General features: G+C 39.8%; 2 protein-coding genes, 1 long non-coding RNA gene and 1 other non-coding gene across 7 annotated transcripts; all 4 read left to right on the plus strand.

Moving 5' to 3' along the window:
* Positions 1-648: 648 nt before the first annotated feature.
* On the plus strand, positions 649-12,068 carry CER1 (cerberus 1, DAN family BMP antagonist). The gene is made up of 2 exons (XM_010946056.3): positions 649-7,173; positions 8,879-12,068. The coding sequence occupies exons 1-2, from the start codon at positions 6,667-6,669 to the stop codon at positions 9,191-9,193; spliced, it is 822 nt and encodes a 273-aa protein (XP_010944358.1). The 5' UTR covers positions 649-6,666; the 3' UTR covers positions 9,194-12,068.
* A 10,886-nt stretch (positions 12,069-22,954) lies between these two features.
* On the plus strand, positions 22,955-92,240 carry ZDHHC21 (zDHHC palmitoyltransferase 21). Of its 4 annotated transcripts, XM_074361553.1 has the most exons (9): positions 23,354-23,495; positions 30,508-30,641; positions 36,436-36,634; positions 38,120-38,218; positions 42,884-42,995; positions 45,970-46,108; positions 71,844-71,960; positions 83,713-83,756; positions 84,303-92,240. In XM_074361553.1, exons 2-9 carry the CDS (start codon positions 30,594-30,596, stop codon positions 84,433-84,435), a joined length of 891 nt encoding a protein of 296 aa, XP_074217654.1. In that variant the 5' UTR covers positions 23,354-23,495; positions 30,508-30,593; the 3' UTR covers positions 84,436-92,240. The 4 variants fall into 4 exon arrangements, with proteins under 4 accessions (XP_074217656.1, XP_074217655.1, XP_074217654.1 ...); XM_074361555.1 differs by lacking the exons at positions 23,354-23,495; positions 30,508-30,641 and adding an exon at positions 22,955-22,972; XM_074361554.1 differs by lacking the exon at positions 30,508-30,641 and having other exon boundaries at positions 23,346-23,495.
* Positions 92,241-96,075: 3,835 nt separating this feature from the next.
* Positions 96,076-127,133, plus strand: LOC123614338 (uncharacterized). Its single transcript, XR_006721687.2, has 2 exons — positions 96,076-103,111; positions 122,387-127,133. It is a non-coding gene; the product is annotated as an uncharacterized LOC123614338 (long non-coding RNA).
* A 110,069-nt stretch (positions 127,134-237,202) lies between these two features.
* TRNAH-GUG (transfer RNA histidin (anticodon GUG)) lies at positions 237,203-237,274 on the plus strand. Its single transcript has one exon. It is a non-coding gene; the product is annotated as a tRNA-His (tRNA).
* The last annotated feature ends 51,084 nt before the right edge of the window (positions 237,275-288,358 follow it).

The raw sequence follows: 288,358 nt of genomic DNA on the forward strand, positions 1-288,358 counted from the left end.
GGTTAGGGACTGCTAAAAAGTTGAAAGAGGAGAGCAATTAAAAGTTTAAGATAATTAGAGAAGATTTTTAAATAATCTAAATGGAACATGAAGAGAGAGTTGACTGGAGTAATATGAAAGAATGCTGGGCAGAATTGAGGGGTCAGTTAAGATGGGAGATAGTTAATTTATATAGAATCGATTTCTGCCATTTTGTCATTGTCTCTGCCAACATTCCATAGCCCGGGAGTGGCCCAGGGGAAATGGACAGCTGGGTGTTTACAGGGTTGGAATTTTACTAGACCAGTGTAAGAGAGAGGAAAAGGGGCTAGGAAGTTGGGAATACTGCAAAAATCTGAAGTGATGAGCAATGAATCCAAGCTGGGAAGGAAGTGAAGACCAGAGAATTTATAGATATTCAGTCATTCATTCATTTTATTTATTTTCCTTTCTTTAAAACAATTTTTTGTTGTTGTTGTTGAAGTGCAGTTGATTTACAATGTTAGTTTCAGGTGTATAGCAAAGTGATTCAGTTATATATACATATATACATATATATATATATATATATGCATATATTTTCAGATTCTTTTCCAGTATAACTTATTACAAGAAGTTGAATATAGTTCCCTGTGCTATACAGTAGGTCTTTGTTGTTTATCTATTTTATGTATAGTGATGTGTATCCATTAATCCCAGACTCCTAATTTATCCCTCCCGCTTTCACTTTGGTAACCATAGTTTTTTCCTATGTCTGAGAGTCTATTTCTGGTTTGTAAGTAAAATTTGTATCTTTTTTTAGATTCCATATGTAAGTGATATCATATGATATTTGTCTTTCTCTGACTTACTTCACTTAATATGATATTGCTAGGTCCATCCCTGTTGCTGCAAAATGGCATTATTTCATTCTTTTTTATGGCTTAGTAATATTCCATTGTGTATATACAACATCTTCTTTATACAATCCTCTGTTGATGGACATTTAGGTTGTTTCCATGTCTTGGCTGTTGTTAATAGTGCTGCTGTGAACATTGGGATGCCTGTATCTTTTCAAGTTAGAGTGAGTTTTCTCCAGGCATATACTTAGGAGTGGGATTGCTGGATCATATGGTAAGTCTATTTTTAGTTCTTTAAGGAACCTCCATACTGTTCTCCATAGTGGCTACAGCAACTTACATTCTCACCAGAAGTGTAGAGGGTTCCTTTTTCTCCACACTCTCTCCATTCATTCATTTTAAACCAATATTTTGAGCATCTACTGCATGGCAGGAGCTGTTCTAGGGCCTGAGATGGTGACTAAGAAAGGCAGAGCCCCTACTTTCATGGACTTTAAAATCTCAAGGAGAGACAAATGTTAAACAAATGTTCACACAAATGATTGTTTAACTGCAATTGCCATAGTACTATCATAAGGATAAAGCAGAAAGCAGATGCTACGGAAACAACTGAGAGAACGGAAACAACAGAATGTTGTCATGAGAGAGCGGAACGTGAAATTCACAGTTTAGAGGTGAAGCCATTCCTGGTAATCACAGGGCTCAGAATGTAAAGGGGGTGGCGAGCTCAGTTGGCATGGAAGTGATCAGATTTCAGCCAGGGTATTGAATAGGACATCACGGAATACTGATGTCATGTTATAGGTCAGACCTATCCATGTGGACAGTGAACTTACTCAGGGTAACAGTAGGATTGGGGGTGAAAAAAAAAGCAATGAGCCAGATGAGGAAGGCAGGGCAGGTGGTACTGTTTCTGGCAAGGCTTAGGGACATGAAGTTAAGTACCTGAGATCATGTAGCTTACAAAGTGAAAGGCAGAGCCAGGAATCCGATAAAGTTTTTCTGGCTTCAAGTCAAGAATTAGTTCCACTTACTCTCTCTGAGAGCAGCTTTCTGAAGAATGAAAATGATCAAGGTAAATTTTAAGGGTAAGAAGGAAGGGGCATGACAGAGGTGAAGGCATCCTAGACTGTGGGTGGTGGGGGATGGATGGGTGCTGGATGGTGGAGCAGATGGTGAAGCTGCCTCAGGGACCCCTCTCTGCAATCTTGGTAAATAGCTGATTAGTCACATTTAGGTATTGTTCATGATTTGTGCATGGTAATAGGTGCATCCCCAGTTGCTAAAATTGAAAATGATTATTTATAGAGTGGGAGTGTTTTGGGCAGAGAGGAATAAGATCATTGAAACTGGAAAACGAATTACTGGATCTTAAAAGGTAATGCAGGGATCAGTGCCTAAAAGTGGAAATGGGGAATTTTTATGATATGGTGCACCGTTTGATATTTGTCCTTTTCTTTTGGCTACATATTTTGTTCTCTTTGAGGGACATATTACCATAACAAAGTACCACAGACTGGGTGGCTTAAACAATAGAACATTTGTTTTCGCAGTTTTAGAAGCTGCAAGTCCAAGGTCAAAGGGTTGGCAAGGTTGTTTCCCTCTGAGGGCTCTCTCCTCGGCTTGTAGACTGCCGCCTTCCCCTACGTCTTCACGGCTGTCTCCTCTGTGTGTGTCTTTGTCTTCATCTCTTTTTCTTACGAGGACACCAGTCTTACGGGAGTAGTGCCCACCATAACAGCCTCATTTTAATTTGGTTACCTCTTTAAAGGCTCTATAAATATGGTCATATTCTGAGGCCCTGGGGGGTTATGACTTCAACATATGAATTTGGTGGAGGAGAGATGGGTGCACAATTCAGCCCATAGCAGGTAACAAGGTTAAAAGATTGAATCTAAGTAAGTTGATAACAGTGATTACCCCCATGGTGGGACAGGAAGCCTGGGGTGGGGGTGAGGGGCGGTCAGAGGAGGATTTACCTTTTATCATACTGTTTTTTATTTTTTTGTATAATCTCAATTTTGTTACTACATCTATTTATTACCTAATCAAAAAGAAAAAAAGTTATTACAAGAAATTAAGAATTTGAATATAGTTCCCTGTGCTATACAGTAGGTCCTTGTTTATGAAAGGAAAAATAATGTGTAAGTATATGTGTAACTGAATCACTTTGCTATACACCTGAAAGTAACATTGTAAATCAACTACATTCCAAAAAAATTTTTTTAATTTGTATGACATCTATTGAACTTCCTTGTGCTCAACAAATATGTGTTGAGTAAAGTTAGCAGAAACACAGCGTGACAGTCCACTGTGCCTTGGGGGTCTCAGTCTACCTGAAAGCCCCCGGTTAGCGCAGGAATGGGGTCTGCCTAGGCTTTCCTTGCCTAACTCACTTTGAATAAACTAGCCTCTCCCTCTAGACTGCAAATTCCACCAGGCGTGGACAAGGACACCCTCAGCATTGTATCCCCAGGACCTAGTGCTGAGCCGGCACTCAGATATACGCCGTAGGAGTGAATGCATCCATGAGTCGGGCTTTGTGGAAGCAGACCCGCCCTAAAGTGTTATTTCCGTAGAAAGTGTTAGACAGGGGAGTGCAGAGGGGGAGAGTTCTGTGCTTTAAAAAAATTAATAAGCTAAATCATGGTAAAGAGTTTAAGGGGAAATCACTTACCCTAATTTGCTGTCTTCCTTGTCCTTTGGAAAAGAAGAGAAAGATTCTGCCTTCTTTTGAATTCCTTTTAAATAATCTAAACTCTGTGACCCTGTTGCTTTTCTGTATTTTGAAGAGAGGTAGTTATGAGGCAGTGGCGTGTACCCTAAACAGATTTCTTCCACAAATCCATCAACCCCAATTTCCCCTCTTGTCTCTCAGTTTAACTCTAATGCCTACTTCCTCCCCCATCGCTGCTTCTCACCTTTTGTTGATTTAGGTCTGGGGTTTTCAGGGAAGCACTGAGTCTCTTGGTTTCTCCCCAGCGAGCCCTAGACTACTTCTCAGCTCCGCTCGGAGAGTCTGTAAGAGGGACAGAAACCACAGCTGCTACTGTCCTCTCACAGGCACACCGGGAGCTCAGCTCAGTCCCGGAGACATCCTAGTGTCTGGGAAACCAGGTCAAGTTGAACGCAGAGCGTTCAGATCACGCTGAACAAGCGCTGTAAATTAGAAAGGATGAATAATTCTCTGGCTCCAAGACAGGCCTGAGGTGGTCCCAGGAAGTGGACTTAGACAGGCTTGGGCTCATGAAAACTCAGGCCTGCCTTTCGCTGTGACATTTGGTACTAAGCACACCAACAGTGTATGGGGCTCTCTCCGCACGACAGCTCCCTGCTGTGTCTGGAGGCCCCCTCCATACCTACCTCCATTTGGCTTCATCCAACTTGGAAGGTAACTGTATGCTTGCATCACTGAAAACACACAGAGGCAGCGTATTTTTGCTGAAAGCTACAGAATGTTTATATTTTTAAGAGTAAACTATAACGTACCACATACACAGCTTTAGAACTGATGGAAGGACACGGTGGTGAAAGGTACATGCCGCCTTAGCCAGGAAAGACGGGGGCTGAAGACAGACTTACATACCTCAGTGCTCATCCCAGAAGGCTTTGCTTTGCTAGACTGACCCTTCAAAATATCTGCACATTTTCTCAACAGAAATGACAGAACAGCAAAGAGAAATTCTCCATGAGTGAATTTCAAATGACATTTATAAACACCAAAATCAGCATCAGCAGAAGAGGAGTTTAGGACTAAAGAAAGGGTCAGTGTGGACTACTGACATCCCTACAGCTCATAAAATGAAGTTAGAAGTGTGTGATAGCACTAGTCTGCTGGAGGGCAGGAACCAAGCTGTCAGCACACTCTACCATCTTCTAATATCTAATATAATTCTTGGCCCACAAAGTAAGTCTGCTGCAAATTTTAATTCAAAAGATATTATTTAAATTGTTTTCCATGTTCGGAGCCAAGCAACCTGAGAGCCGAGGGGAGTCTCTGGAATAGTCTTCAGTCTGGGGAAATGTCAGATACTGGGACTGATGGCAATGGAACTTCAGGCACAGAAAAATAAAGCTTAAAAGGATTCAGGAAACATACTTGTCTTTATATTAATAATTAAGTGGCCAACTAATATAAATTATATAATTTATAGTTAGAGTGGCCAGTTCTCGAGGCCTATTGCATTGGGTGGCTGAGGGAAATTAAGAAATATGAACAGCAAGCAATTTTTAAAAATTACTTTAAAAGAAATGGCAAATACTAATGCTCATTTAGTGCGGATCAACTGTGCCTTAATTAATCCTAGCACAGATTCTGTGAGTATTTGGTACAAGTGAAATACAACTCTTCTGATAGATCTCTGGAAAAATGATGGTTCATTTTAAAATAGTTCATTATTGTAGGTAAAGGGACTAACTTGAGGTAAAGGGACTTACAAGGGACTTAACTCGTCTCACAGAAATCAGGCAGGACTATTAAGAAGAACACAAGTGTCTGGAAAAAAGATTCCAAGGGGTCACTTCTTGGAAAGAAAGATTAATCAGCACTGAAAAAAGGGAAGGGGGGGACATGTTCCAGGATTATGTGTGTCACTGGAAGTGAGGAATATGGTGATTAAATGAAAAAGGGAGAGATACAAGCCAGCATTGGATCAATTCCCGGTGGAAATGCTGTTCAAATGGTATAGAGGGTTGATTGGACTCAATTCTGGGTTTCAGTTTTGGGATATGTTTCTTTCTCATATCCTTGCCTGATTTATAACATTGTTGTACGATAGTCCTCCAACAAATTTCCCATTGATCCTTGGAAACTCATGTTTGCCTCCATCTGTATTTAACCTGGCCGTTAATTACTGTGGAAGAAGGAAGATGATGTGGATTCCGTAAGGGAAGGAACTGATCAACCAGCTCCATGCCCAGAGCTATCAAGCCTGGTGCTTAGAATCCACGTTCTCAAGTCTGGCTCTTTGTTTAGAGAAAGAAGAGGAAGAAAAGTCAAGTAGAGTGGCTTATGGCAAAGCCATTTCCCCATCCTCACTGAGGGCTAATGAGCTGTCAGTCTATTACTTAGGATCCTGTTGAGAAATTTGTGAACAATTGGAAAAGTTTATCTGAAGATTGAGCAGCTGTGAAATTTAGCACCAAATATTTGATCCTGAAGGTGAGGGGATTGCTTGGGAATTGTGAGTTTCCGTGGGTGGAAAAGGAGAAAGTACCCCCTCAGCCGTTACCGTGCAAAAGTCAGGAGCCCCAACCAGGTCTAAGAAACTGGAGAGTCTGCTGCTCAACCAAGTTAAGATCCTTCTATTCTTTCCTTTCCCTTCCTTGCAACTTTCGTATACTTGTTTGGCTGCTCGTGTGTGTGTGTGTGTGTGTGTGTGTGTGTGTGTGTGTGTGAAGAACCTAACAGCCTGAGCTTTTGCTAAACGTCTGCCTTTAATTTTTATCTGATATGCTTCTGTCTTAAAAACTCGTCTTGTCTCTTCTATCCCAGCACAAAGCAGATGCACCACAAATGTTAGCTGACTCTGGCCCTTCTAATAACAGTGATGGGAAATCCCAGGGAAGAATGTGTTGTTTTCATTAGTACTGCTCTTTAAATCTCAGACGATAAAGTGTCAGCTAATGACCCCCTGGGTCCCCGGCTTTCACTGGGCCCCTCTAAAATACACAAAACCGAAGTGAAGGCAGGACACCATTAGCACTATGTAATTCAAGCAAACAATAAAAGTGTTTACTCTGCCTGGCTACTGACCACCGCCTCCCCATCCCACAGCAAGTATCTATATATAGCATCTCCTTGTTCACAGTCCTGCAGAGCCTGACCCTCTCTTTAGGCCCCGACAGCATGCATCTCCTCTTCCTTCAGCTGCTGGTGCTCCTGCCTCTGGGGAGGGCTGCTGGGCCCTGGGTCGGCCGCCAGAGCCAGAGTTCTGTTTCCCTTGTGCTCCTGGAAAGGCACCGCAGAGATCTCTCCATGGGCAACCACGAGGAAGGTGAGGAGAAACCAGATCTTTTCGTGGCGGTGCCGCACCTGATAGGGGCCAGCGCGGCGGGGGAAGGCCAGAGGCAGAGAGAGAAGATGCTGTCCAGGTTTGGCAGATTCTGGAAGAAGCCCGAGAGAGAGCGACGCCCAACCCAGGACCTGGTCAGTGAGCAGTTCCCGCCTGGGTCCCAGGGCCTCGCTCAGCCAAAGGATGGGATGCCAGTGGAGAAATCTCCTCTGCGGGAAGAAGCCAAGAAATTCTGGCACCACTTCATGTTCAGAATGAGTCCAGCTTCTCAGGGGATCATCTTGCCCATCAAAAGCCATGAAGTGCATCGGGAGACCTGTAGGACAGTGCCCTTCAGCCAGGTATTGGTCCTGGGTCGGGGAGGGGCTCAGGCTTCTCAGGAGGGGTGGGTGGAGAGTAGGGGAAGAATGTGCCAGGAGCCTGATATGGTCCTTGGACCTTCATCGTAGGGTTTGGCAAAGCACCTCCATACTCTCTAAATTTCCTTCTAAATTTTCCATTGTTTCTTGGTATTCTGGAAATGCAGCAAGAATGGTATGATGGTATTATGATGGTATGATTAGTAATTATGCATCTTGTTGGCACAAAGCTTTATTTTATGGAATTGTATTTATTTATTTTTCCATTGGTGAACTGATCTCTCTGGAGGGGTAATTAAGACTGTACCCTCAGTTAGGAAACGGGGAATTTAGATCAATCACCAGAACTTCTCTCTAGCTACATCTTTACACTCTATTGGGATATGGATGAGAAGCAGGTCAAGTCCATCGGTAGATAAGATGAGATACATTGGACTCCTCCCCAAATCCATGTGTATGATGGTCTTGATCCCTGTAGGTCTGTGAAATATGTTAAGGATGTCAGGCAGAAGTTGCCATATTGTTTCTAGCATTGCTACAGCAAAAAAAAAAAAACTTTTTTTTTTTTAATATAACTTATTTTCTAGTATGCTTTCAAAAAACAATCTTGATGTGAAATCACATTTCCTCCCCTTAGAAATGCCTTTCTTCCAATTTGTGTTGCGTTGGCTGATTTGCGGTTATTAGGGTTGATTCCATGCTAGTAAGACAAAGGAACATTCTACTATCTACTTCCTGCAGTCAATCCTGGCAAAGCCTACACTCCAAATGTTACATTAAAACTGAGAAATTGCATCAGGTCCTTAAACATGAAGATACTGAACCAAAAGCGTTGCAGGATTGAGTAAAATTTTACAGTCCAGTAATGCTACCCAATTAAGCAGGCAGAATTATAAGGTAATTGACTATGCAAGGCAGTTAAGTGTTCTGCCTGAAAAGGCAAGGATATGTAGCAACAAGTCAATTATCAAATAATAATGACTGCTTTGTTGGTCTATGTATAATTAGAAAATTGCTCCTAAGAATTGGGCAATCAAATTTCTTTTGAACTCTGATTTTGAATTCTGTTGCTAATTAAACTAAAATTAAGGTGTTTGGCTCTTTTATATTTTGAAGGGCACAGAAAGCTAGACGTCTGGGGCTATGGGAGAGGCACAGGTGGTGTTGTGCCTGGTGATTTGGAGGCATCTGGGTTGCAGCTTTGTTCTACACGACTTAATAGTTTTGAATGCACCTGCAAACTAAGAATTAAATTCTTGATGTTCTGATCTATTCTATGAACAGTTGAACAAACATGTATTAAGAATTTACTATGCAAAATGCACTGTGAAAAGTAGAAGGGTGAGGCACATTACTTATAAGAAGCTAGCCATTAGAATTTTTCAGGCAGGTAACGTCCAGTTAGACAAGATTTCTTAAGGTCTGGCATTTAAAAGTAGAGTAAAATGTTTTTACATTAACTTAGGGATATCCTAATTTATTAATTAACCCAATAAAATAAATTTAGTTGAGATAGCTCCATGCCCTTAAGATATAAATACCTGGATATTGCAAAAATGTATCCAAAATTGGAAAGATTTTAAAAATTTTAGTCTAAGTTATCTTCAGACTTACATGTTAGCTTCTGCATCGCATGTGTTAAAGAAATGACTCAAGAAAATTTAATGGGGATATGTTTGCCTTTTAGACTATCACTCATGAAGACTGTGAGAAAGTGATTGTACAGAACAACCTTTGCTTCGGAAAATGCGGGTCTGCTCGTTTTCCTGGAGCTGCGCAGCACCCCCACACCTTCTGCTCCCACTGCTCGCCTGCCAAGTTCACCACGATGCACTTGCAGCTGAACTGCACTGGCCTTGACCCCGCGGTCAAGGTTGTGATGCTGGTGGAGGAGTGTCAGTGCAAGGTGCAGACAGAGCACCAGCATGGACACCCCGAACAGGCTGGCTTTCAGGCAGACTTCCATGTCCAGGATCCCTTTATCCCAGGACTTTCAACTTAAAAAAGCTATTCCACTACTGTCAGCAAAGTTGCTGATTATTCAGTCTGAAATGTTGAGTGGGTACATAATATTTTAAGGGAAAGCTTGTTTACGACATCGTTGTGAGAACGATTTAGAGGTCATAGTATTTATTCATCTAGCTGTCTGTACACACTTGGCATCTGGTCTTGGCTCTGCCACTAACTAGCTATAGGATGTTAACAAGTTATAGAAGCTTTTTCCACCTTAAGTTTTTCATCTGGAAGTGAGGGACTTGAATTAGATGATTGCTAAGGTCCTTTCCACTACTAATATTATATGGTCCATTGGCTCCAAGTTTTGGTAAAAGTCCTCCAACTGCGGAAGGAATAGAAACAAACTAAACCATAAAAATGGGTTTCTTTAATAGCTTGTCAAAGCATTCACAAAAAAGTGTGTGTGTGTATATATATACACATATTTACACATATATATACATACATATATATTTATGGTATTTGTAGAAAGGATTCCTCATACTTGTAGCTGCTTTTGCTTCTGAGGCCATGTTTTCTTTGACTCCTATCAGATGATTAGCTAGTGGCATAGATAGCAGGAGTAAGCTGTTTAGTTGCCTCCTTATTTGTGTTACTCCTCACATAAAATTCTGAATGTCAGGTCTCTAGCGTTGAAGAAGGGACACTGATGTTACTTTTAACACTTTACATAGGGGTCAGGAATAATCATTGGTAGCCAAACTACTACCTGTATCATGGGGAAGGAAAAATTCTATGACCAGTACCAGGTTCAAACGTTAATCCAGAGATGAATGAAATTGATGAAGGAATTCCAGTAGATCAAGTTAAATAAACTATGAATGATTTAAAAACTTAAAAACAATTTACAGATGAAATCCTTTATCCACATGCATTTTGGATTAGGTAGTTTAGTAAGGGTTCTGTGTTTGCATGACTGTGTTTTTTGCTACTGTATCAAAACTTCGTACTACAAATTTTATTCTGCAAATGCCACAGTTGCAAATTCAGAAATATTCCGAATATTTTAATGTATTAAATTTTAGTGTATGAAGCACTCTGGGAGGTGTTGTGGCATTCAATTGTCGTATATTTTGTCCTTATTTGTTTTGTCTGTTCCATAATTTAAAGGCACTGTCAGGAGATTACCTAGCTAAGAGCCTTTCTGCAATGGCTTCATAGGCTAATGACACTAGTCCCACTGCTCCTTCTAACATTGCAAGCAGCTTTCTGTCAAGGTCCTTCAATCATTGTCTTTTAGTCATTACATTTCTCCTGTCTGTATTTATTTGTATGAAAAATATGCAGTATTGGCTTTCTTTGGCCATATTTCTTTTTCTAAAATCATTCTTTAAAAATTTATCTTAAAAATGATTTTAATTATTTGGATCCCTTTACTTTCAGTACACACACACACAAAAAGGATTTCCCAGAATAATAATTTTAAAAACAAAGAAATTAATGCCTATTTTAATTCTGTTCTGCTTTAATCACATCATCTAACCTGCTGTCCTGAAGAAGTGAATGCGTTTATATTTAGTGTATATTCTGCAACACATCAACACAGTAGAGTATGTGCTACACAGATACACATGTGGCACTTACATCAGTATATATTATACCCTCTGGTGGCCAAAGACAACTTAATTGGCCAAGATATGGTCATAAGGATAAAACTGTAAAGCATTAATGCTATCCCAGCTGGTCAATATATTTTGGTGCCAAAAGCTATTGAGCAGCTGTCCAGTTTGCAGTCTCCTAACCCTGATTATATAAACCCATCTCCGCCAATTGGACTATCCTTCTCCTCACACACTTGCAAATCCCTTTTATCTATCCTTGCAAATAGATTCTCAAGCCCAAGCCCCAAACAATCATCAGTCTTATTTAAACCCTGCTCCGCCCTTCCCTCACAGGGAACTTCAAGATGAGATAGATGAGGGTGTGGTGTCAGAGGTTATAGTCCTAGAGGAACAGCATGAACCTCACCAAATTGCCCCTACTCAACGATTTTCCCTTACAAAAAAGGTGATTTCCAAAGATTCAATATAATACATGGCAGAATAAGAAATAGAGTAGAAACACACAAATATTGAACAATCTATTAAGGGCCAGATGCTGTGCTGGGACTTTAACATAAATTGTGCGATTTATGTCAGACATAAATAGATAATTGACACCATCCTCACGAGAATCAGATGAGGTGTGTAATACTCCTAGGTGAGGAATATAAGGCTTAACATTTTAAGCAACTTGCCTAAGATCATGTGAGGCATGTTTTCCATTTGTATTAAAATAATTGCCCTTTTGTTGTTGTTGTTGTCAATTTAGATTTAACTCTTCTAGGTCTCTTGCCAATAGGCTTCAAAGCTAATTTCTTTTTACCTCTGGTCTAGCCCTCACGTTTGAAGGACACTGATGTTATCTCTTGGAAAAGAAATCATTCCTAGGTCAGATTCTCAGCCAAGCATTGCCCAGACTTGTGAGGTGGTCATGGCAAGCCCCCTTATCCATCTTGGTCTCATTCTTCCTCCTATATAAAACAGGGCCGGTAATAATTACTTCACAATTACTGTGATGATCAAGCGTACGTAACAGCACATCAGAGAGCTTTAGATCCTGTAAAGGTACAGAAGATAAATTCACTCTTCTCCATTCAGCCTTTTTTTTTAAAATTGGTTTTGAGAAATTTAAAAGATAGGAAAGTGCATAAGGCAGTATAACAAGCACGCGGATTCTCAGCACCAGAATGTGTAATGCTGTGTCATCTTGTGCTTCTTGTCTGTTTTTTTTTTAAGAAATAAACCATTTCACACATAAGTAAGGTTGCCTCTAATTACCATGCTGAGTCCCATCCCCCAAGCCCCTGACCCCTCAATACTTACCCCATCCGTAAAGATTCTTGTCTATACTTCCAGTACCATTTTATGTTTTTGCAAAGGCACATACACATGCCTAAATTATACATAGTATTGTTTTCGTGTATGTGTTCCTCTACTCAGCAGGTACTTGTCCACCAGCTTTGTGCAAGATACAGCTCTGGGTATACAGCTGTGTCTCTAGTGAGGAAACCCGTCAGACAAGGTCCCTGGACCCATAAAGCTTACATCTTAGTTGGGGGGGTGGGGGAGATGAGCAGTTTGAAAACTAATCAATGCATCAATCAATCAACCGAAAAGGAAAAATATCAGATGGCTGTAAGTGACATGCAAAGAATTAAAATAGAGGAATGTGCTAGAGATTAGTTACTCAGATTGAGTAGCCTCTTGAAAGGGTGACAATAAAGCTTTGAGTTTTTTCATTACAAGTATGGTGTTGTATATGAATTGCCCTATGGTACTTTTTTTCTCCACACAGGATTCCTGCTTGTTTTTACAACAGTTTTCAGAGGATTTTTTTTTCTATATATTTTTTTCTCTACTCTAGGAACTTGGCATTAAGTATGCCCTACAGAGAATGATTAACTTCCCTCTGATAATTTATTTCTTCAGTATACATAGTCTCATTAACCTGTCAATTTAATTCCTAATTAAGAATGTCATGTATTCTTTGAATTTTTACTGATAATTTATTCTATGCAAGATACTATTCTGAGAACCCTTGGATAACTAAAGATAGATAAAACACATTTTCCCCCACCTTGGAGCTTATAATATAATAGCAGAGATAATATATGCAAATTATAAAACAATAATCATAGAAATGTAATAAGCTACCAATTATTGAACCTTTATTATGAGTTCAAGCATTTTTATATTCCTTATCTCCTAGAGTAGACATTTTACATCCATTTTTTTAAAACTTTTTTTATTGAGTAATAATCATTTTACAATGTTGTGTCAAATTCCAGTGTATAGCACAATTTTCAGTTATACATGAACATACATATATTCAGTCACATTTTTTTTTCGCTGTGAGCTACCACAAGATCTTGTATAAATTTCCCTGTGCTATACAGTATAATCTTGTTTATCTATTCTACATTTTAAAATCCCAGTCTGTCCCTTCCCACCCCCACCCCCCGCCCCCTTGGCAACCACAAGTTTGTATTCTATGTCTATGAGTCTGTTTCTTACATCCATTTTTGATAAGCAGAGTTAAGAGTCAGAGGGGTTCATTTATTTAGTCCACAGATATTTATGAGTATCTGTGATGGGTCTGGTCATTGTGCTAGATACAAAAAATTTAAATAAATGAATATATGATTATCTGGGAATATATAATTCCCAGTTTAAAGAAATTTATAGTACAAGAACAAGTAACTAAATATATTTGCTTCCAAAGCTAGAATGATGATTTCCTCCCCCCACATACCCCCCACCCCAAGTCAAACACCACTTTTTCAGTGAACCCTTCTTTAACTCCCAGGCAAGGTCAGGTTTACTTGTCACATGATTTCATGGCGCTGTGTGCCTTCACTTCATAGCACTCATCTCAGTGTATCATCGTACCTTTGTGTCATCATCAGTCAAATCAGAAGCTCCATGACAACAGGGGTCATACTGGGTTTCTTTCACCATTGTAACCAATACCTCAGAAAATGCCCAGAACATAGGTACTCAATGTACATCTTCTGTCATCATAAAAGAAATAGTATCACTAGAGATCATGTGTTGAAGGTGTATCATGAGTCAGGCACTGTGCCAAGCACTTTACATGCATCATTTCAGTTAACTCTCAAGAAGCCCTATGAGGTAGGAAGTGCTGTATTATTTTATAGTTGAGGATGCTTAGGGTCATATAACTTAAACAATCTTCCCAGAATATCACTGCTATAAAGTAGCATAAGCTAAATGAATCCAAAGTTCTAGATCTTTCCTACTATGTCACATTGTCCCAAGAGAGCAAAGTTAGAAATATATATAAATATGTATATTTATACACATAGAAATATGCATATATGTACATATACATGCATATAAATGCATATGTAGACACATATACATACATATACATATATAATATGAGTTGAACACATGATTCATTCACTAGTCTACTCCTTCTCTGATTCCCAGAACTCATTATCCACGCATGTCTTAAGACTATTATGTCAGTAAGGATGCTTTCAATTCAAACACCAGAAAGCACAACTCAGAATATATTAACTTATAAAGGGACTTAATAATTGTTATTTTACTAACAAGAAGTCTGGGAGGCAGCTAGTTCCCTGGTTGGTCAAGTCAGAAGTTCTACCATTTTTGATAAAATGGATTTGGGTTTCTTCCATCTTTCTTCTCTGTCACTCTTGGTGGGTCCTCCACAAAGGAAAAATCCTCTCAATCACAACATGGCTGCTGCAGTTCCAGACATTATGTTTCACCATTCACACATCAATGTCCATAGTAGAAAAAAGGGATTCCTTCCCACTTGTGTCCCTTTTAAAAAGCTGAATAAAATTAGTTAAGCTGAGGGTAATTAAACGATGGGACAAAATCTTTGCTCTGACAGCAAGAAATAAAGAGAAATGGCTGTTGAGCAGGACAGTGCCAGTGTCTGCCAGGGCCCTTGCCAGTGTTTAACTTACATTATCATTGTTTATTTACCTATCTTGTCTTTCTTTCTAGATTCGAATTTCCTTAACAGCAGGCCCTGTATATTACACATCTTTATTATTTGTCTGTTTCTAATATGTTTTATATATTATGCATTATTTATATAATACTATGTATTATTTATATATTATATAAATTATATATTTGTATTATTATATAATTTAATTATTATACAATTATAATATAAATAATACATAATTATATAATTTTATACATAATATATAATTGTATAAATAATATCTAATATAATATATACAATTTTTGTAGCATATATTTATATTTATTTACATTATGTTAATATATTATTACATACATAAAATATATTTCTTTATATTTTATAATGTATATTTATATACTTTCAGATATATATATTTGCATATGTACATGAACATACATATATGTCTAAAATGTATAATTTTAATGTTTTGTAAAGAACTAATGTTCAGGACCTGTAAGACTGAATGAATTTTAGGAGCTGCTCTTGAAAGGACGGGTAGCGTATGTAGTGTGGGGAGCTGTGAGTGACAGCCAACAGGTCTTAAGAATGTACTCAGTAGGCCACAGGGCGTTTTTGAAGTTTTTGAGTAGATTGGATGGTACAAGTTTACAACAGTAGCTTCAGAAGGGCTCACGACCCCTCAGGAATGTGCACAAGTGTTGTGGATATGGACGTACTTCAGGGGAGAGTGTCCAGAATTTTCGTGAGCTTCTCGAAGATTTCCACAAGCCAAAAATCTGAAGAGTGGGGCTGGTAAATTGGAATGGAGAGAAAGCATGGAGGCCAGAAGAGTTGGAAGAAAGCTTGGAAACCGTGTGCCCCAACCTCTTCTGACTGAAACGCAAGTCGGGTTTCCATTTCAGGAACAGAGGACGAATTTTAGATACACATCAGGGGGTCTACTTCACCTCGTTTCATGAAATGTGCACATTCAGGAGCTGGCGGTGGTGAAGTGGGTGAGTAATACACCCTTGAGCAAAGGAATGGACTTTCCTGCAAGACGAGTTTTCCAAAGCCAGGCCCCACGTACCCACCCACGTCTCCGGGAGGGAGCTCAGCTTTTCACTGTACTGCCTCCCTCCCTCCCTCTTCGTTTTGTTCTCCTCCTTCCTTCCAAAAGAAACAATCACCAGTGACCCATTTGTGGGTGGGGACTTGGCTTAAAGTTTCTCAAGGAAATGAGCACAACTTCCTCTTGTTTACCAGCGAAGGGAAACATACCTATTTGTGTTCAATATCCAAAGAACAAGAGTTTCCAGTACACACTTCTTTATAAGTCACAATTCCATTACTAAAGGAAACATGCCTCCTGCCCAAACCTCAGGCAAGAAATAGGTACAAATATAAATGGATACACAGATTACACACTAGCTCAAGCCAGACACTCAAAGGAGAACCCCACAAGGGTCCTGGGACCTGTGGGATTTAGTAGTCTTTGAATATTAAAAAATAATGTCCTGTAGCTTTGCAGGACCATCAGAAAACAGTATGAACCTACAGTTGAAGAGGTTCCCACATGTGCGGCTATTAAAAAAAGAGACTTTCTGCCCGCCATTCACCTGCTTGTCTGCAAAGGAGATTATGAGTCCTGGCATAGTTCTAAGGAAAATTGCAAAGCAAGCGAAATTTTCTTTGATGTCTAGTGTTCCCCCTTTCTGCCTGTGATCTCAGCTTTGAGCTCCCCTCCCTCTCTCCTTGATTTCAGGATATTCAAATTACCTACAGTTACCCAGAGCTCCTAAGTCATGTCTAGCTCATTGGTGCGTTCATCCATTAATATCTACTTAGAATGGATTAAGCGTGAGGCACTGAGAAGACCCACTGGGGTACCAATATGGCTTCCTGCCCTTGAGGAGACAGCATTTACCAGCTAGAGAGTTTGGGTTTTATTGCACAGACAACTATTCCTTAACCTTGGCTGTATATTGGAATTATCCACGAGCTTTTAAAATATAGAAATTCTGTTCCAATAGTTGGGAATAGGGGCTGGGGACAGCAGGCAATAGTCGGTATATTTTTAAATCTCCGCAGGTGATTTTGCCACCAGGCCAGATGATGAGGAGGTGAGAATCACTGCAGAATTCTGGCCTCGGGAATTCTGATCACTCGCTCAGTTTTCTTCTAGGACAAGAACATCATGCTGCTTTCAGCCATTCTTGAGCCTCCTGTTGTTCTCCACCACGACTCTCTTTCAAGTTCTTCACATTTCATTTTCATGCAATTTATGAGTAATATTACTCTTACCCAGTTAATGAAATTGTGCTTTTCTTTGCCAAGAGGAAATAGAGGTGCTTAACTGAGTTGATTTTTCTCTCCCAAATAATTTCCTCTTTTTATCATATACTGATTGCTTTGATTCCTCCATTACCACTATAATTCAGTGACTCTCATTTTAGTGTAGTTAAAACTTACTTTGGATGCTTATGAGTAAGGCTTTTTGGGTTCCACACCCAGGGAATCTGATTCACTGGGTTTGAGATATGTTCAGGAACTTGCATTTTCCCACGTTTTTCATTATGAAGATTTTTCAAACATACAACAAAGTTGAAAAATACGGATTCAAGAATCCCCCCATAGCAGCACCTTGACTCCACAGTTGTTAACATTTTGCCATGTTTTCTTTATCTCTCTGTTTGTATGAATGTGTGTATGTGTATTTACCACATGTTTTTATATTGTCGAACCATTTGAAGATAAGCTGCAGGTATCATCACATTTCATCCTTATTACTCCAGCATGCATCGTCTAAGTATGAGGATACTCTCCCACATAATAAGGATAATATTATCACCCCTAAGAAAATTATCAACATCTCCAAAATATCATCCAGTTATGTGCATTGTAATAGACACTTCCTAGATCTAGCTCGCTCGCTCTCAAGTACAGAGGCGGAGATCCCAGACATTATGGTGGGCTAATGGAGGCCAACTTATGGGAGCAAGCAGGATTTATGAGACAACACAAATAAGTCTTGAGTTAGCTCTGAGTGCATTTCACAAATCAGGAGAGACTAATGTCTCATTGGTCCCAGAAGGTCCATTCTACGTGACACAAAGCATAAGAGAAGCCAGACAGGTCATACAGCTCCTAGGATGCATTTCCACACACTGGCTTGAACTGTAAGAAAGGTGAAATGTTCTTTCCTGCCCCAGGAAACTTCAACAAGATCCTTCCGCCCTCATGTTTACAATAGAAAGTTGACTGGTGAGTGTACAGAAGGCATCTACAATCATTAACTACACACCTAGTTAAAGGGATAGGATTTGCTTCAGTGGAAAGGACCAGTTGAATGATTCTCTGCTGTGATTAAAGAGTTACTGTTGTGGCCCAGCATCTTGCTTCAGCAGAGCTGTGAGGAGCAGTGATGCTGGGAGCTGTAGTGTGATACTTCTGCACGCTCTCTAATCTCGTCTCCATAAAACAGCATCAGCTGCTGCTGCACACAGTGTAATTTTAACGTGGCCTTATAATATTGACAGCATGCCCATAAAAGACTTCAGTAATGACAGTTGGTGATTCCCGTAGCGATTAATGAATGAGCGTGCAACCGTCATCAGATGGCCTCAGGAAAGAGTCTCTCAGAATGCAGGTTTTCACAAACCTAGACCCGAGGATGATTCCTGGGTGCAGGATTTTCTAAACATAAGTTTGACCCTATTTCATTATTGTCTACATGGTTGCATAAGGTCATATCTCCAGGTTCTTCCCAAGCAGCAAAGCTGGAATAGGAAGAGGTGGGGTGAACCAGCGGGTTGCTTGCTAGAATATGTATGAACTTGAGATGGACTTTCTGCTTTTGTAATGCAGTTACAGTGAAAGTTACTCCTTGACTAAGAGAGCAAAGAACAAAAATACCACCCGAAATGATGTGTGTGGTGTGTGCACGTGTCTGTGATTTTGGCAGGTACTGCTATCCGAAGCAGCCCAGGTGTTTCATAAACTCACAGTGTGGTCAGTGCATGCTAAGCAGTTCACCAGTCTTTCACCATCGCTGGCACTGAATTCCTCAGTTATGCATTTGTTTGCCCCCTGCTCTTCTCCATTGTGACACTCTGAGCCTGCATTACCTATGGAAGGCTGTGGCTCCCTGCTGTGGCCCTGCAGGGTGACAAAAGGTGAAATGTCGGGGGGGGGGGGCCTACATTGTTCATCTGTTAGATGTGGAGTCCGTGAATCCAAGGGAGCTCTGTGGAGTTAGTATATTTGGAACCCCCCCCCCAAAAAAGAGTTAATTCTCCAAAGTGTTTTAGAGCCATAAAGTATAGTAGAATGTACTATTTGTATTACCTCTGGCACTTGGGTTTTCCTTGGAGGACTCACTGTTTTATTTCCCTAGTCAGCATTAGCTCCACCCGAGCCATGTGGGCTGTCTCTCCCGGCCTCGTCATCTCCTTTCCTGGTGCGGAACATTTCCTGATTGTCTTTCCCTTTTGGAGAACCCAGCCCCTCCTGTTCTTGTATCTATACAAAAATGGAAGTCACTGAGTTTTAACTCTTAGATTCCCTCTTATCAAATTGTTAAAACTTGATCAGCCAAAGGCTACCAGGAACAAGTCTGTAGCACGATAAAAGCGGGTTTAGGAAGGAGGGAAGGCACTTAAGGGGCGTGCCGCTAGACAAGGAGGCAGAATAAGGCATCTTTTGTGAATTGGCCTTTTATTGAAGGACTTTGAAGATGGTCTAAGAGAAGCAATGATCAGTTTGGATTGGTTGTTTTGAGTGGGATTAGAAAAAGAGGGAATGAACTAGGAATTGGGTGTTGCCAGGAAGTGAAGGTGCCAGGGTGGCTGAGCAATTGGGCATCCCTAGTGAGAAATGAAAATAGCAAGTGGTCTAGGGCATCACTGGTCAGTAATCACCCAAAGAGAGGGTCATTATGGTAATTTCTAACTGCTGCATGAACTTGGCAAAAACAGTGTTTTCTATTAACTTTGCAGCTGCCTTTATCTGTGTCTCTCCTCCCAGCCTGATTTGTGACAGGGCTCTTCTCTTTCTCTTTTCAGTCCAAGTTGATTTTCATTCTTTCAGTTCCAAATAGATTTTAATTCCTTGAGCATCCTGGACTCTACACTCACCCGATCATTCACTAGGATACATTTCCCCATGGGCACTTAACCAATTGTAGGAATTTGGGTTCATCTTGATTTAACTTGATAGAAACTTCTATAGCAAACATCAAGCAGCCCTAAAAAGTTGAGGCAAAGCCATATGCCTTCACTAAGAGGTTCCAGTTTAGGTTATTTAGAACTTTTCTAAATGCCCCACCACTCTGCTTTTTAATGATGCCAGTGCTGTCACAAAAAGTCTTTCCAGATTAGAGCAGGTCTGTTACCCTCCTCCAAAAGCTTGATGGCTTCTCATCAGAAATCTCATTGTATTTGAAACTCACTATGATTTGGCTCTGTTCTGCCTTTCCGTTCTCCTGTCTGTCTTCCATATATTTTACATTTGATCCACACATGAACCTTGTACTTTCATGTATCCATGCCTCTGCGTACACTTTCCTTCATCCTGGAGGGATCCTCTGTCCCAGTCAAATTCCTATTTTCTCTTGTCTGATGCAAGAACTTTTGTCCATGAAGCCAGTCCCAAATCATCCTGTTGATACTACCAGCTGCTTCTCTAGTACCCCCGTTTATACCTCTGTTTAGTATGGCTTTTGTCCTGTCTCTTAAGAATGCAGCATTTTTAAAGAATTATCCTTGATATTTGGGGGGAAAAAAGTTTATTTTACCTACTCTCTACGTCCTAGGGAAAGTTCTTAACCTGAAGTTCATGACTTCATTGTGGCTCTCTGGGGGGTGTGGGAAGGTGAAGCATTTTGTGAAACTTCATGGATAAGCATATATGTACATATTTATATAATTGTGTATGTGTGTATGTGTAATTTGCTGGAAGAGGGTCCACAACTTTCATCAGCTGCTCAAAGAGATGTCTAACCCAAAAGAGGTTAAGAACAACTATTAGACTATCAGACTGTGGTGGAATGGGCACCCTGCCACTCAAACAGATGGGGGAGATGACTATAAGCAACTAAGAAATCATGAATGTGCATCAAATGTGGGTGCTTAGGGCATGGTACCCAGCTGGGCAGGTGGAGAACGCTATCCACCCAAAGCTGCCAAGGGCTATTAGCCAGTACTGATTAAACTCTGGACTGCACTTGCACTGACTTTCGGAAATTGCAGTAAAATCCTGCCCTCCCCAGTCACGGCACAGAAGCACAGTAGTTGGCTGAGTTTACCCACATAAACGCCCTGACTGTGCCTTTGTTGAGAAGCCAAATTGGCAGTGGCAGCAATGCTACTTGTCCTTGTCTACTTTTTCTATTCCCAGATAAATATTAGTTTGATTAATAATCATGTTTCAGTCAGTCACAGGCCCCATGAAGACTAAAATTCTGGAGGGGAAAAAAAAAGTGTGTGACATATATCTTTTCTCCATCTTGAGAGTAAATAGAAAGTTTCCTCAAAAAGATTGCATGATGCCATAGCTTCCTATTCTCTCACTATAGCACAGATGTCTAAGTCTGTGGGTTGCAATACAATATAGTCAACATGGAGCATGAACAACAGAACTATGACTTGACCTTCAGGCTAAGGGATAGACAGACCCTTGACTCTACACCTTAACTGCTCATGCTAAAAAGGCTCATGATTTTGAGAATGTTTTTCCTGCCACTTCTCTCCTTCCATGCCTTAGAAAATTCTCTATGGAACTGATTTGGCTAATAAGAGACAGGTTAACTCATTTTGAAAAAGGCATGAAAAATATTTACACTTCCAATTGTTATGTGCCTTCACCTGCCCATCAACTAATTTTCATTTTAGCACCTATTGAGATCATTTGCCACGAATTAGTCTCACTCACAAGGGTATGCTAAGAGAGAGCAAAAGAACATGCCATTCAGGCATCTGGGTTTAGGGGTAAAACTCCACGTGTTTCCTCTTCCCCACAAAGTGACTAGTTATCAGTATTATTTCTTTCTTTTCAAGCAAACCCGGTTACAAAAATCCTATTACATCAAAGTCACTATGAAAATTAATTCTTCCAAAAGCAAGTGTGACAACCTTCAAACCTAGCTATTTGAGAATATATGAGCTTATTTCTTAATCTGACAAGCAATAAAAACTTGCATATAGTCAAATCAACCCCTACCCTTGAGTTCCTTTGGAATTAACAGACAATATTCTAGGTCAGTAATTTAAAAAATTGAGCATGCATTAGAATCACCTAAAAGGCTTCTTATAACACAGATTGCTAGCACCATCCCCAGAGTTTCTATATCAGTAGATCTGGAGTGGAGCTGGAGAATACGGACTTCTTATAAGTTCCTAAGTGATTCTGGTGCTGTTTATGTGGGAACCACACTTTAGTTACCACTGATACAGGACTTAAAGGCTGTAAGGTGTTTGCAATTCAGAAACCAGGACACAACACGCTTTAAAATATCTAGCAATACAGGGTAACATAAGGGTCCAAAATAAGCTCCAATGTGTGTGATCTTAGTGCAGTGGTGAGAGAGAACTCCGGGACAGCAGGATTTGAGCTGACTTCTGAGTCCAGATAGAATTAAGAGGAAGATGAAAGACATTCTAGGATGGGGAGAAGAACCAAGTTAGTCAGAGATAAGACTGGAGAGGAGGGAGAGACCAGTTTGTGAAGAGCTTTCAATGCCATTCTGTAAGGCGTTCAGATGTCATGCAGCAGGTAATATTCTTTCCATCCACATATCTGTCACTCTTCCTGTGGCATGCAGGCATGAAGCTCCACAGTACTGCAAACATTTTAACCTTCCCAAAGTTCTGTTCAGCTGAGGTGAGGGGGCACAGGGGAGGTTTTAATATGTCTCTGGTGTTTGATGACGATAGGAATTTAGATTGGGAGGTGAATTATTTCAGTGTTGAGTCAATTTATTTTTCCTAAGTTGCAAGGATGAGAAAGCCAGCAACTTTTGGATGTCATCTGAAACACTAAGTAAAGCTTGTTTCTGTGTGAACGTTGGTTGCCAGCAGGAACAGGAAAAACCTTGGATGTCTTGGGCAACTTTGTCTCTTGTCACATGGAGGGTCTGAAGAGGGCAAGATTATTCACTAGTTCCGAGTCTTTCAGGTGCACGATAGGGATCACCTGAGATCTTGTTAAAATGCAAATACTGATTCAGGAAGTCTGAGATGGTGCATTTCTAACAAGTTCCGGGAGGATGCTGATGCTGGGGACTGCGATTTGAAGCAAGGTACCAGGGGACATCCAGTTAGGGGTAGAGAGGCCCGTGAGGCCTCTCTCCGGAAAGGAGGAGGATAAAGGCAATCCTTAAAGGAAGGCCCCTCTCCAATCCCCTCGACAGGGAGGACAATGGTGTGGAGGAGGAGGGGGCCCCGGGCAGAGCTGGGAAGGAGGCAGCAGCTGGGGGCGGCGGCGCCGAGGTGCGTCAGGTACGAGTGTTCGGGCGATGGCGCTCCGGCAGGGCACGCGGTCTGGGGGCCGCGGCGCGACTTCTGGTCTTTCGGCCCTCGGCGGCTCCCATCGCCACCCCGGGGCGCCGAGCGGAGGCGGCGGCGGCGGCAGTTAGGCACCCACCGTGCGGGCGGACTGGCACCTACCCCGCCAGCTCCGGCGCTGCGGCTCCCGGAAGCGGAAGGGGAACGCGGCCCGGCCTGGGCGGCGGCGGCGGCGGCGGCGGCACTGGCGGAGGCGGAGGGGAAGAGCCGCTGGCGGCCGCGGGAGCAGCGGCGGCGAGAGGCGAGCTCCCGGCGCCGGTGAGTGTGTGCCGGCGGGGAACGTTCGCCACGGCCGGCCCGGCCCCCGCCCCTGCAGCCTGGGCCCGCGGCCCGCCCCAGGCTGCGCCCTGCCCCGCGCCCGGTCACCCGCGCGCCCCTGCCCGCGCCCCCGCTCAGAACCCCGCGTCTTCTCCGTGCCCTGCTCGCGCCGGGCCTGGCCTGTCTCCCAGCATCTTCAGCCAGAGCTGCAGCCGCCCGCCATCTGCCCCTCCCATAACTGGTGGTGAGCGGGTTGCTGCGCTAGTTGAGGCGTTTTGGAGTAGTGGGGTGGTTTTTTTGTTTGTTTGTTTTGTTTTTTTTTTTAAAAACATCTGTGTCCTGACTTTCCGCTTCTGAACTACAGTTTCCCTCTCCGTATCCCTGCCCGGAGACCTGCGTAGGGATCTGGGATTTATCCTTGCCATCCTAGCCTTTCATTCATTTCCAGATCGCTGGTGTGAGGCTGCAGAGGACCAGCAGGAGGAGAAATAGCTCCTTTACTGACCTTCTGCCTCCCTCCCCCAAACCTAAGAGTGGCTTTGAGAAAATGGCTGTGGATGGTAGCAGTTTGCACTTGTTACCATTCACTGTAATAGGCCGCTGGATTTTAACTGAAGAGTCCATTTAAAGTTGTGGTCTTTCTCAAGCTGTATTTGGGTCACATTTTAAGATCCCTTGTGGGTCAGTGGAGGGTGTCAGTATCTCTAGGGCTAAGAGAACCTGACCGGTTATTACTTGAAAATATGCAATATAGCAGTCTATAAAAGTACAAGAGGAAAAAAGTCAAGGTCGTTGTGGGCAAGTCATAAATCACAGTGTAAAGTTACAGCCTAAAATAAAGATGGACTAAGGATTATTAAGCTGGCAGGTTAAAAAGATGTCAAATGGATACGAGGCGTAGTATGCTAATAGGCGTACTTTAAAAATTCACTACCTTCCTTATGGTATGAAGTAAAAATTATTATCATCTGATGATTGCTTAGGATGTGCTGTTTCTGGACTAAAAGGCTTTTGGTGTAATATCTTGTTAAATCCTTCCAACTCTTTAGATTTTAAAGATAAAATCCAGAGAGGTGCTTTATTTTGCCTTCGGTGTGTTATGTCTTAATGGCAAAAAGATTTTTGAAGAAGCGATAAGGAAGGAAATCACTTGGAAAGAAAGAACCAAATGAGTCGGTGTTGTGGAAAGAAAAACTAGGTATTATTCCTTTGCTGCCACAATCTAGCTGTAGGGTCATGGGCGGATCAGAGGCAGTTTTCTCATCTATACAACCAGGAAGTGAGGCTGAATTCCTTAAGGCTTCTTTTAGCTTTCCCATGCTTACTTGGCATATGCTATGCTTGTAAATAATTTAAGATCCTTTAACATGTTAAAGGTATATTTAAAACATCCACCTGAAGAAGTGTTAGTAAAATTATATCAAAATATAACTTAAAAAGGTATGATTCCATACGTTTAGAATAGTTTTTGGTGTAGTACTCTTCTGAAATTCCTCATTTTGGAGGTAAAACAACAGAATTATATTAAGTCCCTTCAAGCTCTTGTGTTAACATACTTTAGAAGTAGTAGTTGGAATAAATGAACTAGAGTATATTTTAATTAAAATGATAACTGTGTCACATTGCCTATCTATGGGCTGTTTTACTTAGTAAGAGAAATTTAAACATTTTAAAATGCAAACATGTAACCATCAGTTTAATAGGTAGGTTCTAAAGAAGTAATCAGTGAATTACAAAAATTTTTACTTCTTATTTACCCACTGCCTGATTTCTCTAATACATAAGGACTAATTCAGAACCCCTGGAAAAGCACATGGATGAAATAAAGTCATGCATTAGTAAAGAAATGAATTGAGAAGCCTAGTAATGTCTCCATGGAGCTTTCATTTGCGGAATTGTAATTGAGTCCATAAACCCCAGTGTGGAGGGCTGCATAGTGGTGATGTCAGTACTACCAAGCACAACAGAGAAGGCAGAGGAAAAGCTATTTGTATTTACCAGAAGGTTGTTCCATAAGCTCAGTTTTACTTTTATATTAAGGAATGAAGGTATTTTATATGGCTTTAGTAACACATAGGACTCAGATTCAACTTGTCAAATACACTAAATATAAATGGCATTTTAGCAACTAGAAGAATCATCAGTGCATTGACACCTTTAATTAAAGCTGAAAATGTTTGAATATTTTTTATTTGAATCAGTAAAATATATAGGTGAAAGACAAGGAAAAAAAAAAAGGAAAAACACCAGTGTTTCATATTGGTTAAGAATCCTTGGTAAATTGAGTTAACTTAGTTTATAAAGCATATCTTTGTAGACGTGAAGCAGCACTGCTCTCATTAGCACCTTAGCAAAAATACCTCAGTGTGGGGGTAGTCTATGCACTTATTTCCCTCTTTTGAGGTACCCTGGGGCAAAATGTGACATTTTCTTTCTTTCATTCCATTCCTTTTCTTTTCTTTTCTTTCTTGTCAGTTTACAGTGTTGTGAAATGTGACATTTTCAAAGTTTGTCTTCTGCCTTTTAGGCCCCCTCTTTCTATGTGCTTTTCCTCTCTGGTAGATTGACTTTATCCATTTAAGAGGCTGAATGGGTATCTGCTCTCTTCATCTGTCTGTTGCTGCCACTTCCACAAAAAGGCAGGTTAGGTAAAAATTAGTGTTTTACCACTCACTGATTCATTTAATTTTAATTTTAACTTAACATGCTCCAGTGTGATCTCAGCCAGCCTTCTGATTTTAAGCCTTTTATCTGTAATTATGGAATCGAATAGCTTTTTTACCTGCTGCAGGATTTTCAGCTTCAGCAAGCAAGGAGAGATTTTTTCCTTTTAGTATTATTGTTTTAAAATCATGTCTGCTTTGGTAAATCCTGGTGTGAAGGAAATCTAATTTAGCCCCCTTCCTTTTTCTCCTTATGTCTGTTCTTGGTGCAGTGGGTACTGGAGGTAAGTGGCTGGCTTCCCTTCCCTGATGGAGTAACATGCCTGGTTCATGCCCAGGAAATGCCAGAGCCGCATTTCTGGCCCTTACTGTATCTGAAGCTTTCTCCTTGTGCTGTCTTTGGAGCAGAGGTTACCTGTGCCTTCTGTCCCTGCCCTCTGTTTAACTCCAGTTCTTCTCTTCCTTGTCCTGTCCCTTTTCCCATGTTCATACCTTCCTAAATGAAGAGTCCCACATAGACATTTTGCACTGACTGAAACAGAATTTGGTAGTCTTTAATTCGTATCATCCCACACCTTCCGGATTATTTCTGCTTTTTGTTAGGAGATTCTGTTGAAGTGGGTCACTGTAGTGCAGTACTTTTAATAAGGGTGTTAATTTACATTTATTTTTTTTTTACTCATGAGGCAGATGCACAGAAGAGCAACAGCTTATGTTCAGTTCGGCCCAGAATATAGTGATTTAAAGACTTATTTTAGGAAGCAGATTATTGAAACCATTGATGATGCAAGTTTGCTATGCTTTGACACCTGGCCCACCCACATTTTCACAAGGTCTCCCTGGAGAGCTCAGCATTTCAGTCAGAATTCCCCACTTTAATTCTGTATTCTTCCTTTGCTTCTGAAATCAGATCCTGATTTTCTCCCAATTTATTTCTTTTCTTTTCTTTCTTTCTTTTTTAACTCACCAGTCCTTCTGCTTTTACCTGAAAACAGATTTAGTTTACAGGCTTCAGCTCAATCATTCTATTTTAGATCTGATTTTTACTTTTGGTTTTCTGCTGAAGAGACCTCATGCCGACATGTGGAACTACGTGCTTATAGTAGGATGCTAGAGAAGAGGCTGAGTACTACCTAAGGTTTCTCATCTCTGACGAGCACTTCTTAGACTTCAGTGTTGGAGAAAGTAGACAACTGGGGGTAGTTAAATTGTATCCCTACTTTGATGATGGCAACCCAGAAACACGGTTTCATTCTGGAGTTTGTAAAACTAGATGTAAAACTCTTAATCTTAAATTCCTCTTCCTTCTCCCTCTCCCTTCTCACCCACCTACCACTTCCCTTTAAAGTTACCATTTTTAAAAGTGTTTATCATTTATCAGGCAGTTTCTCTTTTAAGTATGACAGCTACCTTCTGTGTTGATATTTTTATTACCATTTTATAGATGGTTAAACTGAAGCTTGGAGAGCTAATAAGAGGCTGCTTCATAATTTGAATGGGCTGTCCTTTAAGTGTCTGTACAGGATTAATTTCCTACTCTATTGAAATAAACCGAATACCTCTGTAATATTTTAAAAATTGAATTACCTCATTGGCTAATTATTAAAGATGGCTATAGCCTGATATTTTAGGTAGAATTATTTGACCAGTTTTCAGAGTTGATAAAATCAGAAGTAAGATAGCTGTATAAATCTTTAAAAACATATAGTTGTAAATTTATGTTTTAAAATGCATTTTGAGCTGCAATTATAAGGTTTAAATTTTATATATTCATATTATATATTAACCATTTTCTTTTGACCCTGTGGAGGGATTTGTTTTGTTTTGTTTGTCCTGTAGATTGTTGATTGCGTTTTTTTTTAAGACCTATCCATGTTAAAAATACTTAATGACATTTTAGAGTTATTAAAACTTTGAGATATCCTTTGTTATTGCAGATGTTTTTGGATTTTTAAGCCTAGAGTTGGTGTTTATACCACACATGTGAGATTTGATTCCACAGTGATGGTGAACTAGATGAAATGTTCATCTCATTTTGGATGCTATGGCTGTGATATAGCTCTAATAACTGTGAACGTTAAGTAGGATTTTTTCCCTTGATTTTAAGCCACTGAGTGATGAGGGTTTGACTCATGGATGACTGACTTGTGTTATTACCTAATAATGTTACTGACAGACACTGTTTTGCTGCGACATTAAGAAGCCACCCTAGAGTCATAGCCTTAGCAGCATTACTGACTTTGGCCATATTTCGGAGCACTTTGTTGTACCACACTTAATTCTGTATGAGATCATTTCTAGAAGAAGTTGAATTCATTCCTTTGCCTTTGGAGTAGCAGCTCCTTTACTGTGTCATTCTGTATTTTGTCTCCTAAGAAGCAAATGTGCAGCCAAGGAGACCACTTTAAATTAGCTTAGAAAGTTAGACTAGAAGCAAGTTACATTTCACAGTCTAATGATCCTGGACCATAGAAAAATTGACCCTGGGAGAAAATACAGTTTAAAAAAAATCTATAAGGGGAATGGAAATGTAATGATAATGGGTTTTTTTTTTTTGTTTGTTTGTTTGTTTACATCCTCAGTGTGTAATGGGTTCCTACTGCTATGGTAAGCAGTATGCTTAACAAACTCACAACTTGTCCTTTATTTCCTTTCTTGGAGAATGGTACCACCCTTCACTTAGACCCTAAGCCAAAAACTGGGTCATCCGAGAATCCGCCCTTTGCTTCTGATTGGTCACCACGTCCTATTGGTTTTACTCATTACGTTCTTTTCTGCCCTATTTTAGCATACCTCCTGACTTAAATGTTCCTTCCTCACTCCCTCCCCTCCCCACTTCCTTTAGAAGTTACTGCTTTTTGGGGTACTTACCATATGCTCTCATTTCTCACTTGGGTAACCAGTAAGCCTATCATATTTCATGTAGTCAGTCTTGAAGCCTTATCTATCCATCCAAGTCCATTCTTCAAAGTGTTGCTATTCTTTCCAAAATGCAAATTTCATCAAGGCATTTTTCTGCCTATAATCCTTCAGTGATTTCCAAACCACCATGTTCAGGGTGAAGTCCAAGCTCACTGGCATGGCTTAACAGTGCTTTCTGCTCTTAGATCACACTCTAATTGTAGGTCATGAAATCAGTTTAGTAGGCTGTGACCAGCATTATATATTTTTATTAAAGTGACATAGAATAAAATAGTACAGTATCAAAGGTTGTCACATATAGTCAGGGTAAATATCGTGTCACTAAAATTTTTCAGTTATATATTTTATGTGTATGAAGTATATTCACATAGCTCATATTTCTGTGTGTATGATACCAAATGTTATGAACTATATTTTTTAGCGATGATTGTGTTCGAAAGGTTAGTTATGTTTTACTGCATTCAGTTTGCATTGACTCTAGTCGTTTCAGTTTACTCAGATTTCCTCTGCCTGCTCTTATACATTTGCTTTGCTCTCTTGTTTAGAAGAGTCTCCATTCTTCATCTAACTCACAGGTTTCACTCTCTCCAGAAATCTTTTCCTGATGTCAACTTACCATAAGAAATACCTTTTATACTGCAGCCTAGCGCACACATAAATATTCATGTAACTGAAAAAAGTTCCATGATCCAATACCCTTCCTAAATGAGATACATTCTTGCCCCCTTGCCCTCTGTCATATCTTCTCATACATGTATTGACCTTGTCTATTAACTAGTTTGTCTCTATTGAGGATAGTCTCTGTCTTTTTTTTTTTTTTTCAGTCTATACCCAGTGCCAAGGCATAGTATATAGTCAATAGGTAATGATTAAATTAGTGAAGTATGAATTATGTTTTCTAGAACTTTTTACAGTATTCTTTGTCTGAACAGGAGAAACTAACTTTTAGGGTTGATTCTCTTAATGGTTTCGTTATAGGAGGATACCATTTTTCCTTAAAACATTTAAACTAAAATGTGCTTCTGTTTTAGACTCTTATTTTATGTTTATCAGTTGTGATTAGAGAGGCCTAGCCTAAGATCTTGAAAGATATCAGATTGCATTTTGTCACATCGGTAACCTCAGAATCTGTTGTTATTTTGTGACCGTGGTTAGGAAGTTTGATGAAGCCCAAATGCTGGACACATAATGCTAATTTGACTTTATGGGAACTGAGTGGTTTCAAAAGAGAGAACTTTCGTGTTTAATGGTAATCAAATAAAGATTTGAGGGGCTTGATTGGATAGGAAATCACAGAATTAAGTGGAGTTGAATCATCTTATTTCTAAATTTAAACTTTTGTAATTGACATTTTTACAGTTAGCATATTTAGCTGCTTTTAATTTTTATCTTTGTTGTGAGATCATTATTTGTTAAACCATTAATAGATTCTCATGGATAACTGTTATTGAGGAGAAATCCATTTGTTGGGATGTAATAAAAAAAAAAAAATGAATCAAGATAAAACCTCTAGATGCAAGTACCAGAAAAATTACCGCACACCTCAGTGAAATTTCAAGTGGTAAGTGCGTTTGATTTTAATAGGAATATATTTCTCAATCATGTTGCATAGTATCCTTGAAGTGTTATGTTTAGATGAATTTAAGAAGTTTTTATTTGCAGAAATTATGTCACTTTATGTAAAATGTTTCATATTAAATTTTATCTACACATTTTCTTAAATAAGGCTTTTTCCGTAGAGAAAAATAATCTGTAAGTAATACAAGCTTAAGAAGCATCTTTCTGAATTAGAAATCTTATTTGCTTCTGTGCTGCATTTTCAAAGATACTAATTTAAAAAGCATTTCATATAAGGATAATACATAGCGATAAAGAGAGTGATAAAGAGACTTTGTTAGCTTGTAATGTTGAATCATACCCCTTTGGCTATCTTTATTTTTCAGTTGGTTTAGAAGAGTTCAGAAGTATGTATGTTTACTAATAAACTTAGAAGAACACATAAGTGTGTGTGTGTGTGTGTATGTATGTACATATATAGTGACTGCATTCCTTCTCACTATTTCCTTCCTCAGCTCAGTGATAACCATTGTTAGCAGTTTGGTAGGTGTGTTTTCTTCCACACATACAGAAATTACTTATACATTATATGTTTTCTAACAAAAGAAGAATCATGTTATACAAACTTTTCTATAACTTACCTTCCCCTTCCAACATTTAATTATGAAAAATTTTAAACAGAGAGTTGAAAGAATTTTATAGTGTAACATCCGAGTACTGACCATCTAGATTCTACAACTGATAGTTTACTGAACTATATCATATAGTTGTCCATCTCTGTCTGCCCATCATTCCACTTTTTTTTCTTTTGGATCCATTTCCAAGTAAATTGCAGACATCAGTCTACTCTCCCCACCCCCAATATTTCGATAAACATATCATTAACTGGAGTTCAATTTTGGTTTACAGGGTTTTTTAAAGGTAAATTTATATACCATGAAATGTGCTGGTCTTAAGTGTACACTTGCTGAGTTTCAGCAAATTTGTAACCTGTGTATCTCAAACTCATATCAAGATAGAGATCTTTATCAGTATCCCAGAAAGTTCCCTTATGCCTTTTCCTAGTCTGTCTTTATCCTCCCCTTCAGGAAGCTACTAATTAAGATATTTCCCCCACCATAGATTTTGCCTATGTAACTTGCTTCTTTTCACTCAGCCATATGCAAATCTAGAGCTCCTCCTTTTTTTTCTCTCTCTTTTTTTCCTTTAAAAATTTCGGTAGCTTAGAAATGGTCTATACTATGGATGTATTATAATTTGCTGTATATGCCCATTCCCCTCCCTCTCGTGGGCATTTAGGTTGTGTTTATTTTTTGTGATCACAAAAAGCTCTGTATTGGACATCCTTGTATGTATGTATACCTATACACCCTAATGAATACTTTTGCAGATATTACTAGAAATAAAACTGCTGGGTCAAAGAATTTGACATTATAATAGATACTGCCAAATTATCCTCCAGAGATGATTATATCAGTTTACATGCGTATCAGTAATGGATGAGGGTGTCCTTCTTTTTAATGCCCTCTGAACACTGGGTATCATCTGTCTTTCTAAAATTTTGTCAATACAGAGGATGAAAAATATATCTAGTTATTTCACATTTTCCTAATCAGTAATGATTAACCATTGGATTTTTTTTCTTTTGTAAATTGCCTCTTTATGTGTTTACTTGGTGTGCCTCTTACTAGTCTTATTCTAGTCTGTTTTTTCCAGAGGTGCTTTGTCTTTTAATTAAAAAAAATTTTTTTTAATTTATTAATTTTGTTTTTGTTTTTCGGGGGGATGTAATTTTATTTGTTTATTAATTTTTAGTGAAGGTACTGGGGATTGAACCCAGGACCTCATGCATGCTAAGCATGTGCTCTACAACTTAAGCTATGCCCCTCTGTCTTTTAATTTTATTTCTAGTGTGTTTTAGCTTCAGGAGTTTTAATTTTTATATGGTCAGATATGGCTTATGGGTCTTGTTTGTGAAGGTCTTCCTCATTCCAAGATTATGAAATCACTTGCTGTTTTCTTCTACTAGTTTTGCTTTTTATTTGGAATTTAGAAGAGAAAGAGAAAGCACTGTGAACTAAGGTGCCAGGAAAAATTTCATACAGAGTGTGGATTCAGATTGACCTTGAAGTATGAGTTGAATTTAAACAGAGTAAGGCAAAATGGTAGAGACATTTCAGATAGAAGGAGTGGGAGAGGAAATATAATTTTCATATTCATGGAACAGTAGTTAAGACCACTGGCTGAGGTAGTGAGCATATAAAACTATAAGTTTAGAGATAATCATTTGGCTAGATATCTTGTAAATTATTTTGGCTAACTTTTATCATTTTCTAAAATCTGTATTCTGGTGTTAAAGTTTTCTGTCACTTTCTTTTCGTAGTGACTCCAGTATTCTTCCTGAGGAAAATATGTGGTGAAATTTAGTTACCTGAAAAGGCAAGAAAGGAAAGGCAGTTTCCTACCAGAGTAGTTTAAATGTTGCAGATATTTTTATAGTTCAGTTTATTAGAGTTGAGTTATAATTTCTTTAAAATAAAAGTTGTGCTGTAGTAATTTACACCATTAATGAAATTAGTCACAGCACTCAAGTGTAGTTAGCAGATAGCAACCTTAAAAAATGCTGAAGTACCAGTGTGTCCACTAGTTACATCAAAGGTTGAGTTATGAGCTCACCATTTAATATACAAATTAATATGTTGGATTCTCTAGCTGATGAAAGTATTTACGGATGCCACCCTTAAGACCGGGTAGCAGCATTGTGTTCAGTTTGCTTGTTGCTCAGGATGTGTAATAGTTTCTGTTCAGCCATGAGCCACGCCTGGTAGATATTAACTGAGTGGAACGATCCTGCAACTTACCAGTTACATGTTTCTGGTTGTCATCTGAGTTGGAGCTCTCAGAAGGCTACTGTTTTCTTCTCTACAGTCCAGTTTTAAGGATTATGTGGTACTAATTTTCAGTAATCAGGTATTTAAAAAAAGTATTCAGTGTCTTATTTGTTCATTGTTTTATTTTCCTATCTTTTGCTCACTTTTCCTTGTTCTTTTAAAGCTTGTTGTCTGTGTGTGTTTACATCCAGGAAAAACAGACACCATACTTTATATTAATAGTTTCTGTTACAAGGAGTCTCTAGTAGTGATAAGAAAAATTTGTTATTCTCTGGTAGAGGAGAATAAAAATAGAGTTCAAAAAGATGAATGAGTGATAATTTTGCTACTTGTTTTGCTGGCCTGTGTGCTTTTTTGTTTCTAATATTAATAAATTTAGGAATAAGTAGTGAAATTACTCTGTTCTCTACAATTATTAGAATTTATCATCTGCTTTTTTCAGTCCTGAGTGGAACTGAAACATTAAAATAAAGAAGGTGTATGAAGTTGTACTGAACATGCTGAGAGACAGAGCCTTCTGTCATTTCTTTTAGCACTTGATGGTTGGCAAGACTGTGAAAATAAAGTCTTTTCAGTGTTTCTCTTCTTAGCCATGTTGATAGCTTATCATTTGTGTTTGAGCTTCTGTAGTTTTTAAAGTAATGATACCTAGCAAATTTAATAGCATGCTTTTTTCTCTGTGACTTTTCTCACTTTAAAGATGCTGATGGATCTTTTAATTTTCTAGTTAAAAGATAATGAAGTTCAGCTTTCACTTTTTAAAGGCCTGGGCATTTTTTTCTGTTTTAAAATTCATACGTAAGTACTAATTTAGACCATATCTGATTTAAACAGTTCAGTGATGCTGCATTTGAGTTCTTGGCTTTTTTTCTGCTGTCTCAGTATTTCCAGGTTCCAAGGATAATAGAATAGGGATATTCTTTAAAGCTAAGCAATCCTTAATCTTTTTTTCTTTGTCCTGGTAGCTTTGTAATTTAAAGAGCATTAGCAAGGCCTCTAAGGAATACTACCCTGAGTCTCTTCAACTGATGGCAAATTACTCCTAGAATGAAGTAGTCTGACATATAAATTGGAAATCTGGGAATCTTTCTCTGTGACTCCTAATATCCAATCAGTTAGTGAAACTTACAGGTTTGATTCTATTTCTTCAGTTAATCTCTTCTCCAAAACTAAGTTTGGCTTTTGTCTTCTCTTAGCCTAAACAATCTTTACTTTTATCCTCCACACAAGAGCTTCAATATTTGTTTAAAAGTATAAGTCTCATTATGTTAACCCCTTGCCTTGGTAACTTTCTAATGCCTAAGAACGAAGTCTTCGCATTCTAACTAGCGTGGCATCTTTGTGTCCTTCATGTGCCCCTTATTTCTTACCACTCACTCTCCACTGAAAGCTTTACAACTTATGATGGCAGTTTATAATACCTCCTACAATTTTTCCTCTTGTATACCTCCTGCTCTTCTGTTTGCAGTGTCGTTGTCACTTTTCTTTGCTTGGATAACCTTTACTAGTCTTTTAAGACTGAACTCAGTTCTCTCCCCTACAGGAAGTCTTACCCTGATTTAATTAGCCCCATCTTTCTGTGCATATATAATAAGATCTTGTCCATATCTCTGGAATGTATTATATCATTTTGAACCCGTTTATGACTCTTTTCCCCCATTATTCCTTTAAGCAAAGACCAGGTCTTATTCATCATTGCATCTGTAGTGTCTAGCAAGTGACTGGTATGTAGTAGAGGCTCAATGAGTGTTTGTTGAACTGAGTTCAATTCATTGCTGTAACAGTGAAGTCTTAGTAAATCTCCTGGATCAGTGGTTCCTAGATGCCAGTCAGCAATATCAGAGACACCTGGGATGCATTTTAGACCATTTTTTTGATTTTTGAGCATTACTCCATAAAGAATTATGATTCAGTAGCTCTGGAGTGGGGCCTGGGAATAAGTATTTTTCAAAAGCTCCTCAGTTGATTCTAGATTGCTTATAGGTTTGAGAAACATTGTGGAGTTTAGAATTGTATTGTTCCATTGTATTTTACGTAAATGTTATCCTCTAGATCTTGTATAGTAAATTTATTATTTAAGCTTTATATTTGCAAAAGTAAGGATATATTTTATAAGTCACTTTTTTTGTACCATACGTAGAAGTATCTTAAGTGTCTCATTAGGAGACCTGTTAGTATTTTGTTAACACTCAACTGAAAAAAAGCCCCATTTAAACAGGAGTCTTCTCGAATTGATAGTAATATTAATTGGGCTTCATCCTGTGAATTTAAATATTTTTGACAATTTGTAATTTTCACTTTTTGTTATAATTTTTCACAATGATTTTTAAGCATTTTATTGTGGTTTAAAATTTAAATTGCACCAATCTTACTTGTATAGCTCAGTGAGTTTTTACATGTGTATATTTCTGTAAAGCACCACCCAGGTCAACATATAGAATCTTTCTAGCTCCTCAGAGTTTCTTCCTTGTTCCTTTCCAGTTAATCAACACACCTCCCACCACAAGAAGACCACTTTTTTGACTTGTATGACCATCAGTTAGTTTTATATACAAAATTTTGTAGTAGTTTTAATCATATCTTTGGGTGGATATGTGCACTCATTTCTCTTGGGTTTATGCGTGGAGTTGCTGAGTTAAGGACAGACTTGTGTTTAACTTCAGAAGATAATGCCAGTTTACACTGAATGATGGCAATTCCTATTAAAAATTTAAATTATTTGAAGCTTATGGTGAAATTTGAGTATCTGGAAACTTCTCTTTGTTTTCCATAGTGTTTTATTTTGTCAAAAATATATCTACAAAGAAAACTCATTAAGTGTTATTTTATAGTTTCCAGTGATGTAGTTTTGTTTTTGTCAAATAATTTTTTCTATGTAAATAATGTTTTCTTTTTCCCTCTTCTTAGGATCATCTTCCCTTGTGGGTTGGCAGGCAGTCAGAGGACTGCAAGATGGGTCTTCGGATTCACTTTGTTGTTGACCCACATGGTTGGTGCTGCATGGGTTTGATTGTTTTTGTCTGGTTATACAATTTTTTTTTAATTCCCAAAATTATCCTCTTTCCTCACTATGAAGAAGGACATATTCCGGGTGTATTAATAATAAGTAAGTTTCTAGATCTTTATTTCTTTATATAATCAAATATTTTTCTCATTGTGAATACTTTTGGAGTATAGTACCACTATGATAACCTTCCTTTTAATATTATTCAATGCTGTTAGTATGAAACTATTTACTACACTATGGATGATTTTTTAAAAGAATGGCCTTTATATCTTTTTCAGAGTTAGATAAATGTGATATCTCCACATCTAACTCTATGAAATACATAGACCATTTTGTTTAAAAAAGAGACTGACGCAGTGGAACTAATTTGTGTCTGTGTATTTTTGATATTTCTGATACACACTTACACACTTATTGCAAATGTGGAAGCGATTTTAAGAATGAAGATGATACGCATTATTGAGAGATGAAAATTTCATGATACAAAAATTAGTATGATGTTGCTTATGATAACACTTTGAATTTCTGGATAATTATTTTCTGCTATAGTTCATTGGTGACGGCTTGCTTATGATTAAAAGACTGGATGATATGTTTTGCATGTACATATGACATTTACAGTTTCCATGTGTATTATGTCATTTTCACCTCACAAGAGCTGTGGAAAGTATAATTTCTGTTTTATAAATGGTAAAACTGACCAGTACCAAGCAGTCAGTCCTAGAGTTAGCACTTGAATTGTTTCCTACTACAGGTGTAGTGCTTCTTTATCCTTCCAACAAAATGCTTATTACTTTCTCATTTAAAAGGTAGAGTTATGATGAATGAATTTATTTTCCCTTACTGTTATTTTTCTAGTTATTCATTTTAATACTCAAACATTTCTAGATTTTTTATTTTTATTTTTTTTAAATTTTATTTTTTATTACTATTTTTAATTGAAGTACAATCAGTTACAATGTGTCAGTTTTGGTGTACAACACAATGTCCCAGTCATGCACATACATACATACATATATTCATTTTCATATTCTTTTCCATTAAAGGTTATTATGAGATATTGAATATAGTTCCCTGTGCTATACAGAAGAAATTTGTTTTTTTTAATCTATTTTTACATATAGTAGCTAGATTTTTTATTTTCAAATTAAATATCTTAGGATCTGTTGAAAAGAGCAATTGAACCTCACTAACTCAAAATGATTTTGAAACTGGTGAGTTAGGCTTCATGGAAACGTTTAATTGTAGAATAGTTTTAAAAATGTTACTTTGATTCTTTCAGATATAGTACATGTAATAATTAAAAGGGAACCATTTAATTTATACCATATTGATAGGGAATTTCTGTTAATAAAAAATCTAATTTATTGCAAGTTTATCAGTTATTATCATACAAAATGATATTTAAAATTAGTACATTTAAGAAAGCCCTCTTAGCAGTATTAATCATTTAATTTTTCCATCTTATCTTTTGAAAATTATCCTAGTGATGTTAATTAAAATATACATTTAAGCTTTAAATATGCTTGTTGAAAAATGTTTTGAAGAGTAAATACTGATTTTATTAATTTATTTGTTTCAAAGTATTCTATGGCATTGCCATATTTTGTCTGGTTGCCCTAGTGAGGGCCTCAATAACTGATCCAGGAAGACTTCCTGAGAACCCAAAGATCCCACATGGAGGTATGGTACTCTTCAGATTTATCAGTTTTACTATGCCAGTGTTACCATCTTTGTTACTATATATTATTGCCTTTGGTATACTACCTACTTATGTCATCTAACACCACTTTAAAGTCTTTTATCAAATGTTTTCTTTCCAGATTTCTCTGTTGAAAATCACGAATCCCCTGCTTTCTGACTTTCCTTTTCAGTGTACTTATTAATTTATTTGTCTCTCCCAACTCCCACTCTAGATTTATATAACCTCTTAGAGGGTGTAGATTTTTTGTTTTGTTTTCTTCATTTGTTCAGTGCTGTAATCTTAGTGCCTACACATTTTTTACCACTTAGCAATTGTTGCTGGGTAAATATTTGTTGAATGATACATAATTTTCTGAGAAATTATACTTTTATTTAATAAAGGAATTTTTTGATTGTTCCACTTACCTCATGACATTACAAATATAATATTGCTTAGAGTAAATGTTTGTAGTATTATGATACTATTGCCTATATTTCTCAGAGTTCCAACAATTCAATGAAAAATTTGAAAGACTTTTGTTCTACTGTCAGTGGAAGGTAATTTTTGATCAATTTATTGCATAGTAACCATTCAGACCACAAAAATGAATTGTAAACATATTGCTTGTTTTATTAAATGCCAGGATATAGTAAACCTCCTTTATCCTTTTTCCTGATTTTCACTTTTTGATCATTTGCTATGTAAGCTTTGAGAACTTTCTGTACTTCCTTCTAGTAAGAAATTTATGTCTTTCTTGTATATTATAGAACCAGAATTATTTTTTATAATAATTCAGTGTTTTCCAAGCTTGCCATATGATAGAATCACCTAGGGAACTTTAAAAAATTTCAGTGTCTGGATCGTATCCCATATTATATCAGAATGTGTGGGGATGAGAGCCAGGTATCAGTATTTTTGAAAGATCGCAGTATTTTTGAAATACCTGTGTATAGCAGAGTTTTGGAACCCATGTAGTAATTCCTTCCAAAATTAGATTAAGTGGCAAGTCACTCAGAGAGTTTCCCTTGAGTTTCTGATTGTTTTTTGAGATTAATCATTTAGGGTTTATTTGGTCTTGCAAGTTTAATGATTAAATGGGAATAATATGACACTGATGTTTATGTAGCTGTAGAAGTTTCTGAAACTATCTTGAATATTTAATTTTTATTAATTTATAGAAACAGTAGCACTGTCACTTGGCAGTTGTTTGTGTGTGTGTGTACGCAAGTGCATATGTTTGGGGAGGATGGCGCTCTATAATTTGTATAGAATCCCTCTTCTCAACTAGCCCAAACCAAAGGGTCTCTAAAATATTATACATGTATATTCTACTTCAATTCTGCAACCCAGTATTCCACCTACATACTGTTGGATACTGCAAATCAGTGAAAGGGACAGGGAGGAACTATTTCATTTTGAAAATTTTCTATCTTATCTAAAGGGAGTGGCCACTATTCAGCTACAGTGAAATTGTTGTACAGCCTAGTAGTCTTGGATCTTACAATTTTTAGAAGCAAAACACAGAATCACAATTTTTTGAGATGTTGCATGATTTAAAAAAATATTAGCAACCAATTCAACCTTTAAAAAGCATTCTTTTAAAATAAATACCAGACCGGTTCTACCTGTGGGCCAGGTTGAATCCATCTGAAACTGCTGTGTTACTTTAGCTTGTAGCCTCCATCGATGGAGGAAACCAGGGCATCTTGCTGACTCTTTGAATGTCTGTACTTTATCTGGTTTCAGTTGACATTTGGCCTATTTTTCTTCACTGAAGAATTTTCCTTTTGCCCAATTAAAAAACTTGTATTCATTTATCACATTTTAATGTTGCCAAAGTCTTTTGGTATCTCCTATCATGTGATCCTCGTGGTACTTGTATGAGGTGGGTAGACTGGGTAATCAGGAGCATAGACTGCTCTTCATAGTTGCATAGCAGGTTGTTACAGAGCTACTGTGAGGCCCGCACCCTTGTCTCTACCATCTTTTTACCCCAGTCTATATACAGATTATTTTACCTCTTTATTCACCTTTGCTTTGATTTGAAGCAAAGTTAATTGAAGTCTTCATATGCTTTTTGGTGCTCATTACCTGATTATTTTATAAATATGGTTTTAACTTAGTAAAAAAATTTAAAAATCATACCAGTGAAAAATAATACAGCATGACCAAAGAATTGGGGCTTCAAAATAGTGACATTTATTTGGCTTTGTTTTAAGGTTGAGCGGTTTCATATAATTGAACTCTTTAGAAAAGAAAACTTACACCCTAATATTTTATTACTTTAACTATTTTTAAAAAATTGAATTACTCAGATATTTTACATGCTTTTTAAATATATAGACCAATATAGACCAATAGAACAGAATAGAGAGCCCAGAAATGAACCCACAAACTTTTGGTCAACTCATCTTCGACAAAGGAGGCAAGACTATACAATGGAATAAAGACAGTCTCTTCAGCAAATGGTGTTGGGAAAACTGGACAGCAGCATGTAAAGCAGTGAAGCTAGAACACTCCCTTACACCATACACAAAAGTCAACTCAAAATGGATCAAAGACTTAAACATAAGACAAGATACAGTAAACCTCCTAGAAGAAAATATAGGCAAAACAGTATCTGACATACATCTCAAAAATGTTCTCCTAGAACAGTCTACTCAAGCAATAGAAATAAAAGCAAGAATAAACCAATGGGGCCTAATGAAACTTACAAGCTTCTGCACAGCAAAGGAAACCATAAGTAAAACAAAAAGACAACCTACGGAATAAATTAAGTTTTTAAAATTGACGTACAGTCAGTTACAATGTGTCAGTTTCTGGTGTACAGCACAAGGTCCCAGTCATGCATATATATACATATATTCATTTTCATTAAAGGTTATTACAAGATATTGAACATAGTTCCCTGTGCTCTACAGACCTTGTTGTTTTTTTTGAACAGAATAACTTTAGTCTCCATGTGACCTGCCAGATAAGAGGCAATTTGAATATAAGTTCCATTTTCTGGTGTGAAGATCCCCAGAGTTCAGTTTTATAAACTTTTGGGCATGTAGATGAAATCATTAAGTGTTTATTAATATCATTTAAATTAGGCACTTGCATGTTTGAAATACAGAAATACTACTTTTTGTCATTTTTTGGGACAAATTTTATGAAATGGTATTGTTTAGGCTCTTACTTTTTAAAAACAGCTTTATTGAGTATAATTCACATATCTGTAATTCATCTATTTAAAGTGTACAATTTAGTGGCTTTTGTATATTTACAGAGTTGTACAACCATTAAATAAACCATTAAAATAAAAACTGTAAGGTAAGAAATGGAAGAGGATTTTATTTTAAAATGAGAATTTAAATGTAAAAGATAACTTAGCAACTTTCATATTATTGGAAAAATTAATTTAATGTAGTTTTATTCACATTTTATTGACTTCTCCAGAGACATTTATAGTAGAATGTTTTTCCAACACTTTACTATGAAATTCCAGTATATTGATTTTACTCCTGGCCATTAAACTAAAAATATGAAATTAAAATAAGGTATCTTTTTAGAAATTGAACACTACCCACTGTTATCTTCTATTACTTATATTTGGAGTCTTTTATTTTTTAAAATTTTAAACTTTTCATACTTCAACAAGGATTTAGTGACCACCTACTGTGTGCTAGGTCATACTTTGCATAAACTAATATTCACTCTAAATGTGGAAGGTTAATTTAACTATGTGCATACTTTTAATGTGGCTGGGATGTAGTTTAAACATAACTGATGGAAGATTTAAGAATTTTGTAAAAGTAAAATTCCATTTCAACAAGTATTTAAAGATAAGTTCTATATAATGAAGTAATTGTCTCGGTAGATGACTGTCCCATATAGTTTTAATTGATCTAATTAGAGCAATTTATAATGAAAACAAATGATTTTTCTCTTTACTTCTGTAAACTTCATATTTTTAGCACGAAGCTTAATTATGTGCTATTTCACAACAGACTAGAGGAAATTGCTATTTGGTGGTAGGATAGTTTTGTAAAGAATTTCTTTTTTCCGTTAAATAGTAATTTTCTTGTAATCTTCTTCACTTCTGAAACTATTGTATTACTTCTTAAAGCCATCTGAAATCTTTTCCAACCCTCTTTCATAAATATTCCCAAATGAATCCACTGATATAAAAAAAAAAAAATGGTTTCATGTGGGGGGCTTGGGAAGGATGCCATCTGTGTTTCTAATGATATTATAGGATTGGTTTTGACTTACTAATCCGTGAAACCAGTAATCAACACTATTTTTTCTTTAGAGCTTTTGGATAATAAATTTCTAGAAATGAATTTGTTTTAGTACAATTCTGTTTTAATATAATAATTTGGTTTACTTGGTTTTGTCATTAAATTTTACTTATAGTAATATGTCTAAAACCCAGATACATTGTTTTCTGTCCCTTAGTTTGACTACTCATAATGTCTTATTTTTATACTGTTTAAAATTAGTAACATTACAAAATAAAACATGCATTGAATAGAGCAGCAACATTTATGGCAGATGTTTATCCTGGAGACTTAGACATGTATATTGAAGAATTTCTTGAAAATTTTCTAAACACTTGTTGCTAAATTTCATCATTACTCATGTGCCATCATTAAATGGATTTTAATTTCCTTCTCTAGAAAGGGAGTTCTGGGAATTATGTAACAAGTGTAATTTGTTGAGACCAAAGCGTTCCCATCACTGCAGCCGCTGCGGCCACTGTGTCAGGAGAATGGATCATCACTGTCCATGGTAAGAAATGAATAATTCATTCCTAGAAAGAAAAGTAGTAAAAAATTAATCTTAGTACTTGGCAGATTTAAACAAAGGTTATATTAAAGTTACACAGTTAAAGATATCTTGAATAAGGAAGGATACCTTTATCTGATCACATGGTTATGTCAACTCCCAAAGTCATTCTTCCAGAGAGCCTTTGTTTTCTAACAAGAAGATATTTAAGTGGAAAATTGAAGTAACGTGCACTCAAATATACAAAAAAACTAAAGTAGTTTTATTAAATGAAGCAATCTATGTAAAGCGTTTAGTAGAGTATCTGATACTTAGGAAGTACTTAAGTATAAATATAGTAGCCATTATTGTTTCTAATTGTAATAAACCATATATATCTCATTGTATTTTCTTTCCCATTTGTTTAATTAAAGTGTAACACATTTCAGTTACCCTGATAACTCATTTCACCCCATTTCAGCTTTTTTAGTAATATGTATTGGATGTAGGTATTAACATTACTTGTTGCCTGGATGTGTAAGAGTGGTAGTCAGCTGGTTCTGCTGAAACTGCCAACATTTTTGGTCAACAGGGGGCTCTCTTGGAATATTTAAAGAAAGTGTTCACTTGCAAAGTAGAATTTTTGAAAACAAATGTTGTGAGAGTTCTGCATTGTATCTCATTTCAAAGCTGTCACAGAAATCTGTGAACAAGATATTGTATTTAATTCTGTTTTCCTAGCATGGGATCTCTGTATAAATATTTAAACTGGTATGGTGTAGCACTTTATAAATATATCTAAATACATATATATTTATATTTTTACACATGCATGCATATATACAAAATTAACTGCATAATGAGCTTCTTAAATTTATAATTGCTTTTAACTAGAGTTTACTTAAGGGTAGAGTTTAGCTTTGCCTAATAATACTAATCAGTTTAGAGTTTCTGTTATTTTTGATAGCACAAATTATTAGCAAGCTTTTAGTAGAAATTTAGTTTTTGCTATAACCTGGTTATTTAAATAGAAGTTAATTTCCTGAGATTAGGAAAAAATAAAAGCACTTCATTAATATATTAAAAAGTTTTAAATTGTATCAACAGAATAGTATAGTGTATAACATGCAGTTGGTATTTTAAAAATATACCTTGAATTTAAACAGATTAATTCTGAAATGATTTTATAAACCTCAGTGACTGTTTACAATTACAATAGTGATAGGTTTTTAATAACTAGATAAAACATGTATTCAGGTAGGTGGTAATCACACTGAAAACTCAATTTTGTGTACTTTTTAGAGTAATATTTCTGATTAAAAACATGATGAGTGTCCATGATATTTGGTTGGGTATTGATACTTCCTTTCAATAAATGTAATAGTTTAAGCTTAAAAAATAATCAACTAGGAAATGGTTTGACATTGTATAGATTAGTGTTATTACTTATTTTTAAGGAGTGAAGACTAACTTGGTGGCAAAATAAAGTGCTATTTAACCTAAACTCTAAGATCGGGGTGCGCTTTCAGTTTCTAGGTCTTGTGCTTCCACAGTTTGAGTCACCCTCTCAGAACATGGGTGGGAAGAAGCGGGGAAGTAGCAGAAACTGGAGGGTAGGAAAGGACGTAGACCAGGGGCCCGAACAGATGTAGGCCTTCGTGTGACTGACTTCCCTGACAGAGCATTGCGGAGATACTCAGAGAGTGTGGGACACGTACAGTGTAAATAAGAAGCGAGGAGAATTTTTGATATTTTCAGAAACTACATCATCTCAACTGCTTAATGCTTTGGATTTGGATGTCAGTTCTCTGGTCACCTCAAGATATTCTGTTTCTGGCTCTGTTGATACTTTCTAAGGAGTTGGTAACCAAGAGAACTCAAACACATAGATTATCTTAGGATTTCTTAAAGTTCTCTGGTTAAGAAGAACGCCATGATCATAGCAGTTATTTCTCAAATTTTGGGGGGACAGGTAGGATGGGACAAGGATAAGTCATTTTTCAAGAAACAGCTGTTGAAGAGTATTACTGAGTGCATACAGAGCACACCTCTCTCATAGCCCTGCTTGCAGATAGCAAAACACAGGACATTTTCTTGTTTATGAAATATGCCTCTGCAAAGTTTTCTGTTCAGTTATATATCAGATTTTTAAAAATAGTTTGACGACATACCTTTAAAACAACAGTTGAAGTTAGGAATTGACCCTATTATTTATTTATTTTTTCAACCAGTGGCAGTGTAATGCTATATTGAAATGAAAACATTTGTGAAAGATAATTTATAGTTTTGAAGTAGGGTTTTCGGCTGGAACTGAAATATTTTGAAAATTTAGGTATTTGGAGAAATAAAGTATTCAGCTTGCATTAATCTTGAAAATTTGGAGATTATAACATTAATCCTTTTCCCCAGTTATGGTTCACTATTGTATTGGTGGAAATGTAGCAATAAGAATTTATAAATACTTTTGAATAAGTGTTTATATTCAGCAACCAAGGTTAGATTTTAAAAATAAGAAATTGTGAATGCTTAGCAGTAGGTCAGAGTGGCAGGTTTAAGTGAGTTTATTTCAGATCATTCAGATTGGTCTCCATGTCTGGAATGGCAGAGGAATATATATATAGAAGAGGGTTCCTGTTCTCCTGACCACCGTCTCTTCTAACTGTACATCCTCTGGCAAGTCTCTTAACTCCTTTGTTCCTCTTTTGCCTCAGTGAAGCAAGGAGACTGCCATATGTTCTTCCTGCCTCACTGGGTGGTGGTTGAGTTGCAGGGAGATCGTACACATGGACTTCTTTGAAAAGTACAGTGTGCTTTACAAACATGAGGTACCATGTTTACATCATACTTTTTCTTACATAATGTTTGCTTGAGTGGCTTTGTCTTATCTCCATGATGTAAAGCACATATGAAGTTGTTTATGTTTAGTTTTAACATCCTGAAATTAACATCTCATTAAAGTTTAAAGTATTGTTTCTTTTTCATTTTTTTTTTTCTTCAGGATTAACAATTGTGTTGGTGAAGATAATCACTGGCTTTTTCTGCAGTTGTGTTTCTACACTGAACTTCTTGCTTGCTATGGACTGATGTTTTCTTTCTGCCACTATTATTATTTTCTTCCACTAAAAAAGCGTAACGTGGTAAGAAATGTTCATATCCACTAATGTTAGAGCGACTATAACATACAGTTATTAACATGTGGTTCTTTTAAGTGCAGAAAATTGAAAACAATAACAATAAAAATAAACCCCAAGTTGGTGCACTTTAAAATATACTGGGAATTGAGAAAGTGGACCATATTCTGATAGTCCCTTTTAAATGAATCTATTTATGATTATTTACTAGTGTTGTGTTCTTTAAAAAGCAGCATATTAGATCTTTATATATCTATATCTATATCTATATATAGGTTTAAAAGTATCTACAGTAATGAAAAACAAAGTGAAAAGTGTTAACTTCTTGTTTCTTTTCAGGAAAAGAAATAGACTTGTTTAATTTTTAGAGGTTCTCAAAGGAACATTCAGTTCTTGCGAGAAAGGACTATTTTCCTCTGACTTTTAACAGTAGGGATAAAGTGAATTTGTAGGGTGCCTTAAAAAGTTGTTATTACATATGTCATTTGAGGCAGTGCTTTTTCCATTTTGTAGAGAAGCTACAATAGCTGTTAATAAGACTTCCCCCAAATGGTGGTGGTAGTGGTCGTGGCGGTAACAGGAGCAGCTAGGAGTTGTAAGTGTGAACTGTTTACCAACACTATGTCATGACCATGAACTTTCAGTTCTCACTTAAATGATCACAGCCACCACATGAGGTGAGTGTGATTTTCTCCCGCATTTTTATGGATGAAGAAACAGACTAATAGAGGTTAAATAAACAGTTACTAAAGGCGCAAAGGTAGAAGTGATTATTCAGCTACTTTCAGTTGCAGAACTGGGATTTGAGCCTGGTTGTGTTTTCTGAATCTTGCGTGCTTTGTGTGTAGAACTGGTATTTGAGCCTGATCCTGTATGTCATTTGGGCTTAAATTGTGTTTTTAAAATGCCCTCTGTGTGTATGGGAGTGTGTGTGACAGAGAGTACATACAAGTACACATGTGAGGGAGCAAGATGGGAAAGGAGAGAGGGGAGAAGGAATAGAATCCCTGATGGACAAGGGTGTTTTTCTAACTTATTAATATCAATTTATACCGTTTAAATCTTTCGTATTAAAAATAACAAGTTCAGAGGTGGTGCATACAATTAAATTTTGTAACGAGAGCAGTTGAGAGAAGGTCTTTAAGTTCTGTGTATTTAGATCTTTTTTGTGCACATGATTTTTTTGTATAATTAAAAGAGGTTATTTGCTATTGTTGCTTGATTGCATATGTTAGTGGGGCCTTGTGGTGACTTGGCATATTAAATATAGAGTGAGCAATTAAAATTAAATACTAATAACTGAACAGAGTTCAAAAGGGAGAGCTTTACATATAGGTATTTGACATTATCACACTAAGAATGTAATGCATGCTAGTACCAAAGTTTTAGAAATGTTTCATTTATTTATAGATTAATTTCTGATACAGCTGGTATTGTAGTTAGAATATATAAAAAGTTGTAAATATTCTCTCAAGAGTAACCTGTTTCAAATAGATTGAATCTAATAAGAATAGCATTAAAATAGAGTTTTAACAGTAAGATTAAGGTCATAATGTTTAAAAGCAGGGAGAGGTAAAATTAGTGGTATTACTGAATGCTACTAGAGTTTCTCTAGGAGGGAACGCACTGTAGTGTAGAGGAGGTATTGGCAAACTGCGGGCGTTGGGTTAAATTTGACCTCCACTTGTTTTTATTAATAAAGTTTTACTTGAAGCACAGCTACTCTCATCTGCTTTCATATTGTTTACAATTGCTTTTGTGCTGCAACAACAGAGTTGAGTAATTGAAACAGAGGCAAGTCGCCTGAGACTTCTAAAATATTAAGTATCTGGCTCTTTATGTCGCTTACCAACTTCTGGTATTGGAAAGATCTTGATTTTGTATACAGACACACCTTTTCTTATTTTAGATATAACCTTTGACACATCCTTTAACCTCTGAATTTCAGTGTCCATTTCTGAAAAATGTGAATAGTAGTGAAATTAAATGAGATAAACATGTAAACGTATCTGATAGATAATAGAGTTATCAGTTTATGTTATACTTGATTTTAGTGAAAGCTCTCAGAAGGAGGGAACCATTTTTCTTTGGCCTACGAATTTTTATGAAATATTTACAGACTGTTCATCAGTACTACTAGGTGATCAGTGATAGACTAAAGAAATTCCAATACCCAGATAAGAATATAATGGTAATGTTTAACTGAAGTATTAAGATGTTACACATTACAAACTGATTCCTCTCTTCACATGAAAGGTAGAAACTGGAAAAATTACTATCAATTAGAGGAAAGATCACTACTTTTTAATAGAAAACTGATGATAGGTGATCCTATTTGAATACTTAGAAATGTATACATAGACATATTTACATGCATACTGAATGTTGACAAAAGGCTAATAGCATAGTGAAAGTTTATTAAGAGATTTAAAATCTAGGAGGAAAATACAAAAAGTGAGTACAAGTTGGGTTTTGAAAATTCAAACCCAATTTTTCTTAGAACACTTGTAGAAGCAATACAAATGATTTTTAATTTTTTAAAATCATAATTATTAGTCAAAAGAATATCAAATGAAAATCAAATAATTAGCTATATAATATTGGTTGTAATAAAGCTACTTTGGTAATAAGCAATAAGTTACAAATAGTTCTAGGGACCTAACAATTTTTTTTAACATTTTTTTATTGATTTATAATCATTTTACCATGTTGTGTCAAATTCCAGTGTAGAGCACAATTTTTCAGTTATACATGAACATATATATGTTCATTGTCACATTTTTTTCTCTGTGAGCTACCCTAAGATCTTGTATATATTTCCCTGTGCTATACTGTATAATCTTGTTTATCTATTCTACAATTTTGAAATCCCAGTCTATCTCTTCCCACCCTCCGCCCCCTTGGCAGCCACAAGTTTATATTCTATGTCTGTGAGTCTAGTTCTGTTTTGTATTTATGCTTTGTTTGTTTGTTTTTGTTCTTTAGATTCCACATATGAGCGATCTCATATGGTATTTTTCTTTCTCTTTCTGGCTTACTTCACTTAGAATGACATTCTCCAGGAGCATCCATGTTGCTGCAAATGGCATTATGTTGTCAATTTTTATGGCTGAGTAGTATTCCATTGTATAAATATATCACATCTTCTTTATCCAGTCATCTGTTGATGGACATTTAGGCTGTCTCCATGTCTTGGCTATTGTAAATAGTGCTGCTATGAACATTGGGGTGCAGGTGTCTTTCTGAAGTAGGGTTCCTTTTGGATATATGCCCAGGAGCAGGATTCCTGGGTCATACGGTAAGTCTATTCCTAGTCTTTTGAGGAATCTCCGTACTGTTTTCCACAGTGGCTGCACCAAACTGCATTCCCACCAACAGTGAAGGAGGGTTCCCTTTTCTCCACAGCCACTCCACTATTTGTCATTTGTGGATTTTTGAATGGTGGCCATTCTGACTGGTGTGAGGTGATACCTCATTGTAGTTTTGATTTGCATTTCTCTGATAATTAGTGATATTGAGCATTTTTTCATGTGTCTGTTGATCATTTGTATGTGTTCCTTGGAGAACTGCTTATTTAGGTCTTCTGCCCATTTTTGGATTGGGTTGTTTATTTTTTTCTTACCGAGTCGTATGAGCTGCTTATATATTCTGGAGATCAAGCCTTTGTCAGTTTCATTTGCAAAAATTTTCTCCCATTCCTTAGGTTGTCTTTTTGTTTCACTTATGGTTTCCTTTGCTGTGCAGAAGCTTGTGAGTTTCATTAGGGGACCTAACAATTCTTTTAGCTAGTAGTGCTGAGCAGGAATGCTCAAGTCTTACAGTATCCTTGTTTTGTTACGTAGGATGTTTTCATAATTACTTTCATGTTAGAGATAATGAAATTGAAACCCAAAGGGGTTATGTTATGACATTTTGAAAATCATTTAGCATTCTGTTAGGAATCCAATGCATTTTAACCTTGTTTATGATATATTTGCTGAATGAAGTGATTCATATATTTTCAGGTTAGATGTATAGAGAGAATTTTGTCACAATGTTACCCAATATAAGAAAAGACTATTTTAGTCTTTTTGCAGATACTGACTACTATATATAAATTAGATAAACAGCAAGGTCCTACTGTGCAGCACAGGGAACTATGTTCAATACCTTGTAGTAGCTTATAATGAAAAAGAATATGAAAAGGATGTAATCACTATGCTTTACACCAGAAATTAGCGCAGCATTGTGAACCAACTACACTTCAGTAAAAAAGAAACAAAAATTCTAAAAAGACTGTTTTGTTTGACTAAATCCATGAAAATAGTATGTTTTATTTTTGGTGTCTCTAACCTGCCTGCTTAAACTTACTGGAATAAAGCTAAATTTTAGGACCAGAATTTAATTAAACCTGGAGAAAATATTTTATAATTTATATAGAATTTTCAGTAGCACTTAGTATTCATTGAAATGAATTCTAATCATTCATTGATTTAGATGTTGATATTTTGAAGCTATGTTACTAGGTGCATACAGTCTTAGAATTCTAATATTGTTCTAATGGATTGACTTTTTTAAACTTTTTTTAAATTGAGTTATAGTCATTTTACAATGTTGTGTCAAATTCCAGTGTAGAGCACAATTTTTCAGTTATACATAAATATACATATATTCATTGTCACATTTGTTTTTCACTGTGAGCTACCACAAGATCTTGTATATATTTCCCTGTGCTATGCAGTATAGTCTTGTTTATCTATTCTGCATATGCCTGTCAGTATGTACAAATTTTGAACTCCCAGTCTGTCCCTTCCCACCTCCCCCTGCCCCCTTGGCAACTACAAGTTTGTATTCTATGTCTATGAGTCTGTTTCTGTTTTGTATTTATGTTTTTGTTTTTGTTTTTTTAATCTTTATCTTTCTGGCTTACTTCACTTAGAATGACATTCTCCAGGGGCATCCATGTTGCTGCAAATGGCATTATGTTGTCAGTTTTTATGGCTGAGTAGTATTCCATTGTATAAATATACCACAGCTTCTTTATCTAGTCATCTGTTGATGGACACTTAGGCTGTTTCCATGTCTTGGCTATTGTAAATAGTGCTGCTATGAACATTGGGGTGCAGGTGTCTTTCTGAAGTAGGGTTCCTTCTGGATATATGCCGAGGACTGGGATTACTGGGTCATTATGGTAAGTCTATCCCTAGTCTTTTGAGGAATCTCCATACTGTTTCCTGGATTGACTCTTGTATCATTATAAATTACACCTTTTCATCTGTAGTAATTATTCTTGCCTTAAAATGTTTTTCTTTTTGTTTAATTTAGTTTTATCAGGTTTCTTTTGGTTAGTATTTTTATGGTTTATCTTTTTCTATCTTTTTACCTTTAACCTTTCTCAGTTATGTCTTGTCTATGTGTCTTATAGGCATCAAATTTTTTTAAGTCTTATTTGATAATCTTTGTCTTCTAATTGGAACAGTCCATTTTTTAGTGTAACTGATATTAATCCTGTTGTGTTACTTTTTATTTTCTGCTTGACTCATCTGTCCTTTATTTTCATTTTTCTCCTTTTCTTGCCTACTTTGGAATTTTCAATTAAAAACATCCAATTTATCCATTCTAATGGCGTTTCTTCTTTCACTTTTTTTAAAATGATTTTACCAGAGATGAAAACATTCTTCCTTGATTTTTTTGAAGTTTAAGTTGGTAATTTAACCATTGCCAAGATAATGAATGTGGTGGCCTTAGAACCCCTCCTATCATCATCATTTTTGGTATTTTGGGGGTATAAATAGAACTAAAAAGCTTGACAACAAGATGTAAGTGTTGTCATTTGTATATTATGTGTTATAATGCATGTGTTATACAATGTCAGGATTCATTTAGAATTATCTGCATATTGATACTTTTCTTAGTCCATTATGTCTTCACAACTTTCTAAGCTTCTTTCTGGGAGTATTTCCCAGTTTTGGTTCACCTGAAAATGTCTTTATTTCTCTTCCATCTTTGAAGGATTTATTTGCTTGGCATAGAATTACAGGTTAGAGTTATTTTCAGGTTTTAAAAGATATTATTTCCTTGTCCCGTGGTTTCCATCATTTCTGTCATAAAGTCAGTTGTTTTATTGTTCCTCCATTGAAGTAATGTATCTTTTCTCTGACTGCTTTTATGGCTTAGTTATATAATTACATTATTTCAGCTTTGTTGAATTATAATTAATACATAAAATTTTAAAATATTTAAACTGTGTATTATGATAATTTAATATATGTATACCCTTTGAAAGGATTCCCCCATCTAGTTAATTAACACATTCTTCACCTCAGCTTTTTTTAATGAGAATATTAAAGTTCTAATCTCTTAGCAAATTTCAGTTATACAATATGTTGTTAAAACTGGTCAATTTGTTTTACATTAGGTCCTTACAACTTACTCATCTTATAGTTAAAATTTGTACCCTTTTACCAATCTCTCCCTACTTTCCCCAACTTCAACCCCTGGCAATTACTTTTCTACTCTGTTTCTGTGAGTTGAATTTTTAAAAATGCTACAGATAAGTGATGCCATTTGGTTTATTTGACTTAGTATAATGCCATCAAGGTGCATCCATGTTGTCACAAATAGCAGAATTTCCTCTTTTCTCATGGCTGAATTATATTCCATTGTATAAATATGCAACATCTTTTTTATCCATTTATCCATTGATGGACACTTAGGTTGCTTTCATATCTTGGCAATTGTGAATAACACTGCAGTGAACATGGGAGTGCAGATATCTCTTGGAGATTGTGTTTTCACTTCCTTTGGATATATACCCAGAAGTAAAATTGCTAGATCATATGGTAGTTAATTTTTAACCTTTTGAGGAACCTTCATACTGCTTTCTGTAGTGGCTGCACCAATTTACATTCCTGCCAACAGTGTACAAGGGTTCTCTTTACTTCACATCTTTGCCAACCCTTATCTTTTCTTTCTGGTAATAGCCATTCTAATCTAACAGGTGTAAGGTGATATCTCATTGTGGTTTTGATTTACATTTCCCTGATGATTAGTGATATTGAGTACATTTTCATATACTGGTTGGCCATCTCTATGTCTACTCACATCCTCTGCCCATTTTTTAATAAAAATGTTTGAGTTTTTTTGCTGTTGAGTTGTATGAGTTCTTTGTCTATTTGGATATTAACTCCTTATCAGACATGTGATTTGCAAATATTTTTTCATATAACATGGGTTGCTTTTTCATTTTGTTGGACTGTTTCCTAATCTGTGCAGAAGCTTTTTAGTTTGAGGTAGTCCCACTAATTTATTTTGCTTTGGTGATTTTGCTCTTGGTGTCAGATCCAAAAAATCATTGCCAAGACCAGCATCAAAGAGCTTACCCAATATATATTCTTCCATGAGTTTTACAGTTTCAGGTTTTATCTTCTAGTCTTTGATTCATTTTGAGTTGATTTTTGTATATGCTATAAAACAGGGGTCCAGTTTCATTCTTTTGCATGTGACTGCCCAGCTTTCCTTATTTATTGAAGAGACTGTCCTTTCTCTATTGATTATTCTTGGCTCCTTTGTCATAAATTAATTGACCATATAGGCTGAGTTTATTTCTGGGCTGTGTATTCTGTTCCATTGATCTAAGTGTCTTTTTATGGCAGTATCATACTATTGTGCTTACTGTAGCTTTGTAATTTGTTTTGAAATCAGGACGTGAGAAGCTTCCAGCTTTGCTTCTTTCTTAAGATTGCTTTGGTTATTTGGGATCTTTTATGGTTCCATACAAATTTTAGGATTGTTTGTTCTATTTCTGTGAAAAATGCAGTTGGAATTTTGATAGGGATTGCATTGACTTTGTAGATTGCTTGGGTAGTATGGACCTTTTAAGAATATTTATTTTTCCATCTATGAAGATGTAATAACTTTCCACTTATTGGTGTCCTCTTCAGTTTCTTTCATCATCTCATAGTTTTCACTGTACAAATCTTTTACCTTGTTGGTTAAATTTATTCCTAGATATTTTATTCTCTTTAATAAAATTGTAAATGGGATTGTTCCCTTAATCTCTCTTTATGATATATTGTTATTAGTGCATGGAAATGTAACTGATATTTGTATATTAATTTTGTATCCTACAGCTTTAGTGAATTCATTTATCAGTTCTAATTGTCTTTAGTGGAGTCTTTTAAGTTTTCTGGATGCGATATCATGTCATCTGCAAATAGTGTTAGTTTTACTTCTTCCTTTCTAATTGGATGCTTTTAACTTCTTTTTCTTGCCTAATTGCTGTGATTTCCATTGTTGAACATTGGTGGTGAGAGTTGGCATCCTTTTCTTTTTCTTGATCTTAGAGTAAAAGCTTTCAGCTTTTCACCGAGTATGATGTTTTTGTGGGCTTGTCATATATGGTCTTTATTATGTTGAAGTACGTTCCCTCTTACATCCAGTTTGTTGAGAGTTTTTATCATGAATAGTTGTTGAATTTTGTCAAGTGCTTTTCTATATTTATTGAGATGATTATATGATGTTTATCCTTTGGTTAATGTAGTATATTTGATTTGATTGATTTGCAGATGTTGAAGGATCTTTGTATCCCTGGAATTAAATCCCACTTGATCATGATGTAGGATCCTTTTAATGTATTGTTGAATTTGGTTTGCTAATATTTTATAGATTTTTGTATCTGTGTTCATCAGGGATATTGGCCTGTAATTTTCTTTTTTTTATGTTTTTTTTCACTATCACATTAATACTGACCTTATAAAATATTTTTGTAAGTGTTCCCTCCTCTTCAGTTTTTTTTTTTTTTTTTTTAAATTTAGGAACAATTAGTGTTATTTCTTCCTTAAATGTTTGGTAGAATTCATCCATGAAGCTTTTTGGCCCTGGAATTTTCTCTTTTGGGAGTTTTGACTACTGATTTAGTCTCCTTACTAGTGATTGATCTGTTCAGATTTTCAGATGTTCTGTTTCTTAATGATTCATTGTTGGTAGGTTCTTTGTTTCTAAGACTGTATCAGTTTCTTCTAGGTTGTCCAATTTGTTGGTATATAATTTTTCATAGTAATCTCTTATGATCCTTTGTATTTTTGTTGTACCAGTTGCAATGTCTTCTCTTTTATTTCTGATTTTACTTATTTGAGTTTTTGCTCTCTCTTTTCTTATTGTGTATAGCTAAAGGTTTGTGTATTTTGTTTATCTTTTCAAAAAACCATGCTTTAGCTTCCTTGATCTTTTCTGTTGGTCTTTTTAGTTTCACTTATTTCTACTCAGATCTTTGTATTTTCCTTCTTTCTACTAACTTTTGCCTTGCTTTGGCCTCCTTTTTCTAGTTCCTTGAGATAAAGTTGGGCTGTTTGAGATCTTTCTTTTCTCCTAATGTAGGCATTTATAGCTATGAACTTCCCTCAGAACTGCTTTTGCTGCATCCAATGAGTTGTAATACGATGTATTTCCATTTTCATTTGCCCCTAGATATTTTTTGACATCTGTTTTGATTTCTTCTTTGACCCATAGGTTGTCTGTCTAGTAGTATGTTGTTTAATCTCCACATATTTGTGAATTTTCTAGTTTTCTTATAATTGATTTCCAGTTTTATACCATTGTGGTTGGAAAAGATGCTTGGTATGATTTCAGTCTTTTTAAAATTACTAAGATTTATTTTGTGGCCAAACATATGATTTACCTTGGATAATGTTTCATGTGCACTTGAGAAGCTATGTATTCTGCTAATGTTGGATGGAATGTTCTTTAAATGTCTGTTAAGTCCATCAGGTCTAATGTGTAGTTTAAGTCCAGTGTTTTCCTTACTGATTTTCTGTCTGGATGATCTATCCTTGTTGAAACTGAGATATTAAAGACCCCTATTATTACTATATTGCTATTTATTTATCCCTCAAGTCTCTTAACATTTACTTTATGTATTTAGGCACTCCTATGTTATATGCATCATATTTATAAATATACCCTCTTGTTGGCTTGACCTCTTTATCGTTATGTATTGACTTTCTTTGTCTCTTATTACAGTCATTGGCTTAAAGTCTGTTTTGTCTAAGTATAACTACATATGCTTTCTTTTGATTTTCATTTGCATGGAATATCTTTTCCCATCCCTTCAGTTTCAATTTTTGTGTCCTAAAAGCTGAAGTGAATCTCTTGTAGGCACGGTATGATTTGGTCTTTTTTTTTTTTTTTTTTTTTTTAAATCCATTCAGCCATTCTCTGCTTTTAATTGGAGAATTTAGTCCATTTACATTTAAAGTAATTATTGATTGGTATGGACTTATTATTGCCATTTTTAAAGTTGTTTTCTGGCTCTTTTGTAATTCCTTTGTTCTCTTCTTCTTCCCTTGCTTTCTTTCTTTGTGATTTGGTGATTTTCTTTTAGTGGTGTGCCTTAAGTGTAAGATTCACTCAGCTAGTTTCTGGATTTCTTTCAAAGGGAATTACTCCATGCTTAACAGTAGATTCTTTGTGTCTGTGGGAAGAATTGAGTTCAGGAGCCTGCCCTGTTGCCATCTTGGACCAGAACTCCTATGATTTCTTTTGGTCTTTGTATTTAACAGGTGTTCTGTCATGTGCTTCATTGTTGTTTTCTCTGTATTTTTCCTGTTTGAGAGTTTATATAACTTCTTGAATCTGTGGCTTGATGACATTCTTAAGTTATGATCATTTCTTGGCTTGTGTCACTTCAAATATTACTTTTGCCCAACTTTTTCTTTTGCATTTCTGGGATTCTAATTACGTTCACATGACATCCCACTGCGCTACATAACTTTTTGCAGTCTTTTCTGAATTTTCCTTTTTTTCCTTCCTCTGTATTTCAGGCTGGATATTTTCTACTGACTCCTTTTCTGGTTTACCAATCAACTCTTCTACTCTGTTTAATCTACTGTCCCACACTTCTGTTGAGTTTATTAATTCAGTTATTATATTTTTTTATTGTCAGAATTTCCCTTTGATTTTTTTTTCATAGATCACTTCTCTGGTGAAATTCTTAATTTGTCATCTAAATTTTGGACATTTTGATCAAAGTTATTTTAATGTTTATGCCTGATAACTCCAGTAGTGAGATCTACTTGTGGGTCTGTTTCTGTTGACTTTTTTTTTTCTTCTTTTTCTTAGTTTCCATATATTTGGTCCTTTCTTCTGATATATCTGATAAATTTTGTTAGATACTGGGCATTTTATATGACAAATTGTGGAAGATCTGGTTGATGCTTTTTTTTTCAAGATACAATTTACTTCTTTTTTTTGGACAGTCAATAAGAGAAGGCTCATCTTGATCCAATCAAATATTTGTATGATAAAGATTTCTAAAGCAAAATAACAAAACATTGGTCTTAAAACAGCTGTTCTTTTGAAGATGACATTTACTGCATTGATTGAGATTTTGTAAAGATTTATGATTACTTGGTTTTGTCTTCATGAAAGACTAGTTTCAGTTTGCCTTTTCTCTTCTGATGTAGCCTTTCAGGAGTTTCTCAGCTGGAAAATTCAGTGTTTACTGTGAATTTTGCCTTCTCCTTATTGTTTCCCCAGCTCTGTGAGATTACAGAAAGCTCTGAGCCTCCAATTCTATTTGATCTTTCATACAGTACTGATTATGAATCAGCAAATGCCTTAAGACAAGAAGCAGTGCAAAATGTAAGACTCACCTTAATGCATTTCTGTCCTTTCTGGAATCTTGGCCCTTTAAGTCTTAGCTAGTTTGGCTTCATTCCAGAACTTGGCTTTAATAAATAGCTTATTAATTTATCAAGTAATTGGATTTTTATCTGGCTTTTAGTAGTGTTCTTATTGGGAGAGTTTGTCTCATACAATCTCTTCCCTCTTAGGTGTCATTGGTAGTAATACTTTGTTTAAAAATTTCTTCCGAAGTTATTTTAATCATTGCTGCCTACCTACAAAACTCCAGAAGAGAACACTCTTGTCGTAAACTATGTAAACAATATCCTGTGGATACTCTTGTAATCAAAAGGTTTGAGAACTCTTGTGCTGTAGAGAATGGGAGCCTTGTGCTGGACTTTATAGTATTGGTAGAGATTAACCAGATGCAGAGATGAAGAAGTCATTGATGGACAAGAAAATAACAGAAGACTTGAGGCAGCTAATTGGAAAAATTGGTTTTAAGGTCAAATTTGTTCTAAGTTACTAATGAACTGTATAGCAAATATTTTTAAGGCTAAGTAATAGAAAATTGCCCTTACTACAGCAGTATTTTTGGTGATGACGTTTATTGTATTGTTTTATAAAGGTAGAAAATTACCAGTAATTTCAGTACAGAAGTCACCACCATGACCATTGGTATTTAAAAAAAAAAAAAGCTTCATAGTGGAATAGTCTCCAAACAGTCCTGCTCCATCAGTTTTTTCCTAAGTTCTTACCTGTCTGTCATTTTCCTCTGAAACAAACAAGCAAAAAAACTATATCCAGCTTTTCATTTTGTGTGTAAAGTTGTCCAGAGAGTATCATAAACTTTGTTCATAAACCTTGCTACTCTTTCTGTTATTTGGGGTATGGTATAAAGATGCTCAAATATCCCTCATTGTCTTTCAATATTGTATTAATGATTACTGTGCATCTTCCTTGTGGAGAAAATAGTACAGGTAAAGTATGCCGTGGGCTTTGACCCTGTGTTCCTCGGTCAGCCAGAGGAAGTGAAATCTTTAGTCTGCATTTTTCTTTATACCCTTTCAGGTAGATAGATGGCAGCATAGTATCTTTTCTGGACCATCTTTGAATTCTAAAGCTGAGTGCTTATTCTCTGGGTGGGAAAAGAGTTAACAACTCTTTAGGTTTTTGTCCCCCCCCCCCTTTTTTTTTTAAGGTGAAATGTTTATTCATTAAATAAGAGAAAAAATGGATTGACTTTTTAACTTGGTGGTGATGTCACTTAACCTGTATTTAGTAGAAAAACTGGTACATGAATGGTTAAGCACATAGAAAGAGAGTTGAGGGAAAGCAGGCTGTTCACAAACTCCGGGAAATAAAGGATTTGGGGCCCTGATTTTCTTCCCATTTCTGTCTTCTCTTGGCTTTCTCTTTTCAGGGTGGTGCTTTCTGTGCTGGACTGTTTTAATTGCTTTGCAATAGCCCCATTGTTTTTGAGAGTAACTTAATGCTTTTTAGATTTCTTCTTAATCTTTACTTTAAAATACCACCTATCATGGACTTTTAAGGATTTATGGGTTCTTCCTATGTGAAGTTTTGAGGAAATACTTTAATATATCTTTCATTTAGGGAAGGAGGTAATAATGGGTATAGGAGATAAGGAATTTATTCATCATGAATCAATGCCCAAAATAAGGATTTATTTTTGTGCTGTAAATATTGAGTCATATTCTTAGTCTTACACTAAAGAAGTCCTACAAGCCTAAGAAGAATTAGTATTAACCATTTTCTTTATAAATAGTAACTAAAAAAACTTGTAATTCTCAGTTAATATTAAAACAAAAATAGCTAGAAAAATTACAAATTTAAGTAGTAGGCCTCTCTCTAAATAAATGGGGATAAATTAAACATTTTTAGTTAGAATCACAGAATCCAAAATTAATAAAGATTACAAACTTTGAGATATTTGAAAAAGTTTTTCAAAAGTCAGCTGTCAAATTAGTTTGACCATCATTTATATTTATCATGCCAACATAATGTTAAATTTTACTTAAAATCCTATTGAGACTAATGTCTTGCTTTAAGTAGTTATTGGGATGAAAATCATTTTAAAGATTTCAAAACCTGTAGATTAGGTAATGATTTAGCGTTTTAAATGAATGAAATAGATGAATGTTAAAGAAAGTGAATTTTCTTTGGCCAAGGTCTGTATTTGACTATTTTTCACATAGTTATTTTAAATGTTTATAACCAAATACCTGGTCATTTGGCATATTATTAAATTATGACAGTGTACTTTATTTTATTTTATGTTAGTTATTTACCAAAACCAATGTTAGAAAATTATAGCATTTTAATTAAATGTGAAGGAAGCTATAAATTATAATCATAGAGTATACTTTCTAAAGTTTATTATTTACTGATCCGTGCATATTTCATTAGTCATATGTTTTGTGATTTTTACTTACATTATTCTGGATTTGTAAACATTTGATTAGTGGAAAATGTCAACTCATTTAAAATATCCTTGAGAGGATAAGTAATATTGTTTCTGTTGTACAGAAAAGGTACTGAGATTCAGAGAGGTTCAATAACTTGTCTAACCCGAGAATTACCACTTGGCAGAGGTATGATTTGGGCCTGTTTCTGCCTGTCCCTAAGTCAACGTTCTTTCTGTAGTACCAAATCGGCTATTACACTTTCTGCATTTGTTTCCTGAGGACATTTTTAGCAGATTAAAATAAATGCTTAAGCATCACAAAATTTCTTCTTTAGAGAAAGTTCATTGAATCTCCTAATTGGTAAATTTATACTTTGCTGTTTTCATTTTTCATTGAGACAACTCATTTTTAGTAATTTATCTAATATAAAGATCATCAAAATGTCTTATAAAGGCATTATAGTAGGTTAAAATATTTTTTAAAATATGTGCCTACTGACAGTCTCATATTGTAAGCAATACTGTCTGTTGCCTTGCTACATGAGAAAATGAGGTTATTTAATAAAAAATCAGTTTTTAAAAATTTAAATAAAAAATTTGTAGCTATTAGTGTAGAGATTATGCAACTAATCGTTTGTGGCATACCATTTTAGTTCTAAAGTTGCATCTTTTAAATTTTTTTTAAATGGAGCAGATTCAGACAGTTTCCAATTGATTCTTTTATACCTATTTTTATATGAAAAGGAAAAAATTAATGTACTAACTGCATTTCAGGCAATGGGGAGAGTGACAGGAGAAGCTACAGGGATGGAAGGGAGAGAATTTCAATAAAAGACATGCTGCCAATATTCAGAAGAGGAAAATAAATAATGTTTAGAAGTCCAGCCAACTCTTCAGCTGGGAAGATACATTATTATTATTCCAATTAGCTCCTATCTAATAGTGTTGCTAGGGATTTGATGTCAGATAGAACCACGCCACAGAATTATTTGCATAGCTTTTTGGCTAACAAAGAATAGAAATAGCCAGGAGACTTGGTTGCAAGTAGCTTGGAATATTAGTAAATCTCTTTATAATTTATTTTAATCTTTTTACGTAATCAATCCTAAAGAATCCTGAGTACTTCTGTTATTTATTGCTATTTTAAAAAATAATTTAGACTTTACTCAGTATTTATATAAAGTCATTTATTGTGGTCACTTTAGAATGAGTAAAATTGATGAAATATATGTTCAGTTTGTTTTTGGCAAGGATAGTCATGAATAGCCAAGAATAGTGTGGAATTCAGATAAATGTGAATTGAAAATTATTTTAATGCTAGTATGCAGGTAATTTGGTGTTTCTGTCCCTGTATCCTGAAACGCTAGTGAAGGTGTCATCCCTGGTAAAATTTTTCTTTCCTTTTAATTAATTTTCTTCCTCCCCTCCCCTCCCCTCCCCTCCCCTCCCCTCCTCTTCCCTTCCCTTCCCTTCCCTTCCCTTCCCTTCCCTTCCCTTCCCTTCCCTTCCCTTCCCTTCCCTTCCCTTCCCTTCCCTTCCCTTCCCTTCCCTTCCTTCCTTCCTTCCTTCCTTCCTTCCTTCCTTCTTTCTTTCTTTCTTTCTTTCTTTCTTTCTTTCTTTCTTTCTTTCTTTCTTTCTTTCTTTCTTTCTTTCTTTCTTTCTTTCTTTCTTTCTTTCTTTCTTTCTTTCTTTCTTTCTTTTCTTTTCTTTTCTTTTCTTTTCTTTTCTTTCGACTTAGAAAGTATGATGTCAGATTATATCATTAGTTTATATTTGTAGAAAAAAATGAGAGTACCTTGTTATTCTAAAAATTGTCACTTCTGTATGTCAGTATATCCTTGTGCTTTTAGGAACAGATGGAACAAAGAAACCTTGTGCTATATCTTGACCTTGCCCTGCAGTGCCAAGTCTACAGAATATATATCCTCATTAAATTTTACATAGCTAATTATTTATGAATATTATTGCATTTAGCATAAAGATTTAGCAGTTTTATTTCTCTCTAAGAGTGTTTTGGTCACTTTGAGCTTAAATAGTTAAACCCTGGCAGCAATTTATTATCTCACTTGTCTTTTGCTTTTGTCAAACACTATAGCACTGTATTAAATGGTAAATGTAGCAAGAAAATATGTTATCTTGTTTTCTTATTGAATTGTTCCAACTTTTTCTAGAGTTTTTACTGCTGAAACAGGGAAAGATAGACAGAATGATTTAACTGGAATATTTTACCCTCAGCCATGAATCTGGTAGTCAAGTGCCTGTGAAATTTGCTCTCTAAGAAAGCTGTATTTATATATGTATCAAAATTTAGTGTGTAATTCTGAACACTCAATGATAGCCACGAGTTAGGTATGAATAGTAATTTTTTTCATTTACATATCAATTTCCATTAGGATGTAACAGGACTGAAAAAAGTACATTTTACCTGGGGTCTCGGGGTGAGAGAGAGATACACAGAATAGTCCTGTAACTTTTTTTCTGTATTGTTTAATATAATGATGAAACTTAAGATGAGGCCCATTCCAAGAAGTGCTGATAAGCATGGATGTGATAAAATTTTACTTTATGTAAGAGTTTGTCACATAAACCTAATTTCAGCATGTGAAATTGGTTTTTTAGCCATTTTGAAAATTCAAATCTGTATACTTTAGATATCTTAGTTGTGGTCTAAGCTACAGGCTACCTCCACTTTTGAAAAAACAGAGAGAACAAACCCTTCCAGTAGTACAGCGAGGGGAGGAGGGAGATTTTGCCTCTCCTCCTTGCCCACGTGACATTGGTAATGATATTTGGAGACATTTTGGTGGTGTAGAGGCCAGGGATGCTGCTAGACATTCTACAGTGCATTGGACCATCCCCCACGTCGAAGGATGATCCGGCTCAAAGTACAGTAGTGCTGAGGTTGAGAAACTCCTCAGTAGGAGGAAGATCACAAATACCTCACATGTTAATTTTCAGACTAGTCTCATAAAAACACTGAAAACTACTTATAAATAAAAATTGCTTCCTACTGATTAATATAAGACTATTATCATTTTATATATAAAATTTTATTCATAAAACAGTTACTTTAAAAATTATGAACTCTTATTAAATCATTTAACCATTATTTATTGAGTGCCTGCTATATGCACTGGTGCCTGTTCTAGGCTCTGAGGATGCAGCAGTGAATGTAACAAAGTTCCTGCATTAATTAAGGAGCTTACATTCTAGTTGGGGGAGAAAGGCAATAAACAAATACATGGTATACAAGATCAGTATTATGTAGTGTAATAAAACTGGATAAGGAATAGAAAGTAGTGACTGATGGATGATATAGTCAAGGAGGGCCTTTCTCATAGTGACACTTGAGCAGAGATCAAGCAAGTCACTGATACTGGAAGAAAAAGCATTCCCGTGAGAAGAAAGAATCAATGTCAAGACTCAGTTGGGAGTATGCTTGACATTTTCAAGGAACAGTAAGGAGGCCAGTGTATCCTGAGCTGAATGAGTTAGGGAGAGAGTAGAAGGAGATGAATTGGGAGGAGTGAGGGCTGGGTTGGAGGTGGAGACTTTGTTTTGTTACGGTGTTTAATGGTTGGGACTCTGGAAGCTACTGAAGTGTTCCGAGCAAAGTTACACAAACTCATTTACATTGTAGAAAGACAACTGATTGCTAGGAAGAATAAATTTAGGGACAAGGATGGCAGCAGGAAGACTAGTTACTCATGATTAAAATATAGTTCAAACAAGAGATGATTTTGGGCATGGTGCAAGTGTTGAGAAGTGGTACTTGATAGTTTAAGAGCTAATAGGATTTGGTGATGATTCGGTGGTGGGATGTAAGATAGAAAGTGACAAGCTGAGGATGATTGCAAGGTTTCGTGTCCTGAACAACTGGAAGAATAGACATAGCTTTTTCTGAGTTGGAGACACCTAGAGGAAGAGTAGGTTTTAGGAAAAAGTTAAAGATTTTCATTTTATTCATGTTTACTTTAAGGTGCCTATTCAACATCCATGAAAAGTTAAGTAGACAGATGTAGGAGTCTGGATTTCAGTAGGGTGGTCTGAGCTAGATATATGAATTGAGACCTTTAGGCATAAAAATGGTATTTAAAGCCATGAGACATTTATCTCCATCTGATATTTATTCATGCATGTACATAAATAAATGTACATGTACATGCATGAATAAATATCAGATGGAGATAAATACTCAAAAAAAAAAAAATAGGCCAGGGGGATAGGGGATGCTCGGATTTTCTGTAGTTTGGTGAAGGAAAAATGAGCAAGCGGGCCCTGGTAAAAATAAACAAATGGGTCTCTGATAACATGATATTTAAGCAGAGACCTGAAGAAAGTAAGGGAGTAAACATGTGGATGTCCGGGGAAAGATATCCCCATATCTTTGCTGGAAGAACTGATGTAGCAGCCCTGATGTGGGAGTTTGCATGGTATGGGAAATAGCAAAGAAATCAATGTAGTTGGGTCAGAGTGGTCCAGGAAGAAAGCGGTAGAAGGCATCAGAAAGCCGGTCTGACTCCGCCTCTTTTTTTTTTTTTTTTTTTTTTTTTTTGCCTCTTTCTCTTATATCCTTTTCTATAACTTATTTGACATTTTTTTGTCTCTCCTTTGCAGGCCATTTGTAACTAAATTTTATTTTTCATTTTGCTGTATATATTTTGAAAGAGCTCTGTTTCTATTCTAAAATTAAGAAAATATTTTTATATTTCATCATCACAACTCTGTTTTTACTGTAATTTTATTTTTTAATTGTTTTTAAACTTTTTTTATTGAGTTATAGTCATTTTACAATGTTGTGTCAAATTCCAGTGTAGAGCACAATTTTTCAGTTATACATGAACATACATACATTCATTGTCACATTCTCTTTTGCTGTGAGCCACCACAAGATCGTGTATATATTTCCCTGTGCTACACAGTACAATCTTGTTTATGTATAATTTTATTTTCATACCATTTATATTATAAAATATAATACACATACATAGAAGTGCACAAAAATAAAATACAGTTCAGTGAATTATGGCCAAGCCTCTTTGAGCAATATTTACAAGATTTATTCTTTTTGTTATGTTAGTTACAGTTTATTTTCATTGCTGTGCACATTGCTACAAATATTCATAGTATTTCATTTCATATAAAATAGTTTATACGTCCATTCTACTGCTGGACATTTACATTGTTTCTGGTTTGGGGCTGCTGCAAGTCATGCTGCCAGCAGCAGCCTTGTTCACATCTCTTGCTCTACTTGTGTGTGTGCTTCACTTGGATGTGCTGCTGGAAGTGGCAGTGTTCAAAGGTTATGTGTATGTTCCTTTAGATACTGTTAAAGTTTTCCAAAGCAGCGGTACCAATTCAGAATCCCCACTAGTAGAGTGTGTAAAAGTTCAGGTTACTTCAGAGCCTCACTGATACTTGTTTAAGTCTTAAAGTTTGCCATTTTGGTGGGGATGAGTAGTACTTCATTGTGTTTTAATTTGCATTTTTCCAGTAACTGAAGGTATCAAGCCCTTTTTGTATGTTTGCCAGTCATATGAATAGCCTATTTGGTGCAGTGGGTCTGTTAAAATTATTTTGCCCATTTGGTAGGGGGTTATTTGACTTTTTTCCCTCTGTTAATTTTAGAATGTTTTAAATTTGAGTCCTTTTTGATAATGTATGTTGTAAATATCTTCTCTTTGGCTAAACTTTTCACTCTTAATGCCGTGTTTGATGAACAGAAGTTTTCAGCTTTAATATATTCCAGCTTATCCAGTTTTTCCCTTTCTGGGTAGTGCTTTTGGGGTTCAGTTTAAGAAGTATTTTTCTATCCCCAGTCCTCATTGTAATTATCCTGCATTGTACTCAAATATATTTTTCAAATCTCTGCCTGGAATTGATTTTTGTGATTTTTATGAGGATGGGGATGAGGATTTCATGTTTTCACAGATGGATATCCAATTGATTCAGCACCACTGCTTGGACAGATAGTTCTTTCCACTCTGCTGTGCAGCACCATCTTTGTCATAAACCAAGAGCCGTGTATGTGTGTGTATCTATTTCTGGTTCTTTTCTAGTCCATTGGTCTATTTATCTGTCCTTGTGGTTGTACCATGTTGTTATAACTGTAGTTTTATAATAAATCTTATTATCCAGTAAAGGAGTGTTTCTCAGCCCCACTTTTTTCATTATTATTGCTTCCCTTAGGAGCATTTTTAGTCATTTTCTTCCCTTCTCTCTGTGAAGTTAAATACTAAGGGGTAAGATTTGTCAGGTAGGATTGATTTGTGTACAGCTACAAATCACTCTAATAACTAAGATTTTTTCCCCCAAGAACTGGTTTTCTCCCTCCTGGGGGCGATGCTATCCCTATTGAGAATGCATGCAGTGGAACAAATCTTCCACCTTGTTCTTTTTATATAGGAGTGGTGTGCTATCCTTTGTATTTGTTTTTCCATTGGAATTTAGAAACAGCTTACTTAGCAATTTACAAATCAAAACAAAGTAAAAAACTCCTACCAGTAGATTTTTATTGGGATTGTATTAATTCTGTGCATCACTTAACATCTTTACATCACTGAGTTTCCTGATCATAAGCATGGTATAGCTGGAAACATGGGTAGTACTATAATCATGAGTGAGTAGTTAAAATTTTTCTGAAAAGGATATTCACAGATTTACTGATGAGTTCTAACTCTATGTATATATGAAAGGAAACAATAATTCCAGTCTTATGAAAGCTCTTCAAAAAAATGGAAAAAGAGGAAATTCTCCCCAACTCATTTTATGTGTATTGCATATGTTGGATACATAACCTATCAAGGATAACAAGAGAAAGAAAGAAAATTAGACGAGTCTGATTATAAACATAAACAACCCCTAAACAAAATTTTCACAAAGTGAATCTGATTATATATAACCAGCCTGATTAAGTTGAGTTTATCTTTGGAATGAAAGGTTGTTTTTATGTTAGAAAATCAGTCAGTATCTGTTATCACATTAACAGATAAGGGAAAAAAATTTGTGTGAAGACTATGTATGTATCAGTGTATGGAAAACAAAGATAAAAATCAGCCTCGTTCATGTTATAAACTCTTAGCAGACTAGAGCTAGAGAACTTTTTTTAATGACATAGAAGCTTCCAAAAAAAAAAAAAAAAAAAAACCCAAAACCCAAACAACCAAAAACCATACACAAAACACAACACAACAACTATATAGCATGCTTAATTATGAAATATTCACCTAGTTCCCTCCAGGTCGAGAGACAAGGCATTGGTGCTTGCGAAGCCCCCAACACCATTGTTACTGAATGTAGTGCTAGGAGTTCTAGTCAATGCAGTGAGGGGGGCAAGAGAAAGAAAGAAACGGTGGAACTGCTGAAATAAATAAAACTGGCATTACACTTAGATGGTATGATTGTGTAAGTAATCTATCCATAGATTCTTTTGGATTTTTAAGAAAAGTTTGAGGTGTGACTATAAAACAGTATTTTCAAAAATCAATACTATATGCTAACCAACAACACTTACACAGTGTAATTAATAGCAAAACTGTATGTAATAGAATTAAGAAACTAAATTCCTAAATTAAATCTGACAAAAAACAAACCTCTTGGAGGAAAATTGCGATGCCTAATGAGAGAATATGTGTGTATGTCAGAGTATGTTGTAACTTGAAATCTAATTTTAAAATTTTAATGGAAATACAAATTGCAGTTGACCTTTAAACAGCACAGATTCAGACTGCATAGGTCCACTTCCGTGCGGATGTTTTTCCATGGTAAATGCAGTGCCACATGGTCCATGGTTTGTTGAATGCACTGATGCAGAGGAACCATGGATGTGGAAGGCCTACTGCAAGTTATATACAGATTATCCCCCGTTGCTCAAGGGACAAGTGTATCTAGAATAACCAAGACATTCTTCTTTTGTTGAAGTATAGTTAATTTACAGGATCGTATTATTTTCAGGTGTACAACGTAGCGATTGAATATTTTATAGATTGTACTCTATTTAAATGTATTACAAAATAACAGCTACATTTCCCTGTGCTGTACAGTGTATTCTTGCTGCTCATCTATTTTATACACAGTAGTTTGTATCTCTTAATCCCTTACCAAGACATTCCTGAAAAAGAACAAGATGGGATGACTTGGCCTCCTAGGTATGGAGAGTTACTACAAAGCCATAGTAACTAAGACGTGCTCACTGGTACAGGGATAGCCAAATCAGAGAACAGAATAGAGAGCCCACATCGGACTCACACACGTATGGACACTACTTCTGATCACTGAGGAAAGGACAACTTTTTAGATAAACTGTCCTGGAGCGATGGGGGACCTTTATGGTAAAAGTCAGTTTAGAACCCTGTGTTTCATTGTACACAAAAGAATAAACATTAATTCCAGGTGGATTAATAAGCTGAATGTGAAAGGTAAAACTATAAAGCTTTTAAAAGCTTTAGAAGATAATATAAGAGGTTGTTATTATCACCTCAGAGTTGGGAAAGATTTCTTAAAGAGGAAATAAAAAGCACAGTAAGAAAAGATGAATAAATTGGGCTACGTTAAAATTAAGAACTTGGGGTGATCAAAAGATGCCATGACGAGAATGAGAAAGTAGACTCCGAGCAGAAGATGGTTGTAACATGCAGCTGAAATATGGTAGTGTCCAAATGTCTGAAGAATACATCAACAACCTTTATCTTTAAGGTGTGGATAAGGGAGAAGATGTGATGGGGAAGAAATACACTGAGGCAAGCCTTTGTGTGGTTTCAAATGTTTGCATTCTCTTCTCTAAACTGAACTTGTGTTTTATGCATTTATCTATAAATAAGCACGTTTCTTAAAAAATGGGAAGAAATGAAAATGTTAAAGAAATATAGTTATTGTAATAGTTTTCTAGGGCTGACATAACAAAATTCTACAGAGTGGGGGCCTTAAACAACAGAAATTCATTTTCTTATGCTTCCGGAGGCCAGTAGTCCAAGGTCACGCTGTCAGCAGATTGGTTTCTCTGGAGGCCTCTCTCCTGGCTTGCAGAAGCCACCTTGTCATTGTGTCCTCACATAGCCTTTCCTCTGTGCTTGAGCATCCGAGGTGGTTCCTTGTGTTTCTAAATTTTCTCTTGTAAGGATACCAGTCAGACTGAATTAGTGCACACTCAAGGGCCGCATTTTAACTTAATCTTTTTAAAGGCCCTGTCTCCAAATGCAGTCACATTCTGAAGTACTGGAGGGTTAGGACTTCAACATATGAATTTTTGGAAAGACACAGTTTAGCCATAACACTGATTATGTGGTAAAGAACTTGAATAGCAAATGGGTAGTTGTGATTTAGATAAAATTTCCCAAGCCAATTTTTGGATTCAAAAAGTGCTATATCTAAAAAAAATTCTAAGATAAAAATAAAGATGTTGTGCTCTGGAGAACTGTGTTAAATCATTCAAAATACAGATTTAGTACTGATGTTAAGTATGTGTGTACAGTTGGAATACATTTGTTTTTGAAAATGTAAGAATGATAAAAAGTAATTTCTAAAGTATTTTACTCTTTTACACAAATATTCTTACACATAAATGTATATAGCCAAGCGAATAATGTAAACAGTTCTTTTAGTCTCATCTTCATCCCTAAAATTTATGAATTCTACTTGGCAGAAATTTAAAAAAATCTTTTCACCAGAGGAAAAGAAGATGCATTTATTTGGTCATATATGACATAGATCTTGACTGACAGTGGGGTTACACCCTGATAAACCCATCCTAAATTGCAGTTATCCTAAGTTGCACCATCTTAAAGTTGAAAAATCATAAGACGAACCATTGTAAATTGGGGACCATCTGTATTTTTATTATAGTAAGCTTTACTATATATAACACAGTATGTGCATTCCTAAAATTCTCCCCTCTATGCAAAGTCATGCAATGAAACACCACAGAGCTTGTGGGAAAATGAAGGCACAACAGGCAACAGCTTTATCAGTGACACTTAAAGGGTAGGAACCTAATGAAAATAGCACAGTTTGATACATGTTAACTAGTTAAGAAATACACTATAATGAACATTGCACTTCACCTTAAAAGAAACATGGAAGTTTTCTTGTGGAAGTGGGCATGGGAAGGGTTGCATTATGTGAGTTATTATGAAGTGATGGAGTGAGGGGCGTGTGGAATTGGAGGGGATATCGTACACCAGATGTGGATGAGTGTGGCTCACAACACATGTAACAGATTGAGGTCGCTGGTAGATGTTTGAGGGTATGTTTTGTGTATTCCTGTATGGCTTGGTTTAGCTGGGTGAAGTTTTTATTGTTCATCTAGATAAAATCAAGCATAAGCAAACACAAAATTCTTGTTATCCTGAAATTGTTGCTTAATGTATCAATCATGTTGAAACATATTTGTGTTTTCAAAAAGCATTATAGCATAACTTACTGTATTTAATTTTTTATGTATCCATAGCCTCATCTTTACATGTTTTGTAAGGATTCTCCATTAGGCTCTTTTTACTGAAATTTTGAAATGACAGCCTAATATGTGACTATTACATAACACCTTGAATGTCTTGGTGAATTTTAAGTTTTCCCTGGCTAATAAATTGAGTAGTTTGGATGTGGAATCAGAGTTTTGGCTTGAGTCTGGTGATCACTGTGCTACACAGAAAAGCATCAGTTTTTTCATTTTAAACAAGCTCATTGTGTTCAGTGACCTCCCTGTTTCTGGTATTGCTACCAGGATACTTTTAAGCCTTAACCTGAATCAGTATTTAAAAATGTGGGTGGTTATGGTTATGTTTTGGGATCCTTCCCATTCATTTATTGCTTTTTATCCACTGTGGCTATGTTATCCTGAAGCTTAGCAGCAAACAGATTTCCACAGGTCTTTGTTCTTTCACTGTCTCTCCCTTGGTCTGTCTGCTTGGGAACAGTGAGGGTAAGTGAAGTGGTTTCTCCGTGTTTTCCTGTCCTTCTCCCAGTTTCTTTGGATCACACTGAAGACCCTCGTTTTTATGCCCTGGGCCAGAAAATCAGTTTTCCCTCACAGCATTTCCATTTCTCCCTCCTGTCTAGGCCTGCCTTTATGTTTCTGTCCTCCTCTAGGCATGCATCCCTGTTAAAGCATGTATCACATTGTTTGGGAGTTTTGCAAAATTGGTCTCTCTCTAAATGAACTGTATACTTCTTGAGGACACAGACCATGTCTTGATAATTTTTACATTTGTACTACATAGCACAGTGTTTGGCAGTGGTAGTTAGGTGAGTGGATGGATGGATGAAATGGGCTTGAAAAGAGCTGTCCATCCTATTATTTTTGTTTTCCCCCTCATTTTGACTTAACAGCATAATCTCTAGGCATCTTGGCCTCTTGAACTTCAATACTATGAATCAGGCTTGTGCATTTAAGCTTTTTAGTGGTTATAATAAAATATCCTTTGTTTTTGTTTTTGCTCCAAAGAGCACATGAGCATGGCTAATTTGCAACCTTAGGACTGAGTTTTTCTGACAGTTGGATAGTAAAATCCTGTTTTTCAGCTTTCTGCTATGAATTAAGAAACACTTATTTTTGAAATTTTCAAATACTTATATATTGATTGAGTGGAGTAAACTCAAAGGGAAGAGACTAGTTCTTCTAAGATAATAAGGAAAAATGTTATGGCTCAATTCTTGGTTATTAATGCAACTGTAAGTAATTTTTGAAGTGTTTTTAAGACTTTCTTTTTCTTCTTCTTATAGGACCTCTTTGTTGTTAGACATGAGTTGGCCATAATGAGACTTGCTGCCTTCATGGGCATTACAATGTTAGTTGGAATAACTGGACTCTTTTATACTCAACTTATTGGCATCATCACAGTAAGTGTATTTTTAATGTAAAGTAATATATTTATGGACATGTTCCCTAATTATGAACTTAATTCTTAAAAGTTACAGAAAGTTTAGAAATTAAAGGAGAAAAGTTACCTGTAGTCATTTATGTATTCCTATTTCCATATGCCTGTGTAATTTTTAAGTAGTTATAATCATTGTGCAGAGTGTACATATGATTTTGTATCCTACTTCAAAAAATTAATATAAAGTGTGTTTATGTGTCTACAGACTTCATTTTTATAGTTTTTAATAGTTGAATGTATTTTTAATGAATGTACCGTATTTTAATTAATCATTTTTGTGTTGATCCGTATCTAGTACACAGTCATTTTTTTCTGTATTACAAATAGCACTACTTTGAACATCTCTCTTCCCTCTGTAAACTACTTATTTAAGGTAAATTCCAAAAAATGGAGTTGCCAGTAGAAACATTTTATTAGTAATTGAGTGGGATTTTGATATGTATTTATTAGCCAAATGGGATTTATCACAACAGAAAAGTTTCTTAAAATCAGAAAAATAGTATTGATTAAGTATTTAAAAGTTTGGAAATTCACTAATTGTGGGCAATGTAGAGTAAATAGGCCTTCTCATACATTATTGGTGGGGTGTAAATTGATATAAACTTTTTGAAGGGAAAATTATCAATGTCTATCAAAATTTAAAATCTGCAGCCCTTTGACCAACCTCTAGATACTGTGTTTTCACATGTGTAAAACATTTCACATGTGTGTAAATGTGTATGTTAAAAAGATCGTCATTATTATATATACTATATATTGTGTATGAAAACTTAGGTGTTTACCAGAATATGTTCAGTGGGAAAATGTAAGGGAAAAAAAATGCATAAAAACTTACTACAAAGCAGCAGTAATTAAGAAAGTGTGGTACTGACATAAGGATAGACATATACATAAATGAAACAGAATTGGGAGTCCAGAAATAGACACATTTAGTTATGGTCAATTGATTTTCAACAAATGCTGCTGGGACAACTAGGTATCTACACACCAAAGAATGCAGTTGGACCGTTACCTCACACCATATACGTAAATTAACTCAAAATGGATCATAGACCTAAATGTAAGATCTAAAGTTATAAAACTCTTAGTAGAAAACACATGATTAGGCAACAGCAGATCTTGGACTAGGCAGTAGTATCCTAGATATGACACCAAAAGTTCAAACAAAGAGAAAAAGATAAATTGGGCTTAATCAAAACTATAAGCTTTTGTGCCCCAAAGGACACTACTGAGAAAGTGAAAAGACCGCTCACAGAATGGGAGACAATATTTGCAAATTATGTATCTGACAAGGGACTTGTATCTAGAATTCTATAACTCAGTAATTAAAAGTCAACCTAATTAAAGCGTGGGAAAAGGATCTGAATGGACATTTCTTCAAAGAAGATGTACAAATGAACAATAAATACATGGAAAGATGCTCAATGTCATTATACATCAGGGAAATGAAAATCAAAATGGTACCATAATTAGGTACCACTTCTCACACACACTAGGAGGCTATAATAAACAAGATAATAACAAAGGTTGATGAGGATGTAGAGGAATTAGAACATTCATACACACTCGTGGAATGTAAAATAGTGAAGATGCTTTAGAAAACAGTCTAGCAGTTCTTGAAAAAGTTAAACATATAGTTTTTTGATTCAGCAATTCCAAGGTATATACCTAAGGGATATAAAGTGTATATCCACACAAAAATTTGCATATGAACATTTATAGCTCCATTATGCATAATAAACCAAAACTGAAGGCAATGTAACTGTCTGTCAGCTGATGAATGGATATACAAAATGTGATATGTCCATAAAATGGAATATTATTTGTCCATGAAAAGAAGTACCGATACATGCAGCAACATGGATGAACCTTGAAAACATGCTAAGTGAAAGAAACCAGTCACAAAAGGTCACATATTTGTATGATTCCATTTATAGGAAATGTCCATAATAGGCAAGTCGATAGAGACAGGAAGTAGATTAGTGGTTGCCTAGGGTTGGGGAGCTCAGGGGCTGGAGGTAATGGCCTCAGGGTACAGGGTTTCTTTTATGGGGTGATGAACATGTTCTAAAATTGATTTGTGGTAATGATTGTATAACTCTTTAAACATACTAAAAAATCACTGAGTTGTACACTTTAAATGGGTAAATTGTGTGGTGTATGAATTATATGTCAGTAAAGCTGCTGCCAAGAAAAAGAGTATTTCTAGCATAAATTAAATGTTAATTTTATTCATTTGTTCATTCATTTTGTATATGATTTGTTGATGTCCTTTGTTTTCTATTAAGATTTCCTTTTCTCTTATTAATAAGAAATATTAATTAAAAAATATTAACTATCAAAAAAAGGAATGATGCGGAGGTAACTGTCTCCATCCCTCTATCTGTATGCAAAGACCATCTCTGGAAAGGCACATGAGATACTAGTCATGGTGCTGGCCTCTGCAGAGAAGAACTGGAAGAATGCTGTCAGAAATGGAAGGAAAACATATTTATTGTGTAACCTTTGTTTGACTATTTTACAAGTCACTCATAATGACCTTTTCCTGTCTAGATTTTACAGGAAAAATTTTAAACAAATAGGAAATTGTAAGGAATTTTGCAGTGAATACTCAACCATAATTAACATGTTAGAATATTTGCTTTATCTCATTCCGAACTGTCCATTTATCAATCCCTCATATGTTTTAATACATATCAGTGTAAACTACAGGCATCAGGTAGTTCACTGTGCAAATCATTAGCTAGAGCTCAATGCTTGTTTACATTTTCTTCCTTTGAGGCAAAATTTACGTATAATGAAAGGCATAAATGCACACATGTGCAACCCAAGCCCATTTCATAATATGGAATATTACTGCTGCCCCAGAAATTTCCCTCATGCCTCATATCAGTAAATCCATATCCTCTGCAGAGGCAGTATTGATCTGTATTTTTTTTCCCATCATAGATTAGTATTAGTTACAGAATTTCATATTTACCCACTTATGGAAGTCTTCTTTCATTCAGTGTAGTGGTTTTGGACTTACCCATGTTGTTGCATGTATTGATAATTTCTTTTTGTTGCTGAGTAGTATTCCATGGTGACTATACTGCAATTTGTTTATCCATTCTGTTGTTAGACAACTGGTCTAGTTCTAGATTTTGGCAATTATGAATAAAGATGCTGTGAGCATTCTTGTTCAAGTTTTTGTGGAAGTGTTTTCCTCTTCTTGGGCAAATAGCTAGGAGAATTGCTGGCTACTTAAGGTAGGTTTATCTTTTATTTCATAAGAAACTGCCAGGCCTTTTCCCAAGTGACTGTACCATTTTATGCTCTCACTAACAATATATGAGAATTCTGGTTGTTCCACATCCTTGTCGACATTTGTTGTTGTCAGTCTTTCTAATTGCAGCTGTTCTGGTAGGTTTTAATAGTATCTTGTTTTAATTTGCATTTTCTTGATTACTAATGGTATTGAACACTTCTTCAAGTGATTATTGGCCATTCATAGATTGTATAATGTCTGTTTAAATGTATTTTTATTATTCAATAGCTTGAAATATTTTCCAGTATCTCTTGTGATTTATCTAATGATGATGGTAAATAACATGGTATTAATCACATTACTGTGGATGAGAATAGGTCTTCCTCTAAAATCTTTTTTCTCTGCTTTTATACTAATTCATAATTACTTTATAGTCCATTCATAAGTCAAGTCTGAATTGCCAGATTATGCTTGCATTTTTTGAATTTCCACTTTTGAATTTACCCAAATCATTGGTATATATTTTTATCCCCTGGAATGAAATTTCTCCGATTTCCCCTGTTTCTCATGACTAGTGAGTGAAAATGAACATTTGAGAGCATTGCTGTTGGGACTACAAGTTACTTATGAGAGTAATAAGAGGGTAACAATTTCCTTCTCATTTAAGCAGCTCTAATAGCTTCAGAAAGTGGAGTTTGGCAGCAAGTGCTTGAAGATTTTTTAAGAATTCCTTCTCTAAAATTTAATGTTCACTTCTGAGTTGGAGATAAAGATATTTATTGTGTTTGTTGGTTTTTAGAGGATATATAGTGTCAGGTTCCTTTCTGATTCTATTGCACACTACCAATATGCTAATTTTCAAATTGCATGATTTTCTCTGTTGCCATAATATTGAATATTTCATTGTCTTAAGATAGAGAGATTGGTTCTGAAGTTGTGATATTTCTAAAACTGAGTCGAAACCACATTGATTAAATAGTGCTCTCCTCCGGAGTCTCTTCTCTTTCTATGTACATGTAGTACCCTCTCAGAACACTGTACTAGACAGTTCTGATGTCTGCAGAAATTATACATTTGTGAAACATTTAAAAAAGAATCCAAGTATTAAGAGAGAATATATTCCATTTGTTGGTCCAGCCTTTAGTCACTGTACTTCCCTTGAATCCAAGTACTTAAAAAAATTACAGTAAATTTCAATTCCATATTCCTGTGTTTTCACAGTGAATTTGAAGTATTACTCTTTCTGAATAAAAAAAAAAGTTTTTAAGGTTTCCAGAAGCACTCTTTCCCACATTGATTTAAGATTCTTTAAGGCTTCATTATTTAAACTTGTTATTCATTTAGTATTTAATTTTAAATCTAATGATTTCTTAGCATTTTAAAAATAGCATTTAATATTTAAATTAAAGTTTAAAATATAAATTTTGCATATTTTCATTAATAATATGCTTTCTGTTTCATTTATGAAAAAAATTAGTCCTACCTAGAAGGATATTTCACATCTGGACGTTTTTGTCATGGTCTGAATCCATGGATCTCTCTTTACAGTGTGATGGAAATGACAAATTTATCAGGTAGCATAAGAAAGAAAGGGGGGAGAAGGAATCACAGTAAATTTAATCCTTGCACTGAAATCTTCCTCCTTCCTCTACTCCTGCACCCCAAAGACCAAGAGGCATTTTGGGAAAACACTGGTGGGAGTATCATTTCATTATAGAAACTATATAATTACATAGCTTGAATATAGGCCTATTAGACAGCAAATAAGCAAAACAAGTGCTATCTCTTTTTAGGTTTAAATTGAAGTTTTGAGGAAGCAGCATATTAATTTTCGGTAAAATTTTCCTGTTATTTGTTCTTCCTCAGAAAACTAAATCATTTCTCTCCTGTGTAAAAGGAAAAAAATCCCATCTTCTTATTGATAGTCGAGGGTAACAGGATAATCATAGTAATGATAATCTGATGTCATTTTAGACCTAGCAAGAGCAGATTATCTGTGACCCAGATAAAATAATTAGAAATTACTTAAATTTAAAAATAGTGGATTTCTAATCCCATTTCCAAGGTTAAAGGATATCAACACAACCAGATGTTTCTGTGGGATAGACTAATCTTAAACCCAATTTTAAAGGATTACCTTTGATTATTTTTAGGTTTAATTTTAAATAAGATTTAAGTATATATGTTTGTGCATTTTTACTAAAATTAACGTAGAAGTTAAAGTGTTTTCAAAGCAGTCTGTTTTAAAGTATTCTTTATTTAGGGAACAGATTATTCTAATTATTCCTTACTTCGACTGTTTAGCCCTTTTGTTTCCAAGTGAAATGGATAGTGATGTTGTTATTATTGTAATTGATGTTGTCAGAATTTCTTACTGAGCAGTAGTTCACACACAGCCAAGAATGATGTCCATTCTGATGAGCACCAGTACTCATAGTGTTGGGTGATTGTGTTAGCTGTGTTTTCAGTCACTGGGCTTGGAGAGAGTTAATCAAGAAGCCCGGTAACAGCTGGTACGGGGCCTTCTGGTGAGGCTCTGACAGTGAGCTATTGTGCGCCATGACACTGCTCTGACAGTTTATCTAAATTTTGTATACAAGCATTTTTGTTTTGGGGGCACCATGGAGTTTGTATAAAAGCTTTGGCTTTTGATGATGCCTCTGGAGCTTAGTGCTTTTCTCAGTTGTAGTGAGGTGAGGGTAAGGTGGGGGAGATGTATTTAGTTGTAGTTTTGTTTAAAAGGCTATAGGTTCTCCAAGAAAAAAATTGAGCTTTCTGTATTTGGTCTCACAGGTAATATTGTTGAATGCTACTTGAATGACTAAAGATAGTTTAAAACAAAGCTTTTCAAAATAAAAGAGGAAAGTGTTTTCCTTCCTAAATACTGGCTCATGGTAACCTAATACAGAAAGAATCACAAATACAAGAGTGACTTAATTTTAACTTGGTGATGTTATGCAATGAAAAGTATCTTATGTTCAAAATGTTAAGTTAGTTTAAATGAGATTATCTATTAAATAGCATTCTCATTAATCAGACAATTAGTAGTCTTACCTGCCTTTTAATATGTACCCAGAAATGTAGTCCTGAGATTACTAATCCTTATAATGAAATTTTGCCAAGTATCTCACTGAATCAATGTGGTGAATTAACAGCATTCAGTACAATCTCTGTACAAATTATGTTTGGTATACTTAAGTCCACATCAGCATTGCAAATGTGGAAATCATTACTAATTATGCTGAACCCAGCTCACTTACATTTCTGTAAAGGAAGCTCTGTATAGCATTTTGTTTTCCCTTCTGAATTATATTGTTGTTTAATAATAAAATGTATTTCTAATGTAGTATTTCCAATGATAATATTATAGGAAATATCTTCTCAGTAGTATTTAAAAACCTAGAAAAAAATTACAGTTCAAAATGTTACTTCTTGTATGCCTTTAATATCAAATTCTAATATTTCTATGTTTCTTTGAATTTTGAATACAGTAGAGAACTTACAGAAACTAAGTTCCTCCTTGCCAAGAATTTGTTTAAATATGTATTAAGTTACATTGCTTATTAATAGTAAAGCTTTCTTTCTAAAAATGCCTGCTAGCATCATGATTATTATGTGTGGAATTGGATTGCTCTTGAGCATAAACATGTTCCTTTGTGAAAATGTATTTATATTGCATCCTGTCTCTTTACTCAGTATAATAAACTCTTTGGAATTACTTTTGATAAGATTAAAAGTATTTTAAAGCAACTTAAATCTACTTCTGTAAATGTTTCAGTAGGAATAGTGGGTTTTAATTTTCTTAAAGCATTACTAATAGCTTGAGTGATTAAATAAATGCTTTGTTTTTTTAGTAAAGAAGCCAAACATTTATAAGTTTTCCTTTTACTCACAATTTTTCCCATTCATTTTATTGTCTCATGTTCTGAATCTACATGAATTTTTAATTGACTTCAAAACTTTGTAGATCGAAGAAAACAGTGAATCTTACAGTTAACTTGTAGCTTTTTACCCACGGTGATTCATATACTTCTCTCTGTCACATTCTATCAGTATATTAATTACTCCCCAAATCCCAGCCAAAGGGGCACATTAGGCCATCATACTTCTACTGATAACTAAAAATCTGAAAATGTAATTTTGTATTAAAACTGTAAGAGTAGTTGACCTTGACTGTTGATTGCAAACAGAAGTTTTCAGCTGTTTCTAAGTAGTGTATGACTTATTTATATAACATGTTATTGTGTATAATCATCCTCTCTGATATCCTCTCTATATTCCTGTGTAATTATTTCTCGTATATTTGACTACATTCACTAGACTGTAGATTCCTTAATACTAAGGACTATGTCATGATACGTACTTAGTACATTTTTACACAGGGATAAGTGAGTAAATGTGTCATGGTTTATATACTTAGTACTTGTTTTTTCAGCTAGATTATAAGCTCCTTGTAGGGACTGTAGTCTCCCATAGTCCATGTCATTTTATCTTTCAGTATAAACGTAATATCTTCTTTAAACATAGTATTTTATATTTTCATTTGGATGGCTCTGAGATACCTTCAAGCCCTCTCAGGAAGTGTTTAGTACACACTATCAGTAAAAACTTAAGGACTGCCATTTTTTGAGGTGTTATTAAGGGCTCTAACATTTTATTTCATTTAATTTCTACAAAAACCTACCAATAAGGTGAGTAGAATTATTTTAAAGTTGAGATACAGAGTTTTAGTACTTCCCTAAGAATTTATATAGTCAGAAGGTGGCTTAATGAAGAGGAATATGGGAATTATTTTGGAAAGAAATTTTCAGTAGCTATAAATGTAAGATATACTCCCTTCTCACTTTGGTTTCAGGACTGATTAAATGTAGATGTGAATTTAAGATCGCTAATGAAAGATATAGCTGGTCCTTGTTTGGAGATGGATGCTTAAAGAACCATTTATTTCAAATGAGGATGATAGTGAATTCTGGCTTCAAAGGAGGAGAGAGAGCTAAGATTAACAGGAAAATTTTCTCTCTTTGGATTAAAAAAATAAAATAAGGAATCAGGTTATTTCTGTCCATGTTCAGTTAGTTTAGTGCTGCAAATATATAGAGTACCCACTTTGAATAATCTATGCTGCTCGGTGCTATGAAAGATACAAAATTAGAAGAACTGTGTTTGTATGTTGCCTAGAAATGCTAGGAAGTCAAGCAGAAGTCTGTTTTAGTAGTGGACAGAACAGGTAAATAATCTCTAGTTGTGAGAATCTTTCCTTAGTGGTGTTTCTTTACTCCAGATTAAATCAGCAGTCGTTTAATCAGGTGTATGCAGCAATGTTAAGAGCATCAACCAGACCTATAATAAGACTAAAGAGTGCAGGCGATCCTTGAGGTTAAAACTGTCTTCAAAGAGTCTTTCTGATAGAATGTTCTCACCTTTCTCTGTCTTCGATTTGGTTTGGCAGGTCTAGAAGCTTCATTTTGAAAATGTTTGCAGAGTTTGTCAGGTCCAGAGACAATGACTCTTATTTCTAGACTCAGAAGTGATAGTCATATAAACCATATTGACTGTTATTCCCTTATGTACGATTGTCAGGCGCCAAAGGACTCTAGCACATTCTTTCCCACGTACAGCAACATACATGGCAAAGTTGCTTTGTGAGAATGAACTCAAAGCAGAATGAGTTAGTTGGATGGATTGTATCATCAAGCTGTCTATTCCAAGAGGACTAGATTCTCAGGTCTGTTAACCAGGAAACGTTCTGGTGATGAATTCTTGCTCTTTGCCTCTCACCCTCCCCAATTTAAGTATAGTCTATGAAATACATAATGCCTGTATTTCTGTAAGTCTTGCTTGTTTCTAGTTTATTCTTTTTTAGAAAGTAAACTTCCAGTTTTTAAAACAGGAGAGCATTCTCGTATATCTTAGTTACGCATAATGACGGAAGTCTTAGATATTTTGATCATTAGACCATAATCAAGACATAAGTATTTCTTTGAAAGTAAGGTATTTTGATTATAGACATCACACAGTAAAAACTTGTTTCTTATCATCCCTTGAAGGATGAATTTTTCTAGATAGCTGAATTTTACATATAACTAATAATTTATAAATTATTCTCCTTGAGGATAGCAACTATCTTATTGGTCATTTTGTGATGGTCTTTAAAGGCATTGAGTCTTATATATTGAATGGAATTATCTGCACCAAAGTCTATCTTAATTTAGTTTGTTTTTTATAAAATAGTCCGTATTTCTCTGCTTAATAAAACAAAACAAAAAGTATATTAAACCTAGTTTGGCACTTAGAAATAACTTGTGTGTGTCAGTGTTCCTGCCAGTAGTAAACCTCTCTTCTCTTCTGGTTTGCTATTTCTGTTGTGCATATGAATGTGATAGCGTGATAACTTGTGTTACCTTGAGTATGTTATATAAATGCCACTGCAAAAACTTTGTGACATGTTTGGCTGTTGAAATATAAATTGTTCTTTTTTCTTATGATAGTATTCTGGATAGCTGAGTTCTAGGGAGAGAAGCATTTTCATTTCCGGAGGAAAAAAATGATCTTTTTTGGCTAGTCTTACAAATCCTGTTCATAAAGTCATGATAAACATCACATCCTTTGATAGAATAACTATCTGTTTATGATGACTTGAAAGTAGTATTCTTATTTCTTGAATCAGATTCTAGAAAGACGTTGAAAGCATTTGAAAATAAAAGCTTTTCCCATATGAAGTCTAAATCCAGAGTCTTTAATGTTGATTATTTTATTGCCACAGATATGTTTCTCAAAGTTATAATCAAGTTGTAAGTTGCTGCACAGTAAAAATTTCCTTTAACATTAGTTAGTTATAGTAGTCCAACCTTTCAGCTGCCTGCCTTGTCCTGAAGTAGTTTCCAGTTTGTAAGTATTAGCCATACCTGTGATTTGGGGCCATTTATATACCTTTCCTAATAGTACTTTTTGATTTCTGTTCTGTCTTTGCTTTTGCGTTTTTGCACAAGCTAGCTTAATTGTTTTGGAACAACTTGTCAACATCAGTTCTAAGAAACCATTAAAATTGCTTCATTCACTTTTTTTTTTTTATAGATGTGGAACCAGAGGCCCAGCTTTCCTCTAAGTCTCTAATCAATGTTTTTGTGTATTTACAGGCTGTGTTTTCACAAAGCAAAACATTATTTTGAGGAAATTATGCAATAGAACTGAGAAATGTTAATTATAGATAGAATTGTGATTGGATACCATGAATTTCAAAACATGATAGGAAAACTAGTGAATACAGAATATGTAACTAATCTATAACCTTGTCACAGATTCTGGGGAAATCTGAACATGAAACTTTGTTACTAGTTACCAGTCATCTAAGAAACAGTGGATTTATTTTCCTGTATGTGGACCAACTGTAGTTACTCAACTGTTCATACATAAGAATTTAATATTATGAGCCTTTTGTGTAACTTTTTTAAAGAGTTTTTTTTAAAGTAAAGGTGTTTTTTATTAGTGTTATTGGAAGACAGTTCTACAACTAAAGGAGTTCGTGGGATTGGAGTTGCAGCCACAGATACTTGCATGTATAGTGCTGCTTCCTAGCCGTGCAGTCTACCTGCTATGTGGGGGAGCTGATAAAGAATACGAGGAGGAAAACTGACTTTTTTGTATGCTTAAAAGAATAGGTTTCCTTTTATACTGCTTAAAAGTATATTTTAAATGTAAATACGTATCTCAAATAAGATTATGTAATTGGTGCTTTTATTATCTGGATAGTCCTTATCATCACAGTTTCTCAATCTAGTGATAGGTCGTCTGTTAACATGAATTAAACCAGCAGGTCTAGAAGCTATCTTGTGTTTATTGAATTGTTGTTCTTATATATTTGTGTTTGAGCCTTATAGAAAACACTCAATAAAAAATTGCATTATTATGAAGAGACAGATTTTTCCCTTGGAAAAAGAAAACAAGTTTTACCGAAGAACTCTAGTCCGTTAGCTTTACTTTTCAGAATAATAGATGTTGGAGTATGGCAAATGCATCGATTGCCTCGTTGACTTTGTGTTTGTTTACAGAAATCCATGACCAGGAGCACTCTTCAGCTCTTGACAGTTTTCTGTTCAATAGTATCTTTCATTTATCATTTTGGTATTTATTTTTAATACATATTCCATGGCAGTTGAATTAAAAAGAGACTTTTAAAAGAATTATCAAGAAAGCAGTGCTGTATTTCAATGAAGTGAGACTCCTACAATTTTTGTGGGATTTTTGTAATTGAGTTTTTTTTTTTTTTAGCACAATGTAACACTGATAATATTTTTCCAAGGGAATTTCAGCAGTGTATGTAGATAATTTAAAATTCTTAGTACCCATATATTACCTGCTTATATCTTCAGAATATTCTCTGAATGAGTTAAAATATCATAAAATCAATGTAGAATAAAGCCTTGATAACTTTGTTACATCTGAGTATATTTTTTTTAACTTTTAATAGGATACAACATCTATTGAAAAGATGTCAAACTGTTGTGAAGAAATGTAAGTATAAACGTGAAGTTGGTAGTGTTCTTATTTTAAAATGCAAATAATGGGCCACATTTGAAAAATGTGTGCATGTAGTGGGAAGATAATATAATGATGGCTTTTTCTTGGTGCCTGTGTAAGGCCTGAGCTAGACAAGCATAACCCAGTCTTGCAGTAGGGGTCTTCTAGCCATGATAGTTTTTCAACAAAATAAGTTCTGATCGTTCTTGTTCCTTGTCTAACTAAAGTAAGTTAAATTATTTGTCCTGAAAGTACATCAAAAGAGATTTGCTGCTGTGTTGTTGACACACATTCTGTTAATCCTGAGATTCTCCTCTGCTTCAAAAGTTGCCCCAGGTTGATTGACGACACAGATACAATATCTGCTAGCCAGAATTAAAACTCAGCTGCACGCCGTAATGAAAGGAAAGCTGTATTTGTGATGCTGGGACACAATTCATCAGAGTCCAGTAATGGATCCCCAGCCAACCTGCATTGTTTTAGCTGACTGAAGTGCACCATGGGAGTGCTGTCTTTCACTAATAATGCTGTCTTCTGTAGATCGAAGCCCCGAAAGCCATGGCAGCAGACCTTCTCAGAAGTTTTTGGCACTCGTTGGAAGATCCTGTGGTTTATTCCTTTCAGGCAGAGGCAACCACTGCGAGTTCCCTACCACTTTGCCAATCACGTCTAAACAGATGGATGGTGGGCACAGATGGGTCCTCCATGCTGGAAATGCGTTACAGGTTTTCTGATAATAGAACTATGACAGTCTTCAAGTCAATTAAAATCCACCCACCAATCTTAGGAATCATAATGTGCCCCAGGCTTTATTTTAATAGTGATCTTGATCCTGTTGTGGGACTAATACAAGATCTATATTTAAGTTTTAAAGCATGTTTACTTTCAAATTAGCTTTCCACAGGGATTTCTTTAAATGCTTTTGTTGTTAAACTCAAAAGGCAGTGATTGGGATGAAATAATTGTACATAATTTCTTTTGGTACTAACAATGTTACAGATTTTAATTTATGGGAAATTTCAGATGTTTATTTAAATTTTTCACTCCTAAGCAGTACTAACCAAATCTGAATTTAATTCTTCAAGTTTTACAAAAGTTGATACACCTTATATTATATGTAAATTTTCTTTTCAAAATACAATTTAAAATATGTAATACTTCCTGTTATTTATGCTGTAGGGTTTTTTTTTCAATGCATCATATAGGAGTGAACAACAAAATAACAAAAACAGTAACAAAAAAGGACAGTGTTTTCTCAGAAGGAGCTTTCTGATTTTTTTTTTCTCTTCACCAGAAACAAAATAAATACACTACTAAAATAAAACATCAGCTACCTACCTTATTTTAAAGGGAAGATTAATTTTTTCCACATGAACTTTCCCATTTCTTCTCCTGTACTGTTGTAATTATTGATTGTTGTTAAAATATTTGCTCCAAGGAGAAATTTTTGACCAAGTGGGCGTGTATTCCTGTTTTACCCTAAGATTTTGATGAGTAAAAGGGGTAAAGAATTTGCAATAATTCCACAAATACCTTTTCTAGTGCAGCTATATTAGAATGCATATGTTTTTAAAATGCTAGTGTAGTTAGATAATATATAATGTATAGTATAAAGAGGAATATTGTGCTTTTGAAAAAATATGTATACTTTTTACTTTTGTTTACCTACTAGTAGATCTAAAACTGCACACTGACAATTTATATATAATAGATACTGGCCAAGTAATACTGAAATTTTATTTATAGGAAGTTACTAGTAAAAGTAGGTAACTTTTGCGTACCTATAATCACCCAAGTTGAAATTAAATTTTAATTGCCCAACTATAATTTGGATCGAGAGAGCTTTTGTTAGCAGCTAATGTGAAGAAATAACCTTAAAATAAGAAAATACAATGATCTATATTCATTATTAACCTTATACAAATTCAAATTACTGTGATGGTCTCTTGGAAAGCATAGAATATTTGTGTGAAAAGATACTTAGCATGCTTTGAAAAAATTCAGTTTTAAAGTTTTTTTCCATTAGAATACTGCAAAATCCATGTATCTTTTTAAAAAAGTAATGTACTCACGGTCTTCTCCTTGAAGAGAAAATTGAAGGGGTCTGCTATTCTTGGAGCATATCAATATTTTCTTTTTAGTTAGTTTTGATAGTAAGGAGTCATACCTGAGAAATGATGAAATAGTAGGTTACCACTGTCAGCCAATTAACTATACTGTGGTTAGTTTTCAGAAATTGTAAATATCCTCTAAGATAGTAGGGTAAGCTCTTCTCAGAGATATAAGTACCATGTCTTTCATGTCCTGATGACAGTACTTTATTATTTAAAAACTTTAAAGTGGCAGATGAAAATATTTATTGGTGCTGATAAGATGCATAGTGAATTTAATATAAGAAATATATTTATAGAGCTTGAAGAACCACAAAATTAGTATATCATGTCAGGCAAGTGGGTTGGGTTTTGTGCAAGCTTAATATATTGACCAGATTTGGCCTGGTGACAACTGTTATGAGGAAGTGATGTACAGATAATGTTGGTAGGTGTCAGTTGAATTCCTTATGCTGTGTACATTCCTTTTAAATGAGGACCTTGAGAAAACAGCAAAGGCAAGTGAAGATCCCCTAAAGAGCTTTATGGACATTTATACTTAATATAGTAGCAGTAGCTACCTTGAAAATTACCAGGGAGGTACTCAGTGCCAACCCCTGCCTCAGTCATGAGAACCAGATGTGATCTCTTTCCCACTCTGAGGGTTTCTGGTTTGAGTTTTCTTAGATTTCCCACTGCTGGAGCACATTCACTTCCCTCCCTTCTCTTTACACTCCCTGGTCCTTCTCCCTCTGTACGTGATTCTTCTAAATTTTTGGAAAACAAACTAATGCATTAGGCAAAGCATATTTATTTTTCTTTGAATGGCAGATATGGTACATATCAATATATTTATATAAAAATATATGTTAAAGTGTATCTAGATATACTTATGCTGTAACTCCCAGTATTTCCAAGTTAGCACACCCAACTGGGTTTTATGATTCTTGTTAGACAACTTGAGAGGAACCAACTGGCAGTTTCCTGGGGAGTGCGTCAACTCGAGTGTTTCTCTGCGCCCTCTTTTGGCTAACTGATGTAATAATACTGGCTCTAGAGGGTTGTTGCCCCACAAGTAAATTGCATAGCCAAATTCTGAACATGTCAGAGGTACAAACTTAAGGGAAGTGTATGTACAAAAATGTAAGGTTTTATGAAAATGAATGTGTTCCTGTTTATGATATCTGGCTCATACAAATATGATTGACTGTTTCATTTATGTATATTCATATTATATTTTTTACTATCAATACTCATTTATATCAGATCAGGATAAGTAAATATCAACCATTTCATGAATTTTTCTTACTTTGGCAAATTAAGTCCTTAGAATTAAAAAAGCCATTACCTTTAAATTACCAATTTATTACAAAACAAATTTATTGTAGTTACAATGGCAAGCATGTGTCTGAGGTGTTTTACTATCAAAAAAAATACATTTAGTTTTTTGGTCCTAGTTTTGAAATGATCTTTTTGACTGATTCAGTTGCATTAAAATGAGAGTAATAATTCTTTCTATACTTTTCTTTGTTCTTTTTAACTTTCCTGCTCCAACCTAGTGCTGTAGCTTTAGTAGTCAATTTATTATGTATTCTGGATAACCATGAAAATAACTAATGATGTTGAGCATTAGGAAATAATTAAGAACAGTGAGATTACTGATGTAGTCTATATGTTGGATGGAGTATTTCCTTATAAATATTGCATTTCATTTTAAGCAAATATATGTTAAAGGATGTTTTATATCAGCAAAGTCATTCATGGGGCTTCTGGTAATGAAAGATTTTTAAGTAGTTATTATGATACACTTCTTGAACAGTTATATTTGTTTTATGTTCTTTTCTGCAAAGATGTTTACTTGCTCAAGATTATAGGTAAAAATTGAAAAATTGGTTTCAGAATTTTTAAAATATTAAGTTAACTGACGTTCCATTGTAAGAAAAATACTATTTTGCTTAAGAGTTGTATTAAAAATGTTTGTGGTTAACATAAGAGATAGGTATATTTAAATAATGTATTCATCTCTTTTAACAGAAGAAAGCATAGCTTACTTTTAAATAATAGAAATAGAGAACATAAGCATGGATAAAGTTCAGTACAACAGCTAAGTTGAAACTTCTGTCAGAATGAGCATCAAGTGAATGTTTTCTGATGCTTAAAGGTACTCTTCTCCAAGGATGGTGGCTAATTACAGCTATACTTCATCAGGCTTTTTCAATTCACTTTTGTATATATAATTAGTTGGAGGTATGTTTCACCCAAAAGGGTGTGTTAATTCTGAATGCTAATCATGAAGACTTGAGTTAGGAAAACATCTCCAACCAGGAAGTGTGAAGTAATTTAGATTAGGGCCACACGGTTTTCTGTGTGTTAGATAATGGGGTAGTTTGAATGTTCTCACAGGTGTTGCTATTAAATCACAACGTGTTCAGCTCTGATTTACAATGGCATTAATATTAACAGCTGCTAGTCTCTCCCTGGACTTTTCTCTAGCCTCTACTTCCATTGTGCTTCATGTATGAATAGATTATTTAGCTCAAGTTTACTAGACTGTTGCTGCTTCATTAAATAAGGTTTTGACGTGACCTCTTATATATATATATATGTATATAGAGCTAGAATTTATTTGGTAAAGTTTACACTTACAAACAGTAAATAATTTACTAATAGATGTAAGTTATTAGATTTTTACCCAGTTATACTACTATTGCGTTAAAAAATGTTAAGTGTTGGCGAATGTAGTTAGTAAGTCAGGTACATTTAGTATGTTCTACTTGCTATTATTATTAACCATATAATTACCAAATGAATGAGTGTATTATTTAATGTCCATATTTGTTACTTTTGATTCTAAGAATCCTCTGAATTTCTCTATAAATCACAAATTTAATTATGCTCCGAATTTAGCCACTCTCAATTGAATTCTAGAATATTCTTCAATAAGATGTGAGAATGTAATAGAATCAACTTGCTTGAAGCATTTTGAATCAATGTTGTTATTCTATATATCAATCAGTATTTAGTATTTCTGCTGCCTTTGGGGTGATGATAGTTTAACTTCAGGAAAGTTTTTTCTGTTGCTTCCTTTCATTATCGTTGTGCATTTTTTAACAACAAAATTTACTACATTTTTGTCTGTTCTTCAGATGTTGTAATGCCTGCTAGTGCTAATTTGAAGCAGAAATAACAATGGTATTTAAAATTCTTATGTCATTGGTATTGCCAGTATTTTTATTATCATTATACTTTTTATTATTATTATTTCCTTTTTCCCCCTGTCTACTGTAGAGGGCAGATACAAATGGGTGGTGAGTATCCAAAATTGGGTAGAGTAGGGAAACTTACTAAGATGGAGAGAAGGCTAGATGGAGCATGTATAATCAGCCTCTTAGCAGCAGGGTGGACAAGATACAGTGTCTGTGACATCAGAGGATCCCGCTGCTACAGTCATTTTAGCCTCATCTCTTGTTGACATCATTTTACTATGAGTTGTTCGTGCAGGTAAGCATTTAGTTTGAGCTATTTTATCTAAAGAGTTTACATTGCAGATTCTCATCAGTTAGTCAGATGCCTTTGAAAATTTTTTTTCAGTTTTAAATGTCATAATTGTACGATGTATGCTAACGTGAAGTGCTGAGAATTACGTGAAAGTGCAGCTATTTAATGCCAAGGAGGAATGCATAGGTTGCCCAAAGTTTGATTGAAAAAACTGAGACGTTTTATATAAGTCTCCTTTTGCAAAGAAAGGATACTGAGGATTACAGTAAAATTTGTCAACAGGAAAAAATCAATAATTCATATATGAAACGTGACTTTCACTTTAAAATCTGGACTCTTCTGGAGTTTTAATATCTTGAAGGTCTCCATAGCTGTTGGTATTGTGAATCCTCGCAATCCTTGTGTAAGGTGGTGCTTACCACAGTTGTTCAACACTCTCATCTTTCTGGTGTTGATAGCTTTATATATAAACAGATGTGGACAAAACATCAACAACAAGAGATGTGTTTCTTTTTGTAGCTTCACTTGCCTGTTTGACTAAGTACAGGGTTTAAATGCGTAGGCTGTTAATAGAAGGGAAAGCTTGTCTTCATATTGGAAGCTCTGTGTTCTTGCCAGTGTGTGTTGGGTGATATTTTAACTACTGGTGCCTGAAGTTGGTGTTTTACAACCTCAATGACTAAAACATCCTGGTGCTGCTCACTTTAGCATTGAGTGACATTTTTAATTCCCGTACCAAAGAGTTCATTTTCTTTTTCGTTCACTGAGAGTTTTCTTTTCGCCTCCTTGTGTTTATAAAGTAGAATTTAATGTTACTAAAAACAATTTTGATTAATAGATCTTGGATTTTGCACACTGATGCCTCACTTTGGTTTTAAATGTCTCTCATTTACACTTTTTTTTTTGAGTTAGGAAGATCAGTATGGTCTTTGATTTTGTATTTTCATATAGATTGGCTACTTTGAAAAGTAGGTTAATAGGTTGAATTTACAAAAGATAATTGAAACACTTTACACAAGATTTTTCATTTTATTCTGCAAAAGTAAGTGAGAAATAGTAAGAACTCTACTTTTATTTCTGTAAATGAACTATGTATATAGCTTATTGGACCCTTTTAATAGATGCTGAAACAGAATGCTAAAAAGAAAAATTAAGGGCCTGTTCAGATTACAGATGAAGAATTCTGTGTGTGTGTGTGTGTGTGTGTGTGTGTGTATGTGTGTGTAATCCTTAGCGGTATTAAAGAATGATATTGCCATTTGGCTATTTTGCAAATAAAGATAAAATTAAAGAACACTTTAAAAACATATACATATGTGTGTGTGTCAGATACACAGACATGCTTGCTTAATGCAAAACTGTGATTTAAGCAAAACAGAAAATTGAATGGGTGTTGTTACTTAGCATAAAATTTAAAGAGTTAAGAAGAGTATTTTAAAAGCTAATTCTGCTTATTGATTCATTTTACAAAAAATGGGAGAAAATATCCTTAGAAGTAGTTACAATTGTCCAAATGTCATACTGCTGCATTTACATTTACTGTCCTGGTTCCCTATTTTTTCCCAGACTTTTCGAACACTCATATAGTTTTCTTAGAAAACTGTAGCTGAAATGATTTAAAATTCTGGCAAGAAAATAACTGTGTGTGTATTGGACAGGTAGACAATCACATTTGAGAATATTGTGCATTATTTTCAATCAACTAAAATCAACCTATCTTTGAATGTAGGTACAATATTTGGTTTTGCAGTGAATTCTGAATGGAAAAAAATCAAGTCTTAAATTAATGTGAAATATGACAGGGTCATCTGAATGAAATGTAGAAATACAGATGTACATGCTTTTAGGGGTGAAAACAAAATTCGAAAGCATAATGGGAAGAAACAACATTATGTCTCTCCCTCATTGTCAACAATATATTTCCTAGATTTTGTTGCCACAACATCAGTTCTGAGTTATTCAGCTTGTTTATGTATCATTTTCATTAACGTGGCCAAATGCAGTTATTTGTTCAAGTTATTGGGTGGTGGGAAATTCACCAGTTATCTGCTGTCCTCCAGAGATGAATATTAACAAGAAATTGCTACTTTAACATAGGTATAATAAAACAATTTAGTGATAGAATGGGAAGAATTTTCACCACAGCTGGAGATACTCCGACCAAAGAGTTGCAAGGGGGAACAGAATAGGCTGCTGGGGGAAGTGACCGTAGGTGATCCTGCTTGTGTGAGGTTTATGTCCTGGAATTAGCCTTTTTAAGTGTGACTGGCAAGTTTAATGAAAAGGCAAATCTGTGACATTTTGAGGCTCCTAAAGTTTTGTGTCAACCTCAAATGGTGTCTAATATTACGTCCCTGAAATAAAAGACTTTTATTTTAATAGTGGTATGTTCCAAGTGCCATATGAAGTCCTGTTTTTAAATTTGTCAGGCATTTTTTTCATTCAGTGAATATGTTTAAATCTGAGTGCTGTTTTGCTTCATGTCTGCTATTTTAACTTGTCAGTTCCCCTAAGAGCATTTAAAGAAAAATCTTCACTAATATTCCTAGTGCTTAAAGTCATAAGGAAAATAGTAGTTGAAGGATCTGAGAATTGATTGAGAAGAGGGAGGAAAATGACGAGTGGGAGCCGTGTATCCGAGCTGTACTTGTTTAAATGAAAAGTCTACACTGGTTCTTAAAATGAAAAACAAACCATGTATCTACCTTAAGAACGCCATTGTGTTTTGTTTTTAATTTATTTTAATGATTTAATTTTATCCATGTAATATTTCTATTTTCTTTGCAGATTGTTTTTAATTTAAATTGTGGAATTTTTACTTCTCTTGAAATGTATTATGTACTGTATTTTTAGAAATCTTATTTTTAAATAAATATTTTTTTAAAACTTAGGACTATTTTTTATCTCCCACCTCTTTATTTATAAAAATCAGCTCAAATTCTAGGTAGATTTCAGTACTCTGAGTGTGACAGGCCACTTTCTTTAGTTTTATGCAATTTGGATGATTATTCATGCTTAGTAGCCTTAGGATTTTGTTCGCCCTTGATCTCACAATCCTTTATGTATTCAAGAAAAACTAGATATATACAGTAGGCTTGAAATTGACAAACACAATATTTTTGGTTTTGCATTTTTGTCTAGAGGTGATCCAGATGGCTAGATTCAGTCACCCAATTTATTTGACATTTATTGTGCCAGACGGCTATTTTATGGAAATATTTTTTCTTTGTGGACTAATTTATGTAAAATAGAATGCAGAGAGTGTATGTCTAGGCATTGTTTTAGAAATAGGAATATTAAGTTACATACAGCCTTTGCTCTTAGGGAGTTATAGTCTAAGAGTCTTTGGGTAGCTTTTTATGGATGAATTTCCTAAATCTCAACTAATTGTTTGACTTGTACATGCAAGAAGTCAGAAAGGAGACATATATATTACTGAGTATAAACTGTCAAAAATATCATCTTAAAAGACAAGTCAGTATGTCTTATAAACAGTGAAGGAGTCCTGAGATTGAAAGATACGGGCTTAACTTTTATTTTTTAAATCCTTCTTAGATTTTTATTACCAGAAAAGTAATGCTGGTAAGTATTCTGAATTAACAGATGAATTAAATGACTTGGTGGAATTTCAGATAAAACTATAAACTTTGCTGCATTGGTAAATCAAAGCAAATTTTTGCATTCTAACAAACTTTGAAGGATTATAAAACTTTATTCTTGTTCTGTTTTCATTTTCTCTTGCCCTGATTCTGAGCTGCGTTTACAATAATTGTGCTTTCTCAGTGATGATACATTCCAACAGTTCTCAAGCTTTTGGTCTCAGAACTCCTTTACACTCATAAAAGTTATTGCAGCCCCGAAGAGTTTTTGCTTATGTAGATTTCTTTATCAATATTGACTATATTAGAGATTAAAACTGAGAAATATTTTAAATGCTTATTTATTAATTCATTTAAACAATGATAATAAACCCACTGCACATTAACATAAATAATGTGCTTTTGTTTAGAGACCAGTGATTTTACCTTTTTTTTCCAAAGTTTTTTCTGTTATCTGCCTTTATAAAAGGAAGTTGGATCCTTATACTCTTCTACACTCCATCTGTTGCATTGTTGCTTTGGCTGAGGTATATGGAAAAGTCTGGTTGCATGCAAATGAAGGATATTTTAATAGTCTTTACCAGTGACTGCGGATATTTTTCTTTGATACTAAAAAATCTCAGCAGGTTATGGTTTCTTACAGTTAGTTGCAGTGTAGAACTAGAAACAACACCAAGGAACTTCTCATACTCTGTTACATTAAAAGTCACTGGTCTCTTTTTCACTTTGGAAAGTTCTAATCCATGCATGATTTTGTGACATCATTCATTGGTCATTTGGAAACTATTGGAGTAATACAGATCTTCCAAGTGTTGACACAATTTTTTGTTCTATAAAAATAAAGTAAAATTATATTAAAACTTTTAAATTAATATTAGCACTGATCTTGTCAGAAAAGTTAAGTACTGGAAAACTGTTAAGCTCATAATGACACATTACATTTTGCAAAATGCTTATTTTCACTTAAAGGCTTGAATTTTCTTATTGGTAACAACATAATGTCAGTGATTTTTCCATAATGTGGCAGGTTCACTTCACTCCTTTTGAGAAAATGCTTGCCAAACACCCATTTCTGAAAAACCAAAGTTTGTCAGTTATTCTCCCAAGAAGAAAATGATGTTCCGTGAAAACTGGTTAGTTCAGCTTGCAACTCAAACAGTCACAGCAGTGCTTTCCCCTCAAGAATAAGCAGTCATACTTTGGAATGCAGGTAACGTGCTTTATGTTTACTTCCCATGTTGTCAAACAGAATATTGAAAATGCACTCAAAGGTCAAGATTTAATGAAAATAGTCATTTTTACTTATTCATCAAGGACATTATCAAGTGAAACTGTTCTGTTATTTTCTTTTTCAAGCTAAAGTTTGTTTGAGTCTACTTGGTCTGTGAAGGGAGGCAAGCAATTGGGGAAGGTAGGGCAGAACATTATGCATTTGAGACTCAAGTTCCTTTACTCTTTGTTTAATAAGTGAAAAGGAACATTAGCTACTTAAGAGGAGAATTTGTATTTCTGTATGCTTGCTTTGAAGCACTTAAAATATAGCATTCTTAAAGATTCACACATCTATTTAGCCTTATTATAAAGAGAGAAAAACTAAAAATACGTGATAGTATTATAATACTGCAAAATCATTTGAGAAGCTGCCAGATACCGTAAATGAACAAATGCATACAAATGCTGCTCTAGGCTGACCAATTACCCATATGAGCTGCAATTATATTAGCGTGCAAGGGCAATTGGAGGGAAAATTGGACCCTGTGGACATCCAGCTGAGCAAACAGGACTGAGGAAGGATAGAGGATGTGTGTTGCTTTGGGAAAAAAAATACATCTAAGCTTACTTAAAAAAATATTTGTATCAGTCACAGTACATTCTTTATATGTCCTCTGGTTACCTAGTATTTTTCAAATTAGCCGTTTTCTCCAGGAAAAAAAAAATGGCTCTGCTTAAATATCAGACACCTAAATAGCAATGTGTTTTGCATGTTAGAAAGTCAGAATAATTTGGGAAATAGAGAACTTGGGATATAGAAATCCAAACATTCAGATGCTACTGTACACATGCACTTAAGTGCGTCATTAGTAGTCTGGACACAGTCTGGATAATATTTATCCTCAATACCAAAATTTACTATTTTTTATGAGTAGAAGTGTTCCCTCATTTTAACTGGGGAAGATTTCTTGGCAAAAACCAAATGATTGAGGATCCAGTACGATGTGGAGTTTTTATAGTTCACATTGAAACTATGGATGAGTAATGACCATCAAGTTAATGAGATTTGTTCTATAAATTGTACAAGGTGTGTAGATATGGCCAAAATACCCTCATTCCATTTAACACGTTTATATTTTAATGGCAGCTTGAAGTAACCAGCATCAAATTTGGGGGTGGTCTATACCGGTTACAACTTGATGTCTTATTTAGAAAGTTCTTGAATGTTTCAAAGCACTCAACATGGACGACTACCCACAATATGGAAAATACCAATCCGTCCAAAGTGCTCTAATTTTTGCCATTCATTTTCCGTGTGCATTTTTTATATTTGAAAAAAAAATTTTTTCAAATTTTTAAAATTTCGGTGATCACTGAGGTAGGTGACCGCTAAGAGGGCCTCCAGGGATCCTGACCTGGTATCCAAACCCTTGTAGGATCTTCCCCTTTTCCCTCCCCAGAGGGGAAAGCTGTTCTAAATTTTTCATGGTTTTTTTTTTAACTTTTTTATTGATTTATAATCATTTTACCATGTTGTGTCAAATTCCAGTGTTCAGCACAATTTTTCAGTTATTCATGGACATATACACACTCATTGTCACATTTTTTTCTCTGTTAGTTATCATAACATTTTGTGTATATTTCCCTGTGCTATACAGTGTAGTCTATTCTACAATTTTGAAATCCTAGTCTATCCCTTCCCACCCTCCACCCCCCTGGTAACCACAAGTCTGTATTCTCTGTCTGTGAGTCTATTTCTGTCCTGTATTTACGCTTTGTTTTTGTTTTTGTTTTTTAGATTCCACATATGAGCGATCTCATATGGTATTTTTCTTTCTCTTTCTGGCTTACTTCACTTAGAATGACATTCTCCAGGAGCATCCATGTTGCTGCAAATGGCGGTATGTTGTCGGTTTTTATGGCTGAGTAGTATTCCATTGTATAAATATACCACTTCTTCTTTATCCAGTCACCTGTTGATGGACATTTAGGCTGTTTCCATGTTTTGGCTATTGTAAACAGTGCTGCTATGAACATTGGGGTGCAGGTGTCCTCCTGAAGTAGATTTCCTTCTGGATACAAGCCCAGGAGTGGGATTCCTGGGTCATATGGTAAGTCTATTCCTAGTCTTTTGAGGAATCTCCACACTGTTTTCCATATTGGCTGCACCAAACTGCATTCCCACCAGCAGTGTAGGAGGGTTCCCCTTTCTCCACAGCCTCTCCAGCATTTGTCATTTGTGGATTTTCGAATGACGGCCATTCTGACTGGTGTGAGGTGATACCTCATTGTAGTTTTGATTTGCCTTTCTCTGATAATTAGTGATATTGAGCATTTTTTCATGTGCTTTTTGATCTTTTGTATGTCTTCCTTGGAGAATTGCTTGTTTAGGTCTTCTGCCCATTTTTGGATTGGGTTGTTTATTTTTTTCTTATTGAGTCGTATGAGCTGCTTATATATTCTGGAGATCAAGCCTTTGTCGGTTTCACTTGCAAAAATTTTCTCCCATTCCGTAGGTTTTCTTCTTGTTTTATTTCTGGTTTCCTTTGCTGTGCAGAAGCTTGTAAGTTTCATTAGGTCCCATTTGTTTATTCTTGTTTTTGTTTCTTCTAGGAGAAAATTTTTTAAATGTATGTCAGATAAAGTTTTGCCTATGTTTTCCTCTAGGAGGTTTATTGTATCTTGTCTTATGTTTAAGTCTTTAATCCATTTTGAGTTGATTTTTGTATATGGTGTAAGGGAGTGTTCTAGCTTCATTGTTTTACATGCTGCTGTCCAGTTTTCCCAACACCATTTGCTGAAGAGACTGTCTTTATTCCATTGTATATTCTTGCCTCCTTTGTCGAAGATGAGTTGACCAAAAGTTTGTGGGTTCATTTCTGGGCTCTCTATTCTGTTCCATTGGTCTATATGTCTGTTTTGTTACCAATACCATGCTGTTTTGATGACTGTAGCTCTATAGTATTGTCTGAAGTCTGGGAGAGTTATTCCTCCAGCCTCTTTCTTTCTCTTCAGTAATGCTTTGGCAATTTAGGTCTTCGATGGTTCCATATGAATTTTATTATGATTTGTTCTAGTTCTGTGAAATATGTCCTGGGTAATTGGATAGGGATTGCATTAAATCTCTAGATTGTCTTGGGCAGTGTGACCATTTTAACAATATTGATTCTTCCAATCCAAGAGCATGGAATATCTTTCCATTTTTTAAAGTCATCTTTAATTTCCTTCATCAGTGGTTTATAGTTTTCTGTGTATAATTCTTTCACCTCCTTGGTTAGATTTATTCCCAGATATTTTATTACTTTGGGTGCTATTTTAAAGGGGATTGTTTCTTTACTTTCTTCTTCTGTTGATTTATCGTTAGTGTAAAGAAATGCAACTGATTTTTGAACGTTAATTTTGTAATCTGCTACCTTGCTGAATTCTTCAATCAGCTCTAGTAGCTTTTGTGTGGACCTTTTAGGGTTTTCTGTATATAGTAACATGTCATCAGCTTATAATGACACTTTTACCTCTTCTTTTCCAATTTGGATCCCTTTTATTTCTTTCTCTTGCCTGACTGCTGTGGCTAGCACTTCCAGGACTATGTTGAATAGGAGTGGTGATAGTGGGCATCCTTGTCCCAGATTTTAGTGGGAAGCTTTTGAGTTTTTCACCGTTGAGTACTATGCTGGCTGTAGGTTTGTCATATATAGCTTTTATTATGTTGAGATATGTTCCCTCTATACCCACTTTGGCGAGAGTTTTTATCATAAATGGGTGTTGAATTTTATCAAATGCTTTTTCTGCATTGATTGAGATGATCATGTGGTTTTTGTCCTTTCTCTTGTTGATGTGATATATTACACTGATTGATTTGCGTATGTTGAACCAGCCTTGTGTCCCTGGGATGAACCCTACTTGGTCATGATGTATAATCTTTTTTATGTGTTGTTGGATTCTATTTGCTAAAATTTTGGTGAGGATTTTGGCGTCTATGTTCATCAGTGATATTGGCCTATAATTCTCTTTTTTTGTAGTGTCTTTGCCTGGTTTTGGTATCAGGGTGATGGTGGCTTCATAGAATGAGTTTGGGAGTATTCCCTCCTTTTCAATCGTCTGGAAGAGTTTGAGAAGGACTGGTATGAGTTCTTCTTTGTATGTTTGGTAGAATTCCCCGGTGAAGCCGTCCGGTCCTGGACTTTTATTTGTAGGGAGGTTTTTAATTGCCATTTCTATTTCCTTTCTAGTGATCGTATTGTTCAAGTGTTCAGATTCTTCTTGATTCAGTTTTGGTGGACAGTATGTTTCCAGAAACTTGTCCATCTCCTCTAGGTTATCCAGTTTGGTTCCATATAGTTTTTCATAATATTCTCGTATGATATTCTGTATTTCTATTTTATTTGTTGTAATTTCTCCATTTTCCTTTCTTATTTTGCTAATTTGTGCTCTCTCTTTTTTCTTCTTTGTGAGTTTGGCCAGAGGTTTGTCGATTTTATTTACTTTTTCAAAAAACCAGCTTTTGGTTTGGTTGATTTTTTTCTATGGTCTCGTTAATCTCTATTGTATTTAATTCCTCTCTGATCTTTATTATTTCCTTCCTTCTGCTGCTTTTTGGGGCTTTTTGTTCTTCTTTTTCTAATTCATTCAGGTGGTGGGTTAAATTGTTTATTTGAGATTGTTCTTCTTTTTTGAGGAAGGCCTGTATCGCTATAAACTTCCCTCTTAGCACTGCCTTTGCTGTGTCCCATAGGTTTTGAGTGGTTGTGCTTTCATTATCATTTGTCTCAAGGTATTTTTTAATTTCAGCTTTGATTTCCTCATTGATCCATTTTTTTTTTCAATAACATATTGTTTAATCTCCATGCTTTCCTTTTTTTCTCCTTTGTTTCTCTGTTGTTGATTTCCAGTTTCATGGCATTGTGGTCAGTAAAGATGCTTGAGATAATTTCTATCTTCTTAAAATTGTTGAGGTTTCTTTTGTGCCCAAGTACATGATCGATCCTGGAAAATGTTCCATGTGCACTTGAAAAGAATGTATATCCTATTTTTTGGGGGTGTAATGCTCTGAAAATATCCACCAAATCTAGTTTTTCTATTATAGTATTTAATTTCTCTGTTGCCTTGTTTATTTTCTGTCTGGAAGATCTGTCTAGTGATGTTAATGCAGTGTTAAAATCTCCAACTATGATTGTATTCCCATCAATATCCCCCTTTATCTCTGTTAGTAATTCTTGTACGTACTTAGGTGCTCCTATATTGGGTGCATATATATTAACGAGTGTAATATCCTCATCTTGTATCACTCCTTTAATCATTATAAAATGTCCTTCTTTATCTTTCTTTATGGCCTTTGTTTTAAAGTCTATTTTGTCTGAAATCAGTACTGCAACACCTGCTTTTTTGGCTTTTCCATTTGCATGGAATATCCTTTTCCATCCTTTCACTCTCAATCTATATGTGTCCTTCTCCCTAAAGTGGGTCTCTTGTATGCAGCATATTGAAGGTTCTTGCTTTATTATCCAGTCTGCCACTCTGTGTCTTTTGACTGGAGCATTTAGTCCATTAACATTTACAGTAATTAATGATAGATGTGTGTTTATTGCCATTTTGAACTTATCTTTGCAGTTGAATTGGTATATCCTCTTTGTTCCTTTCTTCTTCCTTTTGTGGTTTGGTAATTTTCCTTTGTATTATCATGGATTTTATTTACTTTTTGTGACTCCTTTGTAAATTTTTGGCTTGTGGTTACCCTTTTTTGTAAATCTATCAACCCATTACTATAACTGTTTTTATTAAACTGATAGTAACATGATCTCAAACCCATCCTACTGTTAAAAAAGTTTAAAAAAGAAAGAAAAAAATATTCTATATTTCCCTGCCTCCCTCTCCCACTCTCAGTGATTTGTATGTCTTCTTTTATAATTTCGTGTTTACTTTATTTGTAATTCATGAGTTATCACCTTTCCAGTTGTGTGTTTCTCATTTCTGTAGCATCCTGCTGCTTTTCTATTTAGAATAGCCCTTTCAATATTTCTTTTAGCATGGGTTTAGTGTTGCTAAACTCCTGCAGCTTTTTTTTGTCTGTGAAACTCTTTATTTCTCCTTCTATCCTCAAGGATAGCCTTGCTGGATAAAGGATCCTAGGCTGCATCTTTTTTTCATTCAGGGCTTTGAATGTATCTTGCCACTCCCTTCTGCCCTGTAGTGTTTGTGTAGAGAAATCAGCTGAGAGCCTTATGGGGGTTCCCTTGTAACTTACTCTTTGCTTTTCTCTTGCTGCCTTTAGAATCATTTCTTTATCCTTGACACTGGCCATCTTGATTATGATATGTCTTGGTGTGGGTCTATTTGGGTTCTTCCTGTTTGGGACCCTCTGAGCTTCCTGTACTTGGATATCTGATTCCTTCTTTAAGTTTGGGAAGTTTTCAGTCATGATTTCTTCAAAAACCTTTTCAATCCCCTTTGATCTTTCTTCTCCTTCTGGGACCCCTATTATGCCAAGATTGGGACGCTTTATATTATCCCATAGGTCCCTTATGCTATTTGCATTATTTTTTATTTGCTTCTCTTGTAGTTCTTCTGAATGGGTGCTTTCTATTGCCCTGTCTTCTAGATCACTAATTCGTTCCTCTGCATTATCTAGTCGGCTTTGCACAGCTATTAGGTCATTCCTCATCTCTGTCAATGAGTTTACCCATTCTACTTGGCTCTTCTTTATAGCTTCAATTTCATTTTTGACATATTTTATATCTCTAAACACTATCTCTTTTAATTCCTTCAGCAATTCGATCACTCCTTTTTTGAAATCTTGATCTAGTAGGCTATCGATGTCTATTTTGTTGATCTTTCTTTCAGGGGATTTCTCTTGTTCTTTTAATTGGGAAAGGTTTTTCTGCTTCTTCATCTTGCTCATACCTCTTTGTCACTGTGGTTTATGGAGTATCAGTTGTTTGTTTTGGTCCTTAAGGATTTTATCTATCTGATGCCTATTTAGGAATAGAACTTAGGAAAAAAAGAAAAAAAAATAAGAGAGAGAGAGAGAAAGAATTTTAAAAGAAGGGAGAAAGAGGGGTTGAAAACAGTGTATAATGAATAATATAAGAGTGAGTTGAAGCAGAGTATTAATCGGGTTGAGACATCCTTTTGAAACCTTTACAAAAAAAGGGGGGGGAGATGAATAGATGTATTTGAAACCTGTGTCTAATCAATAGCAGGACATCAAAACCCAAGAGAAATAGAAATGAATTAAGAAGTAAAGATTAAGAGAGTAATAGAAAATAGAACAGGTAAAAACAGATTTAAAAAAAAGGGGGGGGGGGGTTGTCGGTGTTCTCCTGGAGTCTGTGCTTTTAATGTGAAGTCTTTCTGTCTTCGTCCTGTTTTGGAAGCTCAGCTTGCTGTTTTCAGAGGCCCTCCGTTGGCGCCCTCTTCTGTGCTGCTCCCAGCACCTGTCGGCAATCAGATCGCGCCTCCTCCTAACACTGGGTCAGGTGCAGCTCTCTGCTGTGGGCGGGCGGGTCGCTGCCCCTCCGGATGCCGCAGTCAGATGTTGCAGACTGGCCGGGTAGGAGGGCGGGTCGTGCCCCCTCCCAGCACCTCGGTCAGGGGCTGTGTTCCTGCCCGAAAGGCGTGGGGGGGGGGGGCGCTCTCCCTCTACCTGCACCGCAGGTAGTTCTGCTCTCTGTGTGGCTGCGCGCTCTGCCCTGGTCGGCGCTCCGCGGGTGGGCTCGGGGAAGACCGAGGGACAGCCCTGTCCCTGCTCCGAGCCAAAACCCAGCTCCTTGTTTGTCTTTGTGGAGCAAGTTCTCTGAGGGACCAGGATCTGCCCCGGGCTGCAGGCCAGTCTCAGTCTGGCCTTTGAGGCTGCTAAGCCCTTCGGTGTGGATGCAGGTTTCGCCCCCGCCCCCGCCTGGGTGCTCAGCGAGGAGGATATGGCGGCTGTGCCTGAGCCCCGCCTCTCTTCCCCCGAAAACTTTCCGCGGGTTTTCAGAGATGGGGGTGTGCACCCTTCCCCCGAGAGCACATCAACCTTGCTGTTTTATGGAGGGCCCAGGTTGTTCTGCCCTGTGCACCCACAGCCACGGCGCGCAGCCCCTTGCGTTCCCCCGGGGCTGCCTCCGTGCAGCCGCTTCCGTCCTCCACCCGGCTTGTGCAGCCTGGCCCTGCCCGCCGCTGCCGGCCAGCGTCTCAGGCTGGGTGTCGAGGGGACGCTCTGTGCCCGTTTAACTTAGTTCTGTTAGTCAAGGGCTGCTCTGTACAGATCCGAGCCTCGGAGGCTCCCCCTCCGTCCCGCTGGCCTCTCAGTTGGAGAGGGGAGACCCAGCGAGCGAGCGCCAGTCCTCCTTTGCTGCTCCCTCCCGGCGGGACCCGTCCCGCGCTGCTTTGCCTTTTGTTCTTTCTTTTTTCCTTTTCTCCTACCAGATTTTTGGCGTCTTTATCTTTTGAAGAGGGCGATGTTCTGTCAGAGTTCCACAGGTGCTCTGGTTGGCTGAGTGGATGTGGGTCTTGGTGTATTTGTGGGAGAGGGTGACCTGCGAGCGTCCTTCTACTCCGCCATCTTCTCCATCTCCAATTTTTCATGTTTTTATTCCCCACTTCCACTTATTTTTTATGAATGTAATATGGAATTTTATTGTCAGATTATTATTTTATATCTTCCATTTTAAAATAAATTTTATTGAGGTACAGTTTACATATAACAAAATATTCCCATTTTAAGGGTATCTCAGTTAATTCTTACAAACATATACACCCATGTAACTATCAGCACAATCAAGATATAGAATATTCAGCCATTCCAAAAAGTTCCCTGGAGCAGCTTACTCCTAACCCTAGGAAACACTGATCAGCTTTCTTTCACTGTGTTAGCTCTGCCTTTTCCAGAATTTCACATGGATGGAATTACATGGTATGTCCTTTTTCTTTTACAGGCTTCTGCTCAGCATTGTTTTTGAGATTCATTCATGTTGTAAGTATGAAATTTTTTTTTTTATTGTTGCTGTTGTTACTGAGTGCTATTCTGGTGTATAAATAATCCTCAGTTTTTAATTTATTCTACTTCCTAAAACAGTTACAAAGGATTGGTAAATATTTGATATGTTTCACCAGTGTAGCTAACTGGACCTAGGCTTTTTTATGCTGAAAGATTTAAAATTACTTACTCCATTTGTTAATCTCGTATGGGTATATTCAGGTTTTCTGTTTCTTCTTAAGTCTGTTTTGGGAATTTGTGTCTTCCTAGGAATTTGTCTATTTCATTCAAATTGTCTAGTATGTTGGCACAAAGTTGTTATAGTGCTCCCTTAGAAGCCTTTTAATTTCCTTAATGACAGTAGTGATGTCCCCTCTTTCATTCTTAATTTTGGTAACCTGTCTTCCTTTTTTGTTTTGATTTTTTGGTCTACTGAAAGATTTGTCAGTTTTGTGATCTTTTAAAAAGTCATGCTTTTGTTTTCATTGATTTTCTCTATTTTTGTTTTCTATTTCATCGATTTGTATTATCATTTCTTATTACCACTCTGTTCCTTTTCTTCTGCTTGCTTTTTATTTAGAGTTCAGTGTGCTTTTCTTTTTCTAGTTGCCTTAAGCTGAAAGCATAAATTATTGATTTAAAACTTTTACTCTTTTTTAACATAAATGTTCAAAGCTATAAACTGCCGTCTTAGTATTGTTTTAGCTATATCCCATAATTTTGATGTGTTGGATTTTTGTTTTCATTCAATTTAAAATATTTTAATTTCCCTCATGATTTATTTTTTTGACCATAGATTATTTAGGAATATGTTGTTTTATTTGCAAGCATTTAGAAATTTCCCAAATTTATTTCTATGGCTGATTTCTAATTTAATTCATTGTGATTGGAAGGTTCACTTTGTATAATTTCAATTCTATTAATTTATTGATATTTGTTTTATGGCCTAGCATATGATGTTTCTTGAAGAATATTCCAAGTATGTTTGAAAACAGTGTGCATTCTGCCGGTTTTAGGTACAGTGTTCTACAAGTGTCAGTTACGGCAAGTTGGCTGATATGTTTGTTCAAGTCTATATCCTTCGTGGTTTTATGTCTAGTTATTCTATCAAGTATTGGGATTAGGCTATTGAAATCTCCAAATGCTATTTTTGAATTACATATTTCCTCTTTTAATTCTTTCAGGCTTTGCTTCATTTATTTTAGAGTTCGCTTGTTTGAGTATGGATTTATAATGGCTATATCTTCCTGGTTGTGTACCATACTGCTTGGTTTATAATACAGATATTTTATAAAATATGTAAAACAAAATAATACAAAGGAAGAGAGGAAATGGACCTATAATAGAACCAAGTTTCTGTGTTTTACTGGAATTAAATAAGTATTAATCCATAGTAACTGAGATAAGTTACAACAGACATTCTAATTGCTGAACTAACCATTAAAATAATCTGATAAAATATAGTTTAAAGTCAGTAGAGGAATTAAAACTAAAAATATATATTTAAGACAAAAGGAGGCAGTATGGGAGGAACAGGAAAAAAAAATAGAAAACATAGTAAAATGGTACATATAAATCCAACCATATCAATAATACTTTAAAACAAATGGAATAATAATTCCAGTCAAAAGGCACAGATGGTCAGACTGGAGAAAAAAGCAGGATTCAAGTATATGCTGTCGGTAAGAGACAAAATTTATGTTCAGAGACATAAATAGATTAACATAAAAGGATTATAAAAGATAAACATGCAAGCAGTAATCATAAAGCTGGAATAGCTCTAATGATATCAGGCAAAATAGATTGTATGCTGTATTTCTAGAGAAAAAGAGGACTAGTTTACAGGAGAGGTACTGAAGGGTCATGATTTGATAGCACCAATAGTTTTTACTGCTTCATGAATGATTTTCTTAACTGAGACTGAATTTTTCCCTGTAAATCTTACATCTTTAATGATGATGAAGAATACAATGACTACCAGTACAGTCTGATGTTTTCTATTGATTTGTGCTAAGGGACCATAGACCACAGTTTTAGAACTGCTGATTTACGCCATGTACACTTAATGTAATTATTTTTATTGTTGTATTTGAATTTATCATTTTGCTACTTGTTTGTCATTTGCCCTATCTTTTCTTTGTTCCATTTTCCTGCTTTTGGGGGGATTAATTTAGTATTTTCTTAATACCTTTTTTTATCCCTACTATTGGTTTATTAACTGTCCCTCTTAATTTTTAATGGTTTTTCCAGGATTACAATATGCCTCTTTAATTTATCAATCTACTTTTAAATATTGTTATTCCACTTCATGTGCATTACAGAAACCATACAATATTTTGTTTCCATTTCCTTTTGTTTTCCTTTTGGATATTGTTGTCATATATTGTGCTGATATGTGTGTTATAAACCTCACAGTACATTGCTATTACTTTCCTTTTACTAATCAATTATATTTTAAAGAAATCTTAAAATTTAAAAAATGCTTTTGTTTACAGTTTCTGGAGTTCTTGGTTCCTTTTGGTTTCCATGTATATCTTTTCCTTCTACCTGAGAATATCTTTTCACATCTCTTGTGATTCAAGCCCACTAGTAATGAATTACTGAACTTTTGTTTGTCTGGGAAAGCTTTATTTCACTTTCATTTTTGAAGGATATTTTTTATTAAATGTAGAATTCTAGTTTGGTAGGGTTTCCACACCATCCCTCCCAACTCACACACCCACACTCAGCCCCTTCCATTATGTTGTTATCTGGCAGGCATATTTTCTGGTGAGAAGTGTGTTAACAAGTCTTCTATTTTTTTCCCTTTATCTATAGTTTTCAGCGGTTTAATTATAATGTGTTTTGGTGTGATTTTCTTTATGTTTATTCAGCTTGAGTTTACTGAACACCTTAAATGTATGGGTTCATATTTTCATCAAATTTTGAAAACTCTGGCTATTGTCTCTTCAAATATTTTGTCCGCACTATCACTTTTAAGCCCGTGCTTTACCACTTGGTGTTGTTCCATAGGTTACTGAGGCTCCGTTTATTTTTTTCAGTCTTTTTTTCTCTGCCTCTGTTTTCTTCTTTGAGTAGTTTCTATTCTAATTTTTCAAGTTCACTATCTTTTTTTATGCATTATCTAATCTACTGTTAATCCCATATAGTGAATTTTTCATTTTAGATATTATATTCTTCATTCCTAGAAGTTATACTTAGTTCCTTAGACCATTCATTTCTCTTTTTATTGTGTACTTGTTTTCCTTTAAATAGTTAAACGTGACTATAATGGCTATGTTTTAAGCCCTTTGTTAAGTCCGTCATTTCTGTCACTTTTTCATCTGTTTTTATTGACTAACTCTTCTTGTTATGAGTCACATGTCCTTACTTCTGTCTGTGTCTAGTAATGTTTGGTTGGAAGCTGGACTGTTTGAATTTGACATTGTTGAGCAAGAGATACCATTGCCTTTCTTTAAGAGTGTTGGACTTTGTTATGAGAAGCTGTTAAGTTACTTGCTGATCAGCTTGATCCTTTGGAGTCTGGTTTTTAATCTTTGATTAAAAAGGCTAATTTAATCCTAGTGCTAAGGCATGAGTGTTCAACTTGAACATCTCCAATTTGAAAATTGTTCTGCTCACAATTTCCCAGTCGTTTGTGGCTCAGCCTTGCAGAGTCTTACCCCCACACAAGTGTGGCTCAGTATTCAGCGGCAGTCTCAGAGATCCTCATGAAGACTTCTGGAGTTGTTGTTCTGTGTGATACCTTTCCTTGTGGTACTCTGCCCTGCAGATTCCAGTCTCCTCTAACTCCCTGAATCCCAGCCCCTGTCTCCTCAGCCCAGTAAGAGTACCATGCTCTGCATGGGGTTTCCCCTCCTTATGTAGCAGACTACAAAGTGACTTGACTGCAAGCAGAAATCCAAAGGGATTTTAGGATTTACGTCACCCTCCCCCCTTTTTTTGTGTTCATCGTTCTGTCTGAGAGTGATGGTTTCATATATTTTTGTCTACCTTTTTAGTTGCCATGAGGACTACATTAACATGAAAAGTATTTAAAATCTTCACCATGAACACCGTAAACATATCCATCACTTCCCAAAGTTTCCTCCCACTGACTTTATTATTTTGTGTGTGATAAGAACACTTCACATGAGATTTTGCCTCTTCACACATTTTAAGTATGTAACGCAGTACTGTTAGCTGTAGGCACTGTGCTCTATAGAGCATCTCCAGAACTCATTTATCTTGCATGTCTGAACCTTTGTACTACTTGAGCATCACCTCCCCATTTTCCCCTGCCCCCAACCCCTGACAACCACCATTCTACTCTGCTTTTATGAGTTCTACTATCTTAGATTCCATATATAAGTAGGATTATATGCTATTTGTCTTTCTGTATCTGGCTTATTTCACTCAGCATAATAGCCTCCAGGTCTACGTTGTCACAAGATTTCTTTCTTGGTTATGGCCTTGATGGTGGTGATAGTTTCAAAGGTGTAGACTTATCCTCAAATTCACTGAGTTATGTACATTAAATATGTACCACTTTTTACCTGTCAATCATACCTCAATAAAGTAGTTATGAAAAACATTAGAAATCTTCTATTTTAAGAATACTTTGGACTCTGGAATTCATTCCCTAGATACATCTCTGTTTCAGCTGGTCACAGGCCTGACTTGGCTCACTGACTTAATCTTTCTTCAGCTAAAAGACAAATTAGTGAGTATTGTTTTCCTCCCAATTCTTTGGTTTCCAGGGGACTCTGACCCAGTGAACTTCTGTTCTCAACAGTTTCTGCTTCTTTTCTCTTGTGATTCTCTGGTGTTCTGACCCCAGAAAAGGCATGGAGAAGTACAGTGACTGGGGCGCACTGCTGTGAAGGCCCTCTCCAGTTCTCCTTCCCCAGTGCTTTGTGCGTGTGTGAGTGTGTGTGTGTGTGTGTTACCTGCTTGGCTGCAAGAAGATACTAATGAGGACTATTGCAGGAAAAATTGTTTTCACGGCGCATTCTTGATGAGTAGAGAGGGATAGTAGCCCAGCTTCCTGGTTTGTACAGGTTTGATCGTCTGCGTTAGTGGATTCTTGATGGAAAGATGTGAAATCTTTTGTGTCTTTTCTCAGGCTATTTCTGTTTCATGAGATAAAGCCAGAGTGGGTTGTGAATTGAAGCTTCTATATATAGTTCTCTTTTTAAATTTTGCTCCACCAGCCTTAAAACTAGTAATAATAACATATACTTTATTGGAATCTCAACGTACTGAGGAAAAAACCTTAAGTTATTTTTCTAAATAAGTATGCTCTGTTAGCTGCCATTTCCACCCCTGGGCGGTGGGTCCCTTGATGGTATTTTGCCCAGATTCTGCAATGTTTTCAGCCACTTTTGGTTATCAAAACAGATTTATTGTAATATTTAAGCCTTGTTCATGCTCAGTTTAAAATTTCAATCCTACATTCAATTCAGAGCTCTGTCCATCCCCACCCCCATCTCAAATCCCACCAGAGATGGGACTTCAGAGCTGCTTCTGAACATTGGTTGTCCCTGCTTCCCTGGCTGCCACTAGCTGGCTGTCAGTGCTTCTGGGTGGCCAGTCCCCTCTTGCTGGCTCTCTGATGGACTCTTTGGAGGACCCTGGGAGAGACAAAGGACACTGTTCTCTGCAGAGCCCTTGATCTGAGAGGTTAGGCTCAGCTTAGCGTCTTTCCTTTCTTTGATTCCAGTGGAAGGCGGTCCCGGAGCTCCTTGTTCAGATACAGGTGAAATGAAAAAGCCCAGCCACCTCTAGGTGCTGTCCACCCAACCATGGAATATTCTTGTTCCCTTGCTGGGAGCACAGTGGAAATATAAGCGCTGCTCAGCCCCTCCTCCCCTCAACACCACCATCTCTTTCCCACTCATTTCTCTAAGCCCAAGCAACACATTACTCACCTGGCCTGTCACTTCAACACCCTTCAGAGGCTGGATGGTCATTAACCTCTTGGTTGATGAGAAATGGGGGTGTTGGGAACCCCCACACTTAGAATTTTTCCTAGGATCCGCCTCCCCTAGGTTCCTGGAGAAGAACCAGCAAGTGTCTTTTCCTGTGTGGAAGGGAAGGTCGTTGTAGTCGCTTTTTCTGACTGTTCACCCAGAGGCCATGCTTCTCTGCCAGTTCTTCCTTTCCATTAGCTGGGGGGCTGGAGCAAGGGGGTGGGGGAGACTAAAACGAGCACCACGCAGTAAACCTAGAACATTTTGTGCCATTACTTTATGTGTTTGCTACAGTTCCAGGAAAATGGGGAAGATTCTGTTTTACAATGACAGTAATAACCAGGAAACCGCTACTTGTGCAAACATTTACTGCGTATTTCCTTTGTGCCCCGCATGGTGCTGAGGGCTGTACAGGCATTATTATCTTCTCTAATCCTCAGAACAAGCCTATGAAGTTGTCCCCATTATCTCCATTTGGCGGCTGAGAAAATTAAGATTACCTAACCATTAAATGGTAGAGCCAGAATTCGGGCCTAGAGCCTGCATCTTTAACCATTTCCCCCACACTGTGCGTCTGGCTGGCAGTCTTAGTGATGCTATTGAGAGTTTCCATCTTCACGTTTATCTTCATAGGTATCGGTGGGAGAAATTGCAGGGGAAGCACCGGTGCTGTTAGAAGCCATTGTCAACCAGAAGTCTCATTTTCCCCTTGGAGTCTTTTTAACTTTAGGATTCTGTGATTCAGGCATCAATAATAAATATGGTTTAGCCGAGGTTAATAAAACACTCATTGACTTACTGCCAGCTTCACTCTAGGTCCTAGTTTTTCTGGTTCTCTTAGGAAATAACTACCTCTTTGGGAATTAATTTCCCCATGTGGATTTGAATGAATTCCCTCAGGCCACAGAACTGTAGTCTGGAAGAGTTCATTTAGCAAATGGCACCCAGCTTTTCTCACCCTGGTTTGCCAGAGACACTGTGAGGCTTTGTTTGAACACAGACAACAGTACTGGACGGCAGATGTTTGCAAATACCATTTGTTTAATTGCTCAGGCACTTTATAATATATTTTTCTCCTAAGCTGTGGGAAACACATGCTTTATCAGCTTTAAAACAGAGTGCAACTTTGGAGAGCCATTCTGTCTGCCTTTTTTCTTTGTGCATTGGTCCAGACGGATCGAGTAAACAAAAAGAAGAGAAAGGGGAAGCTGTTGGCAGTTACCCTCAACTTTGCTTCTTTGTAGCCACAGTATCAATATAGAAATGAGTACCTTTTCCCATCCTGCTCCCCACCCCCTAAAAAAAAAACCCCAACCAACAGAAAAGCACTCACGAGCATCAAGCTGAAAAGACAGTCAAAGGGAAGGAGGTTCACATGGCGGTAGCCCTCCCTAGCAGCGCGTCTTACAGCACCTACAGTTAGACTGAATTCTGGGAATTTCACAGGGACCTGGCATTGCCTTGGGGCTGGCGCAAGCACTAATGTGAGGTTTCCATGGGTGCGATAGAGTGCCCAGTGTGGCCTTTCCCTCTGTGTGCATTCACTTCAGTCTCTTATACGAGCTGCCGAGCCCTGACAGTTGCACCTCAGAGGACGTGGGTGTGCGGTAAGTTGGTCTAGGTTTCATATGCATTGCCGGTGCTAGATGAGGCCCACGGAAGGAAGTGAGGCTCCTTAGAGCCCTCTTTAATGATGTCTTCCCCTCAGTCAGCACACCAAGCCTTAGGACCATCCCACTCCACCCTTATAGAATTTCCAGTGATGCTTCCAAAACTACACCCAGCCAGACCTCACCTGGGGACGATTCAACAGGTCTTGATGAGGACTTGGGAATCTGCATCCATGTATCAATCCATACGTGACTCAGATGTGCAGCTAGGGTTGAAAACCACTACCTTAGTGCCTTCTAGCATGAGACACTAGATGAAGTCTTTGTATGTACCAGTTACAAGAAAGGTCTCTGGAGCAGAGATTCTGATCCTGTCTCTGCCATTTCCTAGCTGTGTGATCTTGGACAGTTAACCTCTCTTGCCTTATATCCAGTTTCTGCTACAGGGATGATCACAGTGCCTCCCTCACGAGGTGGTTTGAGGTTTAGATGAAATAGCACAGGTAAAACACTTCGAATATAGCAGTCCTTCAGGAAATTCTTACAACCTATTTAGAAGGCAGAAGAAATGGCCATGTATTTGCTTTGAGGTTTTTGTTTGAATTCTGTAGGAAATTGCCTCACTCTCTATCTGTGTAGCCATTAAAATATCAGGCATAGTAAAAGCCTGTGGAGCTACCTTTCAGTGCCAGGTTTTTCCTTGAATTCTTATTTTTCCTTATATCTTTCTTAAAAATGTTCTTATAGAATCCAGTTTTAATAGAGCTAGTTATATTTTAAAGAAAAATCTCTGAAGGTGCTACTTCCGGTTTCTCCAGGAGTCAACCTGTCAGCCAGACAAGGCACAGTCTCCTTGTGACAAATGCACCTATTCCAGGTGCGCACTAGGTGTTCCAGCTGATGATAACCTGCGTTTGTGGAGGCCTGGATGCTAAGGGGGCACTTTTGTCTAATCGGACATGACTGTCACAACGATCACGGAGGTGTTAATAACAGTCATAGTGTCACTTATCACGTGCCAGGAACTAGGCTAAGAGGTGTCTCTGTTGCCTCATTTATTCCTTAAAATAGCTGGAAGGTCTATTCACATCCATATTTTACAGATAAAGCCACTGCAGCTGATAGGTCAAAACTCACATCCAGGTTTTCCTGTCTCCAGAGCCCAGAGTTACATGATTACACTATACACTGTATTATTATCTGTGTTTTATGAATGAGGAAACCAAGATTCAAAGAGGTGTAGACTTACCTTGGTATCACAGCTTGACTGAAAATCAAGTCCCTATCTTCTGCTGATATGTTTCTGATCAATCTAGTAAAAAGGACTAAACAAGTGTACAAACAACCATACTAAGAAGCAGAGTAAGAAAAAAGGAGATTCTTAGGAAGAAAGTGAACTGGCCCTAGTAGAATGAATAAGGTTTCTAGAAACGGAAATAACCAGGAAAGATACTTCCAACAAATGCAAGAGAATGAGCAGAAGTAAATGCAAAAGAATGGCGAGTTCAGAAAGCTGGTATACTGATGAAAAACTCACCACAGTGTGAGGCACACATACAGTGTGCTGGGAGACTTGGCTAGAAAGCTCTGTGTGCTTCAATGCAAGTCTGAAGGGTTTCCTCTTACGTTGTTGGAGAATGGGGAGCCATTGAATGTTTTGGAGCAGGGAATGTGTCACGATCAAAGCCATACTTTAAGGAAGGTCATTGTGGCAGGCAACACTGAGACAAAGAGGAGGCCATTGCAGCGGTTCTTAGGCTAGAAGGGGGGTCTGAGCCAGTGTCAAAAGTACAGAAGGTGAGAATTCAGAGAACTTTTACAACGTAGAGCTAGCAGAACCTCACAACTGCTTGGATGTTGGAGGCCACACAGAGTGAGTTATTAAATATAGTCTTGTGTTTGAGACCAGGTCCCTAAAATAATTGTGTTGCCATAAATGAAAGTGGAGAATTAAGAAAGAGGAGGGGAGATGATGATCTTGGATTAGAATATGGCAACATTGAGGTGCAGGCTGGTTATTAAAGTTGAAGAACGTGAACTTGAGTGGAAAGTGATGCAACTGAAGATGTAGTTTGAGGAGGCATTCAAATGAAGGTGGTGGTGGACTGGGCCCTCAAGGGACGGGCCCAAGAAGAGGAGAGAGAAGGCATAACCTTTGGAAATTCCTCCACTTAGTGGGCAGGCAGGTGATGAGGATCTTAAAGAAGGTCAAAAAGTAGGCGGAAAGATAAACGGAGAACCAAGAAGGTACAATGCCATGAAAACCAAAGAAGGGAGTGTCTAGAAGGGAGTGTCTAGAAGAAAAGAATGACTAACATTAGGAAATGAGATAGACGACAACGAAGTCGAAATCAGAAAAAAAGATCTTAAGAGCAAGTTTGATTCCAGAGTGGTGGTGAGTAGAGCCAAGGACACAGAGGATAAGAATGAATGGACCAGGTTGAATGAATGTGCTGCTAACTCTACCAAGAAATCTTTCTATAAAAGTCAAGAGACAAGAACAACTCAGTCGTAGTTTGCAATATCAAATGGTGTACTGCGTGCAAGTCGAGGAGGGTAAGCCCTTTTAATACATGAACCTGTATCTTCAGGAGATTTGGAGAAAAAAGTTTTTAAATGTTAGGAATCAACGTGAAAAAAAAAAAAGGAATCAACGTGAAGGAGAATTCTAAGGCAGTTATTCTCAAGTGATGGATGAAAAATTCAACACAGGATGGAAACAAACTTGCGACTTAAGAAAAGATCACAACTTTGGCTTTTATACAGCATTCCACTAATCATTAGAGGACAGAAAACTACAGCCTTTGGGGGAAAAATACTCAAGTCATTTCCAACCCAAATGCCAAGTTTCTGGAAACAGCTGGTAATGCACCTGGCTACACATGGCCCTTATCTTGTAGATAAACAAGACGGCTTCCCCTTAGCGACACAGTATTCAATGTTCTTATATTAAATGCTTCATTTCAAAGCATTCATCTTATCTTCTCCAACAGATTACAACAAAAGGACAACATTCTTTTGTTTTTCTTTATTACTTTTTTTTACAAGCTGCTCTCTCTGTAATACGTTACAGTGATGGCCAGATTAAAACGGGTCCTTTCAAAAACACTCAGTCAATGTTGGAGTATTTGGAGAGGATACACAAACTTCCAATTCATAAGCTGTGTGGATATGGTAACTCTGTCATGTGCTCTGGAATAAAACCAGTTATGCAAAGAAGGGACTCTGATTCCAGATGGTCCAGACTTACCTCTCACCTTAGAATACACACACACACACACACACACACACACACACACACACTCACACACACACACACACACAGAAGCTAAAATAGCACAGTTAGTGAATCAATCAGTTCTCTCATTGAGGTACAAGACTTACCCTTCTTGGGGGATATAAAAGTCTCAGTTTTTATGATTTTGACATAACAGCTGCCATTCGATGGGCTTATTTCCTCTCGTCTTGTACATAGACAAGCATCAGGAAACCAACAAAATGCTCATTGTTGATTTCCCCAGCCTCCCTACTTCAGGCCCTTACAACTTAAGAGACCCCTGTTTTCCCCATTCTTAAGTATTCTTTTATTTAGAAAACTGTAGAATGTGAAACAGTCACCTCATTCATTTTTAATGTTATTTTTAATAAAGCTACATTATAGAAGAACCCCCCAAAATTACCCATAACTACATTCTAAGAGAGACCACAGTCTTGATTTTGATGTATTCCCATCCAGTCTTTTTTTGGCTATATATATATTTATTACATAATTCTACTCACAGCCTAATACAATTTTCTATTCATTTTCTCTTAGTTTTCCATCTGAAGCACCCATTCACTCTCCATGCCTCATCTTAAGGACTGACATGGAGATTTCCTACCTTGCCAGTGAGGCTACTGGGCAACTGGTATTTACCAACTCTTCTCTCTTGAGGGAAATGCGCTGGTTGGTTAGATTTATCCAGCTGCAACCTGTTTACATTTCTTCTAGTTCTTTAGGAACAGCCTACATAACCATCCAGAAGAGCTGTTTGTTTCTCCTTCGTGATGTAATAGTTTTTTCATCTTCAGGAAATCTGAAGAGAAGTGTGTTCTCTTCTTTGTACCATCTGATGCCTGCTGACTAGACTCACCGTCCTACTGAGTGAGTTGGAACTGGAATTATAGCTCACTTCAGCACTAGCCTAGAATCACGCCATGTGTTGCATGATTTGTACTGAGGATGACAAAGAAGTTACGTATTTCCATTTCCCATCAGTTGGTGGCAGTGAAATAGGAGCCTGTGACCTGTTTTATATCAGTGGTAAGGTGCGATTGTTCAACAATGTGTTGCCCTCAGACACCGGGGGAAGAAGTTACAGTTCACATGCTTAAAGTTTGCCATCCCTTGAGAGAAATATTTATCTTAAGCCTGCTAGGTGCTGTGTATAGTACTACTCTGTGCATACATTATATGCTGTATTCCTCATAGCTGTTCTAGGAAATGGATTCATCTTCCCATCCGGGCAGTAAAGGAGAGCAAAAGTGAGGTGTTCATTTGACCTCAAAGATTAGGAAAATTACTTGAGGGTTAAGCTGTGAAATCAACCCAAAATGAAATACAGAGAAGGGATTTACAACTTTATGCTAAAGAAACTTGTCAGAGTGGCTCCCAGGATAGCAATATGGTTATTCACCAATAACTATCTAATTATTAAGCATATTTTAAAGAATGATTGTCAATCAGAAGATGATTTGAATAATAGTGGAAACACAGATATAAAATTATCCTAACATATTGCTATAAAATGTTTCTAAATGCTAACTTTCAACTTGCAGACATACCTTAATTCACTGGTTTAAAGAACAAACAGAAAACAGTACACGGGCTGGTGCACATCCACAGACCACAGCTTGAGTGGCCTGGTCTGAAAGGATGAGTTGGCTAAGGGAAGGGACTGGGTAGTGGAGAGGAGGGCCTGAGTGGAGATCTATCTGACTGAGATTTCATGAGTAGGTGGTGGGGGTGGGGATGGAGTGGAAGCATTGGTCAAATTCTTTTGGCTATTTGAGTGGCTTAAAAGTCCTTCCTTCTGTCCTGCCGGTGTTTCTCCTCCCCCTCTCCCCCCACCCTTTTTTCTTTGTTGTTTTGAATGATATGTTGGTGTGACCTTTTTAAAACACAGCCTTAGGGGAGTGGGGATAGCTCAGTGGTACAGCTCATGCTTAGCAAGCACTAGGTCAGTCCTGAGTTCAATCCCCAGCATCTCCATCAAAGAAACCCCAAAAAACCAGCCTTCCCATTTGCCCTGATTTCTTCACTTACTTCTTCTATAACTGGACATGTTTTTACAAGTCAACTTAGATTCTTTTTAGAAATAAGACTAATTATGAATTGAAAAATTTAAAATAAAATAGAAAATGGATAGAAATGAACAGAAATGAATAAAGACAATTTTTGCCTTATGAAGTGGCTGTAATTTAATCTCCACTCCCCACCCTTCATGTATAAGGAATATCTTCTGAATGCCCAGCACTAAATTAAGATTTAGCTCTGACCTCAGAGAGTATAAAGCCTAGTAGAAAGGTAGGCAGTCACACAGATATGTTACAGATAAAACACAGTTAAACATGTGACTGTGTTCTCATCAATGTGTTCCTTCGTGAATGTTTCAGTAGACTAGTCCTACGAACACAGTCACAGGAAATAAAGTAGAGGATGGAGTTGTTTGGGAGACAGAGAAGTCTTTAAAGAAGAGAGGACATTTACGTAGGTTTTGTTTATTCAGAAAATAATAATTTTTTATTCTAACACAGTAATGCATTTACATGGTTTAGTGCATCTAATAGTTTAAGTCTTTTCGTGAAATCAACCAAGCCCTCTCTTCCTCCTTAGAGACAATGATTTCCAGCACCTTCTGGTTTTAGTTCTGCTACCAGTGTGTTTCTGACTGATATGCTTGTGGTGCTCTTGCCTAGTATTTTCCGAGGTAAGTATCGTGTGTTGACTTTTGTTTATGGAAACGTGGACTTGGCTTTCTTGTTACCCGACCTTCGCTGCCTACCTCCCCATCTCTTTGGTTGACGTTGCTTTTGTTGCCGTCTGTTATAGTAGAGGCTTTGTTCAAATGTCTCTTGACCTTGGCCTGTTTTTCCTGTTTCAAACTGCCTGGAACAATCTGTATGGGAGGGCTGTCAGGCCTGGAGGCTTCCCTGTGGGGGAATCAGGCAGGTATCTTGACGTTTTACTGAGCAGCTCATAAATGTCAATATTTATACATCTTCTCTTTCGAGTTGGTCCATTTCCATAAAGAGGGATCTTACAGTCTCTTGTCTGGGATGAGTAAATCCGTTTGCCAGCTTTCTCAGAGCCAAGTTGGGCACACAGCTGGAGGTTTCGCCTTCCAGTGTGTAGACATCCTCTTAATCCCTCTTTTCAGAATGGCGCCCTTGCCATGAGTGATGCCTGCTCTTTTCGACTCCAGAGTTCCTCAGGCTAAGCCTCTTCAGGATTAAACCTTAGGGCCCCTGGGAGAAGAAGAGGATTCACCAGGCTATACAGGGAGGGTGAGAAGATCCAGGGATCAGCGGCTTCTATACATTCAGCAAATCCAGTGTCCAGCCCCTCCCACCCACCTTCCGAGGCACAGCCCTGGTTCCTGAGTCTTCTGGGTTCTGCGGGAGATTCACTTTGTGGCTTGGCTGGCACACCTTTGGGCACACGTCCTGCTCTGGTCTGTCTGCTCAGTTGGGCACCGTCATCGGCTCTCCACATCCCCAAGTTTTGCTGAACTGTTTTATCACCTGTCATTTTCTTTTCTCCTTGCCCCTATGGGTTTATGCATCTTTATAAATAGTCCGCTTTATGTCCTTTTTCTAGGTTTACATGAGGGAACAGAGGAGAATGCATCTTTGATTAGCCCCTTTTAACTTGGAGTCTTAAGTTACCCTTTAAGGACAATTTCAGTAAGGGTGAGGGCATAGAGGGATGAAAAAGGCATTTTAGGTCAAGGAAATAGTAAGTCCAAAAACAAAGATCTCTGGAAGTATCCGTCATCGTGTTTGGGAAATGGGGATTACAGTTTGGCTGGAGTATAGGTTATAATGGACGGGGGATAACTAAGAGAAGTAGACGGCCTCTGTGATAGATTGGTTGTAAAAATGGCCCCAGTTACTTCCCTCCCTTGATGCACAGTCCTTGCAGTGTGACTTTGCAGTCCTCTATCAAGAGGGAGGGTCTCTTCTTCAACCCCTAAAATCTGGGCCAGCCTGGTGACGGCTCTGGTCAGTTGAATGCGGCAGAAGTGATGATGTGCAATTATGCCTAGGCCACAGGGGTCCTTGCATCTTCCACTTGCTGTTTTGGAAGGTGCTCAGGTGCCATGAGAACAAGCTCAGCTGGCCTGCTGGAGCATGAGAGATGGGGGACCCAGCCTTCTCCATCACCCCTGCTGATGGCCAGTCAGTCCCCAGAAGCACCCTCTCAGCTCACAGCTGAGTACGCACGCACACACACACACACACACAAGGAGTTTCACTGAGACCAGAAACAACAACCCTTCCTTGGACAAACCCAGGCGCCTCTCCGTGCCAGGCTGGATGCCTAGAACACCATGTAAATCAGACACAAGGAACGTGACAGCAGAGAAGGAAATGGGATGGATCGGTGCTGTAGGAATGAGCTACTTCAAATCAGGAGCTGTGGGATTTAGGACCACAAAGACATTCTTCACTAGTATTTGTTCCCCCATCTTAGTTTCTCCTTTATCCGATACCCAAAAGAAAATTAGTTGAGAACATCAGAGCCGTTCTGGCTGTGTTGTCCAAAGTAGCACAGTCCAGAGGAAATACCTTGTGAGCCACGTATGGAATTTAAAAGTTTCTAGCAATCACATTGTTAAAAAGCAAAAAGAAGCAAGTAAAATCAGTCCTGTTTTGTTTAACCCAGGACATGTTTCATAGCAATTCATGCATTCAAAATCAGTTCCAAAATTATGAAGACCTTTCACAGTCCTTTTTTAAAATTAATTAATTAATTTATTATTTTATTTTTATTAAGGTATGGTCAGTTCACGATGTGTCAGGTTTAGTGTACAGCATAATTTCAGTCATGCATACACATACATATATGTATTTGTTTTCATGTTCTTTTTCATTATAGGCTACTACAAGATACCCATTTTTTGAACACACCTTGATTGCAAGAAAGGTGTATCTTTCAAATTTTCAGCACATCACGTTTCAGACCAGCCACTTTTCAAGTCTGCATGGTGGAGAGCGCCCTCCACTGGGTGTGCCTCAGAGAACAGATTGTTAAGCAGGAGGGCCTGCCTCATCAGCTGCACCTCCCTGCTGGGCGCCCCAACCCACGGAGTCCTGCCAAGGAGCCTCCTGGACTCCTCCGATTCTGTTTTCAGGGAGAGACTGCACCATCCTTCCTGTCGTTGGTCGATGGACCAGGGGGAAACCTTAGCTTCCCCCGGGTCCCAGCTCCCAGCGGGCCTCCTCTCCTTACGATGAAATACGGCTGCTGGCCACACCAGGCCAGCAGGCGCACCCCAGCGTGTGCAGCTCCCATGAATCGCTCTTTCTTTTCCAGGGCACACGAGAAACAGGCCCTGACTCCCTTTCCTCCCGTTGCAGCTTCAGAATGACCTGCGGACGGAGCTACACAAGGCTCCCTTTGTCTCTCAGCCGGGAATTGTACAATGTACCTGCTTTTGATAACTCTTACCCTGAAAAGCCACATTTTTGTCCCTTTCTTCCTCTCCCATTTTTACAGAGCCAACAATCAAACTTTCACTTTCAACATTTAACCTTATAAAATATGAGCAGGTTTCGCCTTTGGAAATGGATTTGAGAGATTCCTCCGCTCCCCTCCTATGTTTGACTTTCCAAGAGGAAGGCTAAGAACAGGGCCAGAAATCCCTTATGATGCCCCTTGATAATTTGGTGATTCTGTGTCATCTCCATTTCTTAGTGAAATCTTTTTATTAAAGGGAGGTGTCCTTTAAAGAAATGAGTTTGATAAAACTACTGTGCAGTTAGGTAGTTCAGAGAGAACCGGACAGCCTGGACATAAGTGGAGGGACAGAAATGCCATTCCTGAGGGTGACAGCCACCAGGGTTTGTGCGTGAGAAAACCGAGTGCCCCCTCGCCTCACCCACCCGCCCCTCAGGTACTGGTCCCGAGGGGATGTGTCTAATGTGGGTTTTGAGGTCACTGGTGACAACTTTGTTCTCTTATTTTAAACCTAGACTCCTTACATTCTCTGCACAGTGGGACGGTTGGAAACCCTATCAGAAGATTTCCTGACATGGTCTTAGGTCTTAGGTCTTAGGTGCACCTTTAAAAACCCAACCCTGAAGACAGAGCAGCTCCGTGGAGGAGATACACACGGTGGCTTTTCAGAGACTTAGTACAGGGTCCCTGGACGTGGGGTACTTTTAATGTAGGTGGTTGGAACTTTTACTTTTGGGGGAGAGCGTTGGTGTTACTGAAACCAGTTTCCCTCTAACAGAAATGGTGTGTGTTACTCCTTTCCTTCCCCATTTGATTCACTCCAGACTCAACCCTCTTCGTGCCATAGAGGAATTCAATTCAGCAAATGTAGACTGAGCATCTGTGATTTACCACCCACAAGATTAAGTCCCAGAGATGCAGAGAAGCTGAGGAAATTGCCCACTTCTACAGCACTCCCCACCTATCAAGGCAAAAATTTTATTTTTACTCTTTGATTATCATTTCCCCCCATCTCAGACCAGGGGCTAGCAAACTATGGCCCAAGGGGCAAGTTTGGCCATTGACTTGTTTGCTTAAAAAACTTTTTCTTTTAATTGTGGTAAAATATACATAACATAAAATCTATCATCTTACGCATTTCAAAGTGTACAGTTCAGTAGTGTTAAGTTCATTCACCTTGTTGTACAGGCTTTGAACTCTTCATCCTGCAAAACTGAAACTCTCTACCCATTAAACCACGTCTCCCCATTCCCCATTCCCCCTTCCCCATTCCCTAGTAATCACCAGTCTACTTTCTGTTTCTGTGAATTTGCCTACCCTGGGTACCTCATATAAGTGGAGTCATAGAGAATTTGTCTTTTTGTGACTGGCTTATTTCACTTCGTATAATATCCTCAAAGTTCAACCATGTTGTAGCATGTGTCAGAAATTCCTTCCTTTCTAAGGCTGAATAATACTCCATTACATGAATATACCACATTTTATTTATCCATTCATCTATTGCTGAACATTTGGATTGTTTCCACCTTTGGGCTATTGTGAATAATGCTGCCATACCATGGGTGTACAAATATCTCTTTAAGACCTTGCTTTCAATTCTTTTAGGTATATACCCAGAAGTGGGATTGCTGCATCATACATTAATTCTGTTTAATTTTCTTGAGGAACCACCATACTGTTTTCCACAGAACTGTACCATCTTATGTCCCCACCAGTAGTGCACAAAGGTTCCAGTTTCTCCACATCCTTGCCAAGACTTACTATTTTCTTTATTTTTGATGGTAGCATCCTCATGGGTGGGAGGTGGGTACTTCATTGTGGTTTTGATCTGCGTTTCCCTAATGGTTAGTGATATTGAGCTTTTCATGTGCTTATTGGGCATTTGTACATCTTTTTTGTAGAAATGTCTATCCAACTCATTTGTTCATTTTTAATCAGGTTGTGCCAGTGACCTGTTTTTGGAAATGAAGCTTTGTTGGAGCACCCCCTCGCCCATTCACTTGCGTGTTGTCTGTGCCTGTTTTCCGGGCTGCAACAGCAAAGATCATATATATTTTTTTTTGACTTGTTTTTCCAGAGCACAATCTGATTATACCACTCCTTTGCTTAAAAACTTGCATCTTTTCCTCGCCTTCTGAAGTCCCACACAGTGGGGCTCCACTAAAATTCATCCCTTCTTGGAGCCCTTGGTTCAGACACTTCAAACTGAACACTGTTTTCTTCATGCCCTTTAGTATATTTAATGTTTATTTGTATTAAATCCATATCTGTGCTGAGTTTATAGTAAAAAAATTCTTTGTAAGGTTTATTATGAAAAACAGTAACTTGTGTTCGTACTTTTTCACAGAGCAGCCATTTTCAACTTTTAGCTGTGTCTTTTGTTTACCTCCATATTTCTAAATAACCTGATCAAAGGTCTTGTTTTGATTTTTCAGATTTAACAGCCTTACCCTAATTTTACCCTCTCCTGCGTTCCCAACTCGCGAATATAAACTTTCCCTTCCACGTCTTCTCACTATAGTTATGTTTGACAGATACGTATTCAGTCTTTACATTAATCTAACAAGGTGAATGCTTTCTCACAACGAGCCATGTAACATGACTGCATTTCTTTCCTAGAACAACTTTTTATTTTCCCTGGGGTTAATAGTTGCCGTGATTTTTAAATTGTGTACTTTTCTCTACACCAGTGAGTAATTCAGTCTTAAGCTCAGTGCCAGAAGTTAAAGTAGTCTCACAGTATATTCATACGTGTCAGGCAATCCATCTGTTTTATTTGTATTCTTTGACTTCAGTTTTCTGAACCCCTCTGTGTCCTCATCTGATTTTTCCAATCTTGGGAGAATAGAGATGAGTTTACCGGAAGAAGCAGAATATATACATACATACATCACTGTGGCATTTGGAGGGAAGAGAAAACACTTTTCCTCATGTGTAGTACCCATTTACTTGATTTTAAAATAATCATCCTTTTATGTCCTATGTCAAGGTATCGCGTGTCTCCATGGGCTGTACAGCCTGGAGTTTACTCTCACCGATTCATGTCCACATGCGCACAGCTGGCAAGCACCCGTAAACTGTAGCTTTCTCCAGCGATATACGATGGGGTGATGACAGTGCTGGTGATGATGGCAATGGCTGTACAGAAGATAATGAACAAATACGTCTACAGCATGTACATTTTCATCTTGCACGTACGGAGAGCAGTCACGGCGCAGGAACAGTGTGCGTTGGCGGTTTTGTCCCCACGGAGCCGTCCTGAGGAGCCACACGGATCTTCGGTGGAACACAGACGCACATCCGACGTGCCTGCAGTAACAGCTTACATTTCTCCAGCACGTGCAACTTGCCAGGTGTTGCGCTGAGTGCTGTGCCTGCGTTGTTTCACCTAATCTGCACAACAGCCCTATGAGACTGAACTGCTGGGGCCCTCATTTTTCAGAGGAGGAAACCCCGTTAGCGTGCCCGTACTCAGACTACGAGTGCTTACGGGAGGGAGAGCTGACCCAGGGGGGCCGGTGCTAGCGCCCCTCACCGCCCTCTGTGCGGTGCTGCCCTTGGCCTTAGAGGTGCTGCACGGGCAGTGGTAGCAGCTGACAGGGTCCCAGCTGGTTGAAGTGAATACCAGAGGCATGTGGAAGAAGAACCTGCCAACTGCACCACAGGCTTTGGACCATTAGGGTATTTTTATGTTCATCTCAGTGTCCTCAGGACTGCCTGGGCATGTTTGCTGGATTTAATTGAGCAGAACACACTACTTCCACAAATATGTCAGCATATGCCATCTCTGTGAAGAAGGGAGAGAGGATACACTCATTTAGCCATGCCTACAAGGTGCTGCAAAATTCAAGCTAGATTTTTGCTCTGGTCTCACCTCTAGACTTAACGTGACGTGTTCCAGGTCTTTAAACCTTGTCGTTCCCTCGCCCTTCCATGTCTTTCGCACCTCCGTGCGTTTGTTATTGCTGTTCCACCGCCTTGGAATCCCTTCCTTCCATCTCCACCGAGGAAACACTCACTCGCCCTTGTGACGGCTTGGTTGTCGCCTCCTCCAGGAACACTTGCTGGGACTGTCCCAGAGGATTCCCTTCTCCATGTTCTGCGCAGACACCCTTGATCTTGCCCCCAGGAGAGCGTGTCTTCTACACCAGCTTCCAGCACAGCACTTGGCTCTCTATAAAGATACATAGTAAAAATTTACTTAATTAAAGAGCAAATGAATGTATGGATGAATATCCTTAAGTAAACGTTCTCCATGGACAAAGAACCTTTCAGATTCTCCAGAACCACTTTCCCTGAATAAGAAAAATTTCTGAAACCCTTCTCTCCATGTTTTACCTTCTCCTATCTTTAGTTTTTGTTATTTATTCAAAACATTGCATAATGGAAAGTGACTGACCCTTAATTTCTGACTATTTTTATTATGCTCAACTGAGTGCAAATAATTCATTGCACTACTTTGTTACTTTTTACGATATTCATCATACACATTACTCATAAAAAATGTGACTTCCTGCTTGATTTCCAGTGTAACACATGAGGGTTCCATAAAACCTACCAGAGAAAATGAAATAGAGTGCAGACAGGAGATTTTATCTATTCGCTGTGGCTCCCCGCTGTCGACTCGTATCATGTAATTCTACTTAGCACTTCTGGGCCCATTTCCTTCAGAGCACCTTCCAAGCATTACCTAAGTGATGGAGTGTATGTGAGTGGATGGGACGCCAGGAACTCGAGCTGTAAATGTCGAACCGTTAAACTCAGGTCTGAGGAAATTAGATTTTAGAGTTGGAAAAGAAATATGGTCCTGACACTAACACCCTGTCTCAATTCAAGTGACCAAACCTCCTCCTCCCTCCAGCATCTCCTCTGTGAGGACAAAGGGATATTATATTAAATGGAAAGGCAACTGAGCAGTGGTGTTCCAAAGAGTATGAAAAGCTGTAATCCCCGATGGGCCTCCACATTAAAGGATACTCTTTTTTTTTTTTTTTTTTTTTCAAGATTCTCGGAAAAAGAACTGCCATCACTTCATAACCAAGACATGGAACACGACCCTTGGAAAAGCCGGTACACTTGAAGAACAACCAATATTTTAAAGTGTAATAATAGCAATCACTATTTACTAGGTGCCTACTGTGTGACGGCTGTTTTGCATACAGTATTTTTAATCCTTGTCACAAAACTTAGAACAAGGTAACGATTCTACAGAATTGGTTTTGCCCAGCCTCTATGATTCCTTTTAACTTTAGTCTAGGAGGATTGTCCCACGTGAGAAGGACACCTTTTAGAAAATGCCACGGAGGGGAGAAGGCAAGAGGCTAAATAAGGAGTTGTGCTCACAGAGTCCACTTGTTCAGAGCTTCCCGGTCTCGTGGGAAAGTCTGGAAGTTTCAGGTCGGCACAGCTGTGGCTCCTGGGGAGAGGGGATTGGAGGGAACTGAGAGACGGGGAGCTGTCCGCTATTAATGTATAGAGTTCTGGATCACGGGCAGGTTGTAAACCATAAACATGTAGTTGTTTCAGGAATGTTGAGGCATTATAATGAGAAAGAATAAGAGATTCTTTATAATCCAGGTCTTACTTTCACATGTTGCTTCTCTCTCTCAGTCCGGTGTCATCTGCAAATCCAAGTACCCCTAGTTCAGTTGGTCCTGCGGCAGAAGCACTTTCTGTGTCGTTCGTCCTGAGCTTGCATCACCTGGTGACTGCCCGGCGCTACTCAGGGCTCAGCCGTTCTTGGTTCAATGAGTTCTCTACAAGAATCGTAAATTTTCTGTTTTCCTTTCAATGACTGTATAAAAAGTGAAAAATTCTAGTTATCTTGAGACCAGCGTGGTGTTTTGGTGCATGGGTTTGCACAAGTGTTTAAGGTTGTGCTTGAAACAAATGGTCCAAGCTGATGAGCAAAGAAAACTAGGCGACGGGATGTGTAAATGATGTGTGTGTGCTGAGCTGAGGCCAACGACACTGTGTCAGGCTGTGGAAGGACAACTCGCCGACATCACCAAGCCCTTCCAGGATCGCCACGTGGAGCTCAAAAGCACCTGCCCGTCACCGTCAGGACCATGTGAGGTAAACCAGTGGTTTCATGTCAGCCAAAGAACGTCCTCTGCCATATTAATGCTGTTCCCTTGACTTTCACGGGGTGTGCATTTTGTTTTTAACTTTTGGCTTTGGAGTTATATAAAAGCCATCAGTAACATTTAATCTTGTTTGTGCCTATATTTAACTAGTATCATAATAAAAATAATTTAAGTCAAACACTGGGGGTCTGTCAAAACTTTTTTTTTAAAAGGAATTATATTGGAGAAATGAAGTTTCAAATTATTTGTGAGAATATTAAACCAGAGAAAATCGAGGACAGAGACCTATGACATACACCTTGAACTATTAATCTACAATTTGGCTATATTTGGTCAATCAGGTAAAAATATGCATAATGGAACTATTAGCCACACTGTGCATTGCCCTTGTCCCCAGGATATGCTCACAGGCTTCACCTGCTGTTTACAAATTCAGGATACACTGTGTCTTGGGCCTCCTCCTCACCTGTCAATCTAGTGACCCCATTAGATGTTCATGTAACATATTTACCAAGGGCTCACCAGGTACCAGGCCCTGTTCTGGGGCCTTGGGATCCCAGCCATTGCAGGTGTTAGCACAGCCCTTACACACTCCTCCTCACACTTCCACCTGGTGTGGCCCTACCAGGTATGCTGTTTACTCAACTGTATACAGGTTTTTAAAAAAAAAAAAACTTTCTTGTGGTATAATTTCTGTAAACTACACATATTTCAGATGTGCGATTTGATGAGTCTTGATAGATTTATACACCTATGAAACCATCGTCACAGTCAAGACACCAAACATTTCCATCCCTCCCCGGGAGGTGCACATTTCAAAATCCCAATTTATCACTTTCCACCCGCTTTACCCCCAGTAATCATGTCTGATTTCTGTCTGTGAGTCTGTTTCTGTTTTGTAGATAAGTTCATTTGTGTCTTTTTTTTAGATTCCACATATAAGCAATATTTTTCTTTCTCTGACTTCACTTGGAATGACGATCTCTAGGTCCATCCATGTTGCTGCAAATGGCATTATTCTTTTTTATGTCTGAGTAGGATTCATATATATATATACACACATCCATATATATACACACCATAATTTCTTTATCCAGTCATCTGTCGACGGGTATTTAGGTTGTTTCCATGCCTTGCCTATTGTAAAGAGTGCTGTATGCAGTTTTTATCATTACACTGCCTACCACAAGTAGGCCACCAGAAATGGGACGTGTGCAGTTTCTGCCTTCCTGAGACTTGAGCTCCACTAGGCGGAGCTTCCATTATGTTCTTCTGCCGGCAGTCCTGACGCCACGCCCTGCCCACCATGCTGGGCTTCCTCTCCCTGCTCGGCTGCCTTCCCCCCTGGCCCAGGAGACCTGTGTGATTTCCCCTGAACGTACACATGCAGTTGCTTTGATTTCTGTTACCCGCTTCTTCTGCCAGTTCAACAGATCTACCTTCTGAATACCACTGACCTCTCAGCATAAGATACCTGATTTTTGTAAACAAGGGAAAAACATGTGATAAATGATCTCAAGTGGAAAGAGTAGGAAACAAAATTTTATATAAATCCTGTTTACAGCTATATGAAAAACGTGCGTGTATTCTAACAAGGTTTGAGGGGGGAATTATTATATATTATTACTAATAAACTATATTAAGAGTGTGTGTTTATTACATTTTTCCATTGAACTTGAATAATTAAAATTAACACAAGTAACTGAATTTAGTTGATATGACATGTCTTTGGTGAACATCTGATGGTTCCAAGTTTCCACAACTTTTAAAAAACTACTCGCAAGACGATCGACGTGATAGGCCTCTAACAACACAGTGACCTTCATGTCGCCTTTTTCTTCCTTTTAAATGGAGGGGCAGACGCCGTGCCTGGCATTCTGGACCCTCTGCTATTCTCCTTGGTTTCTCCAAAAGATGGAAGAGTGCTGACAGTGATCCTGACTGCATATTCTCTGCTCTCCCTGTCCCTGAAATACAGTTCGTTAGGGCTGGGATACCTCCTCCCGTTTCTTCTTTACAGGGTTTGTCCTGCCTTCTCTGAGAATCAGCCTTTCTATCTAAAAGAACAGGGGGGTGGTTAGACAAGATTGCCCCTAATTCACCTTCCAGGTCTGAAAGATTACATTAAGGACAACCGTGTGCTACATACAAATGTGAAAAGGTCTATCAGATGTACAGAAAGTGTGAAAAACTGAACTTGGAATGATACATATGTACATCTAAATTTAACTAGGAATGGTATAATCCAGCAGTTACTTTTGATTGTAAAATCAAAATTATTTGACTTCTGAAACAAACACTTGAAATATATTTTAAAAATTAAGAAAAAGTGCTGACATTCTGTGTAGAAATTTTTATTCCCAATATTATTGTGATCCACTAAAAGACAATATATTAGCCAGTCACAAAAGAACAAGTAATAGATGATTCCACATATGAGCAATCCAGCATGGTCAAATACAAGACACAGAAAGTAGAATGGTGGGGGGAGAGGGGAATGGGGAGTTACGGTTTAATGGGTGCAGAATTTTAGTTTTGCAAGATGAAAAGAGTGTTGTGGATGGGTGATGGTGGTAGTAACACAACAATGAGAATGTCCTTGATGTCACTGAACTGTATACTTAAAAATGGTTAAGATGGTAGTTTTTCTGTTATGTTATTCAAATGCAGAGAAGCCTGTTTCACTCTCATATATTTATACTTTTTTAGAAGTAAAATACTTAGAAATAAAATTAACAAGAACCTATGAAATCCAAAGGAGAGAAAATTTAAAATTGTACACAAATACAAAATTGAATAATTGGAGGGACATGCATAGTTCTAGGCAGGGAAAATCAACATGTTAAATGGATTATATAAGAAGTGTATAAATTTAATGTACTCTTTTTGCAAAAGTAGATAAATTGATTCACGGGTATATATCAAAGATACATATGTGAGACTACCCCAAAATATCTTGATATTAAAATGTATTCTAAAAACTAAAGAAATTTTAAAAGGTTGATATTGTTATTGGAATAGACAGACAGATGAATGTCACAAACTAAAATTTAAAAATAGAGCCAAATACATACATACATTTGCTATATGATACAAATACATTCCAAACCACTGGGGGAAGTGAATGATGATGATGATGGCATTGGCTAGTCATTTGGAAAAAATTAAGACTGCTTCTCCTGCCAAAATAATTGTGGAGAGCACAACAATTTAAACTTAAAATCAGTTAGCAAGTACATAAAAGCACTAAAAGAAAATGTGAGAATGATTTTTTTGTAGGAGTGGAGTGGAAAGGCATTTAGTATAAATACTCAAGGCCCACAGTAAAGAAATACTTAATAAATAGGACCATATCAAAATTAAATACTTTTGCAGAGAGGTACTGTGAGTAAAGTGAAGAGAAAATGTGAAGTCTAAAGTCCTTAAGATACAAGAGGCTCTTGGAATTAATAAGAAAAGGACCAACAGCCCAGTCAAACAAATGGACAAGAAAGTTGAATCAGTTCACCCAAAAAAAAGTTAAAGTAAATAGCTTATAATCTTATTAACAAGATGTTTATTACAATTCAAATAGGAATACAAATCTGAAAAGTGATTTATCATTCTGCATATATCAGATTGACAAAGATCTAATTCGTTCTGTAAGAAAGAGTTTAGGGAAACAGATACTTTTATCCCCTGATGGGAAAGGTAGGAATTGCTGCAAGTTCTTTAGAAAGCACTTGTGTAATAAATACCAGTATTTTAAATAAACATACCAGTAATTTTATCCAGTAATTCTAAGAACTTATCCTGAAGATACACTGTCACTTGAGAGCAAAGACATATGTGTAAAGTATGATCATTTGATTTAATATCAGAGGACTAAAAACAACACATCTATCTATAAATAAAAGAGCTTTTAAGGAGATCATGGTACATCCATGCTATGGAGTATTATGCAGTCATAATAAGAATGAGTTACATCTGAGTATTAGATGCAATAGCTTAGGAATAGACTGATAATGGAGCAAAATAGCCCAGAAATAGACCCATCCAGATATGTTCATTTCATATTCAGTAAAGAATAACACCAAATAGCTTTTAAACACAGTGGCTATTAGTAATTCTTTTAAAGTATAAATAAAATAATAAAATTCTATGTTTGCCTGTCAGCTGGCAAATATTTAAAGAATGGTACCATCAGTATTGCCAGGCTGTTGTTTTATTCATCTTTTTTTTGACTTATTTAGTTAGTTTTGATTGTTCATTCACTCACTAGTCATTTAATTAATATTTACTATGTAATATATTATACATTATGCCAGGCACTGAGCTCTTACTGCTACAAGCCCAGCTGATGAAAGTATATACCACAATTACAGCAGTGTGAACCTACAGCTTAAAATGTTCCTGCCTTCCCCTGAACAATTCATCTTCTAGGAGTTTACCCCACATCAATAATCAGGGAAGTGTGCACAGGAGTAGTTGAGAGGATGTTCAGTAGATCATTGGTCAAAGATCACGAAATGGTCGAAAGATTCTCCACCCTCAGGAATGAGCAGACCTCCTCCTATAGTGTGGGTGTTACAGCTTCTCTTGCCGCGGTGATGGGGTCCAGTCCTCCATCGCTTGAATCTGGGTTAGATGTGTGATGTGGATTGGCCAATGACAAGACATTAGTGAGTGTGTTGGAAGCAGAGGCTTGAAAACCACTTGTCCACGGGCGGGGCTTGCTGTCTGAGACCCGTGGCCATTGTGTGAAGGAGCCCAGGCCAGCCCACTAGGGGATGAGAAGCCCTGTGGACAGAGGCCCCAGTCATTTTAGCTGTGCCAACACTCACGGTCTCCTTAAAATATCACGAGTTTAAAAAATTGGTTGTCATTTTAAGCTGTGAAGTTTTGGGGTGATTTGTTAACTAGTGAAAGCTAATTGATAAGGCACTCTTTGTAATTTCCAAAAAGCAATCCACTTGTATGTGCAACTGGAGACTGAATAAATGAAATCTCATTCATTCGTGCAATGAAAAAATGAGACTACGGTCAAGAATGATGACTTTGATATATGTTTACTGATATGGGAAGCAATTCTTGATGTGCTGTTAAGTGAAAAAAGAAAATTGTAAGACCATATGTAAAATCTTTCTTTTTGTGTAGAAAACAAAAGCCTAAGTAAAAAAACCTATGAATACATCTGGCAGGTTATACTCTAATGTTAACATCAGATTATTGCTAATGTTTCATTTCTGATTATTTTAAAATATTTGATATTAATCTTTGCGTACTCTATTGCCTCATTTGTCTACTTGGACTAAAAGAAAGAACAAGGAGGATTTTGTTTTATGTAGAAGAGATACTGAATGCAGTCTCTGATTTCTATAGGTAATACTTCCGTTAACTCACTTTTTAGAAAAGCCGTTGTCTGTGTCTATGCCCTGGTCCCCGAGGCCGTGCTCTTCCCTTCTCTCGCCTCACCTTTGCTTTGTGTCTTTTGCATCCCCTTTATGTCTCTCTCCTTTCCTGCTTTCCTCCCTGCGGTTGTTGGCTTCCAGGAAACATTCATTATAATTCTATTCTTTGCTTCTGTCACAGCACCTTTCTATCTCGGGTTCCCGTGCTGGATCTGTGTTTGCGGATGAAACCTGAGAGCACTTGGCTACAGACATACTTTGGCTTCTCAATAAGCAAAGTAACCTAAGGAGGCTGGGGTAGGACTAACGCTACCGAGTGCGCAAGGATGGCGCAGATAGGGGAGGTGGGAGATGGCAAAGTTAACAAATGGGGAAAATGCTTTCAAGCTCAGTGTCAAAAAGAATGGAATGACAACATGTTTCACCACACACTCTCCCAAATACCTGCTTAGTGTTTATATTGTGGCTTTGACTAATGAGCTGAGTATCTGTTCCAGAGCATTTTAAAAATTCTGACTAATCTTGAGGTAGCTCCTTTTTACTGTTGGAAATAGTGAGTACCAAAAATGACGTAAGTGATGTATCTCAGGGCGAAGGAAAATCCAGTGTTAAACATGACTTGATCACCACTAGTGGTCTTTGTGCTTTCAGAGTGTACAAATAGGCACTCTGAAAGGAGTGTGGCAGTACTGCTGGGTATTTTCAGAAGTAAAATGACAACTTGTGATTCAAAATCTAAAACACCAGTGAATGTGCAAGTAACCATTAATGGGAAGACAACATCACTATTTGTTTCTGCATTTCTCCTCATCTCCCTCTCTCTCTGTCCATCTTTGCCTACGTATATCTCATGCAAACAACATGTTTTTAAAAAGTGAGTTTACATAGGTAAAGGCACTGTGTTTATATAGCATTTGGGGGCAGTTTCTGAGCCCTTGTATCAGGTTTTCCAAACGCTCAATCAAAATGCTAAGTGATGCAGTGTAATTATGTGGTTTTGTGAGCTTCAGGATAGTTTCTATTTTTTTAATTGGTTCAGCCTCACATTTTCCCTAATAGTTAAAATGATTTGAGGCTTGGAGCCATGAAATCTGCTTAGTGGAAGGTAACCCTGCCCTGGGAGTCATTCACTGGGCCTGGGGAGGAAAAAAGAAGTGTTTCATATATTATCAGTATAAATGGCTGCACCCATGCTAAACTGTAGCAACTGTTAACGGTGGGTGTGTGTTAATCCATAATCATAGTTGAACCGCTTTCCTGGATGTAACCAAGGATTTGTCTATTTTCGGTACTTTAATACCATGTGTTACGTATGGAAATAAATTCCTCAAGCTATATAAAATCAGACTAAAGCACATTTCCCTTCAGTGTGTGCTCTAAAATCCATGCCTAACTTTCTTTTATTGGAAATCCATATCTTATTGGGCTGTGCATTTTTCTGGCTGTTTTTCTTCATAACTTACTACTTTTAAGTCCAAGTATATTGAAGGAGCAGATAGTGGTGATACTAAAATAATGTGAATTGAACTAAACCATTCTCTTTTTAATCACGTAGAAATTGTCCCATAGCTCCAGTGAAGCCTACTTACTGCCCCCGTCCCTCCCCGTGAGAGAAGGTTGGAGGCTGAATCACACCTGTTGGGGGATGGCGGGTGGCAGTACTTAAATTCAAAGGGCGAGTGGTTTGCCAGTTCAGTAAGTCAAATTAGTGCTTTCAAATATGGTGTACAGAAACTGCATCCGTTAAATCTTTATTACCTGTTATGTACCAAGGACGTGCTGGGCTCTCTAGATACATCTTCCCAAGACTCTGTCCCCAGGAAGATGGAACTCAGGTCTAATGGAGACACAGTCGCACTGCAGTGTGATAAGTGGAAACCATAGAGGAAAGTATGCCTGACAATTACTTGGTCACCTTCGACTGGAGAAGCCAAAGAAGTCTGCAGAGGAGAAGCAAATCACTGTACACACGGAGATTTCCAGCCTGGGCACTGGAGCAGACAGACCTGGAGATAAATCACGTTTGTGTGGAGAAACTCACGCCGTGACCTCGGGCAGACTTAGTCATCTGCGCTCAGCTTTAGTTTCCTTATCAGTAGAAATGGGATAAATAATGCTAGTGAGGAAATACATGTCAAAAGCTTAGCACAATCCCTGGTCCGTAGTAAATTCTCAGTAAATGGTAGTCCTCATCACACTCAGTCACCACCCGCACAGCACAGATGAGGAGATTAGACTGAGGCCTGTGGAGAAGTCACTGACCCCAGTTCGCACAGCTGTTAGTAGAAGTCCTAGGAGCAGAAGCAACTGCAGGCTCTCGGTCCACTGGCGCCTGGGAAGCTGAGAGCACTGAGAAGCCAGGCTTCTTCTGGCATCTTCCAGGCTCTGTCCAGGCTGTGCCCCTCTGTGTATCAACAAACAAATGACCATACTCCCCCTGTACAAGTGAAAATGACATGTCCCTGGTAGGGCGGGAAGTTGCTGTTCCTTCTCTGTGAATCTGGTCTGAGATGGGCCAAGTGGGGACATCAGAGGAGGAGATGGAGGAGAGAGAAGGATAGGATGCAGAAGGGCTGCAGGACCAGAGAAAAGGCTCTTTATCATAAGGGATCGGCATTAAAAACCCAGAGCAAAACTGGCCTGTTGTCTCCAAAGCACTGGAAACAAAGCAGTATTGAGTCATCTTTCTCCTCCATCATGCCTTTGCATTGGAGTGAGAGGAAGCGGAGGAAATGGGTCCCTTCTGAAACACTGACCTTAAGAGTTAATGGGGGAAGGGTTCTGTCTAGAGCCAGGGGGCCCAGAGGGGCCTTATGAATGGATTTGGCCTAGGGGACAGTAGAGAGAGGGAAGGAAGGGGATTTTTTTTTCCCAAGTGTTGTTTCATTTGCAGAAAGTATGGTAAAATGCATAAATCAAAAGCAAAATGGGCCTCTTTTGGTCCAAGCGTCTGAAGTTCTTTAATAAGAGACCCTTGCACCTGTCCAAAGCTCCGGAGTCCCCTGGAAAGCAGCAAGAATTGGGGGTAGTTGGGGTTGAGTTTCTTGATGATGCAAGGAGAAGGGGGCAAAGAAGAACCCTTGTGCCTCCTAAATCATCTTGGAACTCTGAGAGCTGAACTGCAGCTGGTAACACCCATGTCTCCCTGTCACAGACGAGCCAAACTGACCTCATTCAAGCTCTGTCCTCCCAGAAAGTTCATAGCTGTGCAGAGCTCCACAGCTTCTTATCTGGATCTCCAAACAATTCATGCAACTAAAGCGTGGAATACTCTCCTTCTGCAGGCGAGGGCCTTGCAGTTCAGAAAGGTTGAATGATGTGTGCAGCTGATAATGCTAGTAACTGGGAGAGCCAGGACTTGACTTTCCGTGCTTCCGCTTCTGTGCCCAGTTCCTTTCCCCACAATGATCTGCTCTGCTGTAATTCATGTCTCTGCACATGTGGATTAGCTCATGCACAGTTGGCCAAGGAGAAATGATGATGGTATAATGAGGAAATTGTGTTGGTTCATACACAGTTTATCCCTAGCAAAGGGACCTGGCATAATGAGAGTAGACTTACAATCTTCGGCAGGAGAGGAAAAAAAGAATTAGCTTGCTGCTGGACTAGCAGGAGAAGCCCCTGTCAGTTGTAGTTATAAATATTCAATTTGGAGACTAGCCTCTGGGCTCCCACCCCAGGCGTGCATGGCCTCCAGTTCACGGCAGGTTGTCCTCCAATGCCCACCTTCATGGCAGCTGCATGGCTCACAGTTCCACTTCTGATTGCATTGTTTCATCTCTTTTCAGCCTTGCTCTAATTTTTAGCATTTCTATTCTATTACTTTTGTGCATTTTTATATCTGAGATGACAACCTACAGTCATGCTAACCTGCCTGCTGGGCAGTTCAGTTTATCTCCCTAGCTGTCAATGCTCATCATTTTTGTTGGTGCTCTGGTTACAAAATGGCAGAGGTTTTGAATGGTCTAGCCCTAACCTGGTGTTTCCCATTAGTCCTGTTCCTTGGCCCCTCAGCTGCTGATGAGGAATATGTATTTACTGTATTAAACACTTCATCCACATTATCACATGAGGTCATAACAAGAACTGGTCATATAAGATGAGCTGTGTTATTAAATTCTATTATTACCCCCATTTTACAGAGGGAAAAACAGGCTGAGAGGTTAAGTAACAGCTTCAAGTGGCAGAATTGGAGTTACAGTCCAGGTCTGCCTGACTCCATTCATACATGTGGCTAGTGGTGGCCATATTGGACAGCACCGCTCTAGCCCGTTGTGGTGCTCTGCTCCCTGGTGTCAGTTCTCTGAGTTTAATGGCATTCTGGACTTGTAATCTGTGAAATTTTAAAATAATGTCAAATGGCCTGCCAATTGGGAATACAGAATCAATTCTCAGATTCATAGAGTGGTTGTTTTATAAGGGACCACTTGTCTGGTTCACATTATAATGAAGTATAGTGCTAAGATATAAAAGAGTATTTGACTTCCTCTCTGTTTTTTCTTTTTCCTCCCAAGGCCACGTGGATGTGGTTAGCCTGAAAAGGAGAAAACTGAGAGATATTATAAAACAAAGTACAAATACCTGAAAGGCAATTTTATGGAAAAAGGAATTTAACGAGAAATGTCTATATGACCTAAGGGGCATGACTGGGAACGATGGAGATGCCCATATGGATAACAATGGATAGAGGACAGTCAAGTCTGTGGGAAGAGACAGGAGGCCGGCTTGGGAGGTAGTGGACTCCTCGCACTGGAGCTGTTCATGCAGAGTCTGGACAGCCACTTGGTGGGCACGCTGCAAAGGCAGCCCATGCACTGGGGCAGAACTGGCCTATGTTCTTACATTCCCAAGTGTCTGTGACTTTAGAATGACAAATTATGTTCTTAAGTTTTGCATGATCCCCTTCTAAACCTAAACTTAGATATTAGTATATAGATTTTGGCACCATAGTGAAGACATCTGTTTAGTTTAAATGTCCAACATTCAGTCAATAAGCTCCCTTGTGTAATGCCTGCCATTGGGTAGAAGCTGGATCACTGCAAAAGAAAATGACATGCCTTCTTGTTTTATTTTGGAAACATCCAATAAGGACCCATTAGCCTTTGAATTGATGATGTGATGTCAAGACCATACTACCCAAGCGAATCTGCATTTCAGAAGATATATCATTGGTTTATCAACCCTTGAAAGCAGAATATGGTGGCAATCTGAGGGTTACCTCTTCAAAAAACAGTGATGGGAAGGTGCGTCTCAAAAAACATCCAAAGTCAGGAGGAGCCTTGTAGCTACATTAATATTAAATACAAATCAGACCATGGTAGTCATTTTAGTCTCAGGATGACTTGCTCTACATTTTGGATAGATTAGCTCAGTGTTCCTAACACATATGAATTATTATGGACTGAATTATATTCCCCCGAAATTCATATGTTGAAGCCCCAAGCCCCCAAATACCTTAGAACATAACTGTATTTGGAGACAGAGCCTTTAAAGAGGTAATTAAGTTAAAATGAGGCCATTAGGGAGGGCCCTAATCCAATCTGGCCAGTGTCCTTAAGAGAAGAGGAGATTAGGATAACACCATGAATGCGTGCACAGAGAAAAGGCCATGTGAGGACAGGATGAGAAGGCAGCCCTGTAAGCCAAGAGGAGACGCCTCAGGAGGAATCAGTCATCCTGACATCTTGCTCTTGGACTTCCAGCCTCCAGAACTGTGAGAAATCCATTTCTGTGGTTTAAGCCAACTATTCTATGGTATTTTGGTATGGAAGTTCCAGCAAACTAGTACCTGAATTATCCAGAGATCTTCTTAAAATGCATATTCTGATGCAGTAGGTGTGGGGTGGAGCCTGAGTCTGCATTTCTAACAAGCTTCCAGAGGATGCCGTTGCTGGTCCAGGGATGAGGCTTTGAGTAGCAAGGAGCTGGGTTGGGTTGCAGCAACAGTTTTACTCTGAAATCACAGTGGCTTAACAAAATAAAGTTTACTTCTTGCTGAATATCTAAAGTGAGTGGGCTTGGGTGAGGCCATCTATATAGCTGTTTAGGAACTTAAACTTCACTACCTAGAATATTGTTTGTTGCCAAGTCAAGGAAGGAAGGCTACCCATGGACTCTTCATTACCTCAGCCTGAAGTGATGCACATAACCTCTGCTTATATCCCATTGGTTAGACTTAGTCATGTGGCCTTACCTAACTGCAGGAAGTCCAGGAAGTGTAGTCTTCCTTGTGCCTAGAAACAAGGGGCTACCTGGATACCTACCAGTGAGAGTAACTCTGCTACACCAGTACATTTCCACTACACGTCCATTCCGATTTTACCCTTTCAGACATTTCACTGCTATCCAACAACAGTGTTGCATGGGAATAGGAACATTCTTGAGTTTCCACTTGGGAAAGGAATGGTAGCATTTTCCTCTGACAACCCACTAAACTAGATTGTAAACAGATACTTGGGGTGGTGAATACAACCTACACCCTCAAGGTATTAATATTATGCTCTCTTTGCCTTGCAATGATCTCCTTCAGAGACCATTCAAGATGCCAATCACTGGAGAAAATGGTAAAGAGTTTAACTATCCTTATTCTCAGTCCGTATATTCTTCTACAGTATTTTGAAAACAAACTTGCTCTCAGATTTCCATATCCTTGGAGCTATATGTATTCCTAGAAGCTATCTTTTAGAGAATCAGGCTGATTGCAAGCCTTTGAAAAACTCTAAAGTATAGTTTACATAATAGAAAGAGAAGCTTGTAAGGAAGACAAGGGTTTGAGTCTGACTCTTGACAGATGTCTCAGCAAGATGAGAAGCTTAGAGATCGGAGTGGGGGAAAGGGTGGGAGCAGGAAGTCATGATTAAGAGGTTCAGAGTACCTCTTTAAAAAAAATTTTTTTTTACTGAAGTGTAGTTGACTTACTATGTTACTTTCAGGTGTGCAGCAAAGTGATTCAGTTAGACATATACATACATGTATGCATTTTCAGATTATTTTCCATTATACGTTATTATAAGAAACTGAATATAGTTCCCTGTGCTATACAGTAGGTCCTTGTTGTTTATCTATTTTATATAAAGTAATGTGTAACTATTAGTCCCCAGCCCCTAATTTATCCCCAGAGTACCTCTTTTTAAAGGTTCCTCTCTAAAAGGAACGAATAATAGTATCCTAGTCTTTGCCATAAAACAAGTCTCAATAAACTTAAAGGAATGAAATTATATAGCAGATGTTCCTTGACTACACAGTATTGAATTAGGAATCAACATAAGTAAACTATCTGTAAAATATCCAAATGTTTACAAAGTTAAAAATACACTAGTCCATCATCTCTGAACCAAGAAAAAGTCATGAGACATTAGAAAATATTTTTAAATAAATAATAAGAAAAGACAGTATATCAAAGTTCATTGGATGCAGCTAAAGCAGTGTTTAGAGGGGAATTTGTAGGTTTGAGTGAGTTTAAGAAAAGAATAAATGTATAAAATCAATGATCTGTGGTCAACCTTAAGTAATTAGGAAAAGAGAAAAACTCAACGTTAGTTTTTAAAAAGGAAATTCTAAAAATAAGAGTGGAAATGAGTGAAATAGAAAACATATAAGCAGTAGAGGAAACAAAGTCAAAACTTGTTCTTTGAAAAGATCAATAAAATGAATTAGACCTTAGCTAGACTGATCAATGAAAAAAAGAAAAAGAATTACCAATTTCAGGAATGAAAGAAAGAAGAGTTATTATGATACGTTCTACAGACATGAGAATAATGATAAGAGAATATTATAAATAATTTTATACCAATTAATGTAGCAACTTAGATAAAATGAATACATTTCTTTAGAAATATTTCATTAAAATTGGCACAATAAGAGATAGGATGTCTAGATAGCCTGTAGCTACTAAAGACATTACTTTAAAACTTTTCCAGAAAGAAAACTAGGGGCTCAAATGGCTCCACTGGTGAATTCTATCAAATATTTGAGGAGGAAATAACACCACTCTTTTTTTTTAATTGGAGTATAGTCAGATACAATGTGTCAATTTCTGGTATACAGCATAATGTCCCAGTTATATATAATATATAATATAATATATATACATATATTCATTTTCACATTCTTTTTCATTAAAGGTTATTACAAGATATGGAATATAGTTCCCTGTGCTATACAGAAAAAAATTGTTTTTTAACCTATTTTTATGTATAGTGGTTAACATTTGCAAATCTCAAACTCTCAAATTTATCCCTTCCCAACCCCTTTTCCCTTTTCCCCCAGTAACCACAAGATTGTCTATGTCTGTGAGTCTGTTTCTGTTTTGTAGATGAGTTCATTAGTGTCCTCTTTTTATTTCCTTTTTTTTTTAATTTCACATATAAGTGATGTCATATGGTATTTTTCTTTTTCTTTCTGGCTTACTTCACTTAGAATGACAATCTCTAGGTCCATCCGTGTTGCTGCAAATGGCATTATTTTATTCTTTTTCTTGTCACTGAGTAGTATGCCACTATATAAATATATCACAACTTTTTTATCCAGTCATCTGTTGATGGACATTTAGGTTGCTTCCATGTCTTGGCTATGGTAAATAGTGCTGCTGTGAACATTGGGGTGCATGTATCTTTTTAAATTAGAGTTCCCTCCAGATATATGCCCAGGAGTGGGATTCCTGGGTCATACGGTAAGTCTATTCCTAGTATTTTGAGGAATCTCTATACTGTTTTCCATAGTGGCTGCACCAAACTACATTCCCACCAACAGTGTAGGAGGGTTCTCTTTTCTCCACAGCCTCTCCAGCATCAGTCGTTTGTGGACTTTTGAGTGATGGCCACTCTGACTGGTGTGAGGTGATACCTCATTATAGTTTTGATTTGCATTTCTCTGATAATTAGTGATATTGAGTATTTTTTTTTTATGTGCCTATCAGCCATTTGTATGTCTTCACTGGATAATTGCCTGTTTAGGTCTTCTGCCCATGTTTGTGTTGGGTTGTTCATTTTGTTGTTGTTATTGTTGTTGTTATTAAGTTGTATGAGCTGTTAATATATTCTGGAAATTAAGCCTTTGTCAGTCACATCATTTGCAATTATTTTCTCTCATTCCGTAGGTTGTCATTTTGTTTTGCTTACGGTTTCCTTTGATGTGCAAAACCTTATAAGTATAATTAGGTCCCATTTGTTACTTTCTGCTTTTATTTCTATTGCTTGGGTAGACTGCCCTAGAAGAACATTGCTAAGATTTATGTCAGAAAATGTTGTTCCTATGTTTTCTTCTAGGAGGTTTATATTGTCTTGTCTTATATTTAAGTCTTTAAGCCATTTTGAGTTTATTTTTTTTATATGGTGTGCAGGAGTGTTCTAACTTCATTGACTTACATGCAGCTGTCCAGTTTTCCCAACACCACTTCCTGAAGAGACTGTCTTTTCTCCATTGTATATTCTTGCCTCCTTTGTTGAAGATTAATTGACTGTAGGTGTGCAGGTTTATTTCTGGGCTCTCTATTCTGTTCCATTGATTCGTATGTCTGTTTTTGTGTCTATATCATTCTGTTTTGATTACTGTATCTCTGCAGTATTGTCTGATGTCTGGGAGGATTATTCCTTCAACTTTGTTCTTTTTTCATCAGTATTACTTTGGCAGTTCTAGGTCTTTTGTGCTTCTATATAAATTTTAGGGTTATTTGTTCTAGTGCTGTGAAAAATATCATGAGTAACTTGATAGGGATTGCATTAAATCTGTAGACTGCCTTGGGCAGTATGGACATTTTAACAGTATTGATTCTTCCAATCCAAGAGAATGGAATACCTTTCTAGTTCTTCAAGTCATCTTTAATTTCCTTAATCAGTGTTTTGTAGTTCCCCGTATATAAGTCTTCCAACCTTCTTCATCAGATTTATTCCAAAGTATTTTATTGTTTTGGATGCAGTTTTAAAAGGGATTTTTTTTCCTTTACTCTCTTTTTCTGATATTTCATTGTTAGTGTAAAGAAATGCAACTGATTTCTGTATGTTTATCTTGTAACCTGCTACCTTGCTGAATTCTTTTATCAGCTCTAGTAGTTTTTGTGTGGAGCTGTTTGGGTTTTCTATACACAGTATCATGTCATCTTCATGTAGTGACAGTTTTTCCTCTTCTCTTTCAATTTTGGTCCCTTTTATTTCTTTTTCTTGCCTGATTTCTGTGGCTAGGACTTCCAAAACTATGTTGAATAAAAGTGTTGAGAGTGGGCATCCTTGTCTTGTTCTAGATTTTAGTGGGAAGGCTTTCAGCTTTTCACTGTTGAGTATCATGCTGGCTGTAGGTTTGTCATAAATAGCTTTTATTATGTTGAGATATGTTCCCTTTATACCCATTTTGGTAAGAGTGTTTCCATAAATGGCTGTTGAATTCTATCAAATGCTTTTTTCTGCATCTATTGAAATGTTATGTGATTTTTGCCCTTTCTTTTGTGGATGTGGTGTACCACATTGATTGATTTGTGGATGTTGAACCATCTTTGTGTCCCTGAGATGAACCCAACTTGATCATGGTGTATGATCTTTTTTATGTGCTGTTGGATTCATTTTGCTAATATTTTGTTGCATCTATGTTCATCAATGATACTGGCCTGTAATTTTCATTTTTGGTAGTGTCTGTAATAACACCACTCTTGTTCAGAAAATAGAGAGGAAGAGAATAGTTCCCAGCTCATTTAATGAAGCTAGCATTATATCGATATCAAAAACAAGGTGATTGCAAGAAAGTTACAGAAATGCCCCTCATGAATAAAGATACAAAAATCCTTAACAAAATACTAGCAAATCAAATTGAGCAATATATAAAAAGAATAATATTTCATCAAATGGGATTTATCACAAGAATGCAAGATTGGCTTAACATTCCAAAATTAATTATTATTAATCCACAGTATTAGGAGATTGAAGGAGAGTTCTATGATCATCTCAAATAGATGCATAAAAAGCATTTGACAAAATTCAACTCACAATCATGATTTTAAAAGACCCTTAGCAGGACTTTTCAGTTCTAATCTTCATTTTCTTAAAGTAGAATTGTCTTTTGAACATGGTAAATCAAAGATGCTTTCATTCCACCTTCTTCTTGTCCCAGAACATGATCACCCTGTCTGCTTCTGAGGAAGAACAGAATCTAAGAATCATGTCTGCTTCTGAGATAAAAACAGGATGAACTTCAGGAACAGTGATTGGTTTTAGACAATGACAGACCTGGTTTTGATTCCAAGCTCCAGCCCTTACTCTGGGACAAGTAATTTGTCCTAAGCCTTGACTTCCAATTTTGTAAAATGTGGAGAAGAATAGGAGACTTAGTCGTGAATCTCTCCTATCTTTGCCTTGACTGTTCTTGTGAGGAACAGTGCCCAGTTCTCTCCTCTGGTCACTTCTGTGAAGCCTTTCTCGATTTCCTCCACTCTTGCAAACCAGACGCCTTCCCGGTTACATGTGTTCTTGGCACTTCTGCATCAAAGTACCCGTCATAGATGTAATTTTGTACTTACTTGTGTGAACATATGATTAACGCCCCCATCACTGCCCTAAACTATAAGCAATGCCAGGGTAAGGAACATGTGTATTTTTGCACACTGGCACCTAGTACAGTGCCTGGCACGTGGCAAGTAGGTGATAAATATTTGCTGGAGAAGTGATGAGTGGGAAAGACCAGTGAAACCCAGAAACTCTGCCATCCATCCTCCCCTCCCTCCTCTAATTCCAGATATACACCACCCCCCCCCCCCACCAGCCTGCCTTTGGGGGCTTTCTTTTCCCCTTTGCATTTCCCTGAGTTCCTTTGTACCAGCCTTTACTTGGCTTACAGTTGTAGAGGAAGGGAAGGGAGGGGGCAGGTGTTTGGGGCAGTGGGGAGATTTGTCTCTTAATAGCAGCCTCAGAGTGATACCCCTGCCCTTAAGGAACCCTGCAGCAGGAGACACAGTGATTAAGAACTCAGCAGCCGTCTTTATTCCCTCCTAAGAATTTCTACACTGGAGGGCACTCCAGGCCGCCTATCACGGCTCTCCATCAAGGCTTGGGGGTTTCATGTTTATCTGTGTTACTCATTAAGTCAGACTTGCACCGCCTCCCTGAGTGTTCTTAGGAGACTTGGTTGTGAAACTCTCCTATCTTTTGGCAAGACTTGCCTTGTTAAAAAGGGCCAACAGGGCAATATATTGTTACTCTGCCTTCACTGCCACTTTTTCATCTTATTCTCTGCCTTGTAAAAGCACAAAGAGAAAGTAACTGTCCCAGCCCGGTGGGCTGGGGACACTCATAGACCAGGCAGGCTTCTGCAGGGTTGTAGGGTTCAGAAGTGCAAACATTTAGTTGGAAGTGCATATACTTACTTTCTTTTCCCAGTTTTTAATTTTGAATTAATTGTTCATTCATAAGAAGTTGCCCCCCCAAAATGTCCAGAAAGGTAGAATTGAACATCAGTGCGAAAAACCTAAAAATAAAACGTCACAGTAAAATAGTTTAATAAGATGATTCTTCAAACAGCATCTAAACCTGCACTCTTCACCTTCCTTTTTGTTTTTATTTATAAATGTGAGGGATGGGCATTATAAAATTTCAAAGAGTGCAAAAGCATATAAACTGCAAGTTCCTCCCCATTATTAATTGAGTCAATAGCCGAGAATCTTTTCCTATGCTTAAATGAATATACAAATACGACTGAGTTGTTTATCAAAAAAATGGGATCGTGTTATCCAGCAACCTCCTTTTCTTTACCAGAATCTAAGTCAAAAATCTTCCCGTGTCAATGGACAGAGCTGAGGCACACTCTTATAAAAAATACTTCAAACACATGTTCAGACACTGTGGCTTTTTTTTTTTTTTTGGAAACTTACTCGAGAAAAGTCAGTATAATTTAAGGAGGAGCACACTTCAATTCCAGAGTCACTTGTCATTAAAAAGAAAAAAAAAGGCATGTCTAAGGGAAGCTCAAGACTGTCCCTGGTCTCAATCAAATCATCCTTCTCTGGAAACAAACACCCGTCTTCAGGGAAAGCTGCAGGTGGGTCATTACTGGTACGTCTCCAACTTCAATAACCAGTTGTTTCCATTCAAGCGCTCAATCTCCTTGTTTGGACAGGTAAGAAATCTGCTGCCTGTTTCAAAAATGGCCTTTTGTCCAGCATGCTGGACATGGCTCAGGGTGTCCCTTTGGGAGTCCTTTGGGAGTCCTTAGGGATGGGTGAGACCTATTAAGATCAGGTCAGGACGGCACAGTGGGAAGGCGACTGGATGCCACGGCAGCAGGTGTGGGGGAGCGGGGTCCTCCCAAGTGGGCACGTACCACCCCTTGCACAGTATCGGCTCAGCTTTGGCTGCCTCCCTGAGGAGATGCCAAGGGGCCCCTGATCCCCTTCTGAAAGTATCACCAGGAGGGGACAGCGAAGGCGCCGCATTGTGGATGGTAGCCGGCCATCCGGATGGGCTCAGATACTGGAGAGGCAGGCGGCCCTCCGGGCAGGAACCCCTGTCAGTTTCACCTTTGGACTCATCTCTTCTCCCCAGGCTCAGATCAGGAGGCTTGGACTTGAGGGGATTGCAGTGCATGATGATAGCCCTGAGGGTGAGGGAAGGCAGCTCGTAAAATGGGCGGAGGTATGTTCCTGAGTCCTCGGAGAGGACGGAAAGCTGGGACTGCTTTCCTCTGAATCAGAGTGACCGAATACTTTTTTGCCTCCTTCTCCCTCATGTGCCTCACATGCTCTTCTCTGTTACCCTCAGCTGACCCTGGTCCCAGCGGAAGGATTACAGAACTTTCCTGACCTGAACCCAGGCTTTTTCTACGAGGTCTAGGTAAATGACTGTATAATGTGTCTGACTCGTCCAAGCAGGTTCTTAGTGGAAAATGCTCACTTCCTATCATTAGCCGGACTGGCCATTCTCCCATGTGTCTTCATTTTGGATGCACCAGCTCCCCCTCAAGCCTGGCCCTCAGGAGACACGGCAGACTCCCCCTCCATCAGCCCACACACCCAGCACCTGGTCTTCTGTTCTCCATGACAACTCTCCACCCCCATCACCGCTGTCTGAGTTCAGCCATTCATTTGACAAACACTGGAGTGTCTGTGTGCAGCCTCTGGGCATGGACGATGGGCAGACTCAGACTTCATCATCCCTGCCCTCCTGGAGCACATGGTTTAGGAAATTAAAGCCTCATCAGTTTCCCCCAGGCCTTCTCACTGGGCTTCTCTGCTGGTTCTCAGCTTTGCTAACTGGCTCATGCCCCATGTAGTCTCTAGCACATTAAAAGAAGAAAAGAAAAGCCCTAATAAATAACCCCCCAAGCCAATTCTCCGTCCTGTGTCTCTTCCAGGCTGTAGAAGGGAAGAAGCACTAGATGTGAAGTAAGAGAGCAAAGGCCTTTCATTGTCTGTGTGACTTCTGGGAAGTGGCAGGTCCCTAACCTTGAAAATGGAGTTGGAGCCAACAACCCAACACGGAGATTTATCTTGATTTTAGTAATAACTGCAGCTTGGGATGAGGCCTTACATTGCCTGCTCAGTCGTGATAATGACCCTAGAAAGGAAACTTACTGAGCACAGGGCTCACGTACGCAGCCTTAGGTTAGATTAGAATTGAACAGCAGGGCCCAAGGCCTAAGAATAAAACAAGTCACAACAAGATAGTTTAATGAAATGATGCCTCAAATAGCACCTAAACTTGTGGTCTCCCCCATGGGTCAAGAGCCCCGAGTAGTGCCCACTCCCGTCCATGGATCCCAGGGGAGTGAGGCGCCCCCCAGGCTGGCGGCTGTGCAGGGGCTGGAGCGGAAGCCAGCAAAGGCCCCGGGGAGGGGCAGAGGGGGCCCCTCTGCAAGGGGTGCGGGCACCGGAAGGGCTTCATGTTTGCTCCTCACTCTCTGACCTTCCCTCTCTTTCTCTCCTTTATCTCTTTATCTCCCTGTTTCTCTTTTTTCCTGATTATCTTTACAGCTCTCTTTTTAATATAAACCTCTCCTTTTTAGTGGGAGAGTTGTTTCTGTCTTCCCTATCCTCAGTTCCCCCTTAATTATAAACAATATGATTTGGGTCAAATTATGGGCCTCTGTTTCCTTCTCTGTAAGTAAAACATTGGCAACAACCACACACAGAAGTCTTCTTCACCTGGCACGATGTTAAGCACTGTGCTTACAGTAATTGATGGAATTCTCATGACAGTCATAAGGTGCTTTCTTATTACTAATTCCATTTTCCGGATGAGAACACTGAGGCAAAGAGGTTAACTGACTTGCCTCAGGTTACACGACTAGCTGGTAACAACACCATGATCTGAATCCCAGCCACTGTGGCTTCAGAGCCCTCCACGTCGTGTCGGGCTGCTTCTCAAAGAGCAGAGCCCGAATCCTCAAAAGTAGTGCCCAGTACAGCAGCCTGTCTGCAAAGGCTAGGCCTCCACCTCGGCTCTGGGCGGACCCCTAGGTCATTTGTGAGAAAGAAATCAAAGCGCCCCCAGGACATAATTGAGCAACAACTGGTGATTGCTTAGCACTAAAGAGCTGGCTTTTTCCAAGCTTTTGTTCTACTGAGTGAGGTGTGGACATGGGGGGAGGTGGCTACAGGCAACTATGGCTGTAAACCTAAGAGGGGAGCCTGGGGGTCAGGGAGAGAACACAGGGCAGGGACAAATGCTATGGAAAGAGGAATTTGAGGAAAGAGCCTGAGATTTGAGGAATTTTAGAGATTTAAACCAAGTGGGAAGTTAGCACTCTGCTCATCTCCCCACAAAGCTTCCTCGTTAGACACTATCGCTTGGGGAGTTTCATTGGTGTTTTTTTTAACACCTAGTTAGCCTTTTGACCCGGGTCAGGTGAGATCAGTTCAGCTAATGAGTCCAGTCGCCCTGGCTTCTAGCTGTGGGCCCGTTTGCCCGACCTCTCGGTGCACAGACTCCGTGGTTGCACTCAGAAGCTTCACTCCGGGTAAAAGGCAGCCTCCAGGCCCCAAATGGTGAGTACTCAGCCCCTGGGCAGGCGTTGCGGGAATACAACCCTGATTCTGAGTTCATTCGCTTTCTCACTCTGCCAGGGACCCCCAGTCACCTGTTCTGTGGTGTTCCCCAGCTGTGCAAGTGAAGCAGGCAGGTTTGTTATTTCTACCCCATCTCTCTGTTCCCCACGCTTCACACAGTGATGGAGAAATGCCGCAGCCTCTCTCCCACCGGCTTCTTCCCTCTCATCTCTCCTGGTTTCCCACTTGTGTTGTCAGCTCATCAAAGGAGGTGGCCCCGCAGTGACAATGACAACAAACACTCTCAGCAGACAGACCCGTGTATTCGCCTGCCACGTGCCAAGATTATTAAAGGATTCCGGGGCAGGCAGCAAAGTGTTGGTGGCTGAGGAATGTTCTCAAACCAGCACCTCAAAGTCCGGCTCTGCCCTAAAAGAGCCACTCGGAGGCAGCGCAGCAGAAAAAGGGACAAGGGGGTCCTCCTCGCACTCAGAGCAGCTGAGAGAGGGGGGCGGTGGCAGGGGCTGATTGCAGGGGAAAGGGGGGAAACACAAAAGCCGCCCCAGCCTCACCTCCAGTCCCACAAGCTGGCCCAAAAGAAGGCTCTGGAAATGCCTGTAGAGTGAGGGCCTGGGTTCCAGGACGCTGCTGGCCCTGAGCAGCCCGTCCCTTCCCCTCTCCATCTGCCCTGCCTGTCACGACTGGGTGAATGGGACACAGACTGTGTCTCATTAACCTCCATCGCCCCCATGTCCACAGTGGGATGTCCGACACATAGTAGGTCAGCAGCACTGCTGTTAGTTGCGAAAATTAAAACAGGAAACCATGTTCACCGTTACTGGGCTGATTATTCAATCATTGCTCAAAATTTTTACAAAATACAAATAGGATGTGAAGAATGGGGTGGGGAAAGAAGACAAAAAGGAGGCTTTGGGATCCTGGGGTACTTCAAAGGCAGAGGCCTGGGTGGGGCAGCCCTGTCCCCCGCCCACCCGCCTGAGAAGAAACCAAACAGACTTGAGGAGGGAGAAACCAGAGTCCGGGGCGAGGAGAGGATCAGCTGTGTCTGCAGAGGGCAGGTGATTCTCCTGCCAGCCCGGGGCAGGCAGGCCTCCGTCAGCTCCTGTCCCGTCTGAGACTGGGGCCGACGGGCCTCCCCGGTGAATATAAAAATATCCAAAGGACCGGGCTCTTCACAGCAGTCGAATTTCCTCTTTGAAGTTCACAGGCCGAAACAAGTTGCCTTTGCCGCCTCCCACAAACCGCATGCAGAGGGAAGAAAATGCCGGTAATATAGCCATTTATTTTCCCCTTTACTGTGACCAAATCAAACAGGGGCTGGTCCTTTTAAACTTTCTGCAGCAAACGTAAATTCTAAGCCGAAAAGTCATTTGGAGAATGCCAGCAGTGCCAATACCAGCGAAAAAGATGACAACATGCCATAAGAGCGGTGGCTTGGATTTGGGGGTGTGCTGGAAGGGCCCCGAAAATCAGCATCGCCACTCTTAGAGGTACCTTTGCCTTTTTGTGTTTTGGCAAAAGAAAGGGCAGGAGTCTGTCTCCTTGGCCTAGCCTGGACTTCTAATTGTATGACTCTTGATTCTCCCTGAAGTATTCAGATATTTACTCCTTAGAAAAGGAGAAAGGCTCTTCAGGGCAAGTGGTATGTTAGTAAATGGCGGTTCCTGCTTTCTGTGTGTGCTGATTGGAAGGACTAATTCTAGGTCCAGGATGAAGCCAAAATGACTGGTGCTCAGGAGAAAATAAATGAATCCCCTTCCAGAAGGAGGACGGGGAGGGACTGAGTGGGGCATGAAGTCTAGAGCTGGGATTGTGGGCACACCTGGCGCTTTCCTTCTCATCATTCTTACCAGGTGTTCCTAGATGCAGGAAATAACGTTTCTAGGCCATCTTCAGAAGGGAGGGAGCCCTGGGCCCAGTGCCTCCTGATTGAGAAACTGTTCCGGAGGCCGATTTATCTTTGCAGACTGCAGGGCTCTTCTTGAACAGAGATTTCAAAGAGTTAAACTGCTTCCATATGTCCAGCAAGAGATGGAGTTTGTAGCCTTTGGCAACCTCGGCTGAGTCCAGCTGCAGCTGCTACCTGTGTGCTCCAGTGTGTGTGTGTGTGTGCGCGCACGCCCGTGTGTGCAGTGACATCTGAACCATGTTCTGACTGTGTCAATGAAACTGTTATGTCTTTGTTGGGGGAGATATTAATTCTGAGCAATTACAGCTCCCCTCTCCCCTCCCTCCCTCCCACCCCCTTCCCCTCCCTTCATCTGCTCAGCAAGGACCATGGACCATGTCAAACAATATACAACAGAGAAGAATGCAAATAAACTTTAGTCTGCATAGCCCAGCAAAGCAGTTAGCCGCCCACTTGCAAGATACTTAACTCTTGTACACATGATACACAAAGAACGCTAGCTACTTTCACCAATCCCTTTAGACCAAAAAAAAAAAAAAAAAAAGCAAAAGAACTGATCCTTGTCTTTCTATCTGTGAGGTTGTGGTAGTTCCTCCTGCTAATAAAGGAGCTTTTCCCATGATGCAGTGTGATAAGGACTGGCCTACATGTAGTCCAGAAAGCCACCGCCGATGTTTCCTTGATTAGGTGTCTTATCTTCCATTGAGCTGCATCTGATGAAGATCGCTGACAGCGTGATGGCTGGGAAAACATCGGACAGCTCCATAAAGTGGCAGCTATGCTATGACATGTCAGCCAGGACCTGGTGGATGGTAAGTCTGGCGTGATCACAGTTTCCTTCCCCCACCCCCCAAACTTTCCGCCCCCCTCCTTTATTGTTCCACGCACGTGTTATAAAGTTGCCTGCCTGCGGGAAGTTCAAGCTGAAGTTGGAGCCTGCGGTCCCTTCGCACACCAGTGTGCGAGATAGGATTTCCCCGCTATTGTGGCCAGGGACATAGGCCTTTTTTTTTTAAAAAGGCCGGGTGAGTTTTTGTTCACTTTTTGAAAAAAAAAAAAATGCAAGTGGTATAGTCGGCCCCCGGCTGTCTGGTGTGAAATGTATGGAGGTGGGACAGTCAGTGGGGGACCGGAGCCTTCTTGGCTAATTGTTCTTGCCTTAGTCTGAAAACAGGGTAATGTGTTCTGTCTTCAGCTTCTCTGAATCATGATTTAGGCAGTGTTCTCTATCGCGTTGTGTGCGGGTCCCTCATCAGTATGCGACTGTCCCCCACGCTTTGCCTGAATTTGGAATCCACCGCCCTTTCAATGAACACTGTAACTGGAGCAACCACTGATTACTATGCCACTCAGCGTAATTAAATTTACTTAATGAGGATATGCATATTCAGTTCATTATTTTTCTTTGCTCGGGCAAATGTGTGTGGGTTTGTTGTTGCTGGTTTTTTTGTTTTTCTTTCATCCCCATATTTGTCCAGCTGCAAATTTGGGGAAGAGGAAAAACAGCATAAAAATTCAGGACACTGATGAATCCTGTGATTCAACTTGAAAAAATAATACTGGGGGGAGAGACGTCGTCATTTTCTTTAATCAGAATGCTGCAATTTCAAGGGCATGGTTTGGGGAGAGAAACCTTTCAGATCAAAAAACTGCTACATGAAAAATTTCAATCTGCTGATTTCTGTTGTGTGGACAATGGTCTCTTGTATGCAATAGTCGTGACACGAATGGGGAAACCTTCTGTAGGAAAGCATCTTAGTGTGAATATTAAATTTATCCTTGGATTAATTCATCTGAATGTTGTCTTTCTTTTTCTCCTGTCTTTCCTTCCTCTTTCTTTCTCTCTTTCTCTCCTCTCTCTCCCTCTTTCTCTCTCTTTTTTTTTTTTTCTCCTTCTGCCCCTTTCATTTACATCTTGACTGCTTTTGCTTGCTGGCTTTGATAATTATTATGCTTACTGAAAGGGCTGTTTTCTCTCAATTAGTACAGTGTGAGACAATGGGAACTTTATTCTAGGTGGGGAGGGGTGATGGCCAGCCCAGCCCTGGTGGTCAGCCCATCCCCAGTGCCCAGACAGAAGGGAGCGCCTTCCGATTAGTCCTGGCTTCTGGCACTGCTAGGCAAGCGGGTTTCTTATTGATGTTTGAGTTTCCCAAAAGGTAGAAGTTATGCTGTTGGTTCTGGGCTCTTCCTGAGACCTGACCCTGCAGGAGCTTCACTGCACATGCCGTCCTTCCCCTGTGCTTTCTCATTAATGTGGGATGTGGGAGCCTGTGGGGAACTTTTCTCCGGCTGCTACTTGTTGCTGTTTTGAGTACTCTGTTTCAGAAAGAAAGGCCGGTTGCTCAAGGAGAGACAGAAGCCTCTCTCTCTCTCCCCGTCTCCCTCACCATTTCACTCCCATTGGAGTACACTTTACAAGGGATAGAAACTCCACAGTGGCAGTTACGCATTGCTGGTGGACTCTCGTTAGACCTTAGCATGGTGCGTGCACTTGGGTGCAATGAACACTTAAAAGAACTGGCAGATATTTGGAGAAAGATAATGCAAATTCAGTATGTGCAAGATTTGCTGGACATGACTGTACCAAGACTTGGAAGTGATGTTTATATAAATAGTTACTGTGCCTTTTCACTATCATTTTAGGATGTTCCCAGAAGTGAGTTTTAAAATCAGTATTTTTACGAAGCAAAATTTTATTTCTGTTGGAAAAAAATGTCAAAGGTTTTATGCTAATGATTTTTTACTTAAAAACTGAGAGTAATATGGGTATAGTGAGATAATCGCTGAATTTTGCCATTAAATTTCATCATTCTGGTTCTGTACAGAGAGATCTTAGCTTCCCAAGAGGAGTATGTTGTGAATACTATTGTTAAAGGTTTGTGTAAGCTGATTATTCATTTTTTTTAAAGCATCTTCTTTTATTGCCTGAGAAGTTGCAGAATAGGTATAGGGACAGGTTCAGAAATACAATATAAAGTGAAAAATGCTTGCATAAATTATTTTTGTATCTAATTTGCATTAGGTTGTGTGAATAGTATGTAAGTTTCTTATTAAGGACAATTCAGTTTTAATAAAGTTGGTTAACTTGGGAAAAAATGTCTAAGAGACTAATGTATAATGTGTCATTGAAAGCTTGGAATGACAGATGCTTTGTGGAAAACCTAATTAATCAAATGAAATGATTGCTTATCATTAGTAATATATCAGACCAGGGAGGACAGTGGATGTGAACTACTTTACCATGATTGCCCTGGTTTTGATTTAAGGAATAATTTTAAAAGGTGTTTTAATGTTCTTACAAACCGGTTTGTCGTGATTCTTCTCTCACCATGACACTGCTTCTTTTATTTTTACAATTACTCTGGGGCTTTTGTGTAAGAAAGGATACTGTGTCCTTATTTGGCTTAATCAAATGAAGTTTGAGTAACCAAATCCTGAATTCCAAGGCTGCAGCGTTCAAGTATCCCGGCAATTGCTTCCTGACTTATTGTCTGTTTCACTTAGATTCTCTTACTGGGTGACAATGATCATAAATTCTACTTGACAGGGAAAAAACCCAAACAAGGCGTACTTGTCCAATTCTACATCTGTTTTCCTTCCTAGATAGGCATGTTTTAGTAAAACAGAGGGAGGAAAAACATTTTATTGAGACAGCTAAAAATAAACAAGCACAAGAGCGAACTAGTGTGTGTGTGTGTGTTGAATATCTACATACATGCAGTTTATTTAATGAGGTATCCTTATATGTTTTACTGCTTTAGATTATTTTGCATGTAAGTTTTTTCAAGGAGTAAGCAGTTGAAATTACAGCTGGTTGTCTATATTTAGACTTCTGTTGATGACCTTTCACATTATTTAAAAATAAATACCACTTGGAATGTATTAAAGGCGTATCTCATAAATAGCATTGTTTCATTAACAGTTATTGGTGATGCTACATGCTTCCTTTTGGAATGAAACTAGCAAAAACAGGTTTTGGACTTACCATTCTGTTTTGCACTGCTTACTGAAAGCCCTCTATGAGACTTACTAGAACTTCTTTGTTAGCTATTTAGAACTTCAGGACAACAGGTATATACCAGACATTTTTTTTCTCAATTTCATAAGTCTAATCCTTTGATCCCATCAGAAGCAGGCCAGAACATTTGTAAATTTACCTTAAGTATGGAGGACAATTATATAAATATTAATTCATAAAATTAAATCAAAAAACTAATTGCTAATCCATAAGACTTGAAATTCTCATGTTCTTATTAATATTAATCAAAGTAAATAGGCAGATAAACATAAACATTGAACCAGCCTTCACATTATTGAAGGCACAAAGGTGATTCTTGATTGAATACCAATTAATCTGCTCAGGTATAATGTACTTTTAGTTTTTCTTGAAAGGAAATAATTTACTTTTTGTAAAGTTAGTGTGATAAAATATGATACTTTTACATAATCTTGTCATTTAGTCTAAGACAATATTAATAAGGTGATAAATGCATCATTTATTTGTTTTTAAAATCAAATCCTGTTCTCAGTACAAATTTTAATTAAATGACTTGACAACAAACGTCAGCATAGGTACAACAACATTGAAGAGACTGTTTCCATGGCAAATATTTCCTTAAAGTCTGAGAAGTTGAGGTGAACTTAGGTTTACAATTAATTATTTTTAATTGAAAATCCTAAAATTAATGTATCTTCTTACAAATGCTGAAACTAGTATATGTTACAATCTGTGTTTTATTTTACTTTAGTTTAAGCAAAAGTTCCTGAACACTCTAATTAACATGCTAAAAGTATAAATGAGAAAGTTCCTGCCTAGCCTAATGACCACGGTTACACTCCTGCGTAACCTACCGGCCATGCAAAGGTATATCTGAAAATCAAAATTCAATATTTATTTAATTTAAATTGTAGTTCACTTCCTCTAGAAATGTAATAGAAACTAATAGACACCATACAGATAATAACCATGTTAACTAGTTGCCTGAAGATATTATGTCTATACATTGAATCTATTTCCAGAATTAGAAGCTATGAAACTTGAGTTGCATTCAACCAATACCTGTTAAGAACTTAACTATGTGCGAGACAGTGTTCTAGGTGCAGAGACAACCACGGCTCTCTCTCTATATTGGAATCAAACCCATGTCCCAATATTATAAGCAGGGGATACTCAGCATATTAGTGGAGGCTTCTGAATGATTTCTGTTTGCTCTACAAAGTCGGTAAACATGTAGATGTTACATTTACAGGTTTGTCCTTCATTGTCCAAGGTAGTTAATACATCTTTCTGGCACTCACGCTTCGTCCTGTAGGTGAATGTTAATATCTCCTGTGCAATGAATGAGGTAAATACCAGTAGTTGAATAAATTATCAGTTCCTGAGTAAAAACAACAATGATGATAGTGAAAAAATGATTTTAGCATCTGTAAATAATCACACTTTTTAAATATTTCAACTTTTATCATAGCTAGATTGCACTTTTTCTCATTACACATCTTCCATCCTTCCATCCCTATATTCTTTAGTGACATATTTTATTTTTTATTTATTTATTTTAGTACCATTTTAGCATATTTAAAGAAAAATAAACTGTATAGAAGATATAGTTAGATAGATTCAAATTCATTAATTGCTGTTCTTCCAAGATACTTTTGTTAAAATTTAGAAATAATTTTTATTCCATTTTCCATGATTTCCTTTCACTTACATGCTTGCATAACAAATGCAACCTACAAACTCTGGATAAGGAAGCTATCATTTAGACCCGTATTAATAAACAGTAATTAGATGGTTATTAATTTAATCAGAGAGTAAAGAAACACAAGTTCCTGTCTATCCTTTTTTCCAGTTCTTTTTTGGAAACAAAGGGTCATGTTCTCAAGGAGTGTTATCTCTTCTATCTATGGGAAAGCTGGTGTTGATTTTCCAGTTTAGAGACTAGCCAACAAAGAGAGATATCTGATGCTCACGACGTTGTTGAAACTACAGCGTATTTCTGGAACATGGCTGAATGATGTCAGTCACTACCTTTAGGCATTTTTTAATTCCCTGAGATTGTTATTTTGTGATATTTTCTATACTGTGATTTGTAATACACATTCTGAGGGGCTGAGAAAATGAACTTGGATGTCGGAGAATATACCAGTGAAAATATACCAGGCCAGGGAAAGACAATTACCTTTCTCTGTTGCATCTCAATGTCCGAAATAGGGTAATGCCCTTCGGAGCGAAAGTTCTTTTTGCAAGTTCTGTTAAGGCATATATGTAGCTATACTGTGTATTTCACTAACTTTAAGCATTTAAAGTCTCGTTGCATTTCAAGTGCTTAGCAAAGAGCCAGGAGAACACTCAATAAATGTTAGTTATGGTGATTATTGTTATTTCAACTTACACTTAGCATGCTTTATAATGAGGCAGATTTGTCATATCATATAATGGACAGCTTTAATAATACTTTTCATTTCTTACTGTTCTAACATAGATTTCAACTTAGCACCTCTCTAAAAAAAATGACTTTATTTAGAAAACAGTTATTTCTTTTAACTCCTCACTACTGTGTTCATTTTCCGAGGTTAGAGCATAATGGATGTGTTTACGGGCACAGGGCTGAATCCTGGGAAATGGAGATTTGGTGACCTCTGGCAAATGCATTTGCTCCTCTCACGGCTGGTAGAGCCAGCTGTAAAGTGCAGATAATCATACTCATTACTTGTCGCTCCAACCTGTCGTGAGGATGAATGAGATAGAGTAGGGGAGGCACCTGGTGAATACAGTGTAAATACCATGTTCACGGCACGAGGGGCTGCAACACACTGTGACTATACAGGCTCTTAGTCCGAGCAGTTAGTAGGTGCTCCAGAACCTCACAGGGTGGATGAAGTGTATGTAACTGTAGCATTTTCTCTGGGGCTTTCATAACCACATTGAGTTTTTGAATTCATCTGAACTTTTTTTGGTGGGAACTGCATACATTAAATGAATCCTAAAAAAGAAATCAGTATTTTTTTTGTTTCAAATTGTAGCAGGTTTCTTAAAAGTGGAGCCTCCTGAAGTATGTCCTTGTGCTTAGTAAGATTCAATGGTTAATGTTACATATTAATTTAATTTTAAATATTAAATACTATGATTTTTAGGGTAAAAGACTTCATCAGTGATAATTGAGGTCCTCCTATTTGCCAGGGGTTTGCAGAGAACCTGGGGAGGCAGTTTCTACCTGTCGTCTCATTCAGTCTTCAGCACAGCACAGTGAAATAGGAATTATCAGCCCCATTTACAGATGAGGCCTCTGGACTCTGAGATTAAGCAACTTGCTGAAGTTGCCGCCATTAATAAAAGCAGGGGGGCAGGCAGAAAAACACTGAAATTCACAAAGTCTAAGGCTTGCCGGCTCCTTCCCCAGAACCCAGCAGTCAACTGTTCGATCCAGTGACCTGGGTCGTGACTCATGATTTGTGACCACGGTCAGGTGTTATGCCATTGCCTGCTCTGCACCTGCCTCCCCCTCTCGCTTCAGGCCTGACCTCTATCCAAGCTCAACTCTCCCTGTGTGTCCAGTGGGCCAGCCTGCTCCCCACTGAGTTGAGTCTGAGAATTGTTCAGTGCTGGGATTGGAGGTGGCTGAATTCTTTGGAAATGTGATTCCATTCATCTTTCCTTGAGACAATTAGACTCGCTATAGTCATAAGCCATCTGGGGGAAATTTTTTGGAAAGAAATTGGCAAGCAAAGCGTTTCCATTTTCAAGTTTTGATGCTATCTGTTTACCTCATGGGGCTTTTGTGAGGCTCCAATGAAATAATACGTAATAAATGACTTGAAAACTGTAAAATGCAAAACCAATCAAAGGTACACATATTATTATCTGGTGGTGATAAACACGGATAGCTGAAAAAAAAGCCTCCTAGAATTTTGCCAGTGTTCTGGAGCGTGAGATAATGATAAATTTCCACCAGGCACAGAGGAAATGCTGGCTGTCTGTAATGTTACATGATGCTTTTTGCAAATTCTACTGCTAAACTCAGAAGGCTTAATCCTTCATATAACAACACACTACTCGTTCACCAACATTCCATGCAATAGCAGCAATAATAATACCACCTCCTTTTGCATAGTTAATGGGAAGACATAAAATAAGGAAAATTCCCCAGGTATCATCTGTACCGTCTTGCATTCCATCTCTTAGGTTTTTCATTGATGTAAGTTTGGTCTTCGACTTGCACCACAAAACAACTCGGATTATAATAATTCTTTGATGGAGTTACTATTTTAACTTACACTTAGTATATATTATAATGGGAATGATTTAGCTTATCGCATAATGTAAGGGACAGCACATTACGCTGTAAATGGAATTCCTTCTCTAATTTTCAGGATTGTTAGAAGTCACAATATCATGAGCAACTGTTTGAACTGAAACACTCTAGCATGTCTGATGTTTTTATGCTGTAGGCAGCCTGTATGACTATTCCAGTAGAAATGAACCTACTTTATTGTATGACATTTAATGTGTATGGATAGATATGTGTCTTATTTAGTTGCTCAGATGTGCAACCCAAGTTATAAGCCCCAAGAGGATGGGGACCTGGTCTTACCAACTGTAAACAGTAATTTGCCCATAAAAAGCCCTTGATAAATAATTGTTAAGTGCATCCAGGTTGCTGCTAACCCATTTTACTGAGAGAGACAGTAAGTTCCAAAGGAACACTATGCTGCCCTTTTCAAGATAGAACTGAAGGGAGCTAGAAAGCTGAGGGGATCAGGGTTTTAGCAGCAGCAGAGTTTTAAAGCTGAGGGTGAGAGCCAGAAGAAGACCCAGAAGCAGAAGCAGAAAAATCCTGTTTCCCTTCAAGCAGACAGGCTCGTGGTCGTTGCCATGAGGGAAGGCAGTGGGGGAATAAACCGTCTTTGTCAGCTGCCATCTCTACTCTCTCAACTCGATACCTTCATCGTGGTGATTAAGACCTTTCAGGGCTTCACTAAGTGAGAGAACTGGGAAAAGGCTAATGTTTAGCCAAGATAAATGGCCAGAGCGAGGAGACTTTGAGCTTTTTGTTTAATTTCTTATTTGTGATGAAGTAAGTTTCATTTAAGAGGATTGGTTATTTTTCCATCTGATGGTTTTGATCATCTTGCCATGTGTGTTTCCTTTCTGGTAAGGCTGGGCAAGGACTCGGCTGTGGATGGGCATTTCCACCTTTGGGCTTTGGGTGAGGACTCAGGGCAACACACCGAGAATAACAAAAACTTACAATGCAGTGAGTGGGATGAGGAGCGATGTGGGGTGTTTGCGAAGGCGAGAAGGGAGGTCCCCAAGCACATGTTAAGAAGTAACAGCTTCTTCGTGATTTTGAGAAGGAGGTAAAGTGAAAAAAATCACCTATTTGGACTGGGCCCTTTCCAACACTGTTAAGTCTAGGTCTAAATGAAAACTGAGAACCTTGCTTCCCGACGCCAGGACCAAGAGTGCTACTGCCAGTACTAGAAACTCTGCAGCCCCGTCTTCAGAGCCTAGGAGGTCACGTGCTCCTCCTCCCACAGCCCCCTTTCCTTGTGCTGCCCTAAAGGGAATTTGGGAGGGTCTTCCGGAGTCTCCTGCAAAAGATTAGAGCTCTCTGCACCAGACCCTGGCCCTCTGTATAAGATAGGTTCCCATGGCGAGCAGAAACGGGTTACAGAACAACCGCTCTGTCTGCGCCGCCCCTCCCGTGCTTCTTTTTGGATATTTCAGTGTGAAATGATCCTAGAGAGACATAGGAGGAAAAATCGTGAACCATTACTTTTGCTCCCAAGCACTCCAGTCGCTGCTGCAACCAGGGGCACTCTCCTCCCTTCCGAAGCAGAGCCTCTGGCTTGAAGGAGCAGTGGGAGAGCTGTGACAACAAGATGAGTCGTCTTCACTTCACCTGCCAGGCGTCTTCAACTGTTCTGACCAAGTGTCAAGGTTTCGTGCTGATGCCAACAGCTCACCTGGCAGAAATTACACAGAGGGAAGTAAACAACATTTCTCAGATTTGGAGTTTGGGTAGATCTAGGTGGGAGAATATGAGACTAAAAATAACATCGTATACGTTACAGCATGCGTGGCAGAGGACAGTAACTCTAGTGGCTTTCTAGAGTCACAGGGGGTTTGCTGTTTCTGCTAGACCTGAACAGCCTCACACAAACGTCTTTCACCGTCTCTGTAAAACTTCCTCAGATTTGCTCTTAGGAGGGATTCCAGAAGACAAGACTGTACAGTAATGACCAAGACTTTTGAAGAGGCAGCAATGCTTTTTTTTTTTTATCCGTGAGTTGAAGGAATAACATTAAATTGCCATTTTATTTTTCCAATAAGATATTAATTATCCTCTGTGAGGCGATTCATTTTTTTGGCACCAAAGATGTTTATAAATGGTACCCCATATAATATAAACCGTATGTTTATGTCCCGTGAATGTTCAATCAATTCGTTTACACACACAAACGCTGGAATATTGATGACACATGTTAGCTTTTAGTGGGAAAAATGCCAAAAGAGCTAATTTGATGCACTGATCCTTGGGACACGCACACAGATGTGAACCTTTGACTTCATCACAAGTGATTCGGCTGACAAACAGTAGCTTGTAATTATTGTTGCGCCATCATAAATTAATTAACAAATCAATCAATCAGCTCAGAACCAGCCGCACTTGTCGGCTGTGGATGCTTCCCTTCCCTCGTAAGTGCTTTTCTTATTAGGTGCTTTGAAAACATTTGCTCGCGCAGATTGGCTTTCTTCTAAGCTTTAATCGGGAGTTTCAAGCAACAATGTGGGTGTAAGGAAATGTTCTCGATGTACTGATTGACGGTCTCCAAACTCTTGGCCACGGGACTATCAGTGGGTAAAACGAATAGTTATTGAGCACTCAGGAGGTTTTGGCCAAAGCCATCTCCGCAGGCAAGGAATAGGAAAACAGCATCCTAATCTCTCAGCAAACAAGCAGCCTTTAGGCGCAAGATGATTTGTAAAGTAACAGTTTTCAACATTGTCCCAACAGGTACTCCTCTATCCTATATTTTGAAAGATTCCGTTAACTGGGCAAGTTGCATTTATTGAACTGTGAGTTATTCCTTTTTTTTTTTTTGACACGACCATTTACTAAGTACTCCTGTGCACCAGCTTCTCTTCTGGGCTCTTTGTATTTCTGATCTTATTTGATTCTTGCAACAACACTAAAGAGTAGATGTAACTCCCATTTCAAAACAAAAGAAGCTGAGGCTCCGAGGGTTTAAATAATTGGTCCAAATGTGCACAGCTAATGACGGGCAGTGCCACGGTGAAAAGTCAGGGCATTGGCACCTCCCACTACACCACGATTAACCAGAGTCATCAAGCGGGGTCTGAACAGCCCATGACAACCTTGTTACCACGTGGACTTGGTGTGATTCTAGCCAAAGCAAAGGAAGTTGACATTTTAGTTAGAAGCTATATTGTGGATAAACCTACCATTTCTGAGCGACTTTGTGAAATATTAAAAAAAAAATAGTTCTTAGATTGATTAATTACTTTTCCAGCTTCATTGAGATATATTTGACAACATTATGTAAGTTGAAAGTGTACAATGTGATAATTCAATACATTATATATTGTGGAATGATTATCACAGTACAGTTTGTTAACTCCTCTGGCACCTCATATAGTTCCTTTTGTGTTGGGGGTGCGTGTAGAACATGTACAACCTGCTTTCTCAGCAAATTTCAAGTGTATAGCACAGTACTGTTCACTATTGTCACCGTGCTGTATATTACATCCCAGAACTCATTCATCTTGTAATTGCAAGTTCTTGGATACTTTCCTTGAATCTACTTTTGAGAGTTTCGAAAAGGGTGAGAAACTTCTGAATCCTTTGTCCTGCTCTGTCCTTTTTACCTCAGAAGCATCATCCACTGGAGGGTTAACACAGTGTTACTGCTTTCTTTGGTTTTGCTTCATTTTCTTGTCCTGAATCAGTGGAGGCAGTGAGAATCAGAAGAACTAGATGGATGTCCCTGACCTGGTCTGTAAGCATAAGGAAGCCATTTAACCTCCGAGTCGTGTCTACTTTGAGCCACCGTGAGAACCAAATGAAATGCAGTGGTTTCCAGCTCTTCTGGGCCTCCTATCATAACCTAGCTCACATTCACATAGGTATGTAGACTGCAAATTAAACACCCATAAAAAACGATCTTTACTCCTAATGCCTGAAACATACTTTTAATAGCTTTTACCTTATTCTACGTCATCTTTTTAAGTGAAGGTGTTGTCTAACTAAATTGATACCTTGATCCACTAGTGGGTCATAATACATGTTTTGAAAAATACTGAGTGAAGAGGAGAGCTCTCTGTTGGGGTGGAATTCAGTATCTGCACGGCGGTGCTCCAGGTTCCCGTGGTTAGAAGTCTCTTATCATTGGAGCCCCACGTTTTAAAGGAATTTCCTAGTCATTAGAAGAGAGTGACTACTGGGGGGACTGTGGCCTTGGTCTGCGGCCCCGGTGTAGAACATTCCCCTGGGGTGGTTCTCCTCTGAGCTGCTCTAAGGATAAAAGAGCCAGTCAACCCTGGAAGGAAGGGCTTCACCTAGGTGGTGGCTGCCGGGCTGGCTCCACGTTCCTAACGCATATTGAATTCTTATCTTCATCAGAGAAGTAGCCCCTAATAGGACAGGTCCTTATTTTGCTAATAAGGTGATGGAATGAGATTGAATAATTTGAGAGGGAAAATAGTGTGTACCAACTTGTGTTTAATTTCCCCCTGGAAACAGAAATAGCCTTGTGGTAAAAATCAAAGAAAATGGCTAGAATAGGGTTTTTCCTAAAGAATTTTCTTCCCCCCTGAAATTTTTAGCAGAAGGAAATCTGAGGTACTTTGTAAGGTAAGATCTACTGCACTTTACATGTCCTCATGTGGAATGGATGAAAGTTAGAAAGTATAAATATTTTCTTTAGCATATGGAAACCTCATATTCTTCCCAATCTGCATTTTATAACATTTATAAAGTAGAGAACTGAGGGGCAGCTAAAATTAAAATGGAAGGGAGTGTAGGATATAAAAGTAGCTTTTGGAGGGTGTTTCAGATTATGCTGAGAGTGAGAATAACATGTATTTCCAAAAGCCATTGAGAGTCTGAGCTCCTAACGCCAGGCTGCCTGGGTTCAGATCCCAGATGTGCTATCGACCAGCTGGATAAACCTAACCTCTCCGTGCCTCAGTTTCCTTGACTGTTATATATGGGGATAGTAGCAGGATCTGACTTGTAGACTTGTCGTGAGGATTAAATGAGTTAATATACATCAAGCTGTCCAGTACATAGGAAGTCCTCATGTTAATTTTAACTATTAACTGCATATAAAATGTAATCACAGTGCTTTACAATAAATAAATTCTACAAATAAAGAAAAAAAAAAGGTTAAAAATAAAATCAACCCCACTTCCCCACTCACAGTCCCCCGCCCCGAAACCACGTGTTGGGGAAATGACTCTTAGCAATCACGCCAGGTGAGCAACTAGCTCAGACGAGTTCCGGAAAGACTCCACTTGCCACGTGTCCAGACAGAGGGATTCCTCCCAGATTCTGAGCTCCTGTCCACTTCAGTCTGTGTATGACGAGTATCGCTGATTTCATTTTCCCCATGAACTCAAGGGTAAATTTTTGGAGAACAGACCTTACGCAGCCTGACACTTCTCCTGCTGCCTTCTCCCGCCGGCAGTGCCCTTGCTCAGGGGACCCTCCACAAGACTCGCTGAATGGAACCGAGCTTGCCTTAAGTTCTGGTTCCTTAGCCAAGCATTAGTGCTTTGGACACACAATTTATGAATTACATGCATATATAATGATAATATATTAAATAATAAGAAATGCATAGATGTATAAATAACGTCAGTTTTGCTTTTCATACAGGTGCCCCTAAACACATAACTTACAAACGAGTTGTGCTCTGAAGCTCACCATCAGTCAGTCATTAGAAATTCTATAACATGTGTAGTAGGTCCTCAAAGGACCCATGAAAGATGATTTCCCCCACCGTGTACCAGGGGCAGCGGGGGCTCCAGGCAGCCAGGGCCAGCAGCACGCCTTTCCATTCCACAGAAAGGGCCCTTCCTCCTTTCAACAGCCCCTTTCTCAGCAGAGGAGAAGGAATCCACCTTGGCTAAGGGACTGAGGGTGGCCCCCACCGCTCTAATGCAGAAAGGGGAGATGAGACCTGCAGTGTGGCCTTGGCCCCTGCAGAGTGCTGAGAGGGCGGAGGAGCATCAGCTGGTAACCTCTGCTCCACCCTCCTCCTTGTCCCTTTTCCCTTTCATTTTTCTGTTGCGGGCAAGGAAGAGAGGGGTGAAGCTTTCCTTCATCTCTGACTTGGTTTCCCTTTCTGTCCTTCCTCTTTCTGGGTTTCTTCCTGTGGCCCTCTTGAGCCCAGAAACTACAGGACAGAAGAGGAAGGGGTGAAGGTTAGGACTGAAGGAGGACCTAACAGACATCTTCCTACTCCCCTTTCTTATTTCTTATCTAGTCCTTCTAACCCTGCCCGTCCATCCTGGATCCCATGGGAAACTAGATTATGATGACAGCTTGGGATCTAGGCTCTCCTGTTGAATAATGGGTGGTGTTGATCAATGAGACTCTCACCAGCAATGGGCCTCTCAGTGGGTGGGGAATGATCGTAGAGGTGGGGACAGGGGGCAGGAAAAGAAGTTCCATCCTCAAGGCAGCTGTGCTCAGCCAACTAGAGCGAGTCGAGAGCTGCCTGTGCCCATAAACATAGACACCTGCTCTTCATTAGTTATCTTGCTCCAAACAGAGGGCCGTGGGTTGACAGGTCCTTAACCTCTCTACAAAACATAAATATCTTTGTGATGACCTTGTTGCCAATGTTCTGTTGTTGTGAACATCCGTTTTTCAATGTTATCTAGACCCAAATCTTTGCCTTCCTGTTAACACTGCATTTTCAACTGCGTAAATCTCATTCTGCCCATCGATTTTCATACAGCATGTGCAAAAAAAAAAAAAAAAAAGCTGCATGAACAAGGGAAACTTCCTTCTCTTCCTATGGAGCTTCTATGGAGTACAGGCTGCAGTGTGACAGGTCCTTTGTTGGTGAGGCATTGGCTGCCATGAAACTACATAAGAGAGGCACCTATTTCATCTTGAAAGTGGTGAGGTTTGTCCAGAGTTAGATGAGAGGGGAGAAGATTCCTTTCTACTGAGGGATCAGCATGTATAAAAGCCCCGTGGCAAGGGAGCGTGGCTCTTGACCTGAAAATAGCACGTGGAAAGGCATCATGCTTTGAGTGAGGGCACGGAAACTGAGCAGAAAAACCCACACCAACAGCCCTGCTACTTTGCTGATTGATTTAAAGAAAAATGTCCAGGAACAGGGCCGAGGGCTATTAAAACACCCCTGCGTACACACCTCCGCCACCTCCGCCACCACCACACCACACAGCGCACGCCCACTGCAGGACAAGGATTTCATTATAGTGGAACTTCACAGAGGGAGCTCGAATGACACAGGACAAGGGTCTCAGCTCGGATGGCTGCTGTTTTCTGCGAGCCTCTGGTTTACCCGGCCTATTAGACTGTAGCCAGATGTACTGTGTTACCTACATAATCCTTATCAGCAGCATTCCATCTGTGTCACCCAAGTAGTAGGAATTAGGCAGGCACCCTTTTGGAAAGCGGCCCAGCGGGTCCAGAAAGCAGGTAGGCCTTGGAGGCCCGTAACCCAGGTCCCCCCAAGCCGGGAGAGAAGAAAAACACATTGAGCTTCTGCCCCAGATCCTCAGTTGAATTGCTCCCACATTCCAGAGAGAGGTTGGTGGCGGGGTGGGGTATGGGGAGGTTAGCTGTGGGCCTCAGAGTGGTGATTACTTTGTAATGGAACAAATTAAATTATGTGAAATTTTAGCTGCTTTCCCCCTGCCCTAGTGGCTCCCAATCTATTTAGGGGCCGTCAGGAAAGGGGACCTTCGCCACAGCTGCTTAGCTGCTTGAGCTTGGAGAGGAAAACCATAATTTGTCTGTAATCCCTAATGCCAACAGTTGTTCATTAAGAAACAAAACTAATGTAATCTTGATTATTTGCTCAGATTTCTACTCTATCATGTTTTGTACATCTGGCAGGCTAATGTAATTTTCCTCAGAAACCCAAAGCAATCTGGTGCTCAGACAACACCGTGCAGATTTAGGTAAATTCCAGGCTCAGATTAGCATAATACTAACTAATCACGAATATCATTTGCATTCATTAGAGTGTTGGGGAGAAAAATTGTTTCTAAATGGCAGAAAATTGAAAGAAAGATTAAGGGCAAGGGCTTGAAAATCCTGTCTGGCTTGATGCGACTACATTACAGACGATTTTTCTCTTATAAGGCCTCATGTTTAATGTGGAAGTATTAATTAGAGTATTGGAAAAAGATTGCGTCTAATTGGAAGACAACTAAGAGAGATTAAGGACCAGGCGTATGGAGTTGCTTTTGCTTGATTCAAGTGTGGAACAGATAATTTCCCATGCACGGCCAAGGAGCTTAAATGTGTAAAAGATAGGGTGATTAATTTTTCAGAAAAGAGCCAAGCCTTTTTGGGGAGATAGGGGAGAAGTACAATTTCTTTCCCGCGTGAAGTAGCAAGTTCCCGGTCAGTGCCTTTATTTTATGATCGAGGAAAGAAGATAAGAGAATGAAACGCCTAAATCTGAAATACTCCCCAAGGAAGGCGAAATCCTGCAAAGCCCACCCACTGGGGAAACCTACGCGTCACGGTCATAGATCCCAAATGTTGTACTGATTGAAAAAATAATACTCAAAAGATCCCAACCCCCACCGCCTGGAGGTTAAGCCATTTTCCTCGCTGTCTCCCAGGTCCAGCCATTTGGCAGGAAGGGAACTGGTTACAGGCTGTGTGCTGGGGCCGGTGCCGGACTGTGGCCTCAGGCAATTGCCTGTAAATCCTGTCTCTCCGCGGCTCGGCTGCTGTGGAGCTAAATTCAGCCCTGGCTTCCTGAGGGCTGGGAGCAGGTGCTCGCCAATGGCTTTGGCTTCTCTCTCTGACAGATGAGCAACGCAAGCCCTCTCCCCTGGTGAGAAGCCAGCAGAGCAGCCATTAACAGATCTGCCTGCAAAAGTCCAGGCTAGCCTAGCTGCTTGCAGAACCCTGACTATTTGGGATTCAGGCTTTGGCCTCAGTTGGATGAGGTTCCCGGCAGCACAGCATGGGGATTCCTTACCCAAAGTGTGGTCTGGGCATCATCTGAAAGCTTGTTGGAAATGCAGAGTCTCAGGTCCCACTCTAGTCCCACTGAGTCACAGTCTGCATTTTCACATGATCCCCGGGAGAGTCTTTGACTCTTTAAACTTGATGAAGAGCTGGTGTGTGAGACACTACGCCTCAGACATTTAGCGGCACAACTATCATACCCGAGAACTTGTTACAACGGACCTTCCTGGGCTCAAGATTCAGTCTCAGGAGGGCTGGGGAAGGCAGGGTCCCTGGCGCCGTGCGAGAGAAGCTCGTGAACCTGAGCACGGATTCAGATCCACCTCGCCATCTGCCTTGGGGGAAAGCTGCTTAATAACTCCAATTCTCAATTTCCTCATTTTTAGCTTGGGGGAGATAGCTCCTGTTTTAGAGGGTGCTTGTGAGAAGTGAGTGAGCTCATGAGGCAAAATGTTCCAGTGCAGCATCCTCTGCACTTTGGCCGCTGGGAGACACTGGCTCCCTTTCCCCTTTTCTCTGCTTTGCAGCCCCCTTCCTCCATCTGACCCCTTTACATCGCCCCACCCACCCAGGTCCCCCCCTAGGTCCCCCCAGTTCCTACCTCAGCAGTAGCCGCCCTGTGTCTCGTACACCTCACCTGTCCAGTTCTGTCTTCCTGGCTAGGGCTTCAAACTCTAAGTTTTTACTAAATCGTCCCAAAATGTATCTATCCCATAGCCTATTCTTTCAATCTTTCTGTTCTCTGCTAAACTGGAAGATGGCTCAAAGCTACTAGCTCAGATTGTGTGCAGTGTCTGACATATGCCATGATGGGGGGGGGGGGGGGACTTGGGAGAGAATATCTTTACCGAGTGGTTCTCAACCAGGGCTACACATTAGAATCATCTGAAGGTCATTTAAAAAGCCCAAGCCCCCTGCTCCACTGAGATTTTGATTCATTTGCCTCGAGTGAGACCCAGCTTCTGAATATTTTTTAAAGTTCCCCAAGTGGTTAAAAATGAGCAGCCAAGACTAGCATGTTAAGGAAAGGAATCAAAGAGGCCAACAAAAAGGACATTTTAGCTTAGAAAGACCTTTCAGCACACGTCAGATCAGACCACTGTGGCCAGCTCTTCAGTGAAATGGGTGCCAGTGTTCCCCCACGTCTGATCGGGTTGTTCTTCATCCCATTTTTCAGGTTTTTCATGAGAAATGCATCCGGAATTAGCTTTAGAGGTGAGGTCTTTGCTAAGTTGCTTAAAAACCCTGTGAGAAAGCCATTTCCATTTCCACAAATGTATTGAGGAATATTAGGACTGTCTGTTCAGTACCTAAGTAATTCCACAGCTTCTTCCTCCTGTTTTTCTGTAAACCAGTTTCTGGAAGAGAGCCAAGCAGGTGTGCAAACCCAGGAAGTTGACGGACATGTGTGTGCACACGCATGCATCTGTGCTCCAAAGATAAAACACATGATACGAAACTTAAGTACAGCATCAGAGTGGAGGGACTGCAGGACTGGAAAACAGGCAAGCATGTATCAGATGCCTGCATCCCCATATTAGAGCTCTGAAAGGAACCAACCACATGAACACAATGCCCAGCAAAGTTCAGTAAATGTAATTCTCTTCCTTATTCACCCATCTACCTCAAAAGCTACATTGCTATAAATTTTATAGGCCAAATTCTCTAGCTGTAGTGCAGTAAAACTAGCGATTAATAAAAATCATTAGAGACCTAGTAACTGAGGTGAATAGGATTCAAAGAAAAAAATACAAATTGTTTAGAAAATGAAAGGGTTACATAATGCATATTCAGCATTTGCTATACATCAGTCACTATTATTATTTTGCATATATGATCTCATCTCTCAAAAATCCTGAAGTAAGTATTATTATTTTCCTTTTACATGTAAACAAACTGAGGCACAGAGAGGTCAAGCAACTTTCTCAAGGCCACACAGGGAATAAATGATAGAGATGGATTTGACAGAAAACAATTTATATGCAGAGTTTGCATTTTTCACCAGTGTGCTGCACTTAGCATCAAAACTTACAGTGTTTTGTCTAAAGCAGAATCAAAGAAAAACTATAGCTTTTCATTATTTTTTGTTTCTATTTTTATTAAAAATAAAAAATAACTGAATTAAGCCTTTACATAAGGAGATGAAGGTGAAACAACAAAATAAACCTAAGGAGAGTGGAACAAGAATTTTTTTTAAGAAGAAATTAATTATGTAGAAAGAAGAAGAACATTTCTCTGACAATTAGCGATGCTGAGCATTTTTTTTTCATGTGCCCATTGGCCATTTGTATGTCTTCATTGGAGAATTGCTTATTTAGGTCTTCTGCCCATTTTTGGATTGCATTGCTTGTTTCTTTGATATTAAGGTGTATGAGCTGTTTGTATAATTTGGAAACTAGTCCCTTGTCAGTCACATCATTTGCAAAAAATGCAGATCAAAACTATAATGAGATATCACCTCACACCAGTCAGAATGGCCATCATAGAAGTCTACACATGATAGATGCTGGAGAGGGTGTGGAGAAAAGGCAACGTACCTACACTGCTGGTGGGAGTGTAAATTGGTGAAGCCACTATGAAGGACAGTATGGAGGTTCCTTAAAAAACTGAAAAATAGACTTACCATGTGATCCAGCAATCCCACTCCTGGGCATATATCTGGAGAAAAATAAAATTCAAAAAGACACATGCACCCCAATGTTCACAGCAGCACTATTTACAATAGCCGAGACATGGAAATAACCCAAATGTCCACCAACAGATGACTGGATAAAGAAGATGTGTTACATATATACAATGGAACACTACTCAGTCATAAAAAAGTATAAAATAATGCCATTTGCAGCAAAATGGAAGGACCTGAAGATTGTCATTCTAAGTAAAGTGGGCCAGAAAGAGAAAGAAAAATGCCATATGACATCATTTATATGAGGAATCTAAAAAATAATAACAATAATAAGGACACAAATTAACTACTTTTTATTTATAACTAAGATGATTGATTTCTTGAATATGTATGAGCACATTTGACTGTCCTTTATGATTAGATTACCATATTCTGTTGATTCCTATTTTGTGGTTGGCTTTATTCCTTTGATAACTACGTTAGTTTAAAAAGCTAAAGCTCTAATCTGTTCTTAGAAACAATAATTAGTACATATATGTAAACTAAAAAAAGTGCAGTATACTGTGTATATGTATTTACATGCAATATAATGTGTATGTGCAGTCGAACTGTAATAATTCTACCTAATAAAACTGAAAACGGAAAAGAAAAAAAAAAGAAGAAAAACAATAGAATGAAAAAGAGTTGGTCCCTCTGGGAGAAAAAGAAGACAAACATAAATGCATAAAGATAGGGTTAATTAAGAGGTATTTTAATGATAAAAAGAATATTTTATACATTTCTGTGTGGGCACACCTGAACGTCTAGATGAAATAGATGTTTTGTAAGGAATATATAAGCTACCAAAAATTGGGTCTGAAAGTATAAAACTTAAGCAGTCATATCATCAGGAAACCCCTTTTAAAAGTTAACATAGTTTTTTTTATTATTATTTAAAAAAAAGCTTTGCTCTTGATTTTATAGGAAAATTCTTTCAAAAATGTCAAAGAATTTCCATGTTGGGAACATGAAAAAGATGGAAGGCTATTCAACTCATTTCATAAAGCTAGCCTAACTCTGATTCTAAAACATGACGGAAAGGAAGGAAGAAAGGCAGGAAAGAAGGAAAATATTCGTACATTGAATCCAGCACTTTGATAAAAGTATAATAAATTGGTGAATCAAATAGGGTTTTTTTCTCTACAGGGATTTGGGTTAGTTCATGTTAAGACTTCTATTGTTCAATTCATCGGTAGTTCAAAAGAGGGGAAAGAAAACATATAATCATCTAAGATACAAGCCAACAAAGATATACCTAGAAATTTAGTTACTAACATCAATATCTGGCTCAAAGTAATGGGCAAAATCATACACAATGACACTGTTGAGCTGAATTTCCTAGAGTATGTTCTTTGATATAGTCCCTGTGTCATCTAAGAATGCTCTTCAAAAGTAAGTTTCTGTACGAAACACACTGAGGAAACATTTCACACTATGGCCTTGTCTAGAAGTTTCACCAGCCACATATACTTAAGGTTTGAGACGTGTTTCCTCCACCGTTCAGACCATGGAAACTTTTCCAGATCATCTCTTAGGACTGTTGCACCTCAGAGGACATCTTGAGAAATACTGAGTTAGAAAACATGATGGGAAGAAATTTCATTCACAATAGCACAGCAGCACACGTGTGAAATAATTAGGAATAAGCCGCACAAGGAATGGACAGGGTTTATATGTGGAAAAGTACAAATTTTACTGAGAAACTCTTTAAGGACTTGATTATAGAGAATCTCATTCTTTATTCCTAAATAAAACACTTCAATTTTGGAAAAATCTCAGTTGTCCAAAATTAATTTGTAAATTAAATATGTTCAACTTAAGAGGGCCTTTTTCCTAACTTGAAAAAACAGGTCTAAGGCTTAGATGGTAAAAGAAATAGTCAAGAAGTTCCAAGAATAAAAATGGGAAAATATTCTTACTTATCAAAATATATTATAAATTTAGAACAGTTAAAACAGTACATCTCTGGGGGAAGAAATCAGACAGATCAATTAAAAGAATAAAAAAATCTCCAAATCAGAACCAAAGTACAGATACTGTTCAGAATGCATTGGAAGCAGGGTGGCGTGGTGGCTGTGCAAGCTGCAGCAGCCATGCCTAGTGAATTCTAATGTCAACTCTCCCTCTTACTGGCTGTGTGATCTTGGGCAAGTCACTTAACCTTTCTGAGCGTCCATTTTCTTATGTATAAAAGTAGGAATGATCTACTTTGACTTGTTCAAAGTAGGAATAATCCTAGTACTTACTTCATAGAGCTAACATGAAGTTATTAAGTAACATTTATATGTGTATATAAACTTCCTTCATCTGCATGGTTGACAACACATAGTTTTTGTGTGTGGGAAACAGGCTTATCTTTACTTTGTGAAAGGCCTTGTCTCATTTTTACCTTTTGAACACAGTTTAACTTGAACAATCATCAATATAGCATTCTAACAAACATTTTTTAAAAAGTGACATTTCTAAAATATCCAGAAATTGGTACGTAATAAGCATTCAGTAAGTATTTGCCATGATTATTACATAAAGCTATTATGTTATTATTATACAATTATTATGTAACAACAGGGCCTTTTAGATCAGTGAGGAAAGATTATATAATAGATGGAGATGGGCAACTGGCAAACTATTAAGAAAAAAATTCATTAGTTGTGTCCAAATACTTATGCCATACACTAACATAAAACATTAATCGTTAAAGAGGGCAAAACAAGAATTAGAGAAAAAAAGAAAAAAAAAAAAGAAACTATAAAACAAGTAGGGAAAGGTGAATATTTATCTAAGCATATCATAAAAATAAAATTCATAATGGAAAAAGTCAATAAAGTTAATTGCATATAAATATTATATATGTAATTAATTATATATAAATATAATGTAAATGTGTTACAATCACTGCTTGTATATATAATATAAATATATACTGATTTTAATTTATAAGTGAAAAGTTAAATGGACAATTTATGGAATAAAAAGTATAAGATTACTTGACAAGATAATTTTAAAATATCATGAAAAAAATGTAAAACAATACAGAAAAAGGAAATATCAAAGAACTATGAATACATAGGAAGATCTTTACTAGTATTCAAAGAAATTTAAATTTAACCAGTGAGCAACATTTTCCTTCCAAGTAAGTGGTTAAAAGATGGATGATTCCTATTATTGGAAAGAGAAAGAGTTACTTTCAAACACTCCTGCTGAGAATGTAAGTTGGTAGGAACAACACAAACTCTTTGGAGGACAGATAGGCAATAATTATCAAATATCTTTAGAACTGGCACATCTTTTGACTTAGCAATTCATTGAGGGCATTATCCCAGATGTGGGACACAAATGTAGTCACGGGGAAGCAGCTTTGTTAAAGCTGGAATCGTCTGAAATAATACTGTGGGGGAAATCTTCATTACATACTACCGAGGAGGGGAAAGGAAAGGTTAGTACTGCAATGTGATCACTAGGAAGAAACAAAAACACATAGAAACAAAGTCTGAAAAGAGACACACCAAATGTTTACTAGTGGTGATTCCTCCACAGTGGAAAAAGGATCACTGGTTCCTTAAAGTGTGATTTTCCTTTTGTAGTGCTTTCATGAACTCTGCAATTTTGTACAATGAGAAAACAATGAAATGTAACAGTCTTTTAACTGGTAAAAAGGCTTACTTTAAAATTGATATGAAAACAAATAGAGCTTAGTTGAATGTCCTCTGGAATAATCCATAGTTTCCCCTGCAGTTATGATACATGTTATATGCAAAAAGTTACAAATACTGCACATATGGTTCTGATATTAATATCCAGTTTCTTCTTCAAAAGACACAGAAAACAAACTTGTGGTTACTGGGGAGGAAGAGGGGAGTGGAGGGATAAGTCAGGAGTTCAGGATTGACAGATACACACTACTATATATAAAATAAATAAACACCAAGGTCCTACTGTACAGCACAGGCAACTATAGCCAATACCTTGTAACAGCCTATAATGGAAAGGAATATGAAAAGGAATATATATATATATATATGTGTGTGTGTGTGTGTGTATATATACACACACACACACGTATATGTATATAACTGAATCACTATGCTGTACACAAGAAATGAACACACTGTAAACTGACTATACTTCAATTAAACTTTTTTAAATAAAAAAAACAAACAAAACTTTCATTCCAAGCACAAGCACACACTTAAGTCAGCGGTGTCAAAGAAAACAGTGTCTCTTCCAGCACAGGGTGGATTTCTGGCCTCCTGAGACCGGGTCGCCACTGGACACCTTCTTTCTGCCACTGTCCAGGTTTCCTCTGTGGTTTTTGTCCCAGTGCACATCTGTCTGCACAAATACATTGCTTTCTTCTATCAGGGCTTTTATGGCTAATTGCAGATAGTTCAAAGGCTTAAACTCCAGCCAATCACATCTCAGATTTAAAATAAGCCCTTATAACTCCATGGTGAAGAAAAGCTGCTTCCTCAAAAACATTCAGAAAACTGCCTGCACCTGCTAGTTTTTAACCAGGAAGGGCCATTTTCGACGTGGGCTAGGTCCTGTAGCTTTCTGTGTTCGCTTTTCTAGCCCTCTACATTTTAGCCTGGTGCTCCAGGGGTGGGAGGGTTGTTTCATCACCCGCTGGCCTTCTGACAAACAGAATGGCTTCCAGATTGGACCCAAAGAAAGAAATTGTGCAAAGGGCAGCCGAGAGCATTGTCAATGCCCTTCTTCCCTACCTAGCGCAGGCTGCGTTTTCCACTCACCAAGCAGAGTTTTGCTGGTGATGGTGGTGTCAGTGACACGGATAAAAATGTGCTTCAGAAAGTACCAGAGACAAAAGGAAGTGGGAGATATTAGGATTTTACCATTCAGGTTTTTTTTTTTTTTTTTTTTTTTTTTTTTTTTTTTTATGAAATGGAGCCCCGTTTAGCAGAGGCAAGAAATGGTACAGTGGTATGTTCTTCCTTGATAGAACGTAAGGAACTAATTTTTGCCATATTATCTTGGGTGGGAAAGTGGGTGGAGGGGCCTCGTCACCGTCCACCTTCTGCGAAACACGTGTGGTTGGCCATTGACAAAGGTGCCCAGGCTTCCAAATTAATTAGCACACAGCTAACTGGCATCCTAAATGATCCAGAAGGTTTCGGATGTACTCCTGTGGAAGAAAGAGGCTAGGATGTAAGCTCTACCAGGGGACACTGGATGGATGGTTGGATTTTGGTCTGCTTTGCTGACTGATAATATCCCCAGTGCTAAGAACAGTGCCCAGCAAAGAGTAAGCCCTTGAAAAATGCTTACTGAATGAAACAACTCATTTCAAGAAGAAAACTCCTTTCAAACATTCATTTTAAGTAATACTTACTGTTTCCTGAGGTCAGTATGTCTGTGTTTCTTACACTTTCATCCTCACTGCTCTAAATAACTGATAACCCCAAGGATATTAAATCATCAAGGGGTCATTACATTTAGTATCTTTCTTTTTTTTTTTTTTTTTAAGGTGGGAGACCAAACTTACAAGCTTTAGTTTGTGAGCAGGGTTGAAGTAAAGACATTCCAACTCTCACTTACTCAAATACTTTAATTAAGCTGCATGTTAGGACTCTGGTACTCAGTGACCCAGCCCAGCTTGAACTAGCACAGGCAAACACGGCACCTTCCTGGTTCATGGGGTCCGAGGAAATGGAGACAAACCAAAGTGTAGAAACAGAGGCACGTAGCTGGCCACCACAGGTCAGATGAGAACCCGGGCTGTCACTCAGGCTCGCATCCCAGCTGCGGTGAGAATGTTCCCTTCATTCCCCCTGGCTGCACGGAGACCTTCTCTGTGAGATGGGACATGGGAGCCAGCACTGCCTGGACTTGATGTCATGCCTTCTCACCATCCGAGGGAAGCTGTCAGTTGTGGATTTTATTTAAGCTGCTGGAAAGGCTTCTGATTAGATTGGCTTGGGATAGATCCTCAGCCCGAGACCGGTCAGCAGTGTCCAAAAGGATGGGGTGTTATGAGGCAACGACATTTCCCAAAGGAGATTTATGGAAGAGACGTGGGTAGTTTCCAGGGGAAATGAGAGAGGGGTTCTGGTTCTGTCAGCGCCCACTGCTGCCCACCTGCTGCCCCCACCATGTGATGGATCCTGCTTTACTCCCTCAGCATTTTGCTTATATGCCAAACTGAATTCCTGTGCTCAGCCTGTGTCACAAAGAAAGGGAAGTTTGGCCACTTGGCCATTTGTTATGCCACCAGCCTGTGTGATGGAGGCTGACACCTTGGGGCACTTGCCTGTTGAGATGGAGTGCACTTACCTGTTCCTACCTGTTCTGTTACCTGTTCTCTCTTTCCACCATCCGAAGAGTGCATTTTCGACCTCTCGCCTCTTCTCTCTTTCCTCAGTAAACCTAACACATCCATGTTTGTTTTGTCCTATCAGCAGATTTACTCCCCCCAAACCCAGTTTCCAGAACACACTTCTCTTTCAGCCAAGCACCCCCACCCATTCTCCCCAAGCTATAGCAAAATTCAGTGAAAAAAATCTGTGTTTTGGGAAACCTGTATCATTTTAGTGGAGGGGTGAGGAGGGAAAATGAGGAAAAGGTCAGGGTGAGACTATTTAGAATAAGCCTAATCTACATATTTAGTTCAAAAATTTCAATAAACATGTGCTTCCGGCATCTCTCCATATTGATTTACTTTCTCAGGTTCTCCAAAAATAATCCCCACTAATTATTTTGCTTCTTACATTATCCTTATTAAGCCTTCATTTTTACCATCTCTGGAATTCTTATCCATTTCCTCTCAAGAAAGTTAGAAGCCATGCCCATTCAACCGCATGCAGCCGCCTCTCCTGTCTCCCCTCTTTCTTCAAGAGACAAGTTGCTTCTGAAGGTCTGAACTTGGGCAAACCTTTCCATCTTCCAGAGCACCTCATGTGGCTCACACCAGGTCTTCCTTATGAGCAGCAGATCCATGCATTTCCGAGGAAAAATCTTGCCCTACAATGTCCCACCACCACTGCAGGCAACCTCCCCTGCCCCAACCAGGTACAAAATGATCAAAATAAAAATGCAGGACTCAGGTTCACAGTAATATGAAGTGGGAAGTCAGGTGTAGTCACAGTTTATAGGATCTGAAGCTTGTACAATGCGGGGGCCCTTTGTAAAACAATTAATGTTAATAATAGAATAAAATATTCTGAGGACAAAGTTAGGTATGAATGTGAATAGTTATTTTGAATTAGGAAAGAAAGCATATCAGATTAGAAACTTTTTGCTGATATATGTATCACAAGCCTCACAAAATCCAGGCAGATAATATAATGTTTTAGTTCTGCCTGGCATGTTTTAATAGCACTTTTTTCTTCATATTTGGCTGCATATTTTGTATTGCCTCCTTGTGTGATACCAGTTTTGTAATACAGTTTCGATAGAGATAATGGAAAGATAATCGTGGCTTCTAGCATAGTTGCTGAAAAATTATTACTTACCTTATATTATTTCTGCTTCACACCTTGTTTTCAGTAATGATACATCCACCACGTCCTTTGATTTCTGCTGAGGTAGAAGAGACCCACCAGGGGCGGGTGGGCGTTGGGAACAGGGGTCGAGTACGTGGGGTTTGTGTTGGGAGTCCACCTGCCCCCAAGGCAGCCCCAGGCCCCCAGGTCTCAGAAGGCGACCTGAGTCGGGGGTGGGGCTTCGTGTTCCATCTCCAGTTACCGCCTGCTCCCGGCATCCTTAGAAAAGTGCCTGCAAAATGAGACGCTGCAGCTCACGCTTTATTAAGCTTCCCATCTGGGAAAGGATATGGACTATCTACCAGTATTTATGAAGAAGTGAAGGAAAAGAGAGGAGATTTACATTTATTAATCACCTGCTGCAGGAAAAATGCACAGGCAAAAAGCCCATTCGCATTTATAGAAGGAATCAATGACCCGAACAAGTGGAACTCGATGGGGTTCGAGCAGAAAAGTTTTTGCTCCATTCTCTTCCCAGCTGGCGCTGCTTGGTTTCCTGCTCCTGGAGGATCTTTGTGGGAGGATCTTTGGCGTCACTTTCAGGCATCAATAAAAATTCTTATTTGGGGGAAACTTTCTTCATTCCCTTATCTGCAATTCAAAAATCTCCCAAGCTCTGAAAACCAAAACTTTTTTTGAAATTGGCTACAAAGTCATATAGTGATAAAACCTGACATAAAGTGCTGTGAGAGTATTCGCTGTCATTACCTACTGCTCCCTGCCATGGACAACAGTACATTTTGCTGCAGAAATTATAGTGTGTTTGATAAGGGATGCTGCCCTAACCCACTGCTAACAGGATAAATAATATATACCCTTTTTAAAAGTCAAAAAGAGCCCTGAATTCTGAAATCTGTCTGGCCCCAAAGGTTTGGGATAAGATTAGTACAGAGACTTGTGCTTGAATTGTCAGGCTGTTCCAACATTGAAACGCCAGTCTCTCGTCCCACTCAAAGCCGCCCTCCCTGGGCAGGTTTGGCTGACTTATGAATTCTGTAGTGCGGAAGTGGGAGAGACGGGGCCACCCTGCCTGTTTCATCTTTATTATCCTCTCCTGCTCCCCTGCTCACCCAGCAGCCTCTCCCTCCTCCCATGTGGGGAGAGAGGAGGAGGAACTCGGGGCACTGAAGAGTTGGGGAAAATCTTGCCTAGATGATCCAACATCTCTATTTAGAAGGAGGGACTCCTTGCCAAGAACTATTGTTCTTGGCTTTGGAGCTTCAACAGAAACAAAGGAATGCCCCATTTGAAACTCTGTTACATATTCTTTTCCTCTTTTTTGGGGGGGGGGTACCTTTTGACCCCCTTCACCGATTTCTCTTACTCCCACCTCTGGCAACTACCAATGTGTTCTCTGTATCTGTGAGCTGGTTTTTTTTGTTGTTTTTTCACATTCCACATACGAGTGAGATCATATGGTATTTGTCTTTCTCCGATGTATTTTACTTAGTGTAATGACCTCAAGGTCCATCCATGTTGTCGCAAATGGCAAGATCTCATTCTTTTTTTATGGCTGAATAATATTTCATTGTATGTATGTGTATATATATATATATATATATATATATATATATATACACACACACATACACACACACACACACACACACACACACATATATATATATATATATATATATATATATCTCCCAAATATTCTTTATCCATTTGTCTATCAGTGGAGACGTAGGTTGTTTTGATACCTTGGCTATTGCAAATAAAGCTGCAGTGAACATGGGGAGTACATATTTTTTTGAGTGAAGTGTTTTCGTTTTCTTCAGATACCCACCCAGTAATGGGATTGTTAGATCATATGGTGGTCCTATTTTTTAATGTCTTGAAGACCCCCCATGCCGTTTCCCACACTGGCTGTACCAGTTTACATTCCCACCAGCTGTGCACAAGTGTTCGCGTCTCTCCACGAGCGCTGTGACACTTGTTGTCTCTCGTAGTTTTGATGATCACCGTTCTACATTATCTCATTTTCAGTGCTCACAATTAACCTGTAATTAGGTACAGTCAGTCTTACAGATGCAAAAGGCAAGGTAACACAGCAAGGTAGGGATTAAGACTCATATTTACTCATGCTGGTGAGTAAGGTGATTTCAGAAGAAAGGAAATTTAAATGCTGTGATTAAGGGAACCAAGGACACAAGGAGACTGTTAAGGATATCTCTGTATCAAGGAAGCCAGAAAGGTGAGTTTGAAGGAATTTGTGCCTCTTCCTTTTATGAGCAACCAGAAATAAAACAGCTTCTCTGAAAGGCAAGGCAAATATTTGCCTGTGGAGAGCACAATCACAGAACAGAAAGGGAGTCCAGTTTCTGAAGGACCGTGTCGAGACAAGAGGAGGGAAGGACACGGTGAACAGAAACTGCATCACTCTGTTTCCTGGAACTTTCTGTTCCCACTCTCCACTCATCAAAACCCAGAAAAATCTGTAATTTTAAAATTCAAAAGTGGGTTTGATATCCCCTGGGATGAGTTTAGAAGCCTCTATTGTGCTCAGAGTGGGTCTAAATTTGGAAATAAACTCAATCCCACAGGTTCATTATACAGTTGGCACATGAGGGGAGGCACTGAAAACTGTCCTTGTCTGAATTTCTCGCGGCTTTTGAGAAGGAGATTTAATGGGAGAGGCTGACATTTCAGAGACAGAGCCTGGCTGAGTTTGGAAACCGGGGAGTAGGCGGTTTTCAGAAGGCACCTGTAAACACCATGTAGACGAGCCTGGGAAACGCGTGAGAGTCCCAAGATGGCATGAGGAGAAACAAAGAGGAATGTTCTCCTCCCACCCGGAGGAGAAATATGTAGGACTCCAGGGCGGCAAGGAATGTTTCATTCACTCGTCCATTCATTCAAGAAATACTTATCATGTTGGGTTTTTTTCTGTTGTTTGTTTTGTTTGTTTGTGCAAGGCTGGGCATTGGGGTACAGAAAAAAATGAAATAAACAAATCACAAACTGGTGTGTAATTACAGAGGGAGATAAGTGTTCTAAAGGGTAGTCTGACTTTTTATAAGAGGGGGTAATGAGGGGAACTGATCCAGACAGTGGGAACTGACAAGGTTCTTTGAGGATCTGGTTCTTGATGTGAACTCTGTGTGATGAGTGAAATGATGGCTAAGATGAACTGAGCCGGCCGTGTTCTCATTGCTTTTCATATATAAATTCATGAAAGCCTCATGTCAACATCATGTGGTAAACTCATGTACTTGCCTCTCACTGGAATGTTCTTCTTTCCTATTTGTCCTGGGGGTGGCATATAGGCTACGGAGCTACACTTCCTGAGTTTGAATCCTCGCTGCCCTGCTGACTTGCTGTGTGTCCTTAAACAAGTTACTTAACATCTCTGTGCTTCTGTTTACTCATCTGTTATACTGGGATCATGACAGTAACTACAGGTGCTGGAGGAATTTAAAGCAGGTCAGTGTGACTGGTGGCAGAGTGGTGGGAAATACGGCTGGAGAGACAGACAGGGTGTAGATCTTGAATTTAGCAATAATTGAGTGCCTACTTTGTGACTGGCTCTGTACTGGGGGCTTTGCATGTTATCTCAGTTGAGTCCCTTCTCTTCAAGGAAATGCTCATTAACCAAATTACTGAGTCAGTGAGCAGCAGTCATGCCTTTTAAAGGCGGATGGGTATACTGCCCTCAGGCTAGAATTTTTCTTCAAAAAGGAGCTGTGCCACCAGAATAGCTCTCTGATGGTTAATTAGCCTCTTTTTATCAGCCAGTCCCATTGGCAGAGCCTTCTGGGTGGCAGCAGAAGTCAGGAGCGCAGTTAATTGGAAGACATGAGCACTGCACCCAGGTTGGCGCTCAGGTCCCATGCCTGCCCTGCTTCCTGCTGTGTGAGCTTGGGCAAGTCCACTCTCTTCCCTGGTCCTCACTTGTCACATCTGAAAAATGCATCAGAGCTGCCTCTCCAAGTGGCTATAAAGACCAGGTGAGACAGTGTACATGAAAAGCATGTTTATAGCCACAAAGCTCCACACAAAGTTCCTGACAGTCAGTTAGCCATTGAGAGCCGACTTCGCCTGCCTCCCTGTTCTAGTAATTATCCTGGACCCAAGTGAGTGCCCTGTTCAAGTAGGGACTCAGGAGAGGAGGGGCCTGGCTGTCTCTGACAATCTTCCCAGCTCCCATTTCAGAAGCTCTTTTTCTCCTTGGGCTGGAGGAAAAGTCCAAGGGAGAAAGCTCTTACTTCTCCTACCACGATCACCCTGGTCCTCACACCCCAAGGCTTTGTGCTAGCCAAATTTCTACTCACACAGGTGTGGTTAAATATCTCCCCTAGCTTCTGCCATGTAGGTGGCTCTCTAGCAGGAAATACGTCTCTACAGGCATAAATGGTGGTTCTGAAATCCTCAGTATCAGCACTCCAGATCTCTCTCTGTCTCTGTCTCCGTTTGCCCCCCACCTCTCTCTCTCACACATGCACACACATGACTGCCAATGACTGGAGTACACGGCCCCTAACTGCAAAACCCCGAAGGCATGCACCCCATCTTAATTGTTGAACTTCCAGTGCTCACCACAAAGCCTGACACACAGTAGGTGCCTAGTAATTATTTGCTGAAAAAGTGGATGAATGAATGAATGAGCAAGTGAGTGACTGAAATGACCAGTATGAACTTGAGTGTGTCCAGTGCTGCCCACGGTGGTAGACAACTCTTAGCCAGCTCTGTAGCCAGTATCTCTCCCCTCAGCCAGAGCCCCATCACCCTTCCTCTGATCTGGAACTGATGGGCACCCTGATTTCCTCTGAAGTGCATGCCTCACTCCCCTGTGCAGCCGTGGTCTGCATCTGGGATAGCCTGAACTTTTCAACATGGGTATCGTTCTAAAGGAAATGTATCCACTTGGCGTTCATCTGAGACTTGGTCTTCTGTGGGTCCCTGTCCTCCCTGCTCACCCCAGCTGCCCAGTGGGAATTTGGAGTCACTCAGTGCAAGCAGGTTGATTCCGCTCCAGAGCCTTTTGTTTGTAAGCTTTTCTGATCAGGCTCGTATTGGCTCAAACCAAATGTGAAATCCACAGCAGACCCTCTGTCTGTTTTGCAGACATAATTTCAACTCTTGGAGAACCCAGCACCTGGAAAGAGTTGCACAGCTTCTCCTGAGCGTCTAGGGATGCATCAGGATAGAAAGAACACAAACGCTGGAGACAAAAATATCTGGGTTTCATCTCAGCCCTGCCACTTTGTGGGCAGGAAAATTTTCCTCTCTGAGCCTCGATTTGTTCACTCATAAAAGGAATATAATAGCTCTTTTATTTGTCCAGGACTCTTTTAGTTACAAATGACATAAACAAACTGGATTCAGGGAAAAAAGTGGGAAATCCTTGGCAATCTGTTCGGTTTCAGGCAAGGTTAGAACCAGGAGCTCAAATAATATTTCAGAGTTCTGATGCTTTCTCAGTCTCTCAGGTTACTTCTCTCTGTATGTTATTTCATCCTGAGGATGCCTGTCAATAGTGGTAGGAGAAATGTCCCTTATTCAGCCAATCCAAAGAAAGAGATCCTTGATCTCCTGGCAGGCGTAACTCACAGAAGAAATCTACTCAATGTGATCTGGACTAAATAACCACCTCAGTGTCCAAGGGCTTAAGACTTGCTAACTGACAACTTGCTGGAGCTAAAGGCATAAAGGCACATGTGAGGGATGTCACGCCATGGAAGGGATGTGGAAGGCGAATCCAAGTCATTACAGAATTCCCTCAAACGGGTTCTCAGGAGGCATGTGTGAGGTGTTATAAGATGGCATTGGAAACGTCTCTAAAGCAGTTTCAGACACACAGTGTGGTCCAACAGGCTTTGGTTCTTTTCCTCCATTTCCCTACTTCCTTTTGAAGATCAGAGAATCTGTTACAGGTCCCAAGCTCTATGCTGTGAGTGAGAGATTCTCTAGGACACAAGCTCCCAGAAACTGATGAACTGCCACTTGGGAGAAGCCGCCGGGACTGCCTTGGCCAGAACGACGTGAACATCACAACGCTGCTTGCAAGGCCCTTTATCTACGCACGTGTGCCCCTTAGCACTTGTCCCATGTTTAGCTCATAGGGGATTCCCAAAAATCAGTTGAGCGACACTAGTAAAATATAGTATGAAATTATCCCAAACAAAGTAACATTTGGCAGGGTTTCTTACTACTAATAAGATAAAAACCAGAAACCTAGATACTTGTGTTGTGGGAAAAATGTGTTACAGCTCAGTTGTGACAGCAACCTGGACCCGGGCGAGAGACCAAGCAGCACTCGGAGAGTTGGAGAACTCAGGTTTATTACACCAGCAGGCCCAGAGGAGTTAACAGCCAAGCCCTGGACCCCCTCTGTAGGTTTACACAGGCCTTTATAGGCTGCCAGTTTTACACTTTGCAACATCATATGCAAATAAAGTATAACAGAAGTTGACCAACTAGGAACAAGCTTTGTAGAAATAGACCAATCAGGAGTGAGAGAAATAACCAATCAGGAGTGAAGGAAATAACCAATCAGAAGTGAGCTCAGGGAACCAATAGAATTGTAGGGGTAAGTAAGCCATTTCAGAGGCAAAAAGTAAGATGGAGGCTCTGGGCCAGGGAACCGGATGGTGCTGGCAGGAGAGTAGTGGCCCTGCTTGGAGATCCTGCCGGTCTTTATAGGGCTTCCCGCCTCACTTGGACTGTAACTTAAGGGTCCATTTCCTAAAGTTTTTTTTTTTTTAATAAAATTTGGTATTCATTCAAATCACGCTCATCTGACAAGGTCAGCCCTTACGCAGATTCTCATGACTCTGTGGGCACCTTGTGACTTACAGAGTGATTATACAGTACATCTGAGTACGTGGAACATTTTGTAGCTTGGTCTTGAAAGACAGCAATGAACTAAGCTTTGTAGACCTGGTGAGCACCTCGATTTGTAGAAAAGGAAATACAGAGTGCTCGTTAGAGGTTTGTCACAAGCTAAGCAGGAAGCACGGACCATTTCCTGTTCCTAGAAAACAAAGTGAAATGAAATGGTTGATATTTTATTTCCCAAAGTGTCTAATAAGCTCCCTATAGCAATTCTTGGCTGAGATAAGAGAACAGTCCTTGGGGAGGAATCTGGCTCTGGGAAGGAAAGGTTTTTGTTGTTATTTTGTTTTGGTTTTGTTTTGTTTGCGTCAAGATGAGGTGATCTACTTTTCATTTTCTCTTGATTGAAGGATAGTTGGTTTACAATGTTGTATTAGTTTCTGGTGTGCAGCGTAGTGATTCAGTTCTAAGTACATATATTCTTTTTCATGATAGATATTACAATGTACTGAATATAGTTCCCTGTGCTATACAGTAGGACCTTGTTGTTTATCTATGTTATATATAGTAGTTAGTATCTGCTAATCCCAAGCTCCTAATTTATCCCTTCCCAGAAGAAAAGTCTTAAATGTTTCTAACTAGGTATTTTCTTTGCTGGGAAGCAGAAGTACCCTCGGGATTGTTTTGGTACCTCACTTATTAGGAGATACGGAAATGGGCCATGAAGCGCAAGGTGCCAAGGTTTCTCCGTGTCACCACAAAAAGAAACTGAGATGGTGATGAGGAAAGAGATGGGGAACTCACAGATTCTGAAGGCGAGACGTTCATTAGGGTTCTTGTCTGCTGAAATCAACGAAATCATCCACATGAAATAATAACGTTAGAGTGCGTATTCAGTGTTTACTGCTTGCCAAGCCCTGAGCTATGCTCTTCAGATGTATTGTTTTTTTAAACTCTCACAACATCCATACCAGGTAGCTTTTATTGTTCCTTAGCACATTTAAATAACTTGCCCAATATTCCACAATTAGTAAACAGAGGACATGGAACATAAACTCTAGTTGGTACTAGAGCCTTAACCACTACAATGTAATAATTTCTGAATTCGAGCAGGAAAGATTTAAGATAGTCTGTGAAAAAAAAATTAAATACAGGAGACTAGATCAATAATGGCATTTTCTAAGCCCTCAGTTTATCTTTAAACATATTTCTGGTCTAAGAACAGGTTTTCTTGTACACTAGCTTTTACTGCCTCCCCATCTGTGTTTTTAATAAAGATAATTAGGGTCACCTTGGTTCAACCAGTCCCTATTTATAATCACAGTGCACCTGGAAACCTGAAAGAATGTAGAGATTCCTGTTAGCTCCCAGGCAGGGCTTGGAATGGTTTGCTGTGCCCTGAGAAGACAAGCAGTCTTGAGTGAAGAATTCAGGAAATTAGGCAGTGGACCGAAGAGTCCAGCAATTAAAATTGGTCGCTAGCTCTCTGTCTCTCACACACACCAGGTTCATTTCTCTTCTCGTCACTCTATTGCTGCTATGATGTTGGCAAAAACCCTGAGGGACATTGCTGATCCTGGTAAGGTCGGGATGGAGGAGGCGAGCCTGACCCTTCCTTCCCCTTGACTGCAGCACGCCTCGCCTGGCATTTCTCAGAACCATGACCGCAGCATTGTTTGTCCTGCGATTTGTTTCCCACCAGCTGTGGGTACAGTGTACTTGCCATAGTGACCTTCCTGGGACCACAACTTTCTCTCCAGTTTTTTATTTCACAGGAAGGTGGAATATGGGTGTTCACAGGACTGCTGTAAATAGAGACAAGACCAGGTAGCAGATAATGTCTGTATCACAACCAACAGTAACAGGTACCCCACTGATGCAATCGGAAGATTCTAAACATTTTTCCCCATTGAAGATTTAAGGAGAATATGTTTGGAATCAGTAAATGGCTTTTCAAAAAATCTAAGAGCCACAGGCATGGTTTGGAAAGAGAGAACAAGATGCCACAGCACTGCTGTTGGGGGACTTTTATCAACCGGGGGTTCTGTGAGTTAATGAGCTCCGCGGTGGGGAAGGCCCACAGGGGACCGTTTCTTAGGGAGGGAGAGACTGGGCAATAAAGAGTGGCCAGTCTGAAGGGCCTCAGAGGTCCAAACACCAAGAAGAAACAAGCAAGTAACCTGTGCCTCTACAATAGGGTTTGTGCCGAGAGGAAAGGATCCAGATAGCCTTTGGGCCCAGGTGGCTTTTGCTAACGTGGAATCACCAGGCAGGAAGGGGTAGATGTGTCGAGGGCCTCTTTCAGGAATAAAAGCACAAGCAGAAGCCTTGACAGCCGTGAGAGTCAGAACCGTGGAACCTGGCGCTGGGAGCCGCTGCTCGGCCGGCTTCGGAGCACCACATCTCAGTAACAGTCTCAGTGGGAGAAGAACCTAATCCCCTGACTGAGGGAGCCATTCCAGGCTCAGCAGGACCTCTGTGCACAGCAGCAATCAACAGACCCTTTCATGGTTCCGTGATGCGGGTGGAAAATTAGAATATAATCTGTCTATGTGTTTGACATGTTGTGTGATCAAAGAGCCAAAATGGAAACAAGCAATCTGACAATTAATGCAACAACATTCAATGTTTCCTAACGAGAACTTTGAAAACGTTGAGTCAAATATGACAATGTTATTTATTTTCCTGAACGCACCTCCTTCAGTGAGAGTCGGATTGTTATTGTTTTCATTGTTTTTGGTTTGGGCTGAATTTAAACATGGAGAAGTACCATTTGCCTAACAAGTGGAAGACTGAAAATGTGAATTCCACTCCGACATCCCACCGGGAATTCTTAAAATGAAAGCCAAGCCAGGAAACCCCCTCCCCTAAGAAAATCTCTCATATATTAGCCAAATCTATGTAACAGTTTTAAAGAAGAGGTGAGCTTCCACGGGTCTGCTGAAAGATGGGGGCTTTAATTGACGTGAAATCTGATCTAACTTAAAAGAGCTGATCTACTTCAAAGGAAAAGCGAGTCCTCTGATTCTGCCACTTTAATTAATGAGAAATTAATAATAATCCTTTTGCCTCAAAAGATCTTCCCCATATTATGAAACAACCTTTACCTGCAAAGGAAAGAATACAGAGGGAAGAAGGAAAAAAGCTTCACACGGAGATGAAAGAAGGTCTTTCATAATTTTATATTTGTGCCAGACGCACTCATGCACATCCTGGTCCTGCAAAGGGTCCATCCAGCCACATTTTCATCTGAGATTCAGTATTCATCCAAGAAACATTAAGGGACACCAACTTTGAGTTGGGTGGGAGCCCAAGGTGTTCTGTCCCTAGTGTTGAACAGGTAAAGGAGTTATGACATCCGTGCACCCAGGGTGTTTATTTCATAATCTGACACAGTCTTGAAGTCAGTGATTTCAGCATCAAGGTTATGCTATTTGTGGGAGAATTTAACAATGGAGTCTGTTCAGGGATTTTCCTCTTTTAAAAGACCTAACGATAGACTTACAGATAAACATGATGTTTTCCTTTCTAAAAATCTGTGAAATCACATTTAGCAAGCCAAAACAATTTCCTCCTCAATTATCAGTACTTATTCTTGGCAATCCAAAATCTTAAAAAAAAAAAACAAAAACCTACAACCCTGTCCACTCATATAATGTGCTGTGACAATTTATATCGAAATATTGACATCTCCTGAAACATGGTGGCAGAACACCAGCCCCAAGAAGAGGAGCCAGACCAGATCTTTGGAGACTTAAATCAGGTCCTGCATGGCCCTCCAGCCCATCCTGTGGACGCCTCTGTGTCTGTCATGAAGAAGCGATGTCGCTGCCTTAGTGTAAGAATTAAGTGTCTCCGAGCTCCACCCCTTGAACAGCAAGATCAGTCACTGAGACCGCAAGTCTGCTGTCGTGGGCTCAAGCCTCACTGAGATGTTTATACAACCCTAGGAGGCGTATTCATCATACTTGTCAAACATTAAGAATATGAGGTTCAAAGAGATTAAGTCGTTGACCCCGCTGATGCGTAGCAGAGTCACGATTTAAATTCAGGTTAAACTGACCAGGTTCAAAGCATTTCCACGGTGGACACACCTACTTTCACGTCACAGCCCTCAGTCCCTTGACCTGGAAAATGGACCCAGTAGGGGTCCTCTCTCACAGCATTGTTGAGAGGGTAATTTAGATGTGGTCATGAACTTGAAGAAGCCTTGTAAACTCTGACGTTCCCCGCAGCGATGCATGCAATTCTGAGACACTATCCAGTGGGCTGAAGAATTCATAGAACATGGATTCAAAAAAAGTCATCATTAACTTATCTCTTCATCATTGTGATTTTGATGTTTTGGATGTCCTTCATGAATAAAAAAGGTGTAGATTTTGTAGGGCAAACAGAAGTCACAGTGCATTATTATCTTTGGATTTAAAAAAAAGCGGACCTTTGAATTAATCACCTTCTGGCCAGTATCAGGAGTACAGAAAAACAAAAAAACAAACAAAAAAAAAACTCAAGGAGCAATTTCTGTAAGTTAAGGAGAAACTTCTGGATCATCCTACCAGGATTTTGTCCCTTTTGAACACAGCAAGCTGTGAGTGTCTTGAGAGTGTCGCAGTGCCACTGACAGGCAGTAGGTTCTGAGAGGCCTCCGCCCATCACTGTGGCTCCTTCATGCCAAGCCCCTGACTCTGCTTCAGCCTGTCTTCCATCATTTTACGTCTTGCTCACGTTCCCCGCCCCAGCGTGGGTGTCACTGTCCTGGCACGTGCCCTTCCGCATGGCCAGACACTTTGACACTTTGGTCCCTCTTCCTGGTTTTGTTCCACGCTTTTATGCCTGGGTTAAGAGCCCCTCCCTCCAGCTGTGTGCCCCATCACCCGAGCTTGCCTCGGACCCCCGCCAGGGAGCAGGGGGACGGGGACGGGGACCGCAGCAGCTGGCTGCTCACAGACGTTCCTCTCTTCTAAAAGTGTTTGATTTCTTTTAGCCACACAAAAAAATATGTGTCTGTTAGAAATACTTTTGCAATTACAGAAAACTAAATAGAAGAAGGGACTTTGTCCTAGTGCCTCGTCTCCAATACTGCGCACCGTTGGGTCTTGGTCATCCTGGTTCTGTTCCCTGGCATAGTGGTTCCTCATCCTCACATGAATGCACCAGGGCTGGAAGGAAAGATAGTAAATTGTTAGTGTCTGCACGCTCTTCCACACCTTCCTTCCTTCTAGCACAATCTGCTCAGGGAATTCTCTCTTTGTGTGCAAGGCCTCTCTCTCTTCTTGCCCCTCTGCTCTCCCCTCTGAGATTCAGAGGCTTCTTCCTCATGTCTTCTCCTCGTTTTGCTCAGGGCGATCAAGAGAGATGAAGTTACGTGTTGGTAGGCGGTTGAAATTCAGCTGCAGAAAGGGAAGTTTCAGGGACAGCTGCTAAACGTTAGAGATGCTGAGAGTGAGAAGGATGGGGAAAGGGAATATTTTAAAGTATCATCCAGGGTGATAATTTGGATCCCTTCATCCCACCTCGCTCAGACCGCTCTGCTGCCGTGTTAAATAATCCCCACAGCTCAGTGGCGTGGAGCGACATTAATTTTCATTCCCATTCCACGTCAGCGGTAGGCCCCCTCTGACTCAGCTCTGCGTCCTCTTCACTGCTGGGCCCAGGCTGAGGGACCAGTCCTCTAGGCTCCTGTAGTGACACACAGGAGGAAAATAAAGATGGTAGGCCCAGTGGTTGGCTCTTCGAGCTTCTGCTCCCATTTCTCTGCTAAAATACGTGACACGGCCTAGGCTGATGACAACAGGTACAGAAATGTGAGACTCCCACAGAGACGGAAAGCCAGATGTTTGCAAATAATACTAGTCTGCCCTGTGATAGTACTTTGAATCCTTTAGGAAACAGATTCTTCAATGGACATTTGCCAGCGGGAATTTTACTGAGGGTGCCGGTGGAACAGCACCTGCGGAAGGGCACGGGAAACAGGATCAGCCGGAGGGAAAAGAAGAACTAGGAAGCAGATTCCATGAAGACCTCAGTTGGTCCCCGGGGATGCTGGAGAACTGGAATGGCCCTTCTCACTTGTCCCAATTCGAGGCAAGGAGGGTGAATGTTTATGTGGCAGCACAGATCGGCCATTGAAAAGAGCCCGTCTCTGGGAATGGGGACGTAACCTTGGGCAGGGCAGCTCCCTCTAGTCAAGGGCAACATTCTTGGACGCTGGAGGAATGAGTGTCACCTGCTGCGATGGGGCCACCTCAGTGGTACTCACAGCATTTGGGCACAAACTCTCTTAACATTATTCATGAAACACCTGTAAGCTCTGCAATTTTTAAAAATTATTTTTGGCTTCCAAATAGTGTTTCACTGATGCAAAACCAGTCAGAGGCTACCGTGGGGCATCCATCAGCTTAGGTAAATCTTGTGATCACAGGGCATATATAATAGGTCCCCTGCTTTTCTTTGTGTCGTTGAAAAAATCTTCATGAACATCGTTTATCCAGTGGTTGAAAGAGACAAAAAACGAACAAATTAAAAAGCAGGATGTATTTGTTAATCCAGTCTGAGAGAACTGGCTTGGCTTGTTTGCAGGGGCTAATGATGAGCTTGGAATGCCATGGTGCTGGCTGCTGACTTAGCCGTGGGAGGTGTGCGGGGTGTAAAAGGAAGGAAGGGAGGGAGAATTCTGGTTTCCTTTGAATCACGTGTCTGACGGGTTCCAGCAAGGGTCTTAAGTTCTTTGATTTTCTGTTTTCCAATTAGAATCACCAAGTTGTCATCCCTCTGAGAGTTTGCTGAGGAGCTGGGGGAGGGAGAGTGGAGAGGGGATTGCCTGGCACCAGACCCTCAGACTGCTGAGGTCAGCAGGGTCCTAACTTCTGCAGTCTGAGTGTTACCAGTGTATTTCCCAAAAGAGCTTAAATTTTACCAGCCCACTTCTTTCCATTAGATCTGAAAAGTGCTCTTCTCTGCCAGATATTTACTTTCTCTAAATATTCTAATTGAAAAGGGGTAACGCTAATGCAAACAGATCATTTAGAGTTTTCTGCCCTTTTACCAATTTTGGCTGAAACTGAGCCAGGCGAATGTTACCTTAACAATTTCTGTTTTCAAATTCCTGCTCTGCAGAAAGGAAAGAAAGGCAATGAAAAGGCAGTTTCTGTACGGGCTCAAAGCTGGTCTGAATTCAGGGCAAATTTTCAATATAATAATTACCCCAAATTGGAAGACATTTTTCAGTCTCATAAAACCAGTTTGTCTTATTCAGACCAAACTTTCCCTGCTATCTAAGCATATGAAACCTTGCTGGTTAGAGAGGGGGGAAGAAAAGAAAGACAGAAAATGCGTTTGGAAAACTAACATGAAAACAGAGATGGATTCGTGTTTTAGTTCAGAGATAAAGCAGCCCAGCTTTGCAGCTTTGATCCCTGCATGCATCCCGTGTAAATCATGTTTGAAAGTTAATTTCACTGTTTTTATGATGACAGGAATAATACATGTTCAACATCTAGAAAACATATAAAATATAAAAAAGGATAAAGACATAAACAAAAATTGCATATTATTTCATGACCCGGATATACCCCACCAGGCAGAGAAAATCATCGTTAATGTGTTTGGTCTACCCTGCACGTATGTGTATGTGTATGTGTATGTGTGTATTTACACACATGTGTACTCTCTACCTGCTACAGTCATACAGGAGGGGTGCTCACCTAACCACCTGAGGGGCTCTCATCAGGCCAAGAAAGTCCATGGGAGCAGGAGCAATGGTGTCTCTTCCCACCACTTCATTGAAGCTGCTCTCCTTTCATTTGTCAGCCACTTCTTTTTCCTTTTTGTTTAATCCCTGGGCACCTTTCCCTCCTTATTCGTAGCTTTTGACCCGGGCCACCCCTCTTCCCTTTTGGAACAGTCTCTAGCCTTGACTTTCATGACAACAAGCCCTCCTCCCTCGGGCCACCCCTGGCCAGTGGCGTTGCCTGTTCTCCCCATTTGTGCTCTGAAAGTTCTGTCCTAGGACCACCTACCTGCTTACTGTCCATACGCCTTGCACCACTTTGCCTTTTCCTAAAGAGCTCTGCCGTCTAACCTCCAAGTCTTCCTTCCCGTTAGTTCTTCCCTCGCTCTGGAACGCCTTCCCCTCTGTCCCCACAGACATGCGTCACCGGGTTACTCTTGCTTATCTTTATGATTTCAGCTTAGACATTACTGCATTTGGAAAGGGCTGACACCCCAGGTCGGTGTGCTTCCTCTGTGTGCCACAGCACTCGGTCCTTTTCCTCTGGCCCCACAGCATGTTTGTCATGACCATCTGTCTGTCAGTGTGGCTTGTTAAATTGTCAGGCTAGAGGTCATACTAATTCATCACCACTGCATCCCAGCTCCTGGCAATGTCTGGAATGGGGGAGTCTCACAGTAGTGCTGAATAAAGAGATGCCAGCACAGCTCTTAACCCCATTCTTTGTGGTTACTGTGCTGTTCAGTCAGTGAAGACTGGTACAGCACCTTATACCGCTGAATTCCTTCATCATCTGTGTCTTATTCGATGTGTGCTGCTGTAACAAAATACCATGGACTAGGTGGTTTAAAAAACAGACATTTATTCTGGCAACTAGGATGCCTGCATGGTTGGTTCTTGTTGAGTGCCCTCCTGGTTATGCTCTCAAATGGCCTAACTTGGTGCAGACAGAGAGAGACAGACAGACAAGAGACAGACACACGGAGAGAGAGACAGAGAGACATGGAGAGGGAGAGAGATGAATCCGTCTTGTGTCTCTTCCTCTTTTCATAAGGACATTCATTGCATCATGAAGACCTCACCGTCATCACCTGTCCAACCCTAACTACCTCCTAAAGGCACCACCTCCAAACACAATCACATTTGGGGATTAGGGTTTCAACATATGAATTTGGGGGAAACACAAACCTTCAGTCCATAGCAATATGATAGGCGTGATTAAAAATGTGTATCTCCTCAGGCTGTGGAGAAAGGGCACCCTCCTTCACTGCAGTGGGAATGCAGTTTGGTGCAGCCACTGTGGAAAACAGTATGGAAATTCCTCAAAAGACTAGGAATAGACTTACCCTATGACCCAGGAATCCCGCTCCTGGGCATAAATCCAGAAGGAACCCTACTTCAAAATGACACCTGCACCCCAGGGTTCCAGAAGGAACCCTACTTCAAAATGACACCTGCACCCTATTTACAATAGCCAAGACATGGAAACAGCCTAAATGTCCATCAACAGATGACTAGATAAAGAAGATGTGGTATATTTATACAATGGAATACTATTCAGCCATAAAAACCAGCAACATAACGCCATTTGCAGCAACATGGATGTTCCTGGAGAATGTCATTCTAAGTGAAGTAAGCCAGAAAGAGAAAGAAAAATACCATATGAGATCGTTCATATGCAGAATGTAAAAAAAAGAACATAAATTAAAAACAGAAACAGACTTATAGACATAGAATACAAACTTGTGGTTGCCAAGGGGGTGGAGGGTGGGAAGGGATGGAATGGGATTTCAAAATCTGTAGATACTGACAGGCATATGTAGAACAGATAAACAAGATTATACTGTATAGCACAGGGAAATATATAAATATATACAAGATCTTGTGGTAGCTCACAGTGAAAAAAAATGTGACAATGAATATATGTATGTTCATGTATAACTGAAAAATTGTGCTCTACATGGGAATTTGACACAACATTGTAAAATGACTGTAACTCAATAAAAAGTGTAAAAAAATTTGCATCTCCTCTGAGGACAAAACAAGGCAAATTGATCTTTACTTGTAATCTGAAGGTTTAGGTCAAATATAAGTACTGTGAGAGGGTCTTTCAATGCAAGAACCAGCCGTGGAATGAACTTGTAATATCCTCTCCCCTAGAGGTCTTTGAATGTTGGACAAGTCTTTCTGAGGCCTCTATACAGATACAGGCTCAGAGAGCATTGGCTTAATCTGTCTTGTTAACTCTGAGTCCTTCCACTTTGAACAGAGTCTGGTATATTGCAGATGGTCAGTGATTTTCTGTTAAATTAATGGATGAAGTTCAATGCCTCATTGCCCTGAGACTGGAGGTGGTCATTCAGATGTAGGCAACATTGATTTACAGTTATGTGCATCCACACAGACCTATGTTTGCATTGTTGTGTTTGTTTATTCATTTCTTGGATAAATTTATAAATTCTTAGCTTTGTTTCTCCCAGAAGGTGTTTAGGTTACTTATGGAAACACACATTTTGCAACAGAATAATAAATAGATGAGAAAACTGGAATAAAGTTAGCACCCAAGTTTGCATGCTTTAAGGCCTGCATCATTTGGCTCTGAACTTGCTAGAAGCCAAAACAAAGAATTGAAACAAGTCAGTTATAAGATTTGCACTATCCATAAGATAAAAATAAACCAGTTGCCAAGGAGTTAGAATGTATACTCCATTACCCAGGGCAGTGGTTTTCATCTCTTTTGTTTACTTATAGTATTTTGAGTACTCAGATCATGCTAACAAAAACTAGTGAGCAAGATACATTTTTTGAATGAATTAATAATTTATCTTCCTAGTCTTGGATACGAAAGAATCTTCCAGCAAGGGAAAAATCATATAATAAAGTATGTAGACATCCCCATGATTAATAAACATTTAATTCCCTAGAGCACTTTCCTTTCCACACTTCAGCATGAACTGATGGTGTGAAATGTAATGCAATGAAATGAACTGGATAATATCTGTTCTCTAAGTTCTACCACATGTTGCTTTTTGATGATCCATCTTGAGCTAAGGTTGAAATATAGACTATTTTCAGGCAACATTCCATGAAGGGTATTTCTCACAATGTTTGTTAAGAAATGGGCAGCAGAGGGTCTGAAAATAATGTCCTTCGGCAAGAAATTCACAGGCTCATTGTTGTTGGTGAAGGAGAGCTGTATGCTTTGCAGTCAGTTGTCTGTAAGGAAAGGCGGTGCTCCTCTTAGATACGCCTTTTTTTGATTATTGAAGAATAGTCAGTTTACAACGTTGTGTCAGTTTCTGATGTACAGCATAGATATTCACGTTGCTAACATCGACTGGGTAACTTCCCTGTCCCAGGTGCTGGCCTAAGAGTTCCCTTGAATCCTCTCAACCCTAGGAAGTAGGTACTAACCGTAAACCCCCATTTTACAGGTGACCAACCGAGGCTTAGAGAAGTTAATGATCAAAGTGACAGAACTAGCAGTGGTGGTGTCAGAGGCAAGACTTGAGCAAGGACATCTGACCTCTTAACTGCTATTAATGCCTACTTGAAAATTCAGGAAACGTCCCAAGATGTGCCAGAGTGGACAGCCTTCTTTTTCTCCCCTACAGCAGAAACACACTTGAACAGGACTCTCTATAAGCAGGATAGGATTTTCCTTAGAACCCTATTCAGGACCTTAATGCGTTGTCCATGCCTCATGGCAATGAAATAAGTAGTGAGATAGCAATAGAAAATGTTACTAATGGTATCATCTTTAAAATCTCCCAAACGGATTTTGTTGTTGAGTTTTAACATCAGTTTGCAGTCATAAACAGAAAGAAACTGAACAGAATTTTAGAAACCTACAATTCTGTTTATTTTCAAACAGCTGAAGGAGAAGTTTAGTATGATTCAGTTCATAGCCTAGTTCCAAAAGGGCCATTTCCCTGTGTCTTTTCCTTGAGTAAATAAGGCACAAGATGATCATTGTCTGAGTGCAGTATCATAATGGGTTTCATTTTTATTTGAATTTTCATTTATTGATTTTGTGTCTCTTCCACATGAATAATGCATCCTTTTTAGAAGGCATCCAAATTCCCGTTATTTGGCACACTAAATAAAAAGTCCTTTCTTTTGAGCAATAACAAATACAAATTATGTAGTCAATGTGTTTTTAAATTGTTTAAATATGTATTTACATGCTCAACTGAGGCATCATTGGAGTTGTTTGTATAGCAAGTGGAGTTTTAAATTGTCCAAATATCTGTTCATCATAATAAAATAACTTTAAATGAGGCTGTTGTGGTTCATCTGGGGGAAATAGCGTATTTAAATATTGATATAAACAGCATTCCCTGTAACAACCGGGAGGCAGCCACAGCAGTTTAGGTAAACAATGCAGGCCCTTAAAGGCTTTGCGCAGACTGACACACTTGAGTAATGCATTGTAGGACTCTTCCCAAGGGCTCTTCGCTTTGTGCTCTTCTATACAATCAAAAGAGAACCTAAATAATGTCCAAACTGTCCTCTCCCAATTCATCTTCCCAAGGACAGAACTGCCCGTGGGAGGTTTCCTGCAAATGTGAGTTAGTGAGGGGACTCCCCCAGAGGGACGGTCCTGGGCTGAGGGGATAGGGGTGAGCATCACCTCTCCCCCCATTGCCATCAGACTGGGGCAAAGATACGGTGATTTCATGGCTAACTGTGCCCATGGCCATGGCACTGTATTTGGCGGGGATTTGTGTGAAAGGAAAGAACCAGAAGAGCTTTTTCTGATATAAGCAAAGAAATTTAGCCGAAACGAGATAACTGAACTAAGAGGAATGTATTCAGCTCAGTGACCCACGAAAGTCTTGTTTGTGGGAGGAAGGAATAATCTCCTAGTGCATGGTGTTTCAGGAAGACTCTGGAGGTCATTTTCTTTCAGGTTGTCCCAGCGTTCCAACTCCTAGTTAAAAGATGGAGGTTAGAAGACACAGGTGAGGTCATGGAGGGTAGAGAACGGTAAAGGAGTTCGGGAGTCATCCATCCAGACTGGTACCTGGATAAGAACCAAAGGTGAAAATGGTACCCATGCAGGGAATGGGGTGAAGGAGAAGAACCAGCAAGGCAGAGGCAGGACCCCTGCCCAGTGGGGTTGGGGGAGTCTCTTTGGCTGATACCAAGGCCCTATAGGTCCCTGCTTCCTGCCTGCCCAGTTCTAACATCCTGTGTGCTGCAGTGTCTAACCCTTCAGGTTAGGAGAGACCTAGTGAGTGCCACCATCTGCCTGGAGGAATGGCCATGGGGGGTGGGACAACCCAATTTACAGATGGTAGGCAGAACCTTTGGATCTTAGGAGATTAATCAATGGAGGAAAAGTTCTGAAGGGATGAAATAAATCCAAAATCAACAAGAGAAATAAAGAGAAGGGTCAAAAGCTTATTTTCTTAATGACTATTCTCTTTTTCATTTGGAGTGTGTGAGTCATTCTTGCCTGGTTTGGGTTTTCCCTGAAGGAAACTCTGACACAAAGATTCTAATGTAAGTAGACTTTGGGAGATAAACCCAGGAAACAGCAGGAGAGGGATGGGGAAGAGAGACTGGGAAGACAAGGATGCCAGTAAAGGGTGCCGTATCATAACAGTTTCTGGGAGCTTGGGAACTCCCGGGGACAGCATAGAGCATGCCTTCGAGTTATCCCAACCACGGGGTTAGGTGCTGAGATAATTATTGACAAATAGCAACCCAGTCTTTGGCTATTTGTCCATCAAATTAGTTATCCATCAGCTCAGTCACTGGAAGAGGGCAGTCATCGAATCCTCTCTAATATTCCCTACGTGCCTTACACTCAGGTTTATCGTATTCCCCAATCTGACAAAATCCTCAGGGATTTTATTACTGTCACAGGGTCCACAGTGGGCAACTGTGGGCTCCTGGGTAAGGCATCAACAGTGTCTGCTACTATCCTTTATTTTTAAAAATTAATTTAAAAGCCTGGATCTGAGATTTCTCAACTCCTCTTATAAAATGATCTCCAACAGAATCGGTGTGAAAGGCAGAAAGGCTTTGTACTTGAGGAAGATGGTATGGTTAAAGGCACCAGGACATCTACAAAACAGATGTATTTCCATCTCAGCAGGAGACAGCTATGTTTCTCTAAGTGTTGATTAAACTGTCCCCCCATGGTGGTTCCCTTGTTTGACTCATTCATGTTGTTCTCATTTACCTCCTTTTGCTTTGGGAATTTGCCAGCGTGGAACTTGTTTCAACGTCTACATTGATTAGATACAAGCTTACGTTAAGCTGGAAGCCGGTAAACGTTTGGCTGGTGAGCTTGTGGGGCTCATTAACCCAAAACAGGGTTTGGGATTGAAAATGCAAATAGACCCAGGAAGGTTACAGTGAATGTATAAACACTAGACACGTAATAGACCCTCCTTCCCAGGCAGGGACCCTTCAAACATCTGAGGGTTGACATCAAGGAGCGCCCTCAAGTACTTCCATGGAGAGGCTCTTGAAAAGGTGGATCTGATGTCGTTGGTGATTCTGAGACCAGCTTCGAGCTTCTGACGAGGTCCAGAAGCAGCCTGGTACAGTTGAAAGGGCTCAGGTTTAGGCGTCAAGGAGAGTTAGATTCAAGTCCTGGGCGAGGTGACGACTTACCTTGTGACATGGGGCAGGGCACTGAAACTCCTTAACTCTCACTTTTCTACAAAATATGGGTAGTAATTTCTACGCCTTAGGGTATGGGAAAGATAAAATTCAGACACTGTAAGAACTAAAAAGGGCCTGACATATAAAATATACTCCAAAGAAGTGATTTTCCTTCAGCTTTTGTTGTCTTTCCAGTTTAGAATGATGTTTCTCTCTCTCTTGCTTGCTTTTTAAAAATTTTTTACAATCATTGGTTTCCAGTATATTCGCAAGATTGTGCAACCACCACCACTACCTAAGTCCAGAATCTTTTCTTTTGACTTGCTGACAGAGGGTTTTCTTTGTTTGTTTGCCACGGTGTTTACAAAGAACTGCAGGAGGGCCTCCCTTACTAACAAAGCTTCACATTTGAGACACAATTTGCTGCACGCTGCATTCATACCTACGGTCTCGTTGTCTTTGCTTGGAGCATGAGTGAGACATTACGGAGTCCGTTTTACGGATGAAGAAACTTTGAGGGGACCTAAGGACTTAAGGTAACAGCAGTGAGGGGCAGTGTCTGAGCCAGATACCAGATCTCCTGTTTCCATTTCCCAAATAGTTCCTCAGTGGTAACATTTTACCGCAGAAACTTTGCCAGCATGTGCCAGACACCGTCCTGTGGATGAAGTAGGTCAGAGCTCCCAGGACAGTATGGACAGCTTGTCAGAAAGAATGAGGCCAAAGCTCAGCTTACTCGTGCCGACCAGTGTAGGAGGGGCCTGCTCTTGCTTCCACGGTTCCTTCTCAGCGGCGGCTTCATTTCTGCAGTCTGCTAGTCTGGGTTGCAGTACCATGAGGGTGTTTTCCACGGAAACGCTTGCTGGCACTTCCACCACCACTTGCTGAAACATTGACCCACAGCCTTGAGCCTCCTGCATTCACAGGACGGGGTGCTTGTCTGAACCTCTCTTCCAAGAGTCAGGGTCAGTGTCTCTAAGATTTTCAACCTACTCAAACTAACCAGACCTAGATTTTCCTTTTATTCATTAGGTCAAAAATTTTGGATCCCTGTTCAGTCTTATTTCCTGTCATTTTTTTCCTGTGACGGCAGTTTACGGTGGGTTTAAGGTGACAATGTTTAGAAATCACTTCCTGGCCTAATCCTGACCACGCAGCATCTTCAAGCACGATGTTGTATGTCAGTGACTGTTTCAAATTGTTATGAGAGGCTTTAAAAATATCCCTTGTGCACATGCACCCGGTTGATGGGAACGAATCCACATGCTGTTTAGTGAAGAGTCTGAGAGCGTATCACAGTTTTAAACATGCTCGTCTCCTAACCTGTACGTCTGCCTCGGGCTTTTCCAGGGCCCTTCCCCCGCCATCCACTCTGAAAGTGTCGTGTGCAAGGATGCTCACTGCTCTGTTAAAATAATGAAACATTAGGGGAAAAGCTCAATGTATATTGATAGATGGGATCCCTAAATATAACTGCTTTAGAGTACTACCCATAAATTGATTTAAATGACAGGATATGTTATTTATGATATTTTTTCTCCCTTGTGCTGATGATAGATTAAAAAAAAAGCAAATTCCAGAGCAATATGTTTTATAGATCCCATCTTGTAAAACATAACAATACCAAAATGCTATACATTTGTATGAGTTCTTCATGTATTTTGGATATTAGCCACTTATCAGATACATGACTTGCAAATGTTTTTTTCCCATCCCGTAGGTTGTCTTTAACATGTTGTTTCCTTTGCTGTGCAGTTGCTTTTTAGTTTGAAGCAGTCCCGCTTGTTCATTTTTGCTTTTGTTGCTTTTGCTTCTGGTGTAGGATTTAAAAAATCCTCAGCAAGACCTAAGTCAGGGAGTTTACTATCTGCGTTTTCTTCTAGGAGTTTCATGGTTTCAGCTCTTACATTCAAGTCTTTGTTGTATGGCGTAAGACAGTGCTCCAGTTTCATTCTTTTGCTTGTGGCTGTCCAGTTTTCCCAGCACCACTTAGTGAAGAGACTGTCCTTTCTCCACTGTATAATCTTGGTTCTTTTGTCATAAATTAATTGACCATATATGTTTATTTCTGGTTTATTTCTGGACTCTCTGTTCTGTTCCATTGATCTGTGGTATAGTTATACAATGTCATACTGTTTTAATTACAAGAGCTTTGTAACATGGTTTGAAATCAGGAAGCATGATGCCCCCCATTTTGTTCTTTCTCAAGATTGCTTTGGCTATTTGTGATTTTTTTTTTTTTGGTTCCATACAAATTTTAGGATTTTTTTTAAACATTTTTTTTATTGATTTATAATCATTTTACCATGTTGTGTCAAATTCCAGTGTAGAGCACAATTTTTCAGTTATACATGAACACATATATATTCATTGTCACATTTTTTTTCTCTGTGAGCTACCACAAGATTTTGTATATATTTCCCTGTGCTATACAGTATAATCTTGTTTATCTATTCTACAATTTTGAAATCCCAGTCTATTCCTTCCCACCCCCCGCCCCCTTGGCAACCACAAGTTTGTATTCTATGTCTATGAGTCTGTTTTTGTTTTGTATTTATGCTTTTCTTGTTTTTGTTTTATTTTAGATTCCACATATGAGTGATCTCACATGGTATTTTTCTTTCTCTTTCTGGCTTACTTCACTTAGAATGACATTCTCCAGGAGCATCCATGTTGCTGCAAATGGCATTATGTTGTCAGGTTTTATGGCTGAATAGTATTCCATTGTATAAATATACCACTTCTTCTTTATCTAGTCATCTGTTGATGGACATTTAGGCTGTTTCCATGTCTTGGCTATTGTAAATAGTGCTGCTATGAACACTGGGGTGCAGGTGTCATTTTGAAGTAGGGTTCCTTCTGGATATATGCCCAGGAGCAGGATTCCTGGGTCATAGGGTAAGTCTATTCCTAGTCTTCTGAGGAATCTCCATACTGTTTTTCACAGTGGCTGCACCAAACTGCATTCCCACCAGCAGTGTAGGAGGGTTCCCCTTTCTCCACAGCCTCTCCAGCCTTTGTCATTTGTGGATTTTAGAATGATGGCCATTCTGACTGGTGTGAGGTGATACCTTACTGTAGTTTTGATTTGCATTTCTCTGATAATTAGTGATATTGAGCATTTTTTCATGTGCCTATTGATCATTTGTATGTCTTCCTTGGAGAATTGCTTGTTTAGGTCTTCTGCCCATTTTTAGATTGGGTTGTTTGTTTTTTTCTTATTAAGTCATATGAGCTGCTTATATATTCTGGAGATCAAGCCTTTGTCAGTTTCATTTGCAAAAATTTTCTCCCATTCTGTAGGTTGTCTTTTTGTTTTACTTATGGTTTCCTTTGCTGTGCAGAAGCTTGTAAGTTTCATTAGGTCCCATTGGTTTATTCTTGCTTTTATTTCTATTGCTTGAGTAGACTATTCTAGGAGAACATTTTTGAGATGTATGTCAGATAATGTTTTGCCTATATTTTCTTCTAGGAGGTTTATTGTATCTTGTCTTATGTTTAAGTCTTTGATCCATCTTGAATTTATTTCTGTGTATGGTGTAAGGGAGTGTTCCAGCTTCATTGATTTACATGCTGCTGTCCAGTTTTCCCAATTTGCTGAAGAGACTGTCTTTATTCCATTGTATATTCTTGCCTCCTTTGTCGAAGATGAGTTGACCAAAAGTTTGTGGACTCATTTCTGGGCTCTCTCTTCTGTTCCATTGGTCTATATGTCTGTTTTGGTACCAATACCATGCTGTCTTGATGACTGTAGCTCTATAGTATTGTCTGAAGTCTGGGAGAGTTATTCCTCCAGCCTCTTTCTTTCTCTTCAGTAATGCTTTGGCAATTCTAGGTCTTTGATGGTTCCATATAAATTTTATTATGATTTGTTCTAGTTCTGTGAAATATGCCCTGAGTAATTTGATAGGGATTGCATTAAATCTGTAGATTGCCTTGGGCACTGTGATCATTTAAACAACATTGATTCTTCCAATCCAAGAGCATGGAATATCTTTCCATTTTTTAAAGTCTTCTTTAATTTCTTTCATCAGTGGTTTATAGTTTTCTGTGTATAATTCTTTCACCTCCTTGGTTAGATTTATTCCCAGATATTTTATTACTTTGGGTGCTATTTTAAAGGGGATTGTTTCTTTACTTTTTCTGTTGATTCATCATTAGTGTAAAGAAATGCAACTGAATTTTGAACATTTATCTTGTAACCTGCTACCTTGCTGAGTTCTTCAATCAGCTCTAGTAGCTTTTGTGTGGACCTTTTAGGGTTTTCTATATATAGTAACATGTCATCGGCATATAGTGACACTTACCTCTTCTTTTCCAATTTGGATCCCTTTTATTTCTTTCTCTTGCCTGACTGCTGTGGCTAGGACTTCCAAGACTATGTTGGATAGGAGTGGTGATAGTGGGCATCCTTGTCTTGTCCCAGATTTTAGTGGGAAGCTTTTGAGTTTTTCACCGTTGAGTACTATGCTGGCTGTAGGTTTGTCTTATATAGCTTTTATTATGTTGAGATATGTTCCTTCTATACCCACTTTGGTGAGAGTTTTTATCATAAATGGGTGTTGAATTTTATCAAATGCTTTTTCTGCATCAATTGAGATGATCATGTGGTTTTTGTCCTTTCCCTTGTTGATGTGATGTATTACATTGATTGATTTGTGTTTGTTGAACCACCCTTGGGTCCCTGGGATGAACTTCACTTTGTCATGAAGCATAATCTTTTTTATGTGCTGTTGGATTCTATTTGCTAATTTTTTGGTGAGGATTTTGGCATCTATGTTCATCAGTAATATTGGCCTATAATTCTCTTTTTTTGTAGCGTCTTTGCCTGGTTTTGGTATCAGGGTGATGGTGGCTTTATAGAATGAGTTTGGGAGTACTCCCTCCTTTTCAGTCTTCTGGAAGAGTTTGAGAAGGACTGGTATGAGTTCTTCTTTGTATGTTTGGTAGAATTCCCCGGTGAAGCCGTCCAGTCCTGGACTTTAATTTGTAGGGAGGTTTTTTTATTGCTGTTTCGATTTTATTTCTAGTGATTGGTTTGTTCAAGTGGTCAGTTTCTTCTTGATTCAGTCTTGGTGGACTGTATGTTTCCAGCAACTTGTCCATCTCCTCTAGGTTATCCAGTTTGATTCCATATAGTTTTTCATAATATTCTCGTATGATATTCTGTATTTCTATTTTATTTGTTGTAATTTCTCCATTTTCCTTTCTTATTTTGCTAATTTGTGCTCTCTCTTTTTTCTTCTTTGTGAGTTTGGCCAGAGGTTTGTCAATTTTATTTACTTTTTAAAAAAAAACAGCTTTTGGTTTGATTGATTTTTTCTATGGTTTTTTTAAACCTCTATTTTATTTATTTCCTCCCTAATCTTTATAATTTCCTTCCTTCTGCTGCCTTCTGGGGTTTTTTGTTCTTCTTTTTCTAGTTCTTTTAGCTGGTGGGTAGGATTTTTTGTTCTATTTCTGTGAAAAATGCCATTGGAATTTTCATAAGGATTGCATTGAATCTGTATATTGCCTTGGGTAGTACAGACATTTTAACAAAATTAATTCTTCCAATCCATGTAACATAGGATGTCTTTTGTCTTTCTTCAATTTTTTTCATTGTCTTGTAGTTTTCAGTATACCAGTCTTTTACCTCCTTGGTTAATTTTATTATTATTCTTTTTCCAACTAAATTTGAGGACTTTTCCCCAACTGATCTTCCTGGGTGAAAAAGGAAAAACTCCCAGAAATTGATCTTATCACTGTCATTTATAAATCAGTCAGAAAAAAATACAGTCCTCTTTCCTTCATATTCTTTATATTTGGTTTAGAAAGTAAGGTCAGATGTCTCATATTAGGTATAGAATTGATATTATTTTGCTTGAAATTTGAAATTTGCTTCTTACTGACATGTGTCTCTGACTCCTAATTGTACTGACAAGTCAAGAAATGTGTCTTCTGAGTTTGGACTTATTGTGTCATTTTTCATTGTTGTTAGTCCTGGTATTTTGATGATTGATGGCCCAGATCCTATGAATTATTTTGAGTAATATGTGGCCCAGCTACTGATTTGAATTCCTTTCTCCAGTGGTGTTATAGTTGAAGGAAAGGGGCAAAAATTATATTATCTAGGCAGAAAGATGGAAGAGCTGAGAATGGGGTAAAAATCACAAAATATTCTGATAAATTTGATCCTTTTGCTAAAGCAGAGTGAGAGGAGATCTTTGAAAGTCTCAGATTCACATTCCTTTGAGGCTGTTTGATTGGTGGATTGGTAGACACTTGAAACACAGAGGAAGCGTATGTGGGGTGGGGAATTAGGGCTTCCAGTCTGCAGCCTCAGAGCTCTGGGGTGGAGAGCAAGGGACGAGAGGAGGCAGTAGGCAGTCCAGGCTCATTGGTCTTTTCTCTGTTTCCTCATACTGCCTTTGGCACTTGACTGCTCCAGGTTTTCAGTTCCTGGAGTGAACCACTCAGGATGGAAGATGTTCTTTCTTCCAGAGGCTGAGAATACAAATGCCACAGCCTCTTTTTTTCGTACCTTAATAGTCAAAAGCTGTCATCTATGTTTTGAGTTTGTGTCTTTTGGGGAATCTGAGAGGCAAGGCTTCCTTGAATTGAATCTGAGTTCAATTCCCAGCTCTATCCCCTTTCTGCTGCATGACCTCAGCCAAGTCACTTAACCACTCTGTGTTAATAATGGTACCTCCTTCATGAGCTTTGCTCAAGATTGAATTAGTGATTGGACATACATTAAGTGTTCGGTATATGTTGGGGGAAAAATTCCTTCTTGGAGGCAGAGCATGTACGTGTACGTCATAGTCCCGTAGTGTGTAGTTGATGTCGGGGTCATGGAGCCTCCCTACCCCCTATACCATGTCAAGCAGCCTCCTGAAGACACCACTCAGTGACCCCAGTGTGGGGTGGAGCCAGTAGCAGGGCCTGCACTTATGAGGTGATAGTGAAAAACAAGAACAGTTACAGAAGAAAAGCTATGCATTGCGTGATGGAATTCCTTTTCATAACTGGAAAACACGTCTATGAATTTTTCAGTAGAAGTGGTTGTATATGAAAAATAATTATGGTCCCAGGTAAAATGAAAAAGGAATTAAGAGCAAGTGGGTTCTCATTTCTTGGAATGCTGTTCAAGAGCAGGCGTGGCATATGCCATGCAGTACATACATGGAACTTGATGACTGACATGGGGGTTGGAGGGTGGGCAGGATGGCCTGGGAGCCAGGTACGGGACCAGTATAGCAGGACTGTGATGGTGGGAGAGGGAGCTATGAAAATCCAACATAGAAAGGAGTGCTGAAAAGCCCATGAGTTAGAAAAAAATTTTTAAAAAGGACTCCTTTTGGCCTGATGAGTTTGCAATGAACAGTACCAAGATCCGCAAACAGCCCATTTTTCAGTAAGCTTGGATTGACTTCTCTACTGAACTGGACACCCCTTGAAGGCTTTCTTCTCTGAAACTTATTAAATGACAGAATCCAAAAGACTACCTTTAATTCTAGTCTTAGAATCTTGGCTGTGTGTCAGATGACCACTGGTTTTCTGCTGCTGCTAGGTCAGAAATTATGTCCCTTAGTGACAGGTTATATGTACCATGTTTATTATACAACTGGATTTCCCAGGGATCCCCACTGAGGTGTAGCCTGTCCTTCAGTGTGTCCCCAGTGGTGTTGAGAGGGGGATTCTGCAACACCCCAGATCTCTGAGATCTGAGATGCATTCATTTCATCACCTGCAGAACCATTTAAATCCCCTGCTCTTGAGTGGTGTGTAGGGTGGGGGATATCTACCCCATTAGGTCCTGAACAGTGGGCTCTCTTTTTAAAGCCTAAATGTTAAGATACTTGACTTAATAGGGTTCATGAAAGCTAGAAAGAAAAGCTGAAATAGTTGGAGAAGCACTGCTCTAGAATTATCTCTGGGGAAGAACCAGTTTTGGTTTAGTGTGTTTCTTTCAATATATTACAGACCAGTACTTTCATAACTTGTAACAAACTATCAGACGATGAAATTTTAAAAGGTTTACAAATGCAAACCCCAGATTTTAATTACTGAGTTCAACAGACATAAAGCCACTCTATAAAATTGCCATAACATTTCTAAACACTGTCTCTCAATTTCTGTGCATATCCCACTGTGAACCTGGAACAGAATGCTTTGTAGTTGGGCACGAGACCACGGACCACCCCTCTGAGTAGCACCAGGCTACAGAACGAGACATTTTCATCCACGACTGGGACCTAGCCTGGGACCATCTGAGAACACACAGAACGTGTGTGCAGTTAGCACTCACTTCAATGAACATATCATCAGAAAGCTGTTGTGTTGGAAAGTGTTCTGATGTGAGGGACGCAAAGTCCACAAGATTTCACTGGTCCATAAGCAATCCATTGATCAGGGCAAATTACTCTTCACGATCCTCCATCGTTAGTAACTTCAAGTGTGAAAATGCCTATTTCAGGGGCTCTGAGGTCAGTCTAAAGAGTAGAGGGACTCAGTGAAGGAAAAAATGTAACCTCTGGGCCCGAGATGAAGGCAGAGAATAGGTTTGCCAAGCCGGTAGGGGCTGGAAGACCTTGATGACTCCATCTGACGAGCATGGTGGACCAGTCGCTCCTGGGGCCTCTCGTGATTAAGTCTGTTTTCCCAGCAGGAAGGCAGCTCAGGTTGGACAGAACCATGGTGTGTACTGGGCCACTCGGAGCCTGAAAATCACCACTGAGTTTGGGACAGTGGCAGACGAAATTTCCTGGCTGAGTTCCAAGGCCCTCTGACAGGCAGAACAGGGAAGAGAATATTTGCTATTTTTGAAGCAGCAAAAAGTAAAACCAACAAAACCTTAAATTCTACTTACAATGGGTGAAAAAAACTACAAAGATAAAGGTATTCAGTGTCCAAAGATGAGCAAATTTAGTGTTCTTTCTCAATAGTGGCTATAATTTTGGTAGCTTTGCAGTCTTCAGCTAACTTCGTTATCGAAAAAAATTTAGTCTTCATTTTCCCCATGTCATTTACTGCACATTTCTATTCCTATAAAATTGATATTTGGCCCAAGCCTTGGCAGCTCTTCTAGGGTCCGTTTCACATGTGGTTTTCATTTTCCAATTGGACTTGTTTATAAATAAGCCCAGCCACAGAACAACAGTGATTAAAGACCAGCCGACACGTGACCTCAGGGAGGAGGCTGATCTACGTAGAAGCTGTTCCGCATTCCTCCAGGCTGCATCCTAAGTGCGCAGTGTTGCTGCTGTGAGGAAGGAAGCTGGAGCTTTAGTCATCAAACCTGTTTAAGTGAAAGGCTGGATCAGTGATGTGGAGTTTGCTGCTTCCTATGATGAGAGTTTATATTTCATTCCCACTGTATTTTTTAATAGCAACCTTATGCTAATTCAGCATATGCTTACTGTATAGATATTGTCTCCAAGAATATCAATCCATATGGAATTTTTCAGATAATTAACGCTTTAAACTATGCATCGAACTCAATTATCTAGCCATTTCTGGTCCAAGATCAGATTTTAGGCACCATGCCTCTCCATTTCCATTTCTTTTTCGTCTTGGAGGTGGAAAGAGTCCATCCACCCCATTCCATTCTCCTCACAGATGAGGAAACTGAGACTGATGAGGGGATAAAGTGGGTTACCAAAAGTCCTACAACAAATTATGGGTAGATTATAGGTTCCTCTGCTTCTCATCTAGTGTTCTTTTGGGCATTACTCTCTGGTTTTTATAGAAATCAGAGTCCATTAAAAAAAAAAAAGTCTGAATATAATTGCAGTGGCCATATGGTCTTGAATTTATGCTGCAAGATGCTAATCATTGCCTGCCTGCCTAGCTCACACCCCCTCTAAAGGAAATTGCCCCCCCCCCCAAAGACCCTGCTGCCTTAGCAGCCAAATTCTGTACCTGCAACTCCTCTCATCCCGTTATTGCTAATTAGTCTGGGGATGGCCATCCAGCTGCATGGAGTTCATCCATAGACAGGGCAAAAAGGCTTGAGATAGGACATTCAGATTCTCTCTTTCAAGGACATGAACCACGGAAGAGACAGGTTACCTTTTGAAAGTGGGATCCATGAAGTGGAAATCAGAATAAGCTGAAAGATCACAACTGCAACAAACAAAAACCATATGCAGTTCAGAGTTATGAGAGAGTGAGCAGTCAAAGCAAGCAGGCAAGCCGGAGAGTAAGGAGAGAAGAAAATGGAGCTGAGAGACAGAGCTGCACACAGACTCTGCCACCCGGGTTGGAATGACAGGAACAGCCACCGCCAGCCGTGGGCCAGGCACTGCGCTTAATATCTCACCACCGCAAACTTGCTTCAACCCTCACAGCAACTCAAGGGGTGCATATTATCTTTATTTTCAGATAAACAAGCTGGGGCCCAGAGAGGTTAATGAACTAACTGAAGGTCACACAGCTCACTTCACTGCAGTAGTGCCTGCCGGTCTGTTGTATACCATATGGTAATCTCTGATACAGTCCTTTCTAAAAAGCAATTGAAAATGTAGTTATTTAACCACAACAAAAGATAGAATGTTTGGAAAATACTTGACTTGAAATGTCTGAGCCTATGATGAAGACTGGCCTAGGAAAAGCATAAGCATTTCTGTGTTTCAGTCCTAATAGTCTTTCTCTCTCAGTCCTTTGCTTGAGTTAGAGTTAGAAATCTTGCCAGGCAGAACCAAAGGGGTCAGCCACTACCGAAGATGGGGGAGGCCTTCCTAAGGAGTGTGGGCTGAAAATTAGATTCTTGTGACCTGAGTCTGAAAGGGAGTGTAAGACAGGGTTAGAAAGGAGAGGGTGAGTGGAAACATAGCCCGTTAAACACAGAAAAGCCCATGTGCCCAGCTTCTAACCAGTTAGTCTCAGGCACCTACTGAGTGATTTAGGAGCACGCATGTTCAGCAGAGAAACCAGTGAAATGCAGAGTCACATCCAAACACAGAAGCGAGGTGTCATGTTAGAGCGTGATGGCGTGCAAAGGTAACCCCCCTGACTCAGTTCCTAAATCGTATCAGTGAGAAGACGAGCTTCTCAGGATGCCACAGCTAGAGCTGTGGTCCTGAGAAAGCAGCCCTCTCGAGGCTTTTGAAACACAGCAAACTGAGGGCGCTGCAGAAGTGTACGTACCTGGGATTTGGGTCAGAAGGAGAGAGAACAACAATATCGATAAATGAACTTTTTTTTTTTAAATCTTTTTTTTTTATTTTTTAAACATTTTTTATTGATTTATAATCATTTTACAATGTTGTGTCAAACGATAAATGAACATTTATCCATCACTAAAAACAACGCTCCCCAAGCCTTCCTTATTCTGAGTATTAGAATATAATTTGGAGCTTCTTATCAATCAATCTATTGACCAATAAACAAATAAAACCAAAGCATAGGCCCCAACCCAATCCCACCGAATCCGTTCTTCCAGGGAAGAGCCCTGGAAATCTGTCCATCAACAAGTGTCTGGGGGGTTCTCGGCATCAGAGAAGCGTGTGCAGCAGCTCGCTGATGGTCCCTGGCCCTTGCATCCTCACACCGACTCTTGCAGGTGGAGAGTGTGCTCCTGTACCCCTTTGCCAGAAGATGCAACTGAGCCCTAGAAATCTGCCCCAGGCTGTGCTGTTGGGAGGTGATCGAGCCCAGATGACTCCACAGGCCCTGGTCTTAACTGAGCCCTCAACCCTGTGGCTGAGCCTGTGATTCGCCAGACCTGTGTGTTGCCCCTTGGGTAGGAAGGGTCAAGGTGGGGCCCTCTGATAGGAGGGCTCTGAGTCAACCCACTGCTGAAGGAGTTCAGGGTGCAGCCAGGTTCACTTTGCCCCTCCATATCCTAATGTTTGCATACTTGCCAACTTTGAAACGCAATTGGGCATCAAAAAAATAGTCTGGAATGGAAGAGAGGCAGCCCGAGGAAAGCAGACACGGAGCAGCAGGGGTTCAGTCTAGACTGCACAGGAGACGAGAAGTGGAGCTCGTTGTGACGGCTCCCTTGTCCCAGCCCCACTTCTGCTCCCTGCGCCGGCGGGTGTGGGACCTGTGGGATGCGCCGTGGTCAGGGTGAAGGGGAGGGCGCGAGGAGGGCATGGGGGCCAGAGGTCGGGGGCTGAGAAACTGCCAGCGTCTTGGAATGACTGTCCTTCTGAACAGTAGCTCCTCCTTGACCTCTGGTTTCAGAGAGAGATTTTACACGAGGCTGGACATTGTAACTCCTCACATTCATGGTAGGCGTTCCCCCCTGCCTACTTTGTCGTGGTGATGAGCCACAGAATCCTTAAAATGAAAAGGACCTGTGATTTCTTTGGGAAAACAAGAAAGGGGGAGGATTTGGTTCTGTATCTTTCCAGCTGGGAGCTCTTGGGCAGTTGACTTGTTAGAGCTGTAATTCCCTCGACTAAATGAGCGTGATCGTATTTACCTCTTGAAGGTGTCTTGAAATTTAATGAAATACGCACATAAAACACCTCGCATGCAAAAATCCCCCCCAAACAATATCTCCTTCTGCACATATCCCCTCATCCCTCGACCCTGTCTTCCGTCCAGTCTCTGTCGGCATCTGACTCAGGCGGATTGCATCTCAGGTTCCAAATCCTTCCTGAGAGAAGCACAAAGGAACAAAGTGAGAGCCTCCTTGGGCAGCGATTTTCATACACTCAGTACAGCAAATTCAAGCTCCCCAAACCGAACGGAAAGCCCATTCCTACCCCTCTCCTCCACCTGGGCCCCAGGCAACAAAGAGTCTCTGTTCACATATGAGTATGTATTTGTTGTGTCTATGTTATGCCCCGTGTTGCAAATAGCCGCCTTCACGGCCCCTGAATGCCTTAGACTCATATCTTCTCATCTTATCTCACTGGCAAAGAGGTCTCTTTTAATTAGCTTTTTTCCCTCTCCCACGAGGAAGTACAAGTGCAAGCACTTTATCTGCACTGGTTACCTTTGTTGTAAATGTGACACGTCCTTTTTGAAAGCTCCTTATTCATTCACTCATCTTAAAGTCTTGCTAAATACTTGTCGTGCAGCTGAGATCTGATAACCTCGTGCTTCGTAGTTGAACACACATCCTTGCACACGTGGTTTGGGCGGGCTGGCTGAACTGGTTGATTTTCTGCGTTTGGCATTTGTGTAAGTTGGTTTGTTCCTCTCTGAGAATAATTTCCATACATAAGTTCTGGGGAAACTACTGAATTCCTATTGCAAAGCTAATTGGGTAAAGTGACATCTCCCCAGGGTGACCGTCGGGTTGGAAAGAACACAAACCTGGAGCTATACAGACCTGGTTTGATTATCATTTCTCCCATTTAATTTCTCCATTGTTATTTCATCTCGCTTCAGCCTCATTTTCTTCATCTGTAAAATGGGAGCACAAATGCCTCCCATAAACATTTATTGTGAGGACTGAATCAAAGAGAAGGGACGTGGCATCTTGCGAGGGCTCCAAGGCACAAGTCTTTGTTTTCTTCATTTATGTATCCCAAGAGACAAAAACAGTGCCTGGCTCAGAGTAGGTGTTCAACAGGCATGTATTGAATGAATATTGAATCAATAAATACTTATTGAGTAAATAAATAAATATTATTGAATGAGTTAATATAGGTTGAAGGAATGAATGACTATTGGATGAATAAGTCAATAATAAATACTGAATGAATAAACAGTCTATTAAACTCTACAGCACCAGAACAGAGACACACCCCACCCCTCGCCAGACGCTCAGTAAGTGTTGTTGATGGAACCAGTAGCCCCAGGCTCAGTTGGTGGCCCTGAGACTGGTTCCAAACTCTCCCATCCTCTCTTGGGCTTCTCTACGTAGTGTTTCTCCCACTGGGGCAATCCCGAGTTTTATAGGCTTCTTAATACCTCGGTGTCGTGCTTGGATCCGCCTGTGAGCTGGTCAGCTCCCGTGTGCCGGCTGTGTCAGGACCGAGGACAACTTCTCAGTGCCCCAGGTAGTTGCAGGTCACAGAGAGGAATGGGGCTGGCTCCCTTTGGTACAGAAATAGCCTTTTCCTCCAAGCAGGACAACCTGTGGTATCCTTGCTGACGCAGTGCTGGGAAAACTTGCCAAGTGATGAACTCTATTTTGATTCTAAGTGAGTCTTTTCCAGAAAACAGCCACTACTCCCCTCTAACTCCCCGAGCCATTAGTGTAAGCGTGAGCTTTCGCTGTTTCCCCTGCCCCCTCGGCCTGGCACGCTGGGGTCCCGCAGCCCCTTCCTGCACATCAGAGCCTCAGGGCCCCAGTTCTAGCTCCGGGGCTGGGGGAATCTCTGTGACTCTGGAATTTAACTTTCTAACTTCACTGAAATCCACTGAACTTCAGAGCCTTGGCTGCTTGTCAAGCTTCCCGGTTTTCTCTCCCTGGGGCTGAAAGCAAGGCCATCCTCCCTTGGGTGTTTTCAGGATCTGGGGCAAATTACTCTGTGTCTCCTGTCACCTCCACCCCACTTTCCCTGCCATAACCCACATATTTTTGTCTGGTTAAAATGAACAGCCAAGGTAGCCATAAAGGAGAATGAAGAGGGAGGAGACATCACAGAAGGGGCCTTGCGGGCGGAGGAGGAGAGGGGAAAAGGGGAAGGAAAGCGAGGGCCTGAGCCGGTCGGACTGTGTCCACCCCTGTGGGGAGGAGGAGGGAAGGTTCTGGAACGGGAGGGTCTCAGTGCCTCAGATTTTGCTTTCCTGCTGGAAGCCCGCATCTCCATCACTTTTTCTGCTGGCCTTCTGATCTCTGCTACAGGGCCCCAGAGGACGGGGCGGTGGAGCGCGGGTTCCAGACCCCCTGTCCGCACGCTCCGGGGCAGGTGCCCACAGTCCTGTGTGTTTTCGAGAAAGCCCATGCCTGATAGTCACTGGAAAATAAGAAAAGACAGGTCCCCTGCTTTCGTGTTGCCCACATGCTACCACTTGGCAGCCCTTCAGGATTTTATGACAAATAGTAATGAATAATTAACAAATCATTTGAGCTGCTACCAAAAGCCTGAAGAGAACAGCGGCGCCTCAGCTCACGGGGCCCCAGACGGGCCGTGACAGTGTTTCCTCCCCGAGTAAAGGCTGCCCGAGATGCCGGGTCTCTGATAACAGCCTCCAGGCTGCTGGGGGGACCGGATCACTCCTTCCAGACCGCTGCTGCTCCCTGGGCTGCCCGCAAGAGAGGGGAACACGCAGAGCTGGCATCTCAGCTTTCTCTTGGTTCTCCACACTTTTCTGTCAGAGGCCGAGGTCTGGGGGTTGGGGGTGCCCATGAGCTCCATCAGTGCTGTGGTTCAACCGGGGCAGGAGGACAGCTTCACACACGCCACCGTCCCCCCTACCCCACCCCCTGCCCCCGCACGCACGGGACTTCTGGTGCTGCTTGAGGAATTCTGATTGTCATACTGGGAGAGGGATGCTGTTGCTACTGGCATCTCGTGGGTAGAGGCCAGGGATGCTGCTAAACTGTGTATAGGAGCATCCTCCACCACCAAGCATTATGGCACCCAAAATGTCCACCCTGCAGTGGAGACGGAGTGACGTGACCCCATCAGAGTCCCGTGAGTCCTGGTGCCTGGAGTGAGCCCAGGACCAAAGAAACTTGGGCTCCCTCGAGTGGTGACTCACACTATGACAGGCAGGGAGAAAGACCCAAAGCTGCAGGGGGTTTGGACAGCAGCGGAGTGTGCCTGCCTGCGTGCTTGCCTGCGTGCGTGCGTGCGTGCGTGCGTGCGTGTGTGTGTGTGTAACAAGCCATTTTATGCATCTCAAAATGTGCTTTACTTGATGGTGACAGCAATTTTCATGAATCATTAATGAGCCATTTTCTTCTCTCCATGTTGTTAATATCTGCAGAGGCCTTTGAGTCGAGAGCAGATTTCCTTCTGATTAGACAGAGTGTTTATTTTTTTGAAATATGTTCTTTTCATTTAGAGGAGCCCCTGAGTGTGAATTTATGTGCTTTCTTTTTGTTTGTTTTCTTCCTAAATCTCCAAGAGCTCCCATCAGGTTTCCTAGTCCCGCTTTTGGAAAAAGAATATTAGAAGCAGCCAGGATGGACAGCTGGTGGGTAACACTTCGACTTACATTTTTGAAGGAGCAAGGATAGAGGGTGGAAGGTTGATGCCAAGAGTCTAATTCTGACCCTACGAACCCTAAATAGTGCAAATCTTGTACAGTCTGCTCCAAGGGAGCCACGGTGAAGATTCTGCAAAACATGTCTAGTCTGTGATGGATTGTTGGGTTTCCCGAGCCAGCAGTACTTTATAATGGATTATTTAACATCGAACTGACCTTTCTCATTTATCTAGTAGCCTGCCACCATGTCACTCCCATGTGCATAATCAGAATCATCATATTTATGGGGTAAATTCCACTTGACAGGTACTGCGTCACATTCATTAACTCATCCACTCCTCATAACACTCATATGATGTAATGTTACTGCATTTGATGGCCGAGGAACTAGAGACACAAGAAGATACGTAATGTCCCAAGATCAGTGAGCCAGCCAGTGAGTGATCGGGACAAGAATCAAGGTTTGTCAGATCCCAAAACATGTTTACTGTCCCACTGAAATGTCCAAGGCTCTGGTGGATGAGAACAGCTCTCCAGGCTGGCCCGTCAGGTTCTCCACCAAGCACTTCACCCCTTCAGTCTCCATGCTTGGGATCCTCTGTCCATAAGCCCTCTGCTTCTGAGACCGCTTCCTCGCAGGGCCCACATCAACTCTGCCCTTTCTTAACTTCCAGTCAGCGTCTTCCTTTTCCTCACCGGAAACACCCTTGTTTTTCTTCCTAACACTACAAATTCTGTTTTTGTTTCAAAGCCCAGTTCCCATCACCACCATGAAAGGCTTCCCTCATCTTTTCTATTTTGAGCCTGCTCACTGTCTAGGTTTGGAGACAAGCCTGTCTGAATCTGAAGTTCTGGCTCTTTCCACAGACTCCCTTGCCTAAGAGAGGCGAAAGTAACCTATGTCTGCCATTCCCTGGTTTTACAATGCAAGCTTCTGTGCCTCCTTCCTTATCTGCAAAATAAACCGAGTAGATGGAATTAAAATAACCAATCCACTTCACTGGACTCTTGCAATAAATAAATGAGATAATGCAAATGAGAACTCTGTAAATATGTCATTGTTAGACTGGCACCCTGGTCTTTCTTTTTCCATTTGTATTACTTTCATTTTTTTTTCTTCCTCACCTCCTCCCACCAATTTTGTTCAATCATGCATGAAGTAGGTCACTAGTGATAGGTTGGAAAGAGAGGGGCTTTTTTTTTTTTCCTGTTTTTCAAGACTTTAAGCTGCAGAAATGCAACACGTGACCAGCAGTCTCAGATGCCACCTCAGGTTGGGTTTTAAAAAGGAAGGGAGAAAACTGAATGACTTTAGTCGTGTAAACTGTCTGAATGGCCCTTATGTCTCAGAAAATACAGATCTTGCTAAAATGTGAGGGAAATCCACATAATAAGCTACTCTGCTGTTAAGAAGGGGGTTTGTAAGTTTTCTTTATCATTGGCAGCATCACCATCCTGGCTTTGCCAGGCGAAGAAAGTGACTGTTCTTCTAGGGCATTCATTAAGTGCACAGGAGAATATTCCTGTTGGGATTGTTCACTGGAATTGCATCAGTTAATTCAGAAAGAGTTGGCATCTTGACATATGGAGTCTCTCCATCTAAGAGCATGGTACATTTTCTCTACTGAAATCTTACTCGATATCCTTTGGTGCTTACGCCCATGAAGACTCATATGCGTTGCTAGATTTGTTCCAGGTGGTTGCGGTTTTGCATGCTATGGCCATAAGCTGTATTTTATTTAAATTACGATCACAGGTTTCATGTCCTTGTGTTTTGTAAAAACTGTGAACATTCTAACAGTTGGTGGACACACGCTGCCCGCACAGGAGCCACTGTGGTCAGCCTTGGCAAAGCATGGACACAGTGTGCTCCCTGCCTTTGGGCAGCCCTGCATGACTTTTCGTGATTATCGCCACATGAAAATTTAACATAGTAAACTGATCTCTCTACCGAGATTCCCCAGAACTTTCTAATATGACTGTGGCCCCACAGTGCTGGTAGTCAAGGAAGTCTCACTTTCAGGGAGGGAAAATTGTCCCAACTGAGTCCCCTGAAGAAATAGAAAAGCCCAGGATAAGAGTCCAGCTGGCCTGTGCCCTTCTTACTGGCTCCTCACTCTCTGGAAGAATTCAGTGGAGTGACGCACAGCATACGGGGCCGGTAAGGAGAGACCAGAGGATGTGTTTTGTACATCAGCCTAAAGCACTGGTGCACATAAAGATTTTTGAGTAATTTAATTAGCAAATATCTTAAAACCTATTCTTATTAACAGATCTCTTACCGTATGGTAATTATTAATCTTAAGATAACCAGATAACATAGGAGCTAGAATGCAAAATTGGCAGGAACACACTTTTCAAGTACCAGGGTGCACTGCCCAGGTTTCTCAGAGGCTCCCTCCTGGTCAGTCCCCTCTGCCTCGAGTGCTCTTTGGGGCAGATGCCTGGGATGCCCTGGGAGGACGTGTCAGCAGGGACGTACACGTGTGACATTCGAACCCCCCCCCCCCCCAGTTCTCTCCTTGCTTCCCCATCTCTTGGCTGCTCATTGGACTCTCCTGGAAGATTTCTTGATGCTTCTCATATGCCTTTGTACCATCTGGGGCCAGTGGCCCTGGAGGACTGACTTAAAGCCTGAAAGAGTAACTGCTACAGGCAAAGTTTCTGGAGCTGACAGGGACGGAAGTGCAGGGTGGACCTCTGAGCACGGCTCCCGGCTCCCTGTGTGCCGAGCTGGTACCCTGGTCCCATCACGGTGGACTGATTGATGAAAAGTGGAGGGGAGGACACACGCTGTTGCCAATGCTTCTGTGGTGGAGGCAGGTGAAGGCCTCCTGCTGGACCTGGAAGGTTAGACCTGGCAGAGAAGGTCCGCTCCGGTGGGAGTTTCCCAAAGCCAATTCATTGGCTGTGGCACATCTGAGGCCAAGTCCTGTTTGCTTCTTTTCTGGGTGATTTCTCCCTATCACTTGTGTTCCTCAGTTCCCCATGTTCACCTCGTAGTTGGATTTCCTTTAACAGACTGGTTCTTTCATATATTTATTCAAGAAACATTCAGGGCAAGTCAACTCTGTGTTGATCTTTGAACCAAGCATGGGGGTCCCCCAGAGAACTCACAATCAACTGAAGGAGATGAACGTACCAGTTACCAGCATAGGCGTCCACCCTGATCCACCGTTTCATTTACCCAGTTCAAAATATTGAATAGAAAATTCCAGCAATAAACAATTCATAAGTTTTAAATTGCATACTGTCCTGAGAGAGGAAATCTCACACCTCCTGCTCTGTCTGCCCAGGCGGTGAATCATCCCTTTGTCCAGCTTGTCCCTGCTGTGTACTCTACCCACTTGGTTAGTATATACAGGGTTTGATATCATCCTCAATTTCCGGCATCCACTGGGGGTCTTGGGACTTATCCCCCAGTGGATGAGGGGGGACTACTGTAGTGGGGAAAGGAGAACCACAGAGAACGGTGCAGGGTGTCAAGGGACTGGGGAGAAGACTGGGCTTATCCAGTTTTGGGGATCGGGGAGACGATACTTACTGAAAAACAAGGTGGGGAGGGGCAAGTGAGGTGAGATCCTTTTACAGCAAAAAATAGGAAAAGTGGCAGATGAGCAGATATATGTCAAGGTCTAGCGCGGAGCTTGGTTCCTAAAGACAATAGCAAATTCAGGATAAAAGTGAGACAGGGGTAAGAAATACAGCTGGAATAATGAAGTGTACTCCAGATCAGCAGAAGACCTGAGTTTTGTACTGAGGAATTTGGGTTTTATCATCCTCAGGTCCATGGGGAGCCATGGAAGGATTTTAAGCAAGAGAGTGACATCAGATTTATATTTTGGACAGTTCACTCTGACTTCAGCATGGAAAATGGATTATCTACACCCTCGTTTATTTGAAATTTAATTATTGTAATTACATAGAGGTCTGCACACAGAATATTATGGTCATTTTTGTTGGATTTGGGAGACTTTTTTGTTTGTTTTGCTTTTTACAACTCAGATACAACTTCATCTGCAGCAGAAGCAGCTCTCTTTCAAAGGATGTTAACATCAATTAGTTTTAACTGATCTGTCATTTTTATTTTAATTTTGTGTATAAGTAATATACAAAAATGGTTCAAAATTCTAAACGTGCAAAGGTTAGACATGAAAAGTGTAAATTCCCTCCTGTTCCCCAGCTATCCAGACCCCTTTCCCACAACAGCCAGTGTTATTAGTTTCTTGCATGTTCTGATACAGAAATTTCATACTGATGAAAACTACATGTGTGTAGACGTTCTTTGTAAGATACATTTGTTCCTATATTCTTTACTAGACTTTTTTAAGATCAGTGGTCTTATACAATGCACATTATCCTTTGTTTTCTTTTCTCAGTAACAGTTTGATTTGAACATGGTCTTATGTCAATATTTAAAGTTTTCTCATTTGCTGTCATGGCTGTTTGGTGTGGGGTCACGGACCTGTGCTGTAACTTACTCAGCCATCCTCCGGCAATGAGTTCAGGTTGTTTCCAGTCTTTTGGTTTTGTAAACAATGCTGCAATTAATGATGTTGCCATCGGCATTTCACACATGTGCAGGTGCACCTATAGTATGATTTCCCCAAAACGGGGTGGCTGCGTCAGGGGATACACTTAAGTCATTTTGATGGCTAAGGCCAAATTTCCCTCCTCAGAAGTTGTGCCAACTTAGACTCCACTGGAAATGCTTGAGCCTGCCAACATAGTGTGTTATTAAACTCCTAATATCTCTGGGATCTGATAGGTAAAAAAAATTACTATCTTACTCTAATTTTGATTTGTATTTGCATATCATGGGTAAGGCTGAGCCTCCTTTCCTATGAAGAAGAGCCAGCTGATTTTCTTGTTTTTTGAACTATCTGTTCATATTCTATTCTCATTTTCCAAGTGGGATATTAGTCTTTTGCATATTAATTTATAGAAGTTCTTTATCTACGGATGAAGAAAAAGTACTCCCATATTTGTGATAGGATTTGAAAATATTTTTCCAAGTTTCTCATTTTCCTTTTGACCTTATGGTGATTTTTGCCATGCAGAAAAAATTTATTGTTAAGTAGTTGAATCTAGCCATCTATTATTTTATAGGCCTTCAAATTCTGTGTAACAGGTTAAAAAGTCTTTCCCATCTCAAGGTTTAAAAAAAAATTGTGGTTTATTTGAGTACTTTTATGACTTAAGTTTTTATTATCTGAAAGTTATGAAATCAAAAATATTTGACACTTTTCACCTACAGAGATGGTCGTATGGTTCAGCCTAGTACATTCAATTCTTTGATCCACATGGAATTTATTCTGGTGCCAGATTTGAGGTCAATTTCAACTTAATGTTTTTGCAGATCCCACCTCAACTGAGTAAGCCATCTTTTCCCACTGATTTTTAATGCCACTTCTCATACACTAATTTTGCAAGTGAAGTTGTATATGCTTCTGCTTTTCAAAGTTCTTCCACTGATTTGCCTGCCCAAATTGCTTTTAATTATTTAGATTTCATATGTTGTAATAGCTCTTTATTATTCTTTTTCAGAATTTTCCTGTCTATTCTTACGTATTTCTCCATGTGAATTTTGAATTTTTGTCTAGTTCCTAAAAAAACTAATAATAATCTTGTTTGTATTTTTATTAAGATCACTTTGAATTTGTAGACTGAAGGTGAATTGCCCCTTTTACGATGTCACATTTCCTGAACTAGCTTCTTAACTGTTTCCAGTCTCTTAGGTCTCTAATCCTAGCCTTCTGCCCTCTGCCACCTGACTAATCTGCCTCCAGCATCATCTTCATTAAATCACATCTCTAAGTTTCCCTAATCCAGCCCTTTTCTTGTTTTCATGCATTTTCCCTTCAGAAATCTGCCATGTCCTCTTATCACCCCTCCACTAACTAAAAGCCCTGATAAATCCACTCGCTCACCCAGTTCACCTCTTCAAGTGAAATCTTGCTTGGCTTGTGTGCCGCTCTGTGGTTCCTCACTTCCATGAAATCACCGTTCTGCCTCATCAGTTGGCACTAAATTATGCGTGACTTTTTTTTTTTACACATATATATTTAACCTGAGTGGCTTAGGTTTCAAAAGCAGATAATTAGACATTTAATTACATTTATGTAACTACCAAACTTCTGTGGTTAAAATAATGATGCATGCTCAGATTTTTATTACTTTAGACTTGCATATGCCTGAACTTACGTGTCTAGATCACGTAATCTCTACCAATTCATTCAGCCTGTCAACAAATGCGTGTGTCATGCCTACCCTATGCCAGGCATTCTGGAGGTCACTGAATATTTATTATCAGTCAAGTAAAGCTAAGATAAACAGCGGTAACAGATAACGCCTAATCATGGTGGTTTACAACCATAAAGGTTTATTTTTATCTCATGTCACATGTCCACCCCCACTCAGTTTGACTTCACCCAGATCTTTATTTCAGGACTCAGGTTAAAGGGGCTGCCTTGTTTGGGATATGCTGGTCTGAGGGCGAGGGGAAAGTGGGATGGTGAAATCATGTGGAGATTCTTAAAGCTTCCGCTTAGAAGTGGCAAGTGTCACTTCCACTCACGTTCTATTGGCCAAAACAAGACCCCATCACTAAGTTTGAGGTCAATGGGACTGCAAATAGAACGTTCTGGTAGGAAGGGGCGATTGACTGAAAGACACTGAATATTTTTAACATGCACTACAGTAATAAAGTAGTGAAAGCGGTAGGTGCAGTACTGATCTCACAGAGCTTACAAACTAGCAAGAAATATGCACATAAACCAAATAGTAACACAGTTGTGACAAATGCTCCAAAAGAGGAGAGAGTATTAAGAAAACATAAAGTGAGTTAGTGAACGTAGTGCGGGTGGTTTAAAAGACCCAAAAGATGTTTCAGAGTAAATAGAATTTAATTCGGCAAGAGAGAGGGTTGCCTCCTGGTCAAATGTTTCAAATAACTTGAAGTCATTCAAAACTCTTGAACGTACTCATTTGACCAAGATGAACAGATTTAGCATACTTCTCTTTTGCAGATTTTCTGCATCTAAATTCAATAAGATAATCTTCTCAAAGGCTCAGTATTCCACAAGTCCTTCTTTATATTTTAATTCCATATGACAAGTCAGATTTTACAACTTTATAACTACATTATTTTGTTGACTTTCATTGGTTTTGAGGGACCCTAAGTGACAACTTGTAATTAGACTGATATGTCCCTGTCTACAAATGACTACAAGGCCTGTATATTTACACCATATGTATAATATATAGTGTATTTTCTTCTGTCTAAAAATGCAATGCCATTCACAAAAGAAGTTGGTAATAATGATAGAGCAAGGGAATGGTTTAATCATTTCAAAAGGGAACGTACCCTGTCCCTAACACGTAATTATTCAACCCTTTCCACCTTCATAAGATGATATTACTCTCAATTATTTACTGAGAAATAAATGAGTAAACTAACAAAGATGCTGGGGTCTTAGTCTTGCTTCCTAATGGATGGAGAGCCTTTGTAATTCCGTCTCCACACCATATGTCTCTGTTGACATTAAAGTGCTTAGTTCCAAATGAGTTGGCTTCATTCAAGCATCTTAATTCAAGAGTGGATGATTAGATCTTAAGCTAAAAACCTATTAGGATGTAAGCACTTGTGTTTTTGAAAGGTATTAAGGGAACATCACAGTGTGGTTGGAGATAAATCCTCCCTATCTAGTAGTGGGTTGGCAAGAATCTCATTTGATCTTCAAACATTACTGACTAGCTTCATGTCAAAGTTAAGCACAGAACGAGGAATCTGCCAAGTGTTTGCTATATCGTACACAGTGTGGATGGCGTCTGCTTTTATCCTCTGCTAATAGTAGTTTCAGAGATACTGTCTCTGAGCAGGGGTAGTCAGAGAGGACGAAGTGTCTTTTCCAGGCAAAAAACACCATGAGCAAGGCGCTGAGCTCAGAGCAGGAACTCACCTTAACAGGACTTCTGAAGTGAATGCCACACTGTTGTGGGCTTACGCATCCACGAGGTTTCTTGACAGACAACGTGCTACAAAGCAATTGGAGCAAGTAGAGAAGGACAAATCAGATCACAAATACGTTCAGTCCCTTTGAGAAAGCACATACGGATCTAAATAAAACCCAAGGCTATGATTGTTCCTGCTTTTATTTAACCACATGTGTGGTCCAAGCTAACAGGATTCTCCCCCCTCTTCCTGTCAATTTGCTTTAGTCCCTATGTAATCCTGTCATCAGCAGGCATAGTGATCTTCATATTGGGAATGGCAAAATCATTTGATAACCATCTGCCTAACGTTTTGGCAGAAATTTGTTTAGCCTACCGAGCTACTGCCAAGTTGGGACAAATGTCTATGTCTCTGAGGAGTCACCAAGAATAGACATTTCTACTGGGGAATAAGGCTGAATATACTGTCAAGTCCCAGCATGGAGATTTCCTTATTAGGTTCTGACAGGTGACCTGGAGGGCTCCTGACTTTACCGAAGAAAGACAAGATTAATTTCTCTTCATCCAACTTGAAAGGCATGAGTCAGTTTCTCCTTCCTTTTCCCCCCCTCCTTCTCTCCTCCTCCTTTTCTTTCTTCTTTTACTTTTTTATGTAAAAACATCATGGATACACTGAACCAGTAAAGGTGGGCTTTGATGAGAACTGTTTGGGGGGAATTTAGGAGCCCCTATCTCTAACTATACAATCCCTCAGTTTTTCCCTCTTGGTTCACATCAACTGTTGACAACTCTTTTATTGCTCTTTAGAAACACAGATAACCATGCAGGAATAAGAAAGAAATGCTTTATAAGAACAGGAATGTACATTGCTACAAGAAAAATAGTCAGGTTTACATGTCAAAGTACTTACTGACTTAACCATGAAGAATCAGAGCAGACCTCCCAGACTAATTTGTATTGATAAAACCTCTTAACTGCATCCTCTCCCACCCCCGAGGAGCTTTGAGTCCCATAAAGATATTATCTGGTCCAGACATGTAAATTAAAACAGGACCATAGGTTCAGAACTTGAAAGAAATAAGGCCACGCTTGAAAAAATTCGGCTTCAGGAAAATTCCAGTTGTCATGAAAATTCAAATTAAAACATTGTGAACTGAAACCATGGTGGCAGTGAGGCTGGGTAATGGGAGCTGCCTGACACGAGAAATATCCCCGTTAGTATGAATTTTCATGCTCTTAACTCGATTGGAATATGAAAGAAATCTTGAGTCCCTGAAAGTTATTCAAGTTATACAAACAAACTCTAAAATTTATTATGATAGTTAGGGGGCAACTGGATGTTTGGACATTAACAAACTCCTATCAACTTATTTTAGGCCTGAAATGGTATTGTGGTTTTGTTTTTTAAAAAGGACTTATCTTTTAGAGATACATACTAGAGAGTTCCTAATATTTTAGAGATACATATTGAAATATTCATGAAAAAAATTCAGCTTTGATTTGCTTCCTAATAATATCAGAAGGAGGAGTCTATGGGAAGATAGATAAAACAGGATTGGCCAAGAGTTGCTCAATACTGAAACAGGATGATGGGTCCTTCAAATGTTCAGTATTATATTTTGTATTATTCGAAAAGAAAGAAAAATGTTGTAAAGTAAATCAGGTATACAAAGTTGTAATAGTGAATAATCTGGTGAACACTGTCCAGCTGAAGAATTAAAACACAAAAATGTAGTTGAAATAATTATAAAGCCACTCTTTTACTTTGATGATCTGGCTACATCTGTGGTGACACAGCGGGAAGATAGTCGCTGGTGTTGACTCACTAAAATTGGTGAGACCTCAAGGGGTGCTGAAGCTAGTTAGAGTGGATATGCATTCAGGCCTCAGTGGGGCAATGTGGTACCTTCCCCTGAGCTGACTCAGGCCTGACAATCAAAACACCTGGACCAAAATCCCTGCTCTAACTCCAGCTGTGTGACCTCTAGTAAGGTTCCAAACTTTCCAAGTCCCATTACCTCATACACAAAAAGCATGTTTAGTAATGCCAACCTTGAAGGATGACAGTCAAAGTCTGTAAATGACATAGTTGGCATCAGCCAAATAGTAGCTGTTTTATGTGATGTTCTAAAGGAAGACATTTGGACACTTCTCAACTGAAACAGATGAGCATCCCTGACAAGCAGTAAATAAATACTTTATGCCTAGTTGATAAAACCAAGTCCAGTTTGCTGCTAATCAGAGGAAAGGAGGTCATCACTCTGAAGGAGTTGTAGGGGCATCCAGGAGCGGGAGGACACAGGTAGGTTATTGATGAGTTTGGAAGGGGGAGTCTGAGTTAAGGTTGATCTTTCAGTGCAGTAGAAGGAGGCACTTAATTAGAATTGGGCAACGTTTATTATATTACCGTTAAAGATTGGTGGACACAGAATTGGAAAGATTTCTAAAGGAGTCTTGAGAAGTAAATCATCTTTTGATGATTGTCCTGAGAAAGGGGTGATGAATGGAGAAAAGATAAATGAATTTGCGGGACGTTCTTGAAATGCACAATAACGTTATCTGCAACTTCAGCTTTCTGGGCAAAAGTTTCCTGGAAAAGTAAAGTTAGATTAATGCAGTCAAATAGTAAAGTCGTGTTAATGTAGACAGTGGTAGTTTTTGTTCTCATTTATATAGAGGCTCTAAGAAATTTTTTGTCACTTGTATTTTTATCTTTAGGCCTCAATAGGTGCAGGGATTGTATAATATCATAATGCATTTTACAAAATTAACTTCCTTTTGGATCGTACTTGCAACTCATACATTCTCTATTGCTTTTTGTCACCTTATTTGAATGTTTCCGACTGTCCTTAAAATATTATTGTAGCTCGATGCCACTGGTCCTCAACATTGCCTGCACATTAGAATCACGTGAGGAGGTTTGGAAAGCCCTAAAGTCCAGGCCCCACCTCATGAGAATAACTGCTTAATGCCTCGCTGGAGAAGTAAAACCTTGGCTGGGGAATTATAAGAGTCTGATTAGACCCTGACAATAAGTGCTGACTGCTGAAAGTGGAAGCAACTTTCTTGTGCCCTTAACGTTTAGTATAAATCTTAATAATGACATCGGTGTTATGGACAAACATCTTGTCCTTTAAAATCTGAATTCAAATTGCATCAGATTGTTTTGGGATTTAAAGTTCACGGCAACCTTCATCTTTGATTACCCATTCCACCAACTTTCTTTTCTTTCCTGTCTGATCATAGTGTCATTCCTTTATTGCATTCCAGTGTTAGCCCAAACTGGGAACCACTCCATTTCTTTGATTTGCACATCATCCCCACCATCCCAGCGCCTCCCTACCTCAAAACATACAGGCTCATATAAAATTTCTGCAAGTGTGGCAGACCTTGCTGGAAGTTGGAAAGATAGAAGAGGTTTTATGTTGCAGAAACATGAAAGCCTTAATGTAGGATATCAGATGTCCGATATCTATGGTCTGAAAAGCATTTTGCCACCCCCACTCACCTTTCTTCTTCCATTCTCTTTCTTCTTTGCTCATCTCTCAAGATGAAATAAAAATTTTTACAATTGTCTTATGCAGAACATTCTAGATGTTTCTAGCTTCATCCCCTCTCTCAGCTTTGGAATTCCCTTTGCATATCCAAGGACTCACTAATGTCCCCTGTTAAACAATGAAGCATCTATTCCAGGTAGTACCTTCCCCGTCCTCACTAGGTACTTTAAGGAAAAGAAAGCACTAGAGAAATATTACTGCCACTCTCATGGGAATTATGACAATCCCTTCCCAACCTCTTAGAATACATAAACAGTTCAACCATTTTAGATTTTAAATAAAAACATTTTCTCTACTACAATAATTTAGTTTCTTAATTTAGCTAGTTATTATGCATACCATGGTAGGTGCTAAGAAGCATGTAAGCTGAATGGATGACAAATCTTCCAGGAAGAATCAGTCTAGTTGAAGACATAAGACAGAACTGTGAGATACAATTAAGTTGGAATAGAGGGGACTGAGTGTATGTCTGATGAACTTATCTTCTAAGACTGTTTGTTGACATTCATCTTTTTGAGATCCATATACTCAAATGTTATATGCTTGCAAAGAACCGTGCTTTTCCTCAATCTCATTTGTGTGGTCAAACCACAAGGTGCACACTTTTCTGACCCTTCGCCAAGTTTTCTTTGACTTCACTGGTCCGAAGCACAGATCAGTAAGGTTCAAAGAATGGAGAGAAAACATCCATTTCCAGGGTAGGTACCTGGATCAACCTTCCTTTTATAGACAATTAAAATTCTTATCTAAAATATATGAAAAGTATCATTTTAAGTCCATCAGTGAACTCTCAAAAAAGGAAGGAAATTTCAGCTCAGGAACTGAGGCCATTTGTTGAACCAGATGAACTTGGGACTCCTGTTTTCACAACTTCCAAGATACAGGAAATGGAAGACAAATCCCAGGGCCCTCCAAGGTGAAGAGTCCACACACCTGTAACCCCAAAGAACTACACCTTCAGAGTAAAGATGAACTGGAAACAACTCTGCCGCCTCTCTTTACCCCCACCCTCAGTCAGAGGACTACTGAAAAAAGACTGCTTTTAACCTTGGTAGCTGAGGGAAGGTGAGAAATCCTACAGAAGACCTTAGAAAACCAAACGAGCAGTGTCCCCAAAGTAAAATACATCATGGCCAAGTTGGGTTTATTTCCTGAATCCAAGGTTGGCTTCACGTTTGAAAATTAGTGTACAAACTGACTGACTGAAAGAGAAAGATTGTATTATCATCTCAGTAGATACTAAAAAAGTATTTGCTAAAATTGAATATTCATTGCAAAAATGTAAATTCTATAAAAGATAAAAATTTCTTATGCAGACTGACAATAAAAGGTAACTTCCTTAACCTGATAAAAGGTCTCTACAAAAACCTACAGTAAATATCGTATTTAGTAATAGATTAAGATGTTAAGAGCATTTTCTCTAAGATCAGGGAAGAGATGAGAATGTCTACTATTACCCCTCTTATTCAAACCTGTACTGTAGATCCTGGCCAGAGCAATAAGACAAGGAAAAGAAATAGAAAAGAAGAGAAATTATCAAAATGATCATTATTTTCAGGTGATATATATGGTTATGAACATAAAAACTCCCTCCCCCAAATATACAAGTTAATTATTAGAATTAATGAGAGGGTTTGGCAAGGTTGCTAGATAAAAACAAATACAGAAAAATCAACTACATTCTTAAATACCAGCCACAAGTTGTTGAGGCACAAAAGCACCACACTCAGCACTGTGAATGGACACTCCAGCTGTGCACAGCAGCGTGAATGAAGGTCACAAACATGATGATGAGTATAAGAAGCAAGCTACAAAGGAATGCATACTGTATTGTTCCGTTTACATGGAGTTCAAAAACAAGCACAATTAAACAGTTTATGGTTGAGGAATACACAGATGGGTAGTAATGCAATACAGAGAAACAAGGGCATGGCTGTCACGAAAGTGGGGCTATTGGTTATCTGTGTGAAGAGGCAGAGGGTGTACAGTAAGGGCTTAGACGGTCCCCGCAATGTTCTCTTTTGAACTTGGTTTAGCTTTTATTCCAGTTTTCAATGATTAATAATGTACCTATGGCATATTTCAAAACTTTTTTTTAGAAGTCAAAGGGTGAATGGGCATGAGGGAAAAAATTCAGTAAATGTCAAATGTCTGCAAAGGAAATGGTAGCTATATCATCTCATTTTTGTTTTTTGGTTTTTTTTTTTTAATTTATTTTGTTTTTCTGGTTACATCTCTGAGTTTTAAAATTTCTGATCATGAAGACAAATCTTTATCTCTGGCACGGGGCTGATAATATCTTCAGGGATAATTCAGTCTTATTTGGCCAGAGCTTCAGCAATAGCCATTCTGTTTATGACTTCCAAATCTCTATTTTCACTGCTTCCTGTTACCTGTGTGTCAGTTCCTTCTAGACTGCATTCAAGCATTGCTACTTGAACGACCTACTGTCACCTAAAACGCCACGTCTGGTTTGATAACCCATGTGGAGTTCATGAATACTCTTCTTAATCTACACTCTCTCTCTAGGTGAATTCATTCATCGCCTTGATTTTAATACCATCTCTGTGCTGCATCTCTCAAGCATCTTATTGAAATCCTAAATATCTGTTCTGAGTTCTAGGTTCATCTACCCAGTTGCTTACTTGATACCACAATCTGGCTGTTTCATTGATATCTCAAGCCAACAATTTTGCATGATTAGAGGCCTGAAAATCATCAGCATGGTTGGAAAATGACAACCAGCTTTGTTGCACTGGTCTTATTGTGGGGGACCCAACAGAGATGTGGAAAATGTAACTAGAGAAATAGTTTGGGGGTGTACACTGAAGAACATTTGCTGTTTTGCCTAGGAGTCTGGACTTTGTGGACAGCGGGGAGTCACAGAGGAATTTTTATTTTCTGTTCATTCATACAATAAATATTAAGTAATGACCTACTATGTACTCAGCCTGGTGCTCAGCACTAGGGGTCCATCTGTGTACAACTCAGAGTCAGGCAAAGAGGGTTACCTGAGAGTGTTAGAATTGCGTTGGAGTGCGTTGGAATTGGTGTCAGGTTAGAACAAATGGGGTGGAGAAGCATGGCTCGAGAAAGGACTGAGGGTGGCAGCCAGTTTTCTTCTGGCTCCGGAGATTGCGAGGATGCAGCACATTTACCTGAAGAAGGTGATGTAGAAGGAGGGGCAAGATCAGTGGGTGGGAGGCACCTGACTTCAGCTTGGACGGTGAAGCTGAGATGCCTCTGGCACGTCTCATGAGGAGGCTGAGTAGCTAATTAGAAACGTGGGATTGTGTTGTAGAAGAGAAACTTAAGATGGAGCCGCTGGTTAGGGACCCCATCTCTAGGAAGTAACAGTTGAGCATGATGGGTGGAGGTGAGTGGCATGAGATTGCTAAGGAGGAACAAGAAAGTGACAATTCATATTACATGCCCCACCTCAAAAAAAAATGGCATTCACAAACCAGTGAGTCCCAGCACTGCTGTAACTAGCTGTGTAGCCTTGACCTCCCTTTCCCAAATTTCCGTGAGTCAGCTTCCCGCTGTCCCATTACTCATTTTCTGGGAAGGAGAAAGCCAACACCTCATGTTAGCAGAAGAGTCATGGGACGGTGGCATTGATTTCGAGCTTTATGAGAAATCTGCCTGCCACCCAACCAAGATGGGCTGAGTGACAAGCACGGCGCTAGGTTAAAGCGTGGGGTGCAGCAGCGCCAGGCAGACTGCCAGCGCTGTACTTGATAAGAGTAACACATCTGTTGTTACAAACATTGTTGATACTGCTACTACTAATAAAAATAGCCGCTTACGGTTTTGAGGGGTTGGAGTTGTGTCCCCCTCCAAAAAGATATATTAGAGTCAAAAACCCCAGGACCTCAGAATGTGACCTTCTTTGAAGATAGGGTCTTTATAGAAAAAAAATCAAGTTAACAGGAGGTCATTACGATAGGCCTTCATCCAATATGACCGGTGTCATTTGGAAAAAAAAAAAAAAAAGGAAATTTGAACACAGAGACAGACACGCACACAGGGAGAATGGCGCGTGAGGATGAAGGGAGAAACTGGGGTGACGCACTTGGGACCCGAGGAACACCCAAGCCTGCCAGCAAGCCACCAGGAGCTAGAGGAGAGGCCTGGGACAGCCTGCCCCCCAAAACCCTCAGAAAGAGCCAGCCCTGCGGACACCTTCCAGCCCCCACGACTGTGAGGCAGTTCCTTTCTGCTGTGCCAGCCGCCCCGTTTGTGGCGCCCCGTTACAGAAGCCCTGGAGAACTGGAACATGGCTGTGTACCCCTTGACATTTTACCCAATGCCTTTTTTGCTCATTCTCTTTTAATCCTCACCGCCTCCTGTGGAAGCCGTTATCAGTGACCCCCTTTCCGGGGTAAGAAACTACAACTATTCAAGGTCCAGGTTCCTGTGCGATAAGTCATGGGACTTAGGAATTTAATGGGGAGGAAGCGAGGGAGCTTCCCCCGTGGGGCACAGCTCTGTGTGCATGGTATGTAGTGCAGTCTGTTGGGTCAGCAGGTGGGAGCCAGAGTCCGTCTTGTAGGTTCGAATCCCAGCTCTGGTGGCTCAGGCTGTGTGGTCCTGGGCCACTTCCTTAACTCACTCCGCACCTTGTTAGGATGGAGAAAATAATGATGGCTGTGGTAATACTTGAGGTTCTCCATGAGGACTGGATGAGCTAGTCCCTGTGAAATGTGGAGCACAGTGCCTGCTGCCTTACTATGTGCTCAACAAATTGTAGCTGTATTAAAATAATTACTCATGGAAAATTACAGGGAGTGGAGAAGACTTTATGAGGGTCACATGATCATAGATGCTTCTCACCAATGAAATGTGCAAAAGGTCTACACACTGCGTGTGTGTATCTAATGGTTTCTAGGGGTCTAGGATTGGGGGATTGGTGGCAACTGCTGTTTATTCCCCAGGCAAATGCGGCCACGCGGTGATTCTGTCCCAGGGCCCATTCGGTCAGCACTGGGGGGTGCTCTCCCTGGGTCAAGTCTACCCTCACCCCCGAACAAGCTCTTTGTGGTAGGAATAAGGATCCAGATTGTCTCATTAGAAACCAGCCAGGACAGAAAGGAAAAGAATTGGGAGTTATATGCAGCTGGGAATTAGTCATTTAAAAGGTCAGAGAGCAAAGCATGGTTTTGATATAGATGGGTCCCACATGCTTTGGACTTTAAAATCACTGCAGAAGTTTTCACTAGAAGCAAGTTTGCCATAAAGGGATTTCACCACACAAATTACGAGTAAGGGAACTCAATCACCATCCTGAATTTTAAAAATGCAATTAAAATTGGTGCAGGCCCACTGAGCCTTGCCAAACCCTGCTTTAAATAACAGTTTAGAGAATCACAAACTTCAATTACTTTTGGCAGTGTCTTGGTTTTTCATGAGGCACTATAGGTTATTAAATGTCGCAGCTATTTAGCTTGCTAATGAATAGTTTATCCTACATTCAATTAGGCTGGTTTTCCCTCCTTTTTTTTTTTTTTTTTTTCTCCTTTCTCTCTCTCTCTCTCTTTTTTTTCAGCCCACTCAAAGAATTGATGATAATTAAGGGAAAGCTGTCAGGGGGCCAGGTTTTTCATCCAAGATATCTTTATGGCTCTAGGGTTACCCAGGGTAGAAATGTGGTTTCATCTTGTAAACTTAATATCTGTCTTCCACAACAGTAGCAGCTACCATAATGATGATAATCATAAAAATAATTGCCGTTGTATGCTCTACACAACACTTTTCAAACCATTCTGAGTATTTCCCATTTTTCTCTTCATACCTTTGTGTGGTAGACAAGGAGCAGATGTAGTATGCCTTTTAGAGTCAACGAAGCAAAGGAGGTTAAATGAATGTTCTCAGATTATAAACTTCATCATGAATAAATCAGAACAGAGCATGAACAGGTAATGTAGTGTTTGTGCCACCAGGCTACCCAGTTCCCTGGTTCCTTTCTCTCTTTCCCTCTCTCTCTCTTTCAAGTGATTGAAGAATTGAGATCATTGGACGCTAATAATATTTCCACATATTTCTAACGTCCACATTGCTGAGGTCTGATCAGTTGGGGACCAGTCCCTTCCTGATCTGCAATGTGCTAATTTCCTAGCCCCACTTCTGTCAGGGGGGATTATGGCCCCAGCGATGACTGACATCACAGACATCACAGAGGAGGTCAGAATCGGACACAGATCCACATGTATTAAACATAAGTATACTCATGAAATGTATTTCAGGATAGGCAAAATTAAACTTGAGAACCAAACACCAAACCCTAAGAAAAAGAGGCCAATTTGAGAGCTCTTAAATATGTAGCAGCTCACTTCTGCAGCTCTGCAGTGAGGCCAGACTTCCAAGTTCTGCTCTACATCCAGGCCAGTTTAATTGTTCAGTCTGTCCGAGGCATTGAGGTGACGTGTGTGGGAGAGAGAAAGATGAGTAAGAGAGAGTCTGCTCCCTTGCAGAGCTGTGTCATGGATTTCCCCCAACCCCACCTCACCTCAGGCCGGGTACCAGGTATGTGTGAGAACTCCGTCGCGTTGAGAGCAAACTTGTCATCACCACTTCGAGAAAAAGATCTGGATAAAGAGGAGGTCCGGCCAGAGAGCCGATGCCTTGATCATTCTATGTAAAGGAACTTCGAGGAACGACTCTTGGCTCCTGCATTTCTTAACTTCTCCCTCCAGCTCCCACCCCAGAGCTCTTCTCCCGTTCCCACACTTATCTCCTGACTGAGTCAGTTCCAATATCGGCTCCTTTAGGCAGAAGGGACCACACCTCTGGTTTGAGGGTCTTCATTCTGATGGTGCATTGATGCCCCTCTACTTAGTCTTCCTGTGTGTCCCAAACATGACCTCATCTCTGGGACTGGAACCGCCCATCCAGATTCGGAGTCATTCCTCCTTCTGGCATCTAACTAGCCACTTGGCCTTGATATCACCACCATGATCAGAGTCCAGACAGTAAACCTCAGGCCACGTCTGGGTCCTGGCCTGTGTCTGCTCTCCTGACACCTCCTCAGCCTGGCCTGAAGCTCGGAGCAGCTCTCTCCCATGTCTGGTTTGCCCAAAACTTAGCTAATGTTTATTAAGGTCTGACCGTGTACCGGGTAGTCTTTGAAAGTGCATTGCATGTTTATTTAATCCTCACACCAGCCCTATAAAGTAGTTATTATTATCATATCCCCTTTTTATGAAGGAAACTTAAGCCCAGAGAGATTAAGTCATTTGTCCAAGGCTATCGGCCTCAGAACCCCCAGCAGACTGCGCTGAGATTTCTTTGAGAAACAGAGCTCTGCGGTGATTGGTTAATGCCCTCACGGCCATAAATCTAAGATGCTAACTGGTCCCCATCCTGCCAACACCTCTTTTTCTTAAAACCTCAACTTCCTGATATGATGGGAAGAGAAAATGTGGTCAGGGGGCGTTCCCTGGCTCTCCTCTTTTCGCTGACCCCACCATCCGCCCGTCTTCCTCAGGGGGTCCCGTCGCCACCGCTTTTCCTGCACGCAGGGCCCCAGTTCTCTGCCGCCCCAGGCCCTCCGCTGTTCGTATGATCGCTAATGCCATCAGCCCCCTTCCCAAGGTTTCCAAATAGAGGCCTGGCCCCTGGCCCGCCAGATCGTAAAGGTTAGGCCCTCGTATTCCAGAGGGCTGTGTCAGATGAGGAATTCTATTAGAAGGCTTTGCATCTGGAGTTTTCTAATGGTGCCTTCGGGCAAAAAACATTAAAATGAAACCAACAACCAACAACCCTACCACCACCACCACCACCCCCACCATTGCTGCTTTCCCCACAGTGAGATTTCTGACTTGGTTAAATCGAATTCATTAATAAGCAAGGGGGAAAACACTCCAGGCAGTTTACTCTTAAAAATGTAAACTGTTAAAGCATTTTGTGGTTAGCAACATTCTGAAATAATGCGTTGTGCTCTCCTGTTTTGTGAGTTCTCAGAATCAAAGATTTTCTGATACACACAGGAAACATGATGGAGATGGTCACATCTAAGACCCTTTAGCTTCCGGCCGTCTTTCTGATCGTGGGGACGTGCTGGAAAGTTTGAAATCTGGAGCCACCATTTCCTCGGACTTCCTTTGCTTTCGGATACCTTGTTTTCCCCCTGAAAGTATTCTCAGGGGCACGTGTGAGCAATCCTTGGTTCCTGACCTGTACCAGATTCCCTTACATGTACCAAATTTGTACAGATTTTCCCTCCCTCCCTCTTTTCTCACACACACACACACACACACACGCACACACACGCAGCTCACTGAGATGGGGATGAGGTTCGAGAAAGAGCCCAAGAAAGAAGTCGTTTTAAGGTCCCTGTAAGGTCACAGTGGCTGGGCCCCGGCTGGAAACAGGACTCTGGGAAGGGGGACAGAGGGGCCTTCCTTGCAGGGGGTTCCCAACCTGTCTTTGTCTGAAAACTGGGCACCGGGCCAGCCCCAACTCAGAGAATTGCTGCTTTTGGCCTCCGGCCCAGTGATGGATCTGACTGTCACTTCCGTACCCCCAGTGAGGGAGGAGGCCAGCTAAGAAGAGGGAAGAGGAGGAGAAAACAGGACTGGGTCTGGGAAAAGAGATAGGGGGGTCGACCTCAGAGGAAGGACTCAGCTGGGGAGGTGGAGGCCTCTACCAGTCCCAGGGCCCTCTTGTCAGCTCCTGCTCCCCTGTTAGAATCCATCATGAACAATCAGGGAAAGTAACGACACCATCGGAGGGAGACTCTTGCATTCAGGCAGCAAGAGGAAAAGCGGAAAGTCTGATGCTCCCTAGCTTCTCGCAGTGAGACGCTGGTGAACAGCAATCTTATTTTTAAAGACTTCCTGAAGAGGGAAGCACACCATCTTCTTCTTTGGGAATGAATTCCGTAGTGAAGTGCTCCTTACAAGCAAGGAATTCTTCTTTCCACCCAACTGAAATCAAGAAACCAACGCTTGTGTATTTAAAACATGTTGCCAGGGGCAGGGAAACACGGCTGACAACATTTAGAAGCTGACAAAAAGGACAGCTTCTGTGAACTTAAGAAAAAACATAAAAAATAGCTGTAAGGACTCGTCTGTTTGGATTGTCTTTTTCCCTTCAAAATCTGCACATTTGGCATTGGGCTATTGTTTGTGAATGTATTTCTCTAAATTAAGATTTATGGCATGTTGGAAATGTAAAGAGTCTGACAGCTCATCTAGTCCAATTCCCCTTACCTTACTGATGAGGAAATAGAGGCCCAGAGAGGTCTAGTGACTTGCCCAAGGTCACACAGGTAGAAGGGCTGGAGTGAGGACTTGAGACAAAGTAGACTCGCTCTCGCTCTCTCTTTTTCACTCTCTCTTCTCCAAGTGGTACTGTGCCTTCCCTGGCTTTCTCTAATTCAACCTAATTTAAAAACTAACTTTAAGCAATATATGAATATATGGATTCCCTTCTGTGACATCAACTCATATATTCTGCTTACTCATCTGTTATTCATCTGTGTCTCTCCAAACAAAACTGTGAAATCATGATACATGTCTCTCTAGTTCTCTGCTGAATCTTTAAGATCCAGAGAAATCGTTGGACTATAGTTGGTTCCTAGCGAGTATTTGTGAGTGATATATTAGTGAGAGAGTGATAACAACGTCAGTGTTGACACAGTAAAGTAACAAAATGTAATAATAATCAGGGGGTAGATTGCAAAGAGATTAGAAATGCCATCAGAAATCATGTTTTGAGTCCATCAGTTTTGCCCTTTGAAGTGGGTTGTACGTATTGGTGCTTGTGGAAGAAATCTGAATGTATATCCCTAAGAAGACACTCATGGGCAGGAGAAAATCTCATTCCACTTTAATAGGCAAGAATATTTCAGAGTCTCCCAGAAGATGACTGACATCATCCACTAACCGACAAGTCCATATAGATGCCAAAGGAAAGCCTTACCTGGTGAGCCCCCACTCAGGAGCTGGGCGTCTCTCACGTGTTCAAAGGTGGGCTCTGCCTTTAGGTATACAGCCTTCCAGACTTCTCCAAGCTGGGTTTTCCCACTAGTGGCGTGGCTGGAAGTCATTAGTGCCGTTCACCTAAGCTTTCCTAGTCTGCCTTCCAGGCCCACGGCACAGTGCACTTCCTGGTGCTTTTGTAGTGAGGCAGAGTCATGGGACCAGCTCTGGCCAATGAGCTGTGAGAAGAGCTTCCGCCTGCTGGTTCCTGACCCTCCAGAGCTCTTTTTCCATTTGTGAAGTGATGAGCTGTGTTCATGGAAGTAGTTACTGCCTTAGCTCACGTCCCTGAGTGAGGAGAGACAGAGCAGGGTCCTGCAATGACCATGGAATACAAGCAAAGGAAAGACCTCCTTTATTCTACCCCACTGAGATTCGGGTGTTGTCACGCAGCAGAACCTAGGCTGACTGAGACAATGTGTGAGGCCATCTAAGGGGCTGTAATGACTGTGGCACGTCATGGTATTGCATCCTGTGAAGAGAAAATTATTCCCTTTTCAAATCTCTTCCCGTGATTCAGATGAGCTGAAGAGAAGATCAGAGGCTAGTATGTTTTTAACAGTTCTCCTGTCACCCACCTTCCTTTTTAACTGAGAGCAGAACTGGGGCTCAGAGTGTCTGGCTAGAATTTAATTCTATTGTTTTGTTTTCACAGTTTATTTTATAGCGATCGCTATGTATGAAACACGATACTGCGGAGTTTTTTACATTGAATACCATAAAGTTTCCTTCAAATATTTATTTATTGAATTTAAACAAGATAATATAGCTAACATTGCTACAGTGCTTCCTACGTGACAGGTGTACGTTAAGTTCGTGTCATGTCATAACTTACTCAGTCCTCATAACAGTTCCATGAAGTAGCTACTTTTATTATCTCTACTTTATACACGAGAAGACGGAGGCACAGAGGTTGAAGAAGCAGCCTGAGTTCCCCCAGTTAGTGACAGAGCCAAAATTCGAGTCTAAAAAGTCTGTTTCTACGATTTGTACTCTGTGAGTTGATTTTTTTTGTTTTTTAAGAAAAGAGAGATTTCCCTTATTGTTGGCATGTGCCCAGAGCAAAAACCATGAAGGTGGTACACAAATGATGGTGCTTCAGGAACCTCCCGTCTGCCAGCCAGGCTTTGTCCCCTTGCCACCGAGTGACCTCTGACCAGGTCCCCCACCCGCGTTCCCGTCCAGCCTGGAGCGCACCGCCTTGCTTCCCGCACGGAATGTGCAAGGCTCAGGACCTCAGGGCAGTACTCTACTCTGTGACCATGGGAGGAAAATGGATTTGTGAGAGTTTGAAGGAAGATAGAAGGGGCTGCAGATGATCAGAGGGGAGGGAGGGAGGGAGTGACCATTTGCGTCTGAAGCTTTTATCTGCAGAAATATCCTCCTTCCAGAAGCACTGGAGCTGCTGGCACCCACTCAGCAGATGGATTCGGTCCCCCCATCCACAGTGCCAGCCAGCCCCAGCTGCTCCCGGGGCCGCTCTGTTCGGGAGGTTTAAAGGAGACCCCCGATAGTAAGCCAGCGATTAGAAAGGGATTTTTCTGTGTGGTTTCTTTTCAACCCTTGGGGAGTGTCTTATACAGACTAATTTTTATAACAAAGAAATATATTTAAAATGTCCCCTTGAAACTTATTTAGCATAGAGCTCTCCAATTTCTTTGTGTAGCGAGTTGCTAATGTTATAGGGAAGCTTTTTTTGTTTTTTTTTTTGTTTGTTTGTTTTTGTTTGTTTGTTTTTGAGGTTATTGTGGCTTGAAGACCTAAATAGTCAAAAAAAAAAAAAAAAAAAAAAAAAAAAAAAAAAAAGAAAGAAAGAAAACTAGCTTTAGGGATCAATGAGTTTGAAAGAAGGCTTTTCCTCAGTCAGGGCACACTTACCCTGGCGTCCTCAGCCTTTCTGAATCTCCCCAGTCCTCGGGCCATTTTGTTCTTGCCGTATTTTTGCTGTCTGTGCTGCCCAAGCACACGGAAATAAGACTCGTGGTGGAGAAACCACAAAGGAGGCTCAGATTCATATGTTATTTAATGCAACATAATCGGTGGTGGCGGTTGGGGGTGGGAAGCTTAGATTCATTACTGGTTAAAAGCAGGAAGCATGAGTCAATAGACTGGGTCCTCTTAGTCTTGTTGCTTTGATTCCTGTTTCCCGGAGGGTGAATCCAGGGGATCTCACGTAATACAGTTTTCCCGAGCAGCCAAGAAGGCCATATTCGGTTCACCTTCAGGCCCTTTTGTTACGGTTCCTTTAAATAATTAGAGATTCCCGAAACCCTGCTCCTCTTTCCCCGTATTAAGAAAATGTACATACTCAGGCAATAGATGGCAGTGTTTGCACAAATTTTAATATTGCAGTGACTCCTAAAGGGAGCCAGGCGCTCAGCTGCCCTGTGGCGCGCCGTGATCGTATAGTGGTCAGTACTCTGCGTTGTGGCCGCAGCAACCTCGGTTCGAATCCGAGTCACGGCAGGAGGGGAGGAGGCTTTTGGGAGAGAACACCACCATACTCCAGCCGCACAGCATTTTGCAACCAGACACAATATAATGAAAATCAATAAAACAGAAACCGCTACAAATATTTTAAACTTGAACGAGATGACATATGCAGGGTGGCTTTATTAATGCACTAATCCTGTTGCAAGCGTGTTGTGTGTGGGTTTTTTTATTTGCCTTGACGGATAATATGATAAAACTGGAGTGTAGTGGGCATGTAATTATTATTAATTACAACTACTTAAGCTCTGCTTTGAGCAGACTCGTCAAGTCTGCTTGCTTTTGAGCCTTGCCAGGGCTGTACAGTAATAACAACCCTGAATTATTTGGAAAGATGTCAGCAGTAGATGTGGAAATCCTGTTTAACCAGGCATGAATTGTTGTTAGGAGGTTTTTTTCAGGATGACAGAGAGAAAATGAACTGTCCCTTATCAGTAATTGCAGGAAACATTTTGTTTCTATGATATGAACTGGCTATAATTTAACTTTCCTGCATCATTGGATAATGTAAGAAGCCAGTTGTTGCTCAAAATGAAATTCTCTGAAGTGGGCATTTGGGTCTGATAAAGGGCATATTATAAGTAGACAATGGGGCTCAAGCAATAAATAATGTCCATATATGGTGAAACTTTTTTAATGACATTTTCCGAAAGACTGGGGTTTGTATTTTAAATGGCTAAACGTTGAATTAATGTGAGTAACACAGCTTTAATGGGCCTTTCTTCAAGACTTAAAAACATGAACAATACAGCCTGAAAATGTCAAATATAAGTATGTTATAATGAAGTTTACTGCTCTAAAATTATGGCCCGCCATGTTTTAAATAAAGGATCACTAGAAGGTACTTTTTAAGGTCTCTAGCCCCTGTTTCATGGATAGTCCAGCAAACTCCCACTTGCTATTTATGTAACACTAAAAACTGTTTCAAATAAAAATATATGCTGAGAGTAGGCACAGGTTCTATTAAGTTCTTCCAGAGTCAGTGAATTCTTACAAATAATATTCTAGAAAAACTGCCAAAAATATCGCCCCTCTCTTCCAAAAAAAGAGAAGTTTCTACTTGATTATTAGCCCAGGAAGATCAGCCTCAGAATGGCATGAAGTAAAATATATATATAAAATATATATTTATGTTTATAAATTTATAAAACATATATATATATATTTTATATATATATATATGTTTACTGTTTCCTCCAAGACTCACTGTCAAGACCATTTTCTACTCTGAGGTTTCTTCTTCCTGTGATTCATTTCCTAACCCCACCCTCCAGCCTCGGCCCCACATTCCTCACAAATTCTACCTCCCCTTCTCCAAAGGACGTAGCCTGGCCAATGCCTCAAGTCTGCAAGACCATCTCAGCTTCTCAGATGCTTCTAAGAAGACAACTGACTTGCAGTTGTTCTATGATTAAAAACAGCTTGGAAAATAAGCCCACCCAAGGTTATTTGTATCCTATTGGGAGACTGAAAATGCAATGAATTCATCATTCAAGGAGGGAGAGTGTCAGTCGGAATGCAGTGGTTGCAAGTGACAGAAATACAGCTGATTTACAGAGAGGCTTGTACCCAGGCACGAGTACAAGGGGGCTTCAGAAACAATAGAAACCAAGTTGTTAAAGGGTGATCAGGACACATTCTCTCCGTCTTGTCCCACTTTTCTTTCTGAATGTTGCTTTTATTCTCTTAAATTAATTTCTCCATGGCAAGAAACATGGCAGCCAACGTGGCAGCCAGCAGCATTCCCTGCTCCTTATATCTTACAGCATTGCTGCCTACAGGACAGTTACTGTAGAAAATCCTGGGGCAAGATCTGATTGGATTAGTTTGGGTCAGGTGTCCATTACTGGGCCAATCAGCTATGCCCATGGGAACAGAGTCATGTAGCACAGAGGGTGCCCTTCCCTTGTTACAGTCAGTCCCAAAGGGAGGGAATTGCCAGACCTCACTAGTCTCCCTGCGATGTTTATCCCATTGCATTTCTAGAGCTCACCATTTGGTGGCTATTTCCACGAACCCATGAGTTCAGTTCCCAGACTATTAACATCTCTACTGCCTTGTGAAAAAAGAAAAGCATTTGGGGGCGGGGTGTCCGAGGGTGTCAGAATATGACAGAATATGACAGTTCCTAGAACTTAGGGACGGAGTCAGAGCAAGTGCTTAAACAAGGAAGCACTTCATGCTTTCCCCTCGGTCTCCACCAAAGGGGAGCCTCCTTGCCTGGATGACTGCTTTTCCACCCTGGCCAGGAGAGAGCACAGTCTTCTGACTCTCCCAACAAAAATCCACTTGAACTTGGGCAAGTTACCTAAGCTCTCAGATTCAAAAAATACAAAAGAAGGAGGTAATTAATGCAAGAATTTAAAAAATACTGTACAAACAGACAAAAAACACTTACTACCAAGGCTCCTGATAGAAATGCAACACTGGTACCTAGTAGGGTTGCAGCAAATTATATTTATTCTTATTTATTCAAGGCTGCATGGTGCCCTTGTCTTCCATCCAGCCTCCCTAGAGTAGAATTTCCATTAGGACAGCGGTTCTTGGCATGGGTCTCAGAAATTTAAAAACTGATGTATACTCTAACCAGGGGTAGCACAAGTCACAGTCCACCGAGTGACCAGGTCTTTATTCAAGTTTGCCATCCTGGTTCACTCCCGCTTCACACGGTTACCGTTTCCGAGGGCCATAAAAACCACTGGTGGTTTTCATCAACAGAGAGTTTGCTGATGATGAGTTTCGTATCTTGCCTTCTTGCTGATGTAAGAATGTATTGGGTTTTTGTTCTAAAACCCACATCAAGTTGGTTTTCACAAATGTTAAAGCCTGAGTTATCAGAGGAAATTAATTCTAATTGTTAAATGTATTAACTTTGAGATAATATGTGCTTTTAGTTTTTTTTTAAAGTATTTTACATACATCTCAACAGACCCCATTATAGTTTCCATGCTCACATTGCATTTTGTACCAAAGCCATGACCTGCTGATGGAAAATCAGAGTAACTCTGATCTAATCTTTCGAAAAGTATCTCTCCAAAACATCAGCTATAAAGGGTTTCAGGGCAAAGGTGAGCCATTCACCAACTGGAGTCCTTGATAGCCTTTTATCATTAAGGATGAAATCCCAGAGTGGAACAGAATCCTTGTTTTGATCACATGTCTTTGGCAGCTGTAGTTCTCACCAATCAATGGCATCATTATGCCCAAGATTTGTTTATTCAAATTGTGAAATCATTTGCTTATTGAAAAGTCAGGAAACCTTGTTCTTCTTTTCTTGGGCATCAGACAAGATAGCAACAGGAAGTCTTAAGCCTCTCATGTTGGTATAGCTGCAGTGGTCTGTTGGAGTTTACTCAAGCAAAACGTTTTATCTATGTAACTGTAATTGAGTAACTAAATTAAAAATTCAAAACTACATATGCTTGCTTTATTACCATAAGCTTATGGCTTTAGCTGAATGTCTCTTGCTCTGTGTAAGAGAGTAGACCGGAGCTATCTTCTTCATCACCACCAGTTACCTATTAAGTTGTTGTTTACATCCCAGTATTTTCTATTCCATTCTTCCGTGAGCTTTTGTAAAGGAAACAAATTAACATTTGTTTTTCTGATCAGGTCATACACTGAACAGCCTCAAGTAAATTGATAATCAGATGAGTACTTCATTATTTCAAATATCAACATCTATCTAGTTCCTGATTATAAAGAATCTAGTTTAAGTTTGTTTTTGTGCAATAAAAATACACTAGTGCATAGAAAATGATTGATTAGAACCAAATCTGAATGGATGGGGTTGATTTTCAGGGAGCAGCGCGGGGCAGGCAGGCTGGTTGGGCTGGGGCTGCAGGCCCCGCTGTGGGGTGGGAGGGCTTCCGGCCCAGCTCATTGGAGCAGCATGTCCCCAGGCATGGCAGCTGGTGGTGTCTTTGCAGAAAGGGAGCCCTTATTCACCAACAGTGACTGCGAGTTCACCCACAGAATCTGAGCGCTGAGAGGGGACAGGTGGCCTGTTTCTCTTCCTGTAGCTCAGCCATCAGGAAGCTGGAGACAGTGAAGAGGCTGCCCGCGCCCCTACCTGTCCTAAGGTGTTGTGATTTATCTCAGCCATGTCACCCTGCAGGGCTGAAGATCGTGAGCCTCCCAGGGAGCTGGCTGGCAGAGGAAAATTTTCACGAAAACTGAATCAGAGAGGAAGCTTATCTAGCAGATGGGCTTTCAAATCCCACCTCTGCTGCTCTGGCAGCCTGACTCTGCACTGACTTCTTTGTGCTTTGACTGATGAGCAAAACAGGAGGAATATGAGGGTCAGATAAGGTGATGTGTGTCTGGTGTGACTCCCTGTGACGAGGAGCATCTTCTCCTTCCCGTCCGTCCCTTCCTAGCATTTTTGTTTGTGTGGCCTTCCCAACATTTAAAAATCAACCTTCAAAAAACAAACAGAAAAACATGCCTTGGATTCAGCTTCCGGTCGGCAGCAGTTTTAACACACTGGTGTGTTCACTTAAGCCCTGCCATTTGATTTCAGGTCACGCTGCCACCAGAAAGGTGAACTTGGGTATTCCAGCTCGTCTGATAAGGAGCAAAGAGCTAGGCAGGGAGGTCATGGTCCAGCCTACTCCAAGAGAAGCACGAGTTGCCACTAGATGGCGCTGCTTGTTGTTATTCATCAAAGACAAGGGGCTCTTTTTCCTTTTCTTTCTTTCTTTTTTTCCCTCTCCCTCCACCTTTCCTGGCCCAGGATGTCTACAACTGGGATCCTAATCATACCAGAACTCTTCTGTTTTCTGAAGGGAAGTTCTATTTTGAGCATATTATCATCCAGATCTGAGGACCAAACCGACTCCACCTACAATCTAGGGGAATTACCTCAACAGTGTTGTCTTTATCCAGAGGTGATTTTAAAAGAATATATTGTATTTGGACGTCAACATTCAAAGGCTCCAAGGCAGAAAATTCCATTTCAAAAGAAAGTGTGATTAATGAAGCCACATAAATCCTGTAGATTTATGTAGAGGCTGGAGCAATTTCAGAAATCACACCATACAAATCAAAGAAGCGGGTTTTTCTACAGCCTCTCTCACTTTCTCTGATTCTTATTTCCGCTCCATCTCATCTTTTCCTTCCCTTTTTCTCTTTCACAGGTTCTTGAATACATTTATCCCGAACTCCAAAACAAGAGGGAACCTGATCAGAGATCCTAAATACAACTGGTTTCAAGCTCCAACCCTCACAGTTTCTCCTCATTCTTCCCCCAAGAGACCCAAAGACAGAGCTGAGGCCGTGGTTATTAATTCACACACCTCACAAACTGCTTGTAAAACCTGAGTCGATTCTGGAACTCCGTGGAGCCCAGTCTTAAGAAGGCGTCTTACTTAAAGAAAACCAAATTAAAAAAATAATGTAGATCCTTACTACAGGTTTTCTAGAAGAGGTGGTATGGGAATTCTAGAGACAGCCTCATGTAGAAATCTACGCAAAAATCTCCTTAGATATCTCTGTCTTCTTCAGATTTCCCTCTTATGCCAGCCCCTTACTGTGTCCCTTACTCTCTTCCACGTGCTCCATCCATCGACTCTTCTGTACCCTACTCTCTGACATCCTGTTCACAGTCCTGTCCCATCCATAAACTGGGGCTCCTGGCTCCCTGTCATGCTGAGAGTCCCCTTAGCTCCCTGGAAGTGGTGTCCTTATGCGAGTCTGACTACATTTGTAGAGCGTGGTACCATGCTATCTCGTGCAGGGTGATGGCACATAGTCTAGTTGGTGAAGCACATGAGCTGTGGATCCCAGTTCCTATGTTTACATTCCTTCCACTCATTACTTGCAAGGGGACTTTGGGCAAGTAACTAAGCCTCTTTGTGCCTCAGTTTATCCATACCTACAATGGGGGTGATCATAGTGTTTCCCTCACATGGTTGTTGCGAGGACTGAAGGAACTCGTACAGGTGAAGCACTTAGAGGAGTGCCTGGTTCAGAAAAATTACTCTACAAGTATTCACTGTAACTATTATTCTTGTCATAATTGCTAAGTTATTGCTATTATTATATATCAGGCATAATGATAGGTAGAGAGAGCGTAAGAATTTACAGTGTAGACAATATCTCTGTCTTCATGGAGCTTTCAGGCTAATGAGGACACAAGACAAGAGGCACTGCAGTGCTGGGTGACGAGACTGTGAAAAGCAAAGCCGCAGGCCTGATGTGAGTACGCACAGCTCCTTAGTCCCTAGCTGGGAGTCTAGAGAGAGCTTCCCTTTGGCACTGACACCTAAAAGGGGTCAAGGATTAACCTTTACAGAGATAGCTACCAAAACACTCATCCCCGTCCAGCTTTCGTAGGAAGGGCATAAGCAGAAAGGGGGGAGATGTCTTCCCATCTCCCCCGGGTCTCAGCCCAGCTCAGCGCAGTGAGTCTTGAAGGAAGCTCAGCACCTCGAGGGTTCTGCGTCTTCAGGGGCTGTAGGTGAACCTCAGGGTGGGACACGTGACAAAGTAGTCAGAGTGAAAGGATAAAAATGGAGCTACTCTTTTTTTGTTTGTTTTTGTAAATTTTTTAATTGAAGTTTAGTCAGTTTATAATGTATTAATTTCTGGTATACAGTATAGTGATTCAGTTATACATATATATATACATTCCTTTTTATATTCTTTTTCATTCTAGGCTGTGTCAAGATATTGAATATAGTTCCCTGTGCTATACAGTAGGACCTTGTTGTTTATCTATTTTTTATATAGTAGTTTGTATATGCACATCTTGAACTCCCAATTTATCCCTCCACCCCACTTCCCCTCTGGTAACCATCAGTTTGTTTGCTATGTCTGTGAGTCTATTTCTGTTTTGTAAATAAGTTCATTTGTGTCATTTTTTAGATTCCACATATAAGTGACATCATATAGTATTTTTCTTTCTCTTTCTGGCTTACTTCACTTAGTATGACAATCTCCAGGTCCATCCATGTTGCTGCAAATGGCATTACTTCATTCTTTTTTATGGATGAATAGTATTCTACTATATATTCTTATGTGTGTGTGTGTGTGTGTATATATATATACAATTTCTTTATCTAATCATCTGTTGACAAATGTTTAGGCTGCTTCCATGTCTTGGCCATTATAAATAGTGCTGCTATGAACATTGGGGTGCATTTATCTTTTTAAATTAGAGTTTCCTCCAGATATATGGCCAGGAGTGGGATTGCTGGATCACATGGTAAGTTTAATTCTAGTTTTTTAAGGAATCTCCATACTGCCCTCCATAATGACTGCACCAATTTACATTCCCACCAGCAGTGTAGGAGGGTTCCCTTTTCTCCACAGCCTCTCCAGTATTTATCATTCATGGAATTTCGAATGATGGCCATTCTGACTGGCGTGAGGTGGTACCTCAATTGTAGTTGCCTCATTGATTTGCATTTCTCTGATAATTAGTGATATTGAGCAAAAAATGGACTGATTGTTTTCCTGGACGCTCCCGGAAATACCCAAGCATCTCTTCAGCTAGAGGGGTTACGGGGGAGGAGGGGGGAACATTCTGTGACATCTGGTTGGTTTGATGAACCAGCTGGGCAATATAAAGACCTCTACTCACTGGAAAGTAAGTGTTTCTTTTTCCTGTTCATACGGAATCATGAGAGATCCAGTTTACTCAGCTGGCAAACGTGGACTAAATGCCCATACCATAAAACATGGAGATGGAATAATGAAGACAAAGAAAGCTCTCAGTGAGCTTGCATTCCTTCTAAAGGAGAAAAGAGACATGCACACATTCGATTCCAGTCCATCAGAATGTGTCATCATAAAGCCTCATGGGAACACAGAGGAGGTGTAGAAGGCATCCAGACACACCGCCTGTTTCCGGCCTGCAGAGATCACAGTGGTAGCAGGGGAGGGGGTGCAAGCTGAAGGCAGGGACAGGAAAGTCATTTAGAGATTAGCAAGATTATCAAACTGTGAATAAAAGACCCTCTTTTTTTCCTTTAAGCCCAAAATTGTCATATAAATTTAACTCTTCCTGAGTCTTGGCTCAGCAAGATTTGGGGACCCTCACAGATGAGACCACTCCTCCTTTCCCCTAGCCAGTGTTCCCTTCATTTCCAAAGCACTCCCAGAAAAGAAAGGCAAAGGGGGATAAAAAAGTAAGCCTTTGCAAACAAATGAAAGAGACAAAGAAAAGAAGAAAGAACCCTGTGCCCGTAAAGAAACCTGACTGCCGCCAGACTCTCCAAGGAAGCCTCATTTTTTTCTCCCTTGAATTAGAAAGAGAACCCAGGTGAGGTTCCCTGTAGAGACGCAACTGAGATGCAGGGTGGGAATACTTCTTCCCTTCTTTCACTCCTTCATTCATTTCAACTAACACTTATTGACCATCCTATTAAGGTGCTATTCTGTGTTGAGGAGGAAATGAATGAAATCAGGCCTCTGCAGTGAAGTAGCTCATGGTCCGGTGAGACAGACAGCCAGGCAAACCCACGTTCCAGTACCACGCAGCAGCTTGAGCTCAGGCTGGGGATTAGGTGGCCCGCAATAAGCTTTTGTGAATATAGGCTCAAAAAAGGATGCTGCGGCAGTATCTGAAATTTCAATCACACTAAAGCCCAGATGTGCAGGGAAAATGCAGTCTCTTTATACTGCTTATTATCAACCTGGCCTCTCTCATAAGCCCCACCCTATGGGTGGAAAGGCAGGAAATAACTGTCCAGTTCAGTTTAAATTTTAGTCCAGTCCCCAAATGTAAATATCCCCTATACATAAGGCTTACTTAGTTTTTCCCAATAGTGGTTCAGGCTTCATTCTTTCTTCCCCTTTTCCCTCTGCAAGTTGGCCTCTGGCGCATGGTTGGGGCCGGCTGCAGGGCTCATGTGATCCTGTGGCATAGAGGGAGGGGTCACAGACCACACAGCGTCCCGGTTTCGCCCTCTGTGCCTGCTGGGACACGTGCTGAAGGCCATGGTGATGAACTTTGTGCTCTGACTTCTCACGCCTTCGTCAGGCTCTAGTGGTCCTTCCTGGCTGACTCGGCCTCCTCCTGGCTCTCTCAGATGCTAAGGGTCCCCTAAAAGCTCTGCCACGTGAACTCTCTGGTCCTGTGGAGACTCACTGAGTCTCACTTGATCTGAGTGTGATGGGAACAGGTGGGTCATTCATGTCATCCAGAATCCTAGAGCAGAACAGTAAAACAAAGTCCAAGTCCTCTGCCCGTCCACGCCACAGGCTAAACCCCGCGTCTCCTAGGCTGAGCTTGGGGGATTTGAGCGCGCCACATTTACTCCCTTCTCCTCCTCCTCCTCCAGACTGAAGGCCCGTGACGGGAAATCAGAACAGACCTGGTCAGTCCACCCTTCATCTTTCTCTCTTTAATTGTCCCCCAAATAATGCCAGCCCTGGAAGGCCGGATGTCCCTCCTCCACTCCCTCTTCCTACCTAGATGTCCCTTCTGTAAAGTCCTCCCCAGCCCACCAAACTTAACCCCTAGGTGTGTCAACTTGGAGCTAAAGGAATTTTTAAAAACCCTCTCCCTCTCTATGATATCTGTCTCTCTGGCCCATTATCACTCTCAAGACGCCAAGAACCTACCTTCAGAGGTCTGCCTCTGAGTCACTTAGCCCCCTGGCTCAAGTCTCTGAGAGACACAGTGAAGCAATGACTTAAGAAGGAAATGAAATTCACGTCTTTAATATCCACTTGAAGATACAGAATTGTATTTTTTTGTCTTCTAATTTGTAGTTCAAGGAATGTCATTCTGCAGGTCACCTCTGGGTAAACGGTGGCAAGTGTTTCAAGCTCAACTAAGTTTAGGGAATGCTGAGTTAAACAAAGTTAAAAAGGTTTATGTAATGTGAAGCCATCAGAGTCTTTAAAATACTAATGTGTTCTATGAATTCTGATAGGCTGTTTCCTGAAGTTCTCTGACTGTGCAACACTGTTTTTCACATCTTCTGGAAACAGTGTCCTGCAGAAAATAGGAATGGAAAATGCTGAAATCCTTTGTCCCCAGAATCAGTGAATACCTCCGTTGCCCCATCCCGTCTCCATTAAGTCAGCAAAGCAAAATGTCAAGGCAACTGTGCCTCCGTGTCTTATTTGTTTCCTAACTGGGCCCTCTCTTTCCTCCCGCAAGCCCTGTGCTTGTTTTTAATGAAAGCAGCTGTGACATGAGTGTTAGGAGCACGAAATACCTGGGAGTTAGACAGTTGGAGTTGCTAGAAATTCTAAGCGTTTGTCTCAAAGTAGACACACGAGCATGACCCCCTTTATGCCAGAATGAGAGGTAAAAGGACCCAATTCCCAGGCTTCTCTGGGAATCCTCAAGTGGAGACGCCCGCCTGCCTGAGTTGCCCTTATGAAGGCTGGGGAATGAACGGCGGCTCACGGTTAAGGAATGCAAAATAAAGATCTTATGACTTTCAATATAAAAATATATATGGTGTAAGATTACCGTACAGTTCCCCCCAATCAGAAAGAATGCAGATATTCCCTGCACGGCCTGAGCAACGAAAACAGAAACCGAGTAGACAGAAAATTGGGATCAACAGGAAAGTTCTGGCAAAACTGCCTTGCAGAGAACATAATGATCTTAAAATAGGTTCCCTGAAAGGAGCATTACCTACGAAAAATAATCGAATCTCAAGGGATATAGATGAGTTTCCAGGGAGGACAGTGATGGATGAGAGGAAATGGCAAGAGAAAACCGTAGACGGCGGAATAAGGGGCCCGGCGACCCTTTTACCTTCCTCAAACGTTGCTTCTGTCCCTGTGTAAACAGAGAGAGGCCCGCCTCGACACGCAAAGTAAAAAAGGGGAAAAAATTGATATTTCATGTGCAGCCACATGTGGGCTGAAAGGATAACTCGTAAAGGAGCGACTCAGCCCCGCCGCTCACATCTCTGCGCCAGCGGGACTGATTTCCGCGAGCAGCGTCAGCCTGACAAACGCCCCGAGCGCGCAGGGAAGCGGCGGCGGTACCAGGGTCCCGCAGAACCAGATGTTACCGGCGCTCTGGGCTGCGTGCGGAGGCGCGATAAAGCATCCTTAAGGGTGAAGGAGAACACGTTCTGCCCCAGCCCCATTGCCCCTCCTGCCGCCTCCAACTGCCTCAGAACATTGATATTTTCTAAGCCAATCAATCAAAAGTAGTTGTGTTGGTAGCATTCTTTGAGTTAATTTGTAAAATTGCTATTGGCCTGTGGGCAGACGTGTTTTTTCAGAAAAGAGTGGACAGAGATAGGAATGGTAATTTGAGCTGTCATGGATCCATATGGAAGGAATAGAATAGAATAGAATAGAATAGAATAGAATAGAATAGAATAGAATAGAATAGAATAGAATAGAATAGAAAAAATAAAAATAAAATAAAATAAAATAAAATAAATAAAATAAAATAAATCTGCCCATACCAAGACTCCTGTCACCGAGAATCCAGACCTATGGAAATGCCTCCTCTTCTTCCAGACCAGGCTGGGAGGGTCACCGCTTGATGTGCTCCATGGCCTGCCCCTTCTTCTTCCTACTTCCTTCTTCCCCCGCGACACAGGGCTGTGGCTGGTGGGACAAGCGAACAGTACTCTCCACTCCTCTCAGCCACAGAGGTGTCGCTGGACCAGGTTGGGCCAATTGAGGACCACGTCCTTCTAGCCAAAGTGATTAGCCCAAGGTCTGGACACACGACCTGTGCTGAGTCAATCAGAATCCTTCCTTGGAATGTCTTAAATGAAGGTGAGGGAATACTGTCTCTAGGCTTGCCTTTCCAAGGTTTGATTTGATGAACCAGTTGGCCTATTGGTCTCACTGCCTTTTTAAATTTAAAGTAGTTCGAGCTGGATATTTATCAGGTGAAGATGAAAGATGTCCGGCTAATTTAGGGACTTGAGCTGAATGAGAAAGGAGCCTTACTCTCTTTTTCTTACTCCCTAAGAATGTTTATAGGAGATACTCTACATGCCAGACCAGAAATATGGTGGTGAGCAAACACGGGGTCTGTTGACAGTCAGGGAGGTCATGGCCTACTGGAAAGAGCTAGCATTCAATGATTGCTAATCATTAATCAATTTCAAGTATTCAGTGTCCTATAAGGAAAAGTAGACAATAATTAGACGCCGTATGTCTGGAGAAGAGGCTGCAGCTTCCACAAGGAGATGGTTCGTCTGATCTGAAGATGCTTGGCGGTTAGTCTCATCTTTGTGGGCCAAGGTCTCCTTTGCCACTTTAATCCTGCACAGCATGGTGGCAACCTGAGTTTAATAATGTCTCTTGTTCCTCCAGCTAACTGAGCTGACACCAGCCAGTTCATCTGATAACTCTGGTGGGAATATGAGTTTTCCTGTATTTCTCATACTTCCTGTAACAGTACTAAGCTGCAAATGCATGAGAGAAAATTTTGATCTGAGTACAATAAAGAACTAGGTAGAAAAGTGCAACAAATAACCTTCAAGGAAAAAAGAAAACCCTTCTAATTCTTCTGGGATTGTCTTTGGAATCTTAAATGTTTATCAATAAAAATGCTGACATAGCTGTAGATTTCTTTACTCAATCGAAAGTCATGAAAATATACAAGAACTGGGTGTGGTTTGGTGCAAAGAACGTATACTTTTGTTGAAATTCAACTCTAAAAGCACATCAAAATGAATTCATGCTGCTATGCAAATTAGCACCTGGTCAATCCTAGTGTAGCCTCCTTTGCTTGGTTGAAATGTTTTCAGTTGTGACAGATCCAGTGTCCACTGGTTCATAGCAGGTAATTTACATTTGTCAGCTCTCATTTGTGTGTAGCTGGGATAACTCACATTGATAGCCCATCTTCTTACCTTCCTCAGTGGAAGAGGTGATCTGATTTATCATTTTTACGCTATATACTATGTATTGCTCTTAGTACCCTATGCATTCCGTTTATATTTTTGTCTTATATGCTCTGCATTCCTTTAGTATCTTAAACTCCAGCTAGTTTTGAATGACCTGGTATGTTCATATAGTTATCTATTATCTCCTGAAAGATTGTCTACACTCTTGAGATCAGGAACTAGGGCTTCGATGCCTCTTCAGCTTTTTTTCTGTCATGCTCAAAGCATCTCATCCAATAATTAATATTAATATGAATTTAACAAATATTTGTTGACATGCACAAGACATTGTTCTAGGTCTAAGAGTTTGGAAAACAGACGTACTTCCCATTGGTATGATTGTTACTTACCTCATTTAACGTTTGGTTAGAACTGTCATCTATAAAGAAGGAAGGAAGGAAGGATGGACAAAAGGAAGGAAGGAAAGAAAAAGCTTGCTTCTCCATATTTATGAATACTACCATTTTTTCACATGGGATTACATGCCTTTTTTTTTTTCCACATGAGACCTAGAGTTTTTAAATTATGTGCTAGTATTTGCAAGGGAACTGTTGAAGGCAGGATGTGAAAAAGAAATCAATGCAATTTACTTATAATTAATTTAAGATTAACTTAAAAATGAAAAAAAAATTGGCTTGCTCCCAGTGGTGCTGCTGTTGAACTGTCATTTAAAAGCTTATATAATTAGTGGAAGCATGTTAATTGAATTATGGCAATTAAGTCAGCCTTGAGACAAGGGGGTCCCTTCTGATGGACGAGATTGTGGTAATTCGGTAACCCATTCTCCCCTGTTAGAAAGTTTCAGCACTATGCCTCGTCCTGCCCCTTAGTGCTTTAGCTACCGCAATGCAGCCAAATCTTGATTTCCCTGGTGTTAATTATCTACCCTGTGGCTTTTTTGAGCCCTTGGATTCTTTTCCTCCTTTCCACAGGTTACTGGGTTGTCAGCATTGATGGGTAGGCGTGGAGCCATGAAGAGGCCACGTGATTTACATCTGTGTGTGTGTGTGTTTTTTTTAACTACCAAATATCTTCACAAGTAAAAGATAAAGTGTGTGTGGGAGGAAATGAAAATATTTGGGAGGCTGGTGTGGAGAAAGTGATTATCTTTTCAGCCCTTTCTTTAATAATGTCATTGCTGATTAAAGCGTTGAGAAAATACTGAAACAGGAGTTCGCATGAGTTTGGGGGCTGTTTGGGGACGATAACTGCGCATGTTAACCCTTTTTTATAGATGCTGTAGAATGAGCTAGCCATGTCCCTGACCTGATATTAATACACAAAGTAGCCTTGAGAAATTTCCTTCCTCTCTCCGGGACGAAATTTACTCTATAAAATGAGATCACCACGGTCCCTTTCAGCACCAGAGTTCTCCAGGTTTGGCTCTATTCACAAAGACAGGGCCCTGTTTTCTGGGACTTTGAATATGGATTTTTCGCCTCCCGGGTCCTGGGGCGATGAAGCCGCTTAGGCAGAGCGCGTGCCAGCCAGACAGACCGCCGGGGCGTGGGGCTGCGGCCGCTGAGTACGGGCGAAGGGGAGGCTCGGCGCGGCTGGTTCCTGCGGACAAAGAAAAGCACAGGGGAAGCTGGCAGAGAAGGGCAGGGAGAACCGCAGTGCCCTGTCTGAAAACGACAGTCCCGGGGGAGCCCCGTGAGCAGGCCCCGCCCCGCCCCGCCACGTGCAGGACTTGGTGCAGAATGAGAACTTGTTGTTCCAAAATGGCGACAGCAGAGCTTTAAACCCGGCGCAGGGCCTTCTCGTGTCGGTCGAGTCTGTGGGCCTGGCTGGGAAGGATTAATTCTGTTTTCCAGGGGTTGAAATCGCAGGACCCTCCCCTCCCTGGATCCCCTGAATCTGCAGGGCTCACTTCGTCCGCTTCTCATTCACGGCTACAATTCTTGCTTGATTGCTTTTTTTTTTTTTTTTTTTTCAGCAGTGCTGCTAGCTGTATAAATATTTTACAGTTCCCCTATGAAAAGTTTCCAAGGGGCCCATGTTAAGGAAAAAAATCTTTGAAAGGATTTTTTCCATAGCAATTAAAACCTTTCAAAGCACCGAGAGCTCCCTAGTCTCACTTTAGTGCAACAAACCTCTATTTTTTTTTTTGACCAGTTTGGATGGCTCTGGGTCTGAAAGTAAGCCAGCCTCTTTGTTTGATGACTGTGTGGGTTGCCGATAGACATTTGGAATTTAAATTCATTAGATACATGGCAGGGCTGTGGATGGAACCGGCGGAGGGTTGAGGAATGCTGTGATCAGAAACTCTAACCCCTATTTCCTGTATCTCATTTACAAAGGTAAAATGACTATAAATCAAACTAAAGCTCATTTTGGCTCCCCAGATGAAGTCAAATGTACACTCTGACTTATGCATATACCATTTTTAGTTAACGCACCAATAAAAATAATTGTGCAAGCCTAAATTTGGAAGTGTTCCCAGCGTTTATGACAAAACTTAATAAAGCCAGGCACATTGAATGTAATATGGGAATTTTATTGAAATGAAATTAGTCCATCGTGTAAGCTCCACATTTTCCTCAGATTTCTTGGACTTCATATGAGAGCTCTCCTGGGGACCCTAATAGGGTCCTGCAAAAATTCAAGTACAGTATGGAGAGACATGGAGCCCAGACGACAGCTCTGCAGTGGGTTGGATGGGGCACCCTGAGTTTTGATGCAGCAAACCACTCACACTTTCCCAAGCAAGCCCCTACTCCCTTCACCCCGGGTCTAAGCAGCAGATAGGTTGTTGTGGTTTTGCTCAGAACATAGGACTCCTGGAGAGGTGGGGGTGGGGGTTCACTTGCAACTCTAGTAACTGTGAGATGCGCCAGAGACCTATTACGTAATTTCCCTAGGGAAGCAGCATGGCAGCGGCACTGCATACGTCCATGTAGTTTGGTTGCTTTTTGGCTGCTCGAAGGAGGAGACAATATTTGGGTATTTGAAATGCAAGGTTGGGAGTGCTGGTGTAGGGATGAGGAGGTTGGAATGCAGGAATTCAAGTTCTGATATGGACTACATTTTACTTACAGTGATTCCGGAACTCTAATTTGTACGTAAACACTTCCTCAGGTACTTATTGAAAATCAAATACCTAAGCCCCACTTCAAGAGGTTTTAACTCATTCCATCCCTAGGTGGACCTAGGAATCAGCCAGACAATAACTCAGCTGAGACTGACACAGGTGGTCCAAGGATCTCAGTTTAAAAAATACTGCTTTCAGGTTGGTTATCGACAACAATACACAAACTTCAATACATTTAATTGCTATAGACTGAATGTTCCCCACTAAATTTGTATATTGAAACCTAACCTCCAAAGGGATGACATTGGGGGTGGGGCCATTGGAAGATTATTAGGTCACGAAGGTGGAGCCCACATAAATGGGATTCATGCGCTTCTCCAAGACATCCCAGAAAGCTCTCTTGCTCTCACAGAGAGAGGATGGCCATCTACGAACTAAGAATCAAGCTCTAACCAGGCACTGAATCTGCCAACACCTTGATCTTGGACTTCCAAGCCTCTGAAACTAAGAAATAAATTTCTGTGCTTTATAAGCCACCCAGTCTAGTTTATAGCATCCCCAAGTGACGGAGACATTACTAAGTGTTTATTTTTGAGGTGTTACTCTGTGGAAAGGTCTGGGCCATCTCCTCATTGCCATTTGGACCACCGTCTGGATAGCTGTCTAGCCTATTATTTTTCCAACTCAGGGGACAGATACTTCATAGCTTCTTTTTATAGCCTGTTTCAGTGAGTAATCATCATTACTGTTAAGACTTTTTTCCTTAGGTCTATACAAATTTCTTCTTGCTGAAATTCAAGCCCATTTCCCCCTGTACTCTCCTCAGAAGAGACAGAGAATTATTGATGGTGTCTTGATAATAATCCTTTGTGTATTTAAAGAAGGTTGAAGATGTCTTCCCATTAATCTGCAAGGCAGTTTTATTCATAGGGAAGGGCCAGTTTCCAAACTCCCATCGGTAGGTCCAAGGAAGGCTGAATTAAGCCTGAACCTCAGACACTTCAGGTGCCTACTCAGACTGCCTTTCCCCAAGCCATCCTGGAGGGACTGCGGGAGTTTAAGGAGCTGTTCTTAACGTTGACATCATTTCCACAGTTCACATGGAGAGAGTAACTGTCTCTTCTTTGACCTTCCCTTAAACTCAGTTCTTTCTTCTTTCCCTGGCCTTCCCTACATTTCATCCCTCTAATTAACAGGCTATAAAGCCTTGCCTGACCTCTGTGGTTGGAACAGAAAATGAACTGGGGAATTTAAATGGAAGTTGGGCACAGCCTTTCCTCTCTGCGGCAGAGGTGGCCCGCCTCTGAGGTGGCCTGCTCACTTGCAGGCTTTGTGCAACTGTGGGCCTCTGAGAGTGGGCGGGGCCTGTCACTGTCTTCTGATCAGCAGAACATAGCAGAGGTGGTGAGATGCCATCCACGTGGGTATGGCATGTTTTATAAGACTCCATCAGGCTGCTGGACATGCCCCCAGAGACTCCTTGCTGCCTTAGTGAGGTAAGTGGCTATGCTGGGAAGGCCCATGTGGCAGGAAATCATGGGTAGCCTTTAGGAATTGAGGGTGGTCTCCAGCCAGCAGCCAGTAGGAACCTGGTGCCCTCAGTTCTACAGTTGCAAGAAAATGAATTCTGTCAACAACCTAAATGAGCCTGGAAGTAGATTGTTCCCTGGTCAAGCCTTCCCCTGAGAATGCTGCCTGGCTAACAACTCGACTGCCGCCTCCGGGAACCCTTAGCAGAGGACCAGTGTAAGCTGGGCTCAGACTCCTGACCCATGAAAACTGTGAGATAGTAAGTCTGTACCATTTTAAGCTGCTAAATTTGTGGTAATTTGTTACCCAGCAATAAAAAAAACTAATGGAAAAACCATTTGATTTGGCTTATCTGGCAGTGTGTAGAGGCTAATGAGAGAAGGCTTCCAGAGAAACATTTATTCTGGGGGGCCAGGATCAAAGGGGACCTAATTTTTTTTTTTAATTTTTAAAAATTAAAAAAAAAAAAATCCTTAGGGGGAGGTAATTAGGCTTATTTATCAATTCTTAACAAAGGTACTGGGAATTGAACCCAGGACCTCGTGTGTGCTAAGCAAGCACTCTACCACTGAGCTGTACCCTCTCCCCTCTGGGACCTAATATTTATGTACTTACACATATTTTGGATTTTCGTGGAGAAGAGCCATACTTGAAACCTTTTATAACATTTACATGAAAACGATTTGCCTTAAAAATTAGTAATAATTACTATAATAACAACTCTCATTTATTTAGCACATGTTATACGCCAGTCACACTTTGAAGTGCTTTGTCGATAGTAATTCATTTAGTCCTTTTACTGTCCTATCCGATAAAAACTCCATTTTACAGATGGGGAAGCTGAGGCACCAAGCAGTAAGACCATCAACTTAACTATTAAGCTAATTGAAATAAACAAGGCCGGGGCAGGGGGTGTGGTAAGGCAAACGAGTCTTTTGGCCTCGTGGTGTCCAGTTCTGCTTCTGTGTATCTTCACTTTTAGAATTACGTCTGTTACGTAACCTGGATATGGCGTGGGCCTCCCTAGACTCCAGAGAGGGCCTGTGTACCTTCGTCACAGAGATATTTTACCTAATGATGATGAAAGGGCCGAGCAGACATGAATGAACGCTTCAGAAATTCTCTAAAGATGGAAATAGTGGAAGCTCAAACTCTTGGACCACATAGAACTCTAGGGCTACTAACTGTGGCAAGTCATTTGCAATGTTGTCTCTATTTTAGTGGCTTTTTCCAGCATATTTTCAGTTTTATTAATATTCTTTTGAAAATGGAGAAACGAAAGACTGAGCTTGACATGGTCAGTGTGAGTACAGTTTTGTGGCTCTCTTGGGCAGTGCGGTTTTTATGTATCCTGGAATAATATTAAGTTATCTTTGGAAAACTTCAGCACAACATCCCAAGCTGGTAGGCATCCTATGATTTACTTTTTCCTGCAGGCCTTAGATTTAATCGAGCATTCCCAAATTCTCCTTGCAGCTTTTTTATTTCTTTTGGCCTTAAGAACCCTATTCAGATTCAGCTAACATGTTTTTAGTGAGTGCTAGGGGGTAATTACCAGTGTCTTCACTTGACAGATTAAAAAAACTGAGACTCTGAAAAGCTGAGCTGCCTGTGGTTAAACAATTAGAAATAACAGACGAGAGATTTGAAATCCACGCTCAGGTCTCCACACACAATACCAAGCTGAATGCAACATATTTCCCCCCAAAAAAGTTCTTAATGGGAAGTGGTAATGTAACGGATCAAGCTCCCCTCCCCAACATTCTTGAGCATGTGAAGAAACAGAGTAAAAGTTATTTAAATTTGCCTAATGTGTTCCCCCAAATAGTGTGGTTTTCAGCACACTGGGAAGGCTCCACCTGCCCCCAAATGGGATCTCCGATATCTAACGCACTTCCCTGGAAATTTCTTCCTTTTGAAATAAAGGCATTTTGTTCTTTTCGTACTGTTTAGTTGAGACTTTGATTTTGAGAGCTCATGCCGGATAGGAGTCGGCTGTTCAGAGCCACCCAGGGGCTCTTTGAAAACCTCCTACATACATTCTTCCACTTGGAGAAGGCAGCTGCCTGTTAGAGAGGTGTGGCTTGGGGGCAGGGGGAGGGATGGTTTGTGATGTGTCGCTCCTGGAGTGAGTAGGGCTGGATCTCCAAGTGGACATGCCTGTCCTGGAACATTTGTAACCAGACACCAGACCACTTAGAGCAGTAACGGAACTTTCAGCATATTCTTAACAAACATTTTTTAAAGTCCCTAAATACAAAATCATCTAAAAGCCCCTTATCCCACCCTTTCTTTTGTTTTACCCCTTGGTCTGGTTTAATTTTATATCCCACACCCTGAGCAGTCTTCTCTGGAGAGGGTCTCCACGAATTGAGTCCCCAGTGTCTGGGGAATCGTGGAAACTATTCCTTCTCACTGAGAGAGAGAGTGGGAGGAATTTCGTTTCTCTCCACTGAGTCCTGCTCCTTCCATAGATCCCAGATTACTTCTCCCAGAGCCCCATGGCTGGCGAGAAAGGAATAGGCATTGGCTTGTGAGGTGTTGGGGAGGGTGGGCGGGGAGGCCAGGAACAGCAGAAGAGGGGAGATGAATGTTCATTAGGCATTTCTCACCCTTGGAGAGAAGACCCCAGCTTGACCTGTGCTGACTCGCTCTTTAGGTAGCAGTAATCACGCTGTGCTCTGAAACCATGTCCCTCGTCTCATATTGCTCTATTCATTTGATGACATTTAGTGAGACCTACTGTGTGCTACGCAGTCTTCTAGGCTTGGGGATTCAACGGTCAATTGAATTCCGCTCCTCAAAGCAGAAGAGGTTCATGACAGAGTCAGACACACGAGGGAGTGGTTGCAATCTAGGATAGATTGTGCGGGGCCACAAGGAAGGACAGCCTAAGCCCATGTGTTACTTTTTTTACTGTTACGTAACAAACCACCCCAAACTTGGCAGCTTAACACAACAAATACTCACTATCTCATATAGATTCTGAGAGTCAGGAGTCAAAGAGTGGCTTAGCTGAGTATTTTTAGCTCGGAGTCAATCCTGAGATTGCTGTGAAGAAGTCAGCCAGTGCTGTAGTCATCTGAAGGCTTGGCTAGGGCTGAGCGCCCCTCCCCAGCTTCAGGAGCTTTATTTGAACTCTACTCAGACCTCTGTAGTAGATCAGTGGACAAATTGTGTGGGTCATAAATATGGACGTGTACCAGCGTTACGGACACAATGCTGAGACCAAGATGGGGTCAGTCTACGAATCAGTACCCAGAACTGTCTACCAAAATTGCTTATACCTTAAACACACCCAGCAATGTGTGTTTGCTAAGACTTATTTTTGTCTTTATCTAATAATGATTTTTGTGAGCCATAATTAAAGATCAGGGATGTTTAGGTTTCTAAATGAATAACATCTTAATATTTTTGCTCATTTTTATAGCACTGTCAAAATGGAAACAGACATAGACAAGAATCATACATAGTTCATTACTTTTTACTTATCACTAATCGACATTTTTAAGTATCAGTTACAGGTCTGGTAAAAATTGCTGACATTTGCAAGGTGCCCAAGATAACAGAACTCTAACAAAAGACTAACCTCAGAGACTGGTTATCACTAAAATTGATACTCCCTATATCAACAGAAATGAGGAGAAAAATAATAAGACTGGATTTTAATTTTACCATTTTCTATGTGCTTCTGTGACCTGAGTCTGAATTAGGATAAGCCAAGTACTCTCAGCCCCACAGTACAGGAGCAATGTCCCATTTGAGAAGGTGGAAGTTGTTCTGCGTCCAAATGGCTGCATGAGGAAGGTAGATGCTCCTAGGAGGGCAAGAGCAGTGTCCACCTGAGGACCAGGAACACCCACTCGCTCTCTGCTCATCACCTTCATCCTCTTTGTTTTCCCTGACTCCTGACTTTCTGCTACTGAACGTCCAGTGCAAAACAGTGCTGGAGGTGACTGGCACCTGGTCATAAGAGCCCACTGTTAAATTTTCATGAAATTTGCGAGCCTACGGTTGAACATAGCCAGTGTTAAAAAACTAAATGATATAAACTTGGAATTAAATCAATTATATTAAGTAGAGCACAGGGAACTATATTCAAGATCTTGTAGTAGCTCACGATGAAAAAGACTATGAAAATGAATATGTGAATATTCATGTATAATTGAAAATTTGTGCTGTACACTAGAAACTGACACAACATTGTAAACTGACTATAACTCAAAGAAAGAAAGAAAGACAAAGAAAGAAAGAAAAAGAAAAAATTATATTAAAAAGAAAACAAATACTCAAAACTCACTACTTCCTAATTATGTGGCTATATTTTGCTATTACGTATGTTCTTGAGGCTATTGATCTATGGTGAGAGTATTTACTGGATATCAGCCACATTGCAAATCAGGGTCCCTCCCCCTCACCCCAGAGGACCAGCTGTTAAACATTTAGCAGCATGTCACTAGGAGCACCCTTCTACTACTCCCAAGTTTTGTGGTAGTGCTTAGCCAGACTGGCTGGGTTTAAACACAGCTTTTGCTGTTTAACGGCTTATGTGACATGGGACATAATTTAACTTCTTTGTGCCCTAGTTTCAACATCTATAAAATGGAGATAATATAGCACATACTTCACAGGGTTGCTATGAGGATTAGAATAGTTGGTATTTGTAAAGCATTTTTGGAACAGTGCCTGAAAACTAGTAAGTACTACTTCAGTGTTTGATTTTAAAAGTATGATTCTAGAGATTGTAATTCCCTCTTTGATTCTCTCATTTTTCTCTCATCTCTCAAAACATATTATGTTCTTCCATACAATAAAATGTCCAATTTTTTTAGGTACATGACTATCCAAAATAAAGATTAGATTTCTCAGCCTCCTATGAATAAATTCTGATCAAGACAATATAAACAGAAGTATTCTAAGGTAGCTTCCAGGAATTTATCTTCAGTGACAGTAGGCACATTCTTTTTGCCTTTTTTTCTTCTTTATTCTTTCTTCTATCCTGGTCTCTTGAAACTTGGATGTGATGGCTGGAGCTCAAGCCACCATACTGGACCATGAGGAAGAAAGCCACACCCTAAGGGCAGAACAAACAAATGTGGAATAAATCAGTCATAGTTGGTTGCAAGAAAGACACAAAAAGTAGCTGAAATAACTTCATGGTTTAGAGTGAGAATGAAGATAAACCAAATCAGGTTTCAGAGGTCTTTAGAGATAAACTTAGATTCTGAATGATCTTTCAGTTCCAGATCCATGAAACCTGGCTAATGTGATTCATATTCATGGGTTTCTGGAAAATGCCATCTCCCTTTTTGCCATGTGAATCTTTATAATGAACCTTCATTACTTGAACTAATGTAATTGAATCTTCCTTGCAACCAAGAGTGAAACTAACTAAACCTTATGGTCTAAAATACAATTCTACCTACCTGCAGGTGTATTTTACTCATTAACATTTTCCTGTGCAGACAAACATATACCATAGGAACCGAGGGCTTCTCCTTTGGAAATGTTCTACGTCCTCGTGTGGTTGCTGGGTGTCAAGATCCATTCTCAAGTAATACCTGTCTTTCTCCCATCTTGAGAAGGCTCTGAATTTTTATTCCACACTACCTGGATTATTATATATTATTTATAATGACGCCTTTGGGAAAAATTAAATGGACAAAGTTTGCTTCATGCAATCCCTTTTGTTGCTCATTCCTACCTGCATTCAGCTCCTGAGCTGAGCGGGTCACACACCTGGTTGCTCTGCAGACCTACTCCAGCTCAGCAATGTGGCAGACTTCCTCTCCCTGTCTCATCACGATTTACCAATAGCATACAATATCTTCTTCAAGGCATTGCTAAATAGCTGGCCAGTTAATCAGAGACAACAATGTGATTTGCATGGAGATATTATCTGACTCTATTATGGATTCTATTATTGACTTGTATGGAGGTATTGAGCTGATCCTTCCAGTGAAATCAAAGGGACATTTAATATTGGTAGAATAGTTACATGTCAGGCATTATGTTAAGGACACTATTTAATTTAAGTTTACAACTCATCTACCAATCAAGGTTTTTAGTTGCAAACAAGAAAAGCTAATTTTGAATGACAAACAGAAAAGAAATAAATTGGAAGGATATTCAGAAACTCACAGGATGGCCATGAAGGCTGCAGAACCAGCCTTGGTAAAAACGGGCAGGAGTAAAGCTAAGGCAGCACTGATATGTTAGTTGTGGAACTGATACACCATCTGTATTAACAAGTAAACCAGGAAATCTCCATGGCTTCAGACAGGGTGCTATACTTGTCACTCAAAGTTCAATTGGTTTTGAAGGAAAGGAGGCAAGGCTTTGCTCCGTGCAATCTCTAAGGAGTTCAGGCTGACGAGAGCCTAAACATTTTCAACATGTGACTCCCAAGATCACCTTGAGCCTCAACATTCTGTCAGCAGATGGGAGAAACAAGAGAATGGAGAGTCGCGTGTGAAAATTTTATAGGCCAAGCCTGGAAGCAACGCACATCACTTCTGTTCTCACACTGGTGCGCAGAACCCAGTCACGTGACCATCCTTAACTGTAAGAGAGTTTAGGAAATATAGTCCAGCTGGGGCTCAGTCACAAAGAGGAGCAGCTGGCCAGTCTCTGATCCAGCCCATCCTCTTGTCACCAAATATCTATGCTATGCTTCCTCCCACCCAGAGAACGCAATCATCTCCTCCCTGAGAAAGATAACACCCCCAAATGCTGTCCAGGCACTGAGTCTGGCTCCAAGCTCAGATTACCTAGGTATGCTCGGTATTCTCCGTCAGGTTCGGGTCCACGGCTCATTGTGGTCCAGCTCCCTATACCTAGCAGTACGAGTTACCTATTGCCTCTTCCCCAAAGCATCTAATACACACGGATAGAACAAGAACGAAAGAACTGCAGTAAACCCACCATTATGGAAAAGAGAAGATAGACAGCGATCACTGGTGTGTAAAGTTGTTAAATTTTAGCGGGCAGGCATCCTGAAGGCCCTACCCTGGGGGCGAGGAAGGCTTCTAGAATAAACCCTAGGTTTGCTTTCTGGGAGAAACTCTTTTGTCCATTGTTTTTCGTGGCTTCTGGCTTCACTGTTTGACAGTTTCTCCTTTGTTCTTTCCTCTTTGGCCACTTCTGATATGGATGGGAAAAAGTATGCCCTTCTTGGGGGCTGCACAGCTTTCAAAGCCCATATATGCTGATGAGTTTAGGGGCCCCAAACTTATTTTGATGCCCAAAGATTTGTTTTAGTCCAAGCTCATGTTTTCTCTGGCGGTATATTTCCCTCACAAACCTCATAGACGTCTAATCTGTTTGCTTCCAATCAACTTCCTGTGTAGTAACCATATGCAGAATTCTTTCCTAGTCACAATTCTCAAGACTGACTTATGGTTTTGCTTCCTAGTCCCCATGAGTCTCCATCTACTGCCTGAGGCCATCAAATTAAGACAGGAAGACCACACCCTTGGTTTGATCTTTGCTGCAGGGCTAAGTCTTATTCAATCTGATTTCTTACTGTTTGAGTTTGAGAAGCAATTTTTCCAACTTTTCAGCACCTCTAGTTTCTGACATTCAGTTTCATTTTTGTTTGAAAGCAAGCCAGTTCTTTCCTGAGTTCATCCGCTCTTTTGCAAATTGCTACTAACATTCTGTTTTCCAACCCTTTCCCCTAGAGCTAAAGAATCCGCATACAGCTGACTTGTCTTCTGAGTTATATCAAGAGTCAGTTTTATCACAGATTTTTCCACTGCATAACATAGATCTTCATCTTTAGCAGCCTCCAAAGCCAGTTTCCTGGCCACTCACATTCTCATTGCTTTCCCAAAATCATGCATTCTAGATTTCATTAGGGAAACATTCCGCTTCTGGTACAATGTGTACATTAGTTAGGAAAATGTAGCTGCTCTCGAGATAAATCCTGAAATCACAGTGGCATAATACAGTGACTTTCACATTCACTGAAATCTAATTGGTGAGGAGTGTCTGCTCCCTGCGGCCATTTGGGGACCCAGGCTGATGGAGGCTCTGTCATATTCTACATGTGACTTCCCGGTTATTTTCAGGCATCACCAGTCAGCTAACAGATGGAAGGAAAGAGATTATAAAGGATCTGGGGGGAGGTTTTTAAGAGTTCAATTTGGAAGTGACGTCTTTCTTTTGATGGCAATGTATTAGCCAGAATTTAGTAATAAGTTCACACCTAACTCAGAAAGAAGACCGAAAGATATAGTCCAGCTGTATGCCCAGGAGGAATGGAAAAATGGATGAAAAACTACATAGAGTCTCTCCCACAAGCTAGAACCACCGCTAAAATCGTGGCAAATGAAAAAGGACTGAAGACACCATTGCTATCGCTGCTAAAGGCTGGTCACTGAAGCTTGTACCACTAATGCCTCCAGCATCAAAACAGGATGCTGTCATTACATGGCTGCCCCTGAAAGGATAAAGTTGCTGCTACTTTTTTCACCGTCCACGCCCAGAATGTGTCCTCTGGGGTCCTAGTTTCTTTAACTCACTACCTCCTAAGTCAAAGCCAGGAGCAAACGTATTAGATTGGTGGAGATTAAGTCATGCAACTCTCTTTTTTGAAGCTTTTTTTTAAATTGAAGTACAGTTGATTTACAATGTTGTATTGGTTTCTGGTGTACAGCATAGTGATTCAGTTATATATATAGATTCTTCTTCATATTCTTTTTCATGACAGGTTACTACAAGCCATTGAATACACTTCCTTGTGCTATACAGCAGGACCCAGCTGTTTATCTATTCTGTACACAGTAGTTTGCATCTTGTAGCTACTCTCTTATTGAAAAACAAATTGGGGAAAACAAATCTGTTTTTTTTTTTTTAGCTCATATAGTGAGCAACAGATCCAGCCCCTATTAATATTCCTAAGATGAGATATTCTCCAAAAAAAGACAGAATTAACTAAATTAAAGGAATCAATTCCATGATGAAAATTTCAGCAAAAAATGGCAAGCTGGTAGGAGAGAGTATTCTGAACAAGTGGGACGTGACCTACTTTATACACACACACACACACACACACTCACACACACACACACACACTCACACACACACACACACACGCTCTCACACACACACACTCACTCACACACGCTCTCACACACACACACTCACTCACACACACACACACACACACACACACACTCAGACACATAATCTTGGTTCCAATTTTGGGGTTTTGCCTCCATCTAGACCTTTCTTGTTCACTACTGTATCCCCAGTGCCTAGAATAGTGCCTGGTCCTTGGTAGCCACTCAATAATTATTTACTGACTGAAAGAATCTGCAGCCCAGTAAGTGTGCTTTTGGATGCTTCTGTTCCTGGCTCTCCGGGCGGCCAGTAGGGACCGATGAAACCTATAAATACAGCAAAAAGAGTCACGGAGCTTCAGTATTAGATCGTGAGACCACAGCACAGAAATGTCTCCTGTCTGCTTTCTGGCCAAGGAAGCCTCATCTAGTCATGTGATAGAAAGGAAGTGAACAGCAGAGGTGAAAGTCCAGTCAATATTGCCAGATTATTTTTTAACATTGTCTAAATTTCACCTTTCAGAAAGGACACACTGAAATTTAAATCCGGAAATTAGAAAAAAAAATTTTTTATCCAAAGAGATGCATCTCCTTGGTCCATATATTTGGAATGTTCTCCTGGAGGTTTGGCCACAGCAGACTAGTGGCCTGGAGTATGTTTCATGGGAATCTCTGTTTATCTCTTTAGGGCATAGAATTCCTTTCTGGGAATCCGAATTATGACATCTCTTTGGCAGAGACTGGTTTGCATTTGTAGACATTTTAGGTGGCACTGAAATTACATGACAATATTTTAAAAGACAGCCGGCCAGTATGGCACAAAAATATTTCATCCTTTTCTCTCTAAACAAGATAATCTCCTTTCTTTCTGTATTATTTTAGTAAGAAAAATTACAACACGCATCACGCTCTCACTTTTTTGTCCTGATGTAGAGGAGGTTCAAAAGTGACGTGCTGAATGAGTTCTTTGGAAAGAAAGGTGAGGAGGAAAGGAAGGGAAGGGAAAGAGCCAGTATCACTTACATTTAGAATGAAGATTCTACAAAATTACCAGATAAGATCATCAGTCTCCATAAAAGCTGGAGAAATTTCAGGCAAAGGGGTGCCCCACATCTTTGACACCCTGAAACAGAGATATGGGAGCATTGCCACCTGGCGTGAGCGCCTTGCATTGCCTGCGGAGGCTGCTTGCAGAAATCTATCATCTCTTAAAGAGACAAGACTTTATTTTGAGCAGGGCTCACCATGGCCTGGAAAGCCAGCTGTACCCCTTCTGCCTCATTTCAGAGCCATGATGCTTAGATTTCAGGAGTACAGAGCTGGGGGAAATCTTTATTCCATCAACTATGTTTGGAGGGAGGCAGAGATAAAGATGCATGAGCAAGACAAAAGAAATGTTCTACTAAACAATGTGAAAGTGGAGAGTCTCTATGTGTTGGCCAAAATGGCCTTAAACAGGACTGAGAATAGTAGCCAAGGTGATTTCTTCCGAGTTACTGTTTCAAATACTTCCTGGTATTTGCAAATGGCCTTTGAGTAGGCAACTGAAGGCTTTTTACGTGTTGACTACTTTTTGTTGCAGGATGACATGCAGGAAGAGAAAAAAATTTTTTTTTATTTAAAGAATCAAAAATTCATTTTTTATTTTTTATTTCTGAGCATGTTGGAGTTAATAATTTTGGCATCTAGTGGTTTTTTTTTTTTTTTCCGAGGCTAATATGCCACGCCATCTGCCAAGTGACGGTGTCTTTATTAGGTTACCGTAGTATATAAAAAGCAAAATGCTTTGCAAAGGGTTTGAGAGGGACGAGTTTTATTTCCCCCTTCACATTATTTTCCAAAATGTAAATTAACATGTTTTCAACAAAACTGTTGAAATTAGAGTTATAAATATTGAGAGGATACTACCCAATAATTTAAGCCCTTGGTTTCCTTTAAGATCTATTTTTTTTTTTTTACATCTGAGAATAATACTGGGGTTTACAGGATTTTAGAAATATGTATCAATTATGAAATCCCTAATGGTGTTAACCATTGGGAGAAATACTCAGAATTATCTCCTCAGTTTTTTCTAAAAACAAAAACAAAGCAAAGCAAAAAACAATTGAAAAAAAAAAGCAAAAACCCTTTACTCCAGCTGTATTTAAGAAAAGTGAAACGTCCTTCTGCCCCTGGGATGAACCCAACTTGATCATGGTGTATAATCTTTTTTATGTTACTGAATTTTGTTTACTAATATTTTGTTGTGGATTTTTGCATCTATGTTCATCAACGATATTGGCCTATAATTTTCTTTTTTGGTAGTGTCTTTGTCTGGCTTTGGTATCAGGGTGATGGTGGCTGTGTAGAATGAGTTTGAGAGTGTTCCCTCCTCTTGAATCTTTTGGAAGAGTTTGAGAAGGATCAGTATGAGCTCTTCTTTGTATGTCTGATAGAATTCCCCAGTGAGGCCATCTGGCCCTGGACTTTTGTTTGCAGGGAATTTCGTTTTACTGCTGATTCTATTTCACTTCCAGTGGTCGGTCTGTTCAAATGATCTGTTTCTTCTTGATTCAGTTCTGGTGAACTGTATGCTTCTAGAAGCTTGTCCGTTTCTTCTAAGTTGTCCAATTTATTGCCATGGAGTTGTTCATAGTATTCTCTTATGATTTTTTGTATTTCTGTGGCATTAGTTGTACTTTCTCCATTTTCATTTCTTATTTTATATATTTGTGTCCTCTCTCTTTTCTTCTTGGTGAGCCTGGCCAGAGGTTTGTCAATTTTGTTTACTCTTTGAAAACACCAGTGCTTGGTTTGATTGATTTTTTCTTCTTTTTTTTTTTTGCCTCTATTTTATACATTTCTCCCTGATCTTTATTATTTCTTTCCTTCTGCTGACTAAGACAAACTTATGGTTACCAGGAGAGGGGAAAGGAGGTGGGAAGGGATAAATTGGGAGTTCAAGCTTACAGATACCAACTAATATATGTATAAAATATATAAACAACAAGTTCATACTGTATAGCACAGAGAACTATATTCAATATCTTATGGTAACTTATGGTGAAAAAGAATATGAAAATGAATATATGGATGTTCATGTATGACTGAAGCATTGTGCTGTACACCAGAAACTGACACAACATTGTAAACTGACTATACATTGACAAATATATATATATATATCTACCTAAAAAAAAAGGAAAGTGAAATAATTTTCTTCTTTTGCATAAGCTGGGGACAAAGCACAGCAGTGGAAAGAAGGTGAAAAGAGAAAATGGGGTTTGTACACTTTTTGACATAAGCTAATAATTTTCCCCTTAAGGCTCATGTTTTATATGCACTTTTTGGCCTCCACCTCCCAAAATATAGTTTGAGGTGGTAACTTGGTTCAGCTTTGTCCTAAGCTGGACAGTATTTGCTGGTGTTTTGAAAGCTAGTGCATCATGAGTATGCCTATTACATGCTCTCGCAGTCAAAGTTCCAGGCTTTGTCCTCCTTCTGTCTTTGGGGAAAGTTTTCCAGGTTTCATGTTTTCCATATGCTTTATAAAAACATGTTTTTAAAGGAAGTTGTTTATGTCCAGAGACTCAAGCACACGTACCCCAGAAGGCACGCACATGTATATGCCAGCAGCCACGTACACTTCTGACCTCCTTTAGAAGTCATATAAGCAAAGGGTAAAGGGGGAGAGATTTTTGGCCCACCAGTCTCACTTTTATCGTTGAGGTGAAGCATGCTCAAGATTGTTCTGGAAAAGAGTTTCTATAACCCATGACCTAATTTTACTATTACAAGCAGTAGGACTTGGGCCTCCCGTAGGAGGTAAGATTGAAATGAAAGGGATGGGGGTACTGGTGGGAGACTCAAAGGGAAATCAGCCTCACTGCTTAGTTCCCATTTAAACTAGTGTATCTAATTAAGTACCAGACTATCAAGCTCTGTTCAGAGCCACCAAAAAGCAATTGTATGACTAAAAGCAATGTAGGGGAATATAGAAGATTCAACTTTCAAAGTCAGGCCATCAAGATTTGTCGAGTAACTACTATGTAGTAGGAAGCGAGTGAGGTGCCAAGAAGATGACTGGAGTCAGAGAGACCCTGGCCCAGGCTTCTCGTACCTTCCAAGCCATTGGGCATTTACCTTTCCTGGTGATGAATAACACTGTGCTTAGGAAACCAAGACCCCAGAGACTAGAAGCAAGGCCTCAGGAGGACAAAAATCTCACAAACCTGATAACTGTGCGGGCAGATAGATCCCAGGGAAGAAATGATGGGAGTGGAGGTGGGAATGATAAAAGTTAGATTTGGAATTTTGACTTGATGAACCTTCAAGAGGCGGACACCCTTGCTCAGTCCTGCTTGGAAGCTACCAAGGTTGTCAGGGTGTGGACACACGTTTCGCCTTTTAAAGTAATTTCAGTGAGCCTTTTGGTAAAGACTTGAAATCTTCATTTCTGTTGAGTGTCTAGTTGACCACTACTTCTTGAAACTTGTGTAATTCTAACTAGAAATCCACCTAGGTAGTATTCTGTCCCCTGTTGGGGTGATTAGAAAAACATTCCTGGTTCTGAAGGTGAAATATCAAAGAAGGGAAAAAACTGAGGCTACTCTTGGCTGGAGGAGTGGCCGCTGATCGGTCACTTTGCAAGTTGCCCACCAGGAAGGGCTTTGCCAAGCCATTGCCTCCTCCCTAGGCCAGTGATGCAATATCACCCCACCAGAATGTTTTGTTCTCCAAGGCTCTTGTTTCAATGGGTACATCCCATTAACAAGGCCAGCAGATGTCAGTCCTGATCCACTTTTCCTCAGTGACGAACCAAGGAGGAAGAGCCGATCTGCTTTTCCAATCACTGCCTTCTATTTGCTGGCTTGTCTTCTTCCTGAGATGGAGGCTCCCTGCTTGGTTTGCTTTGCTAATATTTGCATTATTCAATAGTTATTATGTGATAAGCATGTTGTTTGCTTTAGGTTTGGGTCGGTTTGTTTTCTGGTGCTTTTATTCCTAGCTGGTGGCTTACCTTCAGTTACAGCTGTGGTCTGTATATTACTCAGAGTGGGGAGGACGTATGTTTTTACAGATTCTTACCTGATGCCTCAACAATCCAAAGTTGGGCCGAAAAACCAAACCAAAACAAAACAAAATAAATTCCAAGGGGAAAAAACATGTAGCTTTTATTCTGCAAAACTGTCCCTTTGGTGTCAGCCTTGGACTGATCTCTTTGAGCATGAAGAAGCTCAGCTTTGCAAGTACGACGGCGAATATTTCTGAGTGCACATATTTTTAAGCTTTCTGAGTAAGAAATGATACTATCCCTGTAGGTTTATTAAGCGAGAATCTTGTCCTTGTGTGAAAACATTTTGTCTAAAGATTAAGTATTTATTATCAGTGCAAAATGGAATGATTGTAAGTAAACAGAATATAAAGCTCGGGTTTCGCATGCCTTCTGCTGTTTGTATGGTGCTATTTATTTTGAAAGCATGCTTTAAAGTTGCTGTTGAAGTTTTAAACCCCACGACTTGCTAGTGAAGAAAAATGTGTGTTTTTGCCTTTGATGTAGTACTTGTTTGTTACAGCTGATTAGCTGTTACACGCACCAAGGTAAAATTGTCATAGAAAGATGATTTCAACATGCGGGTAAAAGAATCTGAAGACCGTGAGCTGGCTGGGCACAGAGTACATTTGGGCAACACTCAGTCCGTTGCTTAAATTAAATGTTAAATATGTATTCACCGAGTTGCTTAATTCAAAAAAAAAAACAAGAACCTTCTTGAATTATTAAGGATCACAATAAAACCTAGAATATATATGCAACTTTCAAACAACTCCTACTGACTGACTATTGTAGTATTTTATTTCTTCTCAGAGTAGTGACTATAAGCCCCAAATACACAACATTAACATTTTTCACTTGATCACAACTTCTGAGTGTAAAGAATTTTGAAATCTAATCCAAGTAAACTTATTTTAATAATCTTTTGAAGGCAGAGAGATAAAGAAAATCACTATTTATGATTCTTAGAATGTTAAAAGTTAAAAACTAAAAACTGTATCTCTGCAAGTCTGGATTTCAAGCTGATATTTGGATTATCTACAAATTCTTTGCCTATTTTTTAATTAAAAAAGGGACTCGATGCTAATAAAAAATACATCTATACAAAACAAAGTGCATGTGTAAAATCTTCTCTCATCCCGTATGTAGGATTTTGGTATCACTGTCAACGGCAAACTTAAGAGCAAAGCAGAGGTAATTTCTAAAAATTTGTTCCCTTGGCCTATAAAAATCACATTCTGTTTCTCTGTTCAATTATCTAGACCAGTGATGTTCCATGGAAATTTGTAGTATGAGCCTTAGAAGGGAGCCTTAAATACAAGCCACATGTGTAATGTAAAATTTTTCTAATAGCTACACTTAAAGAAAGAAAAAGAACGGTGAAATTAATTCCAGTAATATATTTCCAAAAAATCATTTCACCAACCGATATAAAAAAAATTGTGCATGAAATATTTTATGTTTTTTCTCTGTGTCCTAAATCTTCAAACTCCTGCAGGAATTTACACTTACAACACACCTGAATTTGTACTAGCCCCATTTCAAGTGCTCCGTGGCCACACGTGGCAAGGGACTAGATTATCAAATTCCCTGCCTCCCAGCCACATTGGCTGAGTAGCTTTATAGAATATTTGCTATTGAGTTGACACCGATCTCGGACTTCTATGTCAGAGATAGACTGTGAGTGGAGCAGTCTTTGCATGTACAAGAACCCTTTGTTCTTGTTCTGTGTTGTTTTTAGCAGCTTGTTTTGCTCCGTAAAGATAGACTAGTCGTTCTCAAGCTCTGGAACCCTGTTTGTTCAAGTCTCTGAAGTTGAGTTGCTGAGACAGACACTCAGGAGAAGGTGACCTGGAGCAAACGTTCTAAACTGGCCCCACTGGGGGAGGCAGCACCCACGGGAACCTAGTCAGAGAACTGCTAAGGACATGGAAAGAATCCCAGTATCCTTTGACTCCTGGCTTGTCTGGTGTGCAGTTGTGAATGGTAACCCAGGGATTCCTAAAAGAGTGGCAACTCTGTGCCTTGGATTTTCTAGGAGAGTCTAAACTTCACAGAGTTTAGCCAGTTTTTTTCTTTCCAATACCCCTATTTCTTAGGCTGTGTGTCTTGATTTGAGGTTCAGAAAATATGGTCCACCCTGGAGAAGTTTCCTCCAGCTGCAGGGCTGGTTTCGTAGTCTTCCGTACAGCTGCCGTAGGATTGCTGGGGGACGGTAAGGGAAAGCACAGAATAGGCTGGGAAATAACCTGTAGATACTTCAGGGAAGAGAAACGGCACCGATATTCTGAGGTTTCTCCCCTCCCCGCAAGCCCTAAACTGCTGTGCGTTTAGTCAAGAAGAAGTTGCACAGAAAAATGGAACAGAATTTACAAATTGGAGATAAATCCCTTTCTCTCTCATTTTCTTCCCACTGCTATTCTATTCCACTCCAGAGTCCTTATCAAAAATAAAGGTCTTTGCCATCTCCAGTAATGGTGTGGGAAGTATTCCTATTGTGTAAACATACTGCATGGACCCTGGGACATAGTGGGCATTAAAGAAATGAAGGTCATTACAAGAAATATTATACTGGTGCCGAAACAGGTGACATGGGAAGACTGTAACAATGACAGAGCAGCACCAGCCCTTTAGTATCTGTCATTTTTCTGTTTTATCTTGTGTGCTCTGAAAGCCAGTGTGTGCCCATTATGTCTTCTTTGGACCCTTCTGAATGGAATCTTATTTTTCCTCCTTATTAATACACCTTGATTAATAGACATGCATTTGTATCAGTACTATGGCAGAACACCTCAGTAGGGTAAAGGTTTGGCATGATATTCCTGGCTGTCATTTCCCTATTAAATTGAAAGAGAACATAGGTACCAATATAATCATTACTTCATAGGGTCTTAAACAGGAATTTAATGTTTTGTTTTTTTTTTAAATTGGTTCTGAGTCTCAGTCTTGGGTCAGGCAAAGACTTGTGAAGAATCTCTCAAATCTTGGGGAAAAAATAGATTTTTATTCTCTACCCATTTTTCGAATTATAATATATCACATTGGATATTTTTAAATCTCTTGGAAGTGAGAAATATGGATTGTTTTTTCCAAAATTAGCACTTACTAATTATCTTTACTACTCAGATTTCCATTGCCATCACTGAATATTTGCATGAAGCAGTTCAAGAGAAATTTATCTCATAGCAGGAGTACCCGGTTATCTTTGCATATTTACCTTAGCCACGGTTGTTTACGCTGTCTTTTTGTTTTTTTCAGAGATTGTATGAGAGACAACTGTATATAATACTGCAGGAAACACATGCAGCTGAACAGGGCAACAGCAATTTTATGAAAGTTCAGTTTTAGTAAGGCAGTGGGGTTTTTGTTTGTTTGTTTTGCATTTCCACTGTTGTCCATCTAACACCCGTGGACCTTTTATTTAAAGAGGAAGAAAGAGAGACAGAGAGAGAATTGGACATACACAGTTTATTACAAAGAAATGATGTCCACCCATCTTCCCAGAAACCAGAGGAAGAGCTTCGTTAGGAGCTCTGATTCTCCCTAGCTTTTGGAAACAAAATCATATTTACTTCTTGTTGAAGTTACGGCATACAGGCTAGAACAACGGCCTTCCAAAATCCATCCGCATCCCCACACTCTTGGGGGCACTGCTCTCCTTTTTTAATGCCATTACCAGCTCGGCAGACCACAGGAACGTCACTTTCTGCTCCAGAGAAGGATACTTGGTCACAGTCGGGCTCCCGTGACAATGACATTTTCTCTGAGAGTTCTGCACAGCTGTGTCACTGTTAACTTTTAATGAACAGCCTTCCTTCCTTCCTTTGAAAAGTTTCAGTGAAATGAAACAAATGTGCAATTTCTACTTCCATCTCCACTTAACATGGGATAATATGCGGTAATTCTGCAGGCCAAAGCCGTCTGTGACATGCCTAATTTGGGGTGTTTCGAATCTAATAACATAATTTTGCCCACAGTTACACACAAATGTAAAACAAGATTTTGAGGGGAAAACTCAGGCCCTAAAATAGCTTATAATTTCTCATATACTAAAAAAATAAAAGAGACTCACTCCCCCAGCCTGAATTTGGGTCCCACTGGTCATTTTAGGGGATTGCTGACTCAAGGCAGAGGGCGTGCCAATGGCTCCCATGACAATGGGTGCACAGAGGCACCACTGTGGTATTTCGGAGCATTATTCTTTCTCGGTTGCCAGAATAGCCAGGATCTAATAATTTGGCATTAAGCCTCCTTTCAACTATATGGAACTGTAATAAGGTGATTTAGCCAATTTTTGTCCATTGTCCTAAAGATTCTGTGATCTATTATGCGGTCATCAGTTGAAAAAAAAAGAAAAAGAAAAAGGAAAGAAAAATGCGGGGGAAAACATAAACCGACTCATTTATCCGAAGCATTAAAAGCAGCTTTGAGAGAGCTGTTATTTATTGGCATTTTTTATGAATCAATATAGATACAGGAATCAACTGCAAAAGCCTCTGGGTCCGTTCACATAATGAAAGCCCAATTAATACCCCAAAGCGCGGAGCTCGGCCGGCTCCGGGAGCCACAAGGACAATCAGCGGCCCCGCAGCCAACGCCGACAGCTGCAGCGCCCGATAGAAAACAGCTTCAAAGGCGCGGCCCGCCCCGCCCCCTCCCGGCCTCCGCTCCGCGCTCCTTGTATCTCGCCCTCGCGGAGGCCAGGCCTGCAGGAACAGATGGGATACCAGAAGCAACCCATGGCTATCTGTGATGTCACCAGGGGAGGCATTTGGGGATGCTGTTTGGGTGGCAAAAAAAAAAAAAAAAAAAAAAACCCAAAGAATATGGGAGGGGGCTGGGGCGGGACAAGGGAGAATTTTGTTAGGTGACATCAGCTTGGCAAGGCAGCTCCGTCAGTGGGAGGATGGACTGTGGTTTGGTGGAAGAGGTCACACTGGGTCCCGACTCTTGCCGGCTTACATTTCAGTTTTATTTTGGTGTGGATTAAGGGAGCTTTACGTTCTTTGGGCTCACGAGAAAAGCATGCGGCTCCAAGTCCTGCAGGCCTATTTGCTTTGGATTCCCCCGGGACGCCAAGCCCGGGCCAGCCTGTGGGAGATGGTCCCTCCCACACTCACTCTCTGTCGCCCTTCCTCCCCTTCTCAATCACTACTATCTTTTTCAAATACGATCCAAGCTTTTTTTTTTTTTTTTTTTTTTTTTGATATGTGGTATCTCTTGATTTTTAAAATTTTTCTTTCTTGGCTGTCCCAGAATATGAATCCATCTCTGACTAGACTGGAAACCTGGGTTCTAAAATCAGACCACTCTAACTACTGTCCAGGAATCCAATTCTGAGTAGCCATGGGGGTGGCGCCTCTGAAAATGCCTTAAAAAAGATGCCCCATCAGGGTCTCTCTCACAGAACGCATTGATGTCTGGGTACCCAGAGGTCTGAGGAAGTCACTCGCTACCAGTGTAGTCAATCAAAAAAGTAAAGCTTGATTCAATCGCTCATACAAGAGAAAGAACAGGTCTGCGCAAAATTTTCCGTTCTTACAGGGGTTTGAGTGGGCCGGAGGAGGCTGTAGGGGGAAATGTTCGCCTTTACCTTGTAATACACACGACAATCGTTATTTATATACTTACGGCCCTTTAGCGTTTACAGAGATCTCCCATTTGATCTTGCCAGTAAATTTAAGCTACTTTTAGGCAATAATTGCAATGATACTATTGTACAGAGGAGGCAGTGCAGGGCAGTTCAATGACTTGCTGAGGGTCAGAGTCAGGAAATGTCAGGGGCAAGGTTTCATTCCCAGCTTTCTGTATCCTCTGTAAGACATGGAACCTATCTGAAGAAATCCATGAAAGAGTGATTATTTTCCTTTGGCCAACGTGAATATGTCCCTCCAACTAGAGCGTCTGTGCTGCTCTCATGATGTCATCGGTCATGCTGCCTTCGTATTTACTTATTTGTCTGTTCCCCACCCCAACCCCGCCATTGCACTGGGAGATCTTTGAGGACAGGGGCTTTCTTATTAATCCCTGAACCTCCAGGACCCAGCAAACACCTGGCATATCATATCAATCAGTAAATGCTTTTGAAATAAGATGGATGGATGGATGATGAGTCCTTTTTTTTTGCTTCTATATTTTTTCTTCTTGAATAGTAGATGAGGGCTGTATTACAATTCATTTAGGCAAAGATTATTGTCTATTTACAACAACAAAAAATCCAAACAGTTGAATTTCTCAAAAAATGGCAGTTATTAGGGAGAAGATTACCCGAGTTCACCACGATATTCTACCTCAGTATTATTCCTGCATGGTGTGTTGCGGTAAATGTGTTACACCTTATAGAGGCATGAAGGTACTCTGTAGGCTATTTCAGGGTCTGCTCTCAGGCTTGCTTGCTTTTCTTTTCTCTGCCTAGTATCCTTTTTCCATGAATATTCTCTATTTTTTTTCCTCTTTTTTTTTCTTGCTTTCTGCATTTTTTATATCCCCAGCCTGTCAGGGTGACTCCCACCACCAGATCAGCACCCTGGGCATGTTTGCCCCAGCCCCTATTCATTTCTTCCCGTCATCAATACCACCCTTTCTTATCACTTGTATCTGTTCCATTAAAGTCCTATTTGAGCTGTTTGTATAATTTAGCAATCGACAGTTTGACCTCAAAACTCCCTTCCTTGGTCTTGAGGAAATGGAACATGTTGGGTTTAACCATTTCTATGTTTGCTAATTTGCCAAGAATACTGTAACTGGCAATAAAAAGGAACCAAAAGAAAAGATGACTGATTCTGATAAATGAAGAGGGAACATTAGACTATGGGAAAAAAGCTGATGGGGAAAAGAAGGCAGTCACTGGACACTTTTATTCTTATTTTATTTCATCATTCGTTCTTGGGAATTGTCCCTAGACAACTCAGGGCAGCCCTCTCTGGAGCCTCTGCTAAGGGAGAGGAATCCTCACATTTGAGTGCTTCAGTTAACTTTTTGGATAGCATCCCAATTAGCATCACTTCAATAAATGTTTACTGGAGCACTGAATGTGCCCGACTTGGTGCTAAATGTGGAGAAGGTTACCAGGTGGAGCTGGAGTTGGCCTCAGCCCAGAGGGAGTTGACAAACCAGGAGAGATTATGCAGAATGCCTGCAGATACCTTTAGTACAGCGCTGTGCCCCAGTGCTCCAAAGCAAATCTAAATTAAACACTCAGAGGAGGTTGCTGTGATTTCCAATCTGAGTTGAAAGCAGGGTCAAAGAGGCTTAATGGGCAAAATAGAAGGGATGGATATATAAGTAGGAGCCAGAGATTTTGGGGGGAGCAAACACCAGATGGTGAAATGCACTCTTGAGGCCACGTGCCGGGCTGTAGCAGTACAGAGCCGGTCCAATGTGCTGGAGGTGTATGCAGCACGTTTCTCATCAAATGACTAACGTTGAATTCATTGGATCAGGAGACAGAGTTAGAGGAAAGTTATTAGAAGGAGCGTTGCCCTGCTCTGTGCAGAGAAAGTTTAATGATCCAAGTGTTGTCCCGGAGTTCTATGCAGAATAATGCTGGAACAGTAAGAGTGATGGAGTAGACTCACCCAGCAAACATAACAATTAATAGGATTCTCAAGATTACTTATGTTTAAAGATGCAAATAAATACTTAAGGATTTATTAGTTGCTTCTTAATGCTCCCCAAGTGATATAAGTATTCTGCTTCTGGAATGGGTTGGTGAGCTGTTCGTGAATGAAGTGTGCTTACTGCCACTACCCAACAGTGGTGACCAGATATTAGCTTGTACTGTGCGCCAGACACTGGGCTAAATGCTATAGATTTGTTATTGGATTTAACCCTCCCCACCACCCTGTGAGGTGGCTCTTTCTTGTCATAACCTTTTAATTTTAGAATAGTTTTAGACTTACAGAAAAGTTTTAAAAATACTATAGAGGTTTTCTGTATACTCGTCCACCCAATTTCCCATATTACTAACATCTTACATTAGCATGGTAGTTTTTCATGATGAATGAACTATTATCAATATATAATTATTAACCACAGCTCATACTTTATTGAGATTTCCTTAGTTTTTACGTAAAACCCTTTCTCTGCCCAGGGATCCCACAGTACACAGTCATTGTGGTCTCTAGGGTTCTCTTGGTTGGGACAGTTTCTCAGACTTTTCTTGTTTTGGGTGACCCTGACAGTTTTGAACAATATCGGTCAGGTACTTTTCAGAATGTGCTTCAATTTGGACTTCTCTCATGAGTGTACGGGGGAATGGGTCCTTGGGGGAATATCACAGAGGGAAGGTGCCACCCTCGTCACATCGTGTCAGGAGTGCCTGCTGTCAACGTGGTTCATCACTGATAACGTTAAGCTGCTGGAACTCCTGGCTGAAGGAGTGTTTGTCGGGTTTCTCCACTGAGAAGTTACTGTCCCCACCCGCTAGCTCCTCTCCGCCATGGTGTACCCTGGAAGAAAACCACTATGTGCAGCCCCTAGTTAAGAGGTGGGGAGCTCTGCCCACCTCTTGGAGGGGGCAGTATCTACATGAATTATTTGGAAATTCTCTGCATGGGTAATTTGTCTATCTCTCCCGTTTATTTATCCAATCATTTATTTATGTCACTAGGGACTCAAGGATATTTATTTAACGCTTGTGGTTATAATCCAATTCCTCATTATTTATTGAGTACATCATCTCAGTTTTGGCCACTGAGATCTCTTTCAGTTGGCTCCTATGTCCCTTTGACACACCCCTGCCCCTTATTTTGTTTTTCTTGGAGCTCTAGGCTCATCTTTTATAGTCTTACCCCAGCTTTGGAATTAGCCACTTCTCCGGGGAGACCTGGTTCCTCCTGTTGGAGAGTGGTATTAGCAACCAAGATCTGGGTGTTGGTTATGGAAGTAACTATTTCCATTTTCTGTGCTTTATATGTGAGGAAACTGAAGTTTAGAGAGATTCAGTAACCTGCCCAAGGTCATGCCTTAGAAAATTGTAGACTCTAGATTAAAACCCGGGTCTGTCTGATCCTGTAACTATGGCATGATTTCTTGCCTTTTTTCCCCCCTCTTGGGATATCAGTCTGCCTTCCAATGAAACTTAAGTAGTGCTGGAAGTTTTCCTGGTCTGTTGACATATATTGTATTTCAGCATTCCCTGTCTTACTCTCCGTGAGATCAGATTTTGGTGGGGTTTATTCAAGACAATGGCACTTTAGTTAGTGGTTCTCATCTAAAATAAGTATCCCCAGAGGTAGTGCTGAGGGTCTGAAAGCGATTTTTCCACATTCGGGGAAATCTAATGGGAATCAGACGTTTATCCATGACACAACTGCCCAGGCTTAGGAGAATGTCACATTTCTTTATTCTGTATCAACTCAGTGTGGCTGGCTCGATCAGTTATTTCAAGCCTTTTGAAGCTCTGATTGGCTGACAATGACGTCATAGGTATTTCTGAAGTTGGAGAGGATAATAAAGAGCCTTTAGGGGTAGAAATGTTGGAAAAGGACACATTCGTTACTGTTCTCCTTGTGATCCAGCTCTGACTGAAGTGGAGCCATTATGAGAGCTGCCTCTGTATGTGGCAGGGAAAGAGTAACTTTTTTTGGGTATAAAGTAGACATATATATTTGGTGTGTGTTTTCCCAATTTGCTGTAATGTTTTAATGTTCAAAATTCTAGTCCAAGTTACTTTTAATTTCTGTTTCATTTTAGATGCCTGCTTTAAATTTTTTAAGTATACACATTGGAATGATTTTTTTTTTTTTTGTATTCTGCTTTCTGAAGGAAAAACTTCTATCTTACTGGAGATAAGCATATGGATCTATTTAATATGTTCAAAAGCAATGCATACGAATGACTTAAAGCCTAAGTCTGCAGCACTTGGATGAATTGCCTTTTGGGATGGACTCAGAAAGGTGGTAGTAGAAAGCGGGTGAGTCGAGCAAGCTAAATGGGAGAGGAGTAACATGTGGTTTTGGAAAACAAAAGCATGAACACCAAGAAAAGATAACTGCTTTTAATAGAAGGGAAATTCTCAGTGAATATTAACAGACCTTGGCTTTTCACACAACTGTGTTCACTTGAAACCATGTGAGGATACAGTGCAATTAAAATACTTAGAAAAAGAGAATATTATTTGAAAAGTCTTTGAGATCATCTAATTCGGCAGTTCTCACCTCCAGGCTGCACATCAGAATCACCGGAGAAGCTTTCAAATAATACTGATGTCCGGCCCCACCTCTTAAGTTTCTGACTCAGTTGATCTGTGATGCAGCCCTGGCATGGAAAATTTTTTAAATTCTTCAGTAATTTTAATGTGCATCCAGGCTTGAAATCATTGATCTGGCTTGTTCTTAATTATGAAATATTTCAAATGCACAAGAAGTATTGTGAAACTATATTAGAAACCTATGTATATACTACCGAGATTTAACATACAATTTATAGCCACATTTGCTTCACTTATTTTTGTTTTTTAAGAAATAGGATGTCCCAGAGAGCCTTTGAGTCCCTCACCCACCATCAGTTCCAGTTGCCTTTCCTCCTTTTCCATAAGCAATCACTGTCCTGGAGGTGATGATATCCTGTCCATGCATATTTTCATTTCTGTACCTAGTAGATATGTAGGTATGTGCAGTTTTGTCTGTTTTAAAATTTTCCATGCATATATTATGGTATATAGCATGTGGATGCTTTTGCATTTGGCATTTCTTACTGAACGTTAGGGTTTTGCAACTCATCCCTGTATTCAAGCTCATGAATTTTAACTGCTGTATGATGTTCCCTTGTATAAGTGTATAACAGAATTTATTTATTCATTGCCCAACCAATGGGTATTTAAGTTGCTGGCTGTTGCCATTTTGTTTTGGTTTGTGTACAGTAAAAACTGCACTGGGGACATTTCTGTATATCTCTCCTTGAGCGGGCAGAGCTTTCCAACCAGTGCTGCACAGCAGGGCCTCACGGTCGGGTGGAAGACATGGAGCCCCTGAGCCCTCAGGGAAGCCAAGTGGGACCTGAAAGGAACACAGACCCCTGGGTGGGTCCCCTTCTACGGCGAGCAGCCTCCTCAGGTTACCCCAGTGTGTTGTATGAATATCAGACTCTCCCCGTTCACCACCATGGAAAAGGGGTTGGGAAACACCACCTCCCAAAATGTACCTAGATGTGAAAGTCCTGTTTTAGAATAAGCACGTTTAACTCTCTAATTACTGATAAATTGTTCTCCAAAATAATTGTACCAATCTACATGCCCACTTCGCCAGACTTGAAAACAATGTTGCCAGTCTCATAGATATACAATGATATTTTGTTTTAATTTGCATTTTCCTGAAGTCAGGCCATCTTTTCCTATGTTTATTGGCATATGTTTATGGTTTGTGAATTGGCTGTTTCTATCCTGTGCTCATCTTTTCCTTTGAATTGTTTCTTCTTACTGCTATGCCATGACTGTATTCTGGATGTTGTTATTTTGTTGGTTGCATGCATTTGCAAACTATGACTTGCCTTTGATTTTTAGGGTTTTTCACTGAAAGTTTTTGTTTTCTAGTTTATGTTTTCCCATGGAAACACTTAAGGCTCATGGTTGCCCGGTAATAATATTTCAGTACAGAGTGCTGTCCACATTCTCGCCACTCTGAAGCAGGGAAGCAAAGGCTGAAAAGAATACAGGTCTGAACCAGGGTTACAGAGGTCTTCTAGATCTGCTTCTCCTAGCTATTGGCAAAAACTGGTCTGAAGAATAATTTTCTTGTATTGATTAAATGATTGATTTAATCAGTAAGCTGAGACAAACAGCGAGGAACAATTAGTCGCCTAGTCCCAGGCCATATGCCTATTAGTGTCAAGGCTGCCAGGATCCCACATCACTTCCCACAGTGTGCTCTGTGGATTTCCACTCCTTAGAAAGTATTCTGTGGTCAGTTTCATTTTTCACTTTTTTCTTCTTTTCTAAACCTATTAGTCTGGGGAAGCCCCCTTTTCTGTGGAACACTTAATAACACCCCATGGAACTATTACCCTCTAGAACAGACTTCGAGAATCTCTACACTACAAAACATTTCATCTTGGGTCTCCAAGCCTGCCTCCCCCTGTGCTGGTACTTTGTCTAAACAGTCTAGTAAATGTCTGAAAACAGAAGCACCAACTTCCATCAGGTTGAGCTTCACACGCTGGTATGTAGCGAAGAGAAATAATCAGGCTCCTCTTGGTTCCCTCATGGAATCTTGTGTTTTAGGCTAAGAGGGTGCAGATAAAGCTATTCCCTTGTCCCTTGTGTGTGTTCTCTCTTTAAAGTGTGGAAGTTATTATGTGTAAGGGATTATGGTTGTTTATTGAGATCTGCAGGATACAGTTTGGCTCTTTAGAAGGGCCTGTCACTTACCTGAAGGCTTGGAATTCTAAGGCAAAAGATAGATACTCCGAAATCGGACCTTGGCTAGGGGAAAAATTTCTGTCTGGACTCTGTTCTCTTGAGTCTAGAATTAAAGAAACTGAGTTATCCAGGTATATGTTTCCAAGAAGTGGGTACTAAGGCCGGTTGGGAGCGTGGACTTTCAAACTCTGTGCAACAAGGTATCCTTATGAGGTAAAAGAAAGAGGCGGATTTTTACTATCCACCTTTCTCTGCATTTGAAATTTTGAACAAGTGTATGTATTATCTATTTAATAACTTACTGAAATTAATAATGAATGACTAGATTTCATCTTATGAGTCAGCATGTGTTTTTTGAGATCTGACCGTGTCTCTGACTGCAGTTAGGGACTGTGGCAACCGAAAAAGTAGAAAACACCTATGGGAAATTGATGATTATAACACTGAGGAGGAAACACAGGACTCAGGTTTATACATACGGAAGATTACCAATATATAACCTACGCAAAGAAAAATGGCAAGAAGTGTGTATCAGAATGTTAACTGCCATGGCCTTTGAGTTGCTAAGAATATTAATGGGCTTTTTTCCCTTCCTTCTAATTAAGAACTTCCTGTGTTAGCACATGCCACTCTTCCAATGGTTAAAATTTTTATATTTTATTTTTAGATGTCCTGGAAAAAATGTTTTTATATAAGTATACCAGATGCTGATATAATTTTAGTTAATAAGTGTTTTGCCAAGGCCTCCAAGCCCACTTATGTATAATAATCGTATCGTGTATAATGACTGGCCATCAATTATCACCACCATAATTAGAGGCAGGCAGCTAGAACGTAATAAAACGCACAAGCTTCAGAAATAGAAAGACTGAAAGCTTAGGTCCCAAGTTTGGCACTTATGGCTGGGGGTGACCTTGGGTAAGTTACTTAAACTTCGCTGAACCTCATATTCCTCCTGTGCTGAGTGGGTGAAGTAACAGCACCCACACCATCGCGTGTTGTGAGGATTAGGTAAGAAGCCGTCAGAGCCCTTAGCCCTGGTTGTAACTAGCACATGGTCAGCCCTGAGGGTTGTCAGCTTCTGCTGGGGGCTGGAGACCAAGATTTTCAGCTGCAGAGGAGAAAATGCCCCATGTGAGATACAGACAAATTAGCAGGCCGATGTACCTGAGGACGCTAATTACCTGAAAATCAAGGTGGAAAACTGGCTTTGGGAAGAGGAATATGATAAAATACTTCTCAAGGAAAGGGTTAAAAGAATTTTTTTTTCTACAGTAATGTAGGAAAAGGAGAAAACGGCAGGATGAAAAGTCAATCCATCGATCTTGGACACCAGGTACAGTGTTACCTGTGGGAAGGAGATAAACCCAAGGGCTGTAAAGCTCCTGATCGTACAAAACCAGGAAGGGTATTAAAGAGAGGATGTGATACCAGGCCCTGAACAGAATTTCAGGAGTATGAATGATGGTCTGGGATTACCATGTTATAAATCAATGAGGTGACTCAGATGATATCACAGGCCAGAAGAACAAAATTCAAATAGATATTAATAACACCTGACCTTGGACATTAACCTTCAACATAGTCATTTGTAATACAAAATCCCCGGTCGGACCATCCTATAACCATATGGTTCTTTTTTTTTTTTTTTTTTTTTTTTTTTTTTTTTTTTTTTGAGAGGAGTCGGTGGCAAGGATTAGCTTTGGAAAGAGGAAAAATAAAGGCAATTTAAAACAAGACATTTGGGCTTTGAAGGCAAGAGGGTATGGAAACTTTCGGAAGTGCTGAGGCTGAGCTATCAAGTATCATGTCGGTGTCAGGTTTGTTTTCTGCGAAATATTTGAACTAATTTTATCAGCAGCATTTCTCCCGGGCTATTTACTACCTGAATATTTGCCGAGGCCTTCAGAGGAGGCAGCCAAACAAGCACATCTGAAATTCTTTCTATTTGGAGCACAGCTTGGGTGGGGAAGGCTCTCTGGTGACAGGGGTGGGGAGCTGACACAGTGGATGTTGCTGTGAGAAAGATGGGATTTCAAGAGCTGTCATCAGGATTGCGACGTCTGGTTGCAGTCGATATTTCTCCAAATGCCAACCACACGAGGATTTAAAAGAATGTGCAAAGAAGCATGTGGCGTGCTCCTCGTGAAGCTAGAGTGGGCTAAGTGGCTCGCTTAGCATCACTCCCCCCCAGCCAATCGCGAGCTTGGGCACCCCGGCCTCTTCCCTGCAAGGCCTTGGCCACATGCCCTCCTATACAATTGTGCAGAGACCGGATGAACCACGGCGGTATTTAGAGCACTCTTCCATGGCGCTCTTGCAGTTGTAAGATTTCCCAAGAGGCACTTGCCAAGATTATGTTCTTTCCCACTGGCTTTTAATTTGTACATTTTAATGGGCTTCAGATCAGGCAGTGTAGGTGGCACTCCACAAGGTGGCCATAGATGAGACGGTCCGATGGAAATCTCCAAGGTGCACTCACTGTCGTCAAGAAAGATGCTTTAAAAAGGCATAATCTTTATCAAATTCTCTTGTTGCCAGCATGCTGCTTGCAGAAACTCTGATTTTAAAAGAAATCTGCAAATCAGCTATGTTCTTTTAGTAACTTGAAAATCACACAATTCTGCTTAAAAGTAAACCGCTCTGAAAAAGGAAAAGGAGACAGATCAACCACTGGACCATATTTCTCTTTATGTTTTTATCCACCCTTACCATGCAAACCATGCTGGCAGCCTTCCCAGATTCTTAACACTGCCTTGACACTCTCTTCTCTTCTCCTGGTGTAACAGCCCTATTTGAATTATTAATTCTGGGATACCTCCTTCCTCTCAACCTAGAAGGCAAACAGATCCAGCCTTTCTGGGCATCAAAAGAGTAATCAGTGTTGTATTAGGATCCACTTGTCTTTCAGTATTGGGCCCTCAATGAAAGGAGATTTACTTGAGAGTAATTCAATATCCATCTTATGAATAAAACTGTCAACAGATGAACAAAGCAGTTAAACTTCACATATATGATCAATTACAGACGTTTCTGAGTGAATTTGCTACCAAGCTTTTTTTTTTGATAAGCTGTTAGGAAGAGTTTCAAGGACGGAGTGAGCCTGTTATCTTTTGTTTTCAATTTTTGTCATCTTCCTCTTGCCTACTAATCCTCTTCTTAAGAGTTCCACATTGTTTTATTGAGCCTCAGGCTGAGCTGGTATCTCTGTTGCTTCTTTCCAAGTTGTGCATCTTGGGAAGCTTCCATATGCCCAGACCCCGAAAACAGCACGTTAAGACATCTAGTATCACCAGGGCAGCCCAGTCTGCAGAATCTTGTACTGCCTCTTCTTTTTCTTGCTTGCTTTTACTTTTCTGGACTTTGACTCTTTTTTTTTTTTTTTTTTTTTTGGATGCATTTCTGCAGTATGCCAGCTGCAGTGCATTTATGCCAATCATCTCTGTTTGGATGCAGAATTCTACAGGAGGAATAAATCACAATTTTTTTTATCCTGTTGAGAGACACTCAGGGTGGTTCCACGTGGGGGCTCTTACACACAGTGCTGCTATGAACTTTCTGGCACACGCCACCTAATGCACTTCTGCGAGAGCTTCTTGAAGATTTAGACCCAGGAGTGGCATCGCTGTGCCCGTCTTACGAGACAATACCAAACTTTTTTCCATGTTGTTTGTCCCAAACAGCTCCCTCCTGAAGGGCTCCTGTGTGCCCAGCTCCAGGATGGCCCGGCGGCCAGCAAAATATGGTCCTGTCCTTCCAGTACCTGCTTATATTCTAGTGGGAAGAGTGGTTCTGTCAAGTCGCCTTCCAGATCAGCAGGAACCACAAATGGGATCTCTCTGGGATCACTCCCAAGTGTGCTCAGCAATTGAACAGAAACTCCAGGTTCCCTGTTGTGTTCTCTGAAGGGGGTGGGTGGTGAGTCATCTCCTCCTCAGGAAGCCTCTTCTTTGCACTGGGAAGGACTGTCTTCTGGAAAGTATCTCCTAGATTGTAACACTTTCGGGAAGATCATTCAAACACTCTCCTGGGTGACTGTTAGCCACCAGGTGCCTTTGTCCCTGCCCTCAGACACCATGGATTTTAATAGGGGAGATGAACTACATAGTCAGAGACAAACTGCAATAGCCTATTTCAACTGCCCATGGTGGGGGGGGGGGGAGCAAATGCTCAGGTTTTTTGCTTTTTCTCCAGCTGAAGCAAACATAAAAGGCTGGTGCTTTGTGTACAACGTCTTGGCACCACTATTTCATTGCCTTTTGTGAGTAGATTGGGTTGGGATGGTTTAAGATGCTTCACAGTTATTTATCTATTTATTCATCCACCAAATATTTACTGAGTGGCTGCTACACACAAGTCACTGTTCTGCTGTCTCGCTGTCTCGACCTTTGGGAGCCTACATTCTAGTGGAGCCACACTTCTACGGGGCTCTCTTACTGCCTGGTGTCCCCTCAACCACACAGAACCCCAAGGATATTAATGACCTTCCCTGAGCCCTGGATAAAAATTTTCTCTCCTGTGCTCATATAACATCCCTTGTCTACTAGGATTCACTTGCTACCAGTCACAAAGCCATACCAGCTGCCTGGATGTATTCTCACCTTGCGTGTCTACGACTTTTCTAGATCTTCCAGCCATTGGTCCAAAATAATGATAATAGCTATTTATAGAGAGGTAACAGTTTAGAAAAGGCTCTTTACAACCACAATAGTGTGCCTACGTCAAATCTAGAAGATGCACAAAGAGGTATTTTTTATCATTATCAGTATATTATTCTCTATTTCACAGATAAGGAATCCAAGGCTCAGAGAGGGTAGGTAACTTGCCCCAGATCACACAGCTAGTCAAGTGTAGAAGTCAAGGGCTTTGTCCTGTGTGTTTCCCTCTATAGTTTGACTCCATCTCCCATCCCATAGACTATTCTAGCCCCAACTGGATCTGCTCCTACTCCCCTTCCCATGTCCAGCTCTAAGCCAACCTAGATCTTTACTTTTAAACAAGACTCTCGACCCTTGGGGACTTCCTATCAGTGAAATAGCCCTTCCAGGGGCTTCCCAGCAGTAAGATGTGAGCCCCAGGCATGACCTAGGATTCTGAAATATGCAGAAATGGAGCCATCTTCCAACTTTCCTTGGATGCCCGGCCTGTGCTGTTCAGGACAGTAGCCTCTGGTTATATGTGGCTGTTTAAGTTAAAATTAAAGTTCAACCACATTTAAAATTCAGTTCTTCAGTCTCATGAGTCACATTTCAAGTGGCTACTGTCTGAGACACTGCAGATTATAGAGTATTTCCATCATTGTAGATTATTCTATTGCACAGTGCTAGTTATAACAATTTCCACACCCCCTTAAGCACTGATGTGACAACCTCCTGCTCATAAGTGGGTTTTAGTCATAAAAACATGTTGGAATTGAGGGCTGAGGTCCATGGGTTTTTAAAAAAAAAAACAAGGAGAAGAAGGTACAGGCCAGAAATAAAAGTGACAGGGAAGAGGGCAAAGGGCAAAGATGTGCCCTCCCCCCCAGCAAAAGGAAACATGAACATAAATTGATGTAAACTGGATGTTGTGGGCTAGTCAGAGGTGGCCACATATGCAATGAGACTTGCCCTGTCAGGGAGTGTTAAACCACTGCTGCAGTTTCTACCCAGAGCTGCTGAAAAGGGATCCACTCTGCAGGTGCTCTGCTAACCTAAAGGACAGAAATCCAGGTGGCCCCAGTGAGGAAATCCCAGGGGGAGCCCGGGCCCCAGTGCGGCAGAGAGCTGGGTGATGTGGGGACAGAACAGGTGGGCTGGTGGGAGCACCCGGCTCTCCCATCCCAGGTTTGAGTCCCTGCCCTGCCCCTTCCTGGCTGTGTGGGCTTCGTGTGAGTTACTAAGATTCCTGCTGTGAGAAGCAGGGATGGGAAATTCTTCTCTGCAGCATAGTTGTGTGGATTAGAGCTAACAGGAAAACCCCAGGCTCCGCTCAGATGGTACCACTTCCATTGTGCAATCCGCCATGACTCAGTGTTCTGGCACGGGGTTCCAGGCAGGGGTGGTCCAGGTGAGATGGCGTTTCTCAGGCAGAACTCCATCTGACCGTCTCCCTTGTACGCCACAGTGACAGACAGCATCAACTCTAGGAGGATTACTCTGCTTCCTTGTCTTCTGTAGAGTTAAATTCACAATCAGCTCTAAGTGAAGGAAGATATTTCCCCTTTGTTCTCACCTGCCCTGATAGACTTTTCTATTTACATCCATAGCTCATTGGGTCAAAATCTTGTGCAAGGCTTAAGCAACAGCTGGTCCTGGGTTTGTTTTTTTGCACCTTGACTTTAACCCTGCAGCTCTCAGTTCACCTTTTGTAACCCACTGTGCCAGATTAACAAGTGCGGTTAAACTGGCTTTTCCTGGTGTTCTCAGGCTTCCCCATGGGTAAAGACCCAGAAGCATTCTAGATCTGGGTGAAGGGAGTTTCTTTGTGGTGCTATGCGCCATTTAAAATTTTCCATTAGCCTATAGCTCAGGGGTGAGTCTAGTTATTGGATTGAGTCCATTATTTCAAATATATGTAGAAAATTATGCATTGTTTGGATAAGAAGTAATGGTAGAAGCCAGAAGTATTCCTGTATCCTGTCCTTACAGGGTCACAAGATGCTTCTTTTCCTTCATTAAAAAAAATGAACTACTTAAGGAGGAGAAGGGAATTTTGTAATTTGAAAACAAATTAAGCTCTCAGACAACCCTCTCACCCAGAGTCAAAAGGATGACAAACCACAGTGACATAAGGACTTTAGGATCCCTAGTTAAATGGGTCAGGTTATGTACAAAGCATTATTCTTATTATCATTAAAATAACCAGTAAGTAGGGAATTTTCACCTGCGTTCAAAGCGTACAGCACACCACAAATAGCCTTTTATGTCTCAGCTGGTGAAACCATAAAGAGGTTGTTATTCTCTAAAAACAGCTTTTCATAGAAACCTAATTCGATTTTAAGAAAATGAATATGAAGGGAAAATACCTGCTTCTCTCTTCTTTCAGTGGCTCCGTCCTCCCAGTCCCACTCGGAATCCAAGTTCCTTCATCCTTCCATAAAAGGCCTCAGGAGTTCCCAGGCTGTCTGAACAAACAGTTGTCATTCATTGTTTGCTAGGTAGCTTCTGCCAGGGGGAGATGCGTTAAGGGCGCCTTTGCGGGGACATAATAAATGTGCGGGAAGTTACGCGTGA

The sequence above is a fragment of the Camelus bactrianus genome, chromosome 4, assembly GCF_048773025.1.
Source record: "Camelus bactrianus isolate YW-2024 breed Bactrian camel chromosome 4, ASM4877302v1, whole genome shotgun sequence".
Lineage (NCBI taxonomy): Eukaryota > Metazoa > Chordata > Mammalia > Artiodactyla > Camelidae > Camelus > Camelus bactrianus.

Coding starts and splice junctions, on each gene's coding strand:
- CER1 (XM_010946056.3), top strand. CDS start 6,667: ATGCATCTCCTCTTCCTTCAGCTGCTGGTGCTCCTGCCTCTGGGGAGG. Junction 7,174..8,878: donor GGACAGTGCCCTTCAGCCAG/GTATTGGTCCTG, acceptor TTTGCCTTTTAG/ACTATCACTCATGAAGACTG.
- ZDHHC21 (XM_074361553.1), top strand. CDS start 30,594: ATGCAAGTACCAGAAAAATTACCGCACACCTCAGTGAAATTTCAAGTG. Junction 38,219..42,883: donor CCCAAAGATCCCACATGGAG/GTATGGTACTCT, acceptor TTCCTTCTCTAG/AAAGGGAGTTCTGGGAATTA. Junction 42,996..45,969: donor ATGGATCATCACTGTCCATG/GTAAGAAATGAA, acceptor TTTTTTCTTCAG/GATTAACAATTGTGTTGGTG.